Raw genomic sequence first — 285,824 nt, 5'->3', positions numbered from 1 at the left:
ATTTGTAAAAATATAATAAAAAGAATTCCTGCATAGACTTCACCCAGATTGCCCAAATGTTAACATTTTACTATGTGCTTTTATTATTACTACTTTTTTTTTTTTTTAAGAGATGGGGTCTCACTCTTTTGCTCAGGGTGGAGTGCAATGGCACAACCATGGCTCACTGCAGCCTTGAACTCCTGGGCTCAAGCAGTCCTCCCATCTCTGCCTCCCAAAGTGCTGGGATTACAGGCATGAGCCACCACACCTGGCCTGCTTTTATTTATTCTTTATATGTATCCATATTATTATTTTCTTAACCATTTGGAAGTAAGCTGCATAGCTGATGTCCCTTTGCATCCCTTCCATGCATATTTCTTAAAAATAAGGACATTCTCTGATATCAATTCAGTTGTCAAATCATGACATTAACATTGTTACAGTACTGTTATCTCATCCACAGACCTGATTCGAATTCTACCAGTTGTCCCACTAATTTCCGTTATAGATGCTATGGCCTGAATATTTGTGTCCCCTGACATTCATATATTGAAACCTAATTATCAGTGCAGTGGTACTAAGACGCGGGGCCTTTAGGAGGTGATTCAGTCATGGAAGCAGAGCCCTCACGAATGGGATAAATGCCTTTATGAAAGAGGCTTGAGGTTGGCTGCGTGCGGTGGCTCATGCCTATAATCCTAGCACTTTGGGAAGCTGGGGCGTAAGGATCGCTTGATGTCAGGAGTTCGAGACCAGCCTGAGCAAGAGAGAGACCCCCATCTCTACCAAAAATAGGAAACTCAGCCAGGTGTCTCTCCTCCTGCTCCCAGGAGGAGTCCTAGCTCCCTGGGAGGCTGAGGCAGGAGATTGCTTGAGCCCAGGAGTTGGAGGTTGCAGTGAGCTATGACAACGCAATTGTACTCTACCTCGGCAATAGAGCAAGACTCTGTCTCAGAAAACCAAACAAGAGGCTTCAGGAAGCTTGTTGACCTTTCTGCCATGTGAGGACACATGGCAGGTATCATCTGTGAGGAACAAGCCCTGAACAGACACCAAATCTGCCAGTGCCTTGATCTTGGACTACCCAGGCTCTAGAACTGTAAGCAATCAATTTCTATTGTTTATAAATTACCCGGTCTAAGGTATTTTGTTACACCCAAACTAAGATAATAGAAAAAGACATCATTATGTTCTGATCTAGTTTCCAGTCCAGGATCCTGCATTTAACTGTCATGTCTCTTTAGTCTTCAGTCTAAGGCAGTTCCTCAGTATTTGCTCCCTGGGGATTCTAGACATTTTGAAGAGTAGAGGGCAGTTATTGTAGAATTTTCCTTATGTTTGCTTTACCTGATGTTTTTTCATGATATATTGGGTTGTGCACTTTTGGCAGGAATCCCCCAGCAGCAATGGGTTCTTCCCAGTGCATCATATCAGAAGGCGCATCTGTCTGTTCCATGACCAGGATGTTCACTGTGGTCACTGGATTAAGGTGGTGTCTTCCAGGTTTCCTCACCATTTTCCCTTCTGAAATGAATAAACACCTCATGGGGGGATACTGTGAGACTGCGTCTTATACATATGCCTTTACTCATTCACCTTTCAACAACTAGTTTGAGCATCCATTGATGATTTTTGCCTGAAACAGTTAATACCATGATGTTGCCAATTGGTGAGTTTGAACTCACGGGTAGTATGTTTTGGCAACTTGTTATTCAACCATTTGTGTTCTGTCTCAGTTCTCCTCAGTTGAGATGCACAGTAGCGTTATGGAAAAGAGCAGCTAATTCTCAACATTGGTCCAGATGCATGAGTGCCTCACGTTTCTGTTACACTTCCTTAGAGAGGACCTGGGTGGGCCACATTGTCACCCTAGCTGGACAGTTTGGGCACCGAACTGCCTGTGCCTGTCTGCTGTCCTCTAGCTTTAGCACCAATCCATGGTCCATGCACCTATGTCTAGATATTGGAAGTGGTTTTTTATGACATCTGTGACACAGATCATATCTACTAGAATAAGGCAGCCAAGGCTGCTTTTTTCAGGAGGGGCTGTAGCATGGTAGAGTGTCACAGATTTGCATCTGATGGGGTCCAGAGAATATTTGTTCATTTTGTCAAATGGAAGATAAAGAGATGTGAGGATGTTTGCATGCTAAAGGGGCAGAGTCAGTAGGGAGGAGATTAATGGTCAGGGATAGGAGGACTATTTCAGGGGGAGGGTCCCTGAAAAGGTAGACCTAGGTGGTGGGATTAGCTCTGAGCAAGAGAAAGGACATGTCTTTTAGGAAGACATTGGGAGGAAGGACGTGAACAGCATTGTTTTTGTAGGGTACGAGTAGGCACAAATTTACCACCTAGTGGCCTCATTTCTCTTTGTGAAATAGATCACATCGAAGAGTGAGAGGCTGTAGGCCTTAAGGACATCATTGCATAGAGTAATAAGAGAGCTGTCTGGGGCTCATCAGAGGATTTCCAGGCAGCTGGTAGTAGAGACCACGAATTCTTGGTGACCTCAGTGTACAAGGCTGTGTGACTTTTCTCCAGCCATGCTCATCAGCTCAGGTGTAGATGCACAGGGAAGCGCCAGTTGGGTTTACTGGGGGATGTGACTTTTCCACGTTTGGTGGAAAGGCCAGGGAGCTGGGAGAGCAGAAGGTGGCGCCAGAGGGCAGGGCTTCCTCTGGAGAGGTGGTTCAAGTAATGGATCATGGTTGAGCCTCTGTGGTCTGTACAGGATGGGGGAGGTGAGATTGGAGAGTAGAAGAGTGAAAGGATTGGAGATCAGAGAATTATTAGAGGAGGAACAAAGGGTTAGGATTGCTGGCAGGATAGGTATGTTGGTCAGAGAGTAGGATATTGGAGTTTCCATCATGGGACAGTTCTGGCCGGTGAGGGGCTGGGGTGGAGCAGGGTGGAGGTGAAGATCACTGGGCTGTGAGGAAACTTGGTGAAGTTGCTGGATGGTTCAACTTTACATGGATGTTGACACCACCAGGTCAATGGCAAGACATTGGTGAGGAGGGGATGACTGTGTTCCAGGTGTTCAGGGAAAGAGGGAGAGTTGAGCAGGAATGAAGCATGGAGGCTGAGTGGCACAGACAACCCTAAAGGAAGGTGGCATTTAGCCTTCCAAGGGATTAGGGTTGGTCAGACCTTAAGGTTTGCTGGAACTGGCTGTGCATAGCCTTGAAAGATGCCCTGATGCTAGTGGAGAGTGGCATTTGCTCAGCTTTCCAAACAAAAGTTGGTCCTTGGGTCTTTGCCTGTATTATTTCTTCTTCCTGTAGCCCCCTTCCCTGCCTTGAAGAAGGCAGCCCCCTTCAAGAATAGGCTCTGAGACCACATCTTTCACCAAGTCTTTCTTGAACCCTCTTGTCTTTCTGTCCTGGTTACTCCTTGTGCTTACCTGTGACTTAGCAGGTGGCACACCATGTCACCACTGCTGTCCTTCCCTCCCCCAGACCATAACTTCCGTGATGGGGCAGGGAGTGTATCTTTGCATCCCTGGCACAGTACCTGGCATGGATTTGGTTGAACTGTATGAAATTGCAATTTATTCAGCGAATTTGGTCTAGTTTGTTATTTCTGTCCCTAATAGGTCACTTTCCATTGTCAGCTCATCTTGAATCTTTTTTTCAAGGTAAAGTCCCCTTTTTAGTTTGTCCTTAGCCCAGTTCCATGCAGATGAATGGGGTTGTTTCTTTCTTAGTGACCACGACTTTCTATGTGGGCCACGGTCAGCCTGCTTAGGCTTTTTTGTGTTGTTAACTTCCTTCTGCGCTTCTCCACACTTGGTAGAAGGAGTCAAAAGAAACTACCAGGTACTCAGTCTTCCTCAGCTGCCAAAATGTTCCCGGCTATTTGCCCATGTTTCATTTTCCTGTTGATCCAGGCAAAATCCAGACTCATTCATTCTGGCTTCTCTGTTTCTCGTGTGTCCCATGCTGGTGTTTGTTGGCTCAGACGTGGTAAAGGGGCAGCGGGTGCTGCTGTTGAGGTGGTTCGTCGTTCTTGTGAACAGTGGCTGCGGCTCTGCACTTATTCCAGAGGCAGTTTCTCAGGAACTCGATGATCTGTGTCCATCACACATTAAAGAGTGCATGGAACAACAGCATATCCAGATCGAAAACAAACAAATCAGATCTACCTGATGTTTTCCTGTATGTGTTGGGACACACAGGCTGTGTATAAGTCAGATAAGTTAGTTTAGGCTTTTTCAGTGGTTTCCAGTTCCCCTTCCTGGTTGATCTTTTCTTTCACTGTCTCAAACTCAGAGTTGTTTGTTTTTGCTTTTGTGGTCACCAAGAATGTAATATAAATATGCACTTCACATCCTAAGGCCGCAGCAATCCTGGATCAGACTCATTTATAGTACCAGAGCCTGGCAAGGGAAGGGATTCTCTTTAAGTCTTTGCTAAGAATCCCCTTAAAACAGGAGGGGACAGCAGAAGGACTAAAACCATGTCACATGCCCCTGAGGAGGGGGGCAGGGTTGGGAGAGCTGGGGCCGCTTTAGGGTTGGGAGAGCTGGGGCCGCTTCTGCGTGATGAGCCCTTCTAAGTGCTGCTGAACTGAAAGGGAGATGATACATGGATGTCTGCATGGCCCTCCCCTCACTCTGCGCTGGCCCCAGGGGGTGGGCCAAGCCTCAGAGACTGTCCTCAAAAAACATGCCACACAGAGGACAGAGATGTGCTGAGGTGCCACAGCTGGAGGCAGAGCCAGGACACCTGAGGCCATCTAGCTCCCAGTCTGTCCCTGGGGGTCTCCATCCGCTCTGTGCAGCCTCCCAACCACCCTGCCTGTGGCTTCCAGCCAGTTCCACCTGAAAAGAGCATTTGGCTTTTGGGGCTGCTGGTCACCCCTCCTTGAGGGCAGGAGCAGGCGAGAAGCTGGGGATCTCCTGGCCTAGAGGAGGGGAGAAATGTGTCAAGACAGCCCCAAGATGGAGCTGTGACAGCAGGGACACCTGCCAGCCTGACAGTGCCGGGCTCCCTGCCGAGCTCTTCTGAACATTTGCTCCTTTAATCCTGACAGGCACTGTTACCCACCCCACCGCTTTGCAGAGAGCAAACAAGTTAACTAGAGAGTCAGGAGTGAATCGAGACCTGTAGGCTCCAAGCTGAAGGTTCATCCCATGATGCACAGCCCAGTAAATCCTTGTAGTGGAGATCAGGGCCCACGGCGAGGTCAAGGTTGTAAGCTGCAAAGTTGGGAATGTTTTCAAACCAGCATGGCTGCTGCTGGATGTGCTGTGCCTCCTGGCTTCCCTCTGGCACTAGGAGAAACCGAGGCAGGGAGGAAAGGGCAGCAGGAGAGGAGGGAAGGGAGGAGAGGGGAGGAGGGGATGGAAGCGGCAGGGGAAGAGCATGGTTAGGGCAGGGTAGGGGCAGAGAGGCAGGTAGAGTCCGCTTGCCCTTCAGTGGCCTTGATGCGGGCAGCTCCGAGCCCATCGCCGTGGAGGCTGCTCGTGGAGACAGGTGTCCTGCTCAGGAGAAACACTGAGTTTCCCAAGGTGGCAACAGGCCCCCAGCAGGGTGTAGATCCCTGCTGGAAAACTCAAACTGTGAGAATGCTGGTGTGGCATGATCCCCTGTTGGAAAATGAATGACATAACATAATATACATTTAGGGAAAAAAGTGGAGAAAAATGCCACAAACTCAGTAGTGGCCATCCCCAGGGGGCTCGGGGTAGGATTTTAACTTCCTGTGTTTTGTGTATTTCTACAGTGTTTAAATGTTTAACAATGTACTTGTGATGCTTTGGTAATTTAAAGGACAGATGACAACAAAAATGTTTTGAAAGAGAGGGCGTGACCCCGCTCTCCGTGCATCATCCTCTCCAAACTTCCAAACAGCCAGCACGTGCAGGAAACTGCACACCCTGTGCTGCCGGGTAGTATTTCTGCATCGAAAAAGATTTTGTCCTGAGTATGAACCATTAATTATTAAGGAGATGGTGTTAATCCTGTCCGATTGGTTGAATGTTTTTTCTGAAGGTTGAAAGCCAAAGAGTTTGTCCCTTCACTTTGCATACTGTTGCTTAGATGTTAGTTTCAAAAAAAAAAAAAAAAAAAATGAAATTAGGCCAGTAAGGATGGCTCACGCCTCTAATCCCAACACTTTTGGAGGCCGAGGCAGGAAGATCTGTTGAGGTTCGGCGTTCAAGACCAGCCCTAGCAACATAGCGAGACCACCATCTCTACAAAAAATAGAATTAGCTGGACATGATGGAATGCACCTGTAGTCCCAGCTTCTCAGGAGGCTAAGGCAGAAGGATTTCTTGAGCCCAGGAGTTCAAGGTTGCAATGAGCACCAACCTGGGCAACAGAGCTAGACTCTGTCCAAAAAAAAAGAATTCAAGGGTATAATGATGTGATTTCATTTTGTTTTTGTGACTGTATCAATGCTTAGGCCTGGAACACTTTTACTATTTGTGACAGCTACACTGTTCCCCTCATCGTCAAGCTTAGGAAAATAGGTTGCTGGTATAATAATTACAGATCCAGTGAGAAAGGCAGACTCAGTAAGATGCAAAATGAAAGATAAAATGCAAAAGCCTGAGCAGTGAGGATGGATGGTGTGGAAACGAGGCCACGGTGGAACCAAAAATCTCAGCACTCATATTCTAGACCGCGTCAGAAGAAGCAGGACAAGTGGTTTGAAGAGAAGGAAAGGGGGGTTTATTAATTTGCCAGCAGTTGAGGAAAATGGCAGACTCCCGTCTTGAAGTCCCAATTTACCTGACTATAAGCAGAAAGACAGAGCGTTTAGAGGGAGGATGTCAGCTCCAGGCTATGTCCCTTTAACTACAGTTGATGACTCTGATCTGTCCCATCTCAGCAGAAGACAATCTCTACCCAGTCCAGATGGCTGTTGGAACTTCTGCTGTGGTACAAAGGACACTCCCCTGCCCCTCCCACCGGTCTGAGATGGGGATGTTGGTTTCAGTTCCCAGGAAGCGCACAGGAAGTTTCAAAAAGACAGCTTGTAAAACATTCATGCCCTTATCTCAGGTCCTTCCCTCTGTTACCACAGGAGGAAAGGGAGGGGGAGGGGAGGAGTCACCAAGAGGCTTCCTGGAAGACATGGGCAGGGTAGGCCAGGAGGAGGGCAGGGGGTGAAGCAGGCAGCCTGGAGAGGAGGCATCTAAGGGAGGGGGGCAGCAGTGAAGGGGAGGAGCTACAGGGGACAGGCCTGGGGTGGGCCCCCTCCTGTATCCCCGAGATAGGCTTTGGTTCCCTGCCCCAGCTGAGACTCTGGGCTGTAGGGAGGCGTTGGCCAGAGCTGAGTTGCAGGCCCAACGTACTCCCACTCTGGACTATGCCCAGCAATTCCTGCGGAAGTGAGAAGACAGGCCACAGGGAAGGCAGATTGGACACAGCTTATCCCCACAGAAACGCTTCTGTCTCTCCCTGAGAGCGACCTGTTAACCACAGATCTGTGAGTAGAAATAGGACCCTGCCTCTCTCTGTGCAGCCGTGTGTCTGTGTGTGCAACAGGGTGTTGCAGGCTCTGTCCTTGCTTGTGTGTGTGTGTCTGCATGTGTGTCCATGCACATGCCGCTGGGCATGTCAGCTAAAGCAGGCTGGCGTTTTGATAGAGTAGGGTGTCCCTCAAGGTCAGAAAAGGTGAGGGAACAGGAGTGGGGAGAGAAGAGGCGGAGGTGTTCGTGGGGACTCCTGCTTACAGATGGGCTTAAGCCTATGAACTGAGCTTCAGCTAAAAAGGGACTGTATTCACTCTGGCAGTGAAAGAGCCAGAGACAGGATGGGTTTCAGGTACAGCTGGGTCCAGGGACTGAAAGGATGTCTTCAGGAAGTTTGTCTCCATCTTTCAGAGGTGGGGAAGTGTAAAACACCCGAGATGGCACTTAGTGGCAGTGGTTTGACCTGTTGAGACAAGTGATGAAAGCTGGGGCCTCTCCAGAAAACTGCGTGTATCAGATGCATACACATGCTGTCCTTCCCCGGGAAGTGGGCAGAATGGGCCCTTTCCGCCTGGAGCTCCCAGGCTCACAAGGACTTGCCTCTCACAAGGTCAGAGGTTAGTGTAGGAAGGGGGGCCTTCTCCATGTGCTGGGGGCCAATGCCATGGCCAACAGGCATAGTTCGGGGTGAGTGTGGGGACACACACGGGGACCCCTGCAAGGCTCTGCTGCCCCAGGCATCTGGCCCCGACCCAGCCCTCTCTTGCTTCCCGGGCCCCAGCCTGGGTCCTTCCCAGCTCACTCCTTTCAGCTCTGGGCCCTCCCCGATTTGTCTTGCAGCTGGAAGGTCTGGCACATGGAGAACGACACGCCAAGCAGAGGGGAGTCCATCCCTCTCAAAGCCGGGGCCAACAGTCCGGAGAATGCGGGAGCTGATATCATGGAAATCATGGTCTGTTCCCTTCCCATGGGCGGTCTTGGCCTCCGCTCCTCCTCACCTGAGTCCTGGCCGCTGGTGGGGGCTTTGCTCACTCTCCTCCCTCACCTCCTCCTCTGCCGCTGCCTCCTCACCTCTTTGCTTGCACAGTTAGGAAACTCAACGTGTCGGCCTCCGCAGCACAAAGCAGCTCCCTTTATTTCACTCACTAAACGTTTACTGAGCACCTACTATGTGCACGCATAGCCTGTCCTAGTGTGCAGGGCAGGGGAGGTCCCAAGGAGGAAGTGACATTTGAGCTGTGATGTAAGGAATCAGAATAGGAAGCAGGTGAACGGGGCTCGTGGAGAGATCTCGGAGGACGCCTCGGCCTTCAAGGCTCTGGTCATCTTGTCCTCACTCTGAAACTGGCAGCTTGAGGCACACCAGCCAGGACCTTGGCGCCTAGCATGAGTCTCCCAACCTCCGTGGCAAAAGCCCCCGCTCTTCACAGCCCTGTGTCCCACAGGGTGCACCTTTCACACCATCGTCTGCAGGAATGTCCACCCCTCGCCCCAACCACCCCACAGCCTGTGGGGTACATGGTGCCCTGAGTCACGCGATCAGGATGCTCGGCCTGGGCCTTCCTTAGAGGCTTCCTCTTGGCCCCCTGCAGCCACCCCTCAGTCACAGGTGTCCCTCCCTCATGAGGCCCAGGACCCCTGAGGGCAGGATGTGTCTAGAGCAGAGCCCTACACACAGTAGGTGCTCAGTGAGTGCGTTGCAGAATTTAGTTAAGCGCCTTCCAGTTCCTTCCTGTGCAACAGTCCAGTCCCGCCTCAGCCCACTCACGAGGGGCCTGCGGGTGCCCCTGTGCGGCCGAGGTCCCCCTCTCCCGCCCCTCAGCTCTGTCTGACCTGATGGCTCCCTGCTGGCTTTAGGAGGAAGGACGGCTCCCTGGCAGCGACTGGAGCCCCACAGAGGCCGGGCACAGCCGGAGTGAGGCGGGGCCGGAGCCCTCCACCTGGTAGGTGACCTCTGTGAGGGACCGTGGCTGCTGGGGCGGAGACCGCCTTGGGGAACAGGGTGGGAGCCGCCTCCTGACCATAGGGGGACAGCTCCACACACCTTTGTTGGAGGAAGGGGTGATGGCGCCTCAGCTCCCTTGCAGTCAGATGAGCCTCAGAGGCGAGCCAGGCCCCGGGTTCCACACCCACTTTTAAGCAGCCAGAGTGAAGTCCCACTGGGAGGCCCACAGGTGCTGTGTGGCTGGTCTGGTTGAAGTTGGGTAGGAGGCCCCGAACCAGCCGGGCCGCCCTGCCAAGCTCCCCCACCTGCTTCCACCTCATCCAGTCTCCAGGGACCTTGGGGAGCCCCGAGGCTCAGTCTGGAAACTCCTGGACTGGGCCGGGCTCTCGTTTGTCAGGGGGAGGCCAAAGCCAAGAGAGGGAAAGGGACTGACTGGTCCAGTCGCACAGGCGAGTGGCGGGGGTGTGCCCAGAGCTCCGGCTCCTGATGTCCCAGCCCCCAGGGGCCGTCACTGGCCAGATCCTGAGCTGAGGAAAGGGGGAAGGGCAGGGGTGACAGTGGTGCAGGGGTCCCATCTATCTGCCCGGGTTGGGGATGGGGGAACATGCCCTCCTCACCCTCTCAGGACCTGGGAACTGGCGAGAGGCTCCATAAATAGCAGCTGGGTGGCTATGGTGAGCACTGGGTGAGCATCTAGCAGACGCTCAGCCTAGGGCAGCCCTGGAGCTGTTCGAGCATCAGCCTTGCCCCGGGTACCACAAGTGACCAAATGGCCAGGCAAGAATGGGCAGCGGGGGCACGTGACTGCCAGGCAGGGGTGGGCTGCTTCCAGCATCCTCTCTAGGGAACAGGAGCTGCCGACTGGGCTGCTAAGTGTCCTGGTCACAGGGAGTAAATGCAGAGCCGGAGCCTTTGCACCTTGTTCTGCGGACAGGTGGACGTGCGGTGGGGGAGGGGAGGCAGCCGTCCTGCGTGGGCGGGTCTGTGTGTTCACAAGGTTCTGCCTTATCAGTGAATTCCCCCCAAGCCCTGCAGGCAGGGTTATCACTGGGGTAGTGGGGTCTGTGGGTGCTGCGCCTCAGCCCTGTGGGATGTCAAGGCCAGCGCCCAGCTTGCCCCCAGCACCATTGTACGGGGGACACTCCTGAGTGGCTTCTGCCCGAAGGTGCTGAGGGATCCTCACTGCGGTGGGAGTCTGGGTGCCACTCGCGGACCTGCTGGTCCTATTCCCAGGAGGATCCTGCAGCCGTTCCAGAGAGCGACACGCTTCTGCAGGGAGCACAAGCAGCTGATTCGACGCATCTGCATAGGCCTGCTCTGTACTGGTGAGCCCTGCCCAGGGGACAGTGACTCCTGGCCCAGCTGTCCATGTCTCAGGGCAGCGTTGTTCACTTACCCGACCATTCAACAAATGTTGGTTGAGCAGCGGCTCCGGGCCTTCTCCCTTGCCGGGCACGGAGTCATCAGTTAGCAGGACCAGATCCTGTTCCCGAGGCGCTCCCTCTCCAGTGAGGGAGGGGAACGGACATTCCCAGCGAAGGCCGGAAGCCCTCTGGGAGCACGGAGTAGGGCAGCGGGATGGTCAGGGAGGACTTCCAGGAGGAGGTGACATTGGGGTCTGACAGGTTGAGCAGGAGGTAGCCAGATGGAGAGGAGAACAATAAGAAGTGAGAGGCTCCCCATGCAGACAGGAGCAAAGGTGAAAACTGTCGGGCTGTGGGTTTTGGTAAAGTCTAGACTTGGATTTTACCCTCAAGACCAGAGGGCGCCATTGGAGGGTTTAACTTTCTATTTTATTTTATTTTATTTTTGCTTCTTAGATCTAGAACATTGGAGGTTTAAACAGGGACGTGTCCATGCGTAATTCACACTGTGGGACCCTGGGAGGGGGCAGCACAGACAAGGAGAAGGACGTGCTGTGGTGTCGCAAGCCAGGCCCTTTCCCTGGAGCCCACCAGTGTCCTTGCTCTTGTCATGCTTTAATCAGTTTGGCAGCAGGAAACTAAAAATAAGTTTTCAGATCCCTTTTTTTAGTCCCAGGATATAAGTCCTTTCCGTTCTGGGTTTTGAAATTCAAAAGCCAGAGAGAGGCATTTCCCCTTTGCTGTCCACAATCACTTTTCTGGAGGCCTCAACACAGACCGGCTCAGCCACTTAAAGGAGAACAGGGCAAAGGGGGAAGAGAATTACCGGAAGGAGACAATAGATTAATACTCCAGAATACAGGCCTGGCACACATGCGCCAACTCCTTCATGGAGCAACTGACTTGTTCGTCTCCGTCCTCCGTCCTAGCAGGGCTCGGATCCTGGCAGGTGCTCCATGGAGGCCCCAGAGATTCATGCTGTTTTGCTTCCCGGCCTCCTTACACATCTCCTTCCCATTTGTTCGGCACTTTACAGTTTGCAAAGCCCTTTCACACGTTCTGCCAATGAGCTCATGACACCCTTTGGACACAGGAGGGATGATTGTTCTCACTGGCAGGTGAGGACACTGAGGCTCAGAGAGGTTGGGTGACCTTCCTGCCCTCTAAGATGGAGTAAGGTGGAGTCCGTGGCGGGCTGCAGGGGCCTGGAGAGGCAGGGTGGTCATCGCGGGCCCCTGCCCGGTCATTCCCCAGGGTACGCAGCCTTCCTGCTGGCTGCCTGCATCCTGAATTTCCGGAGGGCCCTGGCGCTGTTCGTGCTCACCTGTGTGGTCCTCGCCTTCCTGGCCTACGGCCTACTGAAGAGGCTTGTGGCGCCACAGCTGGGGAGCTGTAAGAAGCCTGAGGCCCAACCCCGCCTGAAGCTCTGGGCTAAGAGGTGAGTGAGCTCAAGCTCCGAGCAGGGCGGGGGGAGCGCCTGTTGTCTGGGGGTCAGCTCTGGGGTCACAGCGGGGGCTGAGGACTTTCTGGGGGCCCCAGGGCAGGAGTTGCTGGCTGGCTTCAGAGGCAACAACCACCTCTGGTGTTTGCTAGTTCTCCTCTGGTTCTGTGGCCCGGTTACGACAGGCGACTATGCTGGCTGAGAACAGGACTCAGCAGTTCCCTGCACTCAGAGATCCCAGCCCATGCAAGCAGGGAGGCCCTGTCAGTGCCTCCCCTGAGATCATCAGGGTGAGCAGGGACCACCCCTGAAGTCTGATGGAGCAGGCTGGATTGGGGTACAGGTGCCAGTGTTTGTAGTTACCCCCAGGGCATTCTGACTAGCCAGCCACGCCCCTGGACAGCTGTTTGGAATCCCCTGGCTTTCCAGTTGGATTCCTTGGAGCCCTGGAAACCTCAGAGATGCCACAGGGCAGGAGAGGAAGGTTGGGAGGGGAACATCAAACTCTCCCCTTCCCATTTTAACCAGGCAGCTCTAAATGTATGTGCTTTGTAAACCAAGGTTTGCAAAGCAAAACAAAACAAAAAAAGGCTGAAAGAAAAGGTTTCTAGGATTTAAAAAAAAGACCACAGCTTATTTCAGTACTGATTTCAATGACTGAAGTGCTGACCAAAGACATCCAATGACTCAGGACAATGCAGGGCACAGTTGTGTTTCCCCCAGTGTGATTCATATACTACAGCAAAGTGATTTGACCTGGCCTATTGATGAACACATGTACAATTTTATTGATAAATGCCTTCATTTTTAAATTTCCCTTCCCTTTATTAAATAGGTTTTTTTCTTTTTTTGACGCAGAATATCACTCTGTCACCCCAGCCAGTGTGTGCTGGTGTCATCATAGCTCACTGCAACCTCAAACTCCTGGCCTCAAGCTAGCCTCCCACCTCGGCCTCCCAGAGTGCTAGGATTGCAGGCATGAATCACCAAACTCAGCCTATTAAATAGATTTGTTAAAGGGTTTATTTTTACAGTGGTCTTCTATTTATGACAAGTCATTGATAATGATTTTCCATCTGAGGGATTGGTACATAGTTTGCTTTAAAAAATACAGATAAATTGGACTTCATAAAAACTAAAAACTTTTCAGCCATGAGTGGTGGCTCACAGCTGTAATCCCAACACTCTGGGAGGCTGAGGCAGGAGGATCCCTTGAGGCCTAGGAGTTGGAGGTTCCTGTGAGCTGTGACGATGCCACTACATTCTAGCCAGGGTGACAGACACAGATGCTGTCTCAAAAAAAGAAAAAAAAAAAAACAACTAAGAACTTTTTGATTCAAAGGATACCATCCAGAAAGTGAAACAATGACCCCCCAGGAGGAAAAAGAAGATTTGCAAATCATGTATCTGCTAAGGGACCTGTATCCAGAATTAGAAGCCAACAATACAAAGACAATTGGAAAATGATAAAAAAAATTGAATAGACATTTCCCCAAAGGTATACAAGTAGCCAATAAGCACATGAGAACATGGTCAACATCACTAGCTATTAAGGAAATGGAAATCAAAACCACAACAACATACCACTCCACACTCAGTAAGATGGTTATAATCCAAAAGCAGATCATAACAAGTATTGGCAAAAATGTAGAGAAATGGAAACCCTCATACATTGCTGGTGAAAATGTTAAATGGTGCAGGTGCTTTAGAAAACAGTTAGGATGCCCCTCAACATGTAAAAAGTGGAGTTATCATATGACCCAGAAATTCCACTCCTAGGAGGCTGGGCAAGGTGGCACATGCCTGAAATCCTAGCGCTCTGGGAGGCTGAGGCAGGAGGATCCCTTGGGCCTAGGAGTTGGAGGTTGCTGTGAGTTAGGATCACACCACAGCACTCTAGAGTGGGAAATAGAGCAAGATGCAAGACTGTGTCTCAAAGAATAAAATAAAATAAAGAAAGAAAAGAATTCCATTCCTAGGTATATACTTAAGAGAAATGAAAACATATGTCCATACAAAAACTGGGACACAAATGTTTATATAGCCTTATTCATGACAGCCAAATGGTAGAAACGTTCCACATACCCATCAACTGAAAAATGGATAGGAAAATTTATGTATCCATACAAGGTAATATTATTTGGCCATAAAAGGGAATTTAGTTCTGATAAATACTGCAGTAATGATGAGCCTTGAGAACGTTACGCGCAGTGAAAGGAACCAGTCGTGAAAAAGCACAGACTGCAGGATTCCATTTGCATGGAATGTCCAGAACAGGCAAATCTGTGGAGACAGGGATAGAGTAGTGATTGCTGGGGTGCATGAGAAGATTAGGGGGTGATGACCAGTAGTTCAGGGTTTCTCTTCAGGCTGAAGAAAATGTTCCAGGATTGAGGTAATGGTTGTACAAATCTGTAACTCTACTAAAAACCACTGAACCATCCCCTTTACATGGGCAATTTGTATGGCTTTTGAATTTTGTCTCAATAAAGCTGTTAAAAAATACATGGATTTGGGGCCAGGCACGGTGGCTCACACCTGTAATCACAGCACTTTGGGAGGCCGAAGTGAAAGGATGACCTGAGGCCAGGAGTTCGAGACCAGCCTAGGCAACATAGGAAGACTCCATCTCTACAAAAAATACAAAAGAAAAATGAGCCAGGCATGGTAGTGCGCACCTGTAGTCTCAGATTTTTGGGAGGCTGTGGCAGGAAGATCACTTGAGCCCAGGAGTTTGAGGTTGCAGTGAGCTCTCAGGATGCCACTACAATCTAGCTGGGGTGACAAAGCAAGACTGTGTCTCAGAAACAAACAAACAAACAGAAACCATGGATTTCATTTTGGCTTCCAGTCAAGATGAAGTAACGGAGACCAGGTTTACCCTCCCACTTGAAACAACAAGAACACTGGAACAAAAATGTGAAACAAGCTCTTGTGATACTGGACATTACGCAGTAAGGGACAGTGGTCTTTGAGAACTAGGAAACACATGAGGTGAGCCCTGTGATCGTCTCAGCTTACTGTCTGGAGAGGCTGTCCAGGCCCCTACAGGGCAGAACTAGGAGGGGACAGCAGATCCCGTAAGCTGAAGAGGCAGAGCTGGAAATCCAGGGAGGACAGGGTGGCTGGAATTCACGCTGCAGAGTAGCAGAGAAGGGAGAGCCACGCAGACAGAAAGGTCCAGAGATATGCAGAGAGTCCTCCCTGAACATCCAGTGGAGTTCTGATCAGTGAATGCGTAGGAGGAAACTCCCCGAAGCTTAGGACAATATCACACAGGGCCAGGAATAGTGTCCCAAGAGTCCGGGTGGAAAAACCTCATAATTCACAGGATACTGTGAGCAATAGCAAGGGTCTTGGCTCAGTGGCAGGGAAAAAATTAACCCCAGAATAAATGCTTCTGAGGCCCTGCCCTGCAAATCTTCGACAAAACCTGAAAGAATCAAAGGGAGCATCAGTTAACCACGGCACAACTTTAAGTGAGCAAATATACGTGCAATTGACGTCAGCAAAGGAGAAGGAGGACAGAAAGGAGAGTTGAAGAAATAATGTCCAATAAATTACAACTTTCCTGAAGATTTTTATACCCAAAGATTCAAGAAGCTCCATGGACCCCCAGGACAAGAAACATGAAGAAGACGACACCAAGGCAGCTCATAATAAAATTGCTTAAAACCAGTGATAAAAAGAAAATCTTAACAACTGGAGAAGAAAAGACAAAAAGTATGGATAACTAGCAGATTTCTTGTTAAGAACATGTGAGAAAAGAGTGGAACAGTAAACAACAGCAACAACTACCCCAAAACCTGTCAACCTAGAATTCTTTGCCAGTGAAACATCTTCCATAAAAGAAGAGGAAATAAGACCTTTTCCAGACATACAAAAGGGGAAATAATTTTACAGGCATGAAGCCGACTTGCACTATAAAAAATGTTAAAGGAAATTCTTCACCCAGAAGAAAAATGATACCAGAGAGAAACCTGTTTCTGCACAAAGAAATGAAGAGCCCCCCAAAAGGTAACTCCATCAGTAAATATAATGATTATTTTTTATTATTTAATCATCTTTTGAAAACATAATTTGTAAAGCAAGAATATAATGTATCACGTGATTTATGTTTAGATGTAAATAGCACACACCTGTAGTCCTAGCTACTCAGGAGGCTGAGGTGGGAGGATCACTCAATGCCAGCAGTTTGAGGTTCCAGTGCACTATGATCGCACCTGTGAATAAGCCATTGCACTCCAAGTGACCTTACATATCAAAACCCTATCTCTGAAAAAATTTTTTTAAAAAAGAATCAGTGGGACAAACAGAAAATAAATGCAAGATGGTAAATTTAAGCCCACCTATATCAATAATTACATTAAATGTAAATTGTCTAAAACCTCAACTAAAAGTAAGATTGGATAAAAAAGTAAGACCCAAGTATATGCTATCTAACTATATGCTGCACATAAAACCTGGACATGGATGTTTATAGTATCTTTTTTTATAATTCTAAAAACTTGGAAGCAATCAAGATGTCCTTCCATAGGTGAATGGATAAATAAACTGTGGTACATACAGACAGTGGAATATTAATCAATGGTAAAAAGAAATAAACTATCAAGCGAGAAAAAGCCATGGAGGAACCGTAAGTGCACATTGCTAAGTGAAGGAAGCCAATCTGAAAAGGCTCCAGACTGTGTGACTGCAGCTCTATGACATTCTGGAAAAGGCAAAACTATGAAGTCACTAAAAAGATCAATGGTTGCCGGGAGTTGGGGGTGAGAGGAGGGAGGGATGAGTGGGCAGAGCGCAAAGGACTTTTAGGGCAGTGAAAATAGTCTGTGTGATGCTGTGATGGTAGGTACGTTTCATTGTACATTTATCCAAACCCATGGAATGTGCAATACCAACAGTGAATCTTAAAGTGAACTATGGACTGTAGGTGAATACAGCGTGCCAGTGTAGGTCGCCGATTGTAACAAATGTGCCACTCTGGTGGGGATGTTGGTAATGGGGAAGCTGTGCACACGCAGGAGTGGGGTGTACAGTACATCTCTGCTCCTCCCTCTCGATTTTGCTCTGAACCTAAAACTCCTTGGAAAAAAACAAACTCTTAAACAAAAATTAAGCAAAAATGGATCATACACCTAAATGTAAAGGCTAAAGCTATAAAACCTCTTTTAAAAAACATAGGAGAAAATCTTTATGACCTTGAGTTAAGCCAAGATTTCTTAGGTGCAAAACGAAAATCACAATCCATAAAGAAATTGATAAATGGAACATCATCAGAATTAAGACCTTTGCTTTTCAAAAGGCATTGTTAAGAGAATAAACAGATAAACCATGACTAGGGGGAAAGTTTTTCAAATCCCATATCTGACAAAGCACTTGAAACCACAATATATAAAGAACTTTCAAAACTCATTAATAAGAAAAGCAATCAATTTAAGAATGGGCTCAGGATTCGAAGACACATTTCATTAAAGAAGATACATAAGTGTCACTAAGCACATGGTAAGATGCTCAATATCATTTGTCATTGGGGAAATGCAAATGAGAATTAGAAAGAGATACTGCTGTGTGCTTGTCAGAGTGGCTGGAGTTCAGAAGACCGACCACAGCAAGCGTTGGCAAGGACATACACCAACTGAGACTCTTGTATACAGCTGGTGGGCATGTAAAAATTTCACAATCACTTTGGAAAGCAAGTTGGCAGTTTCTTAAAAAGTTAGACCTACCTGTAATCCTAGCACTCTGGGAGGCCGAGGCGGGTGGATCGCTCAAGGTCAGGAGTTCGAGACCAGCCTGAGCAAGAGCGAGACCCCGTCTCTACTAAAAAAAATAGAAAGAAATTATATGGACAACTAAAATATATATAGAAAAAATTAGCCGGGCATGGTGGCGCGTGCCTGTAGTCCCAGCTACTCGGGAGGCTGAGGCAGTAGAATCGCTTGAGCCCAGGAGTTTGAGGTTGCTGTGAGCTAGGCTGACGCCATGGTACTCATTCTAGCCCGGGCAACAAAGTGAGACTCTGTCTCAAAAAAAAAAAAAAAAAAAAAAAAAAAGTTAGACCTACCATGTAATCTACGTCTTCCACTTACAGACATTTACTAGAGAGAAATGAAAGCATGTATCTCTACAAAGACTTGCACATGAGGGTTTGAATATTCCTAGCAGCTTTATCTGTAATAGCCCAAAACTGGAAACCACCTAAATATCCACCCATGAATGGATGGATCAGCAAACTGTGGTATATCCACGAAACAGAATAGTACTCAGCCATAAAAGGGAATGAACTGTTGGATCATGCAGAAACCCAGATGAATCTCAAAATAATCACACGGAGTGAAAGAAGTCACACAAAAAGTGCTGTGTGGTTCTATTGCTATGTAATGCTATTATAAAAAAGGCAAACTAATCTAGTGTCAGAAAACCAGTTGTTGCCGGGAACAGAGAGGAGATGAGGAATCACAAAGGAGCACAAGGAAACTGTGGGGGAGGGTGGATGTGTATGTTCATTATCTTGATTGTAGTGATGGTGTCAAGGGGTACAGGTGTATCAAAACACATCAGATGGGATACGTTCAAAATGTGCATTTGTTGTGTATCAGCCATTGCCTAATAAAGCAGTTAAAAACAAATAAAACCAAAAAACCAGAAACATGCATTCAACATCCAGAAAACGAGCAAAGAGATGCCCAGGTGGCACACAGGCAAGGCAAAACCTGTGCGTGTAGAGTGGGATGACAGGAGGTTGAAACATGAGCAGAAAGAGAAACGGTGGACTCTGGCCGGAGTTAGCCTGCTTGAGTTCAGATTGCGGGTCCCCTCTTAGGAGCCAGTTAAGACTGCATTGAAGAGAGTAGACCTCGCTGCATAGGCTCTGGGTTAAAATCTCAGCTCTGTGACTTTCTAGACGGGTGGCCTCCGGACAGGTATTTAGCCTCTCTGTGCCTCAGTTTCCTCATCTCTAAAAGAAGGACAGTAACAGTATTTCTCAGCCCTCAGCATATTACCTGCACATAATAGGTGTCAATGAACATTAGCTGTCATTAGTAGTACCCAGTGAGTTGAGGACCAGGTTGGGGGCAGACCTTGAGCGTCTGACGCCCAGAGCTGGGCTGTCCCACCCGTTGGGCTGTCTCCTGGACAAGCAAAGCCCAGACCCGGGAAGGGAAGCGTTGCTGTCAAGGTTGGATCCAGGCCTTGGTCTCAGGTGCCTGGCTCAGCGATCCAGACTGACACTATTGCTCCTAGGTGTTTGGGAGCGTGGCCCACAGTGCTCAATCCTGGGCTGCACAGGCCCCTCCTCCCCTGAGGTCAGAGACTGGGCTGAGCGTCATAGCAGCTGTGAGAGTCCCGCACCTGGGTGAAGCCATGTGCTGGGCACCACGCTAAGCTCCGTACACACATCCTCTTATTTAATCCTCTCAGCAGCCTCGAGAAATGAGGGGTCTTTGGCCTCATTTGCCCAGTGAGGAAAGTAGAATCAGAGAGGCCCGTGGGTCTGCCAGGGGCCACACAGCTAGAGCGGGACTTCCTAGTGTCTGGGTCCAGAGCTCGTGCTCTTGCCACGGTGCTATATCCTTTCTCCTCCTCTCTGCCCTGAGTGCCCTTCCTCTGGGTGCTCGTGTGTGTGTGTGTGTGTGTGTGTGTGTGTGTGTAGGTGGGGACATGCCCATGTTGATGGCTTTCGCCTCTCCCCTGCAGGGGCCTAGCTCTCGCGGCTCTCTTGTTCCTGGTCCTGTGGCTGTCTCTGGACACATCCCGGCGGCCTAAGCAGCTGGTGTCCTTTGCAGGAATGTGTGTGTTCATCGCCGTCCTCTTTGCCTGCTCGAAGCATCACCGCGCAGTGAGTGCTGATCTGTCAGGCCGGGGCTGGAAGGGAGTGGACGCCTCTGTCTTCTGGCCCTGGGCTGGATCTGGGAGCTGGGGTGGGAGCAGATGCTCCTGCTGGGAGAGCCCCGGAGGCTCAGAGCCTGGGGAAGACAGTGGGTATCAGGACAGGGTCCCTGTGAGGCTGGGGAAGGAGATCCCAGGACTAGAGGCCCCGAGTGGGCTGTCACCTCTCTTAGCAGAAGTCCTCAACCTTCCCAATGGGGCAGGGGATGCTTCCTGGATGTCTCTGCAGACTCAGAGGCCGTCACTTCTCGGCCACTTTGGCTAAGATCAATTGCAGACTCAGAGGCATGTGTTTCCTTGGTGACAGCCCCTCTGGTCAGTCTGAGCCTGGTCCTCCGATCTGTTTTCTCAGGAGGCCAGACCCCCAGGCACAACTCTGGCTCCCCCTGCCCAGTGATGGCCCAGGGACACAGTGCCGTGGCACGCCTAAGGCTGCTCAAGTTTCACACGGGCTCTTGATTGCATCTTGCCCACTGCCCTGGCCCGCTGCTGCCTAGAGCGTGGCCTATTCTGAATGCCAGGGAGGCTGTGACCATTGGCAAGTGGCCCAGCCCCTGTCTGACAGGTGGACGAAGCTCCCACCTCCCCTCAGCGGCCCATGCCCTCTGCCCTCACCCCACCCTGTACCCTGCCCATCCCCCAGGAGCTGAGCTCACCAGACCTTTCTGTCGGGTGGGTAACAGGTGTCCTGGCGGGCCGTGTCCTGGGGCCTTGCGCTGCAGTTTGTCCTTGGACTCTTTGTCATCAAAACAGAACCAGGATTTATTGCGTTACAGTGGCTGGGTGACCGGATGCAGGTGTGTACATGGGACATTCATGGCTGCCAGGGAATGTGGGAGAAGCTACTCGGGGAGGTGGGTGGTGACACCACAGAGAAGGCTCAGGACTAGGCGGGTGGCTGTGAACGGGGCCCCAGACCAGGTACCACCAGGCCAGACACAGTGTCCTTTGAGAGGCTGGGCCCTCTGGAAGAAAATCCCGGCAGGAAGATCTCCGGGTACCTGACATGGCACGTGGCCTGGGCGGCCATCAGTGATTTGAAACTTAAAATAGTTTAACGAGCTGACAAAAAAAGAATTGCAAAGAATTTACTCCATATGTGTGAGTTTAAAAATTCCGTTTATTGAAGTTATTCTTTTTTATTGTAAAATATACACAAGATGAAGTTTACCATTTCAACCAGTTTTAAGTATCATTAAATTCATGCACATTGTTGTGTACCCATCATGACTGACTTTTGTCAGAAGACGGGATGACAGCAGATTTAGTTTAAAGAGCTTGATAGGCGTTTATCTGCGATTCCAGAATCAGGGTCTTGCTTTCTCAGTGTCCCTTCTGTATTGTCCTAACCACTCCGGACTCAGAGTATTTCCTTAAAATTGACTGAAAAGGTGTCTCTTTGGAGAATGTGTTCAGAAGGAGCCAGTGCTCAAGATCGTGGCTTTACACACCCAGCCAGGTGGCACCCCACCCTTGGTAAGGGACCAGGGGACTTCGTCCCTGGCCAACTTGCCTGGGCCTGGTGTCCCTGTCTCCCATCTAGGCCGGGCTCTGGCTACGGGGTTGCTCACGGCCTCTCCACCTGACCCAGCCTGGTTCTCTGGCTACTGGTTCCTGCGTCCTCCTTTCCTAGCCTCACTCCATGTTTTGGTTTTGTTCATTTTTTAATTTCAGGTCTTCCTGAGCTACACCAGGGCTGGCTCTACCTTCGTGTTCGGGGAGAATCTGGTCAACGATGTCTTTGCCTTTCAGGTCAGCTTGACTGTCGGTCCTAGAGGCCTTCAGTGCCCGCTGCCCAGCCACCTCCAGCTGGCAAGGGATCTGGGCAAGGCAGCCTGTCCAGGCAGGGCGGGGCATGTCCTGCGGGCAGAGGCTGGTACTGGGATGGGCCCAGCAGTGTGTTCAGCTGGTGATATGTTTTTGTTATATTTGGTAACATTTGCAAAAGGAAGACATTTCTGTATTGTTTTCCTTAGAGATGACCCCCAAGTTACAGAATTGCTGGGAGGCTGAGGACAAGGAACAAGGCTGGGGATCTGTTCTGGTCTCCTGCTGAGACCTCAGCCCTGACATGCAACTGGGACTCTGGGCCTGGAACAGTTTCCAGGAACACTTAGGCTCAAACCATCCCCTTCTTTCCAGGCCTCTCAAGGCCACCTCCACCAGGAAGCCTGCCATTATTAATCCAGCTGGAAGTACAGCTCCTCCTCTGCGTCCTCCTAGACCCAGAGTCCCTGCCTCTCTTTCGCTTTCCTTCTTTCCTTTTAACAAAACTGTATTGTGCATTTGATGCACTGCAAACTATGATAGGGGAAATTGAGACAAAGGTTCTGTTTGAGAGACCATGTTGTCTAATTGCAGAGCCTCAGTCCTAAGTCACAACAGGGTGGCCTGTGTGTGCTGCTGCTGTAACCTGCCGCACTGTTCTGGTGGAGGCTGGTGGTTGAGTTTCTTCTCTCTCCCGGTAACTGCTCAAGTGCCTAAATGATAACTTTAGCAAGAACCCTTTAGCGTGGTCCTCCTGTGCCTGCCTCATGCCAAAACTGTCTGAGACCCTGAGGCTGCTCCAGGCCTGGGCTCCACTGGCCGGGTAGAGAGAGAGACCTGGGACCCGCTAACTCAGCACTGACCCGGGGCCCCACAGAGGGCAATCGGGGCTGCCCGTCCTGGCCTATCCTGGACCACCGTGACCATGGAACTGCTGTGCGGGACTCCATGCACAGGTTCCAGAGGTTTCTGCTCTTGATTATTGCTCTGGCTACTGTTCCCAGGGCCCCCCCACCCTGCTGGGCCCAGTAGGCCTTTCAGCCTAAGCCATGGACTTGGCCATGGACTTCTGGGCTGGTGTTGAGCCGCTCATGAGTCCAGAGCCTCCTGCCTACCCTGACCTGACCTCTGATGAGTTCCCCTTGGAGCCTGAGTGTCTGTGTGCCAGCAGACCCTGTGGGGAACGCCCAGGCCATCGAGGGGTTCTAAGAGTCTCACCCTAAGCAGAAGGGAGGGGACAGGTTCCTGTCTTCTCAAGAGTCTTCTTGCCCTCCCCGGACAAATTTTCCCATCATGTTTCTGAGACCAGCTCTGTGTAGAGAGGATATGGGGAGGGGCAGCCTCTGTCAGTCTCCAAAGGTCCCCTAACCCCATTCCCTTAGGGTGAAGGGGGCTGCACCCTCCACATTTGCATAACCAAGTAGGGAGGCCACCCAGGGTTTCAGGGGAGAGCAGTGAAGGTCTGACTTCTTGTGTCCGCCCAGACAGAAGCTCCAGGAGCTCCTCACACTTAAAAAGCAAACACACAGCGCTGCAGTTCCCCCTGGCAGGCAGCTGCATTCAAGTGCAGTAAGACAGGTGCAAAGGGCAGTGCCTGGGGAGTGGCTTTGGGAGAGGTCCTTTACGATGAGGGATGGTGAGGAAGACTCTTTCAGAAGGTGGCATTCGATGTGGAGCTTCAGGGCAGAACAGATTTGGACACACGGAGCTAGGCAGGAAGAGGGGACAGTGAGGGACGCACGCAGCTGAGGATGTGCTGCTGTGTCCACGGCGCAGGGTGCAGGTCAGCGAGATGGGCATGTAAGCTGATCCCCAAAGGGAAGTTACAGCCCAGTGAGCCAGAGGAACTGGCGGAGAGGAGCTGGCCAGGCCACGTGGCTGCCGTCCACCAGGACCCCACCCCACTACTGTCCTGTTCTAGCACTGAACTGTCACTTGGCCTGCCGCTGTGTCTGCTCCCTGGCCAGTGAGCTGTGTTTCCTTCCATCTTTCCTCCCCTTCTGGAAGAACGTGCACACACCTGCCACTTGCCTCTCGCCCCGAATCACCCTTCAGAGCCATGAACTCCTAGACCGTTAGTCACAGGAGGGAGCCCAGGGGTCCTTGGGTCTCCTCTTTGTATTGCGATGGCCCCAGCAAGCGCCAGAGAGGAGCAGGGAGCCGGCCAGGATCGCCCAGTGAGTCAGGGCAGAGCCAGAGCCCGTCCCTTCCCGTCCCTGGACTTCAGGCAAGGGATGTTTTCTTCCTCATCGTGTAAGTAGGAACCAGTGGCATCATGTCTGTCCTCCAAAAACAAAAAGGTGGGCACGGTGGCACGCGCCTGTAGTCCCAGCTATGTGGGGCCTCAGGTGGCAGGATCCCTTGAGCCCAGGAGTTGGAGTCTGGCGTGGGCAACATAGTGAGGCCTTGTCTCAAAAGCAAATGTTCCCTACATGGCAACAGCAATTTTAAAACATATTAATGGTGGCAAAAGACTTTGGAATTAACTATTCAATTGTGAAAGAAATAACAATGAGTGCGTTTATCATTCACAGGCCTCAGCATTTCTAGCCAAACACGAGCCATTTCCTGGCGCCTGGGAGGCCCTGTCCCCTGGACAGATTCCTGGCCAGTGTGTTGGCCAATGGCATTCGCAGCAGTGTTGGGCCAGATGCAGGAGGATTTAAAATAAGTGTTCCACAGCCCCAGATTTCCTTTTCTCACGTCTCACTAATCACACAATGTTATTCACACTCCTCCATACCACACACATGCACTCGTGTGTGCACACACACCCATACACACATGCACACACACGCATACTTGGACTTGTCTTCAAGGCAGGGGTGGCTTTGTCGAGTGCTCAGTTCTCTCAGTTCTTCCTGTAAATCACGTGAACCTTGTCCAAGACCTTTGGCCGAGTTCAGCCGGGGAAATTCTTCTCTGAGCTCGCTGGGATTCTTAGAATCCAAGCTGTTTCCTGCTGGGCCGCAGTCCAACTGGTCTCTGCTGGAGGTTGTAGCATCTCTCCTTGGGGGTCCTCAGCCCTCAGCCTACCCTGGGCCTGGAGTCCAGCACAGTGGATGTGGCAGTCACCTCCCAGCCGTGTCCCCTGGGTTAGTCATTCCTGCTTGGCTCCGTCTCCCCCTTAGCAACTTCCCAGCATGTAACCCCCGGCCCAGCCCCACATCCTTCCCGGGACTGGCTGGCCTGGGAGCACACTTGTGCCTTCTTGCACTGTCGCTCCACCTCTGGGACAGGCCCCCACAGGTGCTCACCATTGCTGCCCAGATTCTATCCCTGAGCAAACCCAGGATGAAGGGAGATGTTTTCATGTCCCGAGGGTCTCCAGGTGTCTGACTGACGCAGACTGCAGTGCCAGTGGTCAAGAGTGCCAAAGTTTGCACACAAAGATCAAACAAGATAAGGTCTGAAGGTGCCATTGCCTTTGGTAATGAAGGGGTCACCTGTAGCCTTAGTGGGCATGATGTTCAGGGGGGGAAATGGGAGGAAAGGCTGGGAGGAGGGAGGGGGGACAGTCCCGGCAGGAGAGATCTGCTGAGCATAAGGCATCCCGGCAGAGACAGGCATGAGGGGCAGAGTGCGGTGGTTCAGGGCGAAGGGATGGCACAAAGGGGAAAGCAGGGGGCATGTCCAGGGCGCAGCCAGGGTTCCAGCCTATCTGGACTTGGAGTCCTTTCTGCTTTTTGGTAATGCTGGTGCTGTGGACCCTGCAGCTGTTGTCTCTGAGGAATCTTCCAGCTCTGAGTTTTTGTGGTTCATTGTTGCCTGAGGCCAGTGACAGGGTGGTTTGTACAGGACTTAAGCCTTGGGGTCTGGGGACATGGTGGTGGGGGTTGCCCAGACAGCCCTGGGAAGTCATCAAGAGCCCTGGCTCAGACCCTCCAGGGAGAGGAGGGGACAGGGCCTTGTCCTTAGTGGGTTTAGTGCTGCCATCAAGGCCTGTTTCCTGGCAAGGCGATGGCGTTTGCCCGGGGGCTGGGTCTGCTCCCCGAGCATGGCGGTTCTCATGGTGTGTCCAGATGAGCAGGAGCAGCAGCAGCGTCCGGGACAGCCCCCCCTGGACCTGCTGAATCCCAAACTCTATGGTCAGGCTCGATTTCCATTTCTGACAAAGTCTCAGGTGCTGCTTCTGGTGCAGGGACCACACTGAGAACCGCTGGCCTAGAAGAGCTTGACGTTCCTTCTTCCCTGACTCTGGCACTAGCAGGCCCAGCCGACAAGGCCATTTTCACAAGGCCGTGGCCAGCGCTCACTTGGCTCTTCCTTGGAGGGGCTCGTCGTAGTCGTGCAGGAGGCTGTGATGAAACCGCAGACCAGGTGTCTCAGAGACGACAGAAAGTTCTTCCTCAGAGTTCTGGAGGCCGGGAGGCTGAGATGAGGGTGCCGGCACGGTCAGGTTCCGGTGAGGGGAGCCACATGCTGGTCATAGGGATGTTCTTCTGTCTGTGTCCTCGCATGGTGGGAAGGCGGGGGAGCTCGCTGGGGCCTCGTTCATCAGGGCACCCATCGAGTTCATGAGGGCTCCACCCCATGACCTGATCACCTCACAAAGGCCCCGCCTGCTAGTACTGTCACCCTGGGATTAGGTTTGACCAGATGGGTTTGCTGGGACACGAGCATTCAGGCTCCTGTGGGGAGGCACGCTACCCCTGCAGACAGGGAACAAGCCTACAGAACTGCACCCAGCGCAGACCTCGGGGTCACGGCAGGACCTTGGCAACCTGCCTGGTGGCTGGGAGGTGCCTCTGCCTCTTTGCAGGCACGTGACCTTGGGCAGGTGGCCAAGATCTCCCAGCCTCAGGGCGCCCATCTGTGAAGCAGGGACAGTTGCATCTGCCGTGGTTGCTTTGTGGATCAGTGAGTCCTCACACATCAGGCACCGGCACACAGTAGGCCCTCACAGCGGCACATAGTAGGGCTTACTGGCACTCCTTTCCCCTCCCAGGGCAGCACCCACCGCCTGGAACCACTTGCCCTGTTGTTCTGCCGTCTCACATGCTGCAGGCCCCAAAGGTGTGTCCTGGGCTGTGAGAGCAAACCAAGCACAGGGACCTCACTTAGTGGTAAACATGCCACCTTAGGAAACTGAGGGTCACCTCTGCTATCTTTCATTTCCTTCCCTCCGTATACAGTCAGCACTTAACCTAGAACATAGCTTCTCTTCCACCAAAGTCCCCATCTTGCAGACAGAAAACGCCTTTTTGTTGCTGGGGGGCGAGATTCCCAGTTCTGCAGCGGGGTCCTGCCACCCCGGGCACCCTCCTTCCTGGCTGGGGCCCGTCTCCGCAGGCCTCCCCGCTGCCCTGGGGTGGCTCTCAGGATCAGCTGGACAGGCAGTCTAGACAGTTCCTGATCCTCTGTGTGTCTCGCCCCCAGGGCGAGCAGGGTGATGTCATCACACCCTGTGCTGGGGCTGTTTGCAGCCCAGGCAGCCAGGAGGAGTTGCAGGGCAGGGAAAGGGTTTCTTGAGCCAGTGCCTGTGTTCCCTGTCAGGTGACATGCCCAAGTGCAGTGCAGCTGGTGACAGAGGTGGCGAGTGGAGCAAGCTGAGATGGAACCTGCGGGTTGGTCTGGGAAGGGAGGGGAAGCACCTTGGCAGGCTTGTTTCTCGTGTCCAGCCGCAGCTGCCTGGGCAGAATCTCTGTTCTCCTCAGGGACCGTTCTGTAGTCCAGATGCATTTTCAGCTAGAGCCGCCCAGATTTGCTTGCGCAAGACTTTCCTTCTTAAAGAATAAAAACAACCCTCCCTCGACCCCTAACCCCTCTCCAGCGGTGGCTCCGCTTCTCCACAGGGCTGGCGTCCTTGCTGTGTCTACCCTGTCAGGGCCCAGGCCCTCCTTGGCTGGTGACATCAGCCTCTGTGCCCACCCTCCTCCAACACTGTTCTCACCTAGTGGCCAGCGACCCTTGAGTTGCTACCAAGGGTCCGGCTTGGTCCTTACCTTGCCCGAGATCTCTGATGCATCTGACTCAGCCCTTCTTGCAAAGCCGCCCGGCGGTTTCCATCATACTTTTCTCCTGGACGTCCTCCTTCACAGGTTGCTGTGTCCCCTCTCGCCCTTTAATGACACTGAGCCCAGGGCGCTGTCCTCAGCCCTGCTCTTTGCAGGCAGGGTGATTTCCGCAGTGAGTTGCATCTGCCCCGTGGGCTCAGCCTGCACTCCCTAGGGGCGAGCCCCAGACCCTGTCATCCAGCTGCGCACTTGACACTGCACTTGGACGTGCCACAGGCGTCTCAGACGCAGCCAGTTCACACCCAAATGGATGGTCTTGCCCAAACTTGTCCTCTGCCAGTGCTCCCTCCCTTCAGAAATGCCCGCTTAGTGTAGAAAATTACAGGAACAGATGAGAAATTCAAAACTAGAGAAAACAGAGAACACCGTGTCCGCAGCCCCAGAACAGAGAAGCAAGTCCTTGACTGTTTGGGAGGACTGCCTCCCAGGCTTCTTTCTGTAATTTTAATGCTGCAGTTTTCCCACTGAACATTTTAGCATAAGAATACTTCTATGCTACTACCAAGTCTGCCTGACTCTCTTAAAACTGTTTGGAACAAATAATTCGAGACTAGAGGAGACTTTCCAACAGCACAAAAGGGTCAAAGGTGAAAAATAAATCTTCCTCTCACCCCTTATCCCCAGGGCGCCTAGTTCCCTCCCCAAGGCACCTGCTGTTGCCAGTCACTTGCATGTCCTTCTTGTTCTCTCTCTCTTTTTTTGCTAACTTATATTTTTTTTAGACAGGGCCTCACTCTGTCACCCAGGCTGCAGTGCACTGGCATGACCATAGCTCACTGTAGCCTTGAACTCCTGAGCTCAAAAGATCCTCCTGCGTCAGGGCCTTGAGTAGCTGGGGCTACATTTTCACTCCACCATGCCTGGCTGATTTTTTTGTATTTTCATTGTTAGTAGCAGCACTGGCTTACTCTTGCCTAGGCTGACCTCAAACTCCTGGCCTCAAGCGATCCTCCCACCTTGGCCTCCCAGAGTGCTAGATTTACAGACAGGCGTGAGCCACCGCATCCAGCCACTTTCGTGTCCCTCTATGATATCCCATGACCATACAAGATCACACATAATGCTCCAACTTTTTTAAATTTTTTAGAGATGTGGTGTCACTGTGTGCCAGGCTGGCCTTGAACTTCTGGGCTCAAGTGATCCTCCCACCTCGGCCTCCCGAGTGCTGGGACCACAAGCGTGCCCCACCACGCCAGCTGCCCCCTGGTTTTCACTCGCATCAGAGCACAGCATGCACCCTGTTGTGCACCTTCCTTCTTTCCTTTTGATAAACTGTCTTGGAAATCGTTCCCCAAGTGCCATAGGGCTTCCTCACTCTTGTCTCCTTTCTGTGCACCATTGTGTGGCTACACCTAGCTTATTCACTAGTCCTGCAGCAGAAGACACTTCACTTTTTACCAGTTTGTTATTATAAATCAGACCACAGAAAAGTAAAAGCACTAGAGTGGGGCCCTGGACCTGGGAAGGAGCGAATGGACGTGAAAGAGATTTGAGGGGAGAACTGATGGATGTTGGGGTCAATGACCAGCAGTGCAGGGCCTGGTGCCAGGTACTGGGTGACAGGAGGAGGTGCTGGCTGCAGGTGTCACATGAGTCTGCTTCTGAGCTTGCTGGCACTGAGTGGACCTGGAACACTGGAACGATGCAGGTCCCCTCAATCAGGCTCGAAGCAGAGGACAGAGGTGAGGGCCGAGGGCCGAGGCCAGGGATTGAGCTCGTGAAGGAGGACGGACACTGCAACCCTCACAGCAGCCCTGAGCGGTGGCATCTTACCCCATTTCAGACAAAGAAGCAGGGGTGACAGTGGTGCCTCAGGCCCCTCCCTCCATGGCCCAGGACAGCCTGGGCATTACTTAGAGGAGAACAGAGGGAACAGAATTGCCCCAGAGAGGCCCCGTAAGTGGAATACCTGGGATTTCATGCTGAATTCAGAGTTGCTTCCTTGACCCTGTGAGGCGTCTGCATGGGCTGTCTGGGGCTCCTGGCCCTGCCTGCCTCTGACCGGGCCCTATACTCTCTTTCCCGGCAGTATCTGCCCGTCATTATTTTCCTTGGCTGCGTCATGTCGGTTCTCTTCTACATGGGCCTCATGCAGTGGCTGATCCTGAAGGTGAGTCCCAGTGCCAGTGGCCTCAGCTCTCCCAGAGTCACCAGCTCCAGGGGTAGCACTGTCCCAGAATGCCTTGCTCCCAGAGCATAGCCCCTGCACACAGACCCTGCTCCCCAGGCCCTCGCCCTCTCGGAGCCCCCTGCTCCCCAAGCCCTCGCCCTCCCAGAGCCCCCTGCCCCCGTGTTAGAAGCTCTGCTCTAAGGACTGGAGCTGTGCTAAGGTGGAATGGGTGGCCTGGGAAGTGGAAAAGCCCCATCAATGCAGGTGTGGAAGGAGAAGATGAACGGGCCTTCTGGGGACACGTGGTGAGGGGTCCCACACTAGGCTGGGAGTTGGAAGGAAGACGTGTCAGGTACTTCTACCCGACTCTCTCTGACTCTGGGGTTTGCCCATGTCAGCCCATAAAGAGCACCTTGCTTCCTTCCAGATTACCTGGCCGATGCAGGTCACCATGGGCACCACTGCCACCGAGACCCTGAGTGTGGCTGCAAACATCTTTCTGGGCCAGGTGGGTACCACAGTCTCCTGCCCACATGCTCATCAGTAGCTTCCCCAGAGAGGATGGACCCCTGGGTTCCCGGAGCTCTGGTTCAGTTTGAGGAGGAGCCATTTGAACCTCCTCCCATGGTCCCCAAAGGCTGCTGCCCCAGGGATGCTCCATTTGGGGGATCCCTTTGCCTGGGCTATTCCAGAGAGGACACCATGTGTCTGGCACCTCCTACCATTCTAGCTGCCTCATCAGCCTAGAGACTCACAAAGCCTACAGATGCAGTCCCATTGCTCATTTCATACACAGGAAACTGAGGCTCTGAGGTGGTAATGAGTTGGCCAAGTTCTCACAACCTCAAGCCAGGGCTTAGAGTCCCCGTTTTCTCTTTCCTGTCCTGAGTTTGTTCCGCTACCTCATTTTGTCTTGTCTTTCCTCTGTCTTTCTGAAAATGCATTTCCAAAGTAAATATGTCTCTGAATACAGCACCAGTCTTGTGTCCCTTTCAGAAGCCCTGACCCTCCTGAGGGTCAGCTTCTGCAGATCGTTCCAGCGTCTGTCTTGGCCCTTTTGTTTTAGATACAGGATCCCACTCTGTCACCCGGGCCTGAATGCCGTAGTGTTATCATACCTTGCCGTAGCCTTGAACTCCTGGGCTCAAGCCATCCTCCTGTCTCAGCCTGCCAAATAGCTGGGACTACAGGCAGGCCCTACCACACTCAGCTAATGTTTCTATTTTTATTTTTTGTGGAGATGGGATCTTGCTCTGTTGCCCAGTCTTATGTTTAACTTCTGGCCTCAAGTGATCCTCCCACCCCGGCCTCCCAAAGTGCTGCGACTGTAGGCCTGAGTCACTGCAGCCAGCCCATTTGCATCTTTTTTGTTGTGATGCAACCATGTTAATTTGAAAGTGTTTTGGTGGTTTTTGCTTTTATTTTTAGCTAATTAAGACAGATGTGCTCACAGATTAATTACCCAAAATTCCCTTAAGGGAAAAGAAAGGGATATTAAAATATGACAGCATTTATTTTGTGTGAAAAGCTGCAATGTGCTCAGTGTTTCTTGCTGAGAACATACGTAGGTGAATGTGACACTGGGTGACGTGAGGACCTCCCAAGGTAACCTAACTGGACAAGTTGTTGCTCAAGCTGACCTAGACCCCAGGGCTTCACCACATCTCCCAACGGGAGGCCCTGGGGGACCTGCGTGGAGCAGCGGCGTCATGTGAACCTCAAATGCCGAGGCCAGGCCCGCTGTCCTCCCACAAACACCCCTCCCCGCGCTGCAGCACCCCAGGGCTTCCCAGCCAACTCTCCTGCTCTGCATTCCTCACCCCTGCGCTGAACTCTCCACTGCCATGGCCACCTGGCTCCTGCCCCTCGTCTCCGGTTTCTAAGGGGCATCTCACGTTTGATACGCTCAGTCCAAGCAGACAGAACCTGCCTTCTGTCCTCACACCTGCACCTCTCCAAGTCTTTTCCTTCTCAGCAAATGCTGGCACCTTCCATGCGGGTGTTCAGACAGACCTTAGACAGCCACCTGCCTTCCTCTGCCTCCCTGGCTCCCTACATCCCGCGAGTCCTGCAGCGCTGCCTCCAGGTGGCATCCACAGCGCCCTGCCACCCTCCCCCCTCTTCTCCCTGCTTCCAGCCCCGCCCCTGCTGTCTGTCCTGACCCTTCAAACACACAGAGCAGATGGCGCCACTCCCCACTGGAACCGGTCCACTCCTCACCTGCTTCCCAGCCCTGCCGGGGCCCTGCCCTCCTCTGCCTCCATGGGACCCGCGCCCAGTCACCCCTGTGTCTGCGGCAGACTCGCAGGCCTGCTGAGCTCCTCACCTCGCTGTGCCGATTCCTGCCTCGGGCCTCTGCTCTTCACTCTGCCTGGTGCTGTGTCCCCAAATCCTGCGGTTGCTCCTTCAGCTCTCAGCTAACCCAGACCCAGGGTCACCTCCCCGGGGAGCCCCTTGCTGATTACTCAATTTTAAATGCCCCTGAAGCGCTAGGCATTGTCTCTCACGTATCCTCATAGCTTTTATTAATGTCACCATCTAAAGTGCCACCGCTTATCTACTTGGTCCCTTGGTGATGAACCATGTCCCCTATCAGCTGCTTAAGCCACTCCCACCCTCCTGGGCTCCCAGGCTAGAAACTGCACAGGGCAGGGACTTGGTCTTGTTCACCTGGTGCCCTTTTTCTGTGGAGCAGTGTGTGGAACACAGTAGGTGCTCAATAACGATGCATTCAGTGAACAGTGAGGGCCAGGCTGCCCAGTGCTCTGAAGCGAACACACCATCTAACATCCCAGCCCCTTTCTTTTTGGCCACCCCCCGGGCTTCCTTACAGCTCAGGCCTGGCACCTGCTTCCCACCCCTGTGCGGAGCGGGGCTCATTCTCTGAGCCTCTCTGAGCCTCCGTGTGCTTTGCTGGGAAGTGGGGGTGACTGCTCCTCTCTCAGAAGATTGTGAGTGCCGGTGGTCAGGTGCTCCGTGGGTGGTGGCACATGGCAGGCCATTGGCACAGTGTCACTGTGACCTGTCCACTCCTGGGCTGGGGGGTGGTGGAGGGAGTGCTCAACCATTCCAGCTCTGCTTGTCTGACATCCTTCCTCTTTGCAGATCGAGGTTCCTCTACTGCTCCGGTCCCACGTGGCAGACATGACACTCTCTGAAATCCACGTTGTCCTGACCGCAGGCTACTCAACCACTGCTTTCAGTGCGCTGGGTGCCTATATCTTCTTTGGGGTAGGTAGAGGCTCCTTCTGCTTGGCTGTGCCCAGGACCTGAAACCCACCTTCGTGGGAGCCCCACACAGCTCCGGCCAGAGCAGCCCTGGGCTCCTCTGAGCCTGGAGCCCGGGCTGCTGTGCTGGGGAGAGGAGAGGCGTCCCCTGGGCAAGGCAGGCCTGGAGGCTGCACCATTTGCTCAGGCTTCTCCCATGGCCACTGGGGGAAAGACTCCCAGTATTCCATGTACGGAGTGCCTGCTACGTACCAGGCAATGTGCTAGTTGTTTTAATATCCCCTTTTCACAGATGAGGAAATTGAGGCATAGAGAGTAAGTGAGAAACCCAATGCCAGGATCTGAGACTGATCTGTGTGACCCCAAAAGTCATGCTCACTTCTCCACAGTCCCACACCCAGGCTGTCCCTGGAGAGCTCCCCTACTCCTTCCCTGCCCGCTCCCCACACTCTGTGGGCTCACGTCCTTCCTCTGTTCCGACATTATTGCTGGTGCAGCTACTGATCACCCGCACTTGTAGGTCAAATAACAGCGGTGTGACCCGGGCGCTTAGACCAGTCTCAGTCCTCCTGCGCCGCAGGCAGAGGAACCTGCTGTGGATGCCGGTGCCTTATACTTCCTTGTGCTTCCACTTGCAGATCCTCAGAGACGGTGGGTTTTTCCTTAACTGTCAAAGAAATTCTCGGTTGTTGCAAAAGTGACAGTTGAAAATCTGTTTCTTAACCCCACTTCGCACTGGTAACTGCTTTTAACAGCTTAGAGCAGTGGTTCTCAAAGTGTGGTCCGTGGGCCGGCACCATCAGCTCACCTGAGAACTTGCTACAAATGCAAAGTCTCAGCCCACCCCAGACCTGCACAATCAGAAACAAGGTTTGGGGCCCAGTATATGGATTGTCACTCAACTTGAGACCCACTGACTTAAAAATATGTCATTCCAGAGCTTTCTTTGTGGCCATCTAATTACATACACCTGAACACACACACTTGATTTCTTTTTCATAAAAGATGAGGTGATTCTACCCGTACTTTTCTGCAACTTGCTTTTTCTTGTAACATTCTGGGCAAGACACAAAATCCAGAGGGACAAAGAAATAGTTGACAGAGCTGACTAATGTAAATGAAAAATTTACTGTAGTGCTGTAGATGAAAGTCAACGTCTAAAAAATTGTTGATCAGGAGAAAATATTTCATAAATTATGAAAACATATTCAAGCTCATTGATGTTCAAAGAAATTCAAACAATAATATAACTTATGTTTCTTGTAAATGATACACAATACTCTATGCGCCTCTAAATGGCCAGGGGGTGGGGTACTCACCCACTGTGCTGGGGGTTTAATTTGCTGTAACCTTTTTGGAGAACATCTGTCAGTGAATTTTTTAAAAAAATTTTAAATTACGTTGTATTTTTTATACATATATCAGTCAATTTAAAAATACTCCTTCCTTCTGATCCAGTGAGGAATATTGTACAGAAATATTCCTAAAAATATTCAGTGTAAAATTGTGAAATTATTTGTAATTGTGAACAAAGAAAAGCCAGAATGTCCCGCAGGTTGGGGATGAGGGGGCGAGTTACTCCATGTGTGGCAATGCCACTGAGCCCTGGAGCGAGGACAGCTGGTTTGCAGAGAGACCCTCACCTGCCTGTGCCTGTCCCCCAAGCTGTCTTGATGCTGCATGTGTATGGGTGGGACGACCACAGAATGACCTGAGCTGTCCCCTTCTCTGGTCCCAAACTACACCTGTCTCTGTCATCTCTGTCCCTGGCGGTGGCCGAGCGGTGGGTAAGAGGACAAGGCAGGCTGCCCCTCACTCTGTCCTTCACTCAGGACACCTGGGCCACACCAAGACGCTCAGCTCCACTCCCCACAGAGCTGCCTGGGCAGAGCTGGCGGCTCAGTGACTTTTTAAGAAGGGCCCCTTGCACGCTGGGACTTTGGATTCTGGCCAAGCGCCCGAGACTGTCATCTGCTTTGCACCTTGTCTCACTGAGGCCCGGGAAGGGCTCCTCAGAGCTGATGCAGCCCCCACCCACCCATTGCCAGTTGTTTTTAGAAGGAATTTGGTGTTTCAGAAATCAAAACCCAAAACTTTCTTCCTGAAACTTTTTTCATGGTAGAACATTGGGGAAGGCGATGCCATAATATTTTCGGGACTCAGGGCCTTTAAATGTCTTAACCTTGCTTTGGTCCCTACAGTTATGAAAACAATACCTCTGGTGTTCCCCTAGTGCTAAAGCCTCACTGCGGCTCCCAGCCACTGCTTAAAACCGAAATACTGGAAGAACGTTCTCCCTTTCTACACTCTGGCTTTATACCCAGGCTCCTTCCTTCCCTTTCTCAGGCCACAGTCCAGGCCCAGCCCTGGGCAATCTGGCCTCCCCAGGGACAGAGCCTGGGAACCTACTTCCCTTTAGCTTCAGGGAATGTGCAGGTGGCCAGGGTCAGTTGTGTGTCCCTGGGCCTCCAGTCACAGCCTGTGGTTTGGAAGCCCCAGGCTACAACATAGCTGGCCCAGGGGGAGAGCCTGGAACAGGTCTTCCTCCCCTCCTCCCTTCTCTCCTCCCCCCCCTCCCCTCCTCCTCTCCTTTCTTCCTCCCTTCTCCCCTCCTTTCTTCCTCCCCTTCTACCCCTGCATGGGCCACTGTCTTGTCTCCAGAGAAGCTCTCTTCTGTCCCCACCTGGCTGTTGGCCGCCACTGCAGCACCCTGCCTTGCCCCCTCTCCCCTCTGTCCTTTAACTCCTGCCCAGTCAGGTCCTCAGTATCCATGGCTCTGCCCTCAGCCCCCTTATCCCAGAAGAGTCCCTCTTGCTGTCTCCTCCAAGCCCCCATATCCTTAAGACCTTTCACTCTGTTGTTTAGCCTCTGGCTCCGTTTGCCCCGCACCCCTCCTATTGCTGAAACACAGACATTTCTAGGCCTGTGCTGTCAGCACAGTAGCCACCGACCACACGTGGCTGTTGAGTACTTGAAATGTGACATGCAGTGAGACTTAGTGCAGGAAAAAGATTGAGATTTTTATTAATAATTTTATATTGATTGCACGAGTAGAAAGAAAATGCTTTGGATATATTGCGATAAATAAAACATTAAAATTAACAGGCTGGCACAGTGGCCCACACCTATAATCCTGGCACTCTGGGAGGCTGAGGCGGGAGAATAATTTTGGCAGGAGTTCAAGACCAGCCTGAGCAACATAGAGAGACCCCGTCTCTACAAAAAATACAAAAATTACCCAGGCATGGTGCTTGAACCCGGAATCCCAGTTACTCGGGAGGCTGAGGCAGCAGGATCCCTTGAACACTGGAGTTTGAGGTTGCGGTGAGCTATGGTGACACCACTGCACTCTAGCCAGGGTGACAGAGTGAGTCCCTGTCTCAAGAAAAATAAATAAATAATTTTTCCTGTGCCTCTTTACGTTTTAAGATATGGCTACTGTAATAGAAAATTTTATGTTATGGATGTGTATCCCATAATATTTGTATTGAGCAATGCTGGTCTAGGCCTCCCCTCCGTGGCTCCAGGGGTCACAGCTGAACCCTTTCATTGTGACTGCCACCCACAGCTGCACGCACACCACGCTTCCCCAAGGCTCTAAGGTAGGCAGCGGCTCCCCCGGTACCCCCTAGAGACTGTCCCTCTCCCGGCTCAGGGACCCCATGAGAGGAGACCCAGATGTGAGCCTCAAGCTGCGAACACAGGCTGGGCAGGGTGACACTGAGCACTTGGCCACCCATGTTCCTCCATGAATTGTGCACAGGGCCTGTGAGACCCCGCGCAGGGCCGAGTGTGAGTCCACAGCTTAGTGTCCCCATCTGTACAATGGGCAGAGTCACTGCCCACCACACGGCAGGGCGGGCATTAAATACAGTAAGAGGCAGGGGATGCCTCACATGGAGGTGAAGGAGCGAAAGTTCTTTCCCGACATGTTGGGGTCAGAAATCTGTCCTTCTGAAACTGTCCACTTAATGCTTTGCAGTTGTCTGGATTTACTCCCTTTCTCAGCAGAGAGCCTTTAGAAAATTCAAGTGGGGCGGTCTTATCCTTGATCCCTGTCCACATGGGACACCTTTGGGTCAGAGAGAGGAGGGCCGTGGCAGGAGTGGGCCCTCAGGTGGCAGGACAGAAGGCATTCCTGACCGGGTGCCTGGAGGCAGGGCTGGGGATGTCAGGGCCTTGCAGAGCAGCTGGCAGTGGGGGGGGGGGGGCTGGGGGGGGCTGACCCAGCACCCAGGGAGCCCCGCCTGTGAGGGACTCAGCCCTTTCCACAGGGAGCAGGAAACAACCGGCCGCGGCATTTGAGGCTGTGGCCACCACTGGCCCACTCAGAGGACAGTGTCCAGGAATGTGACAACTGCAGAGTATGTTCCCCGCTGGGACCCAAGTTTACAAACCAGACGTAATCTACAAGCCGGAGGAAGGGGCAGAGTCCTGGCTGGTGGAGGGAAAAGTCCCAAGATTCCGGGTGTTGGTACTGTCCCCACTGGAGCTGGGCCACCAAGGAGGAGGGAGGTGAAGTCCCAACGCCCAGCCCAGACAGTGCAGAGAGGACACCGCCCCCAGTGGGGCTTCATCCAGCAGGGAGCAGGACCCGGGGCCCGCACACCTGTCAGGCTGTCGCTGGTTCTTGTCCACGTTTTAAGGAATTTCTGTTTGTCATGGAAAAGAACAACTGGGGTTTAGAAGAGGACGAAGGACGATCCAGGGGTTTCAGAGCCTGGGAGCGTTTCCCGCCTGGCTTCTCATCGGCAGGTCCTGGTACGTCCCTGGGGTGACAACGGGGTGTTTCTCGGGCTTCTGCCTTTGCTTTTATCAGCCTGAGCGTGGACTTCAACTTCCCTCCTCCTCCTTTCACCTTTTTATTTGAAATTTGAGAATGAGGTTGGCTTATGATAAACTTTAAGGAGAACAAGTGTATTTTATAATCATAAAAATGACATCATGGATATTTTGAAAGATACCGAAAAGCAGAAAGGAAAGAAAATGACCCCTGACCCCAGTACCAGGGACAGCTAGTGCGTTGACATTCCGGGGTATTCTTTCTGCTCTTCTTTCCGTGCATCGCTGGGGTTTGTTTTCTCCTCCGTCGTCTTGGTTATTCTCTGCATGCGATTGTTAGGCATGTGCCCGTGTTATCGTGAGACTTTGAGCACCATCATTTTCAGTGGCAGCATGACAGCGTGTGGCCATTGTCCTGTTGTTAGATGTTTGAGTTGGTTCAAATTTCCCCACTTAGTAAATGACACAGTTCTGGGGAAAGTTAAAGTGTCGCATCTACCTCTGTGGAAGAGAACAGGGAAGCAAAGGGCTTGGGGCCACAGTGAGGATGAAAATTCAGGAGGGAGAATGCCGGGAGCGGCCCTGGGGGCTGACCCAGGGCACAAGGATGGCTGTTGTGGGCGACAGATTTTCTGGGAAACAGTTCTCGAACTACAGGAGCGGTGTCATGCACTGCCTTGAGGTGGTGAGTTCCCCGTCACAGTGAGCATTCAAAATGGGATCCTATAGAGGGAGTACTATTCCTACACTAGGACATGACCTATGCTAAGGTTGAATCGGGTTACCTCTTAAATCCATCTCAACTATCAGTTCTGGAGCTTTGTTGAAAATTACCACAAAACCCTCAGCTAAGAGAGAAACTCAGCTAATAGGGATTAGTGGTCAAAGACAGATAGCTAAAAAACTTCCTAAAAAGGACGGAAGCACTTTCAACTTGGAGCCAAAAGATGTGATGGGTTCTAACGCCTTCTCTTCTTTTATTTTGGGCAAGTCACATTTAATCCATTGGAACCTCAGTTTCCTCATCTGTAAAATGGGGATAGCAGCACTTGTGTAACTGAGGGAAGTTCTGGGAGGAAGTACGAGTCCTGTACATACAGCCTGTGACCCTCTGTGCACAAAGGTATTGTTATTACCAATGATCACAGCAGTAATGACAACGAGGACATAGCAGTGGGGAGACTACACATGTCCCCCTGCTGGCCTGAGCCTCAGTCCTTGGCCCCCAACATTTCTCTGACCGTCTGCCTGTCACCCCCACCCTCACTCTTGCAGATCGATGCCGCCTCATTGATTGCTGCGTCCGTGATGGCTGCCCCTTGTGCTTTGGCCCTGTCCAAGCTGGTCTACCCAGAGGTGGAGGAGTCCAAGTTTAAGAGTGAGGAAGGAGTGAAACTGACCTACGGGTGAGCACAGCAGGAGGGCCTGCGGGGGGCCGGGGGGGTGGAGCACAGGCGCAGGGTCCTGTTCCCTCTGCCCATCACTGTCCTCCACCAGCCCAGGCCCGCCTGTCCTCTTCTGCTGCCCTGGTTGTGCCTGAGTCCATTCTCTGTTGCTTATAACAGAAAACCTGAAACTGGGTCCTTTATAAGCCAGGGGAATTCATTTCTTACATTTTTGGGGGCTGAGAAGTCCAAAGTCAAGGGGCTGCATTTGCTGAGAGCCTTCTTGCTGTCGGGGACTCTGCAGAGTGCTGAGATGGTGCAGGGCATCGTGTAGTGAGGGGACTGAGTGTGCTACCTGCTAGCTCAGGTCACTCTTCCTCTTCTTATGAAGCCACCAGTGCCACGCCCCTGATAACCCATTAACCCATTGATCCAAAATAGTGTCAGCCCCCATGACCCAATCACCTCTTAAGCCCCCCCCTCTCCATACTGCCCCATTGGGGGTTAAGTTTTGACACGAGTTGCAGAGGGAACAAACATTCAAACCACAGTGCTTGCAAACATGCAGACTCTGCTTCTCACATGTTAATCTCCACTGTCTGACCAGCAGGACACAGCGGACTGGTCCAGGCTTGGGAGTGAGGCCTGGATTTGGGGGTGTGGCCTGTGGCCTGTGTATGTATGTCATGAAAAGGCTTCATGCCACCTCCTCCACGTGCCTGAGCCCTGACCACCAGGTGTCAACCACCTATTGACGTATTTCGCACTGTCTTTGATTTCACTTACCTCCTAGCATCTCTTCCTCACAGTCTTAACCAGTGTTGTGTCACATTTAATCCTTAAAAAAATGTTGAAAATGCACCACCCTGTGCACTAATGTGCTTGGGGACACAGTGGGCAACCCCAATGTCACAACGTCCTGAGGCTCCAGGGCAGTGCTGTCCCATGGAAAGAGAACATGAGCTGCTTCTGTCATCTTCAATTTCCTCTAGCTGTCTTTTAAAAAGCCCACAGAGGGCCAGGTGAGGTGGCTCACACCTGTAATCCTCCTACTCTGGGAGGCCCAGGCTGAAGGATCACTTGAACTCAGGCGTTCGAGACCAGCCTGAGCAAGAGCAAGACCGCATCTCTACTAAAAATAGAAAAATTAACTGGGTGTGGTAGCACGTGCCTGGAGTCCCAGCTACTTGGGAGGCTGAGGCAAAATGATCGCTTGAGCCCAGGATTTTGAGGTTGCAGTGAGCTGTTATGATGCCACTATACTCTACACAGGGTGACAGAGCCCGACCCTGTCTCGAGACAGACAAAAAACACAAAGGAAGGAAGAGAAGAGACCAAAGTATAAACAAAATATTCTAATGCTGAAATGTTAAGTAGACTCTGTCCTTTTTTTTGTGACAGAGTCTCCAAAGAAGGACTAAGAAATAGGGGGATTTTAGTAAGATATTTTACTTAGGCCAGTGTACCCAAATATTCTCATTTCAACATAAAAATTTTATATTTCAATCAACATGAAAGTTATGGAAATATTTTGCGTTCTTTGATACTAAATTCCCAAAACCTGGTGTGTGTTTTACATTTATAGCACAAGTCGGTTTGACCCAGCCTCCCTTAGAGTGGTCAAAAGCCACATCTGGCTAATGGCTTCTGTGTGGGCCAGCACCGTGCTAGAAACCTGGGTCTCATCCCAGCACTTTGACCAACCTGTCTCTCGTGCTGTGGGTCTCAGAGGGATAACAAAGGTCCTCTCGGTCTGAATTGCTCTGTCCAAGGTTTCAATTTGAGTCTGTAGGATGGGGACCCTTGCCATTTGTTGGGACAGGCCAATAATGATCACTTTTGACCGCAACAACAGAGATGCTCGGAACCTCATAGAAGCAGTCAGCAATGGGGCCACCATCTCAGTGAAAGTGGTCACCAGCATTGCTGCCAACCTGATTGCGTACCTCGCTATGCTGGCCTTCATCAACGCTGTCCTCTCCTGGCTGGGAAACATGGTGGACATCGACGGGCTCAGCTTCCAGGTGTGGGTCCAGCCAGCCCGCTCAGCCTGTGGAGGAGATGGCCTCGGGTGGGCAGTGGGCAGTGGTCTGGGCCCAGCACAGGGTCCCAGCCATGCTTCTTGTCCTCATGCCCTAGCTCATCTGCTCCTACATCCTGCGGCCTGTGGCCTTCCTGATGGGCGTGGCCTGGGAGGACTGCCCCGTGGTGGCTGAGTTGCTGGGGATCAGGCTGTTTCTGAACGAATTTGTGGCCTATCAGGAACTCTCCAAGTACAAGCAGCGCCGCCTGGCAGGGGCTGAGGAGTGGGCTGGCACCAGGAAGCAGTGGATCTCCGTGAGTGTCTCCGTCCCCCCCTGCAGCCTGGCTCCCTGGGCCTGGCTGAGACACACTGAAGTGGCACTTACCCTGCCACATCCTATGGTCCTGGGAAACAGGATGGCTTCAGGCTTTGCTGCCATCTGTCTTGGGGCCTCTCAGGAGGCCGAGGTGCAGGTGTGAAGAAAGAGCCTTGTTTGAGATAGCTGAGATCTAGGTCTACATGGGCCAGCCGCTGCGCCTTGCCCCTTCAGTTGGAACACAGGGGGCAGTACCTGCCACAGTACCGAAGGCATAGCCTGAGCTTCCCATGAGCCGGGAGAGGGAGCGAGACAGGCAGAGCTCACCGTCCCCTCCCCTGCTAATACACTGCGTGCCGTCCAGGGCTTGGCTCTTTGGTTAAAGTTTATTCTAACAAGCCTCCGAAGCTCCATAAAATTAACCTTTCTAAGTGAATGCAAGCTCGAGTAACATTACTGAGAATGAAAAAATTACCCGTAACCTCACATCAGAAAGTAACAACTGTTGTTCTCTCCATTTTCTTCTATTCTTTTGAAGAGAGCGTTTACATTGTTGCTGTTAGAGCATCCACACTGGGGTGTGGCCAGCTCTGTTGTTTACTTACTGTTGTGACGTAAGCATCATTTTCCATATATGTCACCTAACACATTTAACACATCCCTGCTGTTGGGCCATTCAGGTCAACTCCATTATTTGACCATTAGCCACCGTGTTGAAATGAACATCCTTGTGCGTAGCACTTTCCCCTTTTCCTGGATCATTTCCTCAGGAGCTGTCCCAGATGTGGGCTGCTTGAGTCACACAGGAGTCCTCTGCGGTTGCTGCCGGGAACCTCCCCAAAGGGTGGCAGCAGCTGAAGCCATCAGCTGAAATGACAGGCCCCGGTCGTGTGGCGAGCATTTGCTTCACCGCACACCAAACAGCTTTCAGTAGCCTCTTTGCAAAAACAGGTTTTCTACTTTAATGAGCAAATAATGGCTCATTGTATTAATTCACATTACTTGGGCTACTAGCAACTTTTAACGGGAAATATTTTTCTTGTCTTTTTGATTATTTTTTAAATGATAAAGAAATGTAGTCGTTAGTTTAAAAATAGTCTGTGTGAAGCATAAAACACAGGTTTCCCCTCACTCCTTGCCCTCAGCCCTGGTCTCTCCCCTTCCTCAGAGGTAATAGCAGGCACAGCCCTTGGGGGTCGTTTTTATGAACTTAGATCCTTCAGTGGGTGTCTGTTGAGACCCCTTAGGCAATGGACACCGAGACGAAAGGGGCAGTTAGGTGGACATGGTGGCTCCCGCCTGTAGTCCTGGCACTTCGGGAGGCTGAGGCAGGAGGGTTGCTTGAGCCCAGGAGCTTGAGGTTGCTGTGACCTATGATGACACCCACTGTACTCTAGCCTGAGTGACAGAGTGAGACCCTGCCTCAAAAAGAAAAAAAAATAGAAAGAAAAAAATGCGGGGGGCGGGTAATTATACAGACACGGTCTCTGGTCTCATGCAACTTACATCTAGTGAGAGACACAGACAATACAGGAAAGGAAAGGAATAAAAAATAACCGCAATTTGTGGTAAGTTCTATGAAGAAAACAACAAGAAAAAGCAGAGAAGGGTCTTTCTTGGCTGCTCTGGTCAGAAGAGGTCTCCCTGAAGTGTGGCATTTAGACTAAGACTTGGAGGAAGGAGACGGGGCCAACCAGGAGCAGCTGGGAAGAACATTCCAGACAAAGGAAGAGGCGTGTGCAAAGGCCCTGAGGTTGCAAAGCACGTGGTCTGTTTAGGGAACAGAGAGGGGAGAAGCACAGCTAGAGCAGGGGTGATTGTAAAAGAGAGTGGCAGAGGAGCAGGAAGTTACTGAGGATTGGCCCGTTTGCATGTTAAGATCACTTGGGCTGCTGTAGGGAGCACAGCTGTAGGTGAGCAGGCTGGGATACAGGTGCCTTAATACTTTCCCAGTAATCTTTATATAAACTCTTTGTTATAAAGACATTAGGCCTTTCCTGTTATATTTCCTACCTGCATTTTTCCTAGTCTTTTCTTTTTTTCCCCTTTCATTTTGTAAACAGGGATTGTTTTTAAATATGGAATCTCTCAAGCATCTGCGTGTCAGCCTTGTGCAAGGGCCATGCTAACCTGCTCTGTGTCGTTCCGGGTTTAGTTCATATGTTGCTGAAGTGAGCACAGGAATGTATTTTACACCAAAGCTTTTCCTTTGTGATTTCTTCTATTATTTCTAAACTTAGAAAGTTTTTGGTTGGGCACGGTGGCTCATGCCTATAATCCTAGCACTCTGAGAGGCCGAGGCGGGAGGATCGCTTAAGGTCAGGAGTTCGAGACCAGCCTGAGCAAGAGTGAGACTCCGTCTCTACTAAAAATAGAAAGAAATTATATGGACAGCTAAAAAATATATATAGAAAAATTAGCCGGGCATGGTGGCACATGCCTGTAGTCCCAGCGACTCGGGAGGCTGAGGCAGTAGGATCACTTGAGCCCAGGAGTTTGAGGTTGCTGTGAGCTAGGCTGACGCCACGGCACTCACTCTAGCTCGAGCAATAGAGTGAGACTCTGTCTCAAAAAGAAAAAAAAAGAAAGAAAAAAAAATTTATTTGGTAAGCGTTAAAGTCCTGAGACTATATGATGCACTAGTTACAGCCAGGAGATTTGGATGTGTGAACTGCCTCAGTTCCCTGACCTTTCTGAGCCTCACTTTGCTCCTCTCCAAAATGAGAGAAATAATATTACCTTGTAACTACAGTAATTATCTATATTTTCTATCACTTTATGCTTGAAATATTAATATTTATCTACTTCGATGATGTAGAATTAATGTTGTATATGGTGTGAGGTATGGACCTAAACCGATTTTTTTTCCAAATTTTTCGTTTTGGCTCTTAAGACTAATTTCTGGGGCATTAAACAACTGTTGAGAATGAAGGGAAGAGCCACCTTACTCAAACAAGCGCTCTGTGCCTGGCGTTTCCCAAACATGAGATGGTCCTTAGGACAGCCCTGCCCGGCAAGCACTATCATTCCCACACTCCAGATGGCGCAGCGAAACCTTTAAAAGTCTGTTGACTTGCTCGAGCTGATACTTGGTGGCACAAGGCTGGACGACAGGTTGGCTGGGCTCCAAGTCCCTTACTCTGTCCGGCAGGCCACACTCCCCCACTCCTGGCATGACAGCACAGCAACCAGAGGCACAGGGCTACAGAGTGTCGGGGACAGAGCTTAGTAGGGCCAGAGTGAGAGGACTGAGCCAGGCAGTCACACCCAGAACGGCTGGTGATGAAGATGAAGGGCTTGAAGGACAAGTGGGAGAGGTGGGAGTGGGGGGCCTGGGAGGGCGCAGCACAGAGAGCTCAAAGGGCAGGGACATGTTGGATGTGGGTGAAATTAAGGCCAGAGAGCTTGGGTGGTATGGGGGTGCCCATCCTGTCTGTGGGAGCCCCTCTCCGTTCACCTGTGTATTTCAGGTCAGAGCAGAAACCCTCACGACGTTTGCCCTCTGTGGGTTCGCCAACTTCGGCTCCATCGGGATCGTGCTGGGAGGCCTGAGTGAGTCCCCTCCCCCATGTCCTGGAGAGTTGGGGGCCTGAACTCCCCCAACTAAGCCCCCAGCTAAGGCCCCCCTGTGGGCCTTAGCTGTCTTGTCTGTCCAAGGCAGGGCCTGCACAAGGCTGCCACGGAGTTTCTTCCCAGCCCATGTTCTCCGCGGCTGGGGATCGCCTAAGAGGTCAGCACCATGGCCTTGCAGGCCAAGCCTGGCTCGGGACAGGAGGTGTGGCGCTGGCCTGTCCCCCGAGGCTTTGGCCTGCCTTTCCCACAGCTGCAGTGGGCAGGAGGCTCTGCTCTGTCCTCAGCTCTTTGCAAACAGCACGTCCACTCCTCATGGCCACCTGCCTGGTGGCATGATCATGCCATTTTGCAGAGGGGAAACTGAGTCTTGGAGAAGTGAAGTGATGGCCCAAGCTAGTCAGTGGCTGAGCCTGTGTTTAATCCCAGGTCTGCCTGACTCCAAACTCAGGTTCTTTCCTGCACCTGCCACTAATGGCACGTGGGGCATCACCTAGGGGTTGGAGCCAGGACAGAAATGCTCCCAAACTCAGCAAGTGGCCAGGAGGACAATGTCTGTCCCTCTGGCTACCCAGAAGCACAAGGGAGGTCAGAAGACATAGCCAGAGCCACAGAACATGGGCAGAGAGGTATGTGGCTTCCTCGGCCTGAGCACTCTGTTCCTTTGCAGCCTCCATGGTCCGGCAACGGAAGAGCGACTTCTCCCGGATCATGCTCCGAGCACTCTTCACAGGCACCTGTGTGAACCTGGTCAACGCCTGCGTGGTGGGTGAGTGCAGCCTGGCGGGCGCAGCACCTGGGGCCGTGATTTTCTAGTGGGGGCTCTGCTCACCAGCTGCTCTCCCTCGCAGGCATCCTCTACGTGCCCAGGGGGGCCGAGGTCGACTGTGTGTCCCTGCTAAACACAACCCTCAGCAGCACTAGCTTTGAGGTGTACCAGTGCTGCCGCCAGGCCTTCCAGAGGTGAGGGCCAGGCACGGGGCCGTGGGGGCACGGGGGCACCAGCGGTGATGGCGTGCGGGAGGCCCATGTGGCTGGGGATGCCTTTGGCACCAGGGAGAAAGGTACAAATGTCATGGCTGCAGCTGATGTGGCCAGGGGAGGAGGAAGTGAAGGCTTGAGGATCGAATTTGAAGAGGAAGGTGGACCAGAGACGTGCAGTAACTTTCCCAGGGCTGCACTGCCTGGTAGTGGCCAGCAGAGCCGGCCTGCAGGTCTCACAGAAACCTCTGCTTTCCTTTCAGCGTCGGCCTGGAGTTCGGCCCAGGGACCCTGAACAACTGCTGTCAGTTTTACAGCCACCCGATCTGTGCGTAGCGGGGACGGACATCCTTGTGCCTTCCGAGGGCTGTTCTTCCCCAGGAAGCCCCTGTCCCCATCTTCCCCTCTCCAGGCCCCTCCTCAGGGAAGCCGCAGGGCTTAGACCCTCAGTCCCACACTTGGCAATGAAAGCAGGCACCTTGCAGAAATGACAGGAACATACCTAATCCCGCAATTTCCTACCAGCATGTGCAGATGAGTCGGGAGCGGTGTCCCTGCTCTGTCTCTGCCTGGCTGGCAGGCACCCTGCAGGGACCCCTGTGCTCACAAAGGCCTGGAAGGAGCCAGCAGACAACAAGGGCCTGCAGAGCTTTCTCTTTGCATGGCCAGAATCTGCTTTTAGAATTTGTGTTACAGCCTCCAGGAGTTCCTGGGAAGCCCCTGGAGGGACAGCAGGGGGCAAGCTCCAGGCCCCAGTTTCCTGCCCAAAACCATATCTCGGGCCAAATCGCATCCCCTGCGATGAGCCTGACTACATCTCAGAGATAACCGCGTGTCCGGGAGCAGAAAAAGCAGGAAAGACGGACCAGCTGACGTTGCAGCCCCTGCTACTTACTCCTCAGCCGCCTCTGCTTTAACTGACAGCAGTCACTAATTCTCTTCTTTCCCTTTGTCCCCATAAAATCAGCAGGCCACTGGTCCTTGCTGCTGACACCCCTTCTCTTTCTTTGGGGTGCCACACAGTCTCCCTGTTCTCCCCGCCTTCCCTCTCTCTTTCTCTCTCGCACTGTCTCCAAGAAGATAAACTTTTTACTTTTATATATCCTAACCCCAGTGTGAGAAATCTTTCTGCACCCGCACCGTGAGCACCTACTAGGCTTTCCACACTAACAGGGCAGGGGCGATGGAGTCAGCGGGGACTTCAGTAAAGCGAGGACACCTCCCAGCCCAGCCCCTCTCTCTGCGCCCCCACTTCCTACCTCCCCCAAACGTGAGTTCTCAGGCTCACCTGTGCCTCCTTGTGTTTCCCCTCCGCATGCAAATGGCATCCTGGTCCTCTCCGTCCCCCTCTCCTTGGGGTCCCTCACATGCACCTTGTCCTTCTGCTGTGGGCCCCACACCGAAGCCTGCTCCCCTCCTCCCTTCCTGGGCACTAGGGTCTCTCCGTGGCTTCCCCGCAGATGATGTGTCCCACACTCCTGTCCCACTGCCTTCCCCCATGGCACTTCCCACACTGGTGTCCTGTGCAGCACCGTCCCACGAGGTGCTCAGAGGGTTCCAGGAGGCACAGGCTTGGAATAAAATTGGACAGGGTTGTTTGGGGCTTTAGTTCCATTTTGTTATTTTAACTGTGGACTTGTCAGAGCTTGGTGTGGGTATGCTGTGAGGCTTTTTCCAAGGTTATTGGACCATAGGAAGTTTTCTGATGGCAGTTTCTCTTAGTTGAAGGTTTCCTGGAATGCAATTTGGTAAATGTTGGTTGATGTTCAAACTGCTTCACTGCACATAACTGCAATACTAGCAGATATTGACGTGGCACTGTGGGCAGGCACTGTCCTCAGTGCTTTCTGTGTTTTAACTCCATCCTTACAACAACCCCATGAGGTGGGTACTATTATTCTCCCTAGTGGACGGATATCAGAGGCCCAGACAGGTGAAGTAACGTGGCTAAAGTGACACAGCTGGCAAGACGCAGAGGCAGGATTTGAACCGAGGCCATCTGGTTGCATAAGCTGCAGTGTTCAGCCTCTGTGCTGGGCTGCTGGGGTTCAAGGAACTCCTTGTGTGGCTTGTCCTCAGCTCTCCCCGCCTTTCCTCCCACCCTGAGCTCTCTGCGCCGGTCGGTCAGGCCTGACGCCCCTCCCTGCCTGTGTTTCTGGAGTTCCCGTCTCCCTTATGTCCATGCTGCTCTGATCTCGTGGGCTGCAGTGACCTCGGATGTACCCTGTCCCTGTGGCCACTGAGCCTCACCCTCACCTGCCAGGTCCAGCTTCCTTTGCAGTTGGGGACAGCCGTGACCTGAGGCAGAGGAGTGTGCAGCTCTGGGCGGCAGCCCCCAGCAGAGCCCCAGTGAGCCAGGTTCTGCTTCTGCTCGGCTGCGGACTTCGGTTTCCAGTGGGCACTGGCCTTGCTTCTTGTGACCCTCACAGGCCGACCTGAGCCCCTGCCGTCAGGACTTTAGCTCTGCAGAGGGGAGGCTGGGCCTGACTGCTACAGCCCATAGCTAGGCCTTTGCCTTCTCTCTGCAGCGGCCCTCCCCGCCCCCAGTATCTGCCACCTGTTCCCACTCCCCGTGGGCTGCTGGCAGGAGGCCTTGCTGCTGTGGACGGCACCCCCGGCCGCCAGCGTCGGCCGTGCGCCCCTCCCGGCCTGTCTTCTGGCCTCGGCTCCCCCAGCTGGGTCGTGGAACAGTCCAAGGACTCCCCCGACCTCCCTCCCTTGACGCCCTGCACACTCGTCACATGGCCAGGGCGTTCCCGCTAGGACTGTGAGCCCCTGAACACAGGGCTCCCAATGTACCACAGTGTCTGAGTCCATTAGGGCTGATAGAGCAGAATACCATGAACTCGATAGCTCATAGACAACAGAAACTTACTTCTCACTGTCCTGGACGGTGGGAAGTCCAAAATCAAAGAAGCGACAGATTCAGGGTTTGTTCAGAGCCTGTTTCTCACAAACGGCACCTTCTTGCTGTGTCCTCACATGGTGGAAGAGGTGAGCAGGCTCCCTCAGGCCCCTACAGAAGGGCACTAATGCCTGGGTGGGCACAGTGGCTCAAGCCTGTCATCCCAGCACTTTGGGAGGCCGAGACAGGAGGATTACATGAGGCCTCCCTGGGAAACGTACTGAGATTCCATCTGAAATTATAGTATTATTTTTGTTTTGAGACATGGTCTTGCTGTGTCACCTGGGCTAGTGTACAGTGGTATCATTGTAGCTCACAGCAACCTCAAACTCGTGAGCTCAAGCGATCCTCCTGCCTCAGCCTCCCGAGTAGCTGGGACTACACGCAAGTACCTGCCTAATTCTTCTATTTTTTGTAGAGATGGGGTTTTGCTCTTGTGTGATGCCCAGTGACTTCTCTGAAGTTTGTCTTTTTATCATGAAAGTATACTGACTAGATTTATCATGCACTTTAAAGAATTCATTTGGTTTATAGCTGGGTATTCTCTCTATATTAGTATAGGAATTATTTAGATTTTGAGTCGAATGTTCTAAACCCTTTTGGAATTTGAATAGTTTGTCAAGTTTATTGATTTTATAGCACCGCCATCTTGAAACAAATGCCATATGCTGTTCCTGAAAGAACATTTTGAGAGAATTATGTGGTATTCAGTAAGGCAGTTAAAAATAACCTGGAAAGTATTAATATTTAGTGACTTGCTCAGAAGTCATTAGGTCAGCACACAGCCACCTCATGCACCTGCGGTGACAAGTGAAAACCATGGCTGGGTGCGGTGATGCGTGCCTGTAATCCCAGCTACTCAGGAGGCTGATGCGGGAGGATCATTTGAGACCAGCCTGGGCAACACAGTGAGAGGAAAGAAAATCATGGAAGTCCAGCCTGACGCATTTTTCTCAGCACGTGGAGGATAGCGGAGGGTGACACCCTGAGCATTAGAGCTGCCTTACCTTGCTTTGTTTCAAAAAGGAGTTGTGGTAACTCATAGTAAGATAACAAAACAAACGGAAAGGGGAGTCAGGGCCAAGGGAACATGGGGTGGACTGAGGAGTTAAGTCAGGAGTCAGGTCAGCGTTGGAAATGTGAGCCACAGGGACATGCCTGGCTGCCAGGAGGCTGGGTCACACATTTGGCTCTGAGCTCCCACAGCCTGACCAAATAGGAAAACAGTTCGAGAATTCTGGAGACTTAAAACTAGCAAGAGACTCAGAAGAAGTACATTTTCTGAGCTGAAGCCTAAAGAAATTACTGTCCTGGGCCCTCTTGAAGGACAAGGCTCTCAACAGTGTTCCCGTAATAGACGTGGTGGTGAGTGTCCCTCAGTGCAAGCTGAGGACATGGCGCCCTGCACAGACTCCAGGTGGGGCCAAAGTCAGCTGGTTCAGCCTTTCAGCTAGTTTGATTCAGGACTTAAAATTTGGTCTGCTGGAAGCATGTGGTATTACCAATTTTTAATCTTGGCCAATTTTATTGAATTTGATGGGAGAGGTTAGTCTTTGGCCAAGTGTTTTATCAGCCATCTGTAATTTCTCTTTTGTGTAATGTCTGTTTGCTACTTTGGTGATTTTCCTTTTGGAGAATTGGAGTTTTTCTTTTTAATAAACTTGGATGGGTTTGTTTGTTTGTTTGTTTTTTAAGAGAATGTTAGTCTTTTTGTCACGTATGGTGAATAACTTTTTTTTCTAGTTTGCTCCTGGTAAACGTTTTTAGGATTGCTCACTGAAATAGGAGGGGGACAGGCTACTGTATTGAGAGTGGGAGGATGGGGTTAGGGCAGTTGGCTTGGGAAGAGGGAACACGTGGGGTCACCCTAGGAGGAGGAGAATAGTGGCTGGGCACATGGGGAAGGCATCCCAGGCAGCGCTTGGTGCCCAGCTGCAGTGAGATGTTGTGTATTTATATTATATATTGTTCTTTCTCAGGAGTCTCTGTGCATGTACAGGTAGTGGCCCAGGGAGGTGTCAGAAGCCAGGGGACTTTGCTATGTTGGGACAGTGAAATATGAGGTAATTCCATCTGCTTCAGTGTATTTTCAAAATTCCATTCTTAGTCTGCTAATATGTGTAATGATCTGCCTGGCTCCCCATTACTGCCTTTCTCCTTAGCTTTGGCTACATTTATTTCACATCACCAGACCCTTCCTCCATACTGTGCAAATCTCTCCTCGCCCCCAGTTCAGTTGGACAAAGTTAAAGTTATTCTAGTTGCACACTGTGGGCCTCAGTCCCACTTGTACTCACTGGGCCTTGTAGCTGTGGACACAGTCCCATCTAAAACTGCACTGCTCTGTGTCCCTGCTCCTACATAGCTGTAAGTATGGTCTTGCTCTTGTGCCCCATCCTGGCTACCAACCAGTGCTCCACTTTCCCCACAAATGGGGTCTTTTTTTTTTTCTTTTTTTTTTTTTTTCATTCAGCCAAATCCTCTTCTGAGCTCAGGCCCCAAGGATGAGAGCCTGTCCCTGGGCATGGATTTCCTCCCCTCTGCTGCTCTGCCTGAATCCTTTGCTGCCACCTTCATGCTACCCATGCGGCCCTGCCTGCTGAGCCATCTGCCTCTTGCTGAATGTCCCTAAGGCACTGTCTGCCAGCATTGTCTGCGGCGTATACGAAGGGGCTTCCTCTCCCTGTGTCCCAGGAGTCAGGCACCTGCCCCACCTTGGTGAGCCTGGGAGGCTCCTTTGGCACCTCCTCCCAGTCCTTTGTCTCAGGGCACCTGTTCTGACAGTGAGCACTTGGGAGGGACAGGTTTTGAGTCCTGTGAAAAGAAGGTAGGGAGGAAGTGTCCTCCACACAACTTCTGCCCTTTTTCCTCATTCTTCCTGGTGTGTTAAATTTGCGCGCTCACGTGTGTGTGCGTGTGTGCACGTGTGTGTGATGTTCTCTTGCTTAGAGGCTGAGGATATTGAGAGTGGAGAAGGGTAGAAGAGTTGAAAAGTTATTTTTATTTTGTGGCTAGGCAAAGTAATTCTAAAAAGCCAACCTATGGAGACCATTCTAGTTCTGTTCCACCTGTTAATACATTATAATACAAGTGATGTGAAAACAAGGCCTCTTTCTTTTGAAAGTAACTGTTAGAAAATGCTTTGAGGCTGTAGTTGATACAGAATGTTTTATAGTCAGACCAAAAAAATGTTATTCCTACACATTGTTTCCTATGACCTGGAAATAAGGATAGTACAGATCACTCTTTGTAATGGAATTTGTTGTCCTAAGGGCACCCATTGCACAAGTTAGGAATTTTGGGTGGTAAATAATAAAATTTATGTGAAAGAGTACACACAGGATTTCAGGCTGGGGAGGGACCATTGACTGTAGTTTTTCCTGGCCAGTTTTCATCAAAAGTTTAGATTTTCTCCAGACTGTGCTAGGTTCTCTTTTCTGTTATGACAAAAACCAACCAAACAAAACACAAATGTCATATGCTGTTAGTAGGAATGTAAATTAGTAAGATTACTTTGGAAAACTGTTGGCAACACGTACTGAAGTTGTAAATATGCACGTTCTCTCACCCACCAATTCTACTTCTAGGTCTGTAGGCACCAGAAATGTGTGCATATATTCACCAAAAGTCACATGCTAGAATGTTCGTTGCAGTATTATTGATGCTAGTTAAAAACTAGAAATAACCCCACAGTCCATCAAACACAGAATAAATCATGGTATAAGTGTTCAGTGAAATTCTTGATAACAACGGGAATGAAAGTGTCATTGCTGCATGTCCCACAGCATGGATGAATCTCATAAGCGTGGTGTTGAGTGAAAGAAGCCAGACAAAAAAGACAACATGCATGATTTGGTTTATGCAGAGTTCAAACTCAGGAAGAGCTGTGGCGCTGGGAATCAGGATGGCACCGCCCTTTGGGGAAGAAGAAGGAGGATAGTGATCTGGGGAAGGTGTGAGGGCTTCTGGGTGCTGGTAATGTTCTATTTCTTGACCTGGGCAGTAGTTATGTGGATGAGTTCACTTTGTGATAATTCACCAAGCTATATACCCATGATTTATATTCTTTTCCTATATTAACCTTCAATAAAAATATATTTCTTGTTAAGAAAACTTGCAGTATGTGTTACACTTGAGCTAGAGTTTTCACATGTATATGACCCTTCTGGAGTTAGGGACTTGGCGTGTACTTTTGCCTCAGTCTCCAAGGGTCCTTCTTTCTTTGCACCCAATTCCTGCTCATCCTTTGAGAAATCTTCCCTGGCAAGCTGTTTCCCTCCCTTCCCCACACACTGGGTTGTGTCCCTGTGATTTCACAGGTCTGTGGTGGGTGTCTGATTGCCTCTCCCCCTGAGCTGCAAGCTTCAGGAGAGCGGAGGCTGGGCCTGTTCATGCCATCGTTGTGGTCCAGGGACTGCCATGGTGCCTGTGCTGATCCGGTAACTGTCCATTGATGGGACTCAATGGGACTCACTTGAAAGGGAGAAACCTTTTTTGCTTCATCCATTTCAACGTTTAGTTAGGGGAAGTGGGAGTTTGGAGGAGCCATGAAGTTGAAGCCCTTGTGAGGTGGCCTGGAACACTTTTGAGATTATAGTGGCTTTAATAGCCTTACAATGTGACCTGTAGGAAAACTCAGCTGAAAGAGGGAAGCAGTGTTGGCTACTCAGTGTCCCTTAACCTAGTTCTGTTTGCTGTGGCCACTTGTCATGCTCCTGAGAATGAACAGTTTATATATGATGACTTCATTTGTTTTGGCTTTTCTCATGACAATCCTAAGGTCAAGTGTATTTTAGGCCTGAGAAATATGTCCTGGAAGTTAGTTCCAGAATCCCTATTTCCTTTTTCTTTCCTTAGTATTAAAATCTTGGCTATCCTCTCCATTCCTTCCTCCCAAACTCTTCTTAGAAGCAACTTTGCAAGGATCATCAATATCCTCTGTGTTGATTTTCTCTGAACTTAACTTGTTCTTTTTCAACTCGGTGTCGGGAAGGTGCATGTTTTCATTTACTATTCTAACCTGACAAAATTATGCCGAAAGCAATGCTCTGATGGACCGAGTAGGAGAATTTAAGACAAGACATTTACGTTGAGACTTATGTGTTGGATGAGTTTTACAGGTTTTTCCCCTTCTCGTGCAGTGTGGTTCGGAGACAGGTTTGGAGCCAGATGGTACTGGTCCAAATCCCAGCCCTACCACTCCCTGCTTTTTGCCCTTTGGCAAGTCACATAACCTCTCTGGGCCCAGCTTTTTCTTATTTGAAAAGTGGGGTTAGCTGTCAAGAGTTAATTAACTTTTCAATGTAAAACAGTCTGTAGCGTTGAGTCTGGCAATGTTTAAGAAATTATAAATAATAAATAGCTTTTGCCTAAAATGGAAGTTCAACTTTATTGTTAGAAAAAGCGTGGTTTTAATGTATACTATGTTAGACTCTAAAAAGTAGATTAGGGTTTTCCTTTTCAGAAAATATTTGGAAATTAATTTTGGGTCCTGAGAAATGGTCATATAATACCCAATTACACAATTTACCTTTGGGAACAAAGAAGAAAATATATTATCACTATATAGGTTTGCATAATTCTGCACCCCTCCTCCCCTTTTACTTTGGAAACCAAAGAGTGAGGGAGAGAGAATTTTGGAGAGCCTGATCCGCTGTTAACTCTACTAACCATTTCCTGAAGAACAGACCCTTCCAGAGCTGCTCAGAAATCTGGGGATGTTATGTGGAGGTTTTAGCTCTTGTTTTCTTTTTTCCTTCAGTAGCTTCAGGTTGCTTAGAATTAAGGGCTATTCTAAATGACCCTGTGTTTGTTGATGAGAAAAGGGGGAGCAGGGAGCGGTTTTGCAAGGGATGAGATGGTATTTCCATGCACAATTTACAGATTTGGACCTCAGCATCTTTGGTCTTGAAGGGCTTGATGGAGAAATTACAAGGTCAGAAGGGGTTTGAGGTGTGGTGGAAAGAACAGAGATTTTCCATATCCTGCGTCTACCACTGTATACTTTGCACAAGTTATTAATGTTTTGGAGCATCACTTTTCTTATTTGCAAAATGGGAATAATAAAGTCTACCTGATAGAGTTTCTGAGAGGATTAACTGAGGTAACATGATAAATGACACTTTTCCTAAGAGACAGTGAGATAGACGAGTTTTTATCCGCTCTTTCTTCTCCTGCTTTAGTTCAACCTGTTTTATGCTCTGGCAAGAGTGAAGAAATTCTGTTTAAAGGATTATCTGTAATTATTTGGCTTAGTATTTTGAAATATTTCATTATGGAGAATTTACAATAGGTATAAAAGTGGAATCATGTCATATTTGTTCTACAACAAATTACCCCACAACTTTCTGGCTCAGAACAAAAGTACTGATCTCTCAGGGTGTCTGTGGGTGGTGAATGTGAGAGCAGCTCGGCTTGGTGGTTCTGGTCGTCGTTTCTCGGAGCTGCAGGCAGGCGTTGCTGGAACTTCGCTGGGCCCGGGCATTTGCTTCCAAGGTGCTTCCCCACAGGACCGGCAAGTTAGTGCGGGATGTTTTGGGGGTAGGAGAAGGGCCCACTTCCTCTCCACGAGGGCCATCTTCACAGGGCTGCTCTAGTGTCCTCACAGCGTGGTGGCCGGCTTCCCCCAGAGATGTGATCCAAGAGGTCATGGCAGAAGTTACCCCCTAGCCCAGACTACGTGTCATCAGTGCTGCCATGTTCTTTTTGTCAAATGGACCAGCTTTGACTCAGTGAGACTAGAGACCACACCAGATCTTGGCCCGGTGCGGTGGCTTATGCCTGTAATCCTTGCACTTTGGGAGGCTGAGGCGAGAGGATCTCTCGAGGCCAGGAGTTCGAGACCAGCCTCAGGAAGACCCTGTCTCTACAAAAAGAGAGAAAAATGAGCCAGGTGTGGTATTGCTTGCCTGTCGTCCCAGCTACCCCAGAGGCTGAGGCAGGAAGATTGCTTGAGTCCAGGAGCTAGAAGTTGAAGTGAGCTATGATGACACCACTGCACTGTAGCCAGGGCAACAGAGTAAGACCCTGTTTCCAGAAAAACAAACAAACAAGCTCTCTGGCCCTCTCGTTCGACAGACAGCTGCCTCTTCTCGCGCAGCGCCAGCGCTGTCTCCGAGACACCATGGTGAAAGTGAAGGCCGGAATAAATGGATTTGGCCGGATCGGGCACCTGGTCACCAGGCCTGCTTTTAACTCTGGCAAAGTGTGTATTGTCGCCATCAATGACCCCCTCATTGACCTCAACTGCATGGTTTACATGTTCCAGTATGACTGCACCCATAGCAAGTTCCATGTCACGGTCAAGGCAGAGAACGGGAAGCTTGTCATCAATGGCCATCCCATAACCATCTTCCAGGAGCGAGATCCCACCAAAATCAAATGGAGTGAAGTGGGTGCTGATTACATTGTGGAGTCCACTGGCGTCTTCACCACCCTGGAGAAGGCTGGGGCTCACCTAGATGGGGGTGCCAAAAGGGTCATCATCTCTGCTCCCTCTGCTGACACCCCCATGTTTGTGATGGGCGTGAACCACGACAAGTACCAAAACAACCTCACCATCGTCAGCAATGCCTCCTGTACCACCAACTGCTTAGCCCCCCTGGCCAAGGTCATCCGTGACAACTTTGGCATCGTGGAAGGACTTATGACCACAGTCCATGCCGTCACCGCCACCCAGAAGACCGTGGATGGCCCCTCTGGAAGATGTGGCGTGATGGCCGTGGGGCTCTCCAGAACATCATCCCTGCGTTGACTGGCGCGGCCAAGGCCGTGGGCAAGGTCATCCCCGAGCTGAATGGGAAGTTCACTGGCATGGCCTTCCGCGTCCCCACTGCCAACATGTTGGTGATGGACCTGACCTGCTGTCTGGAGAAGCCAGCCAAGTATGACGACATCAAGAAGGTGGTGAAGCAGGCGGCAGATGGCCCCCTCAAGGGCATCCTGGGCTACACTAAGCACCAGGTTATCTCTTCTGACTTCAACAGTGGCACCCACTCTTCCACCTTTGATGCTGGGGCTGGCATCGCCCTCAACGACCACTTTGTAAAGCTCATTGCCTGGTACGACAATGAATTTGGCTACAGCAACAGGGTGGTCGACCTCATGGCCCACATGGCCACCAAGGAGTAAGAGCCCCAGACCACCAGCCCCAGCCAGAGCGCAGAGGAAGAGAGAGGCCCCAGCTGCTGGGATGTCCCTGCCTACTCAGTCCCCGTCTCACTGAGAATCTCCCCTCCTCAAAACACAGTTTCCATGCCAGAGCCCCTGAAGAATGGGAGGGGCCTAGGGAGCCCCACCTTGTCATGTACCATCAATAAAGTTCCCTGTACTCGGCCAAAAAAAAAAAAAAACAAATCTTGTGATGATCTGATCAGATCTTTAATTCATTAGTGGCGATATGGTGGCAAATGGTGATATTCTAATTCTGTCATCTCTGGTTCATTTAATACTGAATCCTTCTACAAAATGAAACTTCCCTCATTAACTATGTGATAAAATTTGAACCTAGCACAGGCAGGATAAATGCTTGTTTCTTGCCCTTCATTTACTGGATTTCAGAATAATGATTAGTTCTCTAGCATGCTTCAAAGGGGACTAGTTAAATTTTTTTTTTAGTATTACTATGAACTCAAGGATTTAAACACATTTGTTACATTTCAATCTATTGCACTTATTACCTGTATTGATGTCCATGTATTTGTACCTCCTTTTCAATAAATGGTAGCATCCTCCACGTACTGGTCTTGACCTTTTTTTTCTAACTTAGCAGTATATCCTTGAGATCGCTTCATAGTTGTCTGTGGAGGAATTCTTCATCCTTTTTTTTAAAAAAATTGAGATATAGTTCATATACTCACCCTTATAAACTATACATTTCACTGGTTTTTTAGCGTATTCACTGAGTTGTGCAAACATAACCACGAATCCTGGGATGTTCTCATCAAAGAAACCCTGTCCCCATAAATAGTTACTCCTCATTGCTCCTGCCCACCTACCCCCACCCCCCAAACCTCAGCCCCTGGCAACCACCAATCTACTTCATGTCTCTGAATTTACAAATGTGCATTTGATTCAAATGGAATCGTGTCATTTCTGGCCTTTGTGTGTGGCTTCTTTCACTTAGCATGACCTTTTCAGGGCTCTTCCATGGTGTATTTTGGGTGAGTTCCTCATTCCTTTTTAGTAGTGCAGTGCTCTGCTGGCTTGGTCTATCTGTGTTTCAGTTAACCAGCACACATTGTGAACATTTGAGTTGTTTCCATACTTGTTATTAAATGGCCTTGTGCATAGTCTTTGTTTTGTGAATTTTGGTAGTTATTGCTGAATTTTCCTCTACAGGGCTTGTACCATTTTGGATTTTCACCAGCAATGTGTCGGAAAGTCTTAGTTTCCTACTGCTTTGCCATAGAGTAGTATTTTGTGGTATCTCACTATAGTTTCAGTGGACATTTACTTACATTTCTTATATAATGAAGATGATTGAACATCTTTGCACATGTTGAAGGGCCATTTGCGTTCCTTTTTTTGTGAATTGTCTGTTCCTATCCCTGTAGACTATTTCTCTAAAGGGTTGTTTGTTTTTTCCTTCCATTTTTGGCTTCCCTTTTTGTATCATAAATATTTTTTCATTTCTTCATCTCCCTGTTTACTTTAGGAAGACTCGTCATGCAAATCAAAATTTTTATGTAATTAATTTAAACACTATTTTTGCTTATTGCTTCTTGAGTTTGAGTCACAGTCAGAAAGTTATCCTCACTCCTGTGTTAGGGAATCTTTACCCATGCACTCAATGGTTTTATTTTTTACAATTAAATCTCTGATCCATTTGAAATTTATCTTGGTGTATTATATGAAGAATAGGTCCAATTTCATCTGTTTTTCCGTATGGCTATGAAATCATTCCTAGCACCATTCATTAATTAGCCTGTTTTCCCTCATTGATTTGCTACCTTTATGGTAAATTCCATTCATAATCAGATCCATTTCTGGATTCTCTGTTCTTTTTTTCTCCCCCCCCATAACTTCCCCTCTGCACCCCCCCCCCGAGATGGGGTCTCACTCTGTCGCCTAGGCTGGAGGGCACTGGCACAGTTATAGCTTGCTGCAGCCTGGAGCTACTGGGCTCAAGTGATCCTCCTGCCTCAGCTTCCCGAGTGGCTGGGACTACAGGTGCACACCACCCTGCCTAGGTACTTTTTTTTAATTTGTTTTTTTGTAGAGGCCAGGTCTGGCAATGTTGCTCAGGGTGGTCTCAAACTCCTGGGCTCAAGCGGTCCTTTTATCTTGGCCTTCTAGAGTGGTGGGATTGCAGGCATGAGCCACTGTGCCTGGCCTGGATTCTCAATTTTATTCCATTAGTCTCTGTGTCTGATTGTTAGGCCATTGCTACATGTTTTAGTTATAGAGCTTTATAATGTGTTTTAATGTCTTGTCCTCCCTCATCTCTTTGCCTTTTCAGGAGTCTTCTGGCTATTCTTGCTTGTTTGTGTTTACAGATGAACTGTACAATTAGCTTGTCTAGCTCTGGAAAGAAAACTTGATGGTATTTTTATTGGAGTGGTGTTAAATTTATAAATTAGTATAAGGAAGAGGTGACATCTTTATGATGTTCAGTCTTATCATGATGGTGGCTGTGGATTTCTATTTGTTTAAATCTGTTTAAATTTGTTTCAATCTGTTGTGTTTTGGGAAGTGTTTTTATATCGGTCCTCATAGAGGACCTTATTAAGTTAAAGTTTATGCTTAGATCTTTTCTGTTCTTTTATTTTCTTTTTTGCTTTCATAAGTAGGGTTTTCTCTTCTATTATGTTTTCAAACTGAATTCCTTTTTTATAAATGAAGCCTAATGATTTTGATGTTTCTTATATAGCCTGCTAAATTCTCTAATTTGTAATACAAATCATATCAATTATTTTGAGTTTTCCCATCATTATGTTATTTGTAAAGAGTTTTACCTCTTTTTTTTCTAATTTTTAGATCCCCTAATTACAGTCTATTATCTAATTGCATTGGATAGTATCTCCAACACAATGTTAAAAAGTAGAGAAGATAGTGTTTTAATACAATATAGTGACTTGTTTTTAACTTTGTAGGGGAAGTTTTAGTTTTTCTCCATTAATATTTAGCAGACTTTCACCCTGAATAAAAGGAACAGTGGAAAGAAATTATGTGGGATTTTTTTTTTTTTTTTTTTTTTTTTGCTTTTCAAAGTATGAGTGAGATATACTCAAGGATGATGGTAGTAAATATTGTGATGATCTCCACTGTCAGCTTCATAGTTATATTATCCTAATTATTTTCAGAATAGTTGATGGATTTCAATCGTTATTGTCAATTGTGTAATGACACAGAAGATATTAAGTATATTTAGGTGATTAAATGATAGAATTCTGTAACTGTATATTTTCAATTTTGAAAATAATTGCATGGCAAAAAGATGAAAAGAGGTTTAGAAAATGAAACTGCAGAGGCTTCACCATCTTATGACATTGCCATGTCAATACCTAGCTTCAGAGTTTGTTGTGTTGGGGCAAAAAGCACTAGAGGGCTTGCACATAATCACTTAAATGCTGCGGTGACAACACAGCACTTCAACTTTATTATGAGTTGGATAGAACTAGTCACACAACCTCCCTAGTCTCAGTCAGAAGAAATACAGCTCCTGAACAAACCAATATCAAGTAAGAAAATTGAAGTAGCAGTAAAAAATCCTCCAACAAAAAATGTCCCAGACCTACATGGTTTCTCAGCTGTATTTTACCAGACAAAGAAAGAGAGGATCTAGTACCTATACTGTAGAAATTATTTCATAACATCAAGAACAAAGAAATCCTCCCCAACTTGTTCTACCAAGCCAATATCACCTTGATACCAGATCCTGGAAAGGACACAACAAAAAGAGAAAACTACAGACCAATATCCCTTATGAATATAGATGTAAAATTTCTCAATAAAATCCTAGCAAACCAAATTCAGCTTCATACCAAAAAATAATCTACCATGAGCTGGTGGGCTTCATCCCAGAGATGCAAGGATGAGTCAAGAAATGCAAATCTATAAATGTGATTCACCACATAAATAGAAGCAAAAACAAAGACCATATGATCCTCTCGATAGGTGCAGAAAAAGCATTTGACAAAATTCAGCATCCTTTTATGATAAGAACTCTTAACAAAATAGGCATAGATGGAACATAGCTCAAATTGTAAAAGCCATATATGACAAACCCACAGCCAACATCATACTGAATGGGGAAAAATTGGAGCATTCCCGCTGAGAACTAGAACCAGACAAGGTTGCCCACTGTCACCAATTCTATTCAACATAGTGCTGCAAGTCCTAGCCAGAGCAGTCAGGCAAGGGGAGGAAATCAAGGGCATGCAAATGGGGGAAAGAAGAAGTCAAATTATCGCTCTTTGCTGATGATATCATCTTATATCTAGAAAACCCCAAAGATTCTGCCAAGAGACTCCTGGAATTGATAAATGAATTCAGCAAAGTCTCAGGTTAGAAAATCAATGTACACAAATCAGTAGCATTCATATATGCCAGTAATAGTCAAGCTGAGTATCAAATCAAAGACTCAATACTCTTCACAATAGGAACAAAGAAAATAAAATACCTAGGAATATGCTTCTCCAAGGAGGAGAAAGACCTCTACAGGGAGAACTACGAAACACTGAGGATGGAAATTGCCAAGGATGTAAACAAATGGAAAAACATAGCCTGCTCATGCTTTGGCAGAATCAACATTGTTAAAATGTCCATGGTACCCAAAGTGATTTACAGAGTCAGTGAAATTCCTATTAAAATAACAATGTTATTTTTTCACAGATCTAGAAAAATAATTCTGTGGTTCAAGTGGAACCAGAAAAGAGCCTGAATAGCCAAAGCAACCTTATGCAGAAAGATCAAATCAGGAGGCATAAGTATATCAGACTTCAAGCTATACAACAAGCCTGTCATAACCAAAATAGCATGATACTGACATGAGAGCAGAGACATAGACCAATGGATCAGAACAGAGAACCTAGATACAAAAACATCCTCATGTAGACATCTGATCGTTGACAAAGCAGAAAAAAAGTACACTGGAAAAATAAGCCCTATTCAATAAACGGTGCCTGGAAAATTGGATAGCCACATGTAGAAAACTGAAACAGGATCCACACCTCTCACCACTCACAAAAATTAATTCATGATGGATGAGAGATTTAAACTTAAGACATGACACTGTAAGAATTCTAGAAGAAAATGTTGGGAAAACTCTTAGAGCCATTGGCCTAGGCAAAGCATTTATGAATAAGACCCCAAAAGCAATCGCAGCGACAATAAAAATAAATAAATGGGGCCTGATCAAGTTAAAGAGCATCTGCACTGCCAAGGAAACCATCAATAGAGTGAATAGACAATCTCTAGAATGAGAGAAAATATTTGCATGCTATACATCTGATAAAGGGCTGATAACCAGAAACTACAAAGAACTCAAGCAAATAAGCTAGAAAAAGTCAAACAACCCCGTTAAAAAGTGGGCAAAAGATAGGAACAGAAGCTTTTCAAAAGAAGATAGAATAATGGCCAACAAACATACGCAAAAATGTTCAGTGTCTCTAATCATCAAGGAACTGCAAATCAAAACCACAATGACATATTACCTAACTCCAGTGAGAATGGATTTTATCAAAAAACCCCCCAAAAACAAATGCTGGCACGGATGCAGAGAGATAGGAACACTCGTACACTGCTGGTGGAACTGGAAACTAGTACAGCCTCTATGGAAAGGAGTATGGCAATACCTCAGAAAACTAAAAGTAGACCTACCATGTGATCCAGCAATCCTACGGGGTATTTACCCAAAGGAAAAAAGGACATTGTATAAAAAAAAAGACACCTGCATGTTAATGTTTATATAGCAGCACAATTCACAATTGCAAAGATGTAGAAACAACCCACATGCCCATCAGTACATGAGTGGATTAATAAGATGTGGTATATGTATTCCAGGGAGTACTACTCAGCCATAAAACAATGGTGAACTAATACCTCTTGTGTATTACCCTGCATGGAGCTGGAGACCATTCTTCTCAGTGAGGTATGTTTGGATGGAAAAACAAACACCACATGTACTCACCATTAAATTGGAACTAATCAAACAACACGTATGTGCACATATGGAAATAACACTCATCAGAAATCAAGCAGATGGGAGGGAAGAGGAGGGGATGAGTCAATTCACACCTAATGGGTACGATGCACACTATCTGGGTGATGGGCGCACTTATAACTTTGATTTCAACTGTACAAAGGAATTTATGTAACCAAAACGTTTGTACCCCCATGGTACTCTGAAATAAAATAAAATAAAGAAAGAGCTAAATGAGATGACGAGGCAAGAGGGATAGAAGGTGACACAACAACAACAAGGGAAATATACTTTAGACCATGCCAACCTGTTGGGGTAGTTGAGAAATGTTAGGGTGACCTAGGGGTATTGCTGGCATAAGAAACTCTGTGGATGTGACATTCTGCACAGGTGTGTGGCTCTTTTCCAAATGGTAAGGACATTCCAAGGGCAGGAAGAACTGAAAACAGTTTCTCTCCTGGAGCAGAAAACTGCTCCAGGACTGCTATCAGGAACGCCCAACCTACTGGAAAACTAGCCTGGCGGCAATCCCACATTGATGTTCTTATTTAGCTTTAGGCTAGAAATAGCTTTGCTGAGATTATTGTGCACCTGAATATCTTAACCTTCATACACAATCTTTAAAGTTTGCCTGTGGGATATCTTTAGGATATGTAATCTTTATGGAAATCTATAGAAAACTATTTGCCTGTGGGATGTCTTTAGAACATGTTTGTGTGATTTATGATGATCTTTTGTTCTTGGGCTGAATAAATATGATTGAGGAATTACTCTCGGGGCTGTTGGTCTGGAAAGCCTTGTGTGCCCTGACCCTACTCTTTTTCTTCTGCTGTCTCGTTTCCCACGCTTACGCGATGCCCTGTTTTTGGCCCTATCATCTGGGGCATTCCCAGCAAGTGGCACCCGAATGTGGGACCTGAAGACAGAAGGCTTCACCGGAGTGAAGAAACTTTCCACATTATGTCGCCAGGACCTGGGGAATCAAAGCTGTTCCCGCAGAGGGTGGGTAAGTGGAACCTTGGGGATTCTATAGTCAGGGTAACAATTGGGCAAAATCAATCTAAATATTCTGAATATATTCAGCTTTTACAAACTCTCTTAAAAAGGTCAAGAGTGTCTGTAAAGAGGCAGAGTTTTGAGGAATTATTCCATTTGATTCCAAAACATTGTTATTGGTTCCTTCCTTCTAGAATTTTGAAGCAACAACAGTGGCAATTAACTGTTCATGCTTTGCGAAGAGCCTATCAACAAAGAATCCCTCTTTCAGTGTGGTCCTTGTGCAATTTAATTTCTCTGGCGTTAGAGCCATTGCAGTCTGATTCTGAGTCAAAGGAAGGTGATGCAGGAGATAGGCGTGAACAAGAGGTAAGTAGGGGAGAAGAAACTTTAGGTTAGCATACTGGTCCAGTCACAGAAGATGAGGACTGAAATAATATACCGGCTAAGCCATTGAGTGAGGAACATGACCCCTTAAATGCAGTTGCCAGTCCCCATTATGGATCCATGGAAAGGCTTCAGAAGGGAAATTTAAAGAAGGAAGAGTTCCCTCCACTACCTCCTTTTCCTGGATCCCCTAAGTTACAACCAACTGCCCCTCTATTAGCAGATACAAATCCATTTCTGGCACCTCCTAAAGCTCAAATTATGGTGCTGAGAGCTTGTACTGGTTTACAGGAGGGAATTAGGAGAGCCCAACTAGAAGGAGATCTTGAGGCTTATCTTTTACCAGTATCTTTGATTGATGTTCCCCCAGATAACCAATATCCCCAGGGGGGTGTACAATATGAACACACTCCCATTCCATTTAAAACTTTGAAAGAACTAAAGCAAGCTTGTATTTCCTATGGTACTAATTCCCCTTATACCTTGGCACTTATTTAAGGCCTGGCTCAAGCAGAAAGGCTAATTCCTTGGGACTGGGATATACTTGCCTGAACTGTTCTTACATTCCCTGAATTTTTGTGATTTAAGATATGGTGGTCCGATGGGCTCAGCAACAAGGCGCTCGAAATGCAGCCCAAAACCTGCCAGTTTTGATAACAGCAGAACAGCTGACCGGTGGAGGTGCCTGGTTTCAGATACAAGCTCAAGTACAGTATACAGATGAAGCTATTGTTCAGGTTCACCTTTGTTGTTTGAAAGCTTGGGAAAAAATACCACACCTCGCCCTGGACAATCTACACCATCCTTTATTAAAGTAAAGGCAATTATGAGCCATATGTGGAATTTATTTCTAGATTGAGGATGCATTGACTAAAACTATTTCCCAGCCGGCCTTTCAAGAGTTGCTATTGCAAATTTTGGCTTTTGATAATGCAAATTCGAAATGTCAGCAGGCCTTGAGACCATTGAAAGCAAGTGCAGCCTCTTTAGAAGAATGTACTAAAGCATGCCAAGATACTGGCTCTGACGCATACAAGATGCAATTGTTAGCAGAGGCTACTAAAGGGAGAAATCTCCAAAGACTGCTACAAAATGTCTTAATTGTGGAAAAACCGGGGCACGTGAAAAAGGAGTGTCGTCAGACTCCAAAGAAAATGGATTTCAGTAATAACCAACCTATTCGTCCTTCCCCTGGATTATGTCCCCGTTGTAAAAAGTGTAGGGCTACTCAATGCCATTCTAAATATCATGGTGAGGGCCACCTCCTTCCTGAGTCGGGAAACGGGAATTGGGGCCTGACCCAAGGCCCTGAGAAAAACAACACGGGCAATCAGAGTCTACAATACCCGGTGTGGCAGCCCCGAAACTCCGAATCAGTGATTTATCCCCCACCCGTGCAACAGCCAGAAGTGCTGCCTTAGACCTCCCATCTCGTGATAATATCCTACTAATAACCATCTATGGCTGTTTATCAAATACGCACTGGAGTATTTGGGCCTATTGCCCCAGCCACGGTAGGATTGATTATAGGTAGAAGTAGTGTGACATGAAAGGATGTCTCAGTCCATCTAGGTGTTGTTGATTCAGATTATGAAGGAGAAATTTCTATGATGATGAGCACGGCCATCCAATATCAAATACAAGCTGGAGACTGCATAGCTCAGCTTTTACTACTACCTTATATATATCAAGACAGGAAATACTAACATTAAGAGACAAGGAGGATTTAGCAGCACAGGAAACCAAGTATATTGGCAAACATTTATTAATGATCTAAGACCACAAATGCACTTAAAATTGAATGGGAAAACATTTTCTGGACTCGTTGATACTGGGGCTGTTACTATAATAGCTAAAAGATTTTGGCCAACTCATTGGCCTTTACAACAGGTCTCCACAGTATTGACAGGAATCGGGACATGACTAATATATTTCAAAGCCAAAATATTTTAAGTTGTCAGGGCCCAGCTGATCAATCTGCCACCTTGCAGCCTTATGTGGCTGATACTGCCATTAATGTATGGGGCCGTGATTTACTACAACAATGGGGAGCTTTTGTTAGTATTCCTTCTCTTTCTAATACAGCAAAACAAATTATGCTTAATGTGAATTTTAATCCCTGTCATGGCCCAGGCAAAAAAGAACAAGGAACAAGACATTTACAACTCCTAAAGAACATTTGGCCAAACATGGACTAGGCTGTCCAAATTTGGGATAGTGGCCACTGTTGTTAAAGAGTACCACTACGCTTTGCCCCTTAAATGAATCTCGGAAGATCCAACATGGGTTGAACAGTGGCCGCTAAATCAAGAAAAGCTTGGTGCCTTACAATCTCTAGTTGAGGAGCAGCTACAAGCAGGTCATACAGAGGAATCCACTAGCCCTTGGAATTCCCCAGGATTTGTAATCAGGAAAAAATCTGGCAAATGGCGAATGTTAACAGAACTGAGAAAAATTAATTCCATCATCCAACCTATGGGGACCCTTCAGCCGGGATGTGGGATGTCTTTAGAACATGTTTGTTTGTGTGATTTATGATGATCTTTTGTTCTTGGGATAAACAAATACGAGTGAGGAATTACTCTTAGGGCACTTAGTCTGGAAACCCTTGAGTCCCCTGACCCCACTCCTTCTCTTCTACTGTCTCATTTCTTATTCCTGCGAGGCGACCTGTCTTCAGCCCTGTCGGCTGCAGAATTCCGGGCACCAACCAATTAAATACTGGGAAACAGTGATTCCTGAACTGCTTGTGTAAAATTCCCCCTGCCTGTGGCCTTGAACCCGCATGGCCCTGGGACCAGCTGTCCTTATTCTACCAGCCCTCTATTGCTGTGAGGGAGATGAATCCAGACTCACTGTGTCATTGTGTACTGGACAGTGGCCACTTGTGCCCAGCTGTTCCCAGTGAGTAGAATGGGTCAAGGGCTAGACTGTCTCAGGGACCCTTGGATAATCAGGCCAAGCAGGCCAGGGGCTGTCAGCCTCTGGGGTATTGGAATGCTTCCTTCCCCTGGGAGTGCCTGCGCTTGCTGTGTAGGTGCTGGGAGAGCCCTGTGCTGTGAGACGTGGACTAGTGCCTTCCCTCGGGAAATTTTATGAGAGTTACAAGTAGAGGGTATAAAAGCCTGAGATACTTCTTCAGTCTTTGTAGTGCTCTATGCGGTCGGAAGTTTTACATGCTTGCTGCTTTCCAATATTTCTACTATAGAGTATAGAAAGTCTACTTTTCAGTGCCCTAAATGTGAAAGAAAAAATCGCTCTGGGTGTCCTTTCTGCCAGTGATTCCAGGTTTAGGAGAGACAACGATGAGGTCATGTTCATGGAACTTGACTGGGGACGAGCCTCCCTATGTGCCCACTGCTTGGACACACGAATCAACGCGAGGAAAGAGACCTGCAAAGAGCCATGAAACGAGCGTGGGCCAAACCATGGGGAGAAAATGCGGAGACTGTGGGACCACCCTTCTGACCACGTCGCTCACACGGCTCTGAATGGCTCGCTCTCCACTTACACCAATAACCTCTTTATGGTACCAGAGCCTGGCAAGGAAAGGGATTCTCTTTAACTCTTTGGCCAAGAATCCCCCTAAAACAGGAGGAGCCAGCAGAAGGACTTAAACCAGAGACTGTCACATGCCCCTGAGGAGGGGGGCAGGGTTGGGAGAGCTGGAGCCGCCTCTGCGTGATGAGCCCTTCTAAGTGCTGCTGGACTGAAAGGGAGATGATACACGGATGTCTGCATGGCCCTCCCCTCACTCTGCGCTGGCCCCAGGGGGTGGGCCGAGCCTCGGAGACTGTCCTCAGGAAACAGGCCACACAGGGTGCAGAGATGCTCTGTGGTGCCACAGCTGGTGGCAGAGCCAGGACACCTTTGGCCATCCAGCTCCCAGTCTGTCCCTGGGGGTCTCCATCCTGATCTGTGCAGCCTCCCAACCACCCTGCCTGTGGCTTTCAGCCAATTCCACCTGAAAAGAGCATTTGGCTCTTGGGGCTGCTGGTCACCCCTCCTTGAGGGCAGGACCAGGGGAGAAGCTGGGGATCTCCTGGCCTAGAGGAGGGGAGAAATGTGTCAAGACAGCCCTGGCATGGAGCTATGACAGTAGGGACACCTGCCAGCCTGACAGTGCCGGGCTCCCTGCCGAGCTCTTCTGAGCATTCACTCCTTTAATCCTGACAGGCACTGTTACCCACCCCACCGCTTTGCAGAGAGCAAACAAGTTGACTAGAGAGTCAGGAGTGAATCGAGACCTGTAGGCTCCAAGCTGAAGGTTCATCCCATGATACACAGCCCAGTAAATCCTTGTAGTGGAGATCAGGGCCCACGGCGAGGTCAAGGTTGTAAGCTGCAAAGTTGGGAATGTTTTCAAACCAGCATGGCTGCTGCTGGATGTGCTGTGCCTCCTGGCTTCCCTCTGGCACCAGGAGAAACCGAGGCAGGGAGGAAAGGGCAGCAGGAGAGGAGGGAAGGCAGGAGAGGGGACGAGGAGATGGAAGGGGCAGAGTAGGGGCAGAGAGGCAGGTAGAGTCTGCTTGCCCTTCGTGGGGCTTGATGCGGGCAGCTCCGAGCCCATTGCCGTGGAGGCTGCCCGTGGAGACAGGTGTCCTGCTCAGGAGAAACACTGAGTTTCCCAAGGTGGCAATGGGCCCCCAGCAGGGTGTAGATCCCTGCTGGAAAACTCAAACTGTGAGAATGCTGGTGTAGCACGATCCCCTGTTGGAAAATGAATGATATAACATAATATACATTTAGGGAAAAAAGTGGAGAAAAATGCCACAAACTCAGTAGTGGCCATCCCCAGGGGGCTCGGGGTAGGATTTTAATTTCCTGTGTTCTGTGTATTTCTACAGTGTTTAAATGTTTAACAGTGCGCTTCTGATGCTTTGGTAATTTAAAGGACAGATGACAACAAAAATGTTTTCAAAGAGAGAGGGTGGACCCGGTCTCCATGCGTCATCCTCTCCAAACTTCCAAACAGCCAGCACGTGCAGAAAACTGCACACCCTGTGCTGCCGGGAAGTATTTCTGCATCAAAAAGGATTTTGTCCTGAGAACGCCCCATTAATTATTAAGGAGATGGTGTTAATCCTGTCCGATTAGTTTAATGTTTAGTCTGAACGTTGAAAGCTAAAGAGTTTGTCCTTCACTTTGCATACTGTTGCTTAGATGTTAGTTTCAAAAAAGATGAAATGAGGCCAGGCAGGATGGCCCATGCCTGTAATCCCAACACTTTCGGAGGCCGAGGTGGGATGATCACTTGAGGCCAGGAGTTCAAGACCAGCCTGAGCAACATAATGAGACCCCATCTCTACAAAAATAGAAAAAATAGCCAGGTGTCCTGGTACATGCACCTGTAGTCCCAGCTATTCAGGAGGCTGAGGCAGGAGGATTGCTTGAGCCCAGGAGTTCAAGATTGCAGAGAGCACCAACCTCGGCAACAGAGCGAGACTCTGTCCAAAGGAAAAGGAAAAAAAAAAGAAAAAGAAAGAAAGAAAAGATGAAATGAAGGGGGAAATGGTGTGATTTCATTTTGTTTTTGTGACTGTATGAATGCTTAGGCCTGGAACACTTTTACTATTTGTGGCAGCTACACCACTCCCATCATCGTCAAGCTTAGGAAAATAGGTTGCTGGTATAATAATTACAGATCCAGTGAGAAAGGCAGACTGAGAAAGATGCAAATGAAAGACAAAATGCAGAAGCCTGAGCAGCAGTGAGGATGGATGGTGGGGAAAGGAGGCCACGGTGTTACTGAAAAGGTCAGCACTTGTCCTCTGGGCCACGTCAGAAGAACGAGGACAAGTGGTTTGAAGAGAAGGAAAGGGGGGTTTATTAATTTGCTGGCAGTTGAGGAAAATGGCAGATTCCCATCTTAAAGTCCCGATTTCCCTGACTATAAGCAGAAAGACAGAGCGTTTAGAGGGAGGGTTTCAGCTGCAGGCTATGTCCCTTTAACTACAGTTGATGACTCTGATCTGTCCCATCTCAGCAGAAGACAATCTCCACCCGCCCGACAGCTGTTGGGAGGACATCTGTGGTACAAAGGACACTCCCCTGCCCCTCCCAACCACTGGTCTGAGATAGCGATGCTGGTTTCAGTACCCAACAAGAGCGCGGGAAGTTTCAAAAAGACAGCTCATAAAACACTCATGCCCTTTTCTCAGGCCATTTCCTCTGTTACCACAGGAGGGAAGTGGACAGAGGACAGGAGTCACCCAGGAGGCTTCCTGGAAGAGGTGAACGGGGCAGGCAGCGCAGAGAGTAGGCTTCTTGGGGACTCTGGCAGCAGTGAGGGGGAGGAGGAGCAGGAGACAGGCCTGGGGTGGGCCTCCTCCTGTATCCCCGAGATAGGCTTTGCTTCCCCACCCCAGCTGAGACTCTGGGCTGTAGGGAGGTGTTGGCCGGAGCTGAGTTGCAGGCCCAACGTACTCCCACTCTGGACTCTGCCGAGCAATTCCTGCGGAAGTGAAAAGACAGGCCACAGGGAAGGCAGATTGGACACAGCTTGTCCCCACAGAAACGCTTCTGTCTCTCCCTGAGAGCGACCTGTTAACCACAGATCTGTGAGTAGAAATAGGACCCTGCCTCTCTCTGTGCAGCCATGTGTCTGTGTGTGCACAGGGTGTTGCAGGCGCTGTCCTTGCTTGTGTGTGTGTGTCTGCATGTGTTTCCATGCACATGCCGCTGGGCATGTCAGCTAAAGCAGGCTGGCTTTCGGATAGAGTAGGGTGTCCCTCAAGGTCAGAAAAGGTGAGGGAACAGGAGTGGGGAGAGAAGAGGCGGAGGTGTTCGTGGGCACTCCTGCTTACAGATGGGCTTAAGCCTATGAACTGAGCTTCAGCTAAAAAGGGACTGTATTCGCTCTGGCAGTGAAAGAGCCAGAGACAGGATGGGTTTCAGGTACAGCTGGGTCCAGGGACTGAAAGGATGTCTTCAGGAAGTTTGTCTCCATCTTTCAGAGGTGGGGAAGTGTAAAACACCCGAGATGGCACTTAGTGGCAGTGGTTTGACCTGTTGAGACAAGTGATGAAAGCTGGGGCCTCTCCAGAAAACTGCGTGTATCGGAGACAAACACATGCTGTCCTTCCCCGGGAAGTGGGCAGAATGGGCCCTTTCCGCCTGGAGCTCCCAGGCTCACAAGGACTTGCCTCTCACAGGGTCAGAGGTTAGTGTAGGAAGGGGGGCCTTCTCCATGTGCTGGGGGCCAAGGCTATGGCCAACAGGCATAGTTCAGGGTGAGTGTGGGGACACGCACAGGGACCCCTGCAAGGCTCTGCTGCACCAGGCATCTGCCCCCGACCCAGCCCTCTCTCCCTTCCCAGGCCCTAGCCTGGGTCCTTCCCAGCTCACCCCTTTCAGCTCTGGGCCCTCCCCGATTTGTCTTGCAGCTGGAAGGTCTGGCACATGGAGAACGACACGCCAAGCAGAGGGGAGTCCGTCCCTCTCAAACCCGGGGCCAACAGTCCAGAGAATACAGGAGTGGATACCGTGGAGAACCTGGTCTGTCCCCTTCCCATGGGCGATCTTGGCCTCCTCTCCTCACCTGAGTCCTGGCCGCTGGTGGGGGCTTTGCTCACTCTCCTCCCTCACCTCCTCCTCTGCCGCCGCCTCCTCACCTCTTTGCTTGCACAGTTAGGAAACCCAATGTGTCGGCCACCGCAGCACAAAGCAGCTCCCTTTATTTCCTTAACTAAACATTTCCTGAGCACCTACTATGTGCACACATAGCGGGTCCTAGTGTGCAGGGCAGGGGAGGTCCCAAGGAGGAAGTGACATTTGAGCTGTGATGTAAGGAATCAGAATAGAAAGCAGATGAACGGGGCTCGCGGAGGGATCTCGGAGGACGCTTCGGCCTTCGAGGCTCTGGTCATCTTGTCCTCACTCTGAAACTGCCAGCTTGAGGCACACCAGCCAGGACCTTGGCGCCTAGCATGAGTCTCCCAACCTCCGTGGCAAAAGCCCCTGCTCTTCACGGCCCCGTGTCCCACAGGGTGCACCTTTCACACCATCGTCTGCAGGAATGTCCACCCCTCGCCCCAACCACCCCACAGCCTGTGGGGTACATGGTGCCCTGAGTCACGCGATCAGGATGCTCGGCCTGGGGCCTTCCTTAGAGGCTTCCTCCTGGCCCCCTGCAGCCAGACCTCAGTCACAGGTGTCCCTCCCTCATGAGGCCCAGGACCCCTGAGGGCAGAATGTGTCTAGAGCAGAGCCCTACACACAGTAGGTGCTCAGTGAGTGCGTTGCGGAATTTAGTTAAGCGCCTTCCAGTTCCTTCCTGTGCAACAGTCCAGTCCCGCCTCAGCCCACTCATGAGGGGCCTGCGGGTGCCCCCGTGCGGCCGGGGTCCCCCTCTCCCGCCCCTCAGCTCTGTCTGACCTGATGGCTCCCTGCTGGCTTTAGGAGGAAGGACGGCTCCCTGGCAGCGACTGGAGCCCCACAGAGGCCGGGCACAGCCGGAGTGAGGCGGGGCCGGAGCCCTCCACCTGGTAGGTGACCTCTGTGAAGGACTGTGGCTGCTGGGGCGGAGACCGCCTTGGGGAACAGGGTGGGAGCCGCCTCCTGACCATGGGGGTCGGCTCCGCGCACCTTTGTTGGAGGAAGGGGTGATGGCGCCTCAGCTCCCTTGCAGCCAGATGAGCCTCAGAGGCGAGCCAGGCCCCGGGTTCCACACCCACTTTTAAGCAGCCAGAGTGAAGTCCCACTGGGAGGCCCACAGGTGCTGTGTGGCTGGTCTGGTTGAAGTTGGGTAGGAGGCCCCGAACCAGCCGGGCCGCCCTGCCAAGCTCCCCCACCTGCTTCCACCTCATCCAGTCTCCAGGGACCTTGGGGAGCCCCGAGGCTCAGTCTGGAAACTCCTGGACTGGGCCAGGCCCTCGTTTGTCAGGGGGAGGCCAAAGCCAAGAGAGGGAAAGGGACTGACTGGTCCAGTCGCACAGGCAGTGAGTGGCCAGGGTGTGGCCAGGGTGTGCCCAGAGCTCTGGCTCCTGATGTCCCAGCCCCCAGGGGCCGTCACTGGCCAGATCCTGAGCTGAGGAAAGCGGGAAGGGCAGGGGTGACAGTGGTGCAGGGGTCCCATCTATCTGCCCGGGTGAGCACTGGGTGAGCATCTAGCGGACGCTCAGCCTAGGGCAGCCCTGGAGCTGTTCAGGCCTCAGCCTTGCCCCGGGTGCCACAGGTGACCAAATGGCCAGGCAAGAATGGGCAGCGGGGGCACGTGACTGCCAGGCAGGGGTGGGCTGCTTCCAGCATCCTCTCTAGGGAACAGGAGCTGCCGACTGGGCTGCTAAGTGTCCTGGTCACAGGGAGTAAATGCAGAGCCGGAGCCTTTGCGCCTTGTTCTGTGGACAGGTGGACGCGCGGTGGGGGAGGGGAGGCAGCCGTCCTGCGTGGGCGGGTCTGTGTGTTCACAAGGTTCTGCCTTATCAGTGAATTCCCCCCAAGCCCTGCAGGCAGGGTTATCACTGGGGTAGTGGGGTCTGTGGGTGCTGCGCCTCAGCCCTGTGGGATGTCAAGGCCAGCGCCCAGCTTGCCCCCAGCACCATTGTACGGGGGACACTCCTGAGTGGCTTCTGCTCAAAGGTGCTGAGGGATCCCCACTGCGGTGGGAGTCTGGGTGCCACTCGCGGACCTGCTGGTCCTATTCCTAGGAGGATCCTGCAGCCGTTCCAGAGAGCGACACGCTTCTGCAGGGAGCACAAGCAGCTGATTCGACGCATCTGCATAGGCCTGCTCTGTACTGGTGAGCCCTGCCCAGGGGACAGTGACTCCTGGCCCAGCTGTCCATGTCTCAGGGCAGCCTTGTTCACTTACCCGATCATTCAACAAATGTTGGCTGAGCAGCGGCTCCGGGCCTTCTCCCTTGCCGGGCACGGAGTCATCAGTTAGCAGGACCAGATCCTGTTCCCGAGGCGCTCCCTCTCCAGTGAGGGAGGGGAACGGACATTCCCAGCGAAGGCAGGAAGCCCTCTGGGAGCACGGAGTAGGGCAGCGGGATGGTCAGGGAGGACTTCCAGGAGGAGGTGACATTGGGGTCTGACAGGTTGAGCAGGAGGTAGCCAGATGGAGAGGAGAACAATAAGAAGTGAGAGGCTCCCCATGCAGAGAGGAGCAAAGGTGAAGACTGTCGGGCTGTGGGTTTTGGTAAAGTCTAGACTTGGATTTTACCCTCAAGACCAGAGGGTGCCACTGGAGGGTTTAACTTTGTATTTTATTTTATTTTAGTTTAGTTTGTAAGATCTAGAACATTGGAGGTTTATACAGGGACGTGTCCATGCCGAATTCACACTGTGGGACCCTGGGAGGGGGCAGCACAGACAGGGAGAAGGCCGTGTCGAGGGCCACAGTGCATGTGTCAGAGCGAAGAGATGGAGGACGGGCGGGGTGGATGGGGGCCCTGGGCAAGCACAGCCAGCTGAACGTGGGAGCTGGTCGCGTGTGTGGGACAAAGGAGACCCTGAGTCAAGCCTGCCTCGGTTCCTGCTTTCGTGTTGGGGGACCATGGTGCCCCCCGCAGAGCTGGAGAACATGGCTGAGGAGCTGGGAAGGGGTAACTCAGACAGTTTGCTGGAGACACAGCTGCCAGGCCACTCAGGGGGAGAGGAGGTTCCCAGGGTCACCTGGAGAACGAATTGGGAAGTGGGTTAAGGACAGAAGCCTGGGGACCAGCTGCACAGAAGGGCTTGGCCGGAGCCAGAGTCCGAGAGCGAAGGGTTTCAAGGAGGGAAAGACCGACAGTGCGTCCAGAGGACCAGCGGGGCGAGGACTGAGCAGCGACACAGTGTCCACTGATGTAGGGACAAGGGGCTCCTTGGTGACATAGGATGTGGATGCCACAAGTGGACTGGATTGAAGGGAGCTGAGGCAGTGTAGACAGCCAGTGTAGACGGTCCTTTGGAGAAATGTTTTCTGAGAACAGGGTGGGAGTATGAGTGGGCAGGGTGTGACCAGGTGTCTAGGATGGGCATGTGTCTATGAGCTGAGGTGGGAGCTTTAGGAAGCACGTGAAGTGACAGGGGGTGAAGAGGTGACAGATGGAGCAAGGTCCTCTGGACACAGAGAAGGGCTCCCGGGCCCAGGCGGGGCAGGAGTGCCTAGGGGAGGCTGACTCGTGCCATCGGGTAGGGGGTTAAGAGGAGAGGATGTGTGTAGATGCAGAGCCCATTGTAGGTGTCAGAGAGGGGAGGGGACAGTGAGAAAGGTGACAGACAGCAGTGGCCCCAGTGTGCTGAGATAGGGTTGGTCCATGTCCCTTCTAGAGAGCGTGTCCCAGACCGTGAAGTCTTCCTTTGGCAGGGCCTGAATCCAGGGGCCTCTCTGGTCCCCTTGCAGACTGAGATTTGTTTCTCTTGAAGAAATGATTGAATTCTCTCGAGTAGAGAATGACAGTTGCCTCGTGTGTGTACTGACCTGCCCGCTTCTCCAGCTGGTCCGAGTTCCCTGTCTTTGCAGGCAGGTGGCCCTGGGGATGCCCCTCTCTCCAGCACGGGCCTGCTCTGGCCTCCCACCCCTGTCCCCTTCTGAGCCTCCCGTGGGGACAGCTCCTGCTGCTCAGTGCCTGCAGAGGCTCAGGAGCTGTCCAGGGCTCTGCCTGCCCACACCCGCACAGGCCCTCCCTCCTCTCTCGGAAGCCCTGGCGCCTCCCTGCGCCCTGCCCAGGAAGCCAGGCACGGGGCTGCTCTGCCTGCGGTGCCGGGGACACAGCTGGCTTTGGCTGTGGTGTCGCAAGCCAGACCCCTTCCCTGGGGCCCACCAGTGTCCTTGCTCTTGTCATGCTTTCACTAGTGAGGCAGAAGGAAAGTAAAACTAATTTTTCAGATCACTTTTTTTAGTCCATGGCTGTTAGTCCTTTCCATTCTTTAAGGGCCCTGGGTTTTCAAACTCAGAAGCCAGAGAGAGACATTTCCCCTTTGCTGTCCATGATCACATTTCTGGAGGCCTCAAGACAGACCGGCTCAGCCACTTAAAGGAGAAAAGGGCAAAGGGGGAAGAGCATTCCTGGAAGGAGACAATAGATTAATACTCCAGAATACAGGCCTGGCACACATGCGCCAACTCCTTCATGGAGCAACTGACTTGTTGGTCTCCGTCCTCCATCCTAGCAGGGCTCGGATCCTGGCAGGTGCTCCATGGAAGCCCCAGAGATTCATGCTGTTTTGCTTCATGGCCTCCTTACACATCTCCTTCCAATTTGTTCGGCACTTTACAGTTTGCAAAGCCCTTTCACATGTTCTGCCAATGAGCTCATGACACCCTTTGGACACAGGAGGGATGATTGTTCTCGCTGACAGTTGAGGACACTGAGGCTCAGAGATGTTGGGTGACCTTCCTGCCCTCCAGATGGAGTAAGGTGGAGTCCGTGGCGGGCTGCAGGGGCCTGGAGAGGCGGGGTGGTCATTAAGGGCCCCTGCCCGGTCTCGTCCCCCAGGGTACGCAGCCTTCCTGCTGGCTGCCTGCATCCTGAATTTCCGGAGGGCCCTGGCGCTGTTCGTGCTCACCTGTGTGGTCCTTGCCTTCCTGGCCTACGGCCTGCTGAAGAGGCTTCTGGCGCCACAGCTGGGGAGGTGTAAGAAGCCTGAGGTCCAACCCCGCCTGAAGCTCTGGGCTAAGAGGTGAGTGAGCTCAAGCTCCAAGGCAGGGCGAGGGGAGCGCCTGTTGTCTGGGGGCAGCTCTGGGGTCACAGCGGGGGCTGAGGACTTTCTGGGGGCCCCAGGGCAGGAGTTGCTGGCTGGCTTCAGAGGCAGCAGCCACCTCTGATGTTTGCTAGTTCTCCTCTGGTTCTGTGGCCCGGTTACGACAGGCGACTATGCTTGCTGAGAACAGGACTCAGCAGTTCCCTGCAATTAGAGATCCCAGCCCATGCAAGCAGGGAGGCCCTGTCAGTGCCTCCCCTGAGATCATCAGGGTGAGCAGGGACCACCCCTGGAGTCTGATGGAGCAGGCTGGGTTGGGGTCCAGGTGCCAGTGTGTGTAGTTACCCCCAGGGCATTCTGACTAGCCAGCCATGCTTCTGGACAGCTGTTTGGAATCCCCTGGCTTTCCAAGCTGGATTCCTTGGAGCTCTGGAAACCTCAGAGATGCCACAGGGCAGGAGCAGAAAGTTGGGGAGGGGAACATCAAACTCTCCTGTTCCCATTTTAACCAGGCAGCTCTAAATTTATGTGCTTTGTAAACCAAGGTTTGCAAAAAAAGAAAAAACAAAAAACAAAAAACTGTGGAAAAAGGTTTCTGTGCTTTAAAAAAAAAGACCACAGCCTATTTGAATACGGATGTCAATGACTGAACTGGTGACCAAAGACATCGAATGACCTAGTCAGGACAATGCAGGGCAAATTTGTGTTTCCCAGAATGAGATTCACATAGTACAGGAAAATGATTTGACTTGGCCTATTGATGAACACATGTAGAATTTTATTTATAAATGCCTTCATTTTCAAATTTTCCTTCCCTTTATTAAAATGTTTTTTTTCTTTTTTTTCTTTTTTTATACAAAGTCTCACTCTGTCACCTCGGCTAGAGTACAGTGGTGTCATCATAGCTCACTGCAACCTCAAACTCCTGGGCAGAAGTGATCCTCCCCCTTCAGCCTCCTGAGTAGCTTGGACTACAGGGGCAAGTCACCACATCCTGTTAAATTTTCTACTCTTTTGTGGAGATGGGATCTCGCTGTTGCTCAGGCTGGTCTCAAACTGCTCGCCTCAAGCTATCCTCCTGCCTCGGCCTCCCAGAGTGCTGGATTACAGGCATGAATCACCGCAATCTGCCTGTTAAATAGATTTTTTAAAGGATTTATTTTTACAGTGGTCTTGTATTTATGACAAGTCAGTGATAATGGTTTCCATTTGAGGGATTCATATAGAGTTTGCTTTAAAAATTACAGATAAATTGGACTTTATAAAAACTAAAAACTTTTGTGCCACAAGTGCTGGGTCACATCTCTAATCCCAGGGCTCTGGGAGGCTGAGGCAGGAGGATGGCTTGCACCCCGGAGTTCAAGGTTGCAGCGAGGTATGATGACACCCCTGCACTCTAGCCAGGGTGACAGAGTGAGACGCTGTCTCAAAAAAAAAAAAAAAAATTAAAAGCTTTTTGACTCAAAGGACACCTTTAAGAAAGTGAAAGAACGACCCACAGAAGGAAAGAAAATATTTGCAAATCATGTATCTACTAAGGGACCTGCATCCAAAATTAGAACCCAACAATAAAAAGACAATTGGAAAATGATAGAAGAATTTGAATAGACATTTCCCCAAAGATATAGAAGTAGCCAGTAAGCACATGAGAACATGGTCAACATCACTAATTATTATGGAAATGAAAATCAAAACCACAATGAGATACCACTCCACACTCAGTAAGATGGTTATAATGAAAAAGCAGATCATAACAATTGTTGGCAAAGATGTAGAGAAATGGAAGCCCTCATACATTGCTGGTGTGAATATAAAATGGTGCACCTGCTTTAGAGAACATTTAGGCTGCCCCTCAATATGTAAAATGTGGAGTTATCATATGACCCAGAAATTCCACCCCTAGGATGCTGGGCAAGGTGGCTCATGCCCGTAATCCTAGCACTCTGGGAGGCCAAGGCAGGAGGATCGCTCGAGCTCAGGAGTTCAAGACCAGCCTAAGCAAGAGCAAGACCCCACCTCTACTAAAAATAGAAAAAATTAGCCAGGCATGGTGGCACATGCCTGCAGTCCTAGCTATTCAGGAGGCTGCTGCAGGAAGACCACTTGAGCCTAGGAGTTTGAGGTTGCAGTGAGCTGTCATGATGCCACTGCTTCTAGCTGGGGTGACAGAGGAAGAGTCTGTCTCAAAAACAAACAAACAGAAACCATGGATTTCATTTTGGCTTCCAGTCAAGGTGAAGTAACGGAGACCAAGTTTACCCTCCCACTTGAAACAACAAAAACACTGGAACAAAAATGTGAAACAAGCTCTTGTGATACTGGACATTATGCAGTAAGGGACAGTGGTCTTTGAGAACTAGGAAACACATGAGGTGAACACTGTGATCGTCCCAGCTTACTGTCTGGAGAGGGTGTCCAGGCCCCCACAGGGCAGGAGAACTAGGAGGGGGCAGCAGATCCCCTAAGCTGAAGAGGCAGAGCTGGAAATCCGGGGAGGACAGGGTGGCTGGAGTTCACGCTGCAGAGTAGCAGAGAAGAGAGAGCCACGCAGACAGAAAGGTCCAGAGATATGCAGAGAGTCCTCCCTGAACATCCCGTGGAGTTCTAATCAGTGAGTGCATATGAGCAAACTCCCCAAGGCCTAGGAGAATCACACAGGACCAGGAATAGTGTCTCAATAGTCCAGGTGGAAAAACCTCATAATTCATAGGATGCTGTTAGTAATAGCAAGGGCCTTGGCTCAGTGGCAGGAAAAAACTAACCCCAGAAAAAATGCTTCTGAGGCCCTGCCCTGCAAATCTTAGACAAAACCCAAAAGAGTCAAACAGAGGAGCATCAGTTAACCATGGCACAACTTTAAGTGAGCAAATATACGTGCAATTGACATCACCAAAGGAAAAGGAGGGCAGAAAGGATATTTGAAGAAATAATTTCCAAAAAATTACAAATTTCCTGAAGATTTTATACCCAAGGATTCAAGAAGCTCCATGGACCCCCAGCACAAGAAACATGAAGACGATGACGCCAAGGAACCTCATAATCAAATTGCTTAAAACCAGTGATAAAAAGAAAATCCTAACAACTGGAGAAGAGAAGACAAAAGGTATGGATTACTAGCAGGTTTCTTGTTAAAAACATGTGAGAGAAGAGTGGAACAGTAAACAACAAAAACAAACCCCAAAACCTGTCTACCTAGAATTCTTTACCAGTGAAATATCTTCCATAAAAGAAGGGGAAATAAGACCTTTTCCAGACATACAAAAGGGGAAATAATTTTGCAGGCATGAAGCCAACTTACAGTATAAGAAATGTTAAAGGAAGTTCTTCAAACAGAAGAAAAATGATACCAGATAGAAACCTGGTTCTACACAAAGGAATGAAGAGCCTCCAAAAAGGTAACTCCATGGGTAAATATAATGACTATTTTTTAATTATTTAAACATCTTTTAAAAAAATAACCTGTAAAGCAAGAAAAATAATGTTAGGGGATTTATATTTTATTTAGAAGTAAATAGCACACACCTGTAGTCCCAGCTACTCAGGAGGCTGAGGTGGGAGGCTCACTCAAGGCCAGGAGTTTGAGCTTCCAATGCACTATGATTGCACCCGTGAATAAGCCATTGTACTCCAGGTGACCCTACATATCAAAACCCTATCTCTGAAAAAATTTTCTTAAAAAAGAAGTACATAACAATAGCACAAATGTTGGGAGGGAAGAAATGAAATTATACTGTTGTAAGGTTTTTATAGTGTATGTGAAGTAGTATAACATCACTTGAAGGTAGATCATAATAAGTGAAAGATGTATACTATAAATGCTAGCCACTAAAATAACCCAACAAAGAGTTACAGCTAACAAGTCAAAAAAGGAGAATCTTTAAGAAATAGTCAATCTGAAACACGGTAGAATAATAGGAAAAGGGAAACAAAGAAGCAGTGGGACAAACAGAAAATAAATGCAAGATGGTAGATTTAAACCCACCTATACCAATAATTACATTAACTATAAATGGTCTAAAACCCCAATTAAAAGTAAGAGTGGATAACAAAGCAAGACCCAAGTGTATGCTGCACATAAAACCTGCACATGGATGTTTATAGTATCTTTATTTATAATTCCCCAAACTTGGAAGGAATCAAGATGTCCTTCCATAGGTGAATGGATAAATAAAATGTGGTACATCCGGATGATGGAATGTTATTCAGTGCTAAAAAGAAAGAAACTATCAAGCTAAAAAAAGACATGGAGGAAACTTAAGTGCATATTGCGAAGTGAAATAAGCGATTCTGAAAAGGGTCCACACTGTGTGACTGCAGCTCTATGACATTCTGGAAAAGGCAAAACTGTGGAGACAGTAAAAAGATCAGTGGTTGCCGAGGGTTGGGGGTGAGAGGAGGGAGGGATGAGTGGGCAGAGCACAGAGGACTTTTAGGGCAGTGAAAATACTCTGTGGATGCTGTGATGGTAGATACGTGTCATTGTACATTTATCCAAACCCATGGAATGTGCAACACCAACAGTGAATCTTAAACTATGGACTGTAGGTGACTATAGCATGTCAGTGTAGGTCGCCGATTGTAACAAATGTGCCACTCTGGTGGGGATGTTGGTAATGGGGAAGCTGTGCACACGCAGGAGTGGGGTGTACAGTACATCTCTGCTCCTCCCTCTCGATTTTTCTGTGAACTTAAAACTGTTCGAAAAAACACAACGTCTTAAACAAAAATTAACCAAAAATGGATCATACACCTAAATATAAAGCCTAAACCTATAAAACTTCTTTTAAAAAACATAAGAGAAAAATTTGTGACCTTGAGTTAAGCCAGCACTTGAAACCAGAATATATAAAGAACTTTCAAAACTCATTAATAAGAAAAACAACCCAATTTAAGAATGGGCTCAGGATTTGAAGACACATTTAATTAAAGAAGATACATAAGTGGCAATAAGCACATGGTAAGATGCTCAACGTCGTTCGTCATTGGGGAAATGCAAATGAGAACTAGAAAGAGATACTGCTGTGTGCCCGTCAGAGTGGCTCGAGTTCAGAAGACCGACCACAGCAAGCGTTGGCAAGGACATACACCAACTGAGACTCTTGTATACAGCTGGTGGGCATGTAAAAATTTCACGATCACTTTGGAAAGCCAGTTGCCAGTTTCTTAAAAAGTTAGACCTACATGTAATCTACGTATTCCACTTATAGACATTTACTAGAGAGAAATGAAAGCATGTATCTCTACAAAGACTTGCACACGAGGGTTTGAATGTTCCTAGCAGCTTTGTCTGTAATAGCCCAAAACTGGAAACCACCTAAATATCCACCCATGAATGGATGGATCAGCAAACTGTGGTATATCCACGAAACAGAAGAGTACTCAGCCATAAAAGGGAATGAACTGTTGGATCATGCAGAATCCCAGATGAATCTCAAAATAATCACACGGAGTGAAAGAAGTCACACAAAAAGTGCTGTGTGGTTCTATTGCTATGAAATGCTATTATAAAAAAGGCAAACTAATCTAGTGTCAGAAAACCAGTTGTTGCCGGGAACAGAGAGGAGATGAGGAATCACAAAGGAGCACAAGGAAACTGTGGGGGAGGGTGGATGTGTATGTTCATTATCTTGATTGTAGTGATGGTGTCAAGGGGTACAGGTGTATCAAAACACATCAGATGGGATACGTTCAAAATGTGCATTTGTTGTGTATCAGCCATTGCCTAATAAAGCTGTTAAAAACAAATAAAACCAAAAAACCAGAAACATGCATTCAACATACAGAAAACTAGCAAAGAGATGCCCAGGTGGCACACAGGCAAGGCAAAACCTGTGCGTGTAGAGTGGGATGACAGGAGGTTGAAACATGAGCAGAAAGAGAAACGGTGGACTCTGGCCGGAGTTAGCCTGCTTGAGTTCAGATTGCGGGTCCCCTCTTAGGAGCCAGTTAAGACTGCATTGAAGAGAGTAGACCTTGCTGCATAGGCTCTGGGTTAAAATCTCAGCTCTGTGACTTTCTAGACGGGTGGCCTCCGGACAGGTATTTAGCCTCTCTGTGCCTCAGTTTCCTCATCTCTAAAAGAAGAACAGTAACAGTATTTCTCAGCCCTCAGCATATTACCTGCACATAATAGGTGTCAATGAACATTAGCTGTCATTAGTAGTACCCAGTGAGTTGAGGACCAGGTTGGGGGCAGACCTTGAGCGCCTGACGCCCAGAGCTGGGCTGTCCCACCCGTTGGGCTGTCTCCTGGACAAGCAAAGCCCAGACCCGGGAAGGGAAGCGTTGCTGTCAAGGTTGGATCCAGGCCTTGGTCTCAGGTGCCTGGCTCAGCGATCCAGACTGACACTATTGCTCCTAGGTGTTTGGGAGCGTGGCCCACAGTGCTCAGTCCTGGGCTGCACAGGCCCCTCCTCCCCTGAGGTCAGAGACTGGGCTGAGCGTCATAGCAGCTGTGAGAGTCCCATACCTGGGTGAAGCCATGTGCTGGGCACCACGCTAAGCTCCGTACACACATCCTCCTATTTAATCCTCTCAGCAGCCTCGAGAAATGAGGGGTCTTTGGCCTCATTTGCCCAGTGAGGAAAGTAGAATCAGAGAGGCCCGTGGGTCTGCCAGGGGCCACACAGCTAGAGCGGGACTTCCTAGTGTCTGGGTCCAGAGCTCGTGCTCTTGCCACGGTGCTATATCCTTTCTCCTCCTCTCTGCCCTGAGTGCCCTTCCTCTGGGTGCTCGTGTGTGTGTGTGTGTGTGTGTGTGTGTGTGTGTGTAGGTGGGGACATGCCAATGTTGATGGCTTTCGCCTCTCCCCTGCAGGGGCCTAGCTCTCGCGGCTCTCTTGTTCCTGGTCCTGTGGCTGTCTCTGGACACGTCCCGGCGGCCTGAGCAGCTGGTGTCCTTTGCAGGAATGTGTGTGTTCATCGCCGTCCTCTTTGCCTGCTCGAAGCATCACCGCGCAGTGAGTGCTGATCTGTCAGGCCGGGGCTGGAAGGGAGTGGACGCCTCTGTCTTCTGGCCCTGGGCTGGATCTGGGAGCTGGGGTGGGAGCAGATGCTCCTGCTGGGAGAGCCCCGGAGGCTCAGAGCCTCGGGAAGACAGTGGGTATCAGGACAGGGTCCCTGTGAGGCTGGGGAAGGAGATCCCAGGACTAGAGGCCCCGAGTGGGCTGTCACCTCTCTTAGCAGAAGTCCTCAACCTCCCCAGTGGGGCAGGGGACGCTGCCTGGATGTGTCTGCAGACTTCAGAGGCTGTCGCTTCTCGGCCACTTTGGCTAAGATCAAGTGCAGACTCAGGCATGTGTTTCCTTGGTGACAGCCCCTCTGGTCAGTCTGAGCCTGGTCCTCCGATCTGTTTTCTCAGGAGGCCAGACACCCAGGCACAAGTCTGGCTCCCCCTGCCCAGTGATGGCCCAGGGACACAGTGCCGTGGCTCGTCCAAGGCTACTTGAGCTTCACACGGGCTCCTGATTGCGTCTTGCCCACTGCCCTGGCCCGCTGCTGCCTAGAACGTGGCCTATTCTGAATTCCAGGGAGGCTGTGACCATTGTTAAGTGGCCCAGGACTCTGAATGGGCCCAGCCCCTGTCTGACAGGTGGGCAAAGCTCCCACAACCCCTCAGTGGCCCATGCCCTCTACCCTCTACCCTCACCCCACCCTGTGCCCTGCCCATCCCCCAGGAGCTGAGCTCACCAGACCTTTCTGTCGGGTGGGTAACAGGTGTCCTGGCGGGCCGTGTCCTGGGGACTTGCGCTGCAGTTTGTCCTTGGACTCTTTGTCATCAGAACAGAACCAGGATTTATTGCGTTCCAGTGGCTAGGCGACCAGATCGAGGTGTGTACATGGGACATCCTAGGCTGCCAGGGAATGTGAGAAAAGCCACTGGTTTGGGGGGAGATGGGTGGTGACGCCACAGAGCAGGGGCGGGACTAGGCGGGTGGGTGTGAAAGGGGCCCAGACCAGGTACCGCCAGCCGGACACAGTGTCCTTTGAGAGGCTGGGTCGTCTGTGGAAGAAAATCCCAGACAGGAAGATCTCCGGGTACCTGACCATGGCACGTGGTCAGTGGCGATGATCAGTGATTTGTAACTTAAAATAGTTTAAAGAGCAAAAAAAAAAATTGCAAAGAATTTACTCTGTGAGAGTTTAAAAATAACGTTTATTGAAGTTATTCTTTTTTATTGTTTTTTTATTGTTCCAAAATACACATAAGATAAAGTTTACCATTTCAACCATTTTTAAGTATCATTAAATTCATGCACATTGTTGTGCACCCATCATGACTGACTTTTGTCAGAAGACGAGACGACAGCAGATTTAGTTTAAAGAGCTTTATAGGTGTTTATCTGCGATTCTAGAGTCGGGGCACAGCTGGTTCTGCAGGCTGGAGTGAGTATTCCGGGGAGGCGAGCAGAGGGCTGCGGTTTGGACGAGGGAAGAGGGCTGACGATGGCAGGAAACAAGAGGGAGCTGCGTGTTTCGCAGTTGCCGTCCCTGCAGGGGTTGAAGCAGAGGGGAATCCCCTCCCCTGCCAGGTGGGGCTTGCCGGTGTCTCTCCCTCTCCCCACTGCGCGGGAGGCCGAGCAGCAACGTGGTTCCCGGGTGGACACGTGGAACTGGAGCACGAGGGACTCCATTTGGGTGGCTCTGTTGGGCCCATGCAGGAGCTCGGTTAAACCAATGGCCTCCTGTCATTTTATTTCACCTTAGGAAACATAAATTATCGAGGGCATGAGTGTAACCCCCCGACTCGCCTCCCGCTGGCCAGCTCTCCCTCGTGCTCTGTGTGGGGTGAGCTGGCAGTCCTGCCTGCCCGGCTGTGCACACCCACTGGCCCCACGCCAGCACCCGCGTGGCTATTGTGGAGGAAAAGACAGAGTTGCTGCTCTGGGCCCCTCCCCATTTTACAGACTGGAACGCTGAGGCCTGGGCCAGAGACATGACTTGTCCCTGCAATCGCAGTGCAAGTCGGGACCTAACACTGATCTCCTGTAGAAGTGTGGCTGGACTCGAACACCCAGTCCGTGAGCCCGGGATGGGGACGATATGAGAGAAGGCTGTGCCCTTGGTTGTCAGGGGACTGAGCAGGCACGAGAGGCACCACCTTTGACAGCCTTCGCCACACATCTCGTAGTCTTGCTTCCTCACCGTCCCTTCTGTATTGTCCTAACCACTCCCGACTCAGAGCATTTCCTTAAAATTGACTGAAAAGGTGTCTCTTTGGAGAATGTGTTCAGAAGGAGCCAGTGCTCACGATCGTGGCTTTACACACCCAGCCAGGTGGCACCCCACCCTTGGTAAGGGCCCGGGAGACTATGTCCCTGGCCAACCTGCCTGGGCCTAGTGTCCCTGTCTCCCAACTAGGCCGGGCTCTGGCTACGGGGTGCTCACGGCCCCTCCACCTGACCCAGCCTGGTTCTCTGGCTACTGGTTCCTGCGTCTTCCCTTCCTAGCCTCACTCCGTGTTTTGGTTTTGTTCTTTTTTTAATTTCAGGTCTTCCTGAGCTACACCAGGGCTGGCTCTACCTTCGTGTTCGGGGAGAATCTGGTCAACGATGTCTTTGTCTTTCAGGTAAGCTTGACTCTTGGTCGTAGAGGCCTTCAGTGGCCGCTGCCCAGCCACCTCCAGCTGGCAAGGGGTCTGGGCAAGGCAACCCGGCCAGGAAGGGTGGGAGGAGTCCCGCGGGCAGAGGCTGGTACTGGGATGGGCCCAGCAGTGTGTTCAGCTGGTGATATGTTTTTGTTATATTTGGTAACATTTGTAAAAGGAAGACATTTCTGTATTCTTTTCCTTAGAGATGACCCCCAAGTTACAGAATTGCTGGGAGGCTGAGGACAAGGAGCAGGGTTGGGGGTCTCTTCTGGTCTCCTGCTGAGACCTCAACCTTGATGTGTCTCCAGGACTCTGGGCCTATGAACAGTTTACAAGAACACTTAGGCTCAAATCATCCTCTTCCTTCAAGGCCTCTCAAGGCCACCTCTGCCAGGAAGTCTGCCCTTATTAATCCAGCTGCAAGTACAGCTCCTCCTCTGCGTCCTCCTAGACCCACAGTCCCTGCCTCTCTTTCTCTTTCCTTCCTTCCTTTTAAAAAAACTTTACTGTGCATTTGATGCACTGCAAGCTATGATAGGGGAAATTGAGACAAAGGCATTGTCTGTTTCAGAGACTGTGTTATCTAACGGCAGAGCCCCAGTCCTAAGTCACAACAGGGCGGCCTGTGTGTGCTGCTGCTGTGACCTGCCGCACTGTTCTGGTGGGGGCCGGTGGTTGAGTTTCTTCTCTCTCCCGGTAACTGCTCAAGTGCCTAAATGATATCTTTAGCAAGAACCCTTTAGCGTGGTCCTCCTGTGCCTGCCTCACGCCAAAACTGTCTGAGACCCTGAGGCTGCTCCAGGCCTGGGCTCCACTGGCCGGGTAGAGAGAGAGACCTGGGACCCGCTCACTCAGCACTGACCTGGGGCCCCACAGAGGGCAATCGGGGCTGCCCGCCCTGGCCTATCCTGGACCACCGTGACCATGGAACTGCTGTGCGGGACTCCATGCACAGGTTCCAGAGGTTTCTGCTCTTGATCATTGCTCTGGCCACTGTTCCCAGGCCCCCCTCCCCCCGACCCTGCTGGGCCCAGTAGGCCTTTCAGCCTAAGCCATGGACTCGGCCACGGACTTCTGGGCTGGTGTTGAGCCGCTCATGAGTCCAGAGCCTCCTGCCTACCCTGACCTGACCTCTGGCGAGTTCCCCTTGGAGCCTGAGTGTCTGTGTGCCAGCAGACCCTGTGGGGAACGCCCAGGCCATCGAGGGGTTCTAAGAGTCTCACCCTAAGCAGAAGGGAGGGGACAGGTTCCTGTCTTCTCAAGAGTCTTCTTGCCCTCCCCGGACAAATTTTCCCATCATGTTTCTGAGACCAGCTCTGTGTAGAGAGGATATGGGGAGGGGCAGCCTCTGTCAGTCCCCAAAGGTCCCCTAACCCCATTCCCTTAGGGTGAAGGGGGCTGCGCCCTCCACATTTGCATAACCAAGTAGGGAGGCCACCCAGGGTTTCAGGGGAGAGCAGTGAAGGTCTGACTTCTTGTGTCCGCCCAGACAGAAGCTCCAGGAGCTCCTCACACTTAAAAAGCAAACACACAGCGCTGCAGTTCCCCCTGGCAGGCAGCTGCATTCAAGTGCAGTAAGACAGGTGCAAAGGGCAGTGCCTGGGGAGTGGCTCTAGGGAGAGGTCCTTTACAATGAGGGATGGTGAGGAAGACTCTTTCAGAAGGTGGCATTCGATGTGGAGCTTCAGGGCAGAACAGATTTGGACACACGGAGCTAGGCAGGAAGAGGGGACAGTGAGGGACGCACGCAGCTGAGGATGTGCTGCTGTGTCCACGGCGCAGGGTGCAGGTCAGCGAGACGGGCATGTAAGCTGATCCCCAAAGGGAAGTTACAGCCCAGTGAGCCAGAGGAGCTGGCGGAGAGGAGCTGGCCAGGCCACGCGGCTGCCGTCCACCAGGACCCCACCCCACTACTGTCCCGTTCCAGCACTGAACTGTCACTTGGCCTGCCGCTGTGTCTGCTCCCTGGCCGGTGAGCTGTTTCCTTCCATCTTTCCTCCCCTTCTGGAAGAACGTGCACACACCTTCCACTTCCCTGTCGCCCCGAATCACCCTTCAGAGCCATGAACTCCTAGACCGTTAGTCACAGGAGGGAGCCCAGGGGTCCTTGGGTCAACCTTTGTATTGTGATGGTCCCAGCAAGCACCAGAGAGGAGCAGGGAGCCGGCCAGGATCGCCCAGTGAGTCAGGGCAGAGCCAGAGCCAGCCCCGTCCCTGGACTTCAGGCAAGGGATGTTTTCTTCCTCATCGTGTAAGTAGGAACCAGTGGCATCATGTCTGTCCTCCAAAAACAAAAAGGTGGGCACGGTGGCACGCGCCTGTAGTCCCAGCTATGTGGGGGCTCAGGTGGCAGGATCCCTTGAGCCCAGGAGTTGGAGTCTGGCGTGGGCAACATAGTGAGGCCTTGTCTCAAAAGCAAATGGTCCCTACATAGCAACAGCAATTTTAAAACATATTAATGGTGGCAAAAAACTTTGAGACTATTCAATTGAGAGAGTAGTAACAGTGAGTGCCTTTATCATTAACCAGCCTCACCATTTCTAGCCAAACACGAGCCATTTCCTGGCACCTGGGAGGCCCTGTCCCCTGGACAGATTCCTGACCAGTGCGTTGGCCAATGGCATTCACAGCTGTGTTGGGCCAGATGCAGGAGGATTTAAAATAAGTGTTCCATAGCCCCAGAATTCCCTTTCTCACGACTCACTAATCACACAATGATATTCACACTCCGCATATCACACACATCCACTCGTGTGTGCACACACACCCACACACACATGTACACACGCACACACGTTTGGGACTTGTCCTCAAGGCAGGGGTGGCTTTGTCGAGTGCTCACTTCTCTCCGTTCTTTCCGTAAATCATGTGGACCTAGTCCAAGGCCTTTGGCCAAGTTAAGCCCGGGGAATTCTTCTCTGAGCTCGCTGGGATTCTCAGAATCCAAGCTGATTCCGCTGTGCCACAGTCCAACTGGTCTCTGCTGGAGGTTGTAGCATCTCTCCTTGGGGGTCCTCAGCCCTCAGCCTACCCTGGGCTTGGAGTCCAGCACAGTGGATGTGGCAGTCACCTCCCAGCCGTGTCCCCTGGGTTAGTCATTCCCGCTTGGCTCTGTCTCCCCCTTAGCAACTTCCCAGCATGTAACCCCCGACCCAGCCCCACATCCTTCCCGGGACTGGCTGGCCTGGGAGCACACTCGCGCCTTCTTGCACTGTCGCTCCGCCTCTGGGACAGGCCCCCGCAGGTGCTCACCATTGCTGCCCAGATTCTATCCCTGAGCAAACCCAGGATGAAGGGAGATGTTTTCATGTCCCGAGGGTCTCAAGGTGTCTGACTGACGCAGACTGCAGTGCCAGTGATCAAGAGTGCCAAAGTTTGCACACAAAGATCAAACAAGATAAGGTCTGAAGGTGCCGTTGCCTTTGGTAATGAAGGGGTCACCTGTAGCCTTAGTGGGCGTGATGTTCAGGGGGAGAAATGGGAGGAAAGGCTGGGAGGAGGGAGGGGGGACAGTCCCGGCAGGAGAGATCTGCTGAGCACGAGGCATCCCGGCAGAGACAGGCATGAGGGGCAGAGTGCGGTGGTTCAGGGCGAAGGGATGGCACAAACGGGAAAGCAGGGGGCATGTCCAGGGCGCAGCCAGGGTTCCAGCCTATCTGGACTTGGAGTCCTTTCTGCTTTTTGGTAATGCTGGTGCTGTGGACCCTGCAGCTGTTGTCTCTGAGGAATCTTCCAGCTCTGAGTTTTTGTGGTTCGTTGTTGCTTGAGGCTAGTGACAGGGTAGTTTGTACAGGACTTAAGCCTTGGGCTCTGGGGACATGGTGGTGGAGGTTGCCCAGACAGCCCTGGGAAGTCATCAAGAGCCCTGGCTCAGACCCTCCAGGGAGAAGAGGGGGCAGGGCCTTGTCCTTAGTGTTGCCATCAAGGCCCATTTCCTGGCAAGGCGATGGCGTTTGCCCGGGGGCTGGGTCTGCTCCCCGAGCACAGCAGTTCTCATGGTGTGTCCAGATGAGCAGCAGCAGCAGCGTCCGGGACAGGCCCCCCCATCCCCCGACCACGACCTGCTGAATCCCAAACTCTATGGTCAGGCTCGGTTTCCATTTATGACAAAGTCTCAGGTGCTGCTGCTGGTGCAGGGACCACACTGAGAACCGCTGGCCTAGAAGAGCTGGACATTCCTTCTTCCCTGAGTCTGACACTAGCAGGCCCAGACGACAAGGCCATTTTCACAAGGCCGTGGCCAGCGCTCACTTGGCTCTTCCTTGGAGGGGCTCGTCGTAGTCGTGCAGGAGGCTGTGATGAAACCGCAGACCAGGTGTCTCAGAGACGACAGAAAGTTCTTCCTCAGAGTTCTGGAGGCCGGGAGGCTGAGATGAGGGTGCCGGCACGATCAGGTTCCGGTGAGGGGAGCCACATGCTGGTCATAGGGATGTTCTTCTGTCTGTGTCCTCGCATGGTGGGAAGGCGGGGGAGCTCGCTGGGGCCTCGTTCATCAGGGCACCCATCGAGTTCATGAGGGCTCCACCCCATGACCTGATCACCTCCCAAAGGCCCCGCCTGCTAGTACTGTCACCCTGGGATTAGGTTTGACCAAATGGGTTTGCTGGGACACGAGCATTCAGGCTCCTGTGGGGAGGCACGCTACCCCTGCAGACAGGGAACAAGCCTGAAGAACTGCACCCAGCGCAGACCTCGGGGTCACGGCAGGACCTTGGCAACCTGCCTGGTGGCTGGGAGGTGCCTCTGCCTCTTTGCAGGCACATGACCTTGGGCAGGTGGCCAAGATCTGCCAGCCTCAGGGCGCCCATCTGTGAAGCATAGACAGTTGCATCTGCCGTGGTTGCTTTGTGGATCAGTGAGTCCCCACACATCAGGCACCGGCACACAGTAGGCCCTCACAGCAGGCACATAGTAGGGCTTACTGGCACTCCCTTCCCCTCCCAGGGCAGCACCCACCGCCTGGAACCACCTGCCCTGTTGTTCTGCCGTCTCACATGCTGCAGGCCCCAGAGGTGTGTCCTGGGCTGTGAGAGCAAACCAAGCACAGGGACCTCACTTAGTGGTAAACATGCCACCTTAGGAAACCGAGGGTCACCTCTGCTATCTTTCATTTCCTTCCCTCCCTAGACACTCAGCACTTAACCTAGAACATAGCTTCTCTTCCACCAAAGTCCCCATCTTACATCCCCATCAACGAAAACGCGTTTTTGTTGCTGGGGGGCAAGATTCCCAGTTCTGCAGTGGGGTCCTGCCACCCCGGGCACCCTCCTTCCTGGCTGGGGCCCATCTCCGCAGGCCTCCCCCCTGCCCTGGGGTGGCTCTCAGGATCAGCTAGACAGGCAGTGTAGACAGTTCCTGATCCTCTGTGTGTCTCACCCCCAGGGCGAGCAGGGTGATGTCATCACACCCTGTGCTGGGGCTGTTTGCAGCCCAGGCAGCCAGGAGGAGTTGCAGGGCAGGGAAAGGGTTTCTTGAGCCAGTGCCTGTGTTCCCTGTCAGGTGACATGCCCAAGTGCAGTGCAGCTGGTGACAGAGGTGGCAAGTGGAGCAAGCTGAGATGGAACCTGCGGGTTGGTCTAGGAAGGGAGGGGAAGCACCTTGGCAGGCTTGTTTCTCGTGTCCGGCCGCAGCTGCCTGGGCAGAATCTCTGTTCTCCTCAGGGACCGTTCTGTAGTCCAGATGCATTTTCAGCTAGAGCCGCCCAGATTTGCTTGCTCAAGACTTTCCTTCTTAAAGAATAAAAACAACCCTCCTTCGACCCCTAACCCCTCTCCAGGGGTGGCTCCGCTTCTCCACAGGGCTGGCGTCCTTGCTGTGTCTACCCTGTCAGGGCCCAGGCCCTCCTTGGCTGGTGACATCAGCCTCTGTGCCCACCCTCCTCCAACACTGCTCTCACCTAGTGGCCAGCGACCCTTGAGTTGCTACGTTCCCAGGGTCCGGCTTGGTCCTTACCTTGCCCGAGATCTCTGATGCATCTGACTCAGCCCTTCTTGCAGAGCTGCCCGGCGGTTTCCATCATACTTTTCTCCTGGACGTCCTCCTTCACAGGTTGCTCCGTCCCCTCTCACCCTTCGATGACACTGAGCCCAGGGCGCTGTCCTCAGCCCTGCTCTTTGCAGGCAGGGTGATTTCCGCAGTGAGTTGCATCTGCCCCGTGGGCTCAGCCTGCACTCCCTAGGGGCGAGCCCCAGACCCTGTCATCCAGCTGCGCACTTGACACTGCACTTGGACGTGCCACAGGCGTCTCAGACGCAGCCAGTTCACACCCAAATGGATGGTCTTGCCCAAACTTGTCCTCTGCCAGTGCTCCCTCCCTTCAGAAATGCCCGCTTAGTGTAGAAAATCACAGGAACAGATGAGAAATTCAAAACTAGAGAAAACATAGAACACCGTGTCCGCAGCCCCAGAACAGAGAAGCAAGTCCTTGACTGTTTGGGAGGACTGCCTCCCAGGCTTCTTTCTGTAATTTTGATGCTGCAGTTTTCCCACTGAACATTTTAGCATAAGAATACTTCTATGCTACTACCAAGTCTGCCTGACTCTCTTAAAACTGTTTGGAACAAATAATTCGAGACTAGAGGAGACTTTCCAACAGCACAAAAGGGTTAAAGGTGAAAAGTAAATCTTCCTCTCACCCGTTATCCCCAGGGCACCTAGTTCCCTCCCCAGGGCACCTGCTGTTGCCAGTCACTTGCCTGTCCTTCTTGTTCTCTCTCTCTTTTTTTGCTAACTTATATTTTTTTAGACAGGGTCCACTCTGTCACCCAGGCTGGAGTACAGTGGCAGGATCATAGCTCACTGCAGCCTCAAACTCCTGGGCTCAAAGAATCCTCCCGCCTCAGCCTCCTGAGTAGCTGGGGCTACGGTTGCACACTGGTTTTTTTTAGTAGAGATAGGGTCTCGCTCTTGCTCAGGCTGATCTTGAACTCCTTGCCTGAAGGGATCCTCCCACTGTGGCCTCCCAGAGTGCTAGAATTACAGGCGTGAGCCACTCCACCGAGCCACTTGCATGTCCCTCTAATATCTCATTATACTGTGGTGTCACTGTGTGCCAGGCTGGCCTTGAACTTCTGGGCTGAAGTGATCCTCCCACCTCGGCCTCCCGAGTGCTGGGACCACAAGCGTGCCCCACCACGCCAGCTGCCCCCTGGTTTTCACTCGCATCAGAGCACAGCGTGCACCCTGTTGTGCACCTTCCTTCTTTCCTTTTGATAAACTGTCTTGGAAATCGTTCCCCAAGTGCCATAGGGCTTCCTCACTCTTGTCTCCTTTCCGTGCACCATTGTGTGGCTACACCTAGCTTATTCACTAGTCCTCCAGCAGAAGACACTTCACTTTTTACCAGTTTGTTATTATAAATCAGACCACAGAAAAGAAAAAGCACTAGAGTGGGGCCCTGGGCCTGGGAAGGAGCGAATGGACGTGAAAGAGATTTGAGGGGAGAACTGATGGATGTTGGGGTCAATGACCAGCAGTGCAGGGCCTGGCGCCAGGTACTGGGTGACAGGAGGAGGTGCTGGCTGCAGGTGTCACATGAGTCTGCTTCTGGGCTTGCTGGCACTGAGTGGACGTGGAACACGGGAACCATGCAGGTCCCCTCAATCAGGCTCGAAGCAGAGGACAGGGGTGAGGGCCGAGGGCCGAGGCCAGGGATTGAGCTCATGAAGGAGGACGGACACTGCAACCCTCACAGCAGCCCTGAGCGGTGGCATCTTACCCCATTTCAGACAAAGAAGCAGGGGTGACAGTGGTGCCTCAGGCCCCTCCCTCCATGGCCCAGGACGGCCTGGGCATTACTTAGAGGGGAACAGAGGGAACAGAATTGCCCCAGAGAGGCCCCGTAAGTGGAATACCTGGGATTTCATGTTGAATTCAAAGCTGCTTCCTTGACCCTGTGAGGCGTCTGCGTGGGCTGTCTGGGGCTCCTGGCCCTGCCTGCCTCTGACCGGGCCCTACACTCTCTTTCCCGGCAGTATCTGCCCATCTTTATTTTCTTAAGCTGCATCATGTCAGTTCTCTTCTACGTGGGCCTCATGCGGTGGCTGATCCTGAAGGTGAGTCCCAGTGCTGGTGACCCCAGCTCTCCCAGAGTCACCAGCTCCAGGGGTCACGCTGTCCCAGAATGCCTTGTACCCAGATCCTAGCCCCTCCACACAGACCCTGTTCCCCAGACTCTCACCCTCCCACAGCCCCCTGCTCCCCAGGCCCAAACCCTCCTAGAGCGCCCTAATCCCCAGGCCCTCGCCCTCCTGGAGCCCCCTGCTCCCCAGGCCTATACCCTCCTAGAGCTCCCTATTCCCCAGGCCCTCCCAGAGCCCCTGCTCCCCAGTCCCACACCGTCCCAGAGCCCCCTGCTCCCTAGGCCCACACCATCCCGGAGCCCTCTGCTCCCCAGGCCCTCGCCCTCCCAAAGCCCCCTGCCCCCGTGTTAGAAGCTCTGCTCTAAGGACTGGAGCTGTGCTAAGGTGGAATGGGTGGCCTGGGAAGTGGAAAAGCCCCATCAATGCAGGTGTGGAAGGAGAAGATGAACGGGCCTTCTGGGGACACGTGGTGAGGGGTCCCACACTAGACTGGGAGTTGGAAGGAAGACGTGTCAGGTACTTCTACCCGACTCTCTCTGACTCTGGGGTTTGCCCATGTCAGCCCACAAAGAGCACCTTGCTTCCTTCCAGATTGCCTGGCCGATGCAGGTCACCATGGGCACCACTGCCACCGAGACCCTGAGTGTGGCTGCAAAACTCTTTGTGACCCAGGTGGGTACCAAAGCCTCCTGCCCACGTGCTTGGCAGCGGCTTCCCCAGAGAGGGCGGGTTCCCTGGGTCCCCAGAGCCGCAGTTCAGTTTGAGGAGGAGCCATTTGAACCTTCTCCCATGGTCCCCAAAGGCTGCTGCCCCAGCGATGCTCCATGTGGGAGTCCCATTTACCTGGGTCATGCCAGGGAGGATACCATCTCTCTGGCACCTCCTACCATTCTAGCTGCCTCATCAGCCTAGAGACTCCCAAAGCCTACAGATGCAGTCCCATCGCTCATTTCATACACGGGAAACTGAGGCTCTGAGGTGGCAATGAGTTGGCCAAGTTCCCACAACCACAAGCCAGAACTTAGAGTCCCAGTTTTCTCTTTCCTGGCCAGAGTTTGTTCCACTACATCATTTTGTCTTATCTTTTCTTTGTCTCACTGAAAATGTATTTTCGTAAATGTGGCTCTGAAGACACCGTCAGTCCTGAGTCGCTTTCAGAAGGCTCGACCCTCCTGAGGGTCAACCTCTTGAGACTGTTCCAGCATCTGTCCTGGCCCATCTGCCTGACATTTGAGTCATTAAGAGACACACTTGCCGCGAGATGCCATATTTCACTGGACAGTTTAGGAAACTTTGGAGAATATTTGCATGTGTTTTAAAGTTAAATTTTTTTTTTGCTTTTGTTTTAGAAATAGGATCTCACTCTGTGACCCAGGCGTAAATGCAGTGGCGTCATGATACCTCACTGCAACCTTGAACTCCTGGGCTCAGGCCATCCTCCTGTCTCAGCCTCCCAAATAGCTGGGACTACACGCAGTCACCACCACAGCCAGCTAATTTTTCTATTTTTATTTTTTGTAGAGATGGGGTCTTGCCCTATTGCCCAGTCTGATCTTGAACTCCTGGCCTCAAGTGATCCTCCCACCCCGGCTTTCCGAAGTGCTGAGACTGTAGGCCTGAGTCACTGCAGCCAGCTCATTTGCATCTTTTTTGTTATGATGCAAATGTGTTAATTTTGAAGGGATTTTGGTTTGTTTTATTTTTAGCTAATTAAGACAGATGTGCTCTCAGATTAATTACCCAAAATTCCCTTAAGGCAAAAGAAAGGGATATTAAAATATGACAGCAGTTATTTTGTGTGAAAAGCTGCAATGTGCTCAGTGTTTCTTGCTGAGAACATACGTAGGTGAATGTGACACTGGGTGACGTGAGGACCTCCCAAGGTAACCTAACTCTGGACAATTGTTGCTCAAGCTGACCTAGACCCCAGGGCTTCACCACATCTCCCAAGGGGAGGCCCTGGGGAACCTGCGTGGAGCAGCGGCGTCATGTGAACCTCAAATGCCGAGGCCAGGCCCGCTGTCCTCCCACGCGCACCCCTCCCTGCGCTGCAGCACCCCAGGGCTTCCCAGCCAACTCTCCTGCTCTGCAGTCCTCACCCCGGCGCTGAACTCTCCACTGCCACGGCCGCCTGGCTCCTGCCCCTCGTCTCCGGTTTCTAAGGGGCATCTCACGTTTGATACGCTCAGTCCAAGCAGACAGAACCTGCCTTCTGTCCTCACACCTGCACCTCTCCAAGTCTTTTCCTTCTCAGCAAATGCTGGCACCTTCCATGCGGGTGTTCAGACAGACCTTAGACAGCCACCTGCCTTCCTCTGCCTCCCTGGCTCCCTACATCCCGCGAGTCCTGCAGCGCTGCCTCCAGGTGGCATCCACAGCGCCCTGCCACCCTCCTCCCTCTTCTCCCTGCTTCCAGCCCCGCCCCTGCTGTCTGTCCTGACCCTTCAAACACACAGAGCAGATGGCGCCACTCCCCACTGGAACCGGTCCACTCCTCACCTGCTTCCCAGCCCTGCCGGGGCCCTGCCCTCCTCTGCCTCCACGGGACCCGCGCCCAGTCACCTGTGTGTCTGCGGCAGACTCGCAGGCCTGCTGAGCTCCTCACCTCGCTGCGCCGATTCCTGCCTCGGGCCTCTGCTCTTCACTCTGCCTGGTGCTGTGTCCCCAAATCCTGTGGCTGCTCCTTCAGCTCTCAGATAACCCAGACCCAGGGTCACCTCCCCGGGGAGCCCCTTGCTGATTACTCAATTTTAAATGCCCCTGAAGCGCTAGGCGTTCTCTCTCATGTATCCTCATAGCTTTCATTAGTATCACAATCTAAAGTGCCACCGCTTATCAGCTTGGACCCTTGCTGATGAACCATGTCCCCCACCACCTGCTTAAGCCCCTCCCACTCTCCTGGGCTCCCAGGCTAGAAACTGCACAGGGCAGGGACTTGGTCTTATTCACCTGGTACCCTTTTTTTCTGGAGCAGTGCCTGGAACACAGTAGGTGCTCAATAACTGTGCATTGAGTGAACAGTGATGGCCAGGCTGCCCAGTGTTCTGAAGCGAACATGCCATCTAACGTCCCAGCCCCTTTCTTTTTGGCCACCCCCAGGGCTTCCTTACAGCTCAGGCCTGGCATCTGCTTCCCACCCCTGTGCGGAGCGGGGCTCATTCTCTGAGCCTCCGTGTGCTTTGCTGGGAAGTGGGGGTGACTGCTCCTCTCTCAGAAGGTTGTGAGTGACGGTGGTCAGGTGCTCCGTGGGTGCTGGCACATGGCAGGCCGTCGGCACAGTGTCACTGTGACCTGTCCACTCCTGGGCTGGGGGATAGTGGAGGGAGTGCCCAACCACTCCAGCTCTGCTTGTCTGACATCCTTCCTCTTTACAGACCGAGGCTCCTCTACTGATCCGGCCCTACTTGGCAGACATGACACTCTCTGAAATCCACGTTGTCCTGACCGCAGGCTACTCCACCATTGCTTTCAGCGTGCTGCTTGCCTATATCTCCTTTGGGGTAGGTAGAGGCTCCTTCTGCTTGGCTGTGCCCAGGACCTGAAACCCACCTTCGTGGGAGCCCCACACAGCTCCGGCCAGAGCAGCCCTGGGCTCTCTCTGAGCCTGGAGCCCGGGCTGCTGTGCTGGGGAGAGGAGAGGCGTCCCCTGGGCAAGGCAGGCCTGGTGGCTGCACCATTTGCTCAGGCTTCTCCCATGGCCACTGGGGGAAAGACTCCCAGTATTCCATGTACGGAGTGCCTGCTACGTACCAGGCAATGTGCTAGTTGTTTTAATATCCCCATTTCACAGATGAGGAAATTGAGGCATAGAGAATAGTGAGAAACCCAATGCCAGGATCTGAGCCCAGATCTGTGTGACCGCAAAACTCATGCTCACTTCTCCACAGTCCCACACCCAGGCTGTCCCTGGAGAGCTCCCCTACTCCTTCCCTGCCTGCTCCCCACACTCTGTGGGCTCCCGTCCTTCCTCTGTTCCGACATTATTGCTGGTGCAGCTACTGATCACCCGCACTTGTAGGTCAAATAACAGCGGTGTGACCCGGGCGCTTAGACCAGTCTCAGTCCTCCTCCTGCGCCGCAGGCAGAGGAACCTGCTGTGGATCCCGGTGCCTTATACTTCCTTGTGCTTCCACTTGCAGATCCTCAGAGATGGTGGGTTTTTCCTTAACTGTCAAAGAAATTCTCGGTTGTTGCAAAAGTGACAGTTGAAAATCTCTTTCTTAACCCCACTTCGCACTGGTAACTGCTTTTAACAGCTTAGAGCAGTGGTTCTCAAAGTGTGGTCCGTGGACCAGCACCATCGGCTTACCTGAGAATTTGGTACAAATGCAAAGTCTCAGCCCACCCCAGCCCTGCACAATCAGAAACACAGGTTTGGGGCCCGGTATATGGATGGTCACTCAACTTGAAACCAACTGACTTAAAAATATGTCATTCCAGAGCTTTCTTTGTAGCCATTTAAGTACACACACCTGAACACACACACTTGCTTCCTTTTTCATAAAAGATGAGGTGATTCTACCCATACTTTTCTGCAACTTGCTTTTTTCTTGTAACATTCTGGGCAAGACACAAACCCAGAGGGACAAAAGAAATAGTCGACAGAGCTGACTAATGTAAATGAAAAATGTGCTGTGGGTGAAAGTCACTGTTTAAAAAGCCATTGATTAGGAGAAAATATTTCATAAATTATGGAAACATATTTAAGCTCACTGATGTTCAAAGAAATTCAAACAATAAAATCTTTATTTCTTCCAAATGATACGCAATACTCTGTGCGCCTCTAAAGGGCCCCACTCATGGTGGGGGTTTAATTTGCTGTAACCTTTTTGGAGAACATCTTTCAGTCAATTTTTTAAAACTTTTTGAATTACATTTTATTTTTTATACATGTATTAGTCAATTTAAAAATATTCCTTCCATTTGATCCAGTGAGGAATATTATGATACATAAATATTCTCACAAGTGTTCAAACAATGTAAAATTTTGAGATTATTTGTAATTGTGAACAAAGAAAAGCCAGAATGTCCCCGCAGGTTGGGGATGAGGAGGCGAGTTACTCCATGTGTGGCAATGCACTGAGCCCTGGACCAAGGACACCTGGTTTGCAGAGAGACCCTCACCTGCCTGTGCCTGTCCCCTAGGCTGTCCTGATGCTGCATGTGTATGGGTGGGACGACCACAGAATGACCTGAGCTGTCCCCTTCTCTGGTCCCGAACTACACCTGTCTCTCTCGTCTCTGTCCCTGGCGGTGGCCGAGCGGTGGGTAAGAGGACAAGCCAGGCTGCCCCTCAGTCTGTCCTTCACTCAGGACACCTGGGCCACACCAAGACACTCAGCTCCACTCCCCAAAGAGCATGTTCCTCCATGAATTGTGCACAGGGCCTGTGAGACCCCGCGCAGGGCCGAGTGTGAGTCCACAGCTTAGTGTCCCCATCTGTACAACGGGCAGAGTCACTGCCCACCGCACGGCAGGGCGGGCATTAAATACAGTAACAGGCAGGGGATGCCTCGCGTGGAGGTGAAGGAGCAAAAGTTCTTTCCCGACATGTTGGGGTCAGAAATCTGTCCTTCTGAAACTGTCCACTTAATGCTTTGCAGTTGTCTGGATTTACTCCCTTTCTCAGCAGAGAGCCTTTAGAAAATTCAAGTGGGGCGGTCTTATCCTTGATCCTTGTCCACATGGGACACCTTTGGGTCAGAGAGAGGAGGGCCATGGCAGGGGTGGGCCCTCGGGTGGCAGGACAGAAGGCATTCCTGACCGGGTGCCTGGAGGCAGGGCTGGGGATGTCAGGGCCTTGCAGAGCAGCTGGCAGTGGGGGGGCTGGGTGGGGCTGACCCAGCACCCAGGGAGCCCCGCCTGTGCAGGACTCAGCCCTTTCCGCAGGGAGCAGGAAACAGCCAGCTGCCGCATTTGAGGCTGTGGCCACCACTGGCCCACTCAGAGGACAGTGTCCAGGAATGTGACAACTGCAGAGTATGTTCCCCGCTGGGACCCAAGTTTACAAACCAGACGTAATCTACAAGCCGGAGGAAGGGGCAGAGTCCTGGCTGGTGGAGGGAAAAGTCCCAAGATTCCGGGTGTTGGTACTGTCCCCACTGGAGCTGGGCCACCGAGGAGGAGGGAGGTGAAGTCCCAACGCCCAGCCCAGACAGTGCAGAGAGGACACCGCCCCCAGTGGGGCTTCATCCAGCAGGGAGCAGGACCCGGGGCCCGCACACCTGTCAGGCTGTCGCTGGTTCTTGTCCACGTTTTAAGGAATTTCTGTTTGTCATGGAAAAGAACAACTGGGGTTTAGAAGAGGACGAAGGACGATCCAGGGGTTTCAGAGCCTGGGAGCGTTTCCTGCCTGGCTTCCCATTGGCAGGTCCTGGTACATCCCTGGGGTGACAACGGGGTGATTCTCGGGCTTCTGCCTTTGCTTTTATCAGCCTGAGCGTGGACTTCAACTTCCCTCCTCCTCCTTCACCTTTTTATTTGAAATTTGAGAATGAGGTTGGCTTATGATAGACTTTAAGGAGAACAAGTGTATTTTATAATCATAAAAATGACATCGTGGATATTTTGAAAGGTACTGAAAAGCAGAAAGGACAGAAAATCACCCCTGACCCCGGTACCAGGGACAGCTAGTGCGTTGACATTCCGGGGTATTCTTTCTGCTCTTCTTTCCGTGCATGGCTGGGGTTTGTTTTCTCCCCCGTCGTCTTGGTTATTCTCTGCATGCGACTGTGTGGGCACGTGCCCGTATTATCACCAGGCTTTGAGCACCATCATTTTCAGTGGCAGCGTGACAGCGTGTGGCCATTGTCCTGTTGTTAGATGTTTGAGTTGGTTCAAATTTCCCCACTCAGTAAATGACACAGTTCTGGGGAAAGTTAAAGTGTCGCATCTACCTCTGTGGAAGAGAACAGGGAAGCAAAGGGCTTGGGGCCACAGTGAGGATGAAAATTCAGGAGGGAGAATGCCGGGGGCGGCCCTGGGGGCTGACCCAGGGCACAAGGATGGCTGTTGTGGGCGACAGATTTTCTGGGAAACAGTTCTCGAACTACAGGAGCGGTGTCATGCACTGCCTTGAGGTGGTGAGTTCCCCGTCACAGTGAGCATTCAAAATGGGATCCTATAGAGGGAGTACTATTCCTGCACTAGGACATGACCTACGCTAAGGTTGAATCGGATTACCTCTTAAATCCATCTCAACTATCAGTTCTGGAGCTTTGTTGAAAACCATCACAAAACCCACAGCTAAGAGAGAAACTCGGCTAATGGGGATTAGTGGTCAAAGACAGATAGCTAAAAAACTTCCTAAAAAGGAAGGAAGCACCTTGAACTTGGAGCCAAAAGATGTGATGGGTTCTAACGCCTTCTCTTCTTTTATTTTGGGCAAGTCACATTTAATCCATTGGAACCTCAGTTTCCTCATCTGTAAAATGGGGATAGCAGCACTTGTGTAACTGAGGGAAGTTCTGGGAGGAAGTACGAGTCCTGTACATACAGCCTGTGACCCTCTGTGCACAAAGGTATTGTTATTAGCAATGATCACAGCAGTAATGACAACGAGGACATAGCAGTGGGGAGACTGCACATGTCCCCCTGCTGGCCTGAGCCTCAGTCCTTGGCCCCCAACATTTCTCTGACCGTCTGCCTGTCACCCCCACCCTCACTCTTGCAGATCGATGCTGCCTCATTGATTGCTGCGTCCGTGATGGCTGCCCCTTGTGCTTTGGCCCTGTCCAAGCTGGTCTACCCAGAGGTGGAGGAGTCCAAGTTTAAGAGTGAGGAAGGAGTGAAACTGACCTACGGGTGAGCACAGCAGGAGGGCCTGCGGGGCGCGGGGGGTGGAGCACAGGCGCAGGGTCCTGTTCCCTCTGCCCACCACTGTCCTCCACCAGCCCAGGCCCGCCTGTCCTCTTCTGCTGCCCTGGTTGTGCCTGAGTCCATTCTCTGTGGCTTATAACAGAAAACCTGAAACTGGGTCCTTTATTAGCCAGGGGAATTCATTTCTTTCATTTATGGGGACTGAGAAGTCCAAAGTCAAGGGGCTGCATTTGCTGAGAGCCTTCTTGCTGTCGGGGACTCTGCAGAGTGCTGAGATGGTGCAGGGCATCGTGTAGTGAGGGGACTGAGAGTGCTACCTGCTAGCTCAGGTCACTCTTCCTCTTTTTACGAAGCCACCAGTCCCAGGCCCCTGATAACCAATTAACCTATTAATCCAAAATCAGTGTCAGCCCCCATGACCCAATCACCTCTCAAGCCCCCCCCTCTCCATACTGCCCCATTGGGGGTTAAGTTTTGACACGAGTTGCAGAGGGAACAAACATTCAAACCACAGTGCTTGCAAACATGCAGACTCTGCTTCTCACATGTTAATCTCCACTGTCTGACCAGCAGGACACAGCGGACTGGTCCAGGCTTGGGAGTGAGGCCTGGATTTGGGGGTGTGGCCTGTGGCCTGTGTATGTATGTCATGAAAAGGCTTCATGCCACCTCCTCCACGTGCCTGAGCCCTGACCACCAGGTGTCAACCACCTATTGACGTATTTTGCGCTGTCTTTGATTTCACTTACCTCCTAGCATCTCTTCCTCACAGTCTTAACCAGTGTTGTGTCACATTTAATCCTTAAAAAATGTTGAAAATGCACCCTGTGGACAAATGTGCTTGGGGACACAGTGGGCAACCCCAATGTCACAACGTCCTGAGGCTCCAGGGCAGTGCTGTCCCATGGAAAGAGAACATGAGCTGCTTCTGTCATCTTCAATTTCCTCTAGCTGTCTTTTAAAAAGCCCACAGAGGGCCAGGTGAGGTGGCTCACACCTGAAATCCTTGCACTCTGGGAGGCCCAGGCTGAAGGATCACTTGAGCTCAGGAGTTCGAGACCAGCCTGAGCAAGAGCAAGACTGCATCTCTACTAAAAATAGAAAAGTTAGCCAGGCATAGTGGCACATGCCTGGAGTCCCAGCTACTCAGGTGGCTGAGGCAAGAGGATCACTTGAGCCCAGGAGTTTGAGGTTACAGTGAGCTATGATGACGCTGCTATACTCTACCCAAGGCTGCAGAGCCAGACCCTGTCTCAAAAAGAAAAAAACAAGGTAGGAAGAGAAAAGACAAAAGTATAAGCAAAACATCTAATGCTGAAATGTTAAGTAGACTCTTTGTCCTTTTCTGTGTGACGGCATCTCAAAAGCACAAAGAAATGGGGGATTTTAATAATATATTTTGCTTAAGGCAATATACCCAAAATACTATCATTTCAACATAAAAAATTTTATATTTCAATCAATATAAAAGTTATCGAAATATTTTGCATTCTTTGATACTAAATCCCCAAAGTCTGGTGTGTATCTTACATTTATAGCACAAGTCAGTTTGACCCAGACTCCCTTCATGTGGTTAAAACCCACATGTGGCTAATGGCTTCCGTGTGGGCCAGCACCGTGCTAGAAACCTGGGTCTCATCCCAGCGCTTTGACCAGCCCCTCTCTTGCGCTCTGGGTCTCAGAGGGAAAACAAGGGTTCTCTCGCTCTGAACTGCTCTGTCCAAGGTTTCTCCTTGAGCCTATAGGATGAGGACCCTTGCCATTTGTGGGGACAGGCCAATAATGATCACTTTTGACCCCAACAACAGAGATGCTCGGAACCTCATAGAAGCAGTCAGTAGTGGGGCCACCACCTCAGTGAAAGTGGTCACCAATATTATTGCCAACCTGATTGTGAACCTCGCTGTGCTGGCCTTCATCAACGCTGTCCTCTCCTGGCTGGGAAACATGGTGGACATCGACGGGCTCAGCTTCCAGGTGTGGGTCCAGCCAGCCCGCTCAGCCTGTGGAGGGGATGGCCTCGGGTGGGCAGTGGGCAGTGGCCTGGGCCCAGCACAGGGTCCCAGCCATGCCTCTTGTCCTCACTCCCTAGCTCATCTGCTCCTACATCCTGCGGCCTGTGGCCTTCCTGATGGGCGTCACCTGGGAGGACTGCCCCGTGGTGGCTGAGCTGCTGGGGATCAACCTGTTTCTGAATGAGTTTGTGGCCTATCAGGAACTCTCCAAGTACAAGCAGCGCCGCCTGGCAGGGGCTGAGGAGTGGGCTGGCACCAGGAAGCAGTGGATCTCCGTGAGTGTCTCCGTCCCCCCCTGCAGCCTGGCTCCCTGGGCCTGGCTGAGACACACTGAAGTGGCACTTACCCTGCCACATCCTATGGTCCTGGGAAACAGGATGGCTTCAGGCTTTGCTGCCATCTGTCTTGGGGCCTCTCAGGAGGCCGAGGTGCAGGTGTGAAGAAAGAGCCTTGTTTGAGATAGCTGAGATCTAGGTCTACATGGGCCAGCCGCTGCGCCTTGCCCCTTCAGTTGGAACACAGGGGGCAGTACCTGCCACAGTACTGAAGGCATAGCCTCAGCTTCCCATGAGCCGGGAGAGGGAGCGAGACAGGCAGAGCTCACCGTCCCCTCCCCTGCTAATACACTGCGTGCCGTCCAGGGCTTGGCTCTTTGGTTAAAGTTTATTCTAACAAGCCTCCGAAGCTCCATAAAATTAACCTTTCTAAGTGAATGCAAGCTCGAGTAACATTACTGAGAATGAAAAATTACCCGTAACCTGACATCAGAAAGTAACAACTGTTGTTCTCTCCATTTTCTTCTATTCTTTTGAAGAGAGCGTTTACATTGTTGCTGTTAGAGCATCCACACTGGGGTGTGGCCAGCTCTGTCGTTTACTTACTGTTGTGACGTAAGCATCATTTTCCATATATGTGACCTAACACATTTAACACGTCCCTGCTGTTGGGCCATTCAGGTCAACTCCATTATTTGACCATTAGCCACCGTGTTGAAATGAACATCCTTGTGCGTAGCACTTTTCCCTTTTCCTGGATCATTTCCTCAGCAGCTGTCCCAGATGTGGGCTGCCTGAGTCACACAGGAGTCCTCTGCAGTTGCTGCCGGGAACCTCCCCAAAGGGTGTCGGCAGCTGAGGCCATCAGCTGAAATGACAGGCCCCGGTCGTGCGGCGAGCATTTGCTTCACCGCACACCAAACAGCTTTCAGTAGCCTCTTTGCAAAAACAGATTTTCCACTTTAATGAGCAAATGATAGCTCATTGTATTAATTCTCATTACTTGGGCGACTGGAAACTTTTAACGGGAAATATTTTTCTTGTCTTTTTGATTATTTTTTAAATGATAAAGAAATGTAGTCGTTAGTTTAAAAATAGTCTGTGTGAAGCATAAAACACAGGTTTCCCCTCACTCCTTGCCCTCAGCCCTGGTCTCTCCCCTTCCTCAGAGGTAATAGCAGGCACGGCCCTTGGGGGTCGTTTTTATGAACTTAGATCCTTCAGTGGGTGTCTGTTGAGACCCCTTAGGCGCTGGGCACCAGGACGAAAGGGGCAGTTAGGCCAGACACGCTGGCTCCTATCAGTCGTCCCAGCACTTCGGGGGGCTGAGGCAGACGGGTCATTCGAGCCCAGGAGCTTGATGTTGCTGTGAGCTATGATGACACCAGTACACTCTAGCCTGGGTGACAGACTGCGACTATGTCTCGAAGGAAAGAAAAAGCAAAAGGTGGGGGTAGTAATTAGACAGACGTGGTCTCTGGCCTAATGGAACTTACATCTAGTGAGAGACACAGACAATACAAGAAAGTGAAGGAATGAAAAAGAACCACAATTTGTGGTAAGTTCTATGAAGAAAACAACAAGAAAAACCAGAGAAGGGTCTTCCTTGGCTGACCTGGTCAGAAGAGGCCTCCCTGAAGTGTGGCATTTAGGCTGAGACTTGGAGGAAGGAGACGGGGCCAGCCAGGAGCAGCTGGGAAGAACATTCCAGACAAAGGAAGAGGCGTGTGCAAAGGCCCTGAGGTTGCAAAGCACGTGGTCTGTTTAGGGAACAGAGAGGGGAGAAGCACAGCTAGAGCAGGGGTGATTGTAAAAGAGAGTGGCAGAGGAGCAGGAAGTTACTGAGGATTGGGCCGTTTGCATGTTAAGATCACTCGGGCTGCTGTAGGGAGCACAGCTGTAGGTGAGCAGGCTGAGATACAGGTGCCTTAATACTTTCCCAGTAATCTTTATATAAACTCTTTGTTTTAAAGACATTAGGCCTTTTCTGTTATATTTCCTACCAATATTTTTCCTAGTCTGTTCTTTCTTTCCCCCTTCATTTTGTAAACAGGGATTGTTTTTAAACATGGAATCTCTCACACATCTGCGTGTCAGCCTTGTGCAGGGGCCGTGCTAACCTGCTCTGTGTCGTTCTGGGTTTAGTGCATGTGTTGCTGAAGTGAGCACAGGAATGTATTTTACACCAAAGCTTTTCTGTTGTGATTTCTTCTGTTATTTCTAAACTTAGACAGTAATTTCGTAAGCTTTAAATTCCTGAGACTATATGATGCTCTAATTACAGCCAGGAGATTTGGAGTTAGACAAGGCTGAGTTCAAATCCTAACACAGCCTCCATCTTGCTGTGTGAACTGCCTCAGTTCCCTAAGCTTTCTGAGCCTCCCTTGGCTCCTCTCCAAAATGAGAGCAGTAATTCTACCTTTTAACAACAGTAATTGTGTATATTTTTATCATTTCATGATTGAAATATTAATATTTCTCTGCTTTGATGATGTAGAATTAATGTTGTATATGGTCTGAGGTATAGACCTAAACCAATTTTCTTTCCAAATTTTTTCGTTTTGGCTCTTAAGACTAATTTCTGGGGCATTAAACAACTGTTGAGAACGAAGGGAAGAGCCGCCTTACTCAAACACGCGCTCTGTGCCTGGCGTTTCCCAAACATGAGATGGTCCTTAGGACAGCCCTGCCCGGCAAGCACTATCATTCCCACACTCCAGATGGGGCAGCGAAACCTTTAAAAGTCTGTTGACTTGCTTGAGCTGATACTTGGTGGCACAAGGCTGGACGCCAGGTTGGCTGGGCTCCAAGTCCCTTACTCTGTCCGGCAGGCCACACTCCCCCACTCCTGGCATGACAGCACAGCAACCGGAGGCACAGGGCTACAGAGTGTCGGGGACAGAGCTTAGTAGGGCCAGAGTGAGAGGACTGAGCCAGGCAGTCACACCCAGAACGGCTGGTGATGAAGATGAAGGGGTTGAAGGACAGGTGGGAGAGGTGGGAGTGGGGGGCCTGGGAGGGCACAGCACAGAGAGCTCGAAGGGCAGGGACATGTAGGATGTGGGTGGAATTAAGGCCAGAGAGCCTGGGTGGTGTCGGGGTGCCAGTCCTGTCTGTGGGAGCCCCTCTCCGTTCATCTGTGTGTTTCAGGTCAGAGCAGAAACCATCACGACGTTTGCCCTCTGTGGGTTGCCCAACTTGGCCTACTTCGGGATCGTGCTGGGAGTCCTGAGTGAGTCCCCTCCCCTGTGTCCTGGAGAGTTGGGGGCCTGAACTCTCTGGGACCTGTGGGCCTCAGCTGTCTTGCCTGTCCAAGGCAGGACCTGAACAAGCCGGCCACGGAGGTTCGTCCTAGCCCATGTTCTCCGCGGCTGGGGGTCACCCAGGAGGTCAGCACCGTGGCCTTGCAGGCCAAGCCTGGCTGGGTACAGGAGGTGTGGTGCTGGCCTGTCCCCCAAGGCTTTGGCCTGCCTTTCCCACAGCTGCAGTGGGCAGGAGGCTCTGCTCCATCCTCAGCTCTTTGCAAACAGCACGTCCACTCCTCATGGCCACCTGCCTGGTGGCATGATCATGCCATTTTGCAGAGGGGAAACTGAGTCTTGAAGAAGTGAAGTGATGGCCCAGGCTAGTCAGTGGCTGAGTCTGTGTTTAATCCCAGGTCTGCCTGACTCCAAACTCAGGTTCTTTCCTGCACCTGCCACTAATGGCACGTGGGGCATCACCTAGGGGTCCGAGCCAGGCCAAAAAGGCTCCCAAACTTAGCAAGTGGCCAGGAGGACAATGTCTGTCCCTCTGGCCACCCAGAAGCACAAGGGAGGTCAGAAGACATAGCCAGAGCCACAGAACATGGGCAGAGAGGTACGTGGCTTCCTCGGCCCGAGCACTCTGTTCCTTTGCAGCCTCCATGGTCCCTGAACGGAAGAGCGACTTCTCCCGGATCATGCTCCGAGCACTCTTCACAAGTGCCTGTATGAGTCTTGTCAACGCCTGCGTGGCGGGTGAGTGCAGCCTGGCGGGTGCAGCACCTGGGGCCGTGATTTTCTAGTGGGGGCTCTGCTCACCAGCTGCTCTCCCTCGCAGGCATCCTCTACGTGCCCAGGGAGGCCGAGGTCGACTGTGTGTCCCTGCTAAACACAACCCTCAGCAGCACTAGCTTTGAGGTGTACCAGTGCTGCCGCCAGGCCTTCCAGAGGTGAGGGCCAGGCACGGGGCCTTGGGGGCACGGGGGCACCAGCGGTGATGGCGTGCGGGAGGCCCGCGTGGCTGGGGATGCCTTTGGCACCAGGAGGAGAGGTACAAATGTCATGGCTGCAGCTGATGTGGCCAGGGGAGGAGGAAGTGAAGGCTTGAGGATCGAATTTGAAGAGGAAGGTGGACCAGAGACGTGCAGTAACTTTCCCGGGGCTGCACGGCCTGGTAGTGGCCAGCAGAGCCGGCCTGCAGGTCTCACAGAAACCTCTGCTTTCCTTTCAGCGTCGGCCTGGAGTTCGGCCCAGGGACCCTGAACAACTGCTGTCAGTTTTACAGCCACCCGATCTGTGCGTAGCGGGGACGGACATCCTTGTGCCTTCCGAGGGCTGTTCTTCCCCAGGAAGCCCCTGTCCCCATCTTCCCCTCTCCAGTCCCCTCCTCAGGGAAGCCGCAGGGCTTAGACCCTCAGTCCCACACTTGGCAATGAAAGCAGGCACCTTGCGGAAATGACAGGAACATACCTAATCCCGCAATTTCCTACCAGCATGTGCAGATGAGTCGGGAGCGGTGTCCCTGCTCTGTCTCTGCCTGGCTGGCAGGCACCCTGCAGGGACCCCTGTGCTCACAGACGCCTGGAAGGAGCCAGCAGACAACAAGGGCCTGCAGAGCTTTCTCTTTGCGTGGCCAGAATCTGCTTTTAGAATTTGTGTTACAGCCTCCAGGAGTTCCTGGGAAGCCCCTGGAGGGACAGCAGGGGGCAAGCTCCAGGCCCCAGTTTCCTGCCCAAAACCATATCTCAGGCCAAATCGCATCCTCTGCGATGAGCCTGACTACATCTCAGAGATAACCGCGTGTCCGGGAGCAGAAAAAGCAGGAAAGACGGACCAGCTGACGTTGCAGCCCCTGCTACTTACTCCTCAGCCGCCTCTGCTTTAACTGACAGCAGTCACTAATTCTCTTCTTTCCCTTTGTCCCCATAAAATCAGCAGGCCACTGGTCCTTGCTGCTGACACCCCTTCTCTTTCTTTGGGGTGCCACACAGTCTCCCTGTTCTCCCCGCCTTCCCTCTCTCTTTCTCTCTCGCACTGTCTCCAAGAAGATAAACTTTTTACTTTTATATATCCTAACCCCAGTGTGAGAAATCTTTCTGCACCCGCACCGTGAGCACCTACTAGGCTTTCCACACTAACAGGGCAGGGGTGAAGGAATCAGCGGGGACTTCAGTAAAGCGAGGACACCTCCCAGCCCAGCCCCTCTCTCTGCGCCCCCACTTCCTACCTCCCCCAAACGTGAGTTCTCAGGCTCACCTGTGCCTCCTTGTGTTTCCCCTCCACATGCAAATGGCATCCTGGTCCTCTCCGTCCCCCTCTCCTTGGGGTCCCTCACATGCACCTTGTCCTTCTGCTGTGGGCCCCACACTGAAGCCTGCTCCCCTCCTCCCTTCCCGGGCACTAGGGTCTCTCCGTGGCTTCCCCGCAGATGATGTGTCCCGGACACTCCTGTCCCACTGCCTTCCCCCATGGCACTTCCCACACTGGTGTCCTGTGCAGCACCGTCCCACGAGGTGCTCAGAGGGTTCCAGGAGGCACAGGCTTGGAATAAAATTGGACAGGGTTGTTTGGGGCGTTAGTTCTGTTTGGCTTTTTTTTCTAACTGTGGACTTGTCAGAGCTTGGTGTGGTTATGATATGAGGCTTTTTCCAAGTTTATTCGACCATAGGAACTTTTCTGATGGCAGTTTCTCTTAGTTGAAGGTTTCCTGGAATGCAATTTGGTAAATGTTGGTTGATGTTCAAACTGCTTCACTGCACGTAACTGCAATACTAGCAGATATTGACGTGGCACTGTGGGCAGGCACTGTCCTCAGTGCTTTCTGTGTTTTAACTCCATCCTTACAACAACCCCATGAGGTGGGTACTATTATTCTCCCTAGTGGACGGATATCAGAGGCCCAGACAGGTGAAGTAACGTGCCTAAAGTGACAAAGACGGCAAGAGGCAGAGGCAGGATTTGAACCCAGGCCATCTGGTTCCATAAGCTGCGGTGTTCAGCCTCTGTGCTGGGCTGCTGGGGTTCAAGGAACTCCTTGTGTGGCTTGTCCTCAGCTCTCCCCGCCTATCCCCCCACCCCGAGCTCTCTGCGCCGATCGGTCAGGCCTGACGCCCCTCCCTGCCTGTGTTTCTGGAGTTCCCGTCTCCCTTATGTCCATGCTGCTCTTATCTCGGGGGCTGCAGTGACCTCGGATGTACCCTGTCCCTGTGGCCACTGAGCCTCACCCTCACCTGCCAGGTCCAGCTTCCTTTGCATTTGGGGACAGCCGTGACCTGAGGCAGAGGAGTGTGCAGCTCTGGGCCGCAGCCCCCAGCGGAGCCCCAGTGAGCCAGGTTCTGCTTCTGCTCGGCCGCGGACTTCAGTTCCAGTGGGCACTGGCCTTGCTTCTTGTGACCCTCACAGGCCGACCTGAGCCCCTGCCCTCAGGACTTTAGCTCTGCAGAGGGGAGGCTGGGCCTGACTGCTACAGCCCATAGCTAGGGCCTTGCCTTCTCTGTGCAGTGGCCCTCCCCGTCCCCGGCATCTGCCACCTGTTCCCACTCCCCGTGGGCTGCTGACAGGAGGCCTTGCTGCTGTGGACCCCGGCCGCCAGCGTCGGCCGTGCGCCCCTCCCGGCCTGTCTGCTGGCCTCGGCTCCCCCAGCTGGGTCGTGGAACAGTCCAAGGACTCCCCCGACCTCCCTCCCTGGACACCCTGCACACTCGTCACATGGCCAGGGCGTTCCCGCGAGGACAGTGAGCCCCTGAACACAGGGCTCCCAATGTACCGCAGTGTCCGAGTCCATTAGGGCTGATAGAGCAGAATACCATGAACTCGATAGCTCATAGACAACAGAAACTTACTTCTCACTGTCCTGGACGGTGGGAAGTCCAAAATCAAGGCAGCAACAGATTCAGGGTTTGTTCAGAGCCTGTTTCTCACAAATGGCAGCTTCTTGCTGTGTCCTCACATGGTGGAAGAGGTGAGCAGGTTCCCTCAGGCCCCTACAGAAGGGCACTAATACCTGGCTGGGCACAGTGGCTCAAGCCTGTCATCCCAGCACTTTAGGAGGCCGAGATGGGAGGATTACGTGAGGCCTCCCTGGGCAACATAGTGAGATTCCATCTGTAAATTATATTATTATTATTATTATTTGAGACACAGTCTTGCTCTGTCACCTGGGCTACAGTGCAGTGGCATCATTGTAGCTCACTGCAACCTCAAACTCCTGAGCTCAAGCGATCCTCCTGCCTCAGCCTCCTGAGTAGTTGGGACTACACACAAGCACCACCACGCCTGGCTAATTCTTTTATTTTTGTAGATATGGGGTTTTGCTGTTGCTCAGGCCGGTCTCGAACTCCTAGCCTCAAGCGATCCCTCCTGCCTTGGCCTCCTAAAAGTCATGAAATTACAGGCATGAGCCACCATGCCCAGCCATACTAAATTATTAAAAAAGTAATAATAGTAAGGTCACTAATCTCATTTGTGAGGGCTCCACCTCATGACCTAATGACCTCCCAAAGGCCCCACTTCCTAATACCATCACCTGGGCAGTTCGAATTTCTGCATATGAATTTTGGGTGACATGAACATTCAGACTGTAGCACATAGTGATGTAAGATGTTAACAGTAGGGGAAGGTGGGTGTGGGGTTTATGGGAGCCCTGTATTATTTGTGCAAGCTCTCTGCAAATCTAAACTGTTCTATAATGTTAAAGTTGATGTTAAAAGTTGCAGTGTCACTTGTAATTCAGCCCATGGGTAGCTCTGTCCTGGCCAATGCATGTCCCAGTAGGTGACCACCAAGGTCTGGGAGTTGACCAGTGGGCTACATTGATCCCCTTTCTGTCCCTTCTTCCCAGGGCTCTGCTCTTACCTCTGCTGCCCCCTGAGTTCAATTTGAACTCATGCCTTCAGCTGAATATTAATTGGTCCTGACCTCTTTCCAACCACGTGAAGAACATCATGTGCTTGAAATTACTCTTGACTCAGAATCAGTGAGCCCTGAGTTTGGACAGGACCTTAGACATCACTGTGAGGGTGTCTGCCTCCCCACCCAACTTCTATGGGAATTTTTACACCCACTGCACGGAGGTGTCTGTCACCAGGTTTTTATGTTTGAATCACGAGACTCCACTCCCACGAGTGAACCAGCACTGAACACCTGACTCAGGGAAGCCAAATCCACGTTCTTGCCAATGGCCTTTCAGAATCTCAGGGAAGGGTTTGAATCATAAAACCCAGAAACAGAGAGCTGGGAGCCGAGTGACCACGGTGGGGCTGTGTCCTGGAGGTCATCTCATTCCCACCCTTCCCGCAGCCCAGTTGTTCAGCTCTTCCTCGGACTCGATGAGAACCGAATTCTTGCCCCAAATCCCCTTGAACCCAAGGTAATTTCAGAAGGTTCCTCTTTGTAATCAAAGGGTCATTGCCTGGGATAGCCACTTTGTTAAACCCCTCATTTCTCTTGCAATCAAGTGGTCATTCATCATTTGCTTACATCTCATCAAAAACAAGAATCTCTCTACCTCTCAGAGCAACTAATTTCATATCGGAGAGCTCCACTTCTGAAAAGGTTCTTTTCTGATTTTGCATGAAAAAGTATTGTGCTTTGATCTGAGTTTTGCCGTTCAGGGCCATTCATGGGCCATTCAAATCTCATCTCATGTGTATATCTTTGTTGTTTGTTTTCCTACACACCAAAGTAATACTCATTATTTTTAAAAAGTCGAATTTTATACAAATCTTACAGAAATGTTCTTCCCTTTTCCACATGCCAGCCCTTCAGCTATTTGAGGATGGTGACCCCTGAGGCTTCCACTCTCTGAGCCAGGAGCCCTTAGTTCTTTCAGTTTTTCCTCACATGACGCATAGCAAGCTTTCAGCATTTACCCCAGGCCCGATTCTCCGTGGTTCTGCATTCATGGGCAGACAGCGCATGCGTCATGAGCAAGTCCAAGATGAAGCCAGAGCACAACACGGTAAGTATGATCTCCTGGGTGTAACCCAGACGACGTGATGAGACGACGGATTGGACACGGCCTTGGGAGGGGATTCAAAGGGGGCAGACTTGTTAGGAAGGAAGAGTGTTAAGAAGCTTCATGCCTGCTTCAGAAATCCTCCATCCTGAGGGCTTTCATGTTGGGGATGAGCTGTCATTGTGGGAGAGAATGGTAGAAAGTCCTGGCCCAGAGCACACAGGGACAGGGATAGGCTATAGCAGGAACAGGGATGGGGGTAGGACCTCATCTAGGGGCCATCGTACTTGCCCACCAACAAGGGGGGCAGTGAGTTCCTGACTTGCCTGGGGGCTGCTGCCCACTCCCACGGGGGGAGGGGAATTGCTGCCGTGGACCAAGTTCTGGTAAAGACATGGAATGGTGACATAAGCTCAACCGTGCCAACCCCGACTTTGTGATGGAAGTGGGGGACAGGCTGCACAGCCAGGCGCCTATTCCACACTGGAGTCTGAAGGCATTCAGGAAAGAGACTCTGCAAGGAAAGTCAGCCCTGCGTGGACCCCTGGCTCTGCTGTGGCAAAATGTCCCAGTGAGGAAGGAAAGGCAGAGATGACAGAAGAAACCAACATGGGTATAAATGAATGGCCGGGACCTCGTTCATAAACTCAGATTGGAAGTAACAGGTACCACCATCTGGCTGAAGGACACATGAGCATGGGTAGAAGGACAGCTGGATGTCCTCTAGTAGCCACTCTCCTTGTCTTCCTTTAGTAAAGACTGGCAGTCAGCAGGGCGTATGGCCACCAAGATGAAGACTTCATCTGTCCCCCTTCCTGTCAGCTAGCGGTGGCTGTGTGACTACGGTCTGGCCAACGGGGTGTGAGCAGAAGTCGAGCAGGCAGCGCCTGATGGTGCCCTTAGGAAAGGGCTTGGCAGACTTTTTCTCACAGGATCATATTAGAGAGTGGCTGTGTTCCAGTAAAACTGTGTCGCAACTGCTCCACTCTGCCCTTGTGTGTTGAAAGCAGCCATAGGTAACACCTAAACAAAGGACAATGGCTGTGCTCCAACAAACCTCTGTTTAGCAAACAGGTGGCCAGCAGCAGGCTGTGGCTTGCTGACCCCTGCCTTAGACAAAGGGGCTCACCCTGGGCATCCCTGGCCCACTGTGCTCCCTGCCAGGTGGAATGCAGGGGGGAGGGAGGGTGAGCTGTCTGGGACCAGGAAGACATAGGCAACACTGGAGGGATGGAGCAGCTGCAAGTCAAAAGGAGCCTGGCCCTGATGTCTTCGCAGGGCAAGGCTGCCAGAACAGCAGGGACTTTATGTGAGAGGGGCAAGAACTTGTGTCTCGCTTATGTTATTGCTGGGGTCTCTGCAAAGCAGCCTGCCGGTAGACAGGAAGAGCAAGATGAGCAGCAAGAAAGAGCAGATTTGCCGCTTTCCTGTGGGGCTCCCGGTGAACAAACGGAACAAGATACCATGAACCAGGTGCCCGGCTCCCCTGGCACTCCTGGTTCTCTGACCCCATGGGGCTGGGACATTCCCCGAGAGCCATAGGTAGACCCACTTCCTGCCACAAAGTCCAAATCTGAAACAGACACCCTGCTGGCCACCAAGACTTCAGGGAGCAAGAGAATCCTGACACCACATTTGAGAGGGAGTGGAAAGAGGGCCAGATGGCCAAACTGCAAGGGTTTCCAATTTAGCCTCACAACAGGACAGCACCAGAGAGAAAGACGCGGGAAGGTAGCCTCGTGACAGCTTGTGCCTCAAGCACCCATAAGCAGGAAGCGGAAGGGGCGGGTCCACCCGTGTCACCTGCCTGGACAGACCGAGCTGCTCCCCGGTGAGCGTGGCCCAATCTGCCAGGTGAGGTCCCCGTTCCCTCGTCCTGGAGAACAGCAAGGTGGAGCTGGAAGGACTTTCCTCTCAGCTCCCTGACCAGCTCCCGTCCCACCTGCCAAGCATTGCAAATCATGTTCAGAGCGAGAAGAACAAGGAAAAGGTAAGCCCAGGAGACTGTGGGGAGCAGTTTGCAAATCCTCACGCAGGTCACGTGGCTCTCTGACTGCTCCCCATACAGACACCTGTCACATCTTTCCAACATGGGACTCTGGATTGCTCATCCACAGTAAGACACGCTGCCCAGCACCCCGACACATGGGATGCCACCCGTTCTCCTGAGTGCCCGTAAATACCTGGCACCAAAGACTTTCAAGGCATCCTTTCTTGGGCAGTGCACAGAGGGTAAATATACGGAATCTCCTCTAATCTCCTTTGGGCCCGGGGCACGTCCTTGGTTCAGTGCCAGCTGCTCTGAGCCAGCGTGTGGGCCCAGCGCTGCAGGGGGGATCAGGGGCTTCTGGGTGGGAACAAACCAAAGGTGGGAAGTCCGCTGGCTGGTATGGGAAAGGCAGTGGCCGCCTGCTGAAAAGTTCTGCCATTCAGTGAATCATCTCTGGCTTCTCATGCTGTAATGAATTTCTGGAAGCTCATGTCAGGAGCTCTCCAAAGCTAGTGGGTTGTAGCACTTAGAGCTGTGTCACAGTAGTTAACTAGTTCCCTTACAACCGTGAAAGTGTGTGTATATACATAAAATCAGAGTGGTGTGTTACTCAGGATTCTTTTGGTTGCCAATGAGAGAAAACAAGTGAAATAGCTTAAGAGCAGAGGATGATGGTAACCAGGAAGGACAGGGTGCAGCTGTGGGCCACTGGACCCAGGGACTTCACGACTCTAGGACTCCCTCTACCTCTCGGTCCCTGCACTGGATTTCTCCAGAAGCCTGGGACCATGAGAAAATCATGTATTTACATGTAATCTTGCTTCCCTGACGGCTAGCTGTGGGGGGAAAGCAAACCTCCAAGAATGTGATTGTCCCATCGGGGCCATGTTCCCTCCTCCGGACCATCATTAAGGCCAGAAAATGGGGTGTGATGATCAGCGCAGTCTGGCCCTTCCGTCCGCCCCAGAGCAATCACTGTGACAGGGAGGGAGAAGCTGGCAGCGCCCACTGGGACAGCTTGGTTGGAAGGGGAGCGGGGATCGGGTCCACCACAAAATGGGGGTGCTGTGCCCACAAGAAAGGCGACCATTCTTTCCAGTTACCTATAATGGCTTGCAGTGACAGCAAATCTTAAAGATTCTAGGATGATAGGAGTAACTGAGGAAAATGGGACTAACGTGTTCTGAATGCTTACCGTGGAACAAGTTCTTTGCACATGCTATCCGTGTCATCCTCAAACACAAACACTGTATGATGCAGGTGTTATTATCCCCACTTTACCAAGGAGGAAACTGAGATGTAGACAAGTGAAGTGGCTTGCTCACGGACACATAGGTCCTGAGCCAGGTTTTGAAACCAGTTCTGTTTGATTGTAATCCCAGACACTTAACCATCACGATACATTGGCTTCCTTGTTATTCTACCCAACGAGCATGTGTATGTGTAAAATACTTTACAGTAAGTTATTTTTATGCTAATTAATAATATTAGGTCTCAGTGGCGTGTTTGTAACATGGCTGCAAATTCTTAACACTCCTCCCATGGAGCAGTCAGGCCTACGTCCTCTCCCTGCTAATCTGGGCAGACTGTACCTGCTTTGGCCAACATAGCACAGTCAGAATGAGGCTGTGTGACTTCCGAGGCTGCGTCATAAAAGGCCAGGCAGCTTTGGCCGTGTTCACTGGGACGCTCACTCTTGGCACCCTGATCCGCCACACGAGAGGTTTCACTGCCTGAGGCTGCCATGCTGTGAGGAAGCACAAGCCACATGAATGAGTGACATGTAGGCACTGGGTCAACAGTCCCGGCTGAGCCCAGCCTTCAGGTCACCCTAGCTCAGGTGGTAGACATGAATGAAGAAGCCCCTGGGTGCTTCCAGCCCACAGCCATTCGAGTCTTCCCAGCTGAGACCTCCAACATCAGGGAACAGAGACCAGCCATCCCTATTGTGTGCCATCCAAATGCCTGAGAAAGGAATCCAACAGCACGATAGATGGGGGCTGTTGTATGCAGCTGGGTTTGAGATGGTTTATTACCCAGCAACAGATAACCGGAACAGCCCCAGGATCGGAATCAACAATGTCTGGGTATGGAATACCTGGATTTTGAAGATGCAACTGAGGACTGTCTTGTAACAGTAGAGTAGCAAAGTAGCGATTCTTCCCAACAGGGAACTGTTGGGAGAATCCTGACAGCCTCGTGCTGCAATCTCTCTTCCTCCACCAGGTGGGGTGGACGCATTGGTCATGGCCTCCGCAGCAGTGGCCATGGCGCCTGCTGTGGGGAGAATGGCTTCCTCTGTTTCAGCAGGATTGTGGCTGCCCCACCCCAGCCCGGGTCCCTGGGCTCCAGGGCTGCAGGGCAGAGCCCCAGGAGGGCTGGGTGTGGCTGCTGCTGGGAGCCTCCCCCTTCTTTTGAGGAGCTCAGTGCCTCTGGAGGAGGGTGGGACCCTGAGGCAAAGTCCTCCTCTCCTGCCTTCCCACTGCCCTCCTGTCAGGTGTCCTGGCAGGATTCTCTCTCCCACTCTCAGTGCTGCTCAGTTGTCCCGCCCGGGGACCTTGGGTCGGGGCATCAGGGATGGGCTCCATGGAGAATAACCCATTTCCTCCCTCCTGCCCCACTTCCTTTTCTCCTTCCATTCAAATCAAAGCACCAGTCAAAGTTATAAGTGTGTCCGTCACCATATAGTGTACTTTGTACCTGTTAGGTGTGAATTTACCCATCTCCTCCTTCCCCTCCCACCTGCTTCATTTCTGTTGAATTTTACTACCATATGTGTGCATGAGTGTTGATCTGTAAGTTTCCATTTAGTGGTGAGTACATACGGTTTTTGTTCTTCCATTCTTGTGATACTTCACTTAAAAGGATGGTTTCCAGTTGATTCAAACTGTACAAAAGCAATTCATGTAACCAAAACATTTGTGCCCCCATAATATTCTGAAATTTAAAAAATGTGGTGTCTGTATACCATGGAATACTACTCAGCCACGAGGAAGGATGGCTTAATGCCTTTGCAACAGTGTGGATGGAACCGGAGACCTTTATCCTAAGGAGGAGTCCATGGAATGGAAAAACAAACACCACATTTAAATTGGGACTAACCGATGGGCACACCTGTGCAGGGAGGGAAGTATAACTCAGTGGAAGTCAAACAGGGGCAGAGGGGCAGAAGGGATGGGTGACAACCTACCTAATGGGTATATTGTACACTATCAGGGTGAGGGGCACGCTTGTAACCCTGACTCCAGCGTTACCAAAGCAATCTACGCAACCCAGAACATTTGTACCCCCATATTACATTGAAATTAAAAAAAAAAAAAGGAAAAGAAACAAAGTACTACATATACATGGTTTTAAAGTCAAACAGGGCCAGGCACAGTGGCTCATGCCTGTAATCCCAGCACTTTGGGAGGTGGAGATGGGAAGATCACATGAGGCCAAGAGTTGGAGACCAGCCTAGGCAACTTAGCAAGAGCCCATCTCTGCAAAAAGCTTAAACATTAGCCAGGTGGGGAGGCGCATGCCTGCAGTCCTGGCTACTCGGGAGGCTGAGGCAGGAGGATCACTGGAGCCCAGGAGTTTAAGGTTCTGGTGAGCTATGATCACAGCACTGTACTCTAGCCTGGGTGACAGCGAGACCCTGTCTCTAAAAGAATAAAAAAATAAAGTCAAACGGAACCATCATTACAACAGCAAGAACAGTAATAGAAAAACATTTCAGTAGTCCCCTCCTCGTCCCTGAATTCTCCCCTTCAGACTTTTTCAGTCACTTCTGATACTTAACCTCCACATTTCTCAATGATGTGCCCATACTGCTGTTTTCTGGAATGATTGATTTTAGATGTTGTCTTTTTCCTCCTTCTTTTGGAAGATGAAATGTTAACTCTTCCGCAGCAGCCCATATCCTACTTCTCCTTTTATCTGCCCATGATGGCGAGATCAGTGTTTTTGGGAAAAGCCACGTTCCGTTCCTGTTTCTCTGGCTCATGACGGCTGTATGTCGTGTGCATTGCTGAGCTGCGGAACACACTACAATCACATTTCCTTTCTTACACATCTTGTCCTTCCTTCTGGACATACCACTGTAATTCTTCTAATCTAAGCTTGCACGTGCACTATTCTTAATATTCATGCGCCCCTGAGAAAGAACGCTCCCAACGAAACTGAGATACTCCAGTGTTCACAGATGCGTCTCAATATCAGAAATGTTAAGATGTGAACAAACTGTGCATTTTCAAATTCATATAATACCACTTTTTTTGTTTTTCTCTTCTTTTCTTTCTTACTTTTTTAAGAGACAGGGTCTTGCCCTGCCATGCAGGCGGGAAGATCACTGCTCACAGCAACCTCAGACTCCTGCGCTCAAGCCATCCTCCTGCCTCAGCCTCCCTAAGTAGCTGAGACTACAGGCATCGGCCACCACACCTGGCTATTTCTGTTTCTTGGTTTTCTTTGTGACTGTCATTAATTCTTCCCAAATTTTGTACGAAAATTATTTTCTTAATTTTTAAACCATTGACATATAATTATATACTGTAAACTTCAGCTACAGTGTAAAATTCCATGGCGTTTCATATATGTAGTTACACAGCCATCACCAGAATCTGTGTTAAAACATTGTCATCGCCCTAGAGAGGAATCGTGTACCCATTAGCAGTCACTCCCCAACTGCGTTCTTTTGCGTGTGATGTGCAGTTGTCCCCGCACCTTCTGTTGAAAAGACTCTTCTTTCTCATTGAATTATTTTGCTACTTTTGTCCAACAGCAACTGACCATAATGTGAGGGGTTATTTCTGAGCTCTCAGTTCTATTTTATATCTGATCTATGTTGTCATGCCACAGCACACTGTTCTCATTCCTGGAACTTTGTAGGATGTTTTGAAATCAGAAAGTGTCAATCCTCTAATGTTGTTCTTCTTTTTTTAAAGATTGTTTTTGGTTGTTCTAGTTCCCTTGAATTTCCATATGAATTTTAGGATGAGCTCATCAATTTCTGCAAAAAAAAAACCTAAGGGGGATGTCGATAGGGATTGCATTGAATCCGTAGATTGATTTCGGCGACGCATCATCTTACCAATATCAAGTCGTCTGATCCATGAACGTGGGCTGCCTTTCCATTTATTTAGCTCTTCTTCAATTTCCTCCAACAACGTTTTGTAGTTTTCATTAGACAAGCCTTGTACTTCTTTTGTTCAATTTATTCCTAAGTACTTTATTCTTTCTGGTGCTGTTGTACATAGAATTGTTCTTTTTCATTTCATCTTTGGATTGTCCGTTGTAGAAATACACTTGATTTTTGTATATTGACCTAATATGCTGAGAAAAAAAAATTTAATATTGAACCACTTCCCCTCCTCTGTGCCTGCTTCCCTGAGTCAATCTCTGCACAGAAGAAAACTCCAGTGTCCTGCTGGGGGAGAGACAGCCACCTGGCTGTATGGGACAGGCAAGGGGGCCTGGGGTTCTTGGCTTTCAGCCCAGCTCCCTGGCTTCAGCCCCCAGGAGTCACCTGCAGTAACAGGCGCCTCCGATTCCGGAGCTTCGGTGCTCTGCTTTCTCAGCTCTGCCCCCTCCTGCTGCTTCTCATCTTCCCAAACTTTGTCACCGTGTCTTCTCTCTGCTGTTGCTGCTCTCATTCTCTTTGTCCTCATTGGTTTATAAATCTTTTATTTCTGTTCTCTCTATTCAGTGGGAGTTCGATAGGAAGTCGTGCTAACTGCCTGTGCTCGGTTCACTGTGCTTACCTGGCCGGTCCCCAGTCCCCTTTGCAGGGACAGAATAGCGGGCTGAGCAAGCGCCCGGGCCCTGCAGCCAAACAGACCCGAGGTTGAGGTCCGGCTCCACTTCTTCACCTCCTCGTGTGTCCACGTGCGAGATGATTACTCTCTCTGAGCCTCAGGTTTCTCATCTGTAATGTGACAATAATGTCACCTCCGAACTCACAGGGCTGTGGTGGGCATGAACTGTGACGATGCAGGATGCTCACGCAGCCTGTCTGCGTGCAAGGCTGTGCTCTGAGCTGCGGGTCCCGCCTGCCTCCCCGGAGAACAGCGTGACTCAGAAAGGGGCTTCCCCTTCCGCCCGGATCCCAGGATACAGACGACACAGGGAACAGAGCCACAGCACCCGGCTGCTCACACCGTGAGCGAGAGATGCATCTCGTTGGTTGTCAGCCACTGAGAGTCTGAGATTGTTACTGCGACATCATTTAATGACATTTGACTAACGAAGCAGCATTCGACGGTGGTCCAAGTCCTCCAGAATATGTTGCATGAGGGAAGCTCAAGCCAGGGACAGTCACCAAGTGAGGTCACCAGGTGAAAGAGCCAGGCATGGTGTGAGACGCACAACAGCACTACCCGTGACAGCATGACACGTGCCATTCATCAAACAGCTGAGGCAAGATAATTGACTGAGACATTAACCTGTGCTCATTTGCTTTGTATTTCTCCCTCCCCTGGCTCTTTCCAGCGGACAGTCAGTCCCTTGGTATTTCCTTGCCTTGGGTATTTCTGGTGGTCAGAGCCTAGAAGCTACTGGAAGCTAGTGGATCTTTCCGTCTTGCAATAACTTTGACTCTCTAGGGATTCTGTGAGCTTCTGTGACATGTCCTGGAGGGAGGAGGAGGAAAAGACGGGCCTCTGAGAGCAGGGAGAGGGATATGTTAGGATTTTTACCCCAGAAGGAAAAGGGGCAGAGCGTGACTAGGGCTGGGAGTAGCGGGGACAGTCCCACACTCTGATTCCAGGCAGCGTCCAGAGGTGACAAGGCCTTGGAGGGAACGTCCTGGGACCTGAGGGAGAGCAGACCTGGAGCATGGCGCTTTGGCCCCTCCCCACTGTTCCCATATCCCCAGGCTTGTGGCTCTGCTGAGGTGGCAGAAGGGCTGCAATGATAGATGATCCTGTAGTTGCTGGTGCGACCAGTGGGACCACCCCTAGACCTTGGCACTGCCTGAGACCCTGGGACCTTGACAAAATACTGAGTCTGGGGGAGAGAAGTGCAGTGATATGCCTGGGATGGAATTTCTTGCCAGCTCAGTGGGATGGTGGCTTGGAGTCAGATTTAAATTGAATTAGAACAAAAAATCAGGAAATATGCCAAAGCACTACAGCTTTGCAATCCCACGGGCTGTCGCTAACTATACCCCTGACGCCCATGCCCACCGGCAAGCAGTGGCTACCAACACTGGACACTCCACGTGGCCCATAGTCTGGGGTTGTTAACGTTCCCTCTGGCCAGGAGTGAATGCCACCACCTGTGTTCCCCTGGACAGGGGCCCCCATATCTTCCATCCTGCCGTCCTGCTAGAACGGGCTGTCAGGACGTGTCATGACCTGGGGTCCAGCTGCACCCCAGCCTGTCTCTCGGCCAGCGCACACCAGGCCGGTTCCTGGGGGACCCGCCAGGACGAGACCCTGACAGCGGCTGAGCCGTGCGGGAAAACCGGGTGGTTGGGAGGGATGGTCGAGCTGGTGCTTTCAGGCCAAGCGCCCGCTCCTGCTCACGGCTCATGAGGACACTGTGGTCCGGCCCCTGGTGACCCCTCCCTCCACCTCTGGCCGTTTCCCAGCAGGACCCTCCCCGGTCTCGCTCCAACCCCGCTGCTCTGCTTCCAGCCGGTGAGGGAGCCCCGTTCGCCTGCCCGGCTCTTCTCCAGGCTGCTCCATACACGCCAACACTCCTGCTCCCACCGCCCAGCCTCCACTGCTCCCTCAGGCCCCATGGGTCACCTTCTCTAGGAAGCCCTCTGAGCTGACCTCCCAAATGTGCTTGGGGCTGCTCTGGGTGCCCCACAGAGCCCTGGTCTTCCTGCCTTGGTCCTCATTGTACCTGTTCTGCAGGATCCTTTAACCCTCTGTCTCCTGGGCCGGCCTGTGAGCTCCTGGAGGCGGGAACTGTGTCCATCCTGTTTATCGCAGGATCTTTGCTGCTTGATGTCTGCTGGGGGAGGACAGGAAGGGGACAGAAAAGAAAGAAAGGGAAGGGCAGGGTGGAAGGAAGGAGGAAAGGAAAGAGAAAGAAGAGAAAAGAGGAAGGAGGAAGATGGAGGAAGACCGCCCCTTCCTTTCTGTGCAGCCATTGCCCTGACACAGCTTCCCAGCAGGGAGGAGTGCACAGGCGTCCCCACCTCCTCCTCTCACTCAGCAGGGGACACGCTCCTTATTGTTAAAATGACTGACTCATTCAGCAGCCATTGCAAGTAATAGTGTATTCAATGGAAAATGGTTTACATGACAGGAGATTTTCATTATCTCACACAGTAGTAACTCTAGCAGTAAGTGGCTCCAGTATTTAATTCAGCAGGAGCCCAGTGTGGCAGCAGGGACCCTGGTTCTTTGCATATCTCTGCTCTGTTATCTACAGTGCTGTTGGTTTTGCACTTGGATTGACCCCTTCTGGTCACAAGTTGGCCAGTGTACTTCTAGGCCTTACATGCCTAGAGGACCACGACCAGTAGAAAAGGCTTTTCCTCCCATGCATCCGTTAAGTGGGAAGAATCCTTTCCCAGAAGTCCTCCAGCAGATGTCCCTTTACATCCCCGGATGAAACCAGGGGCCTATGCTCCAGCTGCAAGGGAGGCGGGACAAGCAAGTGCCTTTGCAGCTGGTGGGAGAGTGCGCCAGCATGGGGGGCAGGAGGGGATGGTTGTTGCTTCCTCCTTGCCTTGCCTGCTTGAGCCTTCTTTGCCTTTGGAGCTCCTCTGTAGGAAAGCTCAACACCCAGGCCTGGACGGCAGTTGTGACGGGGGGCTAAGGAGGCTGTGTCTCCAGCAGCCCATGGAGTCTCCTTGCTGGACTTGGGCCAGAGACTGCTTGATTCTAATAGCTGTTAATAGCTGTTTTCCATTCTTCCTTCCTTCCTGTTTTTGTTTCTGGAGACAGCTTCTCACTCTGTCACCTAGGCTGGAGTGCAGTGGCACCATCATAGCTCACTGAAATGTCAGCTCCTGGGCTCAAGAGATCCTCCTGCCTCAGCGTCTCAGATAGCTAGGACTACAGGTGCACGCCACCATACCTCATTAATTTAATTTAATTTTTTTATAGAGACAGAGTCTTGCTATGTTTCCAGACTGGTCTGGAACTCCCGGCCTCAAGCAATCCTCCTGCTTCAGCCTCCCAAAGTGCTGGGATTACCGGCATGAGCCAGCGCGCCTGGCCCCTTCTTTTCTTACACTAAGTGCACAGGTGAACATAGGGCCGCCCAGAGGAATAGCTTTCCTGGCCTCCTTGGCGATAGATGAAGGCATATAACTAAGCTTTGGCCAATGGGACGACAGCAACATGTTGTATAACTCCCACAATGTGCCCTTAAGAGAGGGCCCACGTCCTTCCCCCAGAGTGACCAGCTTGTCCCCGTGTCCCTGTGACCTTACTGGTTTTAGCACCGAAAGTCCCACATCCCGGGCCAGCCAGGAGAGTTGGTCATGTTCTCCATCCCTTCCTCCTTCCCTCTGGCTAGACTGAAGGTGTGACAGAGGCCGTCTCAGAAGCAGGGGGTGGAAGCCACACACTGAGGATGTCACAAGACTGCTGCTTCGATGGCACTGGCACGTGGATTTGCGGTGACTGAAATTATTTCTGTAGAGAGGGGTCCTGAGCCTGGATCTCTGGTTAATTACTTTAGGCTGTCATTCATCTGGGAGAAAAATAAACTTCTATCTGTTTAAGCTTCTGTTATTTTGGATTTTCTGTCACCTGCAGCTGTGCCAAATCCTAACTGATGCAGCAACTGAACCTTAGGGGACGCTGGGGCGTTGGGACCTGCTGCGCTGCGGTGCCAGCTGTGCGAGCTGGGGGGGCAGTTCTGAAAGGCTGCGCTGGGGAGGGCGTGGCTGCCCTCATGGTGAAGGTTCCACCCCCACCGCACCAAGGCTGCAGCCAGGGGGGTTCTGTTCTCAGTGCCTTTAACAAAATGCTCCCCTTCCTAAAACCAATTTCAGAGCCCCTGGTTCTTAAAGGGATAGGGACAGCCTGACCCTCTGCCACACTGTGACCCTGTGTCACACCCTGACTCTCCCTTCCCAGCTGTTCTTTACATATGAAGTGCACAAAATTCATGGAGACACAGATATAATAGTGACTCTAGAGACTAAATCTAATGTACAGAAAGAGGAAGGTAAATCTCAGGAAAACTTGTATAACCCTAAACCCTCAGGAGAGACCTGGCACCAGAGGGTGTCACTGGCAACAGCCTTATATGGGACTTGTTGCTATGGGGACCTCCCTGGGGGCCACCACCTTGGGAAGGGAACCTCTGCGACCCAGGGGTGTGGCATCTTGCCCCAGGTGACAGTTGTTTCTAACAAAGCATCCTTGTTCCTGGAGACTCTGGCTCCAGGCGCAGCTGTGCAGGCTGGGAACTGTCTGGGTTTGTGGGCGAGTCCGAGGGTGGCTGCCAGGCCAGGGCTAGGGCACAGCAGGTTAGGTGTAGATGCGCTGGAGAGGCTGGAGCAAAGGGCGGAATCAGATTTAGGGAGCGTGGGAGTCGGGCTTTCCTTTCTGGCCCCTGCTGGGTGGGTGGGAAGATCCAGGCAGGGCCGGCGCCTGAGGAATCACTGGGGACCACGGCGCAGGGCAAGCGGCGGAGACCAGGGAGTCTGAAGCCCACGGGGAAGCAGAGCTGGGCCATCTCTCCCCGCTAACCCTCGAAGAGGGGGATTTGTTGTGTCCCATCTCTGCCACTTTCTGTTTGTGCCTCAGTTTCCTCCTCTGCCACGTCGGGTAACAATAAAGCCTGTTCGTGGCTGTTGTAAGGATGGGATGAAGAACTCAGTCCAGCGCGTACTTTGCTGAGGCTCAGGCGGTCACTCCAGCTTCAGGGTCTCTCGTGCTACAGTCATCTGAAAGCCTGGCTGAGGCTGGAAGGTCCACGGCCAAGACAGCTCACGCACGAGGCTGTCGTTGGGAGGCCTCAGCTCCTGTCTACATAGCCTCTCCACGGAGCAGCTTGAAAGTCTTCCTGACATGACAGCTGGCTTTCTCCAGAGTGGGTGACACGAGGGAGAGACAAGGTAGAAGCCACAGTGTCTTTTATGGCCCAGCCTTGAAAGCCACATGCTGTCCCTTGTGTAGTATTCTGTTGCTTACACAGGCCAACCCTCCTTAACCTGGGAGGTGTGAACACCAGGGGAGCCCAGGCGCCATCTTGGAGGCTGCCCCCAGAATGACTTCATTGAGCTGCTAGACCAATCTTAGGAACAATCTGTTGTTTGACTTCTTGTGTGACATGAGAAGTCCCATTGTTATTGGGATACTTGTAGCCCAGAGCATCCTGAATCTCTTCCCAAAAGTCTCTTTTCTTGGTTAAGGCGGCCAGAATTAGAATCTAAAGCCCACGACTGATACCAAGAGGAAGCCCAGCCTGGCAGCCCTGGTAGGGGAAGGGGACAGGAGGCTCCTGGCCTGCAGGCACCCTCTGGGACTCCCACTTTGAAGCTCACAAAGCTGACCTGGTCTTCCAGGGTCCGAGCACAGGCACTGCGAGGGGAGAGGAAGCCTGGCCTTTGCATGTGTCATAGTCATGCTTAGTTACAAATCAAAATGAAGAAAAACGCTGCAGTAATGATACGACTCTGGTGCTGCCAGCTCCCCCAGCTGGCCCCGTGGCTGAGCCTCTGTGGGTGGACAGAATCCTTCTCCTTTCTCTCCTTTCTAAGATTGTCTGCTGAACTTTGCGATTGGGCTGATTCCAGCAGAGATTCCCAGGCTCTGTCGCTTGGATGGACAGCAACCAGGAGAAGTGCTGAGAGGGCCACTGTGGGCCCCAGGAACTCTGCATTTATACGAGTCTGGTCTCCTACCACAGACAGGCCGGCAAATCAGGACTCCCTGATTGGCAGTGCTCGGCAGGGAGCCTGGCACCATCAGGCTGGCAGGTGTCACTGCTGTCATGGCTCCATCCCAGGGCTGTCTTGACACTCTGCTCCCCTCCCTCCAGGCCAGGAGACCCCTGGTTTCTGCCCTGCTCCTGCCCTCAAGGAGGGGTGGCCAGCAGGGAGCCCAGTCCTCAGAAGCCACATGCTCTCTTCAGGTGGAATTGGCTGAAAGCCACAAGTGGGGCCACTGAGAGGCTGCACGGATAGGGATGGAGACCCCCAGGGACAGACTGGGAGCTGGATGACCTGGGGTGTCCTGGCTCTGCCCACCAGCTGTGGGACCCTGTGTGGCCTTGTCCCTGAGGAGACAGTCTCTGAGGCCTGGCCCACCCCCTGGGGCCATCTGAGTGAGACCCGGGACTGGTCCGGGCCAGCGCAGCATGAGCGCAGGACTCTTGTGATTAGATAGCGACACGGCCTGTCTGAGTAGACCCATGACTGTCTCCAGAGCCACACATGACTCCCTCACACTCCCACACTGCTTCTCCCCAACTCGCAGCTGAGTGGGGCACGATTTAGAGGGTGGGCAGGACCGGCTATGCGATGTGTGAGGCCCAGCGCAAAAGGAAGGTGCAGGGCCACTGATGCAACAATGATTAAGAATTTTAAGATGGTGACATCAGGCACTAAACTCAGAGTGGAGCCCTGCTAAGCACGGAGCCCTGTGACTGCACAGGTCTCAGACCCATGACGCCAGCCCTGGGAGTAGGGACAGACACGCCCTGGAACACTAGCCATTAAGAACCTGGGACAAGGACCTCCTTGCTGTGGTGGAAACCCACAGTGCAGTCACAGGCTGTGAGGGTAGAGGCCAGGGATCCTGAAGGCCGTGGCTCCACCCTCACAGAAAACCTGGCCTGGAGCGTCAAGCTGTCAGGACCGTGACAGGTCTACTGGCCTCTGGGTCCCTGGTGCTGAGTTCATGCTGTCCCTCTTGTATTTGGGGTAGGAGAACCCCGAAGCCCAAGCCCCTAAGTGCCCACCTTTGCTAAGCTAGAGCTGGTTTCTGACATTCACGACCAAGCCCAGCAGCCCTAAGGATCCTGCACTTCCTCCAGCAGCAGGAGAGGAGCTGCCACCCTCGCCAGTGGGAAAGGGCAGGTGGAGCCAAGGCCAGGCACGTGGGGAGGACCCTGGGGACGGAGCCCTCTGATGGACGTGGAGGAGCCTGAGACTGCGGCAGTCAAAAGTCCCGTGGAGAAAGGGAGTCCACGCTGAGTGGTTAGCCCAGGGCTGCAGGTGCAGCACAAGAGCCAAGGGCTGCAGCCCAAGGGAGGAGGAGCTGCAGGCGCACACCTGAGCTCTGGAGGTAGCGCAGGCTCCTCCTGGGGCCTCACTGCTCTACCTGCCAGTGTCGGGGCGCTGCTCCTTCCTTGCAGGTTTTGCCTAAGGGTGGTCACCCAGTCCCTCCCTTATCTGAGAAAGGCCGGAACACTCCCAAACACTTGACTAAAGGCCGGAGAGTATCAAGAGGAATAAAGACAAGGAGGTCGAGGGATCTGGAGATGACCAAGAGAGGTCTTGCATCTGGGACTGACTACACCCCCTTTTTCTAGGGGCAGAGAGGGCGTCCAGGGAGCTCCCCCTCAGTCTCTCAGCGTCAGATGAGCTCTCATTTCCCCTCTTCCCTTCCCGAGCTGAGGTGGGGTACATACCTTCCGATCAAGCAGTTCCCCCTTTGCGAGTCCATCCTACAGAAAACGTTACACTCGAGGACGTTCACTGCAGCCGCGTCTGTAATATTGCAATAGCGGTGCCTGTGCGTGTGTGTGTGTGTGTGTGTGTGCATGTGTGATGTTTGTGTACTATAGAAACAGGTCTGGAAGCACACAGTCCAAACTACTACAGCATTTACCTCTACGGAAGGGAGTGGGGAAGGAAGAGACTTTCCTCTGCCCCTGTGCCCTTCCTAAACTTCTGCAAAGTTTGAATTTTTTATTATTTTTCCAGCCTGTATTCAGGTATAATTTACAGAATGTGTAGTTTTTAAATAATGACAATAAAAAAAATAACATTATACCAAAGGTTGCAAGGTAGAGAAAAGAACATGAAGTTGGATGGCACAGATTCGAAGGGGGTTGAGCCTCGTGGTAGTTTCATTTCCTGCTCCGGTTTTTAGCGGTCTAGGGCAGGACCTGAGGAAGGGCTGTTAAGTTGACCCAGGAGAAGGCAGAAAACTAAGGTGTGGGGGCTCAGCAGTGGAGGGTGGGGAACCCCTGGCCTCAAGGCCACATGGGGCCCTCCGGATATCCAAGTGCAGACCTTGGACCGAATCCAAACTTCACAGAACAAATCCTGTCACATTTGCATTCAGTGAAAGGGCCAGATGAGGCCCCAAGCCCCCAGGTTCCCTCCCCATTGTCAGTCAGCACATTTAATCTTCCTGAGGTAGATGGGAATCCTAGATTTGCAGGGGAGGGAAGGGGTGAGAGAGGCACTCAGGAGCCCAAGGTCTAGGAGACAGCGGGGCTGGGATTCAGATCAAGAAGAGTCCCCCGCCTGTGCTGCCCCAGCCCAGGTCCATGGGGGAAGAGCGGGAGGGGTGAAGGACTGGGTGCCAGGGCCACAGTGTGGGAATTGCTGCCCCCTGGTGGAGAAGGGAAGCCAGGAGGGAGAACTGGCTGTAAAGAGGATGGACTTCAGCAGAAGAGCTGTGCACACGGAGCAGGTGTGTGTTTCAGAGGAGCAAAGCTGTGTGGGACCAGCGTCTTCGTGCCTCTGACGAACTGGTGAGGGCCCGTGAGGGCTGAGACGCCTCCTGGGAATGGACCAACCTGAACCCACAAAACGTGGTGGGGGGCTGACGGGGGCCGGGCCTAGGTCCCTTGGTTGTCCTCCTTCCCAGCCCCTGGGAGTAAGAGCTGGAGTAAGCATTCCACTGGCCGTCTGAGCCTTGGGGGTCAAGCAGCTCTGGCCGGGGGCGCTACCCCTGGGTGCAGTGGACGGGGGCTGCCGACGGAGTGTGTTCTACTTCCTGCCACAGAACCCTGAGGCTCCCACGTGGGTGACGTGGTGGCTGTGCCTACCTTCCGAAATGCCTGGGGCTGTTCATGGGCTCCCGAGTCACCTCCTAGGGGTGGGATTCTTTGCAGGGGCCTGGGACACCTGGGTGAGTTAGTGAGTGGCCCAGACCAGTGAGGTTTGGGTTGCATCAGTGTGATCCTTTCCACGTCCCCTGTCACTGCAGCCTGGGGAAGCTGTGGTTTCACAGGGCAGAGGAGTGCGCAGGGACCTCAGGTGGAGGTCATAGGGAAGGAGGGCGGGCAGAATGAACTGTGACCTCCTGGAGGGTCCCAGGCTGAGCTCTGGGTGTGAGAAAAAGGGGGCTGAGACCCCGGGAACACACAGGTGACTCCTCCCGTTCCTATGTCCTCCTGCCCAGTTCCTAGCCTTAGCCTAGGACTTACTCTGTAAGTCCAGGGACCCCAAATTGCAGAGGTGGCGATCAAGCAACACAGCTTTTTGGGAACAGAGAGGGCAAGGGACCAGCTCCTGATGGCCCAGCCTACCCCAAGGGCACCAGCCTGATGGGGGGCAGGGCGGGCTGGTTTTTCATGCCAGCCCTAGTCCCCACCCTTCTCACCAGTACCTGGCCCCAGGACTTTCAAGGGGAGGTGGGACGGGGAGGGCCTGCCTGCAAGGGGACAGCCCAGAGGGCTGGAGCATTCTGGAGCCCCAGGGGCGGCAAGGCCAGCGCCCAGTCCTCAAGGACCCACTTCTCCCAGGGCGGGGAGGACATGCTGCTTTGGGCGGCCTTGGACTCTGGTGCTTCAAAGCATTTTCGCCACCAATTATCCTTTATTCCCGGGGATCCAGATTCTACATGGAAAATTACCTCCTAAAGCTGCAGATCAAAGGCGGGGAAGACCCTATAATTTCGGTGGAATAAGGGGTGATGTTAATCACCTTTCCTGTGTTTTCCAAGACGTCTTCATGGAGCAGGTGGTGCCTGTATAAGGCAGAGGCATAAATATTATTATTGCTTAATGTGCTTAAATCCTGGAGCCACGTGCCAGTGGTTTGGGCCAGTTTGGCTGCTAAGGCGGGCAACTGGCTCAGAACCGCTCTGGGGTCCCTGGGTTTTGCTCTGCCGCCCTGGGGAACCTCCTGGTCCGCACCCCCGGGAGAGGGGAGCTGGGCTGCCACAGGGGACCTGGCTCCTGAGCCTGTCCCAGCGCTAAGCAGGGACTCCAGCCCAGGGCATGCCTGCGGGTCTTTACAGTAGCCAGGCCTGGACCAGGAGCCAAGGCCTCTCGGGGTTGCTCCTGGCCTCGCTGGGAAAGGTGGGGACCACAGCAGAGGAAGGGAAGGGGCAGGCCACACCCGCGCCAGGGTCCTACAGACAGGAAGCCCAGGGAGGGCAGGAGGGCTGGCAGGGGTCCCAGGTGGCCTGTTCCGGGGTCATGGGCCCTCCAGCTGAAGGGGAGCAGCCCCAGCCACAGAGACCTTAAGTGACTGGCCTGAGCTCACACAGCAAGCTGGTGGTGGTGTTTGAGGCCGCCCTGTCCAAGGGTGCTCACAGGCTCCAGCCCCCTCCCCAGGTCCTGCTCCTGCCAGGAAGGTGCCTCTGGGGTCTCCAAGGAGGAGGGCAGGTGCCCCCAAGCCTGTCAGGAAGCCTAACTCCGCAGCCGCCCAGACGCCTTGGAGCCCAAGGCGCGGCTCCCCGCAAAGACACCGCACCCCCGCCCGGGACTGGAGCACCTGGCCCTCACTGACACCCGCAGGGCGGTCCTTGCACCCGCCTTGTATAGGTGACAGCTCCGAGGCTCAGACACAGTGACCAGAGCGAGGTCACGTAGCTACTAAGTTACAGAGCCTGGATTCAATCCCTGAGGTCTCGCGGCCCCGCGCCAGAGGAGGCTGTGTGTCCCTGGGCAAGTCCCTTTACTTCTCTGGGCGACCTGGCCAAGGGCCCTTGTCCCTGGCCACGCATGCTCAGTCGCAGGGGGCGCCAGGAGGCGGGGGCGCCAGCTGTTTTGCATTGAGGCCTGCGCTCCCCAGAGGTCACCGCTGGGGGTAGAGCGTGGCCAGTCGCAGGCAGGACCGGGCCCAGATCGCTGAGAGGGAGCTGCACGCCCGCGACCCGCTGTATGCATGTAGCCGCTTCCGTGCTGCTCAGTGGCGTGGCCCCAGGCCAGGGCAGCCCAGGAGCTCCCCTCCCTGCTCCAGCGGACATGGCCCGGCCGCCCCGACGGCTCCTCAGGGCTGCGCGCCTCCAGGCCCGGACGGCGGGAGCGTCTAGGCCAGCGTCGTCCCCACGCGGGCGGCTCTGCCCGGGGCCGCTTCCTCGAGGGCGGCGGCCCAGTAGGCGGGGCCGCGTGGGTGTCCGCCGTGAGGTGGAGTCGGAGCCGGGGCGGTGGCGGAGCCGGGGCGGGGCCGGGGCCGGGGCCGGGGAGGCCGGGAGCTCCCTCCCCTGGGGGTCGCTCGCGCCGCGTGGACTCCCCGGCTCCGGGGAGCGGAGCGCAAGTCTCAGCCCCGCCATTCCCCGGAAGCGCGGCGCGGCCGTGGCGAGCGCGGCGAAGTGAGGGAGGCGTCCGCGGCGGCCACCTCAGGAAGGGCACGTTTGGAGGGGCGGCCGCGGGGCGCCGCCCGCCCCAGCGCCCCCTCCTCAGCTCCGCGCCCGCAGCGCGGTAAGAGTGGCCGCGCCTCCTGACGCCAGAACCGTGCTCGCACCGCCGCCCGCCAGGCGGCGCTGACAGGGCGCCCGCGGCGGCGCTGAGGCGCCCGGCTGGCCGTCTGCTGACCGGATCGCGGCTGCCCGCCAGCGTGTCCGCGGCGCCGCCGCCGGCATGGGTTGCGCCCCGAGCACCCACATTTCCGAGGGCCGGGCGGTGTACCAAGGCGGCAAGGAGGCCGAGGTCTCCCCGGGGCCCGCGGCGCCGCCGCCGCCATCTCGCCGGCGGTGCCTCACACAGGGCCAGAAGATGACCGCCCTGCGCCCGGCCCGCGGCGCCAGCCTCGCGGAGTCCGAGCCTCGCGACGGCAGCGGGAAGAAGGTAAGGGGCGCCGGGCGGGCTGGGGCCCCTGGTCCGCGGCGAGACGCGGGCAGCTTTCCCGCGGGGGCCGGCGGGACTCCCGGCCTGGCCGCGGTGCCCTCTCGGCCCCTTTGGGCGGCTTCCACAGACGCCCGCCGCCCTTCTGGCCGGGCAGCGTGCAGAGGACAGACGCCATCCCGGGGACGCTGCACGGCAGGCTCGCGGTTAGGACGGTGGCCGAGCCCGGGGTCGGTTCCGGGGACACTTCGGACGCCCAAGCAGCAGGGCTGCAGTGAGCCTGAGGTGGCTCTTGAGTGAGTTCCCTGTCAAAGAGCCAGCGGTGCAGAGGAACCCCCGGGGTCTCCTGGCGCTCCCTGAAATGCGACATCAGCGTGCACTTTGTTCTTTGCGTTCCCTGGTAGCAAGGGAAGGACAGCTGGCCCCGTGAGCCTGGGCACTGGACCCCGCCACCGTTCGCCCCGTGTCGGCTTTGCACACGCAGCTGCGGTTTTCCATGTTCTCTGGGGCTGCAGAGGTGGAATCTGGAAGGTGAGCTCTGCTTTGCTGCAGGTGTAGTGGAGGTCACGGTTATTGGCATGCATTCCGTATTTAAAGCGCGTGTAATCAGAAAACAGTCTCCGAAAGGCGATGTTTGAAGCGCTCAGCAGAAAGAAGCCTTTTATTCAGCAGTCTTACTGGACATTTTGTAACAGTTACTGTCATCTTTTTGAATTGCGCTTGTTCTCCAGGGCATCTTGCCTTGGCTTATGTTTTGTCAGAGTTTCTGGGCTCAGTCTTTGTTAAGGTTTTCTAAAAGAAAGCGAAAAAGGCAAAATTGGTTTGCTTTCCAGTTCTCCGGTTTAAAATTTTAAAGCTCAAACTCATGTGTAGGTTTATGTTTTATTAAACTGGTAAAAAATAAAGCACCTCGCGTGCATGGCTGCAGATTGTTGACTATCATCCCTCTCACCATCAATTTTTAAAAGACTTAATTTGCCAAATTTTCTTGATGTTTCTTGCTTTCCAGGGACTGCTAAACCTGGGAAGTTTGAGGGATACAGCTTGATGTACTTCCTGTTTTAAGGTTCTAGCAGTCATCATGATACTTCTCCGTATGCAAGGGAACAGTCTTTTTCAGTGTTGCAAAACAGAGTTGGAGTGATTTCCCCACTCCTCTCACACCCTAAGTGAAAACTCAGCTTCGCTCTGTCACAAGTTGAATTCCTTCTCCTATGGAATCTTTGAAGAAAGTGGTGGTGTAGGCTGTTAACCCAGGCTGCTCTTAGTATCCGTGTAAAGCTCATGCATGAAGCCTGCCTGGCTTAGGAAAAAACAAAAGCATTTTGTAGGCAAAGTTGAATGTGGCAACTTTCAAGCTTTCAAGTGTTTGACTCAAATCTAACATTGGTTTCTTTGCATTAAGTAGTATTACAGTTTTAGATTATCAAAGGAGCCCTTTTAGTACGAGGCCCGTGTGTGTCTTATGGGCCTTTTTGCAGTGGGCGAGGCGTCCTGAAATTCACCTGGCTGTCTTGTAAGCCTCCCAGTGCGGCACCTTGCTCTTCTGCTACCCACAGTGCCTACTGCTAAGAGTCCCTGCGTCACGTATTCCGCCACAGTGGCAGACCATTGCCTTGTGTTGGGGCCCCAAAACAGATTCATACTTACAGTGCCAGTGCAGTGGCATGCTAAGTAAGTGTTCATTTTTTGTGTGAACTGAATGCTGAGACATTTTTAATCATTGTAATTTGATGTCATAAAGCCTCCAATAGAGGCTTTAAGATAATATTAGTATTTTCAGAGCAGGAGTCAAATTATAAATTATAACAACAGAAATAATACTTGTTATTCATGAACTGTACATATTGATACCACATCTCAGCTACAGATATTTGTCTTTAGGTGTAGCAGAGAATAGAGCAGAGGTAAATAAAATATACTCTAGAAATTAGTGTTTAGAGAAGATAAACTTCCAGCAGTTTATCAAAAGCAAGTTATTATAAAATTAATTTTAGGTTTTTTATATGAACCTTTCAAGATCCAATTTTAGTTCATTAAAAAAGCTCTTAAAATGCAGCAAGTCCGTATATCTTTGAATTTCAACAAGAAATTCACTGGGGGAAGTTTTTATTGTCCTGTAGCGTATAATAAACACCAGTCCATCCGAATGCTTGGGAGACTGATAATTAATTGTGTTTTGAAATTAAGCCCTGTGTGCCCTACGCTGCAGCGTGTCCCACATGTGTTCCATGGAGCAATTGGTGGATTGTTAATCAGTATTACGTGAAAGAAGAGTTCCATGGTCAAGTAAGTTTGGGAAATACAGGTTGAACATTCCTAATCTGAAAATTGGAAATCCAAAATGTTCCACAACTCTGAAACTTGTTGAGCGCTGACACGATGCTCAAAGGAAACGCTCACCGGTGCATTTCAGATTTTGGATTTTCACATTAGGGATGCTGACCTGGTGAAGTATAACACAAATATTCCAAAGTAAAAAACAAATTCTGAAATCCGAAACCCTTCTGGTCCCGAGCATTTGGGATAAAAGATACTGGATAACCTATACTGGCTCCAACTACTTTCATCCAGGACTTGTCAGAGAACTTAAATTTCTTAAAATGCTTTGTGAATCTGTAATTGCTGTTTGGAGTGTGCAGCATTTCCTAAACTTTTTGATTATGAAGCCTTTTTCTTGAGGCAGGCCACATGCCAAAACCTGATTCCTTATGTGAGCTACCAATATTCAAAGTAGAAGAAATATACTTAACAGTAAAAACAAAATGTAATTTGCTTCTTATTGATTGCAGAGGTACTTTAGAATCTTGTAGTGCCTTAGGCTAGGTTGTCTGTATGAACTGATTTAAGTATTAGTAAAAATCCTCTCTGGCTGTTTGTTCAATTCAGGAGTTATAGTCTGTGTGGTTACAGATAATGAATGCTGTGTTCAGTTTGAACACTTACAGTTTTGTTTATTTTTAATCAGTGTGAGTTTTAACTGTAACATTTCAGTATTTTCTTGTCAGTCTTTTTACCCCGCTTCCCCTTTCCTTAGCTAGGACTTGAGTTGTCCTTGAGAGATTTTCAGGTGGTGTTAAGGGGGACCCTGTGCTCACCCTCCCTCGTGTTCCGCAAAAGCCCATTTCACGCTAATGATTGCTACAGCCCTCTGGCTGATCAGCTCTGTGAGGTGGCCGTGGCCTCTGTTTTGTTCACTGCTGTATCCCCCAGGCCTGGTGCACAGAAGGCCTTCCATAAACATTGGCTGCATTTGAGAATTGCATGAACCAGGCTGTAGAAGTGGAAAATCCACCCAGGTTTTGTAAAGTAGGAGAAGAAACAAGTTTTAACTAGATTAGAGGCTGCTAAGAGTGGACTTGGTTTTGTGGAAGAGTCTCTGCTTATTGCTTTTCAGAGCACTGTAGGTGGTAATAATATATTTCCACCCTGGTGAGCTGAGTAGCTTTCCCTAGGAAGAGTTAAGGATTAGTGCAGCTGGGTGGGCAGGACAGAGCAGGTGACAGATAATAGTGCTGCCACACACTAACCTCTAACCAGGTGTTACTGCCTCCCCCACTCAGGTAAGATCCTCTCAGAGACTCTCCGATTTGTCAGTCTCGATTGGCTTTGCCTGTTTCATTCATTCCTTCCATCTGCTTTGCTTTGCTCTTTACCCCCTTCTGCCCTCTTCCCGTCTTCCTCCTCACTCTTTCCTTCTAGCACCTTCTTGCACACAACTGGCCAAACTGGGTGTTGCAGTCAACCAAGGTTTAGTGGTTTCTCAGTGTTTCTTAGCTACGGAATAAAATTTCTTGCCTGTTCTTAATTTACCAAGTGAATTGATCAAAATTTCATATTTTCATAAAGTAAAACAATTTTCCCTTTTTCTGTGATCTGACTGATTTTTTTCCCCCTCCACTAGGGGTCTCTGACCCTTGCTAGTTTATATGAAATTACTGACGGTTTCCGTCTGAAAGTGAAGTTGAGAAAATGAGGCCGAACTTTCTGCTCCTGTCATAGCGACTGTAAATTACCTCCGGAGCTCAGGGGTGGTGAGTTCCCTGATCATTGTGTTCTTACGCCTTTCGGTGCATAGAATCTTCCTGTCTTGCTAGGCCGAGCTATAAAGTTATTTCTTTTTACATTTTCTTGAATTCGTATTATATATAAAAATACTTTGCATTTGTATCATTTTTTTTTTTAGTATTTGCTATCAATGCCACCGTAACTTGTAAATGTGAGTCTTAAGATAGACATTATGTCACAATTCTGTCAGCTCAGACTTGCCCCGGCCAGCTTGACCCTCTCCTTGCTGAAGCGACGGCTGTGATGTGATGGGGCCTGTGGTCCCTTCTGGCACAAATGTTTCCTGTCCAGTGGCTTTTGACACTGGTTTTCCTTGGCTTGCCCATTTGGATTGTGTTCTTTAATAGGGAGGGTTCATGATGTGAAGCAGACAGCGCAGAATAACCTAAACTGCCTTAAAGGACAGGATATTTTTAGAAATTAAAACAAAAGAAAAAAATGAAAGGACAGAGGGAGACGTTACTGAGGACATGAGTAAGCCTCAGTCTTGCCCACGGTCAGAGGCTTTATCCTGGTTTCTTACAGTGCGGCGAGGCTGTAGGCGGCGACGGACTCTCAGGTTCTTAGAGAGCAGACTGTTCATGTTAGGAACACCCACCATTTCTTGAATGCCCTTATGTCACAAGCATTGCACTGGATGCCTGACAGATCATATCTCATGTAATCCTTGTAACCCTGTGAGGTGGCCGTTATCATTCCCTTTTGCAGATAAGACACCTGAGGTTAGAAACTCACCCAAGGTCATATAATTAAGCTGAGATTCAACCCCCTTTGTCCTGCTCTCACCCCCTGGGTGGTGGTTCTCTGTTAGCTACCTATGGCTGTTACATTTCCCATTGTCTGGCCTTCTGCTAAGCCGTGGATGTCTGAGGTCACCTGGGTTTTATTTAAGCAGGTATCCTGAATCTGCATTATCTGGATTTTGTCTTCCTGAGGAAGTTGGTTACAGCCCTACCTTAGGTTCCTGTGTTTGTGGAAGTTTCAGCCATCTTCAGCTCTGTCCCAGTTGACTCCTGAAGTCAGGCATGTTGTGACACCTCCAGCTGTCCTGTTTGCTGTCTGAAATGAGTTGGCAGGGCATCCCCTGGGAGTCTCTTTCCCTTCCCCTTCCTCCTGCTCAGGCTCTAGGCAGCCTTCCTTAGCCAGGAGCTCCCCAGGAGCTAGCTCGTTCCATTGACCTTTGCCTAGAGCTCCCCCACCTCAGTTCTGCATGTACCTCTCCTCCTAGAGTTATTCAAGTTCCGGTAGAATGCTTGCTTTTTTATTTATTTATTTATTTATTTGAGCATCTGGATGCAGAGGGGTGGAGGCCGAAAAAGGCGTCCACCTTGAATGCTTTCTTGAGCCTCTCGTTGGACTTGTGCTCTTTTCTCTGCTCTTCGGACAGTCCCCTGTGACCCTTGTGGGCCTAGGATTTGTATCTTGAGCTTTCTGCTGGATTATAGGCTGCTTGAGGGCAAGGACTGTGTCTTAGTATTATTACAGTTCTCAGAGTGCTTGGCACACTCAGTAAACATTGGGATAAATACACAGGTCTCTAAGGCTGAAAGGGCTTTTATTCATGTTTCTTGAGTCTATCTCACCTTGTTTAAATTTAACAAAATCGTTGGAGTGTGTTGTATGTGTTTTAACAAAAAGCTGAAATACCCTTAAGCCAGTGATTAATCTGTGGAGTAATTAGTAAAGCTAAATTTAGCCAAGTTGGGGTTGAGCAATGTTCCTGGGCCCCTTCCTTCTGTTCTACTTTTGTTCTGCTGTGGTAGGAGGAGTGGTAGAATATCATGTCAGAGAGCTGTTTTGACAAGTTTTGTATTACAGTTTCTGAGCTACAGGCGTCATATGTAGTTTCCTGTCCACACAGACAGGAAGGATGTTGCAGATTTCCCCAAACTTTGAGGATGACCTCAAAGAACTGGGGATGAGGGCTTGCCAGTGCTTTTGTTCTGTACGGGTTGGAAACACACCTTGGGTCTGTTGAATTCATCCTCTTTCCCTGTGTGTGTCTCCCTTTCATGTCCTATTAGTATAGCAGCTGCTTCAGCTCCTCTCTCTCTGCCAGTGGGACAGCCCAAAGGGCTGATGGCACAATGGCAGTTCCCATGTTGTCTTCAAATGTTTGGAATTGATGGAAGTTCCCCAGGGAGGTGCTGTTGAAAGAATACAGGAGGGGCCAGAAGACGTGTCTTTTAGATGCAGTGGCTCATCCCTGTAATCCTAGCCCTGTGGGAGGCTGAGGCGGAAGGATTGCTTGAGCCCAGGAGTTCGAGGCCAGCCTGAGCAAGAGCGAGGACCCCCCCCCCCCCGACTCTACAAAAGAGAAAAAAAGAAAAAGCAAAGAAAAAAATTAGCTAGATGTACTGGTGCACACCTGTAGTCCCAGCTACCCAGAGGCTGAGGCAGGAGAATCACTTGTGCCCAGGAGTTTGAGGTTACAGTGAGCTACAATGCTGCCACTGGACTCTAGCAGGGTGACAGAGCGAGCCTCTGTCTCAAAAAACAAAACAAAAGAAAAAACAGCAAACAAAAACCCCAACAACTAGATCATCTACAGCCATACCACTTTGAATGTGCCCAATCTCATCTGATCTCCGGAGCTAAGCAGGGTTGGGTCTGGTTTGCACTCAGGTGGGAGACACGCCTTTTAGATCCAGCTGCATCAGGCGTTGCTGTGTGTTTGGCAAGTCCTGGTCCTGAGTTTTCTCAAGTGTAAAATGAGGCTAGATTACCTGAGGTTTGGTAAAGATCACTTAAAGTAATTTGTGTGAAAGTGTTTTGTAAACCTTTCTCAAAGGCAGACCTGGCTTAAATATGTCTGCTTATTTTTTAACACAAATCTCTTTGTGTTTTTGGACTCTGTGTAAGTCCATAGTTTGTTCTTTTTTCTTGCTAAGTAGTATCCTATTATATGAATAAATCACAATTATCCATTCTCTTGCTGATGGATACTAAGGCCATTTCTAACTTTTTGCTATTTGACTTAAGCTACTTTGAATATCCTAGGATAAATTGTTTTGTAGATATAGGCTTTCATTTCTCTTGGGTAAATACAAAGAAGTGGAATTACTGGGTCATAGGATAGGTATATGTTTAGATTTTTAAGAAACTGCTTGACCATTTCTCAAAATGGTTATACAGGAATACACTCATACCAACAGTGTATTAATACAATAAAAGTTGGGTTGCTCCACATCCTTGTCATCGTTCGGTATTGTGGTGTTAGGATATCTATGTTGATTTTCATGCACAGTTCCTGTGGAGCTTCATAACTCCCAGAGTCTTTGTTATAATGTTGGTGCTTTAGGCCTCAGGAAACAGTGTCCTTCTATCTAACCTTCTCCTGTCTTCCTTTCTCCTGCTCAAGACATGATTCTAATCTGATTGTGGCTCAGAAGGCCCTCATTCCAGAGAGGGTCCTGCCCCATACCCTGGAGGAAGGAAGGCCAGGAAGAATCTGGACAGGCCTTGCTGGATTTAGATCGTGCGCTTTTTGTCCGATCACATTTCTACACAGTTGTCAATGATGCCTATGCAACGAAGCCTCCATAGAAACCCAAGAGGACTGGGTGGGTAGCTGAACACCAGAAGGTTTCTGGAGGGTGGTGTGCCCAGGGAGGGCAGAGAAGCTCTGCCCCCACTTCCCCCATACCTTGCCCTGCGCATCTCTTCATCTGCATCCTTTGTGATACCTGTTATACTAAATCGGTAAATGTAACTGTTTCCCTGAGTTCTGTGAACTGCTCCAGCAAATTAATGGAACCCAAAGAGGGAGGGGGTCATGGCAACCCCAACTTGAAGCTGGTGGGTCAGAAGCCCCAGAGACCTGGACTCGCCCCTGGTGTCAGGGTGGGAATGGCGGTGGGGTGGAGTGACACATCTTCGGAACTGAGCCCTCCCGCTATGGGATCTGACACTATGTCAGCGTAGATAGTGTCAGAGTTGAATTAGAACTGTGATCCCCAACCCTGGGCCCAGTACCAGACCATGGCCTGTTAGGAAGTGGCCTGTTAGGAAGCGGCCTGTTAGGAAGGCAGCTGCCCATCACTGTCATGAAACTTAGGAACTGGCCTCACAGCAGGAGGTGAGTGGCAGCTGAGCCTCTCATCTGTGTCATCTGTATTTACAGTCCTTCCCCATTACTCGCATCACTGCCTGAGTTCTGCTCCCCCACCCCCATCCGTGGAAAAATTGTTTTCCATGAAACCGGTCCTTGGTGCCAAAAAGGTTGGGGACTGCTGAATTAGAGGACTTCCAGCTAAGTGTCCACTGCTTGGTGTGTGGGGAAAAGCCCCAGATTTTGTCACAGAAGGCCTGTTCTGTGTTGATTGCTGTGGAGTTTAGCAGAAACCTTCGTCTGAGGGGTGTTTTCCCAAAGCAGGTGTCAGTATTTTCACGTTAGCCATTCTGGTGGCTAACACCAGATTTGCATTTCCTTGATGGTTAATGACTTTGAGTACTTTTTCATGTTCTTATTGATGATTTACTGTATAAGTTTTTTGAAGTTTATTTTAATACTTTTTTTTATTAAAAGGAAATAGAAATATCAAGACCTCTGGGTTGGGAAGGACTGAATAAGCAGGTTACACAAGGTATAAAGTACTTTACTATAAAGTAAAGAATTGATAAATTTAACTATGTTAAATAAAGACCTTCTCATCAAAAGAGAATGAAAAGGAAAGCCAGACACTGGAAAAAGATATTTGCAACGCATAATCCCAATCAAGGATTAGTATTCAGAATATATATAGAACTGCTACAAGTCAATAAGAAAATGACAGGCCGGGCGCGGTGGCTCACGCCTGTAATCCTAGCACTCTGGGAGGCCGAGGCGGGTGGATCGCTCAAGGTCAGGAGTTCGAGACCAGCCTGAGCAAGAGCGAGACCCCGTCTCTACTAAAAATAGAAAGAAATTATATGGACAACTAAAAACATATATAGAAAAAATTAGCCGGGCATAGTGGCGCATGCCTGTAGTCCCAGCTACTCGGGAGGCTGAGGCAGTAGGATTGCTTAAGCCCAGGAGTCTGAGGTTGCGAGGTTGCTGTGAGCTAAGCTGACGCCACGACACTCACTCTAGCCTGGGCAACAAAGTGAGACTCTGTCTCAAAAAAAAAAAAAAAAAATAAGAAAATGACAGTCCAGTTGCAAAATGGGCAAAGATTTGGGCAGGCACGTCACTGAAGAGGAAACCAAATGGCCAATAACTCTACCCAAAGATGTTCAACCTCATTGGGAAAATGCCAATAAAAGGCACAAGGAAGTAACATTTTATACCCACCAAATTGGCAAACATTTAAAAGCCTGACAGTATTTTGAGGAATTCCTCAACACTAGGTAGAAGTGTAAATTAATTCCACCAGGGATTAATTCCACTGGGCGGGCAGGGAACCATTGTCATTACCAAGTAGAGTTGAACATGTTGCCCTGTGACCTAGCGAGTTCACTCCTAGAAACTCCTACACATCTATACTGGAAACACGTGCTAGAATGTTGAGAACAGCATTGATTTTAATTGCAAAGTTTCCTGTAAAACCCAAATGTCCATTAACACCGTAATGGATGACCAAGCTGTGATATGCTCTAAGAAAGGAGTACTTTACACCTGTGAAAATGAATGAATTCTAGCTCTAGGTGTCAACCTAGATCGATCTCCAAAACTTCATGTTTAGAGAAGGAAAACGTTAGAGAAGAATTTATAAAGTATGATTCTTTTTATTTAAAGATTAAATAAACAGATTTAAGAAAAAGATTAAATTAAAAGATTAAGTAAACAGTATATAGGTATATACATAACACACACATAAACATAGATGTTAAAGCTGTAAAGAAAACCAAAGAAATAATTATGATAAAATTCTGTTAAGGAAAGAAATTTTATTTTAAGGACTTAAAATGGTTAGCAGGCTAATGTGAGTACTTTATATTGAGGATATTGGAGGAACATGCCCTGCCCTGCCCTGAAGGAACAATTAGTCCTTTCTGGAAAGGTGGGAGTCGTCTCTGACCTGGAAGTGATGGAGGTGCCTTGAGGGTAGTGGGAGGGTCAGTAGCGTGGTCTGGATTGGTCATAGGCCCAGAGAGAGGAAGGGAGGGAAGTGTTTGACAAGGGCTAAGGACACTGGGAGGTTCTGGAGAAGTTATCCCAGGGTAAGGGAAAGGGTGGGAGTGTTTGTTCAGACTGTGAGGAAGGTGAGGAAGGGTAGGAGAGAAGGCCTGAAAGCCAGGTTGAGGATATTTGAAGTCCATGCTGTAACCTCAGAGAACTTCCAAAGGCTTTTCACTTTCGTATTTTATGCAGATTAGGTCACAGGCAGAAATTGCAGTGAGTGGGATGAGGGGCAGCTAGAGGTGGGCACTATCGAGGGGGGCCTGTTGCAGTGGTTCAGACAGTAGGTGTGAGCAGGTATAACTAACTTATTCCTCTGTCTTTCTTTCTTTTTCTTTTCTTTTCTTTTTTTTTTTTTTTTTTTAATTCTACTGGCACTGAATTGAAGCTCAAGGTATAAGTAATTTAGCGCTGTGGTTTGGGAAATGAGGGAATGAGTGAAGGAAAAACTGACAGGCTGGGGACAGACTGGGTTGGGAAATTGGTGGGGCGAGTGGAGGGTGACTCAGAGGTTGCGGTTTGCCAGCTTAGGACTGTGATAACATGCCACAGTTTGTACAGTGCCTTGATGGTTTGCCAAATACCATTTTTATACATCATCTTATTTGATGTTCCCCAAAGCCCTGTGAGGTAGAAAGGAGGGATTTTATTTTTCCTGTTTAAGACATAAAGAAGCAGACATTCAGAGAATGAACAACTTGTCCAAGTTTGTGGTGGCCACTTACAGAAACAGGTTCGCTGTCACAGCATAGGGTAGAAGTCAGAGGAGAGAAAGGGAGTTTTTTAAAAAGGCTTTCTCATCGTTTGGTTCTGGGTTCATTTGATAAAAGTCAGCTTTTACTCTTCCTGATTGTAAACGTCATGTTCATTATAGAAAACTTGAAAAGTATAGAAAAGAACAAGGATCACTGAAATTGCACAAGCAGGAGGTAACTTCTTATAAAATGGTGGTGTGTTTCCTTCCATCCTGGTAGATTGCCTTAAGGAAGTGTAATTAACAATTATTTTTTAAACAGTTTTGTTCTTTAGTTTTAGGAAACATTTAGCTATATTTCTTCAAGTGTTATTCCCTTATGTTTTCTCATTGCTGTTCTTCTGCACCCCCCTCCAGAAGACAGCATTTAGACCTGTCCTTCATGTCTCTTCACTTTTCTTTTACTTCCCCTCTCTGCACTCACTTCTGGGGGGATTTTTTAGCTCAGTCTTTTAACTCATTAATTCAGTCCTCAAGGTCTACTTGGCTCTTTAGCCCAGTGAGCTTTTAAATTTGACAGTTTCTTTGTGTTCAAGATTTATGGTTCTCTTTTCATAACTGCTTCTTCATGTTCTATGGTTGCAGCAGACTCCCTTATCTCCTTGAGGGTGTTAATTATACTCACTTTCAAGTCCTATTCTGATTGCTGTTTATTTAAAACACTTTTTTATTGACTTGTGCAGTCAGCAAAGTGTACAGAATCCCTAGGGGTACAGCTTGATGAATTTTACCTATGTATGTCCCCATGTGACTGCCACCGAAATCAAGAAAGACTGATTCCAGCATTCCAGAAGGCTACCAGGTGGCTGTTCACTGTTTTTAACATTTTGTTTTGAAAAATCTCAAACATACAGCAATCTTGACGGAATTTCACAGTGTACCCTTGTGTACCCAATGCCTGTGTTTTACGTTAGCATTTTATTATACTTGCCTTATCACAAGTGTCCATCCGTGCATCCTCTGTCTATCCATCTTCTTTTTGTTTGCTACATTTTGAAGTAATTGTCCCTGTATTGGCAGAAACATGAAAAATAATAAATAAATAAAATACTAAAACAAATGAAAAAAAAACCATTTTGAAGTAATTGCAGATCTCACTATAGTTCCCCTTAAATATTTTCAGCACGCATATCATTAATTAGAGGTCAATATTTGTTTAGACTTTTTCTCTTTTGAGGTAAAATTTACATACAGTGAAATGCACAAGCATTTAGTATACATTTGGTGAGTTTTGACAAATGCATACATATATCTGTGTAATCCAATCCTCTGTCAAGGTATAGAACATTATCACACCAGAAAGTTCCATCATGCTCCTTATCAGGCAGTCTTTCCCTGACGTTCCTGCAGCCACCTTTCTGATTTTTTCCCACTGTAGATTAGGTTTGCATGTTCTAGAGCTTAATATAGTGGAGTTTATAGTATATAATCTTTTATTTAAGACTTCTGCCACTCAGTATTACATTTTTGAGATTGATCCATGTTTTATGGTCTGTAGTTCATAGTATTGTTGACTGTTAACCTTTTTTCTTTTTTTGAAATCCTGTATGGAAGAGTGACTATTAACGTTTAAAAGCTCATCATGTTGTTAAATTACCCCCGCACCCACATTTTAATCTCATAGGAGCATGTGTGAGAGTGCTTTTGTCCCCTTTGACAATCTGATTGTGAGAGGTGGTATTTTAGCTTGAATTTATTTCACTAATTGTTTATTATCTTTTTCCCCTCAAACATGTTTTGGACACTTGAACTTTCTCTTCTGTGAGTTGTTGATGTGTGTTGCCTATTTCTCTATTTGGGTTTTAGAGTTAAAAAATTTATAAGGACTTTCTCATATGTTTGGAAGTTAAGTTTTGATTCTTGTGCATATTGCAAATCCATTTTCTTTAATGAGCTTTTTCTTTTTATTGGCTGTATTATTTAAAAAATTGTATATATTTTATATTTTTATCCAATTAAATCTAGCAGTCATAATTTTGTTTTTTCATTCGATTTATAAAATATCTTTTATTTCAGAAGCAGCATATATGCCATGTAGAAGATTTGCAAATTCTGAAATAGTTTTCATCCCCTTGAGATCATTGATTGCAACATATTTGTATGTTTCCAGATTTTTTTCTATGTGCATATACATGTGTATTCATGCACATTTTCACTGAAATTAGATCATATAGTACATACTGTTTTTTAAAAATTGTAGTAAAATATGCATAACATAAAATTTATGATTTTAATTTTTTTTTTTTTTTTTGAGAGATAGGTTCTTGCTTTCTCACCTAGCCTGGAGTGTACTGGTGCAGTCATAGCTGACTGCATCCTCCAACTTCTATGCTCAAGTGATCCTCCTGCCTGAGCCTACTGAGTAGCTAGGACTACAGGCACATGCCACCACACCCAGCTGATTTTTAAATTTTTGGTAGAGATGGGGCCTTGCTTTGTTGCCCAGGCTGGTCTTGAACTCCTGGCTTCAAGCGATCCTTCTGCCTTGGCCTCCCGAATCACTGGGATTACAGATGTGAGCCACTGTGTCCACCGGTTTTAATAATTTAAAAGTGTACAGTTCAGTTGCATTAAGTATATTCATATTGTGCAACCATCACCACCATCTATCTCCAGAACATTTTCATCTTCCAAAACTGAAACTCTGTACCCATTAAACAATAACTCCTCATCTCCTCCTCCCTGCCCCTGGCAACCACTCTTCTCCTTTCTGTCTGTAGGAATTTGATTATCTAGGTGTGTCATATAAGTGGAATCCTACACTGTATTTGTCCTCTTTTTTTTTCAAATCAGAGTATTACGGGGATACAAACGCTTTGGTTACATAAATTGCCCTTGCACCTCCCAGCAAGCGTGCCCATCCCCCAGACAGCACACAGTGCATCCGTTAGGTGTGGATTTACCCATCCCCTCTTCCCGCCCACCTGCCTGACGCCCTGTGAATGTTACTTCCTATATGTGCACCATAGTGTTGATCAGTTAGTACCGATTTAATGGTGAGTACATGTGTTTGTTTTTTGATTCTTGTGATAACTTCACTTAGAAGAATGGGCTCCAGCTCAATCCAGGGTAATACAATTGGTAGGTCATCATTTTTTTATGGCTGAGTAGTACTCCATGGTATACATATGCCACATTTTATTAATTTGCTCATGTATTGATGGGCACTTGGGTTGTTTCCACATCTTTGTGACTGTGAATTGTGCTGCTATAAACATTGAAGTTCAGATGTCTTTTTTATAGAATGTCTTTTTTTCCTTTGGGTAGATGCTGAGTAATGAGATTGCTGGATCAAATGGTAGATCTACTTTTAGTTATTTGAGGTATCACTGTATTTGTCCTCTTGTGACTGGCTTATTTCATTTAGCATAATGTCCTCAAGGCTCATCTGTGTTGTAGCATGTGTCAGAATTTCCTTCCTTTTTAAAGCTGAATAATATTGCATTGTATTTCTATACCACATTTTGTTCATCTATTCATCCATTGATGGACACGTGGGTTGCTTTCAGTATTATGAATAATGCGACTGTGAACAGGGGAGCATGTATGTTCTCGAGTGCCTGCTTTCAGTTCTTTTGGGTATGTACCTAGAGTGGAATTGCTGAATCGTGTGCTAATACCGTTTTTAATTTTTTGAGGAACCACCATAAGTACATGCTGCTTTGCAGTGTACTTTTTTCAGCCAACAATCTGCACATTTCTATTTCAGTCTTTTTAGAAATCTTAGCTAATATCTATATCATACTATGCCAATATCCCCTGATTCCAGAAATGTCCCCTGCATTGCATCTGCTTATGACTCTTACATTTCTTTTAGTCTAGCACCTCACGCCCCCACTTTTAAAGACACAGACTTGTTAAAGAGGCCTGAGCAATTGTGCCCCAACTTGTTTCCTGTTGTGTCATTTGGCATTCCCTCTTTCTGCCATATTTCCCATAACTGGAAGTTGTGTCTAACGTGGATTCAACTTCAGGAGTTTGGCTAGAATACATCGTTGGTGATTCAAGAATCACCTGAGAAGACATGCAGTATCTGATTGGCCATTACGGATGCTGAGATTGGCCATTGAGTTAGGATGATGACAGTCTGAGCCTTCCACTGCTGGATGATTAGGTCCCCCTCCTATGACCAGAAAGGGATCTGTGTGGCATTTGGCACCATACAAATGTTCACTTCACCATAGGCTACTCACGTGAGGCTTGTCTTTTCTTCTTACTCTCTTAGTATTAATTGATAATTCTTATCTAAAATAATAGTTCTGGCCGAGCGCAGTGGCTCACGCCTGTAATCCTAGCACTCTGGGAGGCCGAGGCAGGTGGATCGTTTGAGCTCAGGAGTTCGAGACCAGCCTGAGCAAGAGCGAGACCCCGTCTCTACTAAAAATAGAAAGAAATTAGATGGACAGCTAAAAATATATATAGAAAAATTAGCCGGGCCTGGTGGCGCATGCCTGTAGTCCCCGCTACTCGGGAGGCTGAGGCAGTAGGATCACTTGAGCCCAGGAATTTGAGGTTGCTGTGAGCAAGGCTGATGCCATGGCACTCTAGCCAGGGCAAAAGAGCGAGATCCTGTCTCAAAAAATAAATAAATAAATAAATAAAATAAAATAATAGTTCTGATTAGAGTTAATGAAGGATGTTTCCTTATTCAGTTACATTTTTACATGCAGTAGTTGGTGTTCTATAAAGTAGAAGTTTCCCTCATCAGTTGGGGTTATTGGTTACTATTAAATATAGTTCTTATTGGAGAGTCAGGATAAATAATACATTTTTTCCTTTAGTTAACAATTTTAAAGATAAGGAGTTTGCTGCCTCAGATGGTAAAGAACATGATGGATTTTTTTCTGGATTTCACTTTTGTTCAATTTAGTTATGGACATAGGGATTTTCATTGGGCGTTTGGATGGATCTGTTACAGTCTTTTTTTTTTTTTTATAAGACAACTTTGGCTAGTTGGGCTCCTTCATATTGACTCTTATGTGCTTTCAACATGATCCTGTTAATCTTAGAAAGCACAACTAGTTGTCCCAGGCTCAGGCATGGGCCTTTTCTCCAAGGTGCCCTGATTCCTCTTAGTGGGAAATAGTGTTGGAAACTATAATTTGGGTATGACAGGTACTCATTAGTTGAGGATTGACATTGTTTTCGGGCCATTTTAGTGGATAAATCTGAAAAATATACACATCAAAACCCCCAGAACTATGTATTAATATTTCTTTTCAATTTAGATTTAATAATTCAGTGTCTTATTTCAGTATGTTTGATTTTATAATTGTATCCTTTTTCTCTTACATTGATAACTTTGGTTTGGTTTTAAGCTCAAGGCTTTATCCATCCAGATATATAATAGTTAAGTATTCATTCATACATTTAAATTTTATTTTCTTTATAGTAATGGGTTGCTTAATGACAGGGATACATTCTGAGAAATGCATTGCTAGGCGATTTTGTCATTGTGCAGACATCATAGTGTACTTACACAAACCCAGATTTCATAGCCTACTGCACACTGAGGCTGTATGGTGTGCTCTGTTACTCCTGGGTACAAGCCTGTACAGCATGTTACTGTACCGAATACTGTATGCAGTTGGAACAGAACGATAAATATTTGTGTATCTAAACATAGAAACAGTACAGGAAAAATGCACCATAAAAGATGGCACATGTGTGTTGGACACTTACCATGAATGGAGCTTGCAGAACTGGAAGTTGCTTTGGGTGAGTCAGTGAGTGAATGTGAAGGTCTAGGACATTACTGTACACTGCTGTCGACTTTATAAACACTGGTCACTTAGGCTATACTAAATTTATAAAAACAGTTTTCTTTCTTCAATGATAAATTAACCTGAGCCTACTGTAACTTTTTAACTTTATGAACTTTTAAATATTTTTAACTTTTTGACTCTTTTATAGTAACACTTAGCTTAAAAGACAACTCCTATGTTAACAATGCCTTCTTCTGGACTAGTTCCTGAAGGACCTGCCTGAGCCTGTTTTACAGTGAACTGTTTAATAAGTGGAGTACACTGTAGTGATAAAAAGTATAGTAAATTTATAAACCAGTAACATAGTCATTTACTATCATTCTCACGTATTATATATGAAACATAATTGTATGTGCTATACTTTTATACGACTGGCAGCACAGTAGGTTTGTTTACACCAGCATCACCACAAACACGTGAGTAATGTCTTGCCCTAGAATTTTATGATGGCTACGATGTCACTAGGCGACAGGAATTTTTCAGCTCCATTATATAATATCTTAAGCACCACCGTCATATATGTTGACCTTTGTTGGCCAAAATGTCATCATGCAGCACATAACTGTATATTCTTTCATTTTTTAAGCCAATCAAATTCAGCAGTGGGGGGTTGTATACCAACTTTAGTGACACGAATGTTCGTAAGTTCTGATAATCCACTACCAAATGCACTCTCATCAAGCAGTTTTACTGTATCAGAAGCAGTAAAGAAATTGAATACCTGGAATTTCTAAGCTTGGATGTCGTTAGGGAAGTTTCTTGATGATTGCTAAGTGGCTCTGTTTTCATTTCAAAGACAAGTACGGATACCTGTTTTCTCTTCTTAGTTTGTAAGTGTACATTCAGAATTGGAGTTGACATGCAGTGAAACCTAAAGTATTTACTTAGTCATTCATGGCATATGTGATCAGCTTCCTTTGCTGTCCTAACACTTTTTAGATAAAAGCAGGAAATGTTCCCTTTTCCTCCCCAAGTCATTATGCCATGTGTCTTTGTTATTCTAGAGTTAAGAAACAGGGTCTTGAAAAGCCAAAACTTCTATGTGGAGTGAACGATAGTAAAGCCCTGCCTTGGATGAAGAGGGCAGGCCTTGCATCAGCCTGGCCCGGCAGGGCCAACAGTGTTACCAAGAGGCTCAAAACGGCTGTGCACGGTGTCACACCTGTAATCCTAGCACTTTGGGAGGCCAAGGTGGGAGGATTGCTTGGGGCCAGGAGTTCTATACCAGTCTGAGCAAGAGCGAGACCCTATCTTTACAAAAAAGAAAAGATAGAGAAAATTAGCCAGGCATGGTGATGCACGCCTGTAGTCCCAGCTACTCGGAAGGCTCAGGCAGGCGGACTGCTCAAGCCCAGGAGTTTGAGGTTGCTGTGAGCTATGATGATGCCACTGTACTCTAGCCCAGGTGACAGAGGGAGACATTGTCTAAAAAAAACCCAAAAGGCTCAGCATGCCTCTGTGGTGATAAGTGATAGTTGACTTTATAAGCAAACATATGCTCATTTCAATATTGACAAAAATCAGTGCTTCCATTAGACATTAATCTTTAGTGAGATTAGTTTCATAGACTGTGAGTTAGGAAGTGTTTTAGTGGTCTTTGTCTCACTTAAACTCCATTACAGGCGTTCTCTTGTCAGTTATCCATCTACACAGAGAATTGTAGTTTGGTACATTTTCATGATAAGGAGGTGACTGATTCTTTATTGAGCAATAAAATGTTGCCTTATTTATTCAACACATATTTAGTGCTTACTGTGGGCGAGGAACTGCACCGGACATTTGCCGGTAATGTGAAGATGAGTAAGATGTGGGCTCCCTTTTGAGATGATAAACTCACTAGGGGACAGACTTGCCTCTAATAATCGTATGTGTCTCCCCCGCGCCTTGATTCTGTAATACCTGTTCAGCAATCTGAACACACCATTGCTGTGCTATAGTCAAAGAGGGCAGGGGAATCGGAAGCAGAAAACTTGGGTTCAAAGTGTGGCTTTGGCTTTGGTACTTGCTTAGCCATGTGAGCTGGGACAAACCATGTAACTTGTCTGTGAGCCACAGTTCCTCGTGTGAAATGTGGATGTGAGAGAAGGTGTGGGAAGATCCTTCTAATGTACCGTAAAAGTGACAGACTTTTCTTGTTTCTCTTTGCTTATTAAACAGAATGGTGTTTTCTGACCATTGGGTCAGTGAAGAAGCTGTGTTATCATCCTTTCAGTGCTGCTGAATGTACCGATAATGGAAAAATAAACAGCACTGCCCTGGTTTTCTGGTTGTGAACCAAAAAACTTGTTTTCAGTGCCAAAAGCTGTGTTTGCCTTGAGAGGCCAAGAATGTTTCTACAACGCAGGACAGCTTCAGATCCCATGGTGAATCTCTTGGGTAATCACAGGGTTTTGGTGTAGGTTCAGTTGTTCATAGGGCGAGCTTTGCTTGCTGTGCTCAGTTCCTGCTGGAGTGAAATAATGTAGGCTGGCTGGAGGTGGTCTCTGGTCAGGCTGTCATGAATTGAACTTGTTCTCCCAGTGTGCAGGCACTGGCTCATCGGAGCAGCGTGCCTGTCCCCTAGCCAGGCCCTGGAAGGACCTCCGAGCACGGCCCTTACACTGGGCCCTGGCTCCTCACCAGGTTGACTTGGGGTCAGTGGTTTCTACATGGTGGCAATGAGGGCTTTGCTCCAGCCCTTCCCGTTCTTACATTTTCAACTACTGTAGAACCAGGTTGCTCAAATAATGTGCTTTGTTTTTCTCTCTCATGAGGACATTTTCTGGAATTTTTATCTCACCTTATCTGTTCTTCTGAAGAACATGTCTTCAGACCTCATTTCTCGAGTTCCCAGATAACCAAAACCCACATGTTGAGAGGTCCAAGAGATCTCTACCCTGCACGCCGAGGTTCAGAGGAGGAGCAGGGAGAGCACATGCAACCATGACTGTGCCATTCCCATGTCTAGAACCTCCTGTGACTCCCCACTGCCAAATTTGGACTCCTTTCTTTGGCCTACAAAGCCCGCCTGGTGGGCTTTCAGCCCCTCTCCAGCTTCATCCTGTGCCTCACAACCTGGATGCCTCAGGCACTCACACTTCCAGGAACTCGGTAACCTCTGGACTTTGTGTGGTTTCCTTGCCAAAGCTTTGCTGAGGGTTTCTTCCTGACTTAATCAGCAGAATTAACCAAGATCCTTGAAGGTAGAGCTCTAAGAATGAAGTAGGTAACTGTAAGAGGAGGTATTTTATGTCTGGACGAAATGCCCTCAGATTTTTGTGTTTGTGGCATTCCGTTCGAAAAACAAAAACAAAAAGCCAGGACTGCGATGAGGTGCAGGGTTCCAACTCTTAAGGCCATGCATGCTCAGAGGCTGGAGAGGTCCCTGTGGTGTGCTCCGGGACGGCTTTTGCCCTCCTGGCTGTTTCACTGTGGCCCTGAGAACCCAGAGAGTTGAAGGAGGTCAGCAGAGAAAGGATGGACATTCTGGGGCTGGAAGAGTGTGCTGGTGGCTGACACTGCCTAGCCTTGGTGAATTCCTGGATGCGGTCTCAGGCTGCCGAAGTGGCTTCCCCTTGTTCTTCAGATAACACCTGAAGAAGTTATCCTGTCATTACAAATCAAAGCTCTTCTGGATTTGATGGTGCACTGCCGAGTGTCGAGATCACTCATGATTGTGTGGGACAAACACCCTTTTCCATGATCAGCTTGACACCTGTTGTCATCTAGCTTGTGACACCTTATCTTATTAAAACATAAGTCACCGATCAACTAAGATTGATATAACAATGAAGCTATCATATGTTGGCTGTTCATTATTAACTAAAACCAGGTACTGTTCTAAGTACTTTGTGTATATTAACTAATTTAATCCTTATGACAACCAGTGGGCTTGGTGTTGCCTTAAAACTTCACTTTTTAAGGACAACAAAACTGAGAAAGGTAGGCAGGTCTAAAGTGGCAGCACTTGGATTCAAAACCCAGGTAACCTGTTTCCTGAGTCCATGTTCTTAATGATGATTGTATAGGAAAAACTAACTTTTTCTTTCTGTACTCAAACCATTCTCAGTACTTCACTTCTGCTGCTGGATATGTGGGAGTTTCTCCCACACAAAGCAATTTTGCAGTTTTCTGCAGACACCAACTGGGTGTCCTAGCAATCAATTCAATTCTGACATTGTAATTAGTGCAGATGGCACAGGTTAAGGGTTCAGTCCCACAAAACTGCCCCCCACTTGAGATGCCTGTCACAAGTAGTAGGTCCCCAGGTTACCCACGATTTCTGTCTGACTTGGCTACACATTGGACGTTTTTGTGATCCCCTTCTTGAGTTTTATAATTTGTTAGAGTGGCTCATGGAACCTAGGAAAACAGTTCACTTCCTAAATTACCAGTTTATTTCAAAGTATATATTAAGGATACAAATGAATAGCCAATGAAGGACATACATACGGCAGGGTCTGGAAGGGTCCCAAGCACAGGAGCTTCTGTCCCCATAGAGTTGGGTGCAGCATCCTTCTGTCTCATGAATGTGTTCTTGTTCACAAACCTGGAAGCTCCCTGAACCCATCGTTTTGGATTTTCCTGGAGGACTCATTACATAGGCATGATTGATTAAATCAGTGGCCACTGGTGACCAACTCAACTTTCAACCCCTCTCCTCTCCTCTGGGGGGAGGGTGTTCAAATTCCAACCCTTTAATCACATGGTTGGTTCCCTTGGCAACCAGTCCCCTCATCCTCTGGTTGTCTAGGGGGCTTTCCCTAAATTACCTCATTAACATAAACTCAGGTGTGGTTGAAAGGGGCTTGTTAGGAATAACAAGACACTTCTCTCACCTTGATTGGCCTGGAACTGCTGCAGAGCTGTTTTAGGACAAAAGGCCAAGTATTACAGCAAAAGATAAGCTGTGAGCCAGGAACTGTGGAATAAAACCAAAATACGTATTTCTTATTATATCAAAACTGTACTTTGGTATTTCTGTATTTTTCATTTTACTTTTTTTGTTTGTTTGTTTTTTGAGACAGAGAATTGCTCTATCGCCGAGGTAGAGTACAATTGCGTTGTCATAGCTCACAGCAACCTCAAACTCCTGGGCACAAGCAATCTCCTGTCTCAGCCTCCCAGGTAGCTAGGACTACACGTACATGGGGGCAGGAGGAGAGACACCTGGCTGAGTTTCCTATTTTTGGTAGAGATGGGGTCTCTCTCTTGTTCAGGCTGGTCTCGAACTCCTGAGCTCAAAGGATCCTCCTGCCTCTGCCTCCCAGAGTGCTGGGATTACTGGCATGAGCCACCAGGCCAGCCTCATTTCACTTTTTTGAGTTTAGTGAGATGTCACAAATTTTTGTGTGCTTTTTCAGATAATTTTCCTGATTGTAGAGGTGAGGATTCTTTGTACTGCAAATGACATCAAGCCAGTCTAAGCTAGTTGGAATTTGTGGCCCAGCATAGCCTGGCTGACATAACCAGACTAAAGGAAGGACAAGCTTCTGGTACAAATGAAACCAGGACTCTTTCTCCATCTTTCCTTCTCGGTGGTGCCATCTTTTGTTCTCTTGGTTTGCTTTGCACTGCTCAGTAGGAAACATTGTCCTCCAGTAGCTCCTGGCCTCACATTTCATAGCATCATCAATGGGGAGCCTCTTCTCTTAATTCCCATTTGGAAAGTCCCAGGGAAGAACCACGATGGGCGTGGCATGGAACACTTGCTCGGCCCAGTGGCCAGCGCGTGGCCTCTGTGACGGGCAGCAACTTTCACAGAACGGGGTGGTTGGAAGAGGGGGAGCAGCCTCAGAGGAAGGGAGGTGCTGGCTAGATGGAGGAAGAGCAGCCCCTGCACTGGGGTTCCAAATGCTTTTTAGCTGAAGGACAAATACCACTGTTATGTGTAATGGCAGCTATTGTGCCTAGTTTCACTACAAGGCAGTTCATATTCTGAGTTACTAGAGAAACTTTCCATTTGCTCTGCTGAGAGAATAGATAACTTGTGGGAAAGTTTTAACAAGATTTGATGTAGAAAGGACTTCCCAGGTGACCCTCACTTTGTGTCGCCTGCCTAAAAGATATTTATAGGAATTACTCTGTGTTCCTCATCACTTCTCGTTTTGCCCAGTACTGTCATGGTTATCACTTGTTCTGTGTTTGCATTCCAGTGGTACGATCATTGCCTCTTGTATTCTTATGTTTCCGTTTCATCAGCTAAGCCTGTATCTAGGGCAAGGCGCCCACCCCGCAGGTCTTAAAGTTTTTCACCTTAGGGTCTGCTGACTGTTGTAACAAACTGAAAAATACACGAAAGTCTCAACCTTGACCGAAGTTTCTCAGTCACATAAAATTTAACATAGGTGTTCTCGATCAGTGGGGGACAGTCCTCTAAGTGGTGATTCCGAGACCAAGGCAAGGCGCCTTCCACCTGTGTCTGTGCCATCTTCATCACCTGGTTGCCAAGATCACTATGCTGTCTGCATGGACAAGCTCACAGAAGGGGACAGAACGTGGAGGGTCATGTGTGAGAGTTTTTTAAGAGTCAAATCTAGAAGTGGTCCACATCAGTTTGTTCACATTCCATTGGCCACATGGGCACAGCTAATTTCACTGAAGGCTGGGAAATGTGATCTAGCTGTGTGCCCAGGAAGAAGAGGAACTGGGTTTGAACAGCCAAGCAGTCTCTGCCACACTTCTTTGGTAACGTGTCATTCTTCCCCTTTCCCCTTTTCCCCTTTCCCTTGCATAGCACTTGTATAGTTTGGGTGGAATTGAGCCCACTGCCAGCTCCAGGATGGACCCCAGAATCCTTCCTGCCCCATTCCTGGTTCAGTAATCGATGGGCAACCCAGGCCTTATGCCAGGCAGGACGTGGAATTCCTATGGTCCTAGTTATTAGTTCAGGGGCAGGCATGTGATATAAACTGTCCCAGTGAGACTGTGCAGTGTTTGGGGGAGAGGCCACCCTCACCCAGCCCTCTGCAGTGAGGACAAAGCCAATTCATGGGTGAGAAGAAGCTAAGAGAATTGCCGGGTCATAGAGTTAGAGTCCTACGGAACCTTTCCTGACGCTCGCAAGATGTGACTCTGGACTTTACATTAGCAGGAGCCCGTAAATCCACTTTATTGCATAGGAATTTGAGATTAATTTTCTTTACTTACAACCACAAACATCCTGACTGATACACAGTATAAAATGGAAGGGGAACCGGGAGGAAGGGTAGAGTCTGCATCTCTAAGTTCTGCTTCCTTTCATTGCATATTTCTGTGATGTTTCTTTGACTGCTTGAACACAACCAAGCAGGGTCTGAGTTGGTGTTATCCTAGTCTGACTTCCCCATTCCCTGGAATTACAGTGGGAATAATTATATTCTTTACTGTTCTTTTTTCTACTTTTAGACAATGATTTCTCTCTGTATTGAATGATATAGGTACATAGTTCCTCTGAAGATTAAATTGACATTCATGTTCTAAATGAACAGGACATAGTTCAAATGATTTCCTGTGTTTTAGTGACTTCTCTGGAGTTTGTCTTTTTATCAGGAAAGTATACTGACTAGATTTATCATACACTTTGAAGAATGCATTTGGTTTACAGCTGGGTATTCTCTCTATATTAGTATAGGAATTATTTAGATTTTGAGTCGAATGTTCTAAACCCTTTTGGAATTTGAATAGTTTGTCAAGTTTATTGATTTTATAGCACCGCCATCTTGAAACAAATGCCATATGCTGTTCCTGAAAGAACATTTTGAGAGAATTATGTGGTATTCAGTAAAGCAGTTAGAAATAACCTGGAAAGTATTAATATTTAGTGACTTGCTCAGGAAGCTAATTTGCACCACCAGAAGTCATTAGGTCAGCACACAGCCACCTCATGTACCTGCGGTGACAAGTGAAAACCATGGCTGGGTGCAGTGGTGCATGCCTGTAATCCCAGCTACTCAGGAGGCTGATGCGGGAGGATCATTTGAGACCAGCCTGGGCAACATAGCGAGAGAAAAGAAAATCATGGAAGTCCAGCCTGATGCATTTTTCTCAGCACATGGAGGATAGCGGAGGCTGACACCCTGAGCATTAGAGCTGCCTTACTTTGCTTTGTTTCAAAAAGAAGTTGTGGTAACTCATAGTAAGATAAAAACAAACAAACAAACGGAAAGGGGAGTCAGGGCCAAGGGAACATGGGGTGGACTGAGGAGTTAAGTCAGGAGTCAGGTCAGTGTTAGAAATGTGAGCCACAGGGACATGCCTGGCTGCCAAGGGGCTGGGTCACTCATTTGGCTCTGAGCTCCCACAGCCTGACCAAATAGGAAAACAGTTCGAGAATTCTGGAGACTTAAAACTAGCAAAAGACTCAGGAGAAGTACATTTTCTGAGCTGAAGCCTAAAGAAATTACTGTCCTGGGCCCTCTTGAGGGACAAGGCTCTCAACAGTGTTCCCGTAATAGACGTGGTGGTGAGTGTCCCTCAGTGCAAGCTGAGGACATGGCGCCCTGCACAGACTCCAGGTGGGGCCAAAGTCAGCGGGTGCAGCCTTTCAGCTAGTTTGATTCAGGACTTAAAATTTGGTCTGCTGGAAGCATGTGGTATTACGAATTTTTAATCTTGGCCAATTTTATAGAATTTGATGGGAGAGGTTAGTCTTTGGCCAAGTGTTTTATCAGCCATCTGTAATTTCTCTTTTGTGTATTGTCTGTTTGCTACTTTGGTGATTTTTCCTTTTGGAGAATTGGAGTTTTTCTTTTTAACTTGGGTAGTTTTTTTTTTTTCTTTTCTTTTTTTTTTTTTTTAGAGAATGTTAGTCTTTTTGTCATGTATGGTGAATAACTTTTTTTTCTAGTTTGCTCCTGGTAAACATTTTTAGGATTGCTCACTGAAATAGGAGGGGGACAGGCTACTGTATTGAGAGTGGGAGGATGGGGTTAGGGCAGTTGGCTTGGGAAGAGGGAACACGTGGGGTCACCCTAGGAGGAGGAGAACAGTGGCTGGGCACATGGGGAAGGCATCCCAGGCAGCGCTTGGTGCCCAGCTGCAGTGAGATGTTGTGTATTTATATTATATATTGTTCTTTCTCAGGAGTCTCTGTGCATGTACAGGTAGTGGCCCAGGGAGGTGTCAGAAGCCAGGGGACTTTGCTATGTTGGGACAGTGAAATGTGAGGTAATTCCATCTGCTTCAGTGTATTTTCAAAATTCCATTCTTAGTCTGCTAATATGTGTAATGATCTGCCTGGCTCCCCATTACTGCCTTTCTCCTTAGCTTTGGCTGCATTTATTTCACACCACCAGACCCTTCCTCCATACTGTGCAAATCTCTCCTCGCCCCCAGTTCAGTTGGACAAAGTTAAAGTCATTCTAGTTGCACACTGTGGGCCTCAGTCCCACTTGTACTCACTGGGCCTTGTAGCTGTGGACACAGTCCCATCTAAAACTGCACTGCTCTGTGTCCCTGCTCCTACATAGCTGTAAGTATGGTCTTGCTCTTGTGCCCCATCCTGGCTACCAACCAGTGCTCCACTTTCCCCATAAATGGGGTCTTTTTTTTTTTTTTTTTTTTTTTTTTTTTGCATTCAGCCAAATCCTCTTCTGAGCTCAGGCCCCAAGGATGAGAGCCTGTCCCTGGGCATGGATTTCCTCCCCTCTGCTGCTCTGCCTGAATCCTTTGCTGCCACCTTCATGCTACCCATCCGGCCCTGCCTGCTGAGCCATCTGCCTCTTGCTGAATGTCCCTAAGGCACTGTCTGCCACCAATGTCTGCGGGGTATACAAAGGGGCTTCCTCTCCCTGTGTCCCAGGAGTCAGACACCTGCCCCACCTTGGTGAGCCTGGGAGGCTCCTCTGGCACCTCCTCCCAGTCCTTTGTCTCAGGACGCCTGTTCTGACAGTGAGCACTTGGGAGGGACAGGTTTTGAGTCCTGTGAAAAGAAGAAGGGAGGAAGTGTCCTCCACACAACTTCTGCCCTTTTCCTCATTCTTCCTGGTGTGTAAAATTTGCGCGCTCACGTGTGTGTGCGTGTGTGATGTTCTCTTGCTTAGAGGCTGAGGATATTGAGAGTGGAGAAGGGTAGAAGAGTTGAAAAGTTATTTTTATTTTGTGACTAGACAAAGTAATTCTAAAAAGCCAACCTATGGAGTCCATTCTAGTTTTCTTCTACCTATTAACACATTATAATACAAGTGATGTGAAAACTAGGCCTCTTTCTTTTTAAAGTGACTGTTAGAAAATGCTTTGAGGCTATAGTTGATACAGAATGTTTTATAATCAGACCAAAAAAATGTTATTCCTACACATTGTTTCCTATGAAGGAAATTTCCTGGAAATAAGGATGGTACAGATCACTCTTTGTAATGGAATTTGTTGTCCTAAGGGCATACCCATTGCACAAGTTAGGAATTTTGGGTGGTAAATAATAAAATTTATGTGAAAGAGTACACACAGGATTTCAGGCTGGGGAGGGACCATTGACCGTAGTTTTTTCCTGGCCAGTTTTCATCAAAAGTTTAGATTTTCTCCAGACTGTGGTAGGTTCTCTTTTCTGTTATGACAAAAACCAACCAAACAAAACACAAATGTCATATGCTGTTAGTAGGAATGTAAATTAGTAAGATTACTTTGGAAAACTGTTGGCAACACGTACTGAAGTTGTAAATATGCACGTTCTCTCACCCACCAATTCTACTTCTAGGTCTATAGCCACCAGAAATGTGTGCATATGTTCACCAAAAGTCACATGCTAGAATGTTCGTTGCAGTATTATTGATGCTAGTTAAAAACTAGAAATAACCCCACAGTCCATCAAACACAGAATAAATCATGGTATAAGTGTTCAGTGAAATTCTTGATAACAACGGGAATGAAAGTGTCATTGCTACATGTCCTGCAGCATGGATTAATCTCATAAGCATGGTGTTGAGTGAAAGAATCCAGACAAAAAAGATAACATGCATGATTTGGTTTATGCAGAGCTCAAACTCAGGAAGAGCTGTGGTGCTGGGAATCAGGATGGTGCCGCCCTTTGGGGAAGAAGAGGGAGGATAGTGATCTGGGGAAGGTGTGAGGGCTTCTGGGTGCTGGTAACGTTCTATTTCTTGACCTGGGCGGTAGTTATGTGGATGAGTTCACTTTGTGATAATTCACCAAACTACATACCTATCATTTATATACTTTTCCAATGGTAACCTTCAATCAAAAGACATTTCTATTTAAAAAAAACTTGCAGTATGTGTTACACTTGAGCTAGAGTTTTCACATGTATATGACCCTTCTGGAATTTTGCCTCAGTCTCCAACGGTCCTTCTTTCTTTGCACCCAATTCCTGCTCATCCTTTGAGAAATCTTCCCTGGCAAGCTGTTTCCCTCCCTTCCCCACACACTGGGTTGTGTCCCTGTGATTTCACAGGTCTGTGGTGGGTGTCTGATTGCCTCTCCCCCTGAGCTGCAAGCTTCAGGAGAGTGGAGGCTGGGCCTGTTCATGCCATCGTTGTGGTCCAGGGACTGCCAGGGTGCCTGCGCTGATCCGGTAACTGTCCAATGAAGGGACTGAATGGGACTCACTTGAAAGGGAGCAGCCCTTTTTGCTTCATGCGTTTCAACTGAAGTTTAGTTAGGTGAAGTGGGAGTTTGGAGGAGCCATGAAGCTGAAGCCCCTCTGAGGTTGCCCGGAATACTTTTGAGATTTTAGTGGCTTTAATTGCCTTACAGTGTGACCTGTAGGAAAACTCAGCTGAAAGAGGGAAGCAGTGTTGGCTACTCAGTGTCCCTTAACCTAGTTCTGTTTTCTGTGGCCACTCGTCATCCTCCTGAGAATGAACAGTTTATATATGATGACTTCATTTGTTTTGGCTTTTCTCATGACAATCCTAAGGTCAAGTCTATTTTAAGCCTGAGAAATATGTCCTGGAAGTTAGTTCCAGAATCCCTATTTCCTTTTTCTTTCCTTAGTATTAAAATCTTGGCTATCCTCTCCATTCCTTCCTCCCAAACTCTTCTTAGAAGCAACTTTGCAAGGATCATCAATATCCTCTGTGTTGATTTTCTCTGAACTTCACTTGTTCTTTTTCAACTCGATGTGGGGAAAGGGCACGTTCTCATTTACTATTCTAACCTGACAAAATTATGCCGAAAGCAATGCTCAGATGGACTGAGTAGAAGAATTTAAGACAAGACATTTACGTTGAGACTTATGTGTTGGATGAGTTTTACAGGTTTTTCCCCTTCTCGTGCAATGTGGTTAGGAGACAGGTTTGGAGCCAGACGGTACTGGTCCAAATCCCGGCTCTACCGCTCCCTGCTTTTTGCCCTTTGGCAAGTCACATAACCTCTCTGGGCCCCGCTTTTTCTTATTTGAAAAGTGGGGTTATCTGTTAAGAGTTAATTAACTTTTCCGTGTAAAACAGTCTGTAAGGTTGAATCTGCTCAATGCCTAAGAAATTATAAATAATAAATAGCATTTGCCTAATATGGAAGTTCAACTTTGTTGTTAGAAAAAGCATGGTTTTAATACATACTATGTTAGACTCTAAAAAGTAAATTAGGGCTTTCCTTTTCAGAAAATATTTGGAAATTAATTTGGGGGACTTAGAAATGGCTATATAATACCTAATTACACAATTTACCTTTGGGAACAAAGAAGAAAATATATTATCACTATATAGGTTTACATAATTCTGCACCCCTCCTCCCCTTTTACTTTGGAAACCAAAGAGTGTGGGAGAGAGAATTTTGGAGAGCCTGATCCGCTGTTAACTCTACTAACCGTTTCCTGAAGAACAGACCCTTCCAGAGCTGCTCAGAAATCTGGGGATGTTATGTGGAGGTTTTAGCTCTTGTTTTCTTTTTTCCTTCAGTAGCTTCAGGTTGCTTAGAATTAAGGGCTATTCTAAATGACCCTGTGTTTGTTGATGAGAAAAGGGGGAGCAGGGAGCAGTTTTGCAAGGGATGAGATGGTATTTCCATGCACAATTTACAGATTTGGACCTCAGCATCTTTGGTCCTGAAGGGCTTGATGGAGAAATTACAAGGTCAGAAGGGGTTTGAGGTATGGTGGAAAGAACAGAGATTTTCCATATCCTGGGTCTACCACTGTATACTTTGTACAAGTTATTAATGTCTTGGAGCATCACTTTTCTTATTTGCAAAATGGGAATAATAAAGTCTACCTGATAGAGTTTCTGAGAGGATTAACTGAGGTAACATGATAAATGACACTTTTCCTAAAAGACAGTGAGATAGACGAGTTTTTATCAGCTCTTTCTTCTCCTGCTTTAGTTCAACCTGTTATGTGCTCTGGCAAGAAAGAAGGAATTCTGTTTAAAGGATTATCTGTAATTATTTGGCTTAGTATTTTGAAATATTTCATTATGGAGAATTTACAATAGGTATAAAAGTGGAATCATGTCATATTTGTTCTACAACAAATTACCCCACAACTTTCTGGCTCAGAACAAAAGTACTGATCTCTCAGGGTGTCTGTGGGTGGTGAATGTGAGAGCAGCTCGGCTTGGTGGTTCTGGTCGTCGTTTCTCGGAGCTGCAGGCAGGCGTTGCTGGAACTTCGCTGGGCCCGGGCATTTGCTTCCAAGGTGCTTCCCCACAGGACCGGCAAGTTAGTGCGGGATGTTTTGGGGGTGGGAGAAGGGCCCACTTCCTCTCCAGGAGGGCTGCTCTAGTGTCCTCACAGCGTGGTGGCCGGCTTCCCCCAGAGATGTGATCCAAGAGGTCATGGCAGAAGTTACCCCCTAGCCCAGACTACGTGTCATCAGTGCTGCCATGTTCTTGTTGTCAAATGGACCAGCTTTGACTCAGTGAGACTAGAGACCACACCAGATCTTGGCCTGGTGCGGTGGCTCATGCCTGTAATCCTTGCACTTTGGGAGGCTGAGGCGAGAGGATCTCTCGAGGCCAGGAGTTCGAGACCAGCCTCAGGAAGACCCTGTCTCTACAAAAAGAGAGAAAAATGAGCCAGGTGTGGTATTGCATGCCTGTCATCCCAGCTACCCCAGAGGCTGAGGCAGGAGGATAGCTTGAGTCCAGGAGCTAGAGGTTGCAGTGAGCTATGATGACACCGCTGCACTCTAGCCAGGGCAACGGAGTGAGACCCTGTTTCAAAAAAACAAACAAATCTTGTGATGATCTGATCAGATCTTTAATTCATTAGTGGCGATATGGTGGCAAATGGTGCTATTCTAATTCTATCATCTCTGGTTCATATACTACTGAATCCTTCTACAAAATGTAACTTCCCTCATTAACTATGTGATAAAATTTGAATCTAGCATAGGCAGGATAAATGCTTGTTTCTTGCCCTTCATTTACCGGTTTTCAGAATAATGATTAGTTCTCTAGCATTCTTCAAAGGGAACTAGTTAAATTTTTTTTAGTGTTACTATGAACTCAAGGATTTAAACATATTTGTTACATTTCAATCTATTGCACTTATTACCTGTATTGATGTCCATATATTTGTACCCCCTTTTCGATAAATGATAGCATCCTCCACGTACTGATCTTGACCTTGCTTTTCTTACTTAGCAGTATATCCTTGAGATCGCTTCATAGTTGTCTGTGGAGGAATTCTTCATTCTTTTTTTTAAAAAATTGAGATATAGTTCATATATTCACCCTTATAAACTATACATTTCACTGTTTTTTTTTTAGCATATTCACTGAGTTATGCAAACATAACCATGAATCCTGGAATGTTCTCATCAAAGAAACCCTGTCCCCATAAATAGTTGCTCCTCATTGCTCCTGCCCACCTACTCCCACCCCCCAAACCTCAGCCCCTGGCAACCACCAATCTACTTCATGTCTCTGAATTTACAAATGTGCATTTGATTCAAATGGAATCGTGTCATTTCTGGCCTTTGTGTGTGGCTTCTTTCGCTTAGCATGACCTTTTCAGGGCTCTTCCATGGTGTATGTTGGGTGAGTTCCTCATTCCTTTTTAGTAGTGCAGTGCTCTGCTGGCTTGGTCTATCTGTGTTTCAGTTAACCAGCACACACTGTGAACATTTGAGTTGTTTCCATACTTGTTATTAAATGGCCTTGTGCATAAGTCTTTGTTTTGTGAATTTTGGTAGTTATTGCTGAATTTTCCTCTACAGGGCTTGTACCATTTTGGATTTTCACCAGCAGTATGTCAGAAAGTCTTAGTTTCCTACTGCTTTGCCATAGAGTAGTGTTTTGTGGTATCTCACTGTAGTTTCAGGGGACATTTACTTATATTTCTCATATAATGAAGATTGATTGAAAATCTTTGCACATGTTGAAGGGCCATTTGCATTCCTTTTTTTGTGAATTGTCTGTTCCTATCCCTGTAGACTATTTCTCTAAAGGGTTGTTTTCTCCTTCCATTTTTGGCTTCCCTTTTTGTATCATAAATATTTTTTCATTTCTTCATCTCCCTGTTTAGGAACACTCGTCATGCAAATCAAAATTTTTATGTAATTAATTTAAACACTATTTTTGCTTATTGCTTCTCGAGTTTGAGTCACAGTCAGAAAGTTATCCTCACTCCTGTGTTAGGGAATCTTTACCCATGCACTCAATGGTTTTATTTTTTACATTTAAATCTCTGATCCATTTGAAATTTATCTTGGTGTATTATATTTAGAATAGGTCCAATTTCATCTGTTTTTCCGTATGGCTATGAAATCATTCCTAGCACCATTCATTAATTAGCCTGTTTTCCCTCATTGATTTGATATGCTACCTTTATGGTAAATTCCATTCATAATCAGATCCATTTCTGGATTCTCTGTTCTTTTTTTCTCCCCCCCTCATCACCCGCCCCCGCCCCCCCAGAGATGGGGTCTCACTCTGTCGCCTAGGCTGGAGGGCACTGGCACAGTTATAGCTTACTGCAGCCTGGAGTTACTGGGCTCAAGTGATTCTCCTGTCTCAGCTTCCCGAGTGGCTGGGACTACAGGTGCACACCACCCTACCTAGGTACTTTTTTAAATTTGTTTTTTTGTAGAGACCAGGTCTGGCAATGTTGCTCAGGGTGGTCTCAAACTCCTGGGCTCAAGCGGTCCTTTTATCTTGGCCTTCTAGAGTGGTGGGATTACAGGCATGAGCCGCTGTGCCTGGCCTGGATTCTCAGTTTTATTCCATTAGTCTCTGTGTCTGATTGTTAGGCCATTGCTACATGTTTTAGTTATAGAGCTTTGTAATGTGTTTTAATATCTTGTCCTCCCTCATCTCTTTGCCTTTTCAGGAGTCTTCTGGCTATTCTTGCTTGTTTGTGTTTACAGATGAACTGTACAATTAGCTTGTCTAGCTCTGGAAAGAAAACTTGACGGTATTTTTATTGGAGTGGTGTTAAATTTATAAATTAGTATAAGGAAGAGGTGACATCTTTATGATGTTCTGTCTTATCACAAAGGTGGTTGTGGATTTCTATTTGTTTAAATCTGTTTAAATTTGTTTCAATCTGTTGTGTTTTGGGGAGTGTTTTTATATCGGTCCTCATAGATTACCTTATTAAGTTAAAGTTTATGCTTAGATCTTTTCTGTTCTTTTATTTTCTTTTTTGCTTTCATAAGTAGGATTTTCTCTTCTATTATGTTTTCAAACTGAATTCCTCTTTTATAAATGAAGCCTAATGATTTTGATGTTTCTTATATAGCCTGCTAAATTCTCTAATTTGTAATACAAATCATATCAATTCTTTTGAGTTTTCCCATCATATCATTATGTTATTTGTAAATAGAGTTTTACCTCTTTTTTACCAATTTTTAGATCCCTAATTAGTCTGTTATCTAATTCCATTGGATAGTATCTCCAATACAATGTTAAAAAGTAGAGAAGATAGTGTTTTAATACAACATAATGACTTGTTTTTAACTTTGTAGGAGAAGTTCTAGTTTTTCTCCATTAATATTTAGCAGATTTTTACCCTGAATAAGAGGAACAGTGGAAGGAAATTATGTGGGAAATTTTTTTTTTTTTTTTGCTTTTCAAAGTATGGGTGAGATACACTCAGTGATGATGGTAGTAAATATTGTGATGATCTCCACTATCAGCTGCATAGTTATATTATCCTAATTATTTTCACAATAGTTGATGGAATTTTGATCATTATTTTCAATTTTGTAATGATACAAGATATTTAGTATATTTAGGTGGTTAAAAGATAGAATTCTGTAACTGTATATTTTCAATTTTGAAAATAATTGCATGGCAAAAAGATGAAAAGAGGGTTAGAAAATGAAACTGCAGAGGCTTCACCATCTTATGACGTTGCCATGTCAATACCTAGCTTCAGGCTTTGTTGTGTTGGGGCAGAAAACACTAGAGGGCTTGCACATCCTCAGTTAAATGCTGCAGTGACAACACAGCACTTCAGCTCCACAGTGAGTTGGGTAGAACTAGTCACGTGGCCTAACTGCAAGGAGTGGGGAAGGGTAGTCCTCCCAATGCTAGGAAAGAGGAAAACCAGATGTGGGTAAGTATTCTAAGACCCTATCACAGTTTCAAAACTTTTTTGGTACTAATTCTTTAATCTTTTTAGATTCTTCTGTGGTTATTGGCCTCTTTTGATTTTAGTCTGCTTTTGTAAATTTCATGTTGTTTCCAGAAAATTGTTTTCAAGATTTTTAAATGTTTTATTTGTAACACATCCCAAATAAGCCTGGTTTGATGGGCATTTCAAAACAATCACTTTAGTAAGTGAGTGGAAAGTAGATTGTAGGGGCACAGAAGTGGCAGTAGAATAACCAACTTTTGCAATTACCTCTCTGAACTTTTGCAACTGTTCAGAGAGGTAATTTGGGTTTGGTGGTAGCAGTAGATGTGGAGGGATGTGGGCAACTTGGGATATATTTCGGACGTAGTCTGTGGTGGTGCTGTTCAAAACAGTCATGTAGACAAACTGTTTCTTACTGTTTCAGGACAAGATAAGGAGTCTTGTGGTACAAATCAGCACACTGATCTCTTCATTGAGGATGTCGTGCTGTTAAAGACATTTTTTTGTGATTGATTCACATTCTTGCTCGAATTCTTTATCTCATTGTGACCTACTAACAATTGGTCCACAAACCATACATGAAGCAGCATCAATCAATAGTATTTCCATTTAGGGGTGAGCCATGATTTATTTAATTAGACTCTTACTGTTGGACATTCAGTTGATTAGCCCCCACATCATCTTTTTCTGGTATTAGAAATAAGTAATATTTCTAAAAAAAACTTATTTATATAATGTATATATACCTTATGATTTCTTTAGGTTAATTTATGGACATAGAATAAGGATTTTGGAACACATTGACAAATTATTCTCCAGAAAGGTTGTGTCCATTTACAGAGCCATATTTTTGCTAGTATTGAATTTTTTTTCAAAAGAAAAAATTCTTTGCTAATTTGGATGACATATAGCAAGTCATTATTTGAATATGTACTTATTTGTTTATTAGGAGTATTTTTATGTGTTTTTGGTGTTGATATTTGCATCTCTGCCAATTGTTTATGCTCTCTGATCATTTATGTTTTGGTGTATAAGTACCCTTTACATTAAGGATATTTACTTTATAACCTTTATAACTCTACAATGGAAATATTTTTCTGTGTTTTAAAAAATAGATTTTGGTGTTTTTGCATCGTATAGAAAGTTGTCATCGTTTGTGGGCTTTCATAGTAGCACAGTTACTTGGTGGTGGGGTAGGCAAGGCTTGCTTGCTGCCTCTCTGCTCCCATCTGTGAAGAGGCCACCCTTTCGAGGCAGCAAGTTCACAGTTGGGCCACGATGCCGGGGTGAAGGCTTTGGTGTGAGGAGCTTCGGAGTTAAAAGCTCTTATGTCAGGGGAATTTGTATGGGTAATAGATAATATTAAGGGATTATTTTTAATTTTGTGAGGTGTAATAATGGAATTGTGGTTGAGTAGAAAAATCTCTACACATATACACATAGAAGTATTTAGTGATGAAAATGTCAGGAATTTTCTTGAAAATACTGTAGCAAAAAGATGTAGCAAATGTGTCAAGATTCTGATAGTTATTGAGTCTAGGTGATGGGTAATTGGGGGTTCTTAGTACTATCCTTTATTTTTGCATACTGTTTTAAGAAGGCTTTTGGGTCTTTGGATGCTTTTGGAGGTTTTTCTTTGACTCCGTGTGACCAGGATTCTCTTGGCTCCTCTTGCCCGGCACTCTGCAGGCAGGGTGGTCATCTGTATCACACAAGGAGCCACCAGTAAAGTTAGAAATGAGTCCAAGACGGAGGCTCATTATTGCCTCTTTATTTAAATGTTCACGGTCATTGCAAATAATATATATTCTCTCTCTGGTACAAAATTCTAAGTTCATCAGTTAAATCAAGCTTACTATTCTTCAAAATTCTGTGTCTGTTAATCTTTATATGTGCCCTACCTGGCAAAGGAGGAGAATGGCATTTTGCAGTCCTATACCACAGTTGTGGTTTTGGCCAATTTCTCCTTATACTTCTCAGAACTCTGGTTTTTTGGGGAAAAAAAAAAAAAAAAAAAAAAAAAAACTTTTTCCAAATTTTGAAATAGTTTTAGACTTACAGAAAATTTAGGCCGGGCGCGGTGGCTCACGCCTGTAATCCTAGCACTCTGGGAGGCCGAGGCGGGTGGATTGCTCAAGGTCAGGAGTTCGAGACCAGCCTGAGCGAGACCCCGTCTCTACTAAAAATAGAAAGACATTATATGGACACCTAAAAATCTATATAGAAAAAATTAGCCGGGCATAGTGGCGCATGCCTGTAGTCCCAGCTACTCGGGAGGCTGAGGCAGTAGGATCGCTTAAGCCCAGGAGTTTGAGGTTGCTGTGAGCTAAGCTGACGCCACGGCACTCACTCTAGCCTGGGCAACAAAGTGAGACTCTGTCTCAACAAAAAAAAAAAAAAAAAAAAAAAAAAAGAAAAGAAAATTTGCAAAAATAAAATAAAAAGAATTCCTGCATAGGAATTCACCCAGTTTGCCCAAATGTTAACATTTTACTGTGTGCTTTTATTATTATTGCCACTTTTTTTTTTTTTTTAAGAGATAGGGTCTCAGTCTGTTGCTCAGGCTGGAGTGCAGTGGCACAACCATGCCTCACTGCAGCCTTGAACTCCTGGGCTCAAGCAGTCCTCCCACCTCTGCCTCCCAAAGTGCTGGGATTACAGGCATGAGCCACCACACCTGGCCTGCTTTTATTTATTCTTTATATGTATCCATATTATTATTTTCTTAACCATTTGGAAGTAAGCTGCATAGCTGATGTCCCTTTGCATCCCTTCAGTGCATATTTCTTAAAAATAAGGGCATTCTCTGTTATCAATTCAGTTATCAAATCATGACATTAACATTGTTCCAGTACTGTTATCCACAGACCTGATCCGAAATCTACCAGTTGTCCCACTAATTTCCTTTATAGATGCTATAGCCTGAATATTTGTGTCCCCTGACATTCATATATTGAAACCTAATTATCAGTGCAGTGGTACTAAGACGCAGGGCCTTTAGGAGGTGATTAGGTCATGGAAGCAGAGCCCGCACGAATGGGATAAGTGCCCTTATAAAAGAGGCTTGAGGTTGGCAGCATGCGGTGGCTCATGCCTATAATCCTAGCACTTTGGGAAGCTGGGGCGTAAGGATCGCTTGATGTCAGGAGTTCGAGACCAGCCTGAGCAAGAGAGAGACCCCATCTCTACCAAAAATAGGAAACTCAGCCAGGTGTCTCTCCTCCCGCCCCCAGGCACGTGTAGTCCTAGTTCCCTGGGAGGCTGAGGCAGGAGATTGCTTGAGCCCAGGAGTTTGAGGTTGTAGTGAGCTATGATGACACGACTGCACTCTAGCCAGGATGACAGAGCAAGACTCTCTCTCAAAAAACAAAAACAAAACAAAAAAAGAGGCTTGAGGGAGCTTGTTTGCCTTTGTGCCACGTGAGGACACATGGCAGGTATCATCTATGAGGAACAGGCTGTGAGCAGACACCAAATCTGCCAGTGCCTTCATCTTGGACTTCCAAGGTTCTAGAACTGTAAGCAATCAATTTCTATTGTTTATAAATTACCCAGTCTAAGGTATTTTGTTATACCCAAACTAAGACAATAGAAAAAGAAATCATTATGTTCTGATCTAGCATCCAGTCCAGGATCATGCATTTAACTGGCATGTCTCTTTAGTCTTCAGTCTAAGGCAGTTCCTCAGTATTTGCTCCCTGGGGATTCTAGACATTTTGAAGAGTAGAGGGCAGTTATTGTAGAATTTTCTTTATGTTTGCTTTATTTGATGTTTTCTCATGATGGTTTGGGTTGTGCACTTTTGGCAGGAATCCCCCAGCAGCAATGGGTTCTTCCCAGCGCATCATATCAGAAGGCGCATCTGTCTGTTCCACGACCAGGGATGTTCACTGTGGTCACTTGATTAAGGTGGTGTCTTCCAGGTTTCCTCACCATTTTCCCTTCTGAAATGAATAAACACCTCATGGGGGGATACTGTGAGACTGTGTATTATACATATGCCTTTGCTCATTCACTTTTCACCAACTAGTTTGAGCATCCATTGATGATTTTTGCCTGAAACAGTTAATACCATGATGTTGCCAATTGGTGAGTTTGAACTCACGGGTAGTATGTTTTGGCAGCTTGTTATTCAACCATTTGTATTCTGTCTCAGTTCTCCTCAGTTGAGATGCACAGTAGCGTTATGGAAAAGAGCAGCTAATTCTCAGCATTGGTCCAGATGCGTGGGTGCCTCACGTTTCTGTTATACCTGCTTGAGAGGACCTAGTTGGGTCATGTTGTCACCCCAGCTGTACAAATAGGGCACCAAACTGCCTCTGCCTATGTACTGTCTTCTAGCTCCAGCGCTAATCCATGGTCCATGCAAGTATGTCTAGATATTGGAAGTTTTTTTTAAGACATCTGTGACATAGATCATATTGACTAGAATAAGCCAGCCAAGGCTGCTTTTTTCAGAAGGGGCTGTAGCATGGTAGAGTGTCACAGATTTGCATCTGATGGGGTCCAGAGAATATTTGTTCATTTTGGTGAATGGAAGATAAAGAGATACGTGCATGTTTGCATGCTAAAGGGGCAGAGTCAGTAGGGGGGAGATTAGTGGTCAGGAATGGGGGAGACTATTTTGGGGGGTCCCTGAAAAGGTAGGCCTAGGTGGTGGGATTAGCTCTGAGCAAGAGAAAGGACACGTCTTTTAGGAAGACATTGGGAGGAAGGACGTGAACAGCATTGTTTTTGTAGGGTACGAGTAGGCACAAATTTACCACCTAGTGGCCTCATTTTTCTTTGTGAAATAGATCACATCTAAGAGTGAGAGGGTGTAGGCCTTAAGGACATCATTGCATAGAGTAATAAGAGAGCTGTCTGGGGCTCATCAGAGGATTTCCAGGCAGCTGATAGTAGAGACCACGAATTCTTGGTGGCCTTAATGTATAAGGCTGTGTGATTTTTCTCCAGCCATGCTCATCAGCTCAGGTGTAGAAGCACAGGAAATCACCAGTTGAGTTTATTGGGGGATGTGGCTTTTCCACATATTGTGGTGGAAAGGCAGGAGAGCTGGGAGAGCAGAAGGTGGCAACAGAGGGCAGGGCTTCCTCTGGAGAGGTGGTTCAAGTAATGGATGATGGTTGAGCTTCTGTGGTCTGTACAGGATGGGGGAGGTGAGATTGGAGAGAAGAATGAAAGGATTGGAGATCAGAGAATTATTAGAGGAGGAACAAATGTTCAGGATTGCTGGCAGGATAGGTATGTTGGTCAGAGAGTAGGATATTGGAATTTCCATCGTGGGACAGTTCTGGCTGGTGAGGGGCTGGGGTGGAGCAGGATGGAGGTGAAGATCACTGGATTGTGAGGAAACTTGTTGAAGTTGCTGGATGGTTTCTTTACATAGATGTCCACACCACCAGGTCAATGGCAGGACATTGGTGAGGAGGGGATGACTGTGTTCCAGGTGTTCAGGGAAAGAGGGAGAGATGAACAGGAATGAAGCATGGAGGCTGAATGGCATGGGCACCCTTAAAGGAGGTGGCATTTAGCCTTCCAAGGGATTAGGGTTGGTCAGACCTTAAGGTTTGCTGGAACTGGCTGTGCACAGCCTTGAAAGATGCCCTGATGCTAGTGGAGAGTGACATTTGCTCAGGTTTCCAAACAAAAGTTGGTCCTTGGGTCTTTGCTTGTATTATTTCCTCGTCCTGTAGCCCCCTTCCCTGCCTTGAAGAAGGCAGACCCCTTCAAGAATAGGCTCTGAGACCACATCTTTCACCAGGTCTTTCTTGAACCCTCTTGTCTTTCTGTCCTGGTTACTCCTTGTGCTTACCTGTGACTTAGCAGGTGGCACACCATGTCACCACTGCTGTCCTTCCCTCCCCCAGACCATAACTTCCGTGATGGGGCAGGGAGTGTATCTTTGCATCCCTGGCACAGTACCTGGCATGGATTTGGTTGAACTGTATGAAATTGCAATTTATTCAGTAAATTTGGTCTAGTTTGTTATTTCTGTCCCTAATAGGTCACTTTCCATTGTCAGCTCATCTTGAATCTTTTTTTCAAGGTAAAGTCCCCTTTTTAGTTTGTCCTTAGCCCAGTTCCATGCAGATGAATGGGGTTGTTACTTTCTTAGTGACCACGACTTTCTATGTGGGCCACGGTCAGCCTGCTTAGGCTTTTTTGTTTTGTTAACTTCCTTCTGCGCTTCTCCACACTTGGTAGAAGGAGTCAAAAGAAACTACCAGGTACTCAGTCTTCCTCAGCTGCCAAAATGTTCCCGGCTATTTGCCCATGTTTCATTTTCCTGTTGATCCAGGCAAAATCCAGACTCATTCATTCTGGCTTCTCTGTTTCTCGTGTGTCCTGTGCTGGTGTTTGTTGGCTCAGACGTGGTAAAGGGGCAGCGGGTGCTGCTGTTGAGGTTGTTGGTCGTTCTTGTGAACAGTGGCTGCGGCTCTGCACTTATTCCAGAGGCAGTTTCTCAGGAACTCGATGATCTGTGTCCATCACACATTAAAGAGTGCATGGAACAACAGCATATCCAGATCGAAAACAAACAAATCAGATCTACCTGATGTTTTCCTGTATGTGTTGGGACAGACAGGCTGTGTATAAGTCAGATAAGTTAGCTTAGGCTTTTTCAGTGGTTTCCAGTTCCCCTTCCTGGTTGATCTTTTCTTTCACTGTCTCAAACTCAGAGTTGTTTGTTCTTGCTTTTGTGGTCACCAAGAATGTAATATAAGTATGCACTTCACATCCTAAGGCCACAGCAATCCTGGATCAGACTCAGTTTCTTTGAAATCAACTGAATTCTGACTTGAGGCTTCCCCCAGCCCCTACTCCCACTATCTCTCTGAACTGGACCCCTTCCCTTTGAAGGGGCACTCCCTGGAGGCCAGTTCCCTGAGATGACCTCTTTGCTTAGAGAGCTTCCCCTTCCTTGGGGGGTTTCTCAGTGCCCCCATTCCCAAGTTGTTCTTCCTGGGAGTCCTGTCCTAGTCTTGAATTTCCTGTTTTTTCTCTAGGCCAGTGCTATAATATTTGCATAACTAGTGACATTTAAAGAAAGAAACCGAAGCCCAATTCACCAATTACACTTAAGTTCCCTGGTGGACACTCTGCATCCACCAGAAATGCTACTTATCACCCCCTCCCCTTTTTTACACTGCTCGTCCTTAAGGGATTAATCTGAGTTCATATGTAGATGAAAGTTATCCATTAACAGAAAAGTCTGAAACTGCAGACAGAGCTGACAGTGTGGAAGTAGATGGAGGTACATAGGTAGCCGTTAGACAAAAAGGTCTTTGCCGTGCATTGGGGACCTTAAGTGTCTAGTTTAGCAGTAGTTATGCTGGGACATTGGATCATCCTGAGGAAGCCAGGAACATCTTGAGACTTCGACCACAACAGCATGGCCCAACTTTGAGCTTCAGGGTTTGGCCCCAGTGAGTCTCAAGCCTTTTACAAGCTGGTCCATACATACGGGGCAAAACACCCTGCAGTCTACTTACTTCACTTTACCCATCCCGTCCAGTACCAATGGCAACAACTTCAACATGTCTGAATCTGCACAGAGTCAGTGGGAACTTAGCATGGTTGAGTGCCAGGCTTCAAATATGGAACTAGTGTCCTCTGAACCAGTGTTTATCAAACTACCCACTAATGTCTCATGACATGACGTAGTAGGTTATGCCTACACTATTGTTCCAGTTACAATTGTTGTGAAACAAACCACCCCAAACTTAGTGGCATTAAACAATAACCATTTTATTCTGTTCATGAATTCTGTGGGTCAGGAATGGGAGAGGGGATGGGGCAGTGGGGGTGGCTTGTCTCTGCTCCATCATGGCAGGCATTTGGAATCATGGAGGCTTCTTACACTCATGTGTCTTCTGCCTGGGCTGGGGGTACCTTGCAGGCTGGTGGGATAAGCTGGGACTGATGACCAGAGTGCCCACTTGGGCTTCTCACAGTATTTGGCTGGGTTCCGAGGGAGAGGTTCCCTTGAGGAGGCATCTAGAGAGCCAGTGTTGTAAGAGCACGGGGTAGATACTGCATGGCACTTGGTAACCTTGCCTCTGACGTCACATGGCCTCGCCCTGCTGTTCTCCATTGGTGGAGCAGTCACCACCCTGCACACATTCAAGGGGAGGGGACATAGATCCCTACCTCTCAATGGGTGGAGGGTCAAGACATTTGTGGCTATTTTTAAAACTACTACAACTTACTTTAGAACAAGATAGAAGACAAAATAACGGATGGCCTCATACATAGTAAAAACAAGCATTGTGAAGCTTTGTTTCAGTTATAATGTGTGTCTATATTTTTCTTCATGGGGTGTAACATGCTTTTCTTACTGTGGACTACAAAAACTATTTTTTAAAAAACACTACTTTAGTAACATCTGATTTGGTTAATGAACACCAAATTTTATCTCTTAATACCTCAGTTAATAGGTTACTACTGTGTAAGTTCTTAGTTGTAAAGGTGAAAACGTAAGGAATGGATCCTCATTTGCCTGTAAGGACAAAAGAAAGGCTTCTCCTTTTTGGACGCATTTTCCTGGCCCACCGGGAGACCCTCAAGACCCTATTGGACTATGAACCAGACTTGGAGAGTCACTGCATTGTAGGATGGGCTGTGGTGTGGACCAGCAGTCAAAAGTCCCCTAAGATTTTAGTCTACTGTTCGCCCGTCAGTGTCCTGGAGTAGCAAACAGACATGAAATGAAGAGGACATACTTCTTTTTGCAGACGATCAGAAAATAGTTAAGCATCTGGAAGCCGAAGAATGGTTCATAGTAGAGAGACAGCCACCCTGCCTGAGGAAGGTGGTATTTGTGGCGAAACAATCCCAGGAAAATCTTTCCACCTTTGGTGTTGAAAGCAAAAGGAAATACTGAGATTGGGGTCTGCTAGAGAAGAGGTGCTATGCCTCTTGCCAAAACAATCTGCCTTCGTTCCCTAACTGGGACTTAATGAGTGCACTTAGTTACTCCTGCCCTTTCAAGGAAATGAGCAAAGATGACTGAGCAATGGCATTTGCTGTCATCTTATAAAACGTTGCATTGCGAAACAATTTTCATGGATTAGTGCCATAAAATAACAAAATTTTTGCTCAGTGATTTTAGAAAATTTCCATAATCTATGCTTTTATTTCTTATTATGAAAATGATAATATGTTTACTCTAGAAAACTAGAAAATATAGACAACCAAAAATAACAAAATAAAAAATCATGTTATTTTACCACTTAGAAACACTGATTTTTTTGTTGTTGCATAGCCTTGTCATTTTTCTGTGGAGATACTTATACTTTAAAAAAAACAAAGAATGAGCTGTTGGAGTACACTGTTCTGAAACCTTTTTGAACTTAGATGAACACATTCTATGTCAACTAATGTACTCCTGTTATTATAAACATTTCATAGTGTTATATAGAAATAGTATTTAAACATTTATTGCTGTCAACATTTAACTATGGTAAAGATGCTGTGGTGATCATCTGTGTAACTAAATCTTCTTTCCTAATCGTGATTACTCTTAAAATTTTTTAAAGTTTTTTTTTTAACATGTAATATATGTACATGATACAGCATATCATGACTTTTCTTTAGGAGATGTCTGTGTAAATTTGAACTGCTAAGTCAAAGAGCATGAACACTTAAAAAAAGGACTTTGTGTGTGTATTTCTAAATTGTCCTTCACAAATGTACCAGTTTCCACTCCTACAAAAGTGTGATCTGCTCCTAGGTACTTCACAGTGTGTTAGAGAAACTCATTCCTTGCATGCTTACCTGTGCGATTTATTTGGGTTGTAACCTTTTCTTTGCTTTTTTTGCCTCTCAAAATCCTACCTGCCCTTCAGTGCCCAGCTCAGTACCCGACCCCTCCCTCCCCCGTGGCATAGTGAGCACTTCCCGTCTGCTGTCTCGGGGATTGGTCTTGGCCTGTCCATTCAGCTGTAGTTTACTTGAGACCATTAGCACTGTGTCTTACTTCTTAATCTTCTTTTGCATGCACCATATTTCAATGCAAATGTTTAGGACTCAGCAGATAAATATTGAGTTGAATTGGAGTCCACTGGAAAGGATTGATGGGAGCAGAAAGTAATCTGTCGAGAGAGATGTAAAGAAAAAAACGTTCATCCAGCTGAAGACCTTGCACAGTTACTCTGGAGAGGACATAATTCTGGTATTTCATTTAGGCAGTCCAGCCTTGAAAGTATTGGTTGATAATAGCTGACATTTTGTCAGTATTCTTGTTTTGGGCATGGAGGCTTATGCCTGTAATCCAGCACTTTGGAAGGCCGAGACAGGAGGATCACTTGAGGCCAGGAGTTTGGCACCAGCCTGGGCAACATTGTGAGACCCCAGCTGTATTAAAAAAAAAAAAATTTAAAAGATATATTCTTATTTTAACCATAGGTAAAAGGATTCCCCCAATCCAGGATTTCTTTTAATGACCCAACTTTCCATTAAAAGACACTTTCTCAATAAATTAGTGTTGGCTACCATCAGAAACTTACATTTCTTTCTTATTTTTACTGCCTTTGCCTTTTCCTACACCTTGTATTTGCCACGTTTAAATCTGTTCTGTCTTCGTGGGTCTCTTTTTTCCTTTAATGACATTCTCAAACTTTGGAAGATCATTCACAAATTTGCAGAGATAATGCCTATTTTTACCAAAGGCTCTTTTCTGTGCTTATGACATCTGTTATGTTTTGCTTCATATCCATCTTCTTCTCAAATATACAGCATTTTATTGCCCTTTATTCGTTTTTTCCTACTTGAATTTTTGTGTGTATGTTTCATGCTGAGAGACATTGTGAGCTGGTACAATAGTGTAATAAAACACAGTGTGTAAAGAGCCAGAGATAGAAACACGTTCTGGAGCCGGACTCTGCTGGACTACACAGTCCTCCTGCCAAGCCTACGCCAGGACCTTTCTTTGAAGCTGCATGTTCTGTCATTGTTCATCTCTGAGTGTCAGACGGTATCAGGTGCAGTCAACAGCATTCACAGCGAAAAAGCTGTTTACTTTTCTCATGGAACAGCAGGTCTAGATGAGGGTTCTAGGACGGTTGCTTGGGCAGCTCTGTGGCAACTTCCCTCCCTTCGGATGTGAGGTAGCAGCTGTATCTTAAAGCATCATGTACTCAAATGACAACGTCTAAGGCAGGCAGGAAGTGACACTTTTTTAACAGGGAGGAAAGAGTTTCCCCTAAAACCCTTCCCCTCTCAGCAGACTTCCCCTCAGGTCCCACTGGCCAGGGCCTCTGTGTGCCTGTGCCCTATTCCAAAGAATGTTGCCGAAGGAGCCCCTGGTGGTCTGTACTGTTGTCAAGGGAGAAAGGGGAGATGCTGTTGAGAATGTGACCTACAGAGGCTGTCACAGACATGATCTTCCCTTACATGGAGCCCCAGCCTCTCCTCTGTTACTGCCATGGCTCAGCTCTAGCTCTGCTCATTGGAGTCCCACGACCGTTTAGCTCTTTGCTTGCGTGAAGTCCTAGAGATACCGAAACAGCTGTTCTGACTGCCTGAGCGCTGTCTCCTGCTGTGGGAGAGCTTCAATTCCTGGAACCTCTGGTTGCATCCTGCCTCTGTAGCCTCCGCTGAATCCGCCCCAGGTTCGTGTGATCTTCCAGCCACTGCCTCCCTGTTGCCCAGCCACAGTCACTGGTTTCCTTGTCCTGTGCAAAGGGACAATTAGTCACTACTTCCACCAGCGCTGACCGGGTTCACAGTGGGGAATGTTAGGAGCTGCTGTAGCCTGCGAGCTGCTTCTGTCTGGAATTAGTTTCAGTTTTTTAACTGGGTATTTGTGCCTGGGCGCTTGGGTGCTAACCTGGCTGCAACACTGTTGATGGTTCCTACCAAGGAACAAGACCCTCTGTCATCTGACCCTACCCCCTCTGCAGCCTCATCTGCTGTGGAATCTTCCCTGTCAGCCATACTTAGTCATTTACTATTCCTGAATATGCCCAGTGGCTTCGTACCTCCGTGCCTTTGCACATAATATTTTCTCTTTCTAGAATGTTCATTCCCCCTTCTCACCTAGCAGAGCCCTACTTTTCCTTCAAGATTTAACCTCAGCAAGCATCTTTCCTCTGAAAACTTTTGTGACTTTTCCCTTGGGCAGAGTTAATCAGTCACTTCTCAGTCACACTGTGTACGAGTTTTTGTTGTTAAACATTCACAAAGTGTTGTAATTATCTGTTTATATTTTCCTATCCTTCTGTATTTAGCTTCTGGAAGATAGGTTTTATATTTTTATTTCTAAAATTTTAGCACTCATTATAGGTTTAGTGCATAAAAGGTGTTCTATAAATGTTCGTTAAAATGAATGAATGACAGTTTCACATATGAATCTGCTGATTAATAACTACTTCGTGTCCTTATGATAAGAAATCTATGTAAAAAGATTATAAATTATAAAATGGATTATGTTATCTGAAACTGAACTTGATAGCCCATTACATTTCTTATTTGGCAGACTAGACTGAGGCTTAGAGCCTAAGGCCACGTAATGATGAGAGGCAGAGCTGGGACCAGCCTTCTATTTCTTTGTCTCTCCCATATCTTGTCTCTCATCTTTTAGTCCTTCCCCCCCTGCCCCCCCCCCCGCACCCTTTCCTTTTCTTTCTTTCACTATTCTCACTATGTTGCCCAGGCTAGTCTTGAACTTCTGGCCTCAAGAGATCCTCCCACCTCAGCCTTCCAAGTAGCTGGGATGCGAGCCGCTGTGCCTGGCCTGTCTTCCAGTTCCTGTAACACTGTCTTCCCAGGTAGATGAGGGGGATTTGTAATTAGCATCATCTGTGTGTTATCAGCGACTCTGCCTTTGCTCTCCTCTCCTGCGTGCTCTTGCTCACATGGACCTTCCTCTGCCTCTCTGCTTGCCTGCGTCCTGCCTGCCATTCCAAACCCAGCCTGATTCTTGCCTTTTCTGACCATCTCAGTCAAAACTACTTACATTGCTTGTGAGTTTCCATGGCTGGTTAGCACATGAGGGAATAGAGTGCACTGACTGATTATAGGTCTTGGTCCATGTTCCTCTCTCCTGTTTCCTAGCTGTGTCACTGACAAATGAATAACCTCTCTGAGTCTGTTTCCAAATATGTATTTAGGAATAATACTAATAACCGTTCCTACTTTATAGGGTTGATGTGAGGGTTAAGATGTTCTCTGGTGGCCGTGCTCAGTGGCTCATGCCTGTAATCCTAGCACTCTGGGAGGCCGAGGCAGGAAGATTGGTTGAGCTCAGGAGTTTGAGACTAACCTGAGCAAGAGTGAGACCCCATCTCTATTAAAAATAGAAAAATTAGCCAGGTGTCATGGTGCATGTCTGTAGTCCCAGCTACTTGGGAGTTTGAAGCAGGAGGATCACTTAAGTCCAGGAGTTTGAGGCTGAAATGAGCTAAGATGATGCCACTGCACTCTACTCAGGGCAGCAGAATGAAACTCTGTTTAAAAAAACAAAAAAAAGATGTTCTCTGGTACATAGTAAACACCCAGATGTTACATGTTGTTGTTGGTGGCTTGAGGCTTGATTACTATTCATAAATCACTGGAGGATGATGACTGGCCCTCTAGAGAGCTCCAGCTCTTCCGACGCCTGCCTGTTCATTGCTGAATCAAGAGTTACCCAGTCAATTTTATTTTATTTCATTTTATTTTTTTCCTGCTAAAAGCTGATCAGAAATGCAGTCAATTTTATAAGGGACATATCCTAACCTACAGGCTACCCTCAAATACTTTTTTTTGGATATTTTTGTGAATAACATTCACTTTTTTTTTTTTTTAAGACACCCGGTTGCTATCTGTCTCCCAGGCTCCACTGCAGTGGCATGATCACAGCTCACTGCAACCTCAAACTCCTGGGCCCAAGTGATCCTCCTCAGCCTCCCCAGTAGCTGGAACTACAGGCGTGCACCACTACACCTGGTCAATTTTTTTTTTTTTTTTTTTTTTTTTTAAGAGATTGGGTCTCGCTATGTTGCTCAGGCTGGTCTTGAACTAGGCTTAAGTGATCCTTCCACCTAGGCCTCCCAAAGTGCTAGGATTACAGGCATGAGCCAGCACACCAGGCCAACATTCACTTACGATTTTTGTTCATTGGCACATGGCAGTGCTTTGCCATTTGGAGGTTTGTTCATTTGTGTAGGGGATGTTACTTTGAAAAAGTTGTTGTCTCTAGGTCTGCTCAGTGAAAGAACAGAATGTTTTCTCTCTTTACATTACAGCTACAGCCAGCTTTGAAGTTCAGTGTTTGTATGGCTCTAAGTTTCTATTAGTTAAGGAAATGATGAGAAAAGACAGTTTAATGAAAACTCACAAGCTATAGGCAATTTGTACGCAGTCCCTTGTTTGACGCCATCGTATAAGCTCACCTCTAGATGTGAAAGGAGCAATCTATAATTCTCTTGACTGTCTTCTTGATTAATAACCTGTAGAGGCCGGGCGTGGTGGCTCACGCCTGTAATCCTAGCACTCTGGGAGGCCGAGGCGGGTGGATCGCTCAAGGTCAGGAGTTCGAGACCAGCCTGAGCAAGAGTGAGACCCCGTCTCTACTAAAAAAATAGAAAGAAATTATCTGGCCAACTAAAATATATACAGAAAAAAATTAGCCGGGCATGGTGGCGCATGCCTGTAGTCCCAGCTACTTGGGAGGCTGAGGCAGTAGGATCGCTTAAGCCCAGGAGTTTGAGGTTGCTGTGAGCTAGGCTGACGCCACGGCACTCACTCTAGCCTGGGCAACAAAGCGAGACTCTGTCTCAAAAAAAAAAAAATAAATAAATAAAAATAACCTGTAGAGATTGTCCATCCATGGTATAAGACTTGGATAATTTTGTTGTTTGGATTTTTTCCATCTTGTAAATGAGAAACCAGGAAAGGAAAAGACAGTGTATTTATTATAGAGGGAACAAAGGTCGTGGAAACAGTAACTTTTAAAAAGAACCTTTGGTTACCTAGCTTTTAAAGACATAGCCTGCCTTGTTTTATTTCGAAAAGCCTGTGGAATAAACCCCTCATTTTCTCTGATTTATAAGGAAACTAAAATGTGGAAAATTTGATCTTTCAGGGGCATGGCTTCTGGATTATGAGATTGTTTAATTTAAAGTTTAAACATTTCAGTGTCTTATGATACTCTTAGTTAATAAGTGCTCTCAAATATCATATAACTATTAAAATTTATAATTTAGTTCTATATTTTCAAGAAAATAGTTTTAAGTGGAAAAATGCATGGGACAAGGTTGACATGCACTGAAAAAAAAACCAAAGGATATGTGCTAGTATATTAACAGGGATTACTTTAAAGTAATGAGATTTCAGGTAACAGCTTTTTACTTTTTTCCTCTGCACCATTCTATATTGTTTTGATTTTGGAGTGACCATATGTTACTTTATATTCAAAAAAATTTTAAAGCCATTTTGTTTTAGGAAGAAAAATAGTAGAACTTAAGATTTGAACATGGTAAAATCAGCCTTCCTTCATCCTCAGGGAAATTACCCCAAGCAACTAGAAGGAAAAAGAAATGGAAATGAAAATCCCATCTTTGAAGAAATTAGGAGATGTCTGAAACCCTAAGGCAGAAAATAAGTAGAAAGAGTTTTTGAAAGATTGAACCAGAATTATGAGAGGAAGTAGACTGAAGATATTTGTAGCTTACAGAACTCAGGAAAAGAGAAAACGAAACAAAACAAACTGGCAAATAACATTTTCCAAGGTAAGAGATACACCCTGGGATTCAAAACCAAGATCCCAAAGACATGAACAGAAGCTTCTCAAAACAAGATAGACAAATGGCCAATAAACATGAAAAAATGCTTAACATCACTAATTGTCAGGGAAATGCAAATTAAAACCACAATGAGATATCATTTTACCCTAGTTAGAACGGCTTTTATTAAAAAGTCCAAAAACAATAGATGCTGGCATAGATACAGAGAGAAAGGAACACTTACACACTGTTGGTGAGACTGCAAATTAGTACAACCTCTGTGGAAAACAGTATGGAGATTCCTCAAAGAACTAAAAGTAGACCAACCATTAGATCCGGCAATCCCCCTACTGGGTGTCTACCCAAAGGAAAAGAAATCATTTTATCAAAAAGACACCTGCACTCAAATGCTTATTGCAGAACAATTCCCAATCACAAAGATGTGGAATCAATTCAAGTGCCCATCAGTTCTTGAGTGAAATAATGTGGTATATGTATACCATGGAGTACTGTACTACTCAGCCATAAAAAAGGATGAATTAATGCCTTTTGTAATAATTTGGACGGAACTGGAGATCATTCTCCTAAGTAAAGTATCTCAAGAATGGAAAAACAAACACTGTACATGTACTCACTATTAAATTAGAACTAACCAGTGAGCACACATGTGCACAGAGGGAAGTAAAACTCAGTGGAAATCAAGCAGGGAGGAGAGGGATGGAGGGGAGGGGCAAAAACCTACCTAATAGGTACAATGAACACTATTTGGATGATGGGCCACTTACAGCTATGACTCAAGCATTATAAAAGCAATCTATGTAACCAAAAACATTTGTCCCCCTTGATATTTTAAAATAAAAATTTTTTTTAAAACCCCAAATCCTTCATTTGAAATAGTGGAAATAAGTACAGAAGCTGGTGGCAGGAGCTTCCCCAGATCCAGTTTGGTTCTAAGATGTAGGGGAAGCTGGATTGAATGAGGACTTAGACAAGTAACACTCGTAGGGAGCAGTCTGTCCTTATGGTAGCAGGAAGGAGAGAGACTTGATACTGTGAATAGCCTCACAGTGGCCTGTGCCTTTTGGTTGGGGCAAGCTATAGTCCTGCAGGGACTGAAGGAGGAAAATTGCTTGAGTCTGGGAATTTGAGCTGTGATCATACTACTGCACTCTAGCCCAGGCAACGTAGACTATCTCAAAAATCCTGACCAAATATTTCACAAATTAAAAAAAAAAAAAGTGTCAATCCACCTCTACTGGAGCATAAATCAGAAAGGCAAAAGCCCAGGGATGAGATGACAAGCTAATAGAAACAGAAATCTGATTGGCAGTGTCTTGGTCTTAAGGAAAAAACAGTGAACGAGAAATCTGAGTTCAAGAAAGAAAGCGAAGGAAAAAAGAAAACCAAAAATAAAAGCAAAATTAAAAGTAACACAAGACAATGTATGGAAAATAGGAATGAAGTAGGTGAGCTAAGTGAAATAGAAATTAAAGAAGGAAACAGAAATAACGGACAAAACAAAAATTTTGTAATACAAATCAAGATAAGTTTTCAGAAATAAGAGAAAACTTGAATCTACAGTTTAAAAGGACACACTGTGCCCCAGGAAAAAGTAACATAGAGTGGCCAGCCTTGCTGTGTGTCTCAGTAGAGTTACTGGATTTCAAACAGAAAGGGTCATTTGGGTGGCCAAGGCTGAAAGATCAAGTCACTTAGGAAAGGAGAAGTTTTGACTACTCCACATTATCAGTCAATATGAGAGGACACAGGAGCAACAGTGACAAAATCCTTAAGAAAAGTAAGTGTGACCCAAAGATTTTTATATTCAATGAAATTGTTTTTATTTAAAAAAATTTTTTTTTGCCAGGAATACTATGTTGAGAATGAAATTGTTTTTAAAATATAAACAACAGATGAGTTGTTTAATGTAAGAAATCAAGAAAGAATATTCTCATAAGTCCTTCTGGAGGAATTTAGTTGAAGACAAACTTCATTCCACCAAGAGGTAACTGGGAAAAACTAGTGCAAAAGAAATGGTGATGAGCATTGACTCTCTCTAACTGCAGTTTAAAACAAATGCGGAGATGGATGTAGCAGAACAGAATGTGAGGGTCCTGGGAGCTGACAGTGCGAAATGATTTAACTAAGCACATGTGAGGGGCAGGGGGCCCAGGCCGGGAGGTGAAGTAAGAATGCTCTGCCCTCAGCTTTCACAGCTGGGTTCAAAGGGCAGCATTTAAAGCTGACAGATGAACTAATAGAAGTGTAAGTATATTTAAAACCACAAAGTTAAACAGTAAGAGATAATAAAACTGACTGAAGTAGGATAGCAGAAGGATGGTGCAGGAGAAAATATGTTAATTCCATCATTTTTCATAAGAGATTAAACTGTCTAAAGAAATAAAGGCATATCGATATCAATCAAACTAACCATTAGACAAAGATATAAACTATCTTAAATATCAAAATACATACACCGAGGAAAGCAAGCAGTTTCTACAAAGAGTAATAAAAACAATTGGTGAACTAAAGCCAGTGTCTGTCCTATCTGTAAATATAAACAGGGATTGCAGGTCACAAGATGGCAAACACAGACTGGTCGTCAGGCAGGCAGACAACATACTCCACGAATATGGTTTCCTGACAGAAGAGGCAGCTCAAAACTTAATGTTTCCGAAGCTTGGAGGTCAGCAGGAGTGCCGTCTCACCTCTGGGTATTTACTTTAATCTGATTTTTTTTTTTTCACTCAGCCAGCTACAGTGGAGGTACTTAGTGTTTGGTTTAAAATGATTAGCTTCACTCCTCTGAAGGAATTAAAAATCCAAAACTAATGAATGAAACTAAAAAAGAAAAAAGGCTAAATTATGATTTATTTTGAATGGTTATATTGGAGGTTTTTGATGAAGTTCCTTTTTCAAGAGCTATCACTGGGGACTAGGAAAATACATTAATATTTTCTTTTTGGAAGCTCTTGGAATACAAACAGGCCAACTTTCTGAAGCGTCATAATATGCGGTCCCCTAATGTGTGTGTGTAGTGGTATTCTTTGTTTCACCCTCAGAACCAAAGCCTTACTTAATCCTCAATTTCATGGAAATTGTTTGTATCTATAACAGGCAATATACATGGAGATTCTAGTTTAAATGACCTCTTACAGTCACTAATGCCACCCCTCAAATTTACAACCCCGTTATCAGAGGTTGAAAACTCACACCACCAAAAACATAGGTGTAGTGGGGCACCTATTTAGAACTGATGGAACTGGATTGAAAAACACATATTTTACAACAAGAATATCACCTTTGGCAACTTGAATGAAAATAGGAAGATGTTGCTTTCCTCATGGTCTACCTCCTGGCTGACAGTGGCAGCCATCCAAATTTCTTTGCTTATGTGGGCGCTTCTTTCAACAGCAGTTGAGTATTGCACTCCTTTTCTCCCTCCTTGCTATTGGCTGTTTATTCCATGTGTTATATCCATTCAAAGACTCAGGCTCCCAGCATGTGTGCATATATCTGAGCAGTAAATGGGGATGCTGTCTTAGAAACCCCCGTAATTAAAATGGCGGCATAAACAGTAGCTTACCGTGTTAGAGACCTAGAAGGACAAAGTATCCAGGTCAGGCAGGGCCACTGCACCCTCAAGCCTAGTGGGCTTGAGCCTGGATATGTCAGGCTTCCCTCCCACCAAACATTAGTGCTCAGAGAGCAGGGCAGTGAGCACACACACTTAAGCTATGGACAGACACTGGATCCAGAACGTTCACCTGAGGTCATTCTTAAAGAGTGCCTGCTCCAGGCTGAGGGGACCCCAGCACTAAAGGCTGTCACTTGGTAGAAAAAGAGGGAGGACTGAGAAAAGCTAGAAGAGGGCACTGCCCATCTAAAGGGAGTTGCAGTGGGAGGGGCACAGTGGGAGAATACCCAGAGAAACCACGAAAATGCTCTGTAAGAGAAAGAGCTTTAAGCATCCATCAGGCTCCAAGACTGAGAATTCATCTTCGGGTAGTATCATTCAAGAACTTCTCTGGGTCCTTCCTGTCCTTCCTGTCCTCCTTGCTTCAGAAACTGCAGCTAGCAGGTGGGGGAGGAAATGAGGGAGACAGAAGCAGCCCCCACCTCTTCTTCCCCTAGGGCAGGCCACCCCCGCAACTGACCCTGCTGTTGGAGAGAGAAGTCTTGTCTTTAAATGAAGGCTGAAGTGCTGTTAAGATACTGGACTGATCACTTTCTTTTTAAAGTGAACTCTTTTGGAAAGTAACATACAGTTATACTTAATGCATAAATCCTAAGTGTACAACTTAATGAAATTTTTACAAATGTAACCAGCAGCCAGATCAAGAAATAGAACATTCCGTGACCCCATAGGATGCCTTTGTATTCTCTCTTAATCATCCTTCACCCCCACAAAATATATTATAGATGAATTTTGCCTGATTTGAACTTTCTTTAAATGGACTGGTCACTTTTAATTACTGTATTGAGGCTTAAGTGTAATAGATGTGAAATGAGGAGAAAGATATTTCAAAATGTTTCACATTGGTGTTTTTATGGTCAGTATTTTTGTACATCCTGTAGAAATATGTCATTCCCTGTATTTTCAGGCACTTGTGAAATTTGGGGGATATGAATTCCATTTTGGGACTTGTGTGGAGGTATTCTGGTTATTAATTATTACTGAAGTAAAGAGGAAATGACATCAGCAGATATGCAGAGCTTTTGTTTATGCTGAATACACTATTCATTTAGACAAAAAGATCATTTCTCAATTCAAATCAGAATATTCTAATTTAAGGCCTAAATCGGTTGTGTCATAATCTCTAGGAAAACAAAGCTTTCTACTGTGTAGTAGTTGCATAAGTAACTCATTTCCTCTTGTAGATACACAAATTGTAGATGCAAATACTTCTTTTTCCGTTTTCTCCCCAGAACTCTCTTGAAATAGAAGAGACCTGAGTTAGTGACATTTGTTATGTTTTATAAAGTTTAAAATATCTGTTCAAATCTCCTGCTTATATACATTCTTACAAAATTCTAAAACTGAAAAATTATTGATGAACTCTCTTTTGCTAGTTCAATTCAGATGAAGATTGAATTATCCTTCTCAGTTCTTAACATATTAGTATCATCTGTGCAAAGCTCTCTCCAGTTGGGTTGTCTGTTTTCTTCTTATTTATCTTAAGGAATTCTTTATATATTGCGGGTATAAGTCCTTTGTCGGTTATATGTTTTACAAACACCTTCTCCAACTTTGTGGCCTACCTTTTCATTCCTTTACTAGAGTCTTTTGACGAACAGAAGTTCTTAATTTTAAAATCTAATTTATCAATCTTTTACTTTATAATTAGTGCTTTTCTTGTCCGGTTATGAAATCTTTGCCTCAACAAAAGCAAAAATAGATAAATGGTATTGCATAAAACTAAAAAGCTTCTGCACAGCAAAGGAAACAATTAACAGAATGAAGAGACAGCCCACAGATTGGGAGAAAATATTTGTAAGTCATATATCAGAGAAGGGGCTAATATTCAAAATATGTAAGAAACTCAAACTACTCAATAACAAGAAAGCAAATAACTCTTAAAAAAATGGATAAAGGACCTGCAATGACATTTATCAAAAGAAGATCTACAAGTGGCTAACAGATACATGAAAAAATGCTCACTATCTAATCATCAGAGAAATGCAAATGAAAACCACAATGAGATATCACCTCCCACCTGTTAGATTTGCTATTACCAAAAAGATGCAAGATAACAAATGCTGGCAAGAATGTGGAGAAAAGGAAACCCTTGTACGCTGTTGGTGGTATTGTAAATTAGTATAGCCACTTTGGAAACCACTCCGGAGGTCCCTCAAAAACCCAAATATAAAATTACTTTACCATCCAGCAATCCCACTTGTGGGTGTATATCCAAAGGAATTGAAATCAGTATGTTGGTCTGTGGCCATACCTTGCACCCAATCTCATCTGAAATCAGTATGTTGAAGAGATGTCTGCACTGCTGTGTTCAGTGCAGGGTTATTCACAATAGCCAAAATAAGGAAACAACCAAAATGCTGGTCAGCAGATGAATGCATTTTAAAAAGTGATATACACAATGGAATACTATCAGCCTTTAAAAAGCAGGAAATTCTGTCCTTTGTGGTAATATGGATGAACGTAGAGAACATTATGCCAAGTGAAATAAGCCAGGCACAGAGAGACTAATACTTTTTGATCTCACTTATATGTGGAATCTTAAAAAGTTGAACTCACAGAAGTAGAGCGTAGAATATTGGTTACCAGAGACAGGAAGAATAAGTTCTGGTGATCTGTCAAATAGCTCGGGGACTCTAGTTAATAGTAATGTATTGTATATTTTAAAATAGCTGAAAGAGAGCATTTTAAATGTTCTCACTACAAAAAGATGGATTTGTGAATTAAAAAAGAAATGTTTGCCTCAAGGCTGCTGTCTTCTTTTGTTGTTTTGTTTCTTTCTGTCTGATTCTCCAGTCCCTGTGTTTAATGTATGTTATTTTGTTTTTATGTGTTCTTATAAAATATGTATTGTTATGTGCTTACGTATTTTTAATTTGTCTAAATGCTATTGTATTACAGATCTCATGATCTCATTCTCTTTCTTTTTTCATTTATTGACAGCATTTGTTTTTAAGATCCCTCCTTTTATTGCCCCCTAGTTAGGATGTTCCTAGAATGCCTACAGCGCCCCTGATACACATAGAACCTGGGACAGACATCTTTGCACACGTCCCCTTACAGATCATTGTGAATAGGCCCAGGGTTGTCGGGTGATGCAAGTATAGACATTTTTGGCTTAACCTCAGCAGTTGGTGCTTGAACATCAAAATGGTATAAGTGAAAATTTCAATGAGGAGCCATTTCTTATTATTTTTAATGGGCAAAGTTACGATTCATACAAGTCAACTCAACCCGAGACCTATTTCCTAAAGCATAGCTGAAACTTAGTAAAACTACACAAAAACAACACTCTAGCATGTCAGGATGTAAAACGCTTAAAATATCATTTTCTCATTGCCAAGTGTTCAATGGTAAAATAGAATCATTGAAACATGAACATTAAAAAATGATATTGCTAAAATTATACCATGGCAAAATTCATACTCTTTTTAAAAAATGAATCTATAGTTTCTTTTATTTCTTAAATCCAATGGTGAATAACTTTTATAACTTGAGCTCATAAAATTATGCTGCCCTTTGTCTGTAAAAGTTATTTCAAAAACTTTTGGTGTAGATTATGTACTCAATATTGTTTTCCCAGGAGAGATGAGCCTTTTGCTGTGAGCTATTCATACTTTCTATCTTGTTCCTCAGTTTGGGACCAATGCTATACATACATGTTTGGTTTTGTGTGTGTGTGTGTGTGTGTTTACACATTCTGGTTATTAACATTTAAATAGTTTATTAATCATTGCCTTTGTATTTATTTTTCTCCTGGTTTCCTTAAGTATGTACTGCTGACTTTCTCAAACTTAAATGAGTTAAAAGCTTAGTATATTTATTTAATTCTTTTTTTTTTTTATAGAAGGGGTCTTGCTTTGTTGCCCAGGCTGGTCTAAAGTGATCCTCCCACCTCAGCCTCCCAAAGTGCTGGGGTTACAGATGTGAGCCACCGTGCTTGGCCTAGTTTTTCTTTTGTGACAAAAAGATTTTAGACTGAATTTTGCCTCTAAGTATAATTTAGCAGTATCCTGTAAGTCTTATTACATGATATTGTTTTATTATTTTACAAGTAGCCTGTAGGTATACTTTGCATTTCCCTCTTTGACTCAGCAACTGTGTGAGTTAATATTTTTATATTTCCTAGGGAAGGCGATTTGTTTTTATTTTTGCTTAAACTTGTGTTTTTAATGTCTGCTTTGATTGCATTGTTGAAGAATAAAAACTATACAGTTTTTATTTTTAGGAATATGTTTTAAGGTTTTCTTTGTGATGTTCCTAAATATTTTTTATTTTTTTCCATTCAGACTTAATTTTTTTTTATCTATTTGATCCTTCATAGCAAATTTTATTAGTATCTCTGCCAGAGGCTGAAGATGCCAATTCATGCAAAGGCCCCAAGTGCTCTCTAACCACTGCCTTATCGTGGGCCCCACACTACAGAAAATCAGCACAATGATTTTCCTTCTCTTCCATCTTCCCGTCATTTTCTTTCTTTCTTCCTGAGCAGTTCCATTGCATTCTCCAAGCAACAGTCATGTCTTATTCCTTGCTTTTTCATTTATTGCTTTAAACTTTGTTCATGAAAACCAACAAACAAAACACTCGTTCAAATTGGATTCTCAGTGCCTCTTGCTTCTTACTACACTGTGACAGTATGATTTTATAGACCAGACCTCCTTTTTCCCCCAGTTTTAAAAAATGTAGTAAAATACACATGACATAAGATTTAGTATTAATACTTAACCATTTTAAGTGTACAGTTCAGTGGTATCAAATACATTCATAATGTTGTGCAACCATTGTCACCATCTGTCTGCAGAACTCTTCTCATCTTGTAAAACTGAAACTCTGTATCCATTAAACAATAATGTCCCCATTTCCTCCTGCCCCCAACCCCTGGCAGCCACATTCTACTTCCTGTATGATTTTGATTACCCTAAGTACCTCATGTAGGTGGAATCATACAGAATTTGTGTTTTTGTGACTGGCTTATTTCCCTTAGCATAATGTCCTTAAGGTTCATCCATAGTATAGCATATGTCAGACTCTCCTTCCTTTTTATGGAATATTTCATTGCATGCATATACCACATTAAAAAATTTATTTATGTGTATATGTATTTATTTATTTATTTTTAGAGCTAAGTTCTCACTATGTTGCCCAGGCTGGCCTCAAACTCCTGGGCTCAAGTAGTCCTCCCACCTCAGCATCCCTAGTAGCTGGGGTTATAGGCATGCACCACCACACTCCACTTTGTTTATTCACTCATCTGTCAACAGACACTTGGGGTGCTTCCATGGCTTATAGTGACTGTGAATAATGCTGCTATGAACATGGGTGTACAAACATCTGTTTGAATCACTGCCTTCAGTTCTTTTGGGTATATACCCAGAAGTGGGGTTTTTGGATCTTATGGTAATTCTATTTTTAATTTTTTGAGGAATCACCATATTGTTTTCCACAGCAGCTGCACCATTTTACATTTCCACCGACAGGGCACAAGGGTTCCAGTTTCTCCACATCCTCACCAATACTTGTTATTTATGTTTTCTTTTGTTTTTGTTTTCTCTCTTAATTAGGGGTGTGTGTGTGTGTGTGTGTGTGTGTGTGTGTTCTTCGATAGGGGTTACATTGAATCTGTAGATTGGTTTGGGTAATGTTTACATCTTAACAGTATTGTCTTCTAGTTCATAAACACGAGATGTGTTTATATTTATTTATGTCTTTTTAAATTTCTTTCAGCAATATTTTATAGTTTTCATTGTACAAGTCTTTCACCTCCTTGGTTAATTCCTAAGTATTTTATTATTTTTAATAATATTGTAAATTAAATTATTTTTTATAATTTCCTTTTCAGATTGTTCATTTTTGATATATAGAAATACAACTGATTTTTGTGCCTTGACTTTGTATCCTACTACTTTGCTGAATTCACTTATTAGTTCTAACAGGTTTTGTGTGTATGTAATACTCATGGTTTTCTACATGTAAGATCATTTAAGTTTTGATATGTTGTTTTTGTTTTCGTTCATCTCTAAAATATTTTCTAATTTCTCTTCTATGTTCTTTGCTTCATTGGTTAAGATTGTGTTATTTAATTTCCACAGTTTTGTGAATTTCCCAGTTTTACTATCGTTATTGATTTCTAGCTTTATCCTGTTGAGGTCAGAGAAGATACTAAGTACTTTGTATCATATCTATCTTTTTAAAGCTTTTAAGATTTAATTTGTAGCCTAACATATGGTCTGTGCTGGAAAATGTCCCATGTGCACTTGAGCAAAATGTATATGCTTTCCTTGGGTATCATGTTCTGTGTATGTCTGTTAAATCTAGTTGGTTTATCGTGTTAAGTTTTTTGTTTCCTTACTTATCTTCTGTCTGGTTGTTCTAGCCATTATTGGGGAAGTGTGTTGAAGTCTACAATTATTAATGTAGAACTGTGTATTTCTTCCTTCAGTTCTGTCAGTTTTTGCTTTGTGTTTTTAATGGTCTGTCTTTGGGAGCATATTTGTAATTGTTGTATCTTCTTGCTGCATTGAACTTTTAATACATTATATCCTTCTTTGTCTCTTGTAACCTTTTTTGGTTTAATGTCTATTATGTCTAATGTTAGTATAGCCAGCCCTGCTCTCTTTTGGTTACTATTTGCATGGAATATCTTTATCCATCCTTTCATTTTCAGTTTATTTGTGTCTTTGGATGGAAAGTGAATCTCTTGTAGATTGCATGTGGTTGGGTCATGTGTTTCTATCCATTCTGCCAATCTGTCTTGTGATTGGAGAGTTAAATCCATTTACATTTAAAATAATTACTGGGAACTTCTGTCATTTTGCTATTTGTTTTCTATATCCCTTAGAGCTTTTTCTGTCCCCCAATTCCTGCATTATTGTCTTCTTTTGTGTTTAGCTGATTTTTTTTGGTAGTGAAATGTTTAAATTCCTTTCTCATTTCTTTTTGTATATATTCTATAGCTAGTTTCTTTGTGGTTACCATGGGGGTTATGTTTAACATCCTAATGTTATAAATATCTAATTTGAATTTTTGCTAGCTTAACTTCAGTAACATACAGAAACTCTACTCTTGTACAGCTCTGTCCCCACCCCTTTCAGTTTGTTGATGTCACAAAATTACATCTTTATTATAGTTAGCCCTTCATATCTGTGGGCTCTGCATCTGTAGATTCAACCAACTGCAGGTTGAAAATATTTGGGGAAAAAAAATAATGAAAAATAACAGTTTAACAATAAAATACAAATTTTAAATAGCAATACAGTGTAACAACTATTTACATAGCATTTTTACATAGCATTTGCATTATATTAGCTATTGTAAGTAATCTAGAGATAATTTAAAGTATACAGGAGGATGCACATAGGTTATGTAAGGGACTTGAGCGTTTATGGATTTTGGTATCTGTAGGGAGTCTTGGAACAGTCCCCTACAAATACTGAGAGACAACTGTGCTTTGTGTGCCCCAAAATGTATGATAATAATTCTTTCAAATGCATTAGTCTCTTTAAATTATTTAGAAAACAAAATGCAAAATGTATAGTTACCAACCAAAGTTATAATAATGCTTGCTTTTTAGCCTAATGATAATTTTTTTCTAAACTGTTTTAGTCTCTTAAATCATATCAGAAACAAAAAATGGAATTACAAACCATTTTTACAATAATAGTAGCTTTTATAATTGCCCAGGTTTTTACCTTTATTAAGATCTTTATTTCCTCAGGCAGCTTAGAGTTACTTACTGTCTAGGGTCCTTTCATTTCATCCTGCAAAACGCCTTTGAACATATCGGCACACTGCCTTCTGGCCTCCAAAGTGCCTGATAAGAAATACACTGAAATCTTATTGAGGATTCCTTGCATATGATCAGTTGCTTCTTTCTTGCTGCTTTCAAGATTCTCTTTTTGAGACCATTATCTGAAGTGAAGTAGCTCAGGAACAGAAAAATAAATACCACATTTTCTTACTTTAAGTGGGAGCTAAATAACAGGTATACATGGTCATACAAAGTGGAATAATGGATAATGGAAATTAAGAAGAGGGGAAGGTGAGGGGGTGAGGAATCAGAAGTTACCTATGAGGTACAGTGTACACTATTCAGGTGACAGGTATAGTTCATCCATGTAAAAAAAAAAAACAAAACAAAACACTTGCACCCCCTAAAGCTATCAAATAAAAAAAAAAAAAAAGTCCTTAGGCAGTTTTTTAAAAAAGATTATCTCTTGCCTTTATCTTCAAAAGCTTGATTGTAAAGTGTCTGGGTGTGGGCCTCTTTGAGTTCATCTTACTTGGAGTTTCTTGAGCCTCTTAGATGTTCCTATTCATGTCTTTATCAAATTTGGAACATTTTCGACCCTTATTTCTTCATATATCTTCTCTTTTTCTTTCTTTCTCTTTTCTTCTTCTGGAACATCCATGATGCATATGTTGGTTCGCTTGGTGGTGTGCATCAGGTACCTTAGGCTCTGTTTACTTTTCTTCACTCTTTTTTTCTGTTTCCCAGACTTGATAATTTCAATAGTCCCATGTGTAAGTTTGCTGATTCTTCCTTCTGCCTGCTCTAATTTGCCTTTGAATCTCTCTAGTGAATTTTTTCATTTCAGTTATTGTATTTTTCAGCTCCAGAAGTATTTTTGAGTTTCTTTTTAGGTTTTTCATCTTTTTATTGATATTTTCATTTTGTTCATACATCATTTTCTTGACTTTCTCCACTTGTTTCTTTAGTTCTTTGAGCATCTTTAAGTTAGTTGTTTTATAGTCTTTGGTATTTCTGCCATCAGGTAGCTTTCAGCAATGGTTTCTGTTGATTTAGTTTTTTTTTCCATTTGAATGAGCTGTACCTTCCTGTTTCTTTGTATGTTTTGTGTGTTTTTTTGTTGTTGTTGAAAGTAACATTTGAATTTAATAATGCAATAACTCTGTGAATAATATTCTCCCCCTTCCCCAGGGTTTGCTATTTTTTGTTATTGATTTTGTTTATTGTTTTTGTTTTTTTGGTAGTTGTAGGCTGTCTCTGTGCCATGGATCAGCCTCAGGTATAAACTGAGGTATTTTCTGAGCCTTTCCCTGGTCTTGCATAATCACTTTCTAAATTTCCCCATATATACACTTGCTTTTGAATGTCCTAATCCCTAATGTCTGGTTCCTAAAGGGGGAAAAAGAGAAAAATTAAAAGGGGCAGAAAGGGTACCAGCCCTCTGTATCTCCTGGAAGTCATTTCCACTAGAGGGGGAAGGACTTGCAACAGTGGGAGGAGGTACAACAGCAATGGCCACTCCCTTCTTTGTCTGCACCTCTGTGATCAGAAGCAGCAGACAGTGGTCAGATCACAGATCCCTGATATTTGGAGGACAGGGTCCTTTTTACCTACCCTGACTCTTGTACACTGTGTTCAGGAGCACATGCACAGCTGCCTGCCACAGGCTGGGGCTCAGGGCTGAGTGGGTACTACGTGATAAGAGCTGAAAGCAACCACAATTTACTGTGCAAGCCTTCCCCTGGCAGTTGTAAGCCTTCAATAGACTCCAGAGTTCTCAAAATAGTTATATCAGACACATTTTGCCAGTGCAGTGTTGTCTAGGTAAGACAGAATCCTGGTGCTTCTTACTCCACCATCTTCCCCTGGATCTGTCTTTTACGACTCTCCCAGACCTCTTGGACCATTTTCTCTTTCAGAAATTCTGGCTTTGGCATCCAGCTATGCCTGTAGGAGTCTGGCCCATAGTTATCAACTCATGAGAATAGGTGGTGCCAGGGGCTCTCTGTTCTCCTCACTCTCCCACCTTATAAAAAATCCTCCTTCTCATTCTTAGGTCTAGCTAGAATAGTAGTGACCTTCATTCTTCTTCTGCCTTCTGAGAGAAAAAATTATTACCAAGCAATTCAGAAACTGAGCCAGTGGCCCATAATTAGTAGACATCAGCTTCTTATGCTTAAAAATATATGTGAATTTCCTCTTTTACTAAGCAGATTTTGTTACATGTGTTTACTAGGATAGATCACTGCTGGAGGGGAGAGAGTGGAGGTAGGCAGTCAGTTAGGAAACATCTTATAGGAAGTCTTGTGGATCTAGTTCTTCCATTGCTGTGTTCTACATATGGAATCATACCATCACCCAGAGGTCTAAAGTTGGGATTCCTTCAACATATACAGAGTCTCTGGGCAAATTGTAAAATGTGTCTATTCCTCTGGGTAGCACCCTAGTGCCAGAGTTCATCGCTGAGAGATCATCACTTTCTCCCTCCCTTGGGCTCCTTTGTGTTGTACACAAACTACTCAACCTTCCAGTGGTCCCAGGTTTGCAGCACAGGTTATGGAGCTACACTGACCTGGGTTGAATCCCAGCACTGCCACTTGGTAGCTGTGTGGCCTTAAGCAAGGGATTTGGAGCCACATTTTTCCAACTGTAAATCCTGACCACATTGCTGTGGGATTCAGTGAGATAACATATGTCCAGCCCTGAGCACAGTGACTAGACCATGCCAGGCCCTCCGTTGATGCTAATATTACTCACTAGGGTTTGGTTCTGGCATTGTATTTACCTTTGTGTGTTTTAGCATTAAATTATCAAATCAATCAAACCTATTGATAAGCGCTATTATGTTTCTCTGTAAAATGAAAAGTGTTAACAATATTTCTTAAGGATGTTTCTTTGGCTCTGACATGCTATGGTTCTGGCTGCTGGATTGCATTATCTATGTGCCATTTGGATATCAGATTTCATCATCCATCAGGGGAAAGATGGAAATAGGCATGGGGGAAACAATATTTATTCAGTGTCTACTATTGGGGAGCTCTGTATTGCATTCTGATTTGATCTTTATAGCAAATGAGAAATTGAGGCTGAGGGAGGTTGAATAATTTACTTAAAGTCACACACAGCTAGTAAAAGGCAAAGCCAAGATTAGATTTGTTTTATTTCTCCTTTCCTATACCCCACTTCTCCTGGGGCCCATAGGGAGATTCCTCATAACCATTTCTCTACTGTTCACTTTATTTAATTTTTCTCTAGAATAGAAATTTTACTTTCTTTCTGGTACTGATTAGAGAGAGAAAAATTGAAGCAAGCTTCTCTCTCTTCTTCCGTTTTTAAGCAGCTCTTTTTCTTCCAGGTAGCGGTAGCTGAGGTGCAATTTGGCCCCATGAGATTTCACCAAGATCAACTTCAGGTAATAAGGAGTCATGCTGTAATTATCATAGTTGACATTCTTTAGAAGGGGTATGGGGGAGGGCCTAAAGTTATACATTTAAGATAGTCTTCTATTTAGATAATAGTATTGGATCAATTTCCTGAACTTGGTAATAGTACTACAATTATATGTAGAAATAAAAATTGGATATTTAGAGGCCGGGCGCGGTGGCTCACGCCTGTAATCCTAGCACTCTGGGAGGCCGAGGTGGGCGGATCGTTTGAGCTCAGGAGTTCGAGACCAGCCTGAGCAAGAGCGAGACCCCATCTCTACTAAAAATATAAAAGAAACTATATGGACAGCTAAAATATATATATAGAAAAAATTAGCCGGGCATGGTGGCGCATGCCTGTAGTCCCAGCTACTCGGGAGGCTGAGACAGGAGGATCACTTGAGCCCAGGAGTTTGAGGTTGCTGTGAGCTAGGCTGACGCCACGGCACTCACTCTAGCCTGGGCAACAGAGTGAGACTCTGTCTCAAAAAAAAAAATAAAATAAAAAAAAAAAATAAATAAAAATAAAAATTGGATATTTAGAGATGAAGGAATGTTTGCTTCCTACTTTAGATTGGTTCAACAGTAAAAAAATTGAGTATAATTGTGTGTGTGTTGAGAGAGAGAGAGAAAGCAAAGCAAAGGTGGCAAAATGTTAATTGATGTAGAGGAAGGGCATCCTAGTGTTCATTGTTGTTCACAACTTTTCTACAGGTTTGAAATTTTCCAATATAAAAAGTAAAAAGGGCAGGTACGGTGGCTCACACCTGTAATCCTAGCACCCTGAGAGACCAAGGCAGGAGGATTGCTTGAGGTCAGGAGTTCAAGGCGAGCCTGAGCAAGAGCGAGACCCCGTCTGTCTCTACTAAAAATAGATAAAATTAGCTGGGCATGGTGGCATGTGTCTGTAGTCCTAGCTACTTGGGCGGCTGAGGCAGGAGGATTGCTTGACCTCAGCAGTTTGAGGTTGCTATGAGCTAGGATGACGCCACTTCACTCTAGCTGGGATGATAGTGTGGGACTCTGTCTCAAAAAAAAAAAAAAAGAAAGTAAAAAGATGGTCTTCTCTGTGTTGATAAATCAGCTCTATCAGAGAGAAAATGTCTATAATTTATCTAATCCAAAATATGAGACAGAAAATAACCAATTGAAATTTTGCAGTTATTTGGGACTTCCTATACACAAACACATGTGCACTATTACATTTTTAAAAGTGTGAAAAGGGCTGACAAAAGTATGTACTCTCAGTTCTTTGCTTTAATAGTATTTGTGCGGTTGAGTAAACTTAGAGCAAGTAAGCCTTAGGAGGGTGTCTCGTAGCTTCGTAGTCTCTAGCCACAAGCTGCCCTATCTCCATCTTAGGTACTGCTGCCCTGCTGTCAGTCTGGTTCTGAAGGGATAATGGAGCAGTGGTGCTGCTGAACCAGACTGGGGACAGGGTAGGAGAGAAAGGGGCAGGAGGCTGGCTGCATAGGGAAGAGGCAGCAGATCCAGGCCTCACTGGATCCAAGCCAGGACTTACCAGATCCAGATCCCAGCCAGGCACTAAGACTGCCAGCCTATCCTAGGCAGAGGCACAGATGCTGCCCCTTGTACCTAGTGCTGTTCCTGTGTCACTTAACTGACAGGCCTTAAAGTGTAGCATTGTGGTCTACTTTAAATCTCCCCTCTTTTAATCAAAGTGATTTTTTTTTTAACTTGGAGGAATTACAGGAAATCTTAAGTCAAAACATTTAAATACATTATTTAAAGAATTAAGTGTTTTAATAGTCTCACTGAAATGTTAGCATTTGCCACCTTAGGACTTACCCAGTTAACTTTCTGTTAGCTAAAATAAATATTTGTGTGTTTTAATTCACTTAAGATAAAATGCTTGTCAAATATTTCAAGATAAAATGCTTAATCAAGCCTTTGAGTTCTGCCAGTGGGTTCATTAGCAAAACAAGTAGGTATGTGATCCATGCACTTGGACTTCTTGACTAAGAGCAGATAAAAAAAAAATAGCACGAATTTTAGGGAGCTGAGTGACACTGTCCCTGAGTTATGTATAGAAGGATTTACGTTGACAGACAGTTATGTTCACATCTATGTCCTTGCTTTGAAAACACTTGGGAGTTTTATGTGGCTTAAGAAATGATCATTCTAACATCTTTTTAAAAACAGTGTTTGTTCTCTTTTGATTCAGGTACTTTTAGTGTTTACCAAAGAAGATAACCAGTGTAATGGATTCTGCAGGGCATGTGAAAAAGCAGGGTTTAAGTGTACAGTCACCAGGGAGGCTCAGGCTGTCCTTGCCTGTTTCCTGGACAAACATCATGACATCATCATCATAGACCACAGAAATCCTCGACAGCTGGATGCAGAGGCACTGTGCAGGTAAGCCCAAGCCTGGGACCTAAATAGTCTCATTGACATTTGTGACAATAATCGCAGCCTGGAAACACAGTAAGTTAAATTCACTGTCTCTTTTAAGTTGCCTTCCATGCATGTAAAACAAGCAAGACATTAGAACCTCATTATTTCGAGGACTGGTCTTTGTCTCTTTTGTTTTGTCTTGCTTTGCTAAAAAACAGTAAGAAAATGTAAATGAGACCCATAAAGGGCCAAGGTGAAACCCAATATGTAATTAACCAAAACTATCACTTGCATATTACAGCAATAAGAATTATAATTTTCCAGATTGTTTTTAAAGGTATAAAAACTTTGAAAATTGTCTTCTAATGTTAGATGAATGTATCTTATTTATAATACTTGCAGAATACCATGTCATAAGAGAATTCTGGATAGCAGACCCTAAATCTAAAAAGAGTGCGTTTTAAAGAAAGTTATTTGCTGCTGATAGAAACAAGACAAAGTAAAATACCATTTTATTTAACAGAACACTTTATTTGGGGGAAGACATATAATTTTAATATAATGTAAAATTTTATAGCATATTAATTTTAAGGACATTTAAAATCTTGATTTTGAAGAGAGAGAAAAGATTTAAGCCCAATATAACAAGGGTTAAAAACTGAGGTGACAAGCAAATGGCATTATACCAAAAGATTGTTTGCAGGGTATGTGGTTATTTCAACATGTGCTTGTTTCCTTGGTGATGAAAACCTACATTCTGGTAGTCAGACTATGTAGCTTTCACCCCAGTGTGATTCGCCTCCAGTAGAGTTTCCCCTCTGGCCTTGATCTAGCGCCGGAAGTGCTGCCTGTATTCCTTGCCTGTTTCAATCTGGTTGACTCTGCAATAAGCAGTTACTGCTGTAGCCCTTAGCTTTGGATGTTCTCCTTCACGCGGAACCCAAGTTAGTCCAGATTTGGCCCACATGGTTGCTAGAGCAGGTCTATTTCCCTTCCCCAGAATGGAATTCCAACACTTGAGGACAGGAATTGTGTTCCCCCAAGACATCTTCTCTTTTTTGGATGGAGTACATCCTTCCTGCTGTCAGCAGCTCCTCACAGAGCATGATTTCATGTTCCAACCCCACCAAGGATGCTTCCCCTGAGCACCCTTTTCTAGTTGGTAGCCCTCGTAGGCAGGCTCCATATCTGAAAAGCTCACACTGGGTTTGGGCAGACCAGTGAAGAGTAAGCTGAACAGTGCCCTGCCCCGTGTTAGCCAGGAGGCAGACCTTTACAGAAGGAATCCCTGATCGTGTTTCTTTCCTGATGCCACAGCCCTGGCCAAGAACCTCCAGTCTTTCTCACAGCTGTGTTCTACCGTATCATCTCCATCTTGCTGGGTGAGGACTTGAGGTGGGGGTGGAGTCCTTGTGCTATTTGTAGTGAGTTTTCTAGAGGCAAGAGTGGGCCCTGATTTATTTTTCTAAGTCAGTTTCATCTTGATTCTGGCTTTTACCTGGTTTGTCTCCCTTAAGGTCAACCCTGTAAGGACACTTGCACACTATGAGCTGTTTTGTCAAGAAATCTTTCCAGGCTACCCCTCCTGAACTGGCTTGTCCTCTCTCTCAGACTTACGTGGCTCATGAGACCTTAGCTCTGCAGAATTCTGTCCTTCCCTTCTTCTCTTTTAGGAGACCTAATTAACACTGCCTGTGAAGAGCTTTTCATCGCTTGCTGACCTGTCTGAATGACTAGTGTCCTCCTGTGTCTCTCTATTGTGGGCATTTGGAACTCCTTACACTCCTTATAAGATGCCCTGCTAAATATTCTGTGTCTGCTATATTTCCAAATCCACCAGTTTAGAAACCCTACTTTGCAGGTCTTCTCAGGTCTGGGCACTGCACTGGTACTAGAGCTGCACTGATGAGTGAGATACGGTTCTCATCTGTGAGGAGCTAATGCTTTGGTTGGCAGGGCAAGTGTGTGATTTCACTACAGCTTGTGGATGCCCACAGAGCAGGTTTAAACAGAGTGCTGTGGCACCTGTGTCAAAGAGGGCTTCACAGAGGATATTTGGGTTGCGTCCTAAAGGATGAGCAGGACTTTTGAAAGGAAGAAAGGTGAGGAAAATGGTCCAGGTAGAGGGAGTAGCATGTTAGGAACAGGCAGGGCACCCAGGCTTCTCTGCTCAGTGCTAGACGGCTGCTCAGGCAGGTGTGGAATGGGGCTCCGGGCAGTCTGGGGAGCAGACATGAACCTTGCGTGCTGAGCCAAAGGCTTTGGACTCTACCCTGTAGGCAGTTGCGACACTGACATATTCTGTGCAGGGAGCAGAGGAGAAGATCATTTGGCTGCCAAGTGGAGAATGGAGTAGAAGGAAGAGCTGGGGCAAGTCAACCAGTCGTGAGGCTGTTAGAGGCCATCTCGTGCAGTGCCTCCTCCCAACTTCTATCAAAGAATCCATGAAGGTAGCAAAAGAAACAAAAATTGACCACAGCATTAAAAAAAAAAAAAAAAAAAAAACAGCAAAAAAAAAAAAAAAAAAAACACCTAAAGATAAAATGATAGACATGTTGGAAGGTGAGAGAACAGAAAAGGATAGGGATCCCCACCGTATCTGTACTGTAGTACTTTGGGGACTAATGAAAGCCGGTTCCTAAACTGTCCGCCACATACCCTGAAGCTGAAATGCCAGTGGCCTTAAAGGAAGGCCGTGGGAAGAGGCTTGCTTCACTTTCTCCGTGTTCCACTAAGCTTGGGATGCTGGAGTTGCACTGCCCAGAGAAGCAGGAGGCCAAGCCCCTGCAAAGCAGCAACGCTGCTGTTAGCTGGCCAGAGGCCTGTGCCTCCGACCCCTGCTGCCCTGCCGCCCCTCGCTCTTTACCTTCTACATCCACTCAGAAACCCAAGGCAAGGAGCAGAGGAAGATGGACAGAGACGTGGTTTTTCCTACCATGTTGTACAAAGGAGACAGAGGCAAAAGGAACCTGAGAACAGTCTGTTACATACGGCAGTTTCAAAACAGCAGACTGCAGCAATCCTCAGGTTTAGTTTGAGAACCAGAGAGAGTAGGCCAGGAGCCGACTGTGCAACTGACCCATGCATGCCTGCTGGAAGCACTCTCCAAGCCTGAACTGCGCCTGGTGACCTGATCTGCAGCCCAGACCTAAGAGGAGGACAGCTGCTGACACCAATGGGCCAGCGAAGGGATACTAGGGAAATTCTCTGCCTTTGTTGGCAAACTCTGAGCCTTTATAGATAGCACTATGTTCAAGGGTGAGTGAACAGGATAAAGAATGGGCCTGTGAAAAGCTCCCACAGTGTAATGAAGGGGGGAAGAATCGCCCTAAAGGTTAAGAAAATTATTACTTTTTAAATTTTTTATTTAAATATTTTTGTCCTTTTTTTTTTTCCCCACCCCCTAATTTTTTTTTTTTTTTTTTTTTTTTTTTAAGAGATGGTCTCACTTTGTCACCCAGGCTGGCGTGCAGTGGTACGGTCACAGCACACTGCAGCCTCGAACTCCTAGGCTCAAGAGATCTTCCTGCCTCAGCCTCCCAAGTAGTTAGGACTACACCACCACACCCTCCTAATTTTTCTTATTTTTCTAGAAATGGGGTCTTGCTATGTTGCTCAGGCTGATCTTGAACTCTTGGCCTCAAGTCATCCTCCTGCCTCAGCCTCCCAAAGTGCTAGGATTACAGGTGTGAGCCACTGCACCTGGGAGAAAATTATTTTTTATAAGAAACTGAAGAACCTTGTAGAAGAGACGTGCTTTGTGTACTCAGAAGAGGTGAAGAAATATTTCTTTGTGCAGCAGGAGTAGCACTCTGTAATAAAAGGGAAGATTTCATAAAAGGAGATGGAGTAAATAAGAAAGCACTGCTTGTAAACCCAAAATGCATTAACAGAATTAAAATCATGGTGAATGCAGAAGCAAGATTGAACTCAGAGTGCCAGAAGCTTCCACACAATTTCTTGATTCACCTTGGTCTGCAGATCCTTTTTACCATTGTAAACTCTATTCTTTTCAATTTGAAACTCATTCCACATGGCGCAGAACAGTAGCAAATTACAGGTAATCGAGTGTGCTTTTGTGAAATTCAACCCATTAAAGAGCCTAGCTATGTTCTTACAGTAAGCCCCCATCATGTTGCCTTTTTTCTGGTGTAATGCCAAAACCATCATCAGAATTATTTGTAGTTGCCTAGTATCGTTTGAGACTGATGGTTGCCCGCAGTACCTATTTCTATTCTTTTCCTAGTAACAGGGTCTCTTATGTTTACCTGGGCATATGGCCTCCTAGAAAATATATTGCCTTCCCTAGCTTTTCTTGCAGATGGCCAGTGGAACTCTCATGTTCATCTTCTGGAAAGTGTCCTTGAAAGGGAGGGAGCTTGCCCTTCCTCCTGCTGTCTGGAATGTGGACATTACAACTAGTGCTCAATGTCTGTCTTGGACCACGAAGAAGAAACCATGTACAGACAGTAATAGAGAAACACAAGGAGGAAGGAGCCAGGTTTCTGATCTTGCAGAGTACCCTGGCAGCCCTGGGCTATCTCCCTCTGCACACCTTTCATGTGTGAGACAGATATTATCTAAGCCACTATTCTTGGTGTTTTCTGTCATGTGTAGCCAAATCGAATCCTAATGATACACCAGGTAGTGTGGTTTTTTGGTTTTTTGCTTTTTATGTTTTGTTTTCGGACAGAGTGTTGCTCTGTTGCCCAGTAGAGTGCTGTGGCATCAGCTTAGCTCACAGCAACCTTAAACTCCTGGGCTCAAGCGATCCTCCTGCCTCAGCCTCCCAAGTAGCTGGGACTACAGGCGTGTGCCAGTACGCCCAGCTAATTTTTTTTTTTTTTAGTTGCCCAGCCAAATTTCTTTCTATTTTTTAGTAGAGACAGGGTCTCACTCCTCTTGCTCAGGCTGGGCTCAAACTCCTGAGCTCAAGCAATCCTCCCACCTCAGCCTCCCAGAGTATTAGGATTACAGGTGTGAGCCACTGTGCCTGACCAAGGTAGTGTGATTTTAAGAGCTTCCCAGCATGCTTGCACTACTTGCAGAATCTCATGTTCCGTCTTTTTCTGACCTTGAAATCTGCCTTCCTAATGTCCAGGTGTACATTTTGACTATGCCAAGTCATTTCTTCCCTAGTTTTCATGAATTCTAAAGCTATGGTGTTATTTTTCAACCCAGGTTCCTGACGTTTCTATTTTCTAGCCAGTTCTTCCTTCTTTTGCGCCAGAAACAGTCCAGAGTACACCTCTGCCTTTCTATACAGTTTTAGAACTCCTTTGAAGGGCTTGTGTCCAGGTAAACAGGGTCTTCCCTTCCATGTCACCCTTAGCTCAATGTCTGTCATTCTTGTAACTGCAGGTCCAGGTAGACCATTCACAGCTCCTTACTGAGATCATCTGCACAGTTGCCTACTTGCCATTATGTCGCTCAGATCTCTATTTTTCTTCAGAGAGCTGGTTTGAGGTGACTGGCTACATATTTAAATTTGCCTTTTCTCCCTCTGAATCTCTGTGATAAGATGACAACATAAACACAAAACAGATACAATGTCCCTAGAAGTCACAGAAATACCATTTGTGAGTCACGTCTTTTATTCCCTATTTGAGGTTTGGGCTAAGATGAATATTAGTCATCAGATGTGATGAGTGTGCTGGCTGTGTCTGTGAGTGTTGGCCTTGCTGGTGACCCCTCTGGGCCTGAGCAGCCCCTCCTGTGGTTTCTTCAGGAAGCTGAGCCTGCCTGCTCTTCAGGGTGGACTGGAGATTGTCACCTAGCCAGCAAGCCCTGCCGGGGTGATCTGGAAGGACTCTTCCAGTAGAGCCATGCAGCACTCTAGGTTGGCTCCCTCTGGAGAGGATGGGCACATGGGAGCTGGAGGAGTATGGAGAGTATACACTGGGAAAAGCAGAAATGTTGAGGAAGGTGGAGAGATGAGCAGTGTCCATGAAGGAGACTGGTTGATCCCTAGAACTCTTCCCTACCCCAGGGCAACTTCCATTCCTGAGCAGCTTCTCTACCCTAGGCCTATTCTACATCTATTGTTGGACTCTAAGCCTTTCCCAACTTGAGTTCCACAAGAAAATTAGGCCCAAAGGCAGGGGTGGGCAAAGGAAAACACAGTCATGCCCGTTCATTTATGTATTATGTGTGGCTGCTGTTGTGCTACAATGGTAGAGTTGAGTAGTTGTGATAGAGTCCTGTGTTCTGCAAAACCTAAAACATTTACTCTCTGGTCCTCTACAGAAAAAGTTTGCAAAGACTGAGGCATCCATTGTGTATGGCAAATCTCTTTTATGCTGCTGGAACGGTTATATTATGTACCGTCTTTGGGAGAATTGAGAAATAGTCACACAAATTGTTTTTTGTGTTCTGTGATTCAGAAGTGGTTCTATTTCTTGAACTAACAGAGCTGAAGCAAATGTGGGCTGGTCTCTGTCCCATCCTGGACACATTCTCCGGGAGGCCAGCACACTTCTCACTTGACTGTGGGGCAGTCTGGGTGTGATTCTCTCCATTCCCCTCCTTCTGAGCTTCCTATCGAACATGAGCCTTTTTCCTCTGGGTTTGAGGCTGAGTTCCTTCCTCCTCCTATTGTTACTGAAAGTTCAGCACTTGTCCCTGAGGCCATATCAGAAGAATGAGAACATGTGGTTTGAGGAGAAGGAAAGAGAAGTTTATTAATTTGCTGGCAAATGAGGAGGATGGGAAATTCTCATCTTAAAGTACCATCATCCTATCTATAAGCTGAAATACAGAGCTTTTAAAAGGAGTTTTCAGCCTGTGGCTATTGCTATTTAATTGTAGCTGATGGTCCTGATCCAGCCCATCTCCTGTGAAGACAATCTTGTGATTTCTGCCCAGACAGGACCATTCAGCCATCTCTTGTGGTACCAAAAACAGGACACTCCCCTCCCCTTCTGACTACTGGCCTCGGGCAGGGATGTGGGTCTTAATTCCCAAGACGGTGCGGGGATCTTATAGAACATTTTACGCCTTTTCAGGCCATTCCCTCTGTTACACTGTGGCCTGGCTCCCTTTCTCTAGAGTCCTGCTTTCTTCTCCCAGTATAGGACGAGTTCACAGCTTCTGCATATGTCCAGTGGAACACGTTCTTTCCCTTCTCCTGCTCTTCTGTGTCACACTTATTTCTGCCCTCTCTGACCTTTCGCTGTATTTTCATTCCCTGTGGTCTGTAAAGCTGCTTCTCCAGAAGGGTTGAGTTCATTCTGCATGGGAGCCTCGCACTCCTTGGCAGCTTCAGTGGAGCAGCGTCTTGTGCTTTTCTTAACCAGTCCTCCATCCTTAACCTTGATATCAAGTGTTGATTCTCTTTTTGACTAATAACAAAATCTTGAATTTTCTAGTTATGGACTTTTTTTCTTGTTAATTTAGCTTCCACTTTACCTAGGAACTCTTCATTCTTTGTGTTGTTTAGAATACAGTGAAGAACCAGCCCCTGGGCTCCTTCATCCTCACCATAAGCACAGCCCTCACCTTGTGCTAATACTCGTAAACTTGAGTTTCCCTTTGGTCAGAAGAGACAACTCCTTTCACTTAAGCACAAAGCAGGGAAGATACTCCGTCTGAAACACCATGGTTAACAAAGACCAGCACAAGCAAATGCACATCACCTCAGCTATTGCATTTCTGCCCCATGGTTATTACAGTTATCACAGTCCACTCATTAGGACTGTGTCCCCAAAGAGAGAAAGATCAAGTAGCCAGGAAGATGAGTCCAGAGTGTAAAGGGATCTTTTGCTCTTCCTTCTACCCCTCTTCTAATTTTAATTGTTCTACCAAAATTGTTTAAGTATACTTATATTTTAAGAATTATATTTATTTTAAAGTTTTTTTTTTAAGGTCTATAAGATCATCAGAACTCTCAGAAAACACAGTTATTGTTGGTGTAGTACGCAGGTAAGCTTTAATTTTTCTTTTTTTTTTTTTTTTTTGATATTGAAATTCAGGTGTCAGTGGTAACGCTTGCTGTTAACAGATGGCCAAATAATAACCTGCATGCTATGACAAGTGTGGCCCTTTGTAGTTTGGACTTTTGTTCTTTATTCTTTCTTATTTTATTTCATTTCTCCAGTTCCTAAAGGGACTTTCTGCTCTCATACTAAGTTTTGTGATTTTGAACTGCCTTCCACTCTACAAATAGGCAATCCATGAGAGAACTCTTTCTGAAAGTATGAGGGTGTTCCAGGACTATCTTCCTAGGGCCTTCTAATTCCAAATACCTTGGAGGATTTGAATTACACATAAATGGGGGGAATCTTATATTTCATCCTTAAATTGGGGGTAAGGAAAGAAGAGAAATATATAAGAAAGAGGGCAGGTATTCAAATAAATGTTATCTAGCTAATGTATTTTTATAGATAGAAGAAATGTTTCTGTGTCCTTTGCACTTTTTTCTTGAGCTATATGGGGGAAGGGGATTTTTAAAAAAAATAAATAAACTGGAAGTAGAAGAAAATAGAGAATTTAACTTAGTTTAAATTAAAATTTTCACATTAAATAAATACATGGACACTCCTGGATTCTGTCTACTAATGTAATCTCTGTATGTCAAGTATTATAAATACATACTGCCAAAAAGCTAAATATGAAATTGAAACAGAAAGCAGTTTTCAACTGTATACTTTAAATTTTTATATTAATCTGATTTTACCTAAAAGTATTCATTATGTGACAAAGTATATTTAAATTAGTATATAGTAAAAGAGGTGAGATGTAATTGAAAAAACTATGTCTAACCTTTCCCTGTGTTCTTTTGAAGGGTGGATAGAGAAGAGTTGTCTGTAATGCCCTTTCTTGCTGCTGGATTCACAAGGGTACGCACGCACCCACTTCTTTGTTATAAAAGTGCAGTTCATTGCCCAGCAAAAGTTTTGAAGTGATTTGAAGAAAAATATTGTCCTGCTGTGTCACGGTTTAGTTTGACTTTATAACCTGCTAATCTAATCTATAACACTTCACTTTCCTAGTCTGTTAAAACTATGCCTGCTAAAGTCATCTAAACATAATAACATCTTTTATGGAATACTGATCAAAAATTGTACCATAGAATGTGTTGCTTTAATACTGACATATATACATGCAACTTTTTAAAAGCCAGTTCAAGGATTCTAGAAATAAGGCAACCCAAGTATAGCTCCCTTTCTCTCCATCTGCTGCTTCAATCTGTTGGTTTCTCCGAAGCAAAAGGCTGCTGGGGGATTTGGTCGGCTGGTTGCAAATGAGGCCTTGGGGATCATGGTGGGCAGAACTTAAGTAGGATTGACCCTTGGGCAGAGTTGCAGCCCAGGTTTATACCAGCAAGGTAGTCAGGAAACCTCAAGCTATGAATTTAGTTTAAAGTGGTCTGGATGGGTGGTTCTCTTAGGTACCTGGCAGAAGCAAATACAAATCCTCCCCAGAAGAAGAAAACTTCATCTCTGGCCTCAGAGGATCTCTGCAATAAATTGCTCAAGGGGAGCAGGGAGCCCTCAGTCAAAGGTAGCCAATCTACCATGCGACAAGGTGTGTCATAAGTAAGAACTAGCAGGGGAAGAAGGACAGTAGAAACAGACCCTCAGATATGACAGTTATCAGACATGAATTATAAACAAATATGCATATTATATGTAAAGAAATAAAAGATAAGACAAGCTAGAAAATAGGAAACTATAAAAAGTAACATAGCAAATTTTATGCAAAACAAAATTGAATTTTGAGAAATGAAAATAGCAGAAAAATTTAAAACCAAGACAGTAGGTCAGAGCATGTAGCACAGAAATACAATGACTAAATAAGTTAGAGAGGTTAAGAAATGTGAAAAATCGAGTACGAAGGTTTGGTATATATATACCTGGAGTTCCAGGGGAAGAAGAGAAAGGATGGGGCAGAGGAAATATTTGAAGAGTGAATGGCTGAGAATTTTGCAGAACTGATAAAAAACTAATCCACAGATTTCAAAAGTTCCAACAAATCCAAAGTAGAGTAATCAAAAAAAAAAATAGGACACATCATAGTGAAACTGAAAAACAAAAAGAAAAAAGCCAAAGAAAAAGAAGATCTTAAAATCAGCTAGAGAAACACCTTCAAGAGAATGACAACTAACAGCTTCTCAGCAGCAACTAGTGGAAGACCTGGCTTGTACACAGTGATGCCAAGGCTTGAGGCCTGCAAGCTACCACTGCAGCGAGATCCCTGGTGTTCGGAGGTGGTAGGCAGTGATCTATTTTGTGGGTTAGCCATGGTTCAGGATTGCAAAGTGAATGGAGGACCTGCTTGCCTCCTCAGTTGGACTTGGTAATCGAGCATTTGCTGACTAAAATACCTAGTATTGGAGTTTGGTATCTGTCACCACTGAGTGTGCATTAGAGTCCCTTGAAGAGCATTGCTAGAGAATCTGCTTTAGTTGGTCTGGGGAGGGGCCTGCACATTGGTATTATTTTTTCAAAGTGCAGGTCATTCTAATATGTAGCCAAGAGTTGAGAACCACTGGGTGTAGAAAGGGAGGGCTTAGGTCCTAGCAGTGGGTGTGAGATGCTTTGGAGAAAGTGAGGTGCAGTCAGCTCAGGAAGTCTGCAGGGTTTGTGGCCCCAGCCCCTGTCATGGGATGGAGTTGGGAAGAGACTAACTGCTATTTAAGCAGAGGGTATAGCAGCCCGCTTTCTGAGGATCCCTGGACCTGATTCTCCACTCTCCATGCCCTGTGAAGTGCTTGGGACAGAAACAAAAGTTGGAAAGGGACAGGAAAGATGAGATATGTAGACACACAGAGCAGTATTGAGACAGAGCAAAGCAGAGGTAAGGAGTGGTAGGGCAAACAGCAGGAGCAAGATGCTCTTTGCCCACATATATGCTTGGTCATGTATGCTAGGTTTTGTACCTTGATTCCCACCTTGGGGTAAAAAAGTTTGGTGGATATATAACATTGATACTCAATGAAAAATCTGGTTGCATACATGGGAGGCCATTTTTGGAATTGCATAAATACGTATCTTCCCACCAATTTCAAGGTCTCACCTGCAGAGCAGCTGGGGACCCGTTTGTGTCAAGGCCACATGTGTGCTGTAGTGGCATGGCGCTATGCTTAGAAATCTCTCTTTGTCCCTGCCCAGTCAGCAGTGGGTTCCCGTGTAGATGGGCAGCATTCTTGAGTGTTCCCGTGGAGTCCTGGCTGATTGAGACATGGGCAGCACGTTTAGCCCTCTCCACCCTTCTCAGTTGGTGGGAGCTGGCAGCATGTCACCTCTGTCAGACCTCTGGATGAGAAGGGGGCTGTGCTTTGGCCCACAGGCGTAGGGACCCTCATGACCCTGGCCAGCAGGTCTTGCCTTCCCTCCTGGGGGTGGCAATAGCTGTTCTTTACATTTGTGCAGCATTTTGTAGTTAGGGTGCTTTCTCCTGTCATCTCTCTTTATTCTCGCAGTGGGTAGGAACAGTTATTTTCCTTGTTTTTCAGGTGAAGAAGCGGGCTAAGGAAGGTTCAGTGCCCAAAGACCATACAGCTTTCAAGGCCTGAAGCTAGGGCGGGTTTCTTAGGTTGCTCGACACCCAGACAAGACCCTGATCAGTGCTCAAACAGGGGGCGTCTCTCTTCACCATTGCGGTAGAAGGAACTCCCCGAGGGGCCCTGTTTCCCTGTTTCCCATCTGGCTGGGACTTGTAGACAGTGACCTGCAGAGGCCCAGCCTCTTAGTCCGCAGCTTCCCCTCAGTCAGGTGGAGTGTTATCCGTTTATTGTGCGGGTAAAATCAAAGAGCCCTTTACAGAAGTAGGGGAGGGGTACTGGTCACAAATATGTTTGCATCTGGGTGGACCTAGGAGGTAGAACACAGTGACTGCTGAGATGTCTTCGTGGCATATGTAATTTGGTACTATAATGGGGCCATCTTCTCAGAACTATGTGATTTGCTGTGTCATGAGATGTTTCCATTATGTAAAGGTTATTACATGAAATACTTAATGTCCACAGCAATAAGAGACACTGGGCAAATCCATGGCTTCTGCCGGTACCTCTGCTGTGGAAGATAACCATCTGTTGGCTTTGCTGTGCCGCTGTTGGAGGTTAGTGTAGGAAAATGTTGCCCATGTCGGGGTTCCCTCTGTGCAAAACAGGTACAGATAGAAATGTGAGCATATATTTGCTTACCATGAGCTTGAATGACTTTAAAGAGGATAAAATATACTTCTTGAATATACTCTGAAAGTCTAATATAAATAGGAATATAGTTAATAAATTTCTTCCTCTACATATTCTAGCCTCTGCTTTATCAGTGACATGCAAACAACCAAATTGCTCTCAACTCAAGGTACTGAAAGAAAAGCATTCTTAAACCTTATTTTTCTAAAAACTAATTTGGTGCCCATAAATGTTCTCTCTCACCTCTTGTTCATCATTAATGGTAACAAATTATTTTTTTAGATTTCATTTACCAAATTGAGAAGTTTGTTTAGAAGAGTTATTTTTCTTGGCATATACAATTATTTAAAAAGCACCTTTGTTTAATCCAAAAATTTCCCTTTTCTGTTTGTAGAGATATATTGAAAACCCCAGCGTCATGGCTTGCTACAATGAACTGCTCCAGCTGGAGTTTGGAGAGGTGCGGTCACAACTGAAACTCAGGTAATTCTGCCACTTCCGGAAAGCCCTCCAGGCCAGTGAGTGTGGCAAGTGAGCACCTTGGCTGTGGGCGTTACTTTTTGGCCATAACTGCCCTCCTACTAAAATGGAATTGTAGGGGACCCAGTAGCAACTCTCCTGACACTGACTTTCTAGAGTCTGCCTGGATGACTAACAACGGGTCACATTAGTGATTGGAGACTCACATTTAAAGATGGATCCCCAAAATAATACTAAGTAAAAAAATCAGAATGGGAAACTGTATATACTGGATTACCTGTTTTGTTTTCTAAGGAAGAAAAACTACCTTTAATGTACACACACATTCAACCTGTTAACATTGGTTATCTCTGGTAGGTGACATTTTTTCTTCTCTACGATAAGCATTTTGGCATTTGCTCTTGATAAACAGGTTTTTTTTTTTTTTTCTTTCACACATTGACTTCCACACTAGAGAAAAAAGTTTTTCCTTGGGGCCACAGTGTTTTATTACAAAAATAGAATAAAAACTTCAAAAACAAAATGATCCTTTCTAATTTAATGAAAAATTTGTTATTTTTTATTGTTTTCTGTGCATGAGTTATATGCAACTTGAAAAGTAATTCACACGGCTCCCAAGGTAAAGAGACGTGTGAGTTATGTATGCTTCGCAAGGTGCTGGGCTCAAAGCTAGCGTGAATTAGATACAACTCACATGGCAGCTAATGTGTTAAGTGAAATGAGTGGATGTCTAGCACTTTGTAGAGCAAGAAAAGCAGAAACATTAGTAAAATTATATTAGGTTGACAGAAAGAAAAGTCAGCAGGTCCCTGTTATCCTGGGTTTCTTCCTTGTGTGTCCCACTGTTTAACATTTCCTTCACCAGGAGTCAGGAGGGAACTGGACCATTGCGTTTGCACACGTCCAGGGCAGTGAAGAGCAGATCAGAATGGGAGTGTCAAGGTCAGTAAGGACCAGTGCAGGGTTCCACATGTACGGAAGACAAGTACTTCATAGATGAAATGAACAAATAGCAGGGAGAGCATGAGTTAGCATGGAAATGCTGCTCAGCAGAGATGTCTGAAGGCAAGTGTGGTTACAAAAGAGTTCTTGTGTGTTGCCACGTTTTGTAAGGAAACTTGAGGTGGACAGTTGGTTGCCCTTGGGTCTGCTTTGTTCCTTACTCCTGGATCCCCCCAGCCTGGCTGCAGCATTCCGACAGTGAATTAGGCTACCACCTTGTTTCAGAGAGTAGAATTTTGGAAAAGGCAGTGATATTAGAGGTTATTTTATTTAATCAAGAATCAGAAACTGAGATCCAAGGAGGTTAACCAACTTACAGCCAAGATCTCATAAGCAGCAAATGGCAAAAATGGTTCTTTAAGTTGTGACCCACATTTTCAAAACTGCAGTCATTGTCTTTCCCCCATCTCTAAATCTAACTGTCACCTCAGCGCTTTTCTTCCTGCACACCTTAACTTAGTGGAACACCCCATCATCCACACGGTGGTCCTGGACCGACACCTCTGTGTCTCCTACACACATGCCTAAGTCTGGTCACTCACCGAGTTTTATTGGTCTTACTTGCTAAGTACCTTTGGAATCTACTTATTTTCACTGCTACTCTCTTAGTTTTAGATCACTGTTTACTTTTACCTGAATTATTGAGACCATCGGTTAGTCTCTCTGTATCTAGTCTTCACTTCTTCTCCATTCTCCGCACAGAAGTATTAATAACATATAATTCCTTTCCATGTTACTGTTGGGCCACTGCCTTCAAGATAAAATCCAAACTCCAGAATGTGGCCTACAAGCTCTCCGTGGCCGTCCACTGCTTACCTCTCAGTGGTCGTCATGCTTTGCTCCCCGTGGTCCTGCTGCAGCCACACGGAGACGCCACCCTACAGGGAGGTGTGAGAATATGAAGGGCAGGTGGATGTGGGGCTAAAGAATTGGGAGAAATAGGAAAAGGCTTGTTCTGCCAGATATTAAGCACTAAGTAGCTGTAACAAGCAACTAAGTGTTAATGTCAGGTCAGTAAACTGTAGTCTTGAATATATTTAGGAATTTTGTATATGATCAACATGGCATTTTAAGTCAACATGAGAAATGGACTTTTCAGTGAATGGAATTATGATAAGTGATTAACTAGTTGGAAAGAAAATCAAGTTATATCCCAATCTCACACCCTACCTCAAAATAAATACCAGTGCATTAAACACTTAAATGTAAAAAATTAGGACTACGTAAGTACTAAAAAGTATAAGAAGTAGACATATGTGATGGTTGATGAAGTCTCTTTAAACTGAGCATGGCGTAAAAGCCAGATTCCATAAAGGAAGAGAATCAGATTAGACAACATAAAAATGTTAAGCTTTTCTACAGTTTTGAAAAAAAACTTAAATAATGTTAAAAATTCAGACAAATGACAAACTGGGAAAAATATATTTATAACATATAGGACAGACAGTAAGTTAATATCATAAATACATAAAGAGATTTGATGAATTAATTTAAAAATGGGGACACCCCAGTAAAAGAAATTTTAAAAGACATGCTCAAGCAGTTCACAAGAGATATTAATGGCCAGTAAATGTGAAAAGACATTCAACCTCACTTAATAAATGCAAATGAAAATGGTTTAACATTTTTTTATTTACCAGATCTGCAAAAGTTAAAAAAGAATCATAAAACCTGGTAGGGCTTCTCACAGATCCATCTCCTCCAAGCTTGTTATATCAGAGGAAGGAACTTACTTCCCATTGTTTTTTGGGTTTTTTTGAGACAGGGTCTTGCTCTCTTACCCGGGCTAGGGTGCAGTGGCATTGTCATAGCTCACCGTAACTTCAAACTCCAGGGCCTAAGTGATCCTCCTGCCTCAGCCTCCCAAGTAGTGGGGACTACAGATGTGTGCTACCATGCCCAGCTAATTTTTTAATTTTTTGTAGCGACAAGGTCTTGCTATATTACTCAGGCTGGTCTCAAACTCTTGGGCTCAGGCAATACTCCCTTTTTAGCCTTCCAAAGTGCTAGGATTACAGGTGTGAGCCACCATGCTGGCCCAATTTTGTTTAAAATAAAACTTCACTGAGGTGTGTAGTTCACATGCCATCTCTTGATTTTAACATGCCAAAAAGGAGCTAGTTTTCTATTTTTATTGGCTAAGCTGTTTTGTTTTGTTTACTGAGATAATTTAGTAATACTAGGAATAATGTAAAAGCGTTGTTATTCTTATAGTATACTTAGTATTATCTCTGCACTTCATAGGTAATCAGGTTTTCTTTTCTCTTGCCTTCTGAGGCAAGAGAATCTCCTAATCATTCTTTGGGAGATTCTTATATAAGAAAAAAACCCAGAAGCAACCTAAATGTCTGATCATAGGGGATTTATTGAATAAGTTATATTATAATCTTACAATGGAATACTATCTAGTTTTTAAAAGTGATGATAAAGAACTGTAATTATTGATATGGAAAGATATTAGTGTACATTATTCAGTGAGAAAACAGATTTTAAAACTGTAGAGTGTGATCCTGTTTTTGTAAATACATGTTACATATGTGTTTATATGAGAAAATGCCTAGAACACCAGTTGATATGTCCAGGTGTTGGGATTTCACATGATTTCATCTCATTTATTTTTAATAGTTTTATTGAGATATATTCAGTGGCTTTTGGTATGTTCACAAAGTTGTGCATCAGTTACCACAATTTTAGAATATTTCCATTAACCCTAGCCTTAGGCAACCACTAACATACTTTCTATCTGTAGATTTTTCTAGTTTGGATATTTCACATAAATGGAACCATGTAATAAGTGATCCTTTGTGACTGGCTTCTTTCATTTGAGCATAGTGTTTTCAAGGGTCATCCATGTCATGGCATATATTGGGACTTTACGTCTTTTTGTCTGTGTAATACTCATTTGTATGGATATACCACATTTTATTTATCCATTCATTAGTTGATAGACATTTGAATTGTTTCTGCTTTTCGCCTATTCTGAATGATGCTGCTGTGAACATTTGTGTACATTTTTGTGTGGGCATATAGTTCCATTTCCGTTGGGTATATTACCTCCGAGTGGAATAGCTGGATCATACGATAACTCCACATTTAACCATCTGAGGAATTTCCAGACTGTTTTCCCAAAAAGGGGGCTGCTCTGTTTTACATTCCTACCAGCAGTATTTGAGGGTTCCTCACCAGCATGTGTTATTAACTGTCCTTTTTATTGTCCTAGTGGATGTGATATAGTGTCTCATTTATTTTTATCTGTATTTTTCTAATTTTTTTCAATAAACATTTGTTACTTATGTAATTAAAAAAATGTTTGCAGACACTAAGGGTATAGGAAAATGCTCACAGTAGAAGGCTAAGTGCAGAAAACAACAAACAAAGCTGGTCATTCCAAATGACCCTACTTTTGTGAAAATAATTTGTTTAATAGCTACAAATAATTGACTGCTAGGCTCTGTGTGGCATTCTGGACTCTTCTCTCATTAGTCCTCACAAGGACTCTTCAGTGGTGAGGGAGAGACTTCAGGGGGTGCAGTCACTTGCCCAGGGTCCCACAGTACTGAGGAGCTGACCCGCTGCCTCCCCACAGTGGAGGGAGATACACCAGTGTGCACGGTCATGATCCCAAGTGCTAGGGTTGCAGGGGTATTCATTTCCTCTTTCTGCTTTTTAATAGTTTCCCCCTTCCTTATACATCAGACAAAACATAGTTAAATAAGTTAATGTAATACCCCAAGATTGTATTAGATTTTGTAGTATTTATGTTAATCAGTCCTTTTTTTTCCCCCTACCCATAAAGGGCTTGTAACTCAATATTCACTGCATTAGAGAAAAGTCAAGAAGCAATTGAAATTACAAATGAAGACCACATTATACAGGTTTGTTATTTTAGAAATTTGTCTTTCTGGATTTCTGTTTTCCTTTTTAGGATTTTTTTTTTCTTTTTCAACTTCAAGAGACCAATTTTTCCTTAGAGGATTAGTAGAACAAAATCAATAAAAAATATAATTTGAAATAACATAGATAAGAAAAGATACTAATAGTTACTTAAGGTGCTGGAAAATGTCTGTAGAAACACCACATTTGCATTCATTGTTTCTCACTGGTTTGTGTGTTTGGCACAGAGAGACTTTTATTCAGCAGGATCACAGCTTGGTGGGGAGGGCGCACAACTATAGTCGGGGGAGTGCTCTGACCAGAAGGTCTGCAAGCTTTTCCCCTCTCTCACTGTTTTGGAAGATAGTTTGTTTCTAATAAATTTCTGCAAGTATAAACTAAAAGTTTCAAAAATAGCAGACCTAGTACTTGTTGAATAAATTACCCATTATTAGCAAATCAGGTTTATATAAGTGACTTACTTGTACTTTCAGATAACAACAAGAAGGGGAGTTGTGCGAGGGAAATAGTTGTGCCAGCCAGTTTGTCTGAGAATTAGCTCTACATTGATTTCACTTCTGGGCTCTCTAGTCCTTCACTTTAATCTAACTGTGACTTCCTGTTAAAGTGTGGATGGTGTTGACACTGAGAAGTTGCTGCCCTGAGAGGCCACGTGGGCCAGTGGTTGAGGGCACATGCTTTGGTGTTATCAACAGGTGGGCCTGTGCTCCGTTCTGCCTTGGCTGAGCAACTTTGGGCAAGTTACTCAATCCGACTGAATCTCATCTGTGCATGTGGGAATAACATTAATAAGAACAACAGTCTACCTTCCGTAAGGATGTTTTGAGGACTAAATGATGTGTGTAAAGTACCACTATAGTGTCTATCAAGGAAAACAGACCTTGATAAATAGTATCAATTATTTTGTCATCAGCATTAGCACATGCCCAGTTTTCCCGAACATTTCCTCCTCATCTTCTGGTCCTGTTTGAAACTTAACCAGCCTTACATTTGTAAACGCACTTCCTAGTTCATAGCCTGCTTTCCACACACATCAACATTCACTTGATGGTTTTTCTTTTATCTCCCCTCAGTATGCATTTGAACCATAGGAAAGAGGCAAGAGATATGTTTCATTCCCATTGTCCAGATGAGCAGACTGAGTCTCGGAGGGTTTAAGTGACTTGCAGAGGTCAGACAGTGTGTGTGGGGGGGGAGTTTTGCCTGAATGTTTCGCACTCCAGTCTGGGGCCCTATTGTGGCAGCCTCTGGCATATCCCTGTGCAGATTGCTTCCTCTGCGTTCGTTGAAGTGGAAATGGGCCTGCTCCCCTCCTCGCCCCTCAGGAGAACATGGCAGAAAGTCCAGCCAAGTATCATCCAAGCAGAAGCTTCTCCAGGTCCCAGAATTCTCTCAGGGGTTGTGCACTGTGGCTTTGGAACTGCCATGGTGAGGTCCAGGCTCCTGAGCTTTCTGGAGAGAAAACGTGAAGGGCCTAGGTCCAAAGACCCTTGATTGTCCTCTTTTCAAAATGACTGTTAATTCACTTGATGTTTTTTCTTTTGTCTCCCCACAGTATGCAAATCCTGCATTTGAAACAACAATGGGCTATCAGGCAGGTGAATTAATAGGGAAGGAGTTAGGAGAAATGCCTATAAATGAAAAGAAGGCTGACTTGCTGGATACTATAAATTCATGCATCAAGATAGGCAAGGTAAGTAAGAAGTCGGTGCCTTTTACCTTCACCTTACAGAGAAGGAAGACTTAATGTTCACTTAGCGCTGCAGGTGATCTCAGCCTCACTCTTTCCCAGCAGCCCGGGGTGATGTTATCCTTCTTATCCCCATTTTGCAGATGTGGAAATTAAGGGCAAGAAAGTGTATAATATGCTCAGCCAATAAGCTGTTGTCCCTTGGAAAGCTCCTCTGTTGTTGAGGTCTCTCTCCTGCTCCATGTAGAAGTCTCACCTCTCTGTTTTTAGTCTCAGCCTCTTTTCCAAGCTCTGGTTCAACATTCTGCTGTCACCTTGACTTAAATTGTCTGACAGTGATTTTCTCTCGACTCCCATTTAAGTGAAAACTTAAATTGACACGTAAAATGATTGTTTTTGTCTTTGTAACAAGTGAGTAAGTTGATCTTTCCAGTAATTGATCCAAGCAGCGGATGATGGCAGATGGTTTGGGGTAAAGGACTGCCAGGGAGGCAGCACGTTCTCAGACACAGCTGAGCCCAGCAGTTCTCCGAGCCTCCTTTGTTCATTGAACGTCTTTTAAACGCCAGGCACTGTGCTAGATTCCGACATAGAAAAAAGTGCAAAACAAAAATTCTTGCCTTAGCGCATATTTGAGAGTTGGAAACAGACGAAGAAATCACCGCGCGGTGATATGAGAAGGCCCCTCCTGGTGGTGCTGAGGCAGCAGGTGGACGAGAGTCCGGCTCAGTCTGAAGGGCTGTTTCTCTCTGTGCCACGGCCTCTGTCGGCACCTCACTGTTGTGGGGTTACGATAGGGTGAGAAGGAAGAGGCTACTGCTTTTCACGAGCATTCTTGATCCTTTCTGCTGTGCTTTTGCGTGGCTTTTTGTCGTTTTGGAAAACTGGGTAGAAACTGTTAACCCGTTTGTTTGAAATATTTGAAAAACGGGTGACCCCTTGTCCTGCTCAGTCTGTGGAGGCCCTGGTAGAAGTGATGCCCATTCCCTGTGGCGTTTGGCCTGGGACTGTCCCGTAGCACAAAATAAGCAGCCTGCCACAGGGCAGGGTGCTGTGCAGAGCTTGTACCCCACCTGTGTCGGGCCCCTTGAAGACACTGTGAGTGGACTTGTTTCCCTTTGTTTTGCCCGTGGCTCTGAGCCACGAGATTGCTTTGAAGTGAGAACGAGGGAAGAGTTGGCTATCTGAGGGGCCTGGTGATGCACGCCAGCGTAATGACAGAAGTAGGCACTGCTCAAGTCCTGTTTTGCCTTCAAGTTTTCCATCAAGGATGTTGTTTTTCTTACTAGAGGGAGTGAAAGGTCCCCCCAAAAGAGGGAAATGAAGGCTGATGTGGACGATGAGGCCCTCGGGTGCTCAGGTCACTGCACGGGTTAGATCGCGTGTTCCCTTCTGTGGTCGGGAAGGGCGTCCTCAGAAGGAGTCCACAGAGGAGCAGTCAGCTCAGACCACAGCAGCACGGGAGGGCTCCACTGTGGCCACCTGAGGCTGGCGCTGTGGCTCCTCACTGCCACCGGTCAGCCAGCGGCTTTGCTGTCAGGCTCAGCCGGGAATGGCCCCGGATGGCCCTTGTGCACCTGCTCCGGCAGCACCTACACTGAGGCACTGTGCGTCCCTGTCACTGAGGAGGGCAAGTGGAGGTAGGGAAGGGGTGTTCTATGGATTAGTCCCAGCCCTGGGATGCATCTGGGTCTGTGCAGGCAGCGCCTCGCCTCTGCTGGAGTTGCGCTGCTGGGCCCTCGCAGTGGAATAGGAGACCTTTTCTCTAAAATCTCTATTTGCTGTGAGCAAAGACTAGGAAAGATTTTCATATTATCGATGCCTCTACTGCTTTATTGGGAGCCTGGTTATTTGTTTGGGGTGGGGAAACAACCCGTTGTCTTTTGTCAGTAACTTGCTGGTTTGTTGGCAACACTACAGTAGGACAGGCTGCTTAGCTGGCCAGTTTTTTGAGGTGAAAGAATATATAGCCTTTCTAATTCAGTCTCCAGGGAGAAGGGCTCGTGGAGGAGTCAGCAGGCCTCATGGAACAGAGGTGCTGTGATCGGTAAGGAGAGTTCAGACATCCACTGGGGGCCCCAGTGGCAGCTGGAGCCCTAGGAAGTGGCCGGGGCTGGGGGACTGCAGGGTTGGAGTCTAGGTCCTGGGTGTCTCAGTTGGTTATTCCTGGGGGCAGAAGAGACATTCTGGTGACATTCAAGCAGAGAATGTTACACTTGCTACTCTCTGCAGACCCCTCTGCTCATTGTTCTCAGCCAGTGGCTCCTCTGTCAGGTGAAAGGAAAAGGTGTCAACACCCGATTGCCAGTGCCGCGCCGTACGTCCCTCCTGCCGCCGCACACGTCCCTGACTCTCCGCTCTCTTCTTCTTCCCCAGGAGTCCTCCGCCAGGGCTCTAGAACCATAGATACCCAAGCCTCACATTGTCTCTTCTCTTTTAGAGATCTTGATATTTTTCTCCCACAGAACTGCGTGGTCCTTCCCTGGCGTGTCACAGGTGCTGGCGAAATGTGGCTGCTCAGATGCCCGTTTGTGATGAGGACGCGCAGCTGCAAATGCCTTGAGCTCTTCAGACTCGCACCTTCTGCGGTCCCACGCTGCTGCTGCTTCCTCCCTGCCGGCCCCTCTCCTGCCTGCCTTCCTCTGATCCCCCCACAGTTACCAGGATCTGGCCTTTCCCGCTGTTGTCCCTTGGCTCCTCTGTTGTTGAGGTCTCTCTCCTGCTCTGTGTAGAAGCCACACCTCTCTTTTTAGTCTCAGCCTCTTTTCCAACATCTGGTTCAACATTCTGCTGTCACCTTGAAATTAAATTGTCTACCAGTGATTTTCTCTCATCTCCCATAAACATTCCAGTCTCTTTTCTAGCCCCTGCAATCTCTGCTCATGGGCCATCCTCACAGGTGTTTGCACTTAGATTCTTGGAATGGTTTGGATTCCTGCCCGCCCTTTGGTCTCCATCAAATCCATCATCAAGCTTTGGCAGCTGATACACCCCTGCTTTTGAGTGTCTCCTGCCTGGGCCTGGCCTTGTTCGGGGCCTTCTTCCCACACTCTGGAATCATGGTGGCTGAATTCAGTTAGGTCCCAGGAGCCTCCACCTCACTCAGTCCACGGTGCAGTCTTGTGTGATCAGTCTTGCTAAATCTTCATTTGGTTGTGTTGCTCCCTCACTGTAGAACTCAGGTTCCTTAGCCTGGCAAGCAGGATGCTATAGTTGACCTCAGCCTACTTTTCCCACAAAAGCCCCACGTGTTCCTGGATTGTTTACCATGTGCACGCCCTGCAGATAGGACAGCTGGAACCGATGATTTAATTCTCAAGACAATGGGCACCGAGAAGGACTGCAGTCATAGCCAGAGAAACCCAGCGCGGTGCACGGCTTGTGCTGGACAGAAGGGGGGTTCTGAGGGGAGCTCAGCGGGCTGGGAGAGAGGTCTGTGCAAATCCATGTGTGCCTGAAGCAGGCCATTTACTGAGTGTTTGCCGCCTGTCAGGGCTGTGCTGAGTTTATGTGCGCTACCCATCTTAATCTATGTGACAACATGCCGAGGGAGTACTCTTATTATCCTTAGGAACAAAATCTTATATTTATGATAAATAGATATTTTTTTATTTCCATTGGTGACTGGAAAACTTAGAGGTGACTCTGTTACCCAAGCCAACCTTGCTAAATTGTTCTGCTCCTATAGGTGGACTGTGGAGTTTGGCTAGAATGACCAGTTATACCTTGGCTTGGGATTGGTCAGAAAGGACTTGGTCTATTCAGAAAGGACTAGAGCAGAAAATCCTGAATATATTTTTTCAAGTGCTAACTGATTGGTAAATTGGTCACCTATATTTTTCTCTCTGTTTTTTATGTAACGGCTCTATTGAGACGTGATTGCCCTACTGTGCAACTCACCCATTTACAGTATACAATTTGGTGGGTTTTAGTGTATTCACAGAATTTTGCAAACATCATAATCAATTTCCCATATTTCTCTTGATAGTGAGCTTCAGAAGTAACCCTTAGACCTACCTGCTGAAGCCTTTTAAGGTGGACACAGTGTGAGTTGTGGATATGGAAGACGGCCTGCTCATTCCTGTCTAGGGATCCCTGTGCAGTCCTTGCTGGTCTTGGCCACAGGCCTCTTTCTCCAGGCTGAGCTCCCCTTGGTACTCTACTGAGTAAGGCCTGCGCCCCTCTTTTGCTCCCGTGTGAGCTAAGCACCGAGTGGGCTCGGTTGCTGTTTTTTGATGCAGTCCTCTTTTGGGACCCATTGTTTTCAGAATTATATCAGGAACCCTCAGTAATCATCCTTTGCTTCTATCAGCATCTCCTGGTTTCTTTTTGATCCACTTTCCTAGAGGAGTCTGAAGATGGGCTCTTACCGTTGGCATTTGCATGCAGGTTGCCATGCCCCAAGCACAGAGGGTTTCCTAACTGACCTTGAGCAAGGGTCTGGACAGGAGACTTCAGCTAAGCCAGCAAGGCTGCCATGGTGGTCCTTTTCCAGCCCGGTCAACTCCAGGTCCTGAGGGACTCTGGTATGTCAAGAAGGTTATGGAACACCCTAGGAATTCAGTGTCCTACAGTGGGTTTTAGGGATTTCCATAGCTTAAGGGGACCTCGGTGACTTCTTGGAGGAATTCAGAACCTTTTAGAATGGTAACAAAACCCAGTTCTATCCCTGGCTCTCCTAGACGAGCCAACAGCCACCCTGTTCTCTTGCTGCGGTGCTGTCCTGCTCAGGCCTGCTCACCCAGACTATAGTTCCTGTCTGAAAGAATCAGGAGAGCACAACTAACGTGATTGCAGTTCTGGATTTTGAGATCTCATCTATTGTTTTACCTGAGCTGGGTCCTGGCCATTACCTCATCATCCCACCCTACTTGCAGAGGGACTGAAACCCTCACACATCCCACTGGGGCCTCCAGCTGTTCAGACCGAGGAGCTGGTAGCAACCTGCCACGGTAATGGCCATGAAATGGCCCTTCCCAGCCCCAGTCCTGAGATTCTTTCCTCCCGAACACGGGGCAAAGGCCAAGCTCCCACCTGCGCTGCAGCACGTGGGAGTTTGACAGGAGGAAGCTGTGCATTGAGAGAGAGCTCTTGATTCACGGGCTTAGGACCCCTCTTGCCAACAGGTAGCCACTGAAAACATACGGCCACATAGACTGTGCTGACGTGACTTTTGTCAGCAACCCAGAAGATGGACTTTGGAGACTGAGAAAGAATTGTCTGATTACCTGAAATTGGGTTTGAGGTTAGGATATGTTTTACCCTAATTGCTTTAGCAATGGTACATGAATGGGAACTGAAGTGGAAAATGTTCTTGGGTTTGTGTTTTGAAATACAAAGTATAATGATGCTTGTATTCCATTTATAGGAGTGGCAGGGAGTTTACTACGCCAAAAAGAAAAACGGAGATAATGTACAACAAAATGTGAAGATAATACCTGTCCTTGGACAGGGAGGGTAAGTGGAAAAAAACAAGTATGTCAGTCAGCACACCAGTGTGCGGTTGTTGAAAAATTTGCTCTGAATATTTAAGTAAGTTAAAAACTGTTTGCAAGAGTTTAAAAGTAAGGTTTGTAACGAGGTCAGGTGTCTTTACAGAATGGCCTTCCAGGGTGGCATTTCCTTGGTGATTTCCTCATGGCTACAGTCTGACCCCTCCACCTGCAGCCCAGAGCCACCACAGTGGGGACAATCTAGTTTAAGCTGCATTGAGGTTCAGCTCACAGGAGGCTGAAGTATGTATATTTAAGTCAGAATGTCAGTTTGTTAAGTTGTGTTACAAGAATGCTGACTGGAAGCCCGGCACAGTGTCTCACACCTGTAATTCCACTTTGGGAAGCCAAGGGAGGATTTCTTGAGACCAGGTGTTCCAGACCAGTCTGGGCAATGTAGCAAGACCCTGCCTCCCCAAAAAGTAAAAAGATATTAGTTGGGCCCAGGTGGCTCATGCCTATAGTCTCAGCTACTCAGGAGGCTGAGGCAAGAGGATTGCTTGAGCCCAGGAACTTGAAAAAAATAAATAAATAAAGCTGACTCGTAGACTCCTTATATTTATATTTAAAAGATTTCTCTCTAATTTGATACGCTGTGTGTTATTTCTGCAAAAGGCTCATCAAATTAGATAAAATTTTTTAAAATACTAACAGTTATGGAAATTCTTATATAAAACAGATGTAACTATAGTTTGGAAAGCAGCATGATCAGGAACTTAAAAATTTCAGTTTGTCTCAGAACCTATATTAAATAATATGGAAAGTGAAAAGTTATGAATATAAACTGTAGAACACCCAACAGTAAAATACGCGAGCATTAGAATTTATGATCATAGAAAATTAAATGACAAGGAGAAAGCTTATGATATAATGTTAAATGCAAAAAGTAAAATGTAAAATCCTACCTAATATATGATCTCAATCATGAAAAGGGAAGACAGGAAGGAAGTGTGGCAGTGGCGGTTATGGTAACTGCCGCTGCCTGCCGGGCCCCTGCCTCCCTGCCCAGGCGCTCGTCCCTGGCAGATGTCACGTTATTGCATCCTAACTGCAGCCTTGTGAGGGTGTTGCCGCGCTCGTCTCCATTTGACAGATGAGGAAACTGAGGCTTAGATCAGGTTTCTGGGCCAGCGTCTGCCGCGGGTGCATGGCAGAGCCAGCTACAGACCTCAGTGCTGACTGCACAGCTCACGTGCTTTGTCACCAGGCTTTGCTGCCAGTTGGCGATCGCCTCAGGGACACAGATCTGAGTGGGCCCTCTGTTCTGATTCTTTGCCTTTTTATGTCCTTTCCAAATTTTCTGTGATAAATATATAGGGATTTGATTATCAAAGGGAAAAACGGAAGGAACAATACATAAATGAGAAGAGTCAGCAGCTTCTGAGCTAAGCCCTGGTTGCTTTGTGTGAGACGTCTGTTCTCGCTGAGTTCAGCGGAAACCTTGGCCCCAGTGTGGCCTGCGGCTGTTGCCATGAGTGACTATGAGCAAATTGTTTGCTGGAGCTTGAAGAAGAGCCCCAGTATAAAAGGTAGTGAAAGTAAAAACATGTTAAGGAACTAAAGGTTCCTGGTCGGTTAACATGCAGCACATTTCTAAAAAACGTGTGTATATTTTATTGTCTGTTGTGATGACTTGGGAGGAATTTGGTTTTCACTGAGATCACTTCTTTTCTACAGAGATGCCAAAGGATGTTTGTAAACTCTTGTTTACTTATTGGTGGCTTTGGCCACAAAAAAATAGAAATGCTCTCCTCAAAGCATTTTATTAATATGTATTGTGAAAGGGAGGTGCTCTTTTCATAATGAAAAATTAATGACACATACATCAAATTAGAGTCAGGAGAGAAGTAATACATTCTTTTCTACTTGCAGAAAAATTAGACACTATGTGTCCATTATCCGAGTGTGCAGCGGCAACAATAAGGTAAGTAGGGAGAGCCCTGGACCCCAGGCACACCCCAGCACGATTTCCAAGCAGTCGGAACTAATGGCTTTTAAAATTCATTTTTAGGCTGAGAAAATTTCTGAATGTGTTCAGTCTGACACTAATACAGGTATGGTGCCCCGTGTTTATTCTTAGGGTTCACTGAGTTTTTAGAGAAAAGAAATGAAAACAGATGCTTCCTCTGACTGGCCTGCCTGGTGCAGTGGCGGGAGCGTGTTTTCCTAGCCCCGTGGCAGCATCTCTCTCCCTGAATCCCCAGGTTAGTTTATGAGTCGAAGGACCTGAGCACTTGGGGGCTGAGGCCTGTAGGAGAGACCCGGTCAACTCAAATGCGTGAACTCGTGGAGGCGTGTTAAGCAAAGCGTGGAGAGTGTCACCAAAGCCGGGGCTGGGAGAGCTGGAAGCATCGAAAGTGTCAGGGCTGAGTCGCACAGAAGAAGGAATGGGGCAATGTGCAGCCAGAGGTGGACGGGAACTTTGGCTTTTGCATCTAGGAGCTCATTTGTGACCTGTAGAAGTGTAGTGTCAGGACAATGGTGAGGGCAGAAGCCAAATTGCAGGGATGGAGCAGTCGGGCGAAGCAGTAGATGTAGACCTGTTACAAGAGTCCTACCCTGCAAGCTCATGGGGCATTTTTACTTGTTTTTGGTTTGGGTTTTGTTTTTTTTATTTAATTCTTTAGAGTAGCACTAGAAAGTAGTCGTAGCTATTACTTACATTCATTTATATTACAGAAGAAGAAACTGAGGCTCAGAAGAGCTCAATGACAGCCTAGAGTTGGGCAGCCAGGATATGACAGAACTGGGACTGGGAGGCAGAGCCAGTGACACAGTCATAGGACATGTTAGGCCAGGGAAGAATCTCCCAAACTGCATTCGTGCCGGACCGTTTGGTTGTTTCATTTGATCAGCACTTGTGGGAGTCTCACATCTCGCCCACATGGGCCACCTGCCTGTCCAGTGTCCTCTCCTCTTGGCAGCTTTAGTCCAGAGGTCTCAGCTGGCTGTGTTTCCTTGGGAGGGCAGGTGGAGCTTTATAGGCCATGGACCAGCCAAAGTTCTTGGTTACACACAACAGAAATCAGTTCTTAAGCCAGAAAGGAGTCTTTGAAAGGAAATAGGGTTGCTTACAGATTGGACAAGAAAGCTCTAGAACTAGTGTTGGAAAAGGGGACGGGAACCACGGAAAGCTAGGCGGCTCTCCCCCCTGCCCTAGGCATGCCACAGGCCCTGCTGAGGTCCAGGTACAGGGTGTTGCTGTCCCACCATGGGCAGCATGGCTTCTTTGTACCCTTGCCTCCTTGCGTCACTCGTTCCAGTACAGATTCTTGGGAGGAACGACTCATTTGTCTGGCTGGGCCTGGGGTACCTGCTGTTCCAGCTCTAACTTAGGTATGGAGCAAGGGAGTCTCTGGCCTGCTCCCTTCAGTGGTGGGAGGCCTTGGAACTCCCCAGGCATGGGAAAGAAGGTTCAGAGTCTGGGCACCCAGAAAAGTAATAAAAGCCCAGCACATGCTGCCTTTTCCCTGGCCCATATGTCATTTTCACAATACACTGTGTCTCACTGAAGATACTGGATGGTTGTAGTGACAACTGTCTAGTCTGCAAACCTTCACTTGTTCTGGGTCGGGCCCTGAGCCTGGCTGTCAGCTCACAGAAATGAACTTGGAGGTCACTGTCTGATGGCAGGTGGAGACAATTTGAATACACTGTACTTTGTAGTACCACGCGGGGGAGACCTGGGGGATGTTTCCACGTGATGGTGATGATGATGATGATGAAGGTTGAGCTGGTGTCTGGAAGAGAAGTAGGGGCCAGCCAGAGGGCCAGGTGGAAGGAGCAGATGCACAAAGGTGTGGAGACAGGCAAGGCTGGGGCAGGCCAGTTTGCATTCATGCTGCAAGCAGAGGAAGGCCATGAGAATCTTTATCAACAGGTAGTGAAAAAGGGTCCGGTCTTAGGTAGTCTAAGATGGGGATGGTGTGGAGAATAGAGACTGGATTTAGGAATTACTTGAGTGTAGTCAGGAGGACTTGGGAACCAGCTTACTGTGTGGGACAAAGACAAAAGACTTGAGGATGACACCATGATTTCTAGCTTGGCTACTGGATAACACTAATTAAAATAACAAGTGCAGCTAAAGTATTATAATAAGAAAGAGCAAGTTTACACAAGGAGAGGATAGTGAATTTAGAGTTGAACTTATTACATCCAAAGCGCCTGGAACATTCCAGGAGAGGTGCCTGGTGGCATTTGGAGACAGCTCTGGGCCAGCTCTCCTGAAGAGCAGAAGTGAGGCAGGAAGACAGCACTAAGCGTGGGACCCGGCAGTGGTTGACATCTGAGGGACTGACAGGGGAGCATCAGGGAGCAGCATGAAGAATTCATTCATTCAGCCAAAAGTCGGCACACAGACCCACACGCCAGGCTACGTCGTGTCTCTGTGAGAAACCTGCGTTCCAACGAGGGGGTGTGGTAGACAGGAAATAAATACATAGTATGTCAGACGGTGCTAAGTTCTGTGGAGAAAAATAAAGCAGGGAAGGGGGTGCAGGGGATGTGGAGGGGTCCACAGGCCTCGCCAGTAGCGTGACACATTCCAGTCCAGCTGGCATGCAGGGGCCTGGCCTCACCGACCACTGGAAGGACGTGGAGGTTTGGTCTGCTCCTGGAGGAAGTGAGCTTGCCCAGGAGGCGGCGGTAGGAATGGTGTCCGATGCCACAGACAGGCTGCAGACTTGGCAGTGGGCGGGCAGTCCTGGTGCAGAGCACGCCCTGCACAGATGCTTGCACTGTTGCTCTGACGTTGTGCTGTGGTCCCTGCACAGTGACTTTGGGCAAGTCGTCTAAGATACTTGGGGCTCAACTTCCTCATATCCAACCCAGAGCTCACTCGTCCGGGCCGCAGGGCTAGCGTGAGTGTGGGGGCAGCTGCTGTGTGTGAGGGGTGCTGGCTGGTCACTGTGCCCCTCTGTGCCCCCCTGCTGCTCCAAGGTCTCCTGGGTGTACCCGGCAGGTCAAGGTCATGCTGCTAATTGTTCTCTACTGAAAAGATAGACAGAGTGAGGATCCCATTTTACAGAACAGGAAACCGAAAGCAGAGACACGAGACTGCAGGTGGTACTGAGCCAGCCCTGGTCGTGGAGGCCCATTTAGTGTTCTGTCCTTGGCAGGCCCAACGCCTCAGATCAGTGCGTGTGTGTTAAGCACTGACCAAGTGTGAGGCCCCGGCTCAGGCTGCTCTAGGAGCTTCAGTCTTGTTGGGATGTCAACCTCACGCTTCTTTATTCCTCCCTTGGTGGCACTGGGGAGACAGGCTGGGTGACAGTCGCTAAAGAATCACCCATATGAAGCGCTACAGAGACTCAGAGAGGCAGCAGTGAACTTAACAGGACTGTTGGGAGTGGGAGGATAAGTAACTTTAAAGTGTCGAAACAAAGATTAAAGCCTGCTGAGTTCCCTACGCTCCTGGCGCAGCCCTGCCCTTGATACACACGCTGCTTTTTGCTTCTCTCCCTCCTCACTGCTCCTCTGCACAAGCAGTTCCCTCCTCCTGGAAGTGCCTTCCTCCTCCTCTTGGCTGCAGCCCCGAGACAGTTCATCCCTCTCCTCGCTGCCCTTACTCTCAGAGGAGAGTCTGCCACTTCCCCTCTGGGCTCCTCCTGCTTCAGACTTATCACTGTGACTCAGTTTACCCACCTTTGTTCCCCACTAGACTCTGCCCTTTGAGGGCATGGACCATACCTTACTCACCTTCACATGCCTAAAGCCTAACTTGGGGCCTGACACATGGCGGGTGCCCAGTAAGTGTGTGTTGAGTAGAACAAAAGGGGGAAGAATGAAGGAACAAACAGTAAGTTGGCAGCGCAGTCTTATCAGGCAGCTGTGTGGCCGTTAATCACAAAGCACAGAGAAAGGAGAGACACTCGGACTGCGTGTGGTTGAGAGGAGGTGCGCTTTGAAGGAGTGAGAGCGTACAATGTCACATCTCAGACAGAAGGGGCAGATGTCAAGGCTGCTCCAGAGACAGAGTGCAAGGCAGTCGTGCTGACGCAGCACACACGTGGTGAGCCCGGGGGAGATGAAAGGCAGGCTGCTGCTGGCAGAGCACACCTGTCCTTGATGCCAGGAAGTTCTTTATCTCTGAGTTGCTGGAGGATTGTGAGCAGGGGAGCCACGGAATCAGAGGACTTTGATTTGTACTTAATGGCACTTTCATTTATGCACAGGAATGTGGAGGTGTTTGAGCATCTGGTACATGCACAGTGCTGGTCACCTGGGAAAGAGAAAAGAGAGACTATCCCTGTCCTCAAGTCACTCGCAGTTGGCAAGGAAGATAAGAGAATAAAGCAGGCTGTTACCCAGCACTGTTGGGGGAGTGTGGGAGGCTTTAAGGGAAGGTTTCCCAAAGGCAGAGATATCTGAACTGCATCTTAACTGCATCTTCAAAGAGGAGCAGAGTTAACTAGGTGAAGAAGGTGACAGGAGAGAGGGACATTCCCAAGTAAGCCATTTGATCACAGCATAGAGGTTTGGGAAACTAACGCATCATATAGTTCCTGATGCTGGGGAGAGGGAGCCCAGACCTCACAGGACTCTGGACGTGACGCTGAGGGGTCTGAGTCTTACCCTAAACACAGGGATGAGCCACTGAAGTGTTGTAATTGGAAGAGTGATCTGGTCAGATTTTTGTTTTAGAAGGGTCGCTTGGCTTCCTGTGGGGAATGGGTGGAAGGGGGCAAAGGTCAATGTAGAAGTGCTGTTATGATCCAGAGAGGATGGCGAGTGTGTGAGCTCACACAGCGACAGAGCAGAGGAGAGACTAAAGAGGTGTTCAGGAGGTAGAGTCCATAGATTTGGCTGACCAATTGAAGGAGAGGCGAGGGGAAGGGGAGAAGTCACAGATGACTTATCTCTAGTTGAAGCAAAAAGGCAGATGCTGTTTAGTGGCCTGGGTTGAAGAGCAGATTTGAAGAAAGATGAGTTCGCTGTGGGTAACCAGTTCATTGGCGTTGCCTGGGGAGCGTGCAGGTGGAGTGCCAGGTGGCCCGTGCAGACACGAGTCCGGAGCTCAGGAGACAGGCCTGGGCTGCAACGGCAACACAGGGATTCACAAAAGCCGTGGGAGCGAGTGCGATCTCCCAGGGAGGTTGTGTTGACTGAGAGGAGAAGGACGGCTAAGGATACAACCTTTGGAAACACCAAGGGGGCCTGAGGAAGAGGAAACCACAAAGGAACTAGGAAGGAATAGTAAGAGGGGGAAGGAACCAGGAGAGCATGGACTCTGCCAACAGGAGTGTCCTGAGAGAGGGATCAGTTGTATCTAGAATCACAATCAAGTCATATCAGGTAAGGACTGAATTGTGGCCTTCAGAGTTAACAACAAGGAGGGTCGTTGGTGACCTTGACAAGTTCACCGTCAGTGCCCGCAGAGGAGATCTAGTTTACGCTGGGTAAAGAAGCAAAGAGCAAGTGAAGAGGCTTCTTGCGGGCGCAGAGGGAGTACTAGGGCCTGCGTTTGGATCCTGTCTGTGAGCAGGGAAAGAAGCCGAGATAAGGCGGAGTCTTCCACAGGGAGGACAAGAGCTGAGCCAAGCACCAGCACTGCCGTGTGCTCATCTGCAAAGCAGCTCCGCTTCCTGGTCTGTGACATGGGGAGTGGGGACATGTAATGCAGCCTGCAAAGCCCCCAGCACCACACATGGCACCCAGCAGGTGCACAGAGGAGGGGACCGGCAGAAAGGCCAGCCTGCCTTGTCAGCGATTGGCGTGGGGTCAGGGAGAGAGCAGTGGTGCCCGTCACAGAAAACAGAGGGTCAGAAGGAGAAGGATGGACTATCATTTGAAGTAAACCCTAAACGGTGTCTCTGTACTACCCTAGAAAAGAGAATAATGTTCTCCCTGGGATATTTTACAGAAAATAAATGAAAGAATGTTTTCTTCTGGGGCAAGGGTAGCTGGGGATCAAAATGTTTCCACCATTGTACTCAATTACACAGAAATGTAATAGGAGAAACTCTCCGGCGGTTACTCCTGCCAGTTGTTGCTCTGCCACGGGACGCTGTGACTGCTTGTTTATGAGTACAGCCCTGGACATCCTGAGAAAGCCCCGTTGACGCTGAGCTGGTCATAGTCTTCATCTCTCTGCACTGGGTTGGTTTTTGTAGCATCTTAAATCATGTTCTGATTCTTAAAGTTGAGAGTTTCTAAAAATTTTTTTAGATTAGTAATGTTTTTAATATGTTGTTAAAATCTCTTTGAAGAAATGATTTATAATTTGTTTCCACAGATATTCAGACAGGCAAACATAAAGACAGAAGGAAAGGCTCACTGGACGTCAGAGCTGTCGCCTCCCGATCAGGTGAAGGTGAGTGACAAAGATGAGAGAAGAAAATGTGACCACATCAGTGTTGAGCACCTGGAGGCCTGACCACCTCCCCTAGTCTCATCCCTGGTCGCTGTCCGCCCACAGCTCTCAAGACGGGAGGGGACCTCTGGGAACCTGTGTCCCATTTTCCCTCTCCCTCAACTCCTGCCATTGGGCTCCATTCTGAGCCTTTTTAAAAAATTTTTTTATTGATACATAATAATTGTACATATTCATGGAGTACATGTTACATTTTGATACAAGCCTGTAACATACAATGATCAAATCAGGGTAATTGGGACATGATTCACCTGAAACATTTATCATTGCTTTATGTTGGGAACAGTTGACACCTTCTAGCTATTCTGAAATATAATAAATTATTGTTAACTATAGTTGCCCTATTGCACTATTGAACACTAGAACTTTTTCCTTCTATTTAACAGAATTACCCATACACCAACACCTCTTCATTACCCCTTCCCACCACCCTTACCAACCTCTAGTCGCCACCATTCTATTCACTACCTCCTTGAGATCAATTTTTTTTTTGGTACCATATATGAGTGTAAAAATGCAATGTTTGTCTTTCAGTGTCTGGTTTATTTCATTTAAAATAATGTCCTCCAGATCCATCCATGTTTCTGCAAATGACAAAATTTCCTTCTTTTTCATGGCTACATAATATTCCATTGTGTACATACATCACATCTTTTTTATCCATTCGTCCCTTGATAAACCCTTAAGCTGATTCCACATTTTAGCCATTGTGAATAATGCTGCAATAAACACTGAAGTGCAAATATCTTCTGGTTACATTTTATGTCTTTGCCTCACCCAAGCGAGGTTTAGAGGCATGCCCTTCCCCTCTAGAATGCTCACCGTGTCTATGACCATTAGTTTTGAGTTTACCCCACCAACCCCCTAATCCCTGGAGAATATTACTACCTTGTAAGCGCCACAGTGTTGCTCAATTAGTGCCAATTTGATGGCGAGTACATGTGGAGGCTATTCCTCCGATCTTGTGATACCTCACTGTGGATAATGGGCTCTAGCTCAATCCAGGAAAATATAAGAGGTGCTAGATCACTGTTGTTCCTTATAATTGAGTAATATTCTATTGTATACATGTACCAAATTTTAATAATCCACTCACGAATTGACAGGCACTTGGGTTATTTCCACATCCTTGCAATAGTGAATTGTGCTGCCATAAACATTCGGGTTCTTTATTATAGAATGTCTTTTGCTCTTTTGGGTAGATGCCTAATAGTACTATTGCTAGATCGAAAGGTATTTCTATTTTTAGCTCTTTAATGGAATCAAGGAGTAAAGAAAAGGAAAAGACATTTGCTATATATTCTATAGTTGATTTTCTAAACCATAACAGCAGAGGATAGCAGTTGATTTGCTGTAATAGTATGAGTAATGCATTTGGTAATTCTTTTTTTTATATGTCATAGCTGTGCGTATTGTGGTGGTACCTGTGATATTTTGATACATGTATACAATGTGTACGGTCATATCAGGGTAATTGAGATATCCATCACCTCACACATTTATCGTTGTGTTGGGACCATGCCAATTCTTCTCTTCTAGCTATTTTGAAATATACAATAAATTATTGTTAACTCTAATTTCCCAACACTAGAACTCATTCCTTCTTTGTAACAGTATTTTTGTACTCATTAGCCAACTTTTCTTCATGCTCCTCTCCACTGTCCCCTTCCCAGCCACTGGTAACCACCATTCTACTCTCTGCCTCTATGAGATTCTTGTTTTTTTAGCTCCCACACATGAGAACATATAATATTTATCTTTCTGTGTCTGGCTTTTTTCACTTAACGTAATGACTTCCAATTTGCTGCTGCAAATGACAGGACTCTTTTGTTCTATTTTATGGCTTAGTAATGTTCCACTGTGTACCTATGCCACCTTTCCTTATACATTCATCTGCTGGGGGACACATGGGTTGATTCCAAATCTTGGCTATTGTGAATTAGTGCTACAATAAACATGGGCGTGTAGGTATCTCTTTGATATACTGATTTCCTTTCTTTTGGATATATACCCAGCAGTGGGATTGCTGGATCGTATGGTAATTCTATTTTTAGTTTTTCGAAGAATCTTCTTACTATTTTCCATAATGGCTCTGCTACTTTACATTCCCACCAAAGTGTGTGAGTGTTCCGCTTTCTGCACATCCTTGCCAGCATTTGTTATTTTTATCTTTTTGATAGAAGCAATTCTTAAAGATATATTGTGTTATGGCTTGCCGTTTGCCATGGAAGCTTATCTTTTAGGGAGGGGTAAGCACGATTTCAGGATGGTGAAAGATTCTTATTTAGCAAATATTATTTAAGTTCTAATTGAAAAATAATTTTTTTAAAGATTGTGTTAGATGTATGATGACCTAGTTTTTAAGAATGTAATGAAAATTGGCCGGGCGCGGTGGCTCACGCCTGTAATCCTAGCACTCTGGGAGGCTGAGGTGGGCGGATCGTATGAGCTCAGGAGTTTGAGACCAGCCTGAGCAAGAGCGAGACCCCATCTCTACTAAAAATAGAAAGAAATTATATAGACAGCTAAAAAATATATATAGAAAAAAAATTAGCCGAGCATGGTGGTGCATGCCTGTAGTCCCAGCTACTCGGGAGGCTGAGACAGGAGGATCCCTTAAGCCCAGGAGTTTGAGGTTGCTGTGAGCTAGGCTGACGCCACAGCACTCACTCTAGCCTGGGCAACAGAGTGAGACTCTGTCTCAAAAAAAAAAAAAAAAAAAAAAAGAATGTAATGAAAATTGCTTTTAGAGAGTATGAAGGCGAATATGATGAGTAGCTGTGTACATCCCTAGGCCCCAAGATGAGTAGGGAAGATATGGAGCTGGTTGTTACTGGTTCAAAAGCCACACCTTTCCAAGGCAGTGGCAGCTAGGACTATCCAGTGGAGATCAAATGCCTGCCCTCACGTCCCTCCCAGATTTGTTGTGAGGCCCAGATGACATGCCAGGTACTCCTTACACCAGACAGACTGCAGATGGCACCCCTGCTGTGAGGGCAGGGTCGGTGGCCCCGGTGAGGAAGCTGTGTGGTGTTACAGGGAGGAGTGTGGCTCTTCCACCCAAAATAGATACAGAAAATCCACACACAAACACACCTTTCAACACCCAGGGGCAACCACTGATTTTTAGCACCATAAATTAACCTGGCTGCTTCCTGTGCTTCATAGAATTGGAATCATACAGTATTCTTTTGTGTCTGTCATCTTTCACTCATTTTAATGTTTCTGAAATTCATCCATATTAGACATATGAACAGTTTATTCCTTTTTATTGCTCAGTAGTATCCCCTTGTGTGAATATGCCACAGTTGGTTTATCCTCTCTTACTGATGGGCATTTGTTTTGCTTCCACTTTGAGGCTGCTAAGAATAAGGCTGCCGTGAATGTTTTTATACAACTCATTTTTTGTGGACGTAATGTGCTCATCTCCTACCTAGGAGTGGAATTGCCAGGCCTTAGGTAGCTGCAGATAATTCTCCAATGTGAGTGGCACCGTATTATTCCCCTCACTACTCTATGAGAGTTCTAGTTCTTCTACATTTGCCCCCACTTGGTAACACTTGCATTTTAAAATTGAGCCATTATGGTGGTTTTAATTTTAATTTTCCTTATGACTAATGAGGTTGAGCATGTTTTCATATGCGTATTGGCCATTTGGATATCCTCTTTTTTGAAGTGCTGTTCAAGTCTTTTGCCCATTTTTATAATTGGGTTGTATGCCTTTTTCTTAATTTGTAGAAATTCTTTATATATTCTAAATATGAGTCATCTATGTATCACAAATATATTTTCTTCGTCTGTGGTTTGCCTTTTGCTCTCTTAGTGGTGCTTTTTGACGAACAGAGGTTCTTAATTTTAATGAGGTTCATTTTATTAGCGTTTCTGTTATGGGTAGTGCTTTTTGTGTGCTGCCTAAGAAATCTTTCTTTAACCCAAGGTCATGAAGATATTCTCCTATCGTTTCTTCTAGAGGCTGTATTGTTTTATCTTTTACTTTAGGTCTATAATCCATCTCAAATTTTTATGTCTGGTGAAGGTAGAGATTAAGGATGGTTCTCCCCCACCCCCTACCCCCATTGTGGAAATCCAGTTGCTGTCACCATATTGGGAATAAAACCATCTTTTGCAGTAGCACGATTATTGTAAATCAGCTTGCTACGAATATGTGATCTGTTTCTAGACTATTCTGTCCCATTTTTCTGTTTGTCTATGCTTACACGAATATCACAATTGATTATTCATAGTAAGTCTTGATATCTGGTTATATACAGTAGTTCTTCTTCAATGTCTTGGCTATTTTAGGTTCTTTGCATTTCCATGTAACACTTAGAATGAGCTTGTTAGTTTACACAAACACACGCCCTCCTAGGATTTGTTTTCATGGTGCCTTGAATCTGTAGATCAGTTTGGGGAAAATTGAAATCTCAATAATACTGAGTCTTTCCAACCGTGCACATGCTATCTCCATTTATTTAGGTCATCTTTGTTTTCTCTCAGCAATGTTTTGCATTTTCATTATAGAAATCTTACAAATCTTTCATTAGATTTATTCCTAGGTATTGAAGGGTTTTGATATTATAATGGTGATTTTTATTTCATTTCCAATTGTTTGTTGTTGGTATATATAAATACAATTGATTTTTATATATTGACCTTGTTGTACCCAGTAGCTTTGATAAACTTACTCACTGACTGTGAGAGTAGAGCAATGCATTTGTAGATTCTTTGGGGCTTTCTGCATACATGGTCACAACAGTCTCTATACCTACGTATACTCTTTGATTTTTTTCAAATTCATTTATTTTTTAATTGAAAAAATTATATATGTTTATCGTGTACAACATGTTTTGAAATATGTACACATTGTGGAATGGCTACATCAAGCTAATTAAAATATGCATTACCTTACCTGCTTACCATTTTTTGTGGTAAGGACACTTAACATATACACTCTTGGCAATTTTCAAGAATAGAATACATTGTCATTAACTACAGTCACCATGTTGTACAGTAGATCCCTACTGTTTTCAATAAGCATATGTCACTTTCATTACATTTTTTAATGAGAATACGTCCTTTTATGACAGTGATAAAATGGATAGTGGTTTTTATTTTTGATTTAATGACCTCGTTGGGTGAAATGGAAAGTTGGCAACCGTATGCTGGACACTAGTCTTAGAATTACGTTTTGTTGGTCTCAAATTTAAAGCGTTTGAGACCCCTCGAATTAGTTAACCTTGCACAGTGTCTCTCCTGTGGCTCAGTTTCTTCACTGGTAGAAGAAGGTTGATGCATTGGTCTGTGGGGCAGTCCGGGTATTTTAAGGTCTTTGGTAAACAGCATTTGGCTGGACAGGGTGTTCATAGAGATACACAGGACTCTGTAAATATTCTCTTGTCTGTCATTGGCCAGACTTCCCCCCACCTCAAAGGAATCGTGTCTTGACAGGAACAACACAAAATTAACAACCTTTAGAGCCTAAGAGTTGCTGCCTGTCTCATTTAAGGTATTTTCCCAATTAAACATCACAGTGGAAAGCACTAGAGGATGCCTTAAAAAATTTAACCAGAAACTAATGTATTTCAGTTATTGGTGAGTTGAATTTATTGCTCCTGCCATATGTGAAACAAAGAGCCTGTGTGGCATTGTCTTCCAAAACATTTTTACTCCTGGATACTGGCAAGCTGAATAATTATAAAGCCTTATTGTTACAGACACAAAAAGAGGCTAACTGTTCGGCCTTGGCTTGCTAGATAGTTTCCTCTGTTTCCCTCTGGCCTGTGACATCAGAAGTTCAGTCCACTGGTGCATGTGTGCGTCCTGGTGTCCAGAAGTGAAAACAGAATTGGCTACACCAGAATCCTGGGCTAGGGGGCTCAGCAGCACACTGAGGCTGGGGAGGAAGGGAGGGCTCTGAGCCCTTGGCCAAGACAGGTGTCCAAGGCTGTGGACACCCTGATCTGTGCATCCTTTTCTCCGCAGCGTCCAGCCAGAGACGACACTCCTCCATGGCCCGGATACATTCCATGACGATTGAGGCGCCCATCACCAAGGTGAAGCGGTTTGTGGTCCATCTCCACTGAGCGCACAAGCCCCTTGTTCTCCCCAAGAACTGTTTCCAGTGGGAAGAGACAGGGACCCACAACAGTAAGAATGCTCTCATTCCCGTGTGGTGCGGCCTGCCCTGAAGAAAGAGGATGTGTGCCGTGAACGTTTTAACTAGGCTTAAGTCAGCGTTAACTACTTCGCCAGCCTGACTCTGGATTGCTCTCCCATTGTTTTCAAGGTTTTAAAACTCCAGTTTTTTCTTTCCATAACGTAGGTAATCAATATTATCAATGCTGCCCAGGAAAGCAGTCCCATGCCTGTGACAGAGGCCCTAGACCGTGTGCTGGAAATTCTAAGAACCACTGAATTATACTCACCACAGTTCGGTGCTAAGGACGATGATCCTCACGCCAATGATCTCGTTGGCGCCTTAGTGTCTGTAAGTAGATTTGATCGGCTGCTGGCTAGAGCCCCCCTGTTGTTGTCTGTCTTCTCAGAGGTTATTTGCTTAAACAGAGCTCTCTGGAGAGGCGAGCGGGCACTGTGCAAGGCTCAGTCAGGGGCTACACTCCTCCTTCCCCTGGGCCCTGCTGCTCTCTGGCCAAGCCTCCACCTGCTGCCTACCTCCTAGAGAGACCTTAGCGGGGAGAAGAGAACAGAGGAGCATATTCTAGACAGGCTACTGAGCTAGTTCTCCAGTGTTGCTTAGAGGTTCTACAAGTAATTTATTTAAACAGAAATTTTTTAGTTACACTAAGAATTTTGAAAATTGGGCAGAAAAAAAGAAATGTTCACTGTCACATACCAAATTGCAAAACAGAAAGACTATCTTTCTCCTGCCATATGCGTTTCAAAAGGCACGGGGGGTGGGGCACAGTTTCACGTCCCAGCACCCCACACCAGTTTGGGTGAGCTCATAGGAAAGAAAGGTTTAGCAGTCTTTCACTAGAAGGGGCTTTGTGCCATCGACTCTTGAAGGGTACTAGATGCACCCCCAGGCCGTCTGCTGTAGAGCTCTCACACAGGAAGAGTGGCTGGTGCAAAAAAGATCGTTCCATTGCTCTGTGACATCTTTTGTCCTGGTCAGAGATAAAATTCACCACCCTACCAATTCTCGCTTTCTGAAAGTCACTTGATTTTATAAAAATAAGGTAGACGGTAGAGTGGTTCCCAGCGATGGTAGTAGCTAACCGTGGTCTTGCCTATTTGAGACAGAGACTCCTGTAGGCAAGGAGCACCAATGAAAAGGGATGGGGCAGAGTGTCCTGGAGGAGAGGGGCTGCTGAGGCCAGACTTGGGGATAGTGGTCTGGGAGCAGTGGTGAGGAGCCCAGGGAAGTCAGCTAGGGGGAGTGAGGTCACTTAGAAGGTGAGAAAGGATCTAGTGTTCCAAAGGAAGCCCAGTGTCCTTAGGGTGAGGAGGGTGGCAAGAAAATGGTGGGGAAGACTGAGGGCACAGGGGAGTTGTCCCTAAGAAACCAGAACACTTCTGGAGTGCAAGCAGGAACACTGGGCTTCGGGGCCACCGCTCTCAAAGGTGCACACTCACCTCCCTGGTGTTGACCCTGCCCGTGAGTTTAGCTTCCAGCAGGGCCAGGTCAGTCCTTCCCAGCACTGGGCTGCTGTGCTCCCCAGTGAGCAACGGTCACAAGGGTGCGCCTGCTGGGCCCAGGGCAGCCTGCGTGGGTTGGTAGAGAGGGCTGCCCTGAGCTGTCCCCCTGCAACTGACCCCCTAGAGTTTCCAAGAAGGAAGTAACAGTCATGACTTCTTTTTCCCCTTAATTTTTATCAGGATGGTTTGCGAAGACTATCAGGAAATGAATATGTTCTTTCAACAAAAAGTAAGTTTTTCCTTTTTTGTTTTTTGGATCACTAGCTATGATGTTGCATTCTTGCTTAAGTGATGAAAATAATTTTTTCAGATTATTCAAATAATTTTTCTGGTCAGGAAGAAGTTTCTTGGTATGTCATGTAACCTCAGAAACAAAGCAATCATCCCCTGATACAGTACTCTTATCCCTAAGAAACAGTTAATGTTATAAAGCCTGTTAATTTTATTCTCCAAATTACATCACTTTGCAGGCAGTCAGCAGGTTTCAAGCAATATAATCACTCCCATCTCCCTTCACAATGTCCCACCACGGATAGCTCGGGCCATGGAAAATGAGGAATACTGGGACTTTGATATATTTGAACTGGAGGCTGCCACCCACAATAGGTGAGTTTGTGGGGAGCTCAGCAGATGGAGAGCTGGATCCCAGGGGCCTGTGTGAGGATCCCACCTGAGGAGTGTGGATTGTGTGCAGAGCTGGTCCCTGGTCACGGAGGGGCTGAGGAAGGAGTAGCAGGGCAGCAGGTGACCCTGAGTCACCAGGGCCTCGGGGAGAGCTGCTTGGCCATGACCAAGACAGCAGGTTCGTGGAAAGTGTGCAACTGAGCCAGTGACTTAACTTCTCCAAATAGCAGAGGGCTTTCTCCCATGCAGTAAGAATATTAATTTCTCCTGTACGTGGGTCTATGTTAAGATAGCAGCAAAGAGCCCCGCTCAGAGCCCAGAACCAAAATTTATTGGAAACACATATATACATGTGATAAGAACTGTTCCCAGATCTCAGTGGCCCTGTTGGTGACAGGCATGGGGACACCTAAAGCCCCCAGTCACCCTGCTCTGGGTGTGATCACAGAGAGTGGGGACGGGAGTACAGTTTTGTGCCTTGCTAGAGAAGCGCTCTTAACCAAAGCTGGTGGTTGGCTGGGCGCACAGGAGAGGGAAGTCCACAGAGCTAATGCCAGCCAGGGCTGCCCTCCAGGGTGTCTCAGGAGAGGTGTGCTCTGTTGGGCCAGGGGATGATTCATCAGGTCTCGTCTCAGTGTGAGCAAACTGTCCCCAAGATAGCAGCCCCAGCTCTGCTGATGCTCGCCATGAGTTAACCTTCTGATGCATTCTGCCTTCCGCATATCCCAGCACATCCAAGGAGAGGGGAAGAGAATACTTCCATGACAAATGAATCTTTGAGCACCTGGTTTACTTACTAGTGACATTGCATCCGTGTAAATCAGGCTAAGGCAGGCCCGTATAAGTCCTATGATCACCTCCGGATCTGCCTCAGCAGAGCCAAGTTTCTTGACCTTCCAAGCCCAAGGCCAGATGCTGGTTCGAGGTGACTTCTCAAGGAAGGGCCTAACTTGGTGGCCAGTTGGTCACCTTCTCAGGGGAAACCCCCTCATACTATAATGCCTGTCTGCAGATTATTGAGAAAATTACGTGACTTGTGGCATTATCTGGCTTATATGCAGTTCTCAGGAAATGTTATGTTCTTCTAGGCAGGACATCTGGCCAGTGACATAGATCCAGCAAGTCCTCAGGACTTGGGTTCAAAGTGGTACAAGTTTAGCCTCAAAAAGGGATTATTTTGAGAAATCCACTAGGGTAAGTAGGAATTTGAATCAGGAAGGGCAGAGTGAGCAAACTTCCCCCAGCAAATGGGGAGCCCCAACAGGGGGCTGAGGCCAGAGCAGCTGTGGACAGCCAGCTCTCACCTGTGCAGCTTGGTCCCCTGAGGGCAGGAAATGGACGTGGACTCCACCAGAGTTGGTGGCTACTACAGGAAGAGGCCAGTCCAGCCCAAGCAATCTCTACTTTGCTGCCCTGTACTCTCTAAAGTCTGGCTTGGATTTGCTTGTTGGATCTGAGCCTGTTCAGGGCTCAAAACACTTTGCCTACTACTTTGCTTTGTTTTAATATTGTGGATGTTTTTCTCTATAGGCCTTTGATTTATCTTGGTCTCAAAATGTTTGCTCGCTTTGGAATCTGTGAATTCTTAAACTGCTCCGAGTCAACGCTGAGATCATGGTTACAAACTATTGAAGCCAATTATCATTCTTCTAACCCCTACCACAATTCTACACATTCTGCTGATGTGCTTCACGCCACTGCCTATTTTCTCTCCAAGGAGAGAATAAAGGTGAGCTGGTGTTTGCACTCCATGTTTAATGGGCAGGAGCAGCGGGGAGAGTACTGCTTCCACCAAGAGCTGTGTGGTGTGACTGCTCCTGTTTGCAGCCTGGCACAGGAAGATCGAGGCCACACAGGCAGGCAGGAGGCTGCACTGTAGCTTTGGGGAATTGATATGTTAATTCATGACATAATCCCAGCCATTCCATGGGAATAAAACAAACAGGATTTGGTCCCCAGGGAGAAAGCCAGCAAGGACAGGATAGGGCTCTTCTTCTGGGGGTCTCACCCTGAACCTACAGACTAGTGCAGCCAAGTAACTGTTGGATATTTCCACTTTAGGGCCCCTACTTACATCTCAAAGTCCATGGGGGTCTGAGTCCAAGTTCATCATCTTTGCCCATATCACTGCTCCCTCCCAGGGTTGCCTACTTGATCCAGGGTTCCAACACCCAAGCAGATACTCAAGTCAGAAACCAGGACTCATCCTTAACCCCCGACGTCTGGTTGATCATCTGACCTGCCTACTGTCGCCTCTAAATGTTCTCAGATTCATCTCTTCGTAGCGTCCCTACTGCTATCCCAGTGAGGGCCCCCATCCTTTCTCATCTAGACAGTTCCACACTAGACTCCTGTCTGGCCTCCTCACATTGCTGCCAACACGATCTTTCTGAAATAGCACATCTGACCACGTCATTCCCAGCAACAGCTTCCCACCTCCTGCAGGATTTAAACTTTAAAACTCCACAGCTCTCCACACTCACCTCAATGATCAGCTCCTCTTCTCTCATCATTTCCTCCCCTGCACCCCAGTCACACAGGCCACATTTGGGCCACACCAAACCACTTCAGTTTCTGAAGCTTCTGCCATTGACGCACTGCTCCCTTGGCTGGGACCAAGCACGGCTGCAGCCAGGCAGGGCCAGGGCAAGTGCTTCCCAGCCACACGGCCGCCTCTGGACAGCGCACTGGTGTGGAGGGGGAGAGCAAAGATGACCTCTGGCACACGGAGGGATTGAACACGTGTTCATTCCTCACCCGAAAGGGCAGACCTTCTCAGAGAAAGACCAGGACCAAGACTGGAGGTAGAGTCAGCGTCCAGAGGGGACTGCTTTGTAAGTTATGAAAACAAGTGGCAAGGCATGTCAGTGTGGCTCTGCATGTAAAGAACCCAACTTTTGCTGTAATTTATTGCTTTTGAACTGCTCAATAGATAACAAATACATATTCATAGAGCTAACTTTTTAAAACAATTTTTAAAAGTATTTATTGAAACGTAATCCACATACCATTCACCCAATTAAAGTTAAAATTGAATTTTAATTTAGATCAAATTAGACCAGTCCCCAATTAATATGATACATATTTTAAAAGATTACTCTTTTCTTATTTAGTAATATTAGTTTACGTTGGTCTAAGTCAGTATCTCAGGCCAAGGACTTTTTTATGTGATGGGTTTAGAGGCAGTGGCTGGCTGAGGAGGTGACTCCTATCTGTTGAGGACACACTGCACTTTGGTAAGTCCTTAACTTGTGTGAGACTCTGAGAATCAGATGTTTCCGAATAAACACATGCAAAGATGTAACTGTTTCAGAGTGAAGAGAGGAAAACTGGCTTTGCTCACACAATATGCTTTTCTTAGAAATCTGAAGTATGCTTAGTATAAGGTAATAGGTGAGAAAGAAAACTATACAGAAGGCTTCTTTTCCTTCATGTCATATACTAGTTTTTAAAAGCTCTCTTGTTTTCAGGAAACTTTAGATCCAGTGGACGAGGTTGCTGCGCTCATTGCAGCCACCATTCACGATGTCGATCACCCCGGGAGAACCAGCTCCTTCCTGTGCAATGCTGGCAGTGAGCTGGCCATTCTGTACAATGACATTGCTGTGCTGGAGAGCCACCACGCGGCCTTGGCCTTCCAGCTGACCACTGGAGATGATAAATGCAATATCTTTAAAAACATGGAGAGGTAAGAACAACAATTGGGAAGCAGGTTGCTCTCTCTTTTTTTTTAAACAACTTTATGGAGAGAATTCACGTTATACAGTTCACCCATTTAAAGCATACAGTGGTTTTCAGTATATTCACAGTCAGCTTTAGAACATTTTTATTACCCTCTCAAGAAAACCTCAAATTCATGAGCAGTCCCTTTCCATTCCCCCTCAGCTTCCCTAGCCCTAGGCAACCGCTGATCCACTTTTACAGATTTACCAGTTTACTTGTTTTCAAGGTTCGGTCCCAGAAGATGTAGACATCTTACAGCTCTGCCTGGAACACTCCGCCCTCCTTGCCCAGCAAACCTTTCCTTGTCATTGTCTCTGTTTACATGTCACTTCCTTGGGGAAACCATCCTTGATCTCTCACACTAAGTTAAACCCTCTAATTATTCAGTTCCAGGTTCCTTCATAGCACATATCACAGTTTTTATAAAATAATTGTTTGTTTAATGTCTGATTAGATTCTTAAGCTCTTCAAGGTCACAAAAGACTCATGTCTTTTGTTTATCACTGTACTCTCGGCGTCTAGCACAGTGCCTAGTTCATGGTAGGAACTTAGTGAAGAGCAGTTGAAGAAAATACTGATTAATTTGGATTTTATAAAGGAAGTTTTTTAAAAGGGGAGTCCCGATTTTACAAAACTCCCTTCTGCCATGTTCTAGGATTTCAGAGGTATAAAGTCGTTATTCATATTTGCTTACAGGTACATCAGTTATCAATGGAAAACTACACAAGACCCTGCTAACTTTCCAGGGAAAGGAATTAGATGACAGCAGAAAAAGAGTTGAATAGAGGTTTTTTTCATAGTCTTTTATACCTTTCAAATTTTGAATTGCCTCTTCAAAATATGAATTTTTAAAAATACTAAAACAAAAGCAAGGGCTAGAGGAAAAGGTATCAAGTGCTCCCTGTGATTTTTGCAGTTATCGGAAGGTCTGCTCTCAAAGTTCTCTGGGCACTAAAATTGTTGGGGGTCTTAAGGCACCTTCATGGGGGGTGCAGTCATTATAACCCAGAGCTCCATCTTCATTAAGAGAACTGGCTTTGTTCACCCCTACTACGTTCTATCTTACTTTTTTCTAAGACCTATATGTATCATACTATAGAATGACGAGATAAGCGTTACAGCTATAAAGTCTTGCCCATAGCATTTGATGTTAACTTTTGTTCAGGTTCTCCTTGCTCATGAACCACTCACCTGTGATTCCACGTTCTTTCAAAGTGGGCCTTGCAACTTTCAGTGGCTTTAGACTTACAACTGCACCGGACACCTAACCCGGGTGACAGATTGTTTTCAGGAGTACCTGTCTGGATAAGTCATCTGCAGCAGCCTCTGATTTTTCTGAAACAGGAATGACTATCGGACACTGCGCCAGGGGATTATTGACATGGTCCTAGCCACAGAAATGACAAAGCACTTCGAGCATGTTAACAAATTTGTCAACAGCATCAACAAACCCTTGGCAGCACTAGAAGAAAGTGAGGTAAGGGACACTTACGGCAGAGAGAACCTGTGTTTGGGGTTCCTGTGCCTCTGAGTTGTGGAAACACACGGGCTAGGATACGAGCCACAGAAGGGTTCCCTCAGTGGGCTCATTAATTTTTTAACCAATAAAAACTTAAATTCAAAGTGTAAAAAACTTGGCAGAAAAAAAATAAGACATCTAAATAGATGCAAAAACTCAAAGGGATCAAATTTTGGGTAAACTAACTTGGGACAGGTAGACTGTTTCTGCGCTTTTCTCCCCGGCGCCCTCTGCCTTTCTTGGACATCGAGGGACTAGTCAGAGCCCTTGAGGTCTCTCAGCAGCCACTCCACTGGGCACGTTTCATGGCAGCAGCAACTGACCCCTGTTGGTCCACGTGTCATAGGAAAGTAGGGGTCGGGAAAGTCCTTGTGACATTGTTGGTGCCCCTTATGTCGCATTTGAGGAATGGAGTCCACGACAGGTGCCTGGCAAGAAAAGCACTAAACCTCTCGCCAGGCAGGAGGCCCCAGGTGAGGAAGCAGGCAGACCCGAACCCCCGTCCCAGCTCTACTCCACCATTTCCGTGTCATAGAACAGGGGTAATAAATCTCAATACACAGTACTGACGGGCCTGGCACTTGATAACTGGTACCTGTTATGCTGGATTTAGTGTGAGGTCAGTAGCCCGGAGAGTCCATTTTTTTCATGAACTGCCTTCCTCTGAGGCCCACAGAGCTGCCCTACCACACAGCCACTGGACATCCTGGCAGCAGCCCCGTCTTCTCCACCACCTTCCCTCCCCCAGCTCCTGTCACCACCCCAAGGTATTTGCCACACACAGGGATGACTTACCCTCTCAGGCTAGGATCCCAATTCCTTGACTTCTAACTGCATTTTACTTATGCAACTCATTTCTTTGGCCATGGCCTTTGTCTTCTCACTGGCTTTCTGTAATAGCATGTTACCCTTGACACTTACCTCTGGTTTAACCTGATGTTGAAACCTCTTGAGAACTCTAATCCTTCACCTTTCCCTGTTCTCCCAGTTTGTCGGCCTACCCCCGACCTTGCTCCCTTTCCAAGGACTTTCAGTGCAGAAGTGCCCACACCAGCCTCTGTCATTGGCTCCTACCCTGCTATCCTGGATAGGGCTGATTGTCACCTGGCCACCGCTCCTGGTTGACCCCATGCCACAGAAGGAAACCACATACCTGTCAGTCTGGGCTGAGTCCTCTGTTCTGCTTAACAGCCACGTTCCTCATGTTCGTTGTCAGCATGTGGGGCTCTTTCTGAGAGGCTGAAATCCATGTCCAGGGGGTCAGAGCCGGGCAGAGGAACATGAAAGAATAGTTTCCAGGCTGGCAGCACCACTCTGCAGTCCACCCAGCAGTACCAACAGATCTGAAGAAAGAAGGGTCAGCAGTGGAAACTGGAGCCAGGAGTAGTCATTCTGGTACTTTCCAGGGCCCATTCTCAGGACACTGCCTGCCCATCTAGATGGCAGATCTGTTTCCATTGAGATGGGACCATCAGGCCTTAGATGACTGCTACTGCACATTGAAATCACATGACTAACTCCTGTGGAAGGTTGGTCCATCGGCATGAATCAGATTGGAGAGACTTGCTTTGTCATTACTCTGCCCCCCGTATTCTCTCCCCTAACCTGAATTCCCTTCAGAGGGCCTACAACTGGAGGGTCAGTGACATCGTGGATTGAGACTCCTCATCCAGTGGGGCTCCTTCTGAAGCAGACACATGGCACTGTGAGTGGAAGGTAGCCGGGATTAAAGGTAGAGCTTAAGTTCTTATCCTGACTCAGCTGCGTAGCTTTGGACAAATCATTTATAAAATGTGTCCTCGTTTGTAAAATGTAATAACAAATAATACTTTTCATGCTTATCATAAGCTCTTATGAATACAGATCAAAATTAAGTCCTTTATACATCAAAACTATTGGGAGGCTAAGAAAGGAAGATAGCTTGAGCCCAGGAGTTCCAGATCAGCCTGAGCAAGTAGTGAGACCCCATCTCTACAAAACAAACAAAAAATAGAAAAATTAGCTGGGCACAGTGGCACGCATCTGTAGTCCCAGCTACGTGGATCAGTTGAGCCCAGGAGTTGTAGTGAGCTATGTTGATGCCACTACACTCCGACCTGAGCAAAAGAGTAAGACAATGTCTTCAAAACAACAAACAAGCAGGGCAATGTAAGGGAATATCAGACATGCTCATACCTGACACGATTTGGTACCCTGAAGGCTAATTCCCAAGATCACAGCATCACACCATCACAGGGCTGGGTGAGGACTGGGTTGTGAGCAGCAGGGAGCCTGGTGGACCACAAGAGCCTATTTGTTGTGAGGGCAGAGAAATTTTTTATTTTTTCAGTTCATATTCTTTTTCAGTAAATTATTATATAGATGAGATTTCCATAATATATTTTTTATGTGTATATAAAATATAAAGATAAAACCAGTCTTTGAGTTCTTACCAAGGGAGAAAGTGAGATAATGGAACAGGGAAGAAAAAGGCCAACTATTAGAAAGATTGAGCAAGAGGAGAAGAAAGAGGCAAGGAAAGAGGTGGGGCAGACACGCCAACTCCCGGGGCTACCCTCCCCTCCTGGGTCCTGCTGGAATGTCAGTGGGGCTCGGTTTCTCCTGTGTACAGTGAGAGGCCAAGCACAATGCTTAAAGTGTCCTCAGCACTGTCTTGTGGGACCCTTAACTTGTAGACCCCAGCCAGTGCAATTTTTGTGTTTACAATGGGGCCACACCAGTAGGAGAGGGTTGGCACCAGGGGATCCATTTTGATTCCTTTGAATTCCACTTACGTTTTAGGAAACTGAAAAAAATCAGGAAGCCATAAACTCTATGCTCAGGACTCCAGAGAATCGGACTCTAATCAAACGAATGCTGATTAAGTGTGCTGATGTGTCCAATCCCTGCCGACCCCTAGAGTCCTGCATCGAGTGGGCTGCACGCATTTCAGAAGAGTATTTTTCTCAGGTAAGATGCTGCCTCTTAAGTTTCAAGAGGGAGAGAAAGAGAAACCATAAGAGGTAATGGGGCCAGGTGTGACGGTTCACACCTGTAATCCCAGCACTTTGGGAGGCTGAGGTGGGAGGGATCAGTTGAGTAAAAGAGGTCAAGTACAGTGAGCTGTGATCGTCCCACTGCACTCCACCCTGGGTGACAGAGTGAGACCCTGTCTCAAAAGGGGGAAAAAAAACCAAAAAGTAATGCACTTAAAACTAGCATGTTTGCTAGTAATGAATTTTTTTCCGTATCTGAGAATGTTTATTTTGCCTTCATTTTTGCAGGCTATAGAATCCTGGGGTGACAACTTTCTCCTAAAAGCACTTTAAAGGAGTCATCTGCCTTTGTGTTCTGAGTAGGAAAAAAATCATCCTAGGGCAGAAAAAACATTAGAAAATATCTTGGCTGAGGTTTTGGTGGAAGACAGACACATACAGATTCAAGAAGCCCAGTGAACCCTAACTCATGTCGGCATGTCATCGTCAAGCAGAAAAGAGAAAAATGACACTTAAAACAATGATTCTCATGTCTTCTGACTTCCTGTCAGAAACAGCGAAGGCTCGAACACACTGGAACAACATCTTTAAAGTGCTATTAGGAGAAAACTTTAAACCCAGAATTCTGTATCCAGTGAAAATATCCTTTAAAAATTAAGACAAAATAAAACACATTCTCAGATAAAGAAAAACTAGTAGAATTCATCACCAGGAAACCTACAATACAAGAAATGCTAAAGGAAGTAATTAAGGCTGAAAGAAAATGTATCAGATGCAAACCTGGATATTCAAGAGGGAATGAAGAGCACCAAAAATGGTAAACACCTACTACAAGACCTTTTTGTTCTCTGAATTTCTGTAAATACATAGAACGTCTATAAGCAAAAGTTATCACGTTGCAATCTAGAATGTATAATGTATGGAACAGTAAGATATATGACAGCCATAACAATAAGGATAAGGGAAAGAAAATGGGCCTACACGGGTCCAAGTTTTCTACATTTCACACAAAGTAATACAATGTTAGTTCAGTAGACTCTAAAGTGAATGATATATATTGTATTCCCTAGAGCAGTCATTGCAACTTAAAGCTAACAGAATTATTATAATGGACTTACAAAATACATTAATACAAAGAAGGCAGGAAAGTAGAAACAGAGGAACCAAAAACCAAGGGGACAAATAAATAGTAAAATTGTAGCTCTAACTAATCATATCAATACTTCCATTAAATGGTAGTGAGCTAAACACTCCAATTAAAAAAGTTCATCAGGATAGATTATTTTAAAAAAAGATACCCAAATACATGCAGTCTACAAAAGACATTTAAAATATAAAGAACAGATACTTACTTTGATACATCTTTCAAAGTCAATGGACAGGAAAAGATATCATGCATATTGTAAGCACAGAAAGAGTGGAATGGCCATGTTAATTTCAGACATAATATACATAGACAGGATATTTATTATCTGAGATAAAGCGGGCTACTTCATGGTACAGTAGTTCTGTATAGAGACATAATAACCATAAACGTATGTGCACTAATAACAGAGGTTCAAAATAAATGAAACAAAGCTGATAGAATTAGGGATAGACAGACATAGTTAGAGATTTTAGCACCCCCTTTCAGCAACTGATAGAACAAACCACATTGTGAAGACACAGATGACATGATTTTATACAGAAAATTCTAAGGAATGTACAAACTGTGTCAGTGAAGACACAGATAATGCCCACGACACAAACCACCACCTTACATTAGTTAATATTTGTGGAATATTACACTCTGTATCCACAGAATATACAGTCTTTAAATACACATGATACCTTCACGAAGATATATCATATGCTAAGCTACTAAAAAGTTTCAATAAGTTTAGAAGGATTGAAATCAAACAGAATATGTTCTCTGACCATAATGCAATTAAATCAGAAATCAACAACAATCAGATATCTAGGAAAACACCAAATATTTGGAAATTGAACAACAACGTCTAAATAATCCATGGGTCAAATAACAAGGGATATTATAATTAAATGATAATGAAAATATATCAAAATCATGGGTCAAACCTAAAACAGTACCTAGAGGGAGATTTATAATTTTAGTTTATTATTAGGAAAAAAAAGCCTAAAATTAATAATGTAGATTTTACCTTAAGAAAACTAGAAAAAGACAAAGTAAACCCAAAGTAGAAGAAATAATATAAAAGCAAAAAATGAAATAGAACACTACCTGTAAAAAAAATTAACAAAGCCAAAAGTTAATTCTTTAACAAGATTAACAAAATTGGTAAATATAGCTAGACTAATCAAGAGACTAAGAGATAACAAAAATGACCAATATTAGAAATGAAAGAAGGATTATCACAAATCTTACATTAAAAGGATAATAAAAAATTATGAACATTACAGCAACAAACTTGACAAGTGGACAAATTTCTTAAAACTACCAAAACTGACAAGATGAAACAATAACCCTGACTAAACTTATGTTAAAGAAATTCTTCATCAAAAACTTTCCCACAAAGAAAACTGAGGAATTCTAGTCAAAGGAAGAAATAATGTCAGTGTTACAAATTTTGTCAGAAAACACAGGAGAAAGGAACACTTCCCAACTCATTTGATGAGGACTTTATTATCCTGTTACTTAAACCTGAGAAAGACAATAGGATCCATTATCCTCATAAACACAGATGCAGAGATAATTAATTAAACAATATATAAAAAAGATAATACATCATCACCAAGTAGTGTTTTTCCCAGGAATGTAGAGTTGAGTTTAGTAACTGAAAAAAAATCAATTATAATTTACCACTTGCTAATTGAATAAAAGAGAAAAACCATAAGATTATTTCTGTAAGTGCAGAAAAAGCATTTGACAAAATTCAACATCCCTTCATCATAAAAACTCTTGGCAAAGGCCGGACACAGTGGCTCACCTGTAATCCTAGCACTCTGGGAGGCCGAGGCGGGTGGATCGTTTGAGCTCAGGAGTTCAAGACCAGCCTGAGCAGGAGCAAGACCCCATCTCTACTAAAAATTGAAAGAAATTAGCTGTAAAACTAAAAATACATATAGAAAAAATTAGCTGGGCATGGTGGTGGCATGCGTATAGTCCCAGCTACTCATGAGGCTGAGGCAGGAGGATCGCTTGAGCCCAGGAGTTTGAGGTTGCTGCGAGCTAGGCTGACACCACAGCACTTTAGCCCGGGCAACAGAGTGAGACTCTGTCTCAAAAAAAACAAACTCTTGGCAAATTAGGACTAGAAGGGAAAGGTGGGCATCTACAAAAACATACAGCTAACAGTGTATTTGATGGTGAGATACTAAGTACATTCTCCATAAGACTGTAATCGTGAGGGTGCCCATTCTTACCACTCCTGTTCCACATTGGACCGGCAGTCCTTGTCACTGCAACAGGCAAGGGAGAGAAAGACAGATGATGAACAGAAAGTAAGACGTGTATTTCTGTTTGCAGATGACATGATTTTATGCAGAAAATTCTAAGGAATGTACAAAACAATTACTAGCATTAATAAATGGATTTTATTTAGGAAAGTCATAGGACACAAGCTCAATATACAAAAGTCAATTGTATTTTATATACCAACAACAATCAGAAAATGAAACTAAAAACACAATCCTATTTGTAATAGTAATAAAAGACAAAAATTATTAGGAGTAAATTTAATAAAAGATGACCAGACCTTTAACAATGAAACCTACAAAACATGTTGAGAAATTAAAGAACACCTCAATAAATGGGGAGACATACCACATTCCCCTATTGGAAAACTCAAATGTTAACATTGAGTTCTCCACAGATTAATATATCAATTCAATGCAATCTTAATCAAAATCCCAGCAGGCTTTTTTTTTTTCTTTTTTCTTTTTTGCAGAAATTGACAAACTGATTCTAAATTGTATAGGAAAATGTGAAGGACCTTAAATAAGCAAAGCAAACTTGAAAAACAAAAAATTGGAAGACTTAGCCTATTTGGCTTCAAAACTTACAATAATCAAGACAACAAGTACATCTATGGAACAAAATAGAAATCCCAGAAACAAACCACATATCTACAGTCACTGGGGAATATAAATTTTTTTCAGCAAGTGATGTTGGATAATTGAATATCCTTCTGACAAAAAAAAAAAACAAAAAACCCCACAGACAATGAACTTCAGCTCCTTCTATCTCATACCATAGAGAAATATCAATTCACAATGGATCACAGACCTAAACACAACAGCTAAAACTATCAAGTGTTTAGAGAAAAACATAGCAGAGTATCTTCACAGTTACTTGGAAGTAGACAAAAGATTTCTTAAATACAGAAAGTAACAACCATAAAAAGAAAATTTGATAAATTAGACTTCCTCAGAATTCAAAAAGTACTCATTCTAATACAGTTAGGAAAATGAGTAAACAAGCTATACTGGAGGAAAACGTATATAAGTCATCTGACAAAGGACTGTACCTTCAGAGTATATAAAGAACATCTCAATTATAAAAAGACAAATCACCCACTTAGAAATGGTCAAATATTTTCACAGATACTTCACAAAAGCTATCATGAAAAGCCAATAAGCACATGAAAAAATGCTGAACATCATTAGTCATCTGGGAAATTCAAATTATAAACCAAAATGAAATACCTCTACACACCCAGCAGAATGGCTAAAAATTGCAAAGACTGACACCACCAAATGTTGGTGAAGGTTTAGAGCAAGTGGAATTAATATTATCAGTGATAGATGTATAAAAATGCTACAATCACTCTGGGAAGCAATTTACCAGTTTCCTTCCCCCCCCGCCCTTTTTTGTGGTAGAACTTAACATAAAATATAGCATCTTAGATCATGTATTGTTTTCCTTCATTCTCTTAATGTGATATATTAGATTGATTTTCATATGCAGAACCATTCTTGGATTCCAGGAATAAATTCTACATGGTCATCAATCCATTAATATACTGCTGAATTTGGTTTGCTATCATTTTGTTGAGGATTTTTGCATCAGTATTCAGAAGGGATATTGGTTTATAGTTTCTTGTGGTGTCTTTATCTTTTAGGATAATGCTGACATCATAGGAAGTGTTCCCTCCTCCTCGATTTTTTGAAAGAATATGAGAGTGGTTGGCATTAATTCCTCTCTAAATGTTTGGTAAACTTCACCAGTGAAGCCATCTATGTAGTCCTGCACTGTTCTTTGTTGGAAGGTTTTTGATTACTGATTCAATCTCCTTATTAGTTATCGCTCTATTCAGATTCTCCATGCATGATTCAGTCCTAGTAGATTGTATGTTTCCAGGAATTTGCCCATGTCATCTAGGTTATCCATTATGTAGGCATACAATTGTTCATGGTATTTCTTTTCCATCCTTTCACTTTCAACTTATACGTGTCCCGAGATCAAACGTGAGTCTCTTATAGACAGAATATAGTTGGATCACATGCTTTTTTATTCATTCTGCCTGTCTGTGCCTTTTAATTGGTGAGTTTAATCCATTTACATTTAAGATAATTACTGACAAGAGAGGACTTACTTTTTTGCTTTTTGTTATTTGTTTTCTGTATGTCTTATAGCTTTTTTGTCTCTCATTTTCCTCCATTATTGCCTTCCTTTGTGCTTATTTGATATTTTGTAATGACACATTTTGATTCCCTTCTTGTTTTCTTTTGTGAATATTCTATGGATACTTTCTTTGTGGATAGCACAGATTACATATAACATCCTGACGTTATAACAATTTGTTTGAAATTGATTTCAGCTTAATTGCATATACAAACTCCTATGCAGCTCTGTCTCCCCACTCCACTTTGTTGTTGATGCCATATTTTTTGTTTTTCTTTTAAATTCTGTAGAAAATTCAAAGTAGAGTTACAAATCAAAATTGTAATAATGCTGCGTGTATATTTGCCTGTATATTAGCCTTGACCAGAGATCCTTGTATGACTTCAAGTCACTGTCAAGCTTCCTTTCATTTCAACCTAAAGGACTCCCTTTGGCATTTCTTGTAGGCCAGGTCTAATGGTAATGAACTCCTTCAGCTTATACTTATCTAAGAATGCCTTAATTTCCGCCGCCCCCCCCCCCCTTTTTTATTTGTTTTTGTAGAGATGAAGTCTCACTACATTGCCCAGGATGGTCTTAAACTCCCTTCCTCAAGCGATCCTCCTGCCTCAGCCTCCCAAAGCACTGGAATTACAGGCATGGGTTACCGTGCTTAGCCCACCCTCTTTTTTGAAGGATAGTTTGCCAGATACAGAAGTTTCAATTGACAGGTGGTGTTTTTTTTTTTTTTCTTTTAGCACTTTATTATTTTTCATGGCCTTTAAGGTTTCTGCTGAGAAATCATTCTGTGATCTTATTATCTCTTCTGTGTGATTAGTCACTTCTCTCTTGCTGCTTTCAAGATTCTTCCTGTGTTTTGACTGTTTGGTTATGATGTGTCTCAGTATTACTCTCTTTAGGTTTAGCCTACTTGGAGTTTGTAGATTCATGTCTTTCTTTAAATCATGGCAGTTTTCAGCCCTTATTTCTTCAAATAATCTGTCCCTTTCTCTCTCTCAGGATTCATTATATGTATAAAGTCCATTAGGCTCTGTTCACTTTCCTTCTCCTCAGACTTGATCATTCCAGATGTCCTGTTTTCAAGTTTGCTAATTCTTCTGTCTAGTCAGATCTGATGTTGAACCCTTCTAGTGAAGTTTTCAATTCATTTCTTATATTTTTAGGCCTCAGAATTTCTGTTCAGTTACTTTTTATAATTCCCACCTCTGTTGATATTCTCATTCTGTGCATCTATCATTTTCCTGATTTCCTTTATTAAGTCCAGTGTCTGTACTTCTTTAGGGACAGTTTCTGTCATTATATTTTCTTCCTTTGAATGGGCCATGTTTTCCAGTTTCTTTGTATGCTTTGTAATTTTTGTTGAAAATTAGGCATTTGAAAACACAGCTACCTTCTCAGTCTTTGCAGACCAGCCCTGAACTTTGGGGTTAGCCTAACATGAAAGCATGTCTTCTCGGGTCTTTTCTGAGCATGCCTTGCCTGGGCCTGCAATGTGACCTTCTTAATTCCCCTAGGTACACACTGCTTTTTAATGTCTTGGTTTCCCAGAGAGTCTGTCCCAGCTTCTCTGCAGGGTCTTGGATGCTCTATTATATGTCTCTGCCCATATCTTTCCCCCAACTGTCTGCATGTTAGTCATCCCCGTGCAGCTTTCTCACATCAGTCATTGCTTTGCCGCCTGGGAAGCCGAGTTAGGTGAAACAAAGACCCGTTCTTCAGGCAGCCCACAGACTTGTTAGAGTGGTGACCTATATGACAGCATGGGCCACAGCCAACCTCAGTGGAGAGAACTGGAGACCTAGAAGCTCCATGTACTTGTCACATTGGGCCAAAGAGGAGAAATCTGAGCACGACGGCTTTCACTAACCTTGAACCAGCCAGCTTCTTCCACGTGGCTAGGGAGGGCAGGTCCTGCGAGCAGCATGCACAGAAAAGCCTCCAATCCAGGAATGACTGAGCCTCCACTGTGGCTGCCTAGAGAGCTGGTTCAGCGTCCAGCATGACCAGGAAAGTGCCCACCCTGGAGCTCTCCCTGCACACCATGGCACAGACTCACATGCAGGGTGGGGCTTCCAGCCTGTAGCCAACAGCAGGGGCTTCAACAGCCGACAGAGGCTCAGGCCAAGCCAGGGCTCCCCACTCCTCTTATCAGAGCACGTGAATCCTGGCTTCCACGCCTCCCGGAGTCTGCCCTCCCAGCCTGGAGGCACAGGGCTCTTACTGGCTTTGCCCAGCCCCACGGTCAGCACAGGCCTCTTTCTTGGCACCTGTCCCCAGCACCATCAACACTCGCCTAGCATAAGTGCACCTCTGAGCAGTGTGCAAGGTACAGTGCCATCCCAGGAAAACCTCCAGAGGTCTACCTGGTGTCCTCAAGTGGAGAGATCCCAGGGAAAAGCTGCAGAGAGTCATCGTCACTGCCAGGAATAGTCCCCTGCCTTTAACTGGGGCCTCTGTTCTTCTAGTGATGTGGCCACAACTGCCAACTGGTCCCAGGACCGGCTCCAGCCAGAGCAGGCTGAGTCCCTACAGCCCCTCGGGCAGTTGCCAGGCCTCAGCTGAGGACAGCAGGATAGAGGAGGAGTGGAACAGAGGAGGGACCCTGGTTTGCCCTCATGAACATTTCCTGGGGTTGGGGTGGGCAGGCACCCAGGCAGCCCTGAGAGAGGGTTTTCTTTTGGTCTTGCTAAACACCTGAACTCTTGTCCCAGTGTTGGCCACTCACAAGTTATGTCTTTTACACTCAGAATAGCACTTCTACCTCCCCCAAATAGCCAACAGAGCTCTCCCTAGCCTTGCTCCACATGGCCACTGCTCCTTGCTGAGAGCTTTCACATGCCCCCATGCCCAGACCCTCCGGAGGACGCTGCACCACGTCGGAAAGTTCTTCTGCCCAGCTTCTCCCATAGAACCAACTCCTGCACCCATGCTAGGCTCCCTTAAGTCACTCACATTCACTCCGTTGTTCTTCTGTGTATACAGCCACTCTTCCTCATCTTCCTCACCACACCTGGCCCCAGGGGACAGCGTGCAGCATGGCGGCCACCATCTCCTCACCGGGCCCACACATGTGCTGGGGTCCTACCTAAAAGGCCCAGATCTCACCCCCAGCTCCCTCCCAGGGTACTTGACCTTGTGCTTGCCCTGTCGTCTCGCCCCACTGACCGTGGCTCCCAGTGCTGGCTGCCACGGGGGTCTCACAGGGACTCCAGTTGCCTACCCTCAGACCCCCTTGAGTAACGTTCTTCCAGTCCCCAGCTGCCCTGGGGGCCTCACCTCACCCTTTTTCTCCAGGACCCCAGGCAAAAGTGAAACCTTAAACATCCCGGTATCTTTCGAGAGAACTTGCCTTTTCCCCCAGGGTCTTAATTGTCTTACTTATGTTTTCAGTTTTTGTACATCTCTCTGGAATCCTGAAGATGTTCTGGAAGAGTTTGACTAAAGTACACAAAAACTCTTCAACTTTAGCTTTTTTTTTTTTTAAAGCCTCCAGGATCTCAAGGGTGTTTAAAACATTTTCAAATAAAATAAATCCAGCCATAGGTGAGAAGTGGCCATCAGGCTCTTCTCTGTGACGCAGGGGCCATTCCTCTCGCTGCTGTGGCCTGGCATGGGGCACTCCAGGCATTTCCTGCGTGGGAGGACGGCTGCACTGTGATGGGAATGAGAAAGAAAAGAAACTTCTCTGAGGAATTCCGGCACCCTTTAATTATCAGGCCAGAGAGGCATTTAAATGTGACAGCAGCCGTCTCACCCCCTTGAACTAAGTAAGCTATACGGACTCTAGACTGTTGCCACCAGCAGCCATACATTAGCCTAACATGGCCATATGCTGGATACGTAATTCATACCTTGTAATCCAATAAGATACAGCCAATCACTAATCAATGTCATTTCTATAAACCAATAAAAATTCCTGATGAACAGCTTTTATAATGACAACCTATTCTTTATTCTCCAGAACATTTCCCAGGGTTTCTCAGGAAGCTGTCCTTAACCTTGGCCCAAGTAAACTTTCTATATTAATTTTGCCTCAGTTTCTTTCTTTAGGTCAACAGCAGCAACAGAGGCTAACCACACATACTCTTTGGGATCTTACCTGAGGAGTTTGGAGGCTTCCGGATGTTGAAAACATTGTCTAGATGGGGTGTCCTCAGGTCCCCCGGCATGACATGGAGTCGTCCCCACTCTGAGAACAGCTTGGTCTCTGGGAGCAGATCTGGTTTGCGTGGCCAGTGCTGGCATTGGCTCGTCACCAGCCCAGTCAGGGGCTCCCCCAGGTGGGGCAGAGCTGGGTGCCAGGGCTTGTGACTGTGACCTTTTCTGCTTTGCAGACTGATGAGGAGAAGCAGCAGGACTTGCCTGTGGTGATGCCGGTTTTTGACAGAAATACCTGCAGCATCCCCAAATCCCAGATCTCTTTCATTGACTACTTCATCACAGACATGTTTGATGCTTGGGATGGTAAGAAATCTTACAGCGTGTTTTCTTTTAAATAACGGAGAACTGCATATTAAATAGCAGATAGTACATTTGACTCTAGAATATGATTTGGGGCTCAGACTTTCAAGAGGGAGAGAAGAAATGAGGGCCCCTGAGAGCCAGGTGTTCTTGGTGCACTTCCTCGTTAACACCTGTTTTACAGATGAGGGAATTGAACTTGGGATCCCACAGCTAGCAGCAGAGGGGCGAGGGTTCAAAACCAATAGCACTGACTCCAAAAACCCGGTGTTTCTACACAAGCCCTTTGCCATCTGCTGTCCCCAGCTTCTCCCGGGCCTCACTCTGTACCAGACTAGAGGGCGCTGGTGTCCCTCACTGATGCACGTCACTCTACCCTCACCTTCAGGTGGGACAAAGGAGCCTGTCAAATAAAAGGTGACCAAAGAAGAGGATCCCACTAGTGTTACCTGGGCATCTTGTGTCCTGAAGCCCGCACCCGTGGGGAGGGGCTGCGGGGGCTCCAACTCAGATCCAGTCAGGGGGAGATGAGCTCCCGTCTCAGGGGCGTAGGGTGCTCTGAGTGAGAACTGAGGCAGTGGAAAGAGCTGTGGCTTTGGGGGCAAACTGCAAGCTCTGTAGCGACTGCATCCGTGTCCGCAACTGAGACCAGACTCAGGCCTCTCCAGGCCCCATTTCCTCCCCGCAGAGCTGGGGAAGGAGATGGTGTATGTGAGGCGAGGCAGTGGGAAGTGGGGAACACGGAAGAGGCAGTCAGGGTCAGGCCCCAGCACTGCCATAAGATGTTTCCTGACACCTTAAGCCCAGAGGTGCTGGTTAATGGTCATTACGCAGAGTAGCTGCCTGCTGTCTTACTTTCCAAAGTTATCAGCTGGACAGGTCGGCCACAGAGGAGGTGCTGGCATTGAGTACAGGATTTAACTTCAGTAAACCCCGTTCATTCAGGTTTCTGGGTGTGTTTGCCCAGGTCTTTTTAGCATTATGCAAATGCCTACTTCTTCTGTCCCTCTTCCTTAAAATGCTCTCACTAGAAAGCCTAACCCTGTAAACCAAGGCTGTGAAAGGATGTTGCATTCCCATCTTTTTCTCCAGCCTTCGTAGACCTGCCTGATCTAATGCAGCATCTTGACAACAACTTCAAATACTGGAAAGGACTGGACGAAATGAAGTTGCGGAGCCTCCGACCACCTCCCGAATAGTGTAGGACACTGCCCACGGCCCAGACGCTTTGTCCCTCCGGTTATTTGGAATTCCACAGGACAGCCAGAGTTCCTTGGTCCTTTCAGTATTAGGCAGAACTGTCCCCCAGTCTGCAGAGCCTGTGAAAAGCACATGAGGGACATCAGTGAACTTCTGTAGCCACCATCCAATGCAATTGCCACAAAGTGAGACTTGGCCACTGTAGTTTGGGCCTGAGCTCTTCAGAAAGGCACACGAGAACCATGGTTTTCTCATCAGCTTTCTTTAAAACATGAGGTCTGGAGAGCCCCTGCAAAAGGTATTGATGGATTTCCTGCCAGCAACAGAGAATATCTTCTTACAAACAATTTCTCTCAATTATGTTCAGACTTAAGAACAGCTGATGGCAATCGGATCTTTAGCAACTTTTCCACATCATAGAAGGTGCAATCACTCACTTTGGAACACTACTGAAAGTGACTTCTCTTTTAAAATTGAGTAGCAAATGATACATAAAAAGAAACTTTGAAGTTGATTATTAATATCAATTGTTAAAATGTTTTATTTATTTTATTAGAAGTTCAATGTTTTCTATGAATTTAAAAATACTTTGAAGCCAAAGCCAAAGCCAACTTCAGATGCCACAACCAAATTTACACGATTCATATTCATTAAGTATGTGTTACTTGGATACAGACTTACTTTCATAATACAAATTAAAATATAAAGTGACATTTTTTACTGCACTACAGAAATATTTGTATACATTAAAGTCTCTTGATTGAGGCTGACTAGAAGAAGCTGTTCTGCTGGTGGGTCTTACTCTGCAGAGCTAAAGGAGAAGGCTGCTTCCCTGTGTAGAACCCAGGGCTCTGAAACTGCTCTAGCCATCTGATCTTCGCAGGTGACTCCCCAAGGTAAAACTACACTCTTCTTGGTTTGCAAAGAAAAATTGGAACTTAATACTTTTTTCTTAAAGTTTTATAATTGAATTTCCAAAAGTCTGCCTTATTTTATACTTTTTCTATAAGATACTCTCTATAAAAATGAAGAACAAAAATGGAATATTTAATGAATTGACATTTTATAACCAGCCTCTTTTCATCTGCAGTGGGAATCTTTGATTCCAGAAATTTATAAAGGTTCTATATCTTCACATTTCAAATAAGCATAATACCATAAAAAATGACACTTGATGACATTTCAAAGTGTTTGTCATTTCATTTTTTTTTTTTTTTTTCGTTGAGACAGAGTCTCACTTTGTTGCCCAGGCTAGAGTGAGTGCCGTGGCGTCAGCTTAGCTCACAGCAACCTCAGATACTCCTCGGCTTAAGCGATCCTACTGCCTCAGCCTCCCGAGTAGCTGGGACTACAGGCATGCGCCACTATGCCCGGCTAATTTTTTCTATATAGATTTTTAGTTGTCCATATAATGTCTTTCTATTTTTAGTAGAGACGGGGTCTCGCTCAGGCTGGTCTCGAACTCCTGACCTTGAGCAATCCACCCGCCTCGGCCTCCCAGAGTGCTAGGATTACAGGCGTGAGCCACCGCGCCCGGCCTGTCATTTCATTTTTAACTTGTATTTTCTTTCCAGATAAAAATGAAATTAAACTATTTGTTTTTAGGACATCATGTGTTGCCTTTTTTTGAGTTTTGCTTTATAACACTTACTGTTTAATCTTTTTCTCTTGGTAGTTAAATGACTTTTCCAAGGTCATACAGGGCCAGATGAATATCTTGAAAAATCCCCCGAACTAACTTTAATCCACCACCTGGTACCTCTGAATGGGTGTTCGGTGATACCAGGCACACTGGAGCTGGCAGAGGGGCTCTCAAGGATGGGTCCCCAGTCTCTGACACCCATTCAGAGATGTCAGGACACTCTAGAAGGCCACAGGGCAAGCCCTTCAGGAGATCTTTATCTAAGGAAACAGAGGCTGCGTTTTCCTGTGTGAAGATATTTGACGTAAGATGACAGTTGTGCCCTGAGCTGGAAAGCAGCTGTCCTTTCCACCAGGTACCAAGAAAGAAAAGGAAATGAACCACCCAAGGAATCCAACCATCTCAAGGTAGAGAAAGCAGCACATACAGCATGTGGAATCTGCACCACCGAGAGCTAGTAATAATCGAATAATCTGAAAGAGACTTTAAGAAAAGTATGCTTAACGTGTTTACAGAGATAAAAGGAGGCCAGGTGCAGTGGCTCACGCCTGTAATCCTCGTATTCTGGGAGGCTGAGGTGGGAGGATTTCTTGAGGCCAGGAGTTTGAGATCAGCCTGGGCAAGAGCGAGACCCCATCTCTACAAAAAATAGAAGAATTAGCCAGACACGGTGGCTCGCACCTGTAGTCCCAGCTACTCAGAAGGCTGAGGCAGGAGGATCACTCAAGCCCAGGAGTTTGAGGTTGCAGTGAGCTAGGCTGACGCCACTGCACTCTAGCCTGGACAACAGAGTGAGACCCTGTCTTAATAAAAAATAAATAAATAGATAAAAGAAGCAATAGAAACTATAAGGCAAACCAGACAGTTTAAAGAATAGGTAGATCTGAAAAAGAACCATATTAATAGACATTCTAGATATGAAGAATATAGTCACTGAAACAGAAAACCTCAGAAAGGTTTAACAGAAGGCCAGACATAACTGAAGAGGGAATAAATAAATAGGAAGACAATTAAGCAACTCATTTAGAATAGAGCACAGATATAAAAGTGTAAAACATGAAAAAAAGTTAAAATATGAGAGTAGAATAAAATGCTTCAAGATGCGTCTAAGTAGGAGGTCTCAGAGGGCCAACTGGGGGAGGCAGTATGCAGAAGAAGACTGATTACAGACAGACATCCTCAGAAAGGGCCCAGTGAATTCTAAGTGCTATAATAGAACAAATCCACACAACACAGCGAAACTGTAGAACATTGAGCACAAAGAGAAAAACTCAAAAGGTGTAAGAAAAGACAGATCACTTACAAAGGAAGGGGAGTCAGGCCACCACACTTCTCATCTGCAACAACCAGAAGAAAAAGAAGTAACATTTTTCAAAATACTGAAAGAAACTGACAACCTAGAATTACACACCTAACTAAAATGTCATTCACGAGTGAAGGTAAAATAAAGGTAAGTTTCAGAAATATGGACAGACTTCATTACTAACTGACCCATGTCAAGAACTACTGATAGATGCACGTCTGTAAAATGAACCCAGTGAGAACAGGTAAGTTACAGAAAGCAATGGGAACAAAGATTGGTAAACACCTGGAAAAAACTAAGTATATCGAGTAGGGAAAAAAATAACAGTGACATAATCAGGAGTGGAGAGAAGCAGACAGACAAAACGAGCTATTTGCTTTAGACACTCAACATGGATAAAGTCCAGGGTAATTGTCAAAGGAATAAAAGAACACAGAACTTAAAATCACTAAAAGGAAAGCAAAGAGGAGAAATAAAATGTGACTAATGCAACCAATAAAAACAAATGGAAAAAGAAAACACATAACTTAGAAAGGCAATGGCAGAAATAGTACAAAAGAAACTCATAACATATAAAATCAATTCTAGATTAAAGATCTGTATGTGTAAAAATACTGTTTTGACGTTGGAGTGTGGAAACCATTCTGAAAATGACACCAAAAGCTTAAAAGAAGTATCTACAAATTAGAAATTCTATCTGACAAAAGATAAAAACATGCCACAGATTTGGAGATGGCCTATAGCATTAACAAAGCATTCATATGTAGAATGTGTAAAAGATGCCTATAAACCAATAAGGACAAAAACAAGATATTTTAAACTCTTCAGATTAACAAAAGCTTTCAAATCTGACCATACCAAGTATTGATGAGAGTATGAGAAAATGAATTTTCAAACATCAATGGTAGGAATGTGAGCTTGGTACCACCACTTTGGAGAGCCATTTGGAAATGTCTACTAAAGTTCCTCAATTCGCGATTGATTTTTAAGTCTCAGAGAAACTTGCAAGGTGTGCATGTTCAAGAATATTCGCTCTAGAATTTTGTTAAAGTGAAAAAATGGAAACAACCTAAATGTCCTTAAGTAGAATGCATAAAGAAATTATCCAGATAATGGCATATTGTGGTAGACAGTTTCTAAAATGCTTCCCATTGATCCCCCTCCCCCAACCCCCTCAGTATTCACAGTCTTGGGCAGAACCTAGTGTCTTAGAATATGGCAAAAGTGATGGAATGGCACTTCCAAGATTTGGCTACAGAAGAAGGTGTATTAGTTTCCTAGAGCTGCCATGATGAATTACCGCACTGGGTGGCTTAAAACAATGTAAATTTATTGTCTATGTTTCCTGGAACCTTAAGTCTGAAATCAAGGTGGCAACAGGGCTTGTTCCTTCTGTAGCCTCCGAGGGAGAAATGAAACCATCCTGTGCCTCACTCTTAGCTTCTGGTTACTGCCAGCAGCCCTTGCGTTCCTTGCTGCTAGATGGATCTTTCCAGTCCCTGTCTCCATCTCCACATTGCCTGTGTCTCTGTCCTCTCCTCTTCTTATAAGGATCCTGGTCATTGAACTTATGGCCCACCCTAAATCCAGAATGGTTTCATCTCACAATCTTTAACTGATTACATCTGCAAAGACCCTATTTCCAAATAAGGTCACCTTTTCAGGTTTGGGGGGACACTATTCAACCCATTACAGATGGTGATAGCAGCTTGTTCTTGTTTGCTTGCTCTGGTAAAGCAAGCTGCCTTATTGTCCAAGTCCTGCCAGCAACCGCATGAGTGAACTGGAAGCAGATCCTGCCCCAGTCACGTCTAGATGAGACTTCTCCAGCAGACATCTTGATTACAGCCCGTTGGAGAACCTGAGCCACAGTACCCAGCTAAGCCACACCTGAATTCAACTCCTGACCCACAGAAATGGAGATAAGTGTTTTATGCCAGTAAGTTTTGAGGTAATTTTTTGTTACACAGCCACAAATAACTAATACAGGAGCGCCATAGCAGTTTAAAAGAATGAAGTTGAGCTACAGATGTTAACTAGGGAAAAGCTTAAGAATAATATTGAATGAAAAGGCAAAGTTGCACTATAACATAATTTGTGTAAATTTTTTGGATAGCCAAAATACACTGTTCACATAAAAATTAATAGTAGGAACATTAAAATATTCATAAAGTTTACAAATACTGAGAATTGGCTTGTGCAATACTACCTAGCCTCCTGGTATACACACAGAGCGGAAAGCTGAAAGCTTTTCCTCCAAACCCTCTTGTACCTAAGGGTTTGCATATCTAATTTAGGTTCACCTGTCAGATGCTTATTTGTCCGAGACTCTGATTTAGAATTGAGTCATAAATGGAGAACAGCAAGGTCCATATAGGAACATCAATTCTGAGTATCAGAAATGGCATTCTAGACCCAGCAGATGTCGTGGTGGCTTCCTCATTGTGGTGGAACCATCAAGGCTCTGGAGCCACAGCAATAACATTGGCAGCCCAGCTCTGAGGTGTGGTTTAGGGAGACCTTCCAGGAAACCCAGTCAAGATAAATCCCTTTGGCTTAAACTAGCTAGAGGAGTTCTCCAGCCTCAAAGACTCTGACCATGACCAGAAGCGTACGCTCCCCAGCCTCACCATGGCAGTGACCTACGGAGGTGGGGGAGGACTCAGGTACAAGGGAGACCTTCACAGGGAACTATCTGTACATTTTTTGTTTTTGAAAGAAAGAAATAAGAAGCCACAGCAAAATACATTAAGTCTGGTGGTATGTTATTTTTTTTAAGAAAGATATTACTTGCCAGATGTGGTGGCTCACACTTGTACTCCCACCACTTTGGAGGCCAAGGCAGGAAGATCACTTGAGACCAGGAGTTCAAGACCAGCCTAGGCAACATCTCTTTACAAAAGGAGTGGGAGGGAGGGAGACAGAAAAAGAGAGAGAGAGAGAGAAAGACTCCTTGTCTCTAAAGAAAAAAACAATTCATTAAAAAAAAATACATTACTTTTCTGTATGTTGAAATATCTCATAATCTTTAAAAAGTGTGGAGATCATGGCAGCTGGAAGAATATTGTATCCTCAAGTAGAGGAAGTCTCTCTAAGTAGTGCACAAAACAAGAAAGCCATAAGAAAATAGTAAACTCAACAAAAATCAGAATTTTATGTATCAAATCACAAGAAACAGGGAAATGTAATTCATTTTACAAAGTTTCTACAATATTGATTTCTAGAAACTATAAGAAAATGAACTCAGTAGGGAAAAAAGAAAAATGATATGAACAGAAAGTTTGTAGAAAAAGAAATATGAAAGGTTCTTAAAGTTTATGCTAAACTTCACTGATAATTGAAATGCAAATAGAATGAATTTGAGATATTTTTCACCTTTAAGGTTAGTAAATAACAAAAAGTCTGATAACAGTGTGTTAATAAGGACATGTGAAAACAAGCAAGTGTAATTAACACAACCTCTATGGAAGGCACATTTGCCAAATCTATCCAAATCACAAACGTACATGCATTATGACCCAGCAATTCTACTTCCAGAATTTTAGCCTAAAGATTTACTTACTCATGTGGGAAATAATAGATACAAAATTATTTATGACAGCTCTGCTTATAATAGTAAAAGATTGAAAAGCTTAAATGTCACTTAAAGAAGAATAATTAAATAAATTATGGTGGGCTGGGCGCAGTGGCTCACGCCTGTAATCCTAGCACTCTGGGAGGCCGAGGTGGGTAGATCGTTTGAGCTCAGGAGTTCGAGACCAGCCTGAGCAAGAGCGAGACCCCTGTCTCTACTAAAAATAGGAAGAAACTGGCTGGACGACTAAAAATATATATAGAAAAAATTAGCCGGGCATGGTGGCGCATGCCTGTAGTCCCAGCTACTCGGGAGGCTGAGACAGGAGGATCGCTTGAGCCCAGGAGTTTGAGGTTGCTGTGAGCTAGGCTGACGCCACGGCACTCACTCTAGCCCGGGCAACAGAGCGAGACTCTGTCTCAAAAAATATAAATAAGTTAATTTATGGCCATACAGAGGAATACCATGCAGCTATAAAAAAGCATGAGGAGAGACTTTTGTTTTCCAGTTCCACATGTAAGGAACTTGGACGTCGCCACTCCATTCTAACAGCAAGTAAAACGCTGAACACGGCCAGGCATCGTGGCTCATGCCTGTCATTCCGCGCTCTGGGAGGCTGAGGCGGAAGGATCGATCACCTGAGCCCGGGAGTTCGAGACCAGCCTGCTGGAAGAGGACTGTGGGCCACCAGTGGGGCCCGTGCCGCGCTCGGCTCCGTGCACGTGACAGAAGCTGCGCGAGAGTCAAGCGTGGGGAGGGGAGGGCCACAGGGCGCAGCCGCGGCCACACGGCAGCCTCGGAGCAGGGGCAGGGCCTCCCCAGGCGGGGCAGGACAGAGCGGCGACAGTGCCCCGGACTCTCCCGCCCTGGCCGAGCCCCCTCAGAGGGCTCGCGTCTTCCACCCGAGAAGGACGACGGGAAGCGAGCTGCGCCACTGGGTCCCTCGGGGACTGAGGCGAAACAATGAGATCTTAAATAGCAGCGGAAGTTACCAGCCTGGAAAAGGACCCGGTTTACATGCTCACCTCACTCCAGCTGAGCCTCAGGAAAAAGGCAGAGAAAAGTAGGAAGCGGTTTTGCTCCCCCAATTCTTTAAAGAAATACCGATGTGGAAGAACTGGCTTCTGAGTCACAAAGAAGCCTTTTCCCCGAGGAGCGGGACCAGAAACGACGAGGAAAGGAATTATCAAGGCGGCCAGCCCACAACCAGCTCAGGAAGAAGCTGAATAAACTTCTGAACGGTTTGTCTCGTCCTGCTATAAACAGGAAACTTCAGGAAGCTAAGAACCATCGCGTGGACTTAGTTACATGCCCTTCTACTGCACTGGAGCATCTCGAGTCACAAAACAGGCCCGTGCCTCACGCAGCCAGCCGCCAGCCCTCGGGAAGGGCTCCGCACGCCCGCAGTGGCGCCTCCAGGCGGCGGCCGGAAGCGCAGGGGCTGCGTCTGCGCACGCACGTCTGAGGAGCGGGCGACAGCGCTTCCGTTGCCACACGGACAGGCGCCGCCATGCGGTATGTGCAGGAGCCCCCTTCCCACTTCACCGAGGCCCGCAACCCCGCCTGCGAGGCCCCGTTCTCGGCCATGGAAGAGGTCCCATTGCATCTAGAAAGGGAGGAAACGCAGGCAGCCTTCAGGAAGCAATAGCCGTAACCTGGAGGCCAAGAACAGCCCGGGGAGAACAATGCCTGAGGCCGCCGGGACGGCCAAGGCCGGTTCGCCTGGTGGTTAGGGTTACGGAAATGGGCAGTATATTGTGTGGTTTTTCTAAAAATAGGAGTAATGCTTTAACAATATGTCTGAGGATTTGTAGATATTAAGAATAAACTTCCTTCATGACAGCAAGTTTGGCCTCAAATGAGGCATCAGTTTCCGACTTCATCGTTCAGTTCAAATCACCCCCAAAGTGCCGAGCGATTTGGCCTCGGGCCTGGTTTAAGGGTTTAAGATCTCCGCCCACAGACGGGGAGAAGCCCCAGCAGGAAAACGACTTCAGAAGAAAAGTACTATTTTCCTTCAAAATGACTCTTCCTTAGGAAGATTAACTTTGGAAAGCTGAAAATTAAAAACATTTTTTAACATGCTCCATTCCACAAACTTGTAGTTGATAAAATTTCACACAAGATTAAAATTGAACAGAAAACAAGCCCCTACAAGCATAAAATTTGCTGCAATGTCCCACAATTTCTACAAGATAGCAGCAAATTTAGCTGGGATTTCCTAGCAGCCAAAGTGAAAACAAAATGTCAGTTCAAAACTGATAATAACAATATAATAAGCCAGTTCATTCCAGAGTCCTTTTTGTGGTAGAGATTTGAGAAAATTTCCCCTATAGGATACTCTTTAAAGTAGCCCTGGGACCTTTAACTAAATTCTGTACTTGTACTGTGACATCAAAACCCTTAGAACAAAGCTCCAAGGTCAGGTGTAATGTTGACCTTCATTAATCACAGGAAGGCCACTGTCTCTGCTTCACTGACACTGTAGTGGCTGTGCCAAATGATGACACTGCACCCGCCAATGACTGTTCTGGACATGTGACCGTATTCTGCCAATAAGCCACAAGGGGACATCTGCTGGGGGCACTTCCAAATTACGTTCTCACTCCCATTGAGAGCTAGAGGAAAAGACAATCTCTCCTCCCCTCTGGGTTGACTGGGTCTGGATGTGACACCTAGAACTGAGACAGCCATGTTGCCACCAGCCTGAGGATAATGCCACCTCCAACAGTGGCAGTGTCGAGGGACAGAAGAAACCTGAGTTTTCAGTGTTGTCACTGAGCTGCTGGATCAGCCAGCCCTTGAACCCTCCAACCTCTGGACGTCCTGTTTAATGAGATAATAACCTGTCTTTATGGTTTCAATGGGGTCCCTTCAGGGTTCCACTTCTACAGAAACAAAATGTAAAAGCCCAATTTAGAGAGCAAAAATACAAAATTATAAGTGGGAACTTTTGTTACAGTGAAATACTGCATAAACAAAGCTATTCATCCCAGCATTACTCGAAAGATCAGAAGACTGGATGCAACCTTGATATCCATCACTAAGTGATTAGTAAATATATCCATCATAAATTATTAGTCAAATACATGCACGATGGAATCTCAAAGAGCCATGAGAATGAAATGGGAAAGGCTCCTTGGTACCATTATGGAAAAGTAACCAGAATACACTAAGTGAAAAAGTGCAGAATACTGTGTATGATGTGCTTCAATATGTATTAAAAGGGGGAGAAATATATGTACTTTTTTGCTTATGGTATTAGTAATAAATATTTGTATATCAAATTACTCAAACACTAAACAACTTAAAATGTACATTTATCATTTCACTTTCTGTGGGTCAGGAGTTTGGGAGTGGCTTAGCTGAATGGTTCTAGTTTAGTGTCTCTCATGTGGTTGTAGTAAAGACACTAGCCAGAGAGTGACAACAGTGAAATGGTAAGGTAAGCACTTCCAAAAATTCTCTCCTCCATAACAGCAGTAAGAAAACTGGCAAAAATGCTGGGCATAGTGGCTCATGCCTATAATCCTAGCACTTTAGGAGGCTGAGGTAGAAGGATTGCTAGAGCTCAGGAGTTCAAGACCAGCCTGAGCAACATATCAAGACCCTATTTTTACAAAAACAAATAAAAATAAAAAATTAGCCAGGCATGGTGGCATGCACCTGTGGTCCCAGCTACTTAGGAGGCTGAGGCAGGACAATCACTTGAGCCCCGAAGTTTGAGGTTGCAGTGAGCTGCGATGATGCCACTGCTCTCTAGCCTGGGAAACAGAGCAAAGAGAGGGAGAGGGTGTGGTGGGGAGAGAGAGAGGGAGAAATCAAGAAAGAAAAAGAAAACTGGCAAAAATAGCCTGGCATACAAAAGAAGGGGCAGATCATGGTTGGAGTTCCTTCAAAGTCTCGTTCCCAAAGAATTGTCATTATTCAACCTGTCTGGTAGATCCCTAGAAGACTCCACTTGCAAGGCTGTCTTTATTTGACTGGACTTGGAGCTTTCCCTGTCTTAAGGGTAACTGCATAATGCAATAATTATGAATTTGTGCAGATGAGCACACAATATATAAAGATTCATTGTGTATAATATTAACAACACCAAGAAAGGGGGAAATAGAACTATACAGAAGCAAGGTCTTGTACAGTATTGAGATAAAGCTGGTATTAATCTGAACTAAATTGTTACAAATTAAGATGTTAATTTTAATACCCAGGACAACCACTAAGAAAATAACTCTAAAGATATGTAGTAAAAGAAATGATAAGGTAATTAAATGGTACACTTTAGAAAATACCTAACACAAAAGAAGGCAGTAATGGAGAAATAAAGAAATAAAAAAGACACAAGACATATAGCAAAATGTAAAGAGACAGAAATCCTACCTTATCAGGAACTAAATTAATACAAATGAATTAAACACTCCAATTAAGGGTGGAGATTGTCACAATGGATTTTAAAAAGACAATCAAACTATATGCTGTCTATAAGAGACAGAGTTTAGATTCAGACACAAAAATGTTCAAAACAAAAAGATGAAAAAGACATACCATATAGACAGTAACTGAAAGAAAGCCAAGTGGTTACACTAATATACTAAAATAGAAATTGTTACTAGGGACAAAGAAGGACATTTTATAATAAAAGGGTCAATCTACCAAGAAGACATAACAATTATAAACACAGATGTACTTAACAATATAGCACCAAAATATATTAGGCAAAAATTAATAGAATGGAAGGGAGAATTAGACAATTTAACAGTAATTACTTGGGAGTCTTCAGTACTCCACTATCAATTACAGATAGAATAACTAGACAAAAGAATCAATAACGAAATAGATTTGAACAACGCTCTAAGCCAACTGCACTTAAATGACACCTATAGAACATGGCAAACAACAGAAAAATATGCCTTCCTCTCTAGTGCACATGGACCATTCTCCGTACTAGGCCATATAATTAGCTCTTTTACAATTCTCAACAAGTTTAATAGACTTCAACTCATACAAAGTATGTTCTCTGACCAAACTTGAATGAAATTAGGAATCAATAACAAAGGCAAAATTTAGAAATTCACAAATATGTGGAAATTAAACAATACAATTCTAAATCACCAATAGATCAAAGAATAAGTCACAAGAGAAATTAGAAAATGCTTTCATATGAATGAAAGTGAGAACACAACAAACTAAAACTTATGGAATGCAGCAAAAGCATTGCTTAGAGAAGAATTTACAGCTGGAAATTATGTATTTTAAAAAGAGCAAGCACAGTAGTTCACACCTATAATCCCACACTTTGGGAGGCTGAAGCCAGAGACTCTCTTGAGCCCAGGAGTTCAAGACTAGTCTGGGCAACATAGCAAGACCTCATCTCTGCAAAAAATTTAAAAATTAGCCAGGTGTGGTGGCACGTGCCTGTAGTACCACCTACTCAGGAGGCTAAGGTGGGAGGATCGCTTGAGCCCAGGAGTTTGAGGCTGTAGTGGGTTATGATTGTGCCCACTGCCCTCCAGCCTTGGCAACAGAGTGAGACTCTGTCTTAAAAAATTAAAAAAAAACTAAAAAAGAAGAAAGGGCCAAGTGTGGTGGCTCACACCCATAATGCCAGCACTTTTCGGGAAAATCACTTGAGGCTAGTAGTTCAAGACCAGCCTGGGCAACATAGCAAGACCCTGTCTCTACAAAAAAGTACAAAAATTAGCCAGTCATGGTGACACACACCTGTGGTCCCAGCTACTCAGGAGGCTGAGGCAGGAGGATTGCTTGAGTCCAGAAGTTGGAGGTTACAGTGAGCTATAAATGGCACCACTGCACTCTAGCCCAGGAGACAGAATGAGACCCCATCTCTTAAAAAGGAAGATTATCTCAAATCAACAAAATAACCTTCTACATACCTTAGTAAATTAGTCAACGAAATGCAAACTAAACCCAGAGCAAGCAAAAGGAAGAAAATAAAAAACTATAGCAGAAATAAATGCAAAATAAAAGAAACAAAAAACATAGACAAAAACAAAACCAAAAGTTGGTTCTTTGAAAATGTGAATAAATTAAAAATCTTGAGCTAGACTGGTTAATAAAAAAAGAGAAGACTCACATTGCTAAAATCATGAATGAAAGAGAGGACATCACTACCAACTTTACAGAAATAAAAAAGATAAGAGAATACTATGAATAATTGCATGCCAACATATTAGATAACCCAGGTAAAATACAGAAATTCCTATAAAGACACAAATTAGTGAAACTGACTCAGTAAGAAATGTAAAACTTGAATAGGCCCATAACAAGTAAAGATAGAATTAATAATCAAAAAAATTCCCATAAAGAGAAGCCCAGGACCAGATACCATCACCACTGAATTCTATCAAATGTTTAAAAAAGAATTAACATCAGCCGGGCGCGGTGGCTCACGCCTGTAATCCTAGCACTCTGGGAGGCCGAGGCGGGTGGATCGTTTGAGCTCAGGAGTTCGAGACCAGCCTTAGCAAGAGCAAGAACCACCCCCCACCCCCATCTCTACCACAAATAGAAAAATTAGCCGGGCATGGTGGTGCAAACCTGTATTGCCAGCTACTTGGGAGGCTGAGGCAGGAAGATCGCTCAAGCCCAGGCATCTAAGGTTGCAGTGAGCTATGATGATGCCACAGCACTCTAGCCAGAGCAACAGAGTGAGACTCTGTCTCAAAAAAAGAAAAAAAAAAAAAAAAAAAAAAAAACCTTCCTAAAAATAAAAGAGGAAACACCTCCCAACTCATTTTGTAAGGCCAGTATTACCCTGATACCAAACTAGACAGTGATATCACAAGAAAACTACAGACCAGCATCTCTTATGAATGTGTACATTAAAAATCCCATATCATATACTAGCAAACCAAATGCAGCAACACATAAACGTGACTGTACATCACAGCCAAGTGGGACTTAGGAATGCAAGGTCAGTTCAACACACAAAAATCAGTGTCATACACCATACCGACAGAATCCAGAACAAAACCACATGGTTATCTCAACACAGAAAAAGCATTTGACAAAATTCGCTTTTTCATGATAAAAATACTCAATAGACTAGAATAGAAGGAATTTCCTTAACCTGATAAAGGGCAGCTACAAGAACCCCACGGCTAACTTCATATTTAATGGTGAAAGACTTAAAACGTCCCCCCCCCCAGATCAGTAATACGAGGATGTCCACGCTCATCGTTTCTATTCAATATTGTACTGAAAGTGTTCACCAAAGCAATTAGGCAAAAGAATGAAATAAAATGCATCAGATTGGAAAGGAAAAATTAAAACTATCTGAATTTGAACCAGGCAAAGTGGTACACGCCTGTGGTCCAAGACAATTGGGAGGCAAAGGATCACTTAAACCGGGAGTTCAAGGCTGTAGTGCACCACAATCGCACCTGTGAATAGGCACTACACTCCAGCCTGGGCAATGTAGTGAGACCCTTGTCTCTAAAAAACAAAACTATCTGCATTTGCAGATAACATAATGTTGTATATTGAAAGTCCTAAGAAATACACACACAAACCCACACACACAAACTATTAGTATGAATAAACAAATGTAGCCAGGTTGCAGGATACAAGAACAAAAGATATAAATTAGTTGTATTTCTTTTTTTTTTTTTTTTTTTGGAGACAGGGTCTCACTCTGTTGCCCAGGCCAGAGTGCAGTGGCGTCATCACAGCTCACTGCAGCCTCAGACTCCTGGGTTTGAGCTATCCTCCTGCCTCACAGCATTCCAAGTAGCTGGGACCACAGGTGTGTGCCACCATGCCTGGCTAGTTTTTCTATTTTTGATAGAGACGGGGTCTCACTCTTGCTCAGGCTGATCTCGAACACCTGGCCTCATGCGATCCTCCCTCCTCAGCCTCCCAGAGTGCTGGGATTACAGGCCACGGCACCTGGCCATCCACAATTCTTACTACCATCACCCGTACCACAGCTCAGCAGATTCCTACTTCAGGTTATATTGAGTTAGTGATTTCTAATCTTCTTCAAAAATATTCTCACCCATAGTTGTTCCACATGGATTATTCAGTGGCCAATTCTCAGTGTCTTCGCACTTGGCACTGACCCCTTGAGCAGCGTTGGTGACATCTCTTGACTCATCAAGAGCCAAGAGAAACCAGGCACAACCACCTGCTTTATTTCCTCATTGGCTACTGATACTGCCCCCCACATTCTCGACGGTTCCCCAGTGGCTCAGTCTTAAAACGAGTTCATTTCTCGGACGTATTTCTTCCAGAGAAACTAACCCAGCACTGGTCAATGGCTTTTCCTGCCTGGCTAACAAGTGAGCCACTCACACAAGCGCAACATCTGAAGCCCAGGTTTTTTCTTTTATTCTCATGGTGGGTATGCGTCAATCATCTTTTAAAAAAGTCACGACGTGGTCATAGGCATGGCGTTCACAAGTTATTAACTGTGTCACTGCCATCTGTGGCGCAAAGCAGTGCCACACTGCTTAACTCAGCCATCGCAGCATAAAACAGCCGCACACAGCTTGTACGCACGTGAGCATGGCCGGGTTTCATACAATTTTATGGACACTGAAATTTGAATTTTCTGTGATTTTCACAGGTCACATTCTTTAAACATTCAGAAATGTAAAAGCCATTCTCAGTTCATGGCTCACGCGCAAGGGCCAGTCTGCCAAACCCTGCAGCTGACCAGGAGAAAGTGAGCATCGTTCACATTCCTCGCCTGTCCTCACGAGAAAAAGAGCAAACTCAAGCAGAGAGGAAGGGAGATGGGAAGGAATGGAGGGAGAGAAAGAAAACTGGAGAACTCCAAGTGCTGGTTCTTTGAAACTATCAAAAAAAAAAAAAAAAAACAAAAAAAAAAAACAGTCAAACACCTGAAAGGTTTAATTCGGAAAAGAAAACATTAAAAATGAGACATAACAACCAGATGTGGAGTTTTCCTAACCACAAAACTAATGGTATTATGTATGTCAACGGAAAAAAAGCCAAACTCTGTAAAATAATTTTAAAGAGATTTACTCTGAGCCAAATTTGAGGACCATGACCCGGAGCCACGCCCAAGAAGCCTTGAGCAAGTGGACTCGCTGTGGCTGGGTTACAGTTTGGTTTTATACATTTCAGGGAGACGGGGGTTGTAGGGAAAGTCATAAATCAATACGTAGGAATCATACATTGGTTTGGCCCGAAAAGGTGGGGGGGGTGGGGGGGCTGACAGGTTATAGGTGGGTGTTAAGATTCTTTGACTTGTAACTGGTTAAAGACACGAAGCTTTGTCTAAAGGCTTGGAATGTTTTAACATAAGGAGCTGTTTATCAGAGATAAGCCACCGGACATAGGTTTGTTGTGTAAATTGAGGACCTGCAGGTTTGTCTTGCATACCCTTAGGCTTGTTAATGGGTTACGAAGGATGTCCCCAAGAAAGGGGGGGGGGGGCATGATAAGGCATTTCTGACCTCCCTCCTCCTGGCAGGCAATTTAGTTTTAGGATATTCCTTTGGCCATGAGGGGGTCCACTCAGTCAGCCGGTGGGGTGGGGGGTGAGCCTTAAAATTTTATTTTAGTTCACACATACTAATCCAATTGAAAATCTTGATGACATTGGCAATACAGGGAATAATTATGATATGGGGGAATTTGTTAAGCGGAATCAGCTGGGTTCTGATTTGGATTCCATAGCAGCCCTAAACCTTGCATCGCCTTCCAGCTATTTTACAACACTAAGTTGCAGTCACCTGAGAGCATGCAAAAAATTCTAGTCTAGAGAAACACAAATAAAATGGTTAGGGACAGAGGTTTCAGCTGACTTTTCCTTACTGCGGAAGAAGCCAGTTTTGTGTCCATTTGTAAGTTCGACATTCCTTTACTCCAGATAAATTTGTCCTTCTTTGGCTTCTTTGAACTGATTGTAACATCGCAGTTACCTCATTGAGCTAAAAACCTTTCACATGTGCTCATTTTATTTCTATTTGCATGAGAGTGACTTCACTTTTGTTTGTTGAAAATAACAAAGAACCATATAGGAAAAAACAAATTACCTCCAAAAGTTTCTGGGAGTACGTTCAAATCTTCAGTGACCGTTGTATTCCTGACACAGAAGGCACAAGACCGTCCAGTCTGTTTTATACCAAGAGCATAAAATACTCTGACCCAAAGAATCCAGGAGGGACAGCACGGAGGGCAAACCGGGTCCAGCGGTTTAAACCCGGCTGAGCGTCGACCGGCCGGAGGGCTCTCCGGGGACACCCGTCTGGCCCGCCCCATCCGGAAGCACAAATCACTCCCCCTGGGGCGGGGCGGGGCGGGGCCGCCGGCCCTTAACGAGGTTCGACAGCTCTGAGCACGGGGACCAGTTACTCACGCCAGCTGGGGCACTGGCCACAGCCGCCTCGTGCAGCCCCCGTGCCGCGCCCGTCCTCTTCTGCTCCCAACCCTCCACCGCTCGTCTAAAACCGACCTAGGGGCTCAGGTCTCAGAGGTGGGTGGGCCAGGAAGATGAAAACGATGGTGACACTGCCCCCCAGCGGAAGCGTGTGGAAAGCATCACAACAAACTGCCCACTCACCATTATATTGGTGATTTTCTTGATCCAGCTCTAACTTTTTCTCCACACACAAAGCCCCATCCTTTCCTCGCCATTGACACCAAAGACCTAGGGGGCGGGGGTGGGGAGAAGTTTCTTTATGGAGAGCTGTATTTAGAAGGCAGAGTATTTGCTGAGAATGCCTGACCCCACACCATAAACTGTAAACAAAAGTTCGCTGTGAATCAACGAGGGAGAAAGCTCTTCCTTACAGAATACTAACGAGTAAACAGGAAGGAATTGACGGAGTCAGAGTATCTTCAGTAGATGCTAAAGCTAATGGGCAAAAAGATCACGAGGAACAGGACATTTAGCTTCAAAATATCCCCTCACAATGTGCTAATTACAAAGGACAAGTTCACAGTGGAGAAGCTTGACGAAGGTTTTCATCCAAGGGCTCAAATTAAACATCATTAAAGAACGCGAGCTGAAATCCCGTGCCGAGAACACAGCCCGCCTTCTCTGGGGTTCCCGCTGAAAAAGGTAAATTAAATCCAGCTGGAAGGAAACATCAAACAAGCCCAAATGTTAGGACATTCTACAAAATAACAGGCCAATACTTTTCAAATTTTGACCTCAAAGTTAACAAAAGGAGGCTGAAGGGACATGAAAACTAGATGTGGTGAGTGACGCTGGACCAGGGAAGACAGCCAGCCACGAGGGACGTTACTGGGGCAATTGGCAAAATGTGATCGACGGTCAGTTATTGTAGTATTGTGACAATACTAAATTTCCTGATTTTGGTCACTATACTATGGTTTAAAAAAAAGTTTTTGTTCTTATAAGACACTGGTGTAAATGGGCACATCTCCAACTTACTGGGAAATGGATCAAAAAAAATGTGTTCATATATATATTAGGGAGAGAGAATACGATAAAGCAAAGCAATTGGGACAAAATATGAGCAACCAGTAATCTAGGTTGAGTGTTTGGGAGTTCCTTGTACTATTCTTGCAACTTTTCTGTAAGTTTAAAATTCTTACCAAAATCAAGTTAAAAAACACATCTAAAAATTGCCTGCTGTATGCACCTGCTCACCGCAGCAGGTACGCAAGTAGCAGCGAAGGGCTAGAGCTTTGGAGCCGATCTGACCCGTGTTCAAATTTCAGCTTTGCCACTTCCGGCCATGTGATCTTGGACTCAGACTGTCTCTACCTGGGCCCACAACTTAACCAACTGAACAGACACCAAGCCCAGACCTTTCCTCACACACAAGATCAGGCACCAGCCTGGCCCAGCCCCTGCCTGCGACGCAGCCAACCTACCCAGGGTGCAGCTGGTGAGCTCTGCCTCCCGCTGTAAACGGCTGACACATGCCAGCGTGGATGCTCACACGTCCACTCCACCTGTTGACAATCTCTTTCCTGTGCCCTAAGAACTAGGCTCAACACTGGACAGACACAAAGACACCACCCACCCCACCTCCCACTGACAAAGCCCAACCCCCACACACAATTACCCTGCCGCTACCCTGTCAAGGCAGGCAGGTTGGCCCAAATTGTGTGCAGCCACCAGAGGCTGAAGAGCAAAGACCCACGGAAACCCAGGGTGGAGGTGGCAGCGGAGCAGCTTTCCGGGCTCACACTCTGGGATTTCTCCAAACACATGCCTAGGCTGTCCTCCATGCTGGGATCCAGCTAACTGGGCAAGGCCTTTGCTCCTCTACTGAACTCAGCTGAACCCACTCCCCATGGACCACACAAGGTAGATCCCCCAAACCCCAGGCAACTGCCAGGAGAGCCAGTCAGCTCACTGGTCCCCTTGAGAGAGAATTCCTGCCCTCAGCTCCACCCACACCCAACCGCACAGATGATACAGGAAAGGCTGTAGTCTCAAGTTTATTAAAATATTACAGCACAGAGAAGATTCAAACGGCTCCACGTGGTGTTTTGAAATTCATCCCAACTGTAGGCTGAGTGACCTGCAGGTTGGACAGGCTGCCAAAGTCCTGGAAAAAAAAAATGGATTCAGTGTGAGCAGCACATTGGTGAAGTCTATCGTCAGACCCCGGGGCCACTGCCAGGCTGTGCCTGCCAGCCTCCACCAGCTGGGGTAAGGCTGGTGGGACCCAGCAGAAACAGAGTGGCTTCCTCCTGCCCCCAGGGCCAGAACACTCTCAAGGGCGTCTGGCAGAGATCTGAGGGAGCCCTCACTCCAACCGTCAGCCACCAGGGGCCTTACATGCATCACGCCTCCCACTTTCTCAGGAGTGATAGTTCTTCAACACACAGCTGACCACATGGCATCCCACTCACGCCGCCCCCTGTGACTTTTCCCCATCCTGCCATGCTGTTTTTCTCCTTGTTCTCACAGCCCCTTCATAGGGCTCTAACGCAGGGTTTCTCGATCTTGGCAATATTGACATTCTGGGCTGGATAGTCTTTGTTCCATATAGGGGGTGTCCTGTGCAGTGTACAAAGCTTAGCACAATTCCTGGCCTCTCCCCAGGTGTCAGCTAGGATGATCCCCACTAGCTGTGCCAACCAAAGCTGGGCCTGGACATTGCCAACTGTACCCTATGGCAAAGTCTGTCCCTTTGAGAAGATGCAGTGCCTCTTCCTTTCCAGATCGGAGTTACCACCAACCCACTGACACTTGTGAAGGGCCGGAGTACACAGGCACCAAGCAGAGTGGAGCACAAGAGCTGGGCCTGCCCAAGCAGGCTCGGGCTAGTGAGTGGGACGAAAAGCCCAAGGGCCCACCGTGTACCTAGGACTTAATGTCCTATTTCATCCTCAGAAACCCATTTTACAGTTCAAATTAAAAAGCTGCATTCGGGACAGTGGTTATTTCAGGAGGAAAAGACTCATAGTAGGTGTTAGCTGTACGGATGTTCTCCGGAAGCTAGGGGGAAGGTACACGGAATTCATTTTGTTCTCTATCATCTTTTTGAACATCCGAAACAATTTAATGACCATAAAAAAGGGGAAAATGAGAAGTTGCTCAAAATCACCAACAGTCTGCTGGACTTTGAAGCCTATGTTAATTTCACCAAACGATGTAAAAGGACGAAGATAAGCCACATAAGAGAAACACACCAAAGTGCACTGATACCTGTGAACTATCTAAATACTGCCTGGCATGTTGTGGAAAGGAGACCACAGCTCTTTTCTGAGTGGTTTGCATACAGACATTTGTATCTATATGCAAAGAATCCTCCAAGGGAAAGCAGGCAGTGAAAAGAGCTGGGCTGAAACAAAGGGGGCAATGCGAGCCAACCATAGAACCAAGAGAGAAGTCACAGAGGAGGCCACTAGGTTTGGGAATTATGATCTTGTGCAGCAAACTCAACACATACAACTTTCAATAACCAGCTACCCCCGTTCTGAAAGCAGTCTAGTTTAGTGGTGAGACGTGTAGATGGGATTCCCAATTCTGCTATTTACTAGCTATGTAACCTTGGATTTGATAAAAGTTAGCTTATCAAAATTAACAGAAAACTCCTGATGGTTCCTGACCAAGGATGTCCCTCATTAGGAATCCAGCAACTTACCAAAAGTTTCAGCATCTCCTTAGTGTCAGGATCTACTTCAATGATCTCCTGATCCAGAGCGGAGACCTAAAAGGAGACGAGATGAGCCCAAATTATCAATCAATGAGCTCTCTCACTTCTGCTTCTCCCAGATTCTTACATAAGCAGACAGGAAAACAGAGGGCTGAGCAGGAATAGGATCTCACAAGGTGAACAGTCTGCTACAGTAACAAAGGCCTCAATGGCCTGTTCTTCTGGTTTTACCGTCCCATGTCCCCATTATTTATCTATTCGGTGTTCAGAAAACCTTAAGACTAGGCTTCGAGAATACTACATTAGGGCAAATAAACGAGAAGGCATGATAGCAGTTATCAAAGGTCATGAAAAGCTCTCGTGAAAAATGGAATGGACTTATTTAACAGGTCCTGAGAGAGCAGAATTAAGGTTAACAAACAGGTAGGCAGATTATGGGGACCTAGAGTTGGCGAAGGGGTGTGTGGATGAAAGACGACCTCAGATTCAGCTGAGGTCCCTCTGGAAGACAAGAACCTCAAAGTGGCCTCAGGAACCCACTGGTTTATCATCTGAGAATGAGCAAGAGGCCCCAAGACCCAGAAGGCTTACCTCTGGGACATAGTTATCTCTCCTCTCTCTCTCCTCCTCCTGAAGCTTGATGGAGATACCTCTCACTGGGCCTCTCTGAATCCGCTTCATCAGGTGTGTGACGTAGCTACAAAGTACACAGGCCCCAGGAGAACAGTGAGAACACACAGCAACTCCCACTGGTACCCAGAACATGTGGATGTATAAATGCCAGTTTCCGTTCTTTTCCACAGCCTAGGCCCCCTGCACACGCAGAACTTCTGCACACAGAGCTCCACTTACCTGCGCCTTCATTCCTGTCCTTTTGGCCTGTCACTCTATTCAAACTCTCCTTTAAGGCTACCAACCCCCCACCCCCTTGCAAAACTTTCACTGCTCTCGCAGCCTTCATTTTCTTTCCTCCAAGTTCAAATTCACAAAATTTAGCACTTAATACGTTGGCCTTTACTGTACGTAAAGTCTTTCCAGCTATATTCTTACTCATCTTTTGAACAGTAACTGCAACAGTGAAAAACATTGAAAGTGACACCCAAAAGCAACAGGCTTCAAAGCAAAAGGTGTGACGGCGGCCACCTTTCGGGCAAGTATCACCGCCAGTCATGGTACCGGTCACCCCGCTAGGAAACCCAGCGAACGCAAAGCCCCAGCTTTCCTTCGGAGCAGCAGGGGGCTCTGCTAACAAAACCGCCACGGCACAAAGTCTCTTCGCGACTCCGAGGCCAGCAGAGCCCACGACCAACCCGCGGGCCCACTGCTGTCCGTCCTCTCGCAGGCCCGGGAGGCCGCGCGCGGCCCCAACTCACCCTGCTATCTTGTTGCGGAGCTTCTTGCTGGGAATAATGGCGATCTCCTCACACACGCGCTTGTTCGTGTGGAAGTCATTTCCCAGACGCGTGTAGTACTTCTCGATGATGACCCGGGCCGCCTTCTTCACGGTTTTGGTGCGAACGCGGCCCTGTGGACGGAGAGGACAGGGTCACCCGCGAGCCAGCGCTTGCTCCTGGGGCTCACAAGCCGGGCTGCGCCCGGGAGGAGAGGGACGGGCCGGGAAGCGCAGGGCGCCGGGTCAGTGCGGAAGCCGGCGGCCCGCCGCGCTCCAGCCTGACAGGGCTCGCGCCCGCCCGGCCAGGGCCTCCCGCTGCGGGCTAAAGGGGCCACAGCAAGCGGCGGATGGAGGCCGATTGAGGAAGACAGCGGCCACGGGCCGCAGCACCTACCATGTCGGCGGGTCCTCAGTAAAAGAGGAAACAGGAAGCACAAGAGAGACCTATAAAGCGCAGGCCAGAAAGTCGCTTCCGCCCAGCCAGGGACGCGCGGGGCTCGCTTGACAGCCCCACAGCGGCCCCTGGCGGGGCGGGTCAGAAGTGCAGATGGCGCCCCCGGGGGAACGTCTGTCCCGCCCCCTGCGGCTCCCCGCTCGGTCGTCTTGGGCGGGGTGCTCTCGCCTCCAATCTGTAACTGGATCGCCGGTTTGATGTGGTCGGGACTAAGGCGGCTGCATCTCTTCCTTACATGCCCGGGAGAGAAAGGACAGGCTTGGGAAGACTAAGGAAGGCAGGAGATCCAGGGCTGTGGGAGAACGACGAGGTGAGGGATGGCGGCCCCCTCCCAGTACGTGGTCAGAGACTTGTCACTCTGACTTAGCGGAGACACAGGTGCGTGCGCGTGGGAGAGGTTTCCCTCATTTCTTCCGGGTCTTTGCTCAAACGTCGCCTTAAGAGAGGGACTTGACTTCCAACTTATAAAGTAGCTCCCTCGCTGTCCCTTTAACGCTCTTAATAGTGCCTCGCACTTGTCACTTGCCTTGCCTTCGTTTTCTCACCTAGGGGTGAGCTCCATGACAGCAAGGACTATTCTGTTTAGCTAATCTCCAGTGCTTAGCACGTAGGAGGCCCTCAAACATTGAAATGAATAAATAAAGGATCCAGTTCACTTGCAGAGCTCCCAAGTGAAGGCGCTTTCTCCAGCCACCGTCCCCAGGCTGTTCATGCCATACCCACCCCCAAACCAGGCCCTTCTGAAGCCACCAGTGCAGGCTGCCCCCACTGGCTTCATGAGCACAGGGAGGGCCCCGCTCCCTCTGCTCCTGGGCTAATGGAGTCCTAGGCCCCCACCTGACTTAAAGTCTGGGTGGCCAGGCTGGATAAGAATTCTGCCCAGGGCTGCGCCTCGTCCCTCAACTCCCCTGGCCACTCCAGTCAGGCTCTTTCAAGTGAAGGACAGGAAGCCCTCAACCTGAAAGCACCTGGACAAGGAGAGAGGGAAGGGAAGCCTTATCTTTAGAATAGCAGAGTATGAGGGGACCAAAAGAAAGGGTCAGCATCTCCTCAGAGTTGCAGGAACTCACTTCACCAGCAAACTGCCAAGTAAGCTGCTGCCAGGCCCGGGATAAAAGCTCAGGCCCTCACTCTCGGGTAGGGGATTCCCCTACCCTGCACAAAGTGAGTTCTTGCACCTGACACGGAAGGGATGCTTTAGTATGCAGGGTTTCCTCCACATCAGACTAAATTGGAGTCTCCCAAAAGATCAGTCCAAACAGCTGGGCCCAAGTCCACTTCACCCAAAAAATAAATAAATAAAAATAAAAATCAGCCCAGACTCTGTGATAAATCCTGGGGACTGTGAGAGAGTCCAGGTGATAGGGCTCTCAGAATAGCAAAAAGCAAA

General features: G+C 46.9%; 4 protein-coding genes, 2 non-coding genes and 1 pseudogene across 8 annotated transcripts; 4 read left to right on the top strand and 3 right to left on the bottom strand.

The window, feature by feature from the left end:
- Positions 1 to 7,379: 7,379 nt before the first annotated feature.
- Positions 7,380 to 47,639, top strand: LOC138381922 (sodium/nucleoside cotransporter 1-like). The gene is made up of 18 exons (XM_069466567.1): positions 7,380 to 7,422; positions 8,249 to 8,360; positions 9,266 to 9,351; positions 10,587 to 10,678; positions 11,972 to 12,155; positions 19,860 to 20,001; positions 20,735 to 20,848; positions 21,726 to 21,803; positions 29,865 to 29,945; positions 30,373 to 30,453; positions 33,051 to 33,176; positions 39,231 to 39,361; positions 41,196 to 41,364; positions 41,480 to 41,677; positions 45,150 to 45,231; positions 45,920 to 46,018; positions 46,101 to 46,212; positions 46,494 to 47,639. Exons 2-18 carry the CDS (start codon positions 8,265 to 8,267, stop codon positions 46,564 to 46,566), a joined length of 1,944 nt encoding a protein of 647 aa, XP_069322668.1. The 5' UTR covers positions 7,380 to 7,422; positions 8,249 to 8,264; the 3' UTR covers positions 46,567 to 47,639.
- LOC138382086 (U6 spliceosomal RNA) lies at positions 43,752 to 43,858 on the bottom strand. Its single transcript, XR_011233258.1, has one exon. It is a non-coding gene; the product is annotated as a U6 spliceosomal RNA (small nuclear RNA).
- Positions 47,640 to 55,314: 7,675 nt separating the features above from the next.
- On the top strand, positions 55,315 to 57,467 carry LOC138381442 (glyceraldehyde-3-phosphate dehydrogenase pseudogene; annotated as a pseudogene).
- A 5,300-nt stretch (positions 57,468 to 62,767) lies between these two features.
- LOC138381923 (sodium/nucleoside cotransporter 1-like) lies at positions 62,768 to 109,878 on the top strand. Its single transcript, XM_069466568.1, has 19 exons — positions 62,768 to 63,227; positions 64,172 to 64,284; positions 72,047 to 72,158; positions 73,062 to 73,147; positions 74,309 to 74,400; positions 77,086 to 77,269; positions 84,107 to 84,248; positions 85,006 to 85,119; positions 86,780 to 86,857; positions 94,852 to 94,932; positions 95,551 to 95,631; positions 98,334 to 98,459; positions 102,632 to 102,762; positions 104,586 to 104,754; positions 104,870 to 105,067; positions 108,218 to 108,299; positions 108,967 to 109,065; positions 109,148 to 109,259; positions 109,541 to 109,878. The coding sequence occupies exons 3-19, from the start codon at positions 72,063 to 72,065 to the stop codon at positions 109,611 to 109,613; spliced, it is 1,944 nt and encodes a 647-aa protein (XP_069322669.1). The 5' UTR covers positions 62,768 to 63,227; positions 64,172 to 64,284; positions 72,047 to 72,062; the 3' UTR covers positions 109,614 to 109,878.
- LOC138382082 (U6 spliceosomal RNA) lies at positions 107,130 to 107,236 on the bottom strand. The gene has a single exon (XR_011233254.1). It is a non-coding gene; the product is annotated as a U6 spliceosomal RNA (small nuclear RNA).
- Positions 109,879 to 133,792: 23,914 nt separating the features above from the next.
- Positions 133,793 to 263,048, top strand: LOC138381920 (high affinity cAMP-specific and IBMX-insensitive 3',5'-cyclic phosphodiesterase 8A). 3 transcript variants are annotated; one of them, XM_069466562.1, is made up of 22 exons: positions 133,793 to 134,129; positions 198,762 to 198,818; positions 201,017 to 201,207; positions 209,050 to 209,106; positions 209,969 to 210,023; positions 213,717 to 213,805; positions 218,601 to 218,679; positions 220,254 to 220,391; positions 225,757 to 225,845; positions 227,753 to 227,804; positions 227,892 to 227,934; positions 234,114 to 234,191; positions 240,234 to 240,304; positions 240,574 to 240,738; positions 242,091 to 242,139; positions 242,381 to 242,516; positions 244,065 to 244,263; positions 246,005 to 246,222; positions 247,602 to 247,734; positions 250,558 to 250,725; positions 260,667 to 260,796; positions 261,886 to 263,048. In XM_069466562.1, exons 1-22 carry the CDS (start codon positions 133,923 to 133,925, stop codon positions 261,990 to 261,992), a joined length of 2,511 nt encoding a protein of 836 aa, XP_069322663.1. In that variant the 5' UTR covers positions 133,793 to 133,922; the 3' UTR covers positions 261,993 to 263,048. The 3 variants fall into 3 exon arrangements, with proteins under 3 accessions (XP_069322663.1, XP_069322664.1, XP_069322665.1); XM_069466563.1 differs by lacking the exon at positions 261,886 to 263,048 and adding an exon at positions 261,100 to 261,874; XM_069466564.1 differs by lacking the exon at positions 220,254 to 220,391.
- Positions 263,049 to 280,895: 17,847 nt separating this feature from the next.
- On the bottom strand, positions 280,896 to 284,435 carry RPS17 (ribosomal protein S17). The gene is made up of 5 exons (XM_069465678.1): positions 284,375 to 284,435; positions 283,961 to 284,112; positions 283,179 to 283,284; positions 282,576 to 282,641; positions 280,896 to 281,030 (listed from the first exon to the last, which is right to left on the bottom strand). The coding sequence occupies exons 1-5, from the start codon at positions 284,375 to 284,377 to the stop codon at positions 280,950 to 280,952; spliced, it is 408 nt and encodes a 135-aa protein (XP_069321779.1). The 5' UTR covers positions 284,378 to 284,435; the 3' UTR covers positions 280,896 to 280,949.
- Positions 284,436 to 285,824: the final 1,389 nt, after the last annotated feature.

This window comes from Eulemur rufifrons, chromosome 3 (assembly GCF_041146395.1).
Source record: "Eulemur rufifrons isolate Redbay chromosome 3, OSU_ERuf_1, whole genome shotgun sequence".
In the NCBI taxonomy this organism is placed as follows: Eukaryota; Metazoa; Chordata; class Mammalia; order Primates; family Lemuridae; genus Eulemur; species Eulemur rufifrons.
The sequence above is the reverse complement of the archived record's forward strand: the minus strand, read 5'-3'. Positions and strand labels throughout refer to the sequence as shown.

Coding starts and splice junctions, on each gene's coding strand:
- RPS17 (XM_069465678.1), bottom strand. Junction 282,642..283,178: donor GAGATAACTATGTCCCAGAG/GTAAGCCTTCTG, acceptor GTCTCCTTTTAG/GTCTCCGCTCTGGATCAGGA. Junction 281,031..282,575: donor AGGAGATGCTGAAACTTTTG/GTAAGTTGCTGG, acceptor TTTTTTTTCCAG/GACTTTGGCAGCCTGTCCAA.
- LOC138381922 (XM_069466567.1), top strand. CDS start 8,265: ATGGAGAACGACACGCCAAGCAGAGGGGAGTCCATCCCTCTCAAAGCC. Junction 10,679..11,971: donor CATAGGCCTGCTCTGTACTG/GTGAGCCCTGCC, acceptor GTCATTCCCCAG/GGTACGCAGCCTTCCTGCTG. Junction 46,019..46,100: donor GGTCAACGCCTGCGTGGTGG/GTGAGTGCAGCC, acceptor TCTCCCTCGCAG/GCATCCTCTACGTGCCCAGG.
- LOC138381923 (XM_069466568.1), top strand. CDS start 72,063: ATGGAGAACGACACGCCAAGCAGAGGGGAGTCCGTCCCTCTCAAACCC. Junction 72,159..73,061: donor TGGATACCGTGGAGAACCTG/GTCTGTCCCCTT, acceptor TGCTGGCTTTAG/GAGGAAGGACGGCTCCCTGG. Junction 84,249..85,005: donor GCTCGAAGCATCACCGCGCA/GTGAGTGCTGAT, acceptor GGTGGGTAACAG/GTGTCCTGGCGGGCCGTGTC.
- LOC138381920 (XM_069466562.1), top strand. CDS start 133,923: ATGGGTTGCGCCCCGAGCACCCACATTTCCGAGGGCCGGGCGGTGTAC. Junction 227,935..234,113: donor TCAGTCTGACACTAATACAG/GTATGGTGCCCC, acceptor TTGTTTCCACAG/ATATTCAGACAGGCAAACAT. Junction 244,264..246,004: donor TCTCCAAGGAGAGAATAAAG/GTGAGCTGGTGT, acceptor TCTTGTTTTCAG/GAAACTTTAGATCCAGTGGA.